A 288,358-nucleotide genomic window follows, 5' to 3' on the forward strand; every position below is an offset into this window, starting at 1 on the left:
CTTATTCTGTCGTGGTAAACTACTGAGAGACCGACAATATCCTAACAATAAATCACCACAGGACTTCTGTTCTTTATCATCGTGTAAAGTCCTTTTTCGAGCCCGTGGATTCACTTGTTAATTAGCTTGACCTAAACAAATAAAAGTGGAAGTAAATTATAGCAAAGCGCACGCAGAGCCTTTAAAAAGACGCTGTTTTTTCAAGTCTAATAAGGGTATAATCGGGTGTTGTCCGCGCTCTAAAAAGTTCAAATAAGTGAACTTGATATAGTCCAATAATCCTGCAAACGACACACCCACTTTCAAATACAATAGCAGGAGCCACAATTATACGGGGGAAAAAATGTAAATGATTTTTATAAGGCATTGTTTGTCATTTATGTACACAGGAATACTTTTACTATTTGTACTTTTCCTTAAAAGTAAAAACATTAAAAAAAATCTATTAAGGATATACAAAAACATTCCGATTAGTTGTGAATAAAAGTTTAACTGGAATAATATTAGGCCTGCATATATTTTGTCTAACAAAATATGAATAGCACATATAATACATTAAACACTAAGGCAAAACGAAAGTAAAATAATAAAAATAATAATAATGTAATCACCACCTCCCATTTATAAGATCAAATATGCCGCCGAACCATTAACCATTCCACCGGAGTCCATTTAAACGTCATACGGTATGAATTAATAACTTTTTTGTTTCAACTCACTGGCTACGAATAAGGCCAGAGTTACCATGGTTAACAGAATGATTTTTCAATTGCAGGCACAATAGCGACCGTCTCATTGGGATTTGCATGATTTTTGAACCGAATATGCAAATGAAGATGCAATTTCAGCACGGTCTGTTATTCCTATTGTATTTCGCTGAATGGTTGCGTCCCCTCTGGTTCTGACACTGGTAAAATAATATTCACTGGTCAATTAAAGAAAAGAGGCTTGAGTTTGACCTTCTTTCAGATGTCACCGCGAACTATTGGAATGATATCCTGTTTTTTACTTAAGGCATATGAGGTCCGTCTTTAAAATTAAACCAGCAGCGCTGTAAAACTGATTTATGTGAAAAGGAAAACGCAATTTTTTAACTTATTTTTCTTTAATTTAATTTTCTTGTCGATGTCAAATTATACATTGTGATTATGCCTAACGTATTTATTAAAACAATAATAATCATTGAGCGTATTTAAGATATTCTCAACAATTTTGTAATCGAAACAAACTATATAAATCATAAAAACTTCATTATAAACCGGTTTTAAATAGATAAATATTATAAGACATTGTCCATCCTCAGCAAGTTTGCAAACCGCCTTTAAGCACTTTTGTTCAATCACTTTTGCAGAGGACGATTACCTAATATCGACTGAATAACACGTGGGAGTCACTAACTCTTGAATGCGTCAGACAAATTAATTTTTAGTTAGCCATCAAATGAAATAATCCTGTTTGTCCACTTCATTTTGCCGTTTACATTTTTCAGCGAGCATAAACATGCGATTTCTTTTTAATTTAATTTCCCAGCCATTTTTTTTTAACACAGGAAATTAAAAACAGAGCTGAAATGAAATGCTTTCAGCATTTGACAGTGTAAAAATTAATCCATTTTCTCACTGATAATCCATATTTCTTTGAGTTTCTTCACCATTAAAGGTAAGTCAAATTCTGTTACCTGCAGGAAAATGCACTACAGGTAATTCACTGATGTCCACATCCTGTTGTTTAACTGTTTTGTCATGGTATTATACAGCCCCAGAGAAAAGGTAAGCACTCTTACCTGCAAAAAGAAGAAATTACATGTCCATCATACTTTAGATATAAAAGGATATTAAAAAATGACATTCTTGTAGGAGTTAAGTGATTTTATTGGCATTAGTTTAGTCATGCTTTTCACAGAACTAATATTATCAAGTACCTCACAAACACAAAACTACCTCTTTACACCTAATTGTGGTATGTAGGCTTTCTGTGCTTTAAATGAATGTCTTTATTTACAGAAGCAATGGCTGCGTAAAGTTTGTGCATTACATACAAATACATACAGATGTGTTTGTTTTCTTTTAACTTTTTCAATTGCTCAATTTAAGCCACTTACAAGGAGTATGATCATTTTCACAGTAAGCATGGAGCACGTAAAATAAGTATGTTGCAACAGAAGAATAAAGGCATATTTGAGAAGCTCTTTAGCCAAGTCAGTGATGAATAGGATTTCTGATCTAATGCAGCATGAAGCTAATGTGCACACATCATCTGCAGGGACATTAAGGCATGCAGCACATGGTCTGAATACACAGTCCCTATTTGCTCCCCAATGACAACATTTTTCTACAATATCTTTAACTTTCAGGAGGAAAATTTTAAGGGAAACATTAATAAAAGCACATTTAGCACATGATGCGTTAAATGAAAATAGTTTTAACTACATTTATTCTAAGCCAGTGAAAGCTAATTTCAATTAAAGCGCTGATTTAATTTAGCAGAAAATTACTATAAATATCGTTTTGATTAAATCACTGAGCAAATTCTAACAGCACAAGCAATTGTCTTTGAGTTCGAAGGTGCTATTAGCTTTAGCTAAATGTATCTGTGAAGGAATTTCTCAACGTGTTAAAGCTCCATCTCCTGCACTTCAGCAATGTGATAATGTTTATAACAGACGATTTTGAATGATTTTTTTAAGAACACAAGAAACAAATAAATAAATATAATTAGTAAAATTATAGTAAAATTAATATTTAAAGCTCCATATTAATATACAGTCAAACCAACATTTTTTCAGACACCTTTAACATTTCTCACATTATCACAGTTTATATGTTATAGATTAGAAAATGGAAATAAAATACGACAAGAACTCAGAGTACTCAGATTAACTTTGAAAGGTATGTAATGGATTACAATCAACCAAAATACTTTGTTGACCAATTACCAAGCAATGATTAATTTTTAGGTCGCATTAGCAATTAAAGAAAAAACACTTGAATAAGTGTCTGAATGATTTTTAGCCCCAGTTTCACTGGTAGTCCACTGTATGAAGAATTTTTGGGTATAATATGTCACAGTTTACTTTATTTTGCTATCCTCACTTACATAAATTAACTTTAGTGTCCTCCACCCATTAGAAAAAAAAAATAATAAAAAATTATATCTGATGTCTGAATAATTTTTGGTTTGACTCTATATGAGCAAAATACACAGAAAGCATTTTGTTAACTCCATGTTGTCTTTTGTCAGTCAGACTTGCCGAAATGGATCAGATTTGCCATCATTGGCTAATTACAGACCTCATTATTTCCCATGTATCTTTTGAATCATTTCCATGTACTACAGTTTCTCCAAAACAATAGAAACTTTCTCTTTTTTTGTTTAGCAGAGAATGCTGAGTTGTCTGATTTTGCTTTGCACCAAATGTGGCAAGCAGATGGCTTTTGTTTTAAACATAATTAAGATCCCACTAATCTGGAGCCTTTTAAAAATGAAACAGTCGCTTCGTCAGACCTTCATTAATTAAGATAATATTGTGAAAATGCGCAATTAATTTGCAGGGTATATCTTTAATTAATTAAATACACCCAATTTTGTAATATGATTAATGCCACAAAGTTGTTATCTCCAAATTATTCCAAAATTAATACGTAACGATAATACTTTATGCATTATTAGCGAGAACTGGGGTTTTGGCTGTGGCGAAATCCTGAAGAACTAATTACGCAGGGTAATTTATTAAATCTGGAGGAAAGAAACAAACAAGTATAAATTGATATATTAATCACAGGCTTCATTACGTTAATCTGCGAGCGATTTGAGGGGAAAATGACGAATCTCTGTCGAGCACCGAGCACTTGATAATGGAGATACTGGCCATAAATTTACTCTACATAAAGGCCTTATTAAAAGTAGCATAATTTAATTAAGAGTTAGCCATCGCCCTCCAAATGCATTAATTACCTTGGGTATGATGAGATGAGTTTTGGGATTACTGATGATTTCATTACGGCCAGTGTTGCTGCTAACTGTGGCAGGGACCTGCTGTTGTTGACAGGATAATGGATTGGGTGCCTGGGGATGAATCTGTTCACCTTGGCAGAGAGAGAGACACAGAGGAGACACAGAGGACTACGCCGGACCCTCATAGGTGGACGCTGCCCCTAATGTTCACAACAGCGTAGGTTTAGTCCACCGCCATACGGTTTGACCCGGCAGGGAGGACTTAAAATGACCCACTTAAAGGTCCTTCGAGAGCAAATGTGCATTACTGGCTTTCTCGAGTTTTATCATTTATTCTCGTTTGCCACTAATATGGCAGTTTGCCAACCTGCACACAAACACCCTCTTTCTTCCGCTCTCGCTTTCTGCTGGGGTGAGAAGGGCGCAGTAGGGCTGACAGCTCAAAGCCCTGGAAACTGACATGTCAATGGCAGATACAAGCTGTTGCGGTTGCACTGGCGGGGACACATCGCAGACGCTAACTGCTTCCTCTCTGTGACAGCCTGACAAAGACATTCGACTACCTTTCAGAGCTGCACACATCACGTATAGACTGTATGTGGCAGAGCACTGCTCTGTATCTTTAGGGACCTGTGTCATCTTTTTAATCAAACTTTTTTTGCTCAAAATATGCCTTGGAACAAATCGGGCAAGAAAAGAACCTGTAATCTCAACAGGTCCATTACAATATAAATTTAAAATTTTAAATGAATTCTAAATTAGAATCTTTCAAATTTTTCAGAATACTGGAAGTCGTTTGATCTAAACACTCAAGACTGATGATTAAATAAGGCTATGGTTATGAATACTCTTTAGGGAGTACCTATGAACCAATGATTAATTAATGATGCAGAACTGAAGCAGAATGACTGCTTTAACAAACAATGACTTAACAGAATGACAGCCCATGACTTAATTTGACACCGATGAACAACAGAAAGTCTCACAAACAACTTCATGGTTTCTGTGTCAAAAGTAAAACCCTAAACACAGTTTCACTCTGTGTAGCCTCTGGAGTGAAGTGAAATGCTAATAAAATCCACCCACCCCCACCCATGAACAAGCCCCCCCTCCAAACGTACTCCAGCCCACAGCTGCAGTTTTCCAGAAAGACACTCACCGTTGCACAGCCGTTCTTCTAAATCCTTCCCTCTGCATCTTTAGAGTCCTGCAGCCCGTTTAGCTGGAGAGAGCCTGGTAAGACTCTCGAACCGCGCCGCTTTGAGCCGAGACGTGAGAGAGAAGGGTAGGCGAGCGGCAGTCTTCCATTCCGCAGCAGCGCCGAGCCGAGCCCTCCCTGCACTGGGAGCCATCGCATTCAGCCAAGATTGCTTCATACAAAAGTTGACAATGCCCCAGTGAAAGCCATTGTTGATATTCAACATTTTTTAAATAGCTGAGCAGAATGGACAACATGGCACACCACAAAACTTGGTTGGGAAACTGACCTGGAGCTCCTGAAAAGCACCAAGGCGTATGACAAAGAAACGACTGAGAGAATCTGAAATAAAACAAAACAAAATGTTACTTTTGAAGCTTAGATAAGGTGCTCAGTGTTCATGGTTACAGCAGGACTAGGGTTTGCAAAAAGGAAAAACCTGGGTATTTATTAAAAATAAGTGATTAATCAACAAAAAAACTTACTATTAGTTGTGGCCCTAATATAAAATAAAATATAATATAATTAGGGCTGGCAAACGATTAATCTCAATTAATCACATACAAAATAAAAGTTTGAGTTTGCCTAATATATGTGTGTGTACTGTGTGTAATTATTATGTATATATAACTACACACAAATTAATGTATATATTTAAGAGAATATATATTTATATATAATATAAATTCTACAAAAATGATAATAAATACATATACTTGTAAATATTTCTTAATAGCCCTAAATAATATAATATAATTATAATTTGAAATAACATGTTTTTAATAAGCTTTTTTAATGAATAACTGATTAACAAAGTAATTGACTGATTATTAGATTATTAGTTGTTGTAGTTAATAAATGATATAATATAGTATAATATAATATAATATATAACATAACATAACAATAATTTGAAATGACATGAACAAATAACTGATTAACAAAGTAATTGACTGATTATTAGTTGCAGCCCTAATATAATAAATATAACATAATATAATATAATATAGGATTTGAAATAATGTTTTTAATAAAACAATTAAATATTTTTTATAAATAACTGATTAATCAACAAAGTAATGAATGATTATATTGCGATCCTAATAATATAATATAATATAAGATAATACAATACAATACTATATAATATAATACTATATAATATAATATAATAATATCATGTTTTCATTATTGGAAGAAAGAAAAAAAAACAGGCGGAATGGAAGCAATGCAAACATGTTCCTAAATTGCCATATAAATGATGACCTTTCCGTGCTCATTCATTTCAGCCTTTAATTGTTGTTCTGATTGTCTTGATGGCTCCTGACAGTAAGTGGTGTTTTATTTCCATCTTTGTCAAAATGACAGGCACAGATTAATAAAGACATTTAACACAGCCCTCGACACCCATCTGTCAATATGCAACCTGGGGCAAATGAAGGCTTACATTAACATAGAGGGAATTCTTATAGGCTAATTAGATTTTTATAATTAAAAATGTATATGTGAAGTAAAGAATTTCTGTTGTATTTATTTTCTCTATGCAAAGAGAAGGAATAATGACAATTTCATTAAGAAAAGGTGAGAAATCAGTGCTACTGTGACCCCAGCCTTAGCCCCGTTTAATGGCCATCATCACATTTACACCCTACCGACCACAGACGGCTGTTGTGCACTTCATTACCATACATCCCACAGGGGGCAGTTTTGTTTCACTAAAATTACATTGTTGCACTATACCAAAACAGAGAGTTTAAGTGGTGCCACTTATTACGCATTTGTTTTCTAGTAATTATGGCATAATCAAGAACTTAATTTGGACTGCTGTGAGGTGTGCTCTGCATCTGGTCTGTGTGACTTCCCAGGGTTTAAAGTATGGGATTAGTCACCCGGAAAACTGTCCATCTGAGCGGGAGGAGGCCACTAGAATTGCATAATTATATTGATCAGGGACAAATTACAGCCTTGACAGCGGAGGCCGGCCCGGTCTGATCTTACAGGTGTGTTGGGGAAGAGAGAGCAAGCTGCAGGGAGAAAAGAGAGATCTTCCTGGAAATCTACGTCAGTGGCACTCATCTCAAACCATTACCTGCCATCAAAGTGCTAATTTTACTCTGCACATTACACCCAATCCTACTCGTCCAACCCCCTCCACGCTGGGCTGGATGGAGAAGCCTGGTGGGAAAACGACATTCAATCTGCCGGCCGCCCCATTCAGGCCAAATTGTCAAATGATGGCTCTCCACCTCTAAAGTTTCAGGAAGTGAAAGGTGGCACCGGCACTGGGCTGAGTCGAGGACTGAAAGCAGCTGAAGGAGGAATAGGGAAGGAGAATAAAATACACAGCATGACTATTATGTGCACTAAGTCTACACATGGAATATAACGAATTTAATAATTCATAAATATCATATTTTTGGAGTAATTGTGCCACATTTTGCATCTGTCTTTAATTTGTAACCTGAACTAAACTTGCCTTGTTATTTAAAAAAAAAAAAAACATTTATCTGATATTTTAAGAGACCTTCTTGTATGTTTTTTCCTGTATGACTTGGATTTTGTGGACAACATCTTCTTTTTCTTTTTTTATTTCTCATATTTTTCAAATAATAATTTTATAATAATTTTAAAATATACACACACTACCAGTCAAAAGGTAGAATAAAAACAGTAAAATTTTGAAATATTTTTACTATTTAAAATAACTTTTTCCTATTTGAATATATTTTAAAATGTAATTTACTCCTGTGATTAAATCTAAATTTTTAACATCGTTACTCCAGTCTTCAGTGTCACATGATCCTTCAGAAATCATTCTAATATGCTGATTTGCTGTTCAAGAAACATTTTAACAGTTTTATTATTATTAATCATATTTAAAACAGTTTAGTACATTTTTTCAAGATTCTTTGATGAATAGAAAGATCCAAAGATCAGCATTTATCTGAAATTTTGTAACATTATACACTATACCACTCAAAATTTTGAAGTCAGTATTTTTTTAGAAAAATAAATAATAAAAATTAATACTTTTATTTAGCAAGGATGCTTTAAATTGATCAAAAGTAATGATAAAGACATTTATAATGTTACAAAAGATTTTTATTTCAGATCAGTGCTGTTCTTCTGAACTTTCTATTCATCAGAGAAACCTGAAAGAAATCTACTCAGCTGCTTTCAACATAATAATAATAATAATAAATGTTTTGTGAGCAGCAAATCATAATATTAAAATGTTTTCTGAAGGATCATGTGACTGGTGTAATGATGCTAAAAAATCAGCTTTGAAATCACAGGAATAAATTACATTTTAAAATACACTCAAATAGAAAACAGTTATTCTAAATAGTACAAATATTTCAAAATTGTACTGTTCTTGCTGTACTCTGAATCAAATAAATGCAGGCTTAGTGAGCAGAAGAGATTTCCAAATAAATTAATAGACTGGACAAAAGTTACATTAATTGCAGTATACTTGTTGATTACGTTTTACACCATAAAAGCGAATGGCAATAAATCCAAATATGATCCATAACTGTCATATCTTTAGTCCAATGAAACAAAAGGCAACCGTTTTACCCAACAGACCATGTGCGACCATATGAATCCACTGGAACACTGCACAGCGCAGACATGTGCATACAAACACAAGCGCACATGTGCGAAACAAAAGCGAACTCTTCATGGCCAAGGCATACAGCGAATATGCAGAAATATTGTACTCAACGTAACCCCCCTTCCCAACCCACACCCGGAAAGAGGGGTGCTCTCTGTGCTAATTAAGTGCTAATGGTTGTGGCCCTGCAGAGAATACTAATTAGGATTTCTATTCTTCTTTTGGGTGAGCATGTACTTCAACACGGCCTAATGAGGGGAGGCAGGTATGTGTGTGCTGTGTGCTGGGTTAATGGGGGGTCCACTCTCAGGTCTCAGGGCTGTGGGCTGAAGAGGGGGGCGTTTCCTGTGCCTTGGCCTCTCGCACATAGAACCACACACACACACACACAATGAGGACTAAAGTCCAGTGAAAGGAATAAACTCCATCAAGATTCCTAGTCTGTGCTCTCTAGCTTCATCTACAGTATATACATACATTGAAATATAACCATCACTTTTTAAAGGGACAGTTCACCCAAAAAATGAAAACTGTTATCATTTACCTCATGATGTCCCAAATATATACGGCTTTCTTTATTCCATTGAATTTTTAAAGAATAAACTGTTAGAAAAACTGTTTTTGCCATGCAGTGGAAGTCAGTGTGGATCAAAATGACAACAGACCAATTTGACCTTTATCTCTTATTTACAGTGAACTATCCCTTTAAGGCCTAAAGCTGACCTGGGATGCATTTCCCAAAAGCATCGTTAGCCAACTATGGTCGCAAGTTCCGTCGTTGCCAACATAGTTCAACGATTCGGTGTTTCCCAAAACCACAGTTCAAACGAACATTCGCAAACAGCGTCACAAACTTACGTGGTTGGAACTACAGCTCTCGACCTGTGGTTAGAAGCATAGTTCCTTGTTAGTTTATATGGGCTCAATAATTTATGCTCTTGGGCACAATAAGCAAGCTAACATGCTGTACAATCTATATCTTTCACTCAATCTATATATAAATGCATTTTAATCTATGTATTTTTAAGCTTCCTCTGTAGGTGCTGTTTTTGAATAGTGCGCACGCGCATAGAGGGAACCAGCGATGAATCAAACATCAAATAAAGTGAAATGACAGGCAACAAAAAATAGTAAATTAGTCATCAGGTTCAATATTCAACATAGCTGCATTTTAGAGATCTTTAATCAGTTAAATAACATAATTATTACTCTGTGACGTCATTAACAACAGCCCTACATTGTTGAACTAATGTGGTTCAAACGACGGAGATGCGACCGCGTTCGGGAAACTAGCTAGCTAGGCATCATACTGTGGAGGTTAATCAGTGAGTTATGCCGTTGTATGGGAAACGCACCCCTGAATAGTAAGTACACTACTAGTCAAAAGTTTTTGAACAGTAAGATTTTTTATGTTTTTTAAATAAGTCTCTTCTGCTCTCCAAGTCTGCATTTATTTGATTCAAAGTACAGCAAAAACAAGTAAAACTGCAAAATATTTTTACTATTTAAAAAAAATATTTAAATATATTTTAAAATGCAATATTCCTGTGTTCAAAGCTAAATTTTTAGCATTATTACTCCAGTCTCATGATCCTTCAGAAATCATTCTAATATGCTGATTTGCTGTTCAAGAAACATTATTATTATTATTATCATCAATATTATCATTAAAACAGTTTTTCAGGATTCTTTGGTGAATAGAAAGATCCAAAGATCAGCATTTATCTGAAATACAAATATAAACTATACCATTTTAAAACTTGAAGTCTTTTTTTTTTGAGAAAGACATAGAAATTAATACTTTTATTTAACAAGGATGCTTTAAATTGATCAAAAGAGATGATAAAGACATTTATGATGTTACAAAAGATTTCTATTTCAGATAAATTTTGTTCTTCTGAACTTTCTATTCATAAAAGGAACCTGAAAAAAATCTACTCAGCTGTTTCCAACATAGTAATAATAATAAATGTTTTTGTTTTGTGTTTTTTCAAGCAGCAAATCAGAACATTAGAATGATTTCTGAAGGATGTGACTGGAGTAATGATGCTTGAAAAATTCAGTTTTGATATCAGGAATAAATTACATTTTAAAATATATTAAAATAGAAAACAGTTATTTTAAATAGTAAAAATATTTCATAATTGTACTTTTTTTTGCTATACTCTGGATCAAATAAATGCAGGCTTGGTGAGCAGAAGAGGAAACTTACCGTTCAAAAACTTTTGACTATTAGTAGAACTAAAAAGTCAGTAGTGACAGAAATGTTGCAAAGTAACTGCACAAAGTTCAGGGAGTTTGCTCACATTTTCTTACGAATACATCTCAGAAGGCATAAGTTAAATGAGCGAAGCGATGTATTTGAACAAATCAATACATTTTAACAAGGTACAGTTCCAGACTCCGCACCTCTTGTGTGAAAGAATTAACGAATGTAAGCAATTCAATGACAACTTAACTCACTTCTCAACCCATTCAGACTGAATAACTCGAGTTCTCACAGCAGCATGAAAGCTGTCACTTAAAAAGTGCTTGCCGTCGAGCGAACGATTCCCGTCAGCCCAAACTTCCTGTTTATTTATAGGCAATGACAAGATAAAAAAATAAATAAACACACATTGTGCTGAGCAGAGAGACAGCGGCGAATCTGATGGCGGCATAGCGTAAGTGGGAATATGAGAGGATGTGCATGTGCGTAAACACGCAGATTGGGGGTGGTATTGGAATTACCTGAGAGAGATAATGGCAATGCATTAGATTAACTCTCCTCCCTTAAATGCGACACATTTAAGTAATCTTGTCCCCCGAAAACATGTCAATGGCTGAAAGGCTGCCTCAGCGCTATCAGGACCCTCTGGTCCCCCACACTGATGCAGCTGGCAAAACGCTACCGTCGACTGTCAAAACGCAGCGCGAGATCTAGTTATAATATAATTGAATTTTCATATCAGAGGAGACCAGAGTTCTAGCAGACAATAGGAGTGCTGAGTCCTCTCTGATATTGGCACAGACCCTTTGCCACGCGCATGAAATCAGTATGTTAATGTTCCCCGGGTTTTCTTTTTTTAAGGGCACTTGTGCCTCCGCAATGTAATACCGATGTGGTTTCAAAAAATTGCAACTATTGATAAGTAGGCAGCTCGAAACCCTTAGACCACCCCCTCCCGCTGCCTTCCCCATCCAAGCAAGCAGGCTCCCAGACAGCGTAGCACCCCCATCCCACACCCCTTTATTAAAATTGTAATTTATTTTTCTAAATCAGAATGACAGCTTGCTTTCTTTTCTCTGCAGCAGGCGGTGAATCAAGCTGCTTTAATTACTTTCGTAACTTCGCTGACCCCGGGACTGCGCGCCTTGTGCCGACAAAATGGGCCGGCGACAAAGCTCTCCCACAGCCGCGGCCGCCTCTGTTCATTTAAAATGCAGGAATTTATCAAACTCAGGATTTTTGTTAACATTTCACCTCCTATCTTCTCCACGTTCGCATTTGACCCTCTCGGACCAGCACCTTCCTAACAGGAAAAGCACATACAGAAGTTAAGTTCATTCAAGAAAAGTGAGCGTGCTTGCTTTGCTGCTTGCTCTGGTGTATACTTACGTGCGCCTGTCAATTAAGAGACATGTTTATCACTGTCCTCGTGGTTTGTCGTGGCTCAGGCGGTTGCCCTCGTAGCAGAAGAACAGATCCGAGCTGCTCAGCAGGAATCAACAATGCACTTGATCTCTCAGCAGCTTCTGACCAACAGAGGTCAGGGTCAACCTGCAGATGAAAAAGTCAGCAGAGTTGAAAAGTTTTGCTGTTCCTGTTAAATCAGGACTACACCGAAAAAAAAAAAAAAAAAAGAAGCCAGATATCTGCTCCCCGCATTAACCCTCCCAAGCTGTTTGTCTTATTAAAGGCTTAATATGGTGTAATCCCTGCTATCACCCTCACCTCCTGACTGGCACCCCTCTCTTCCAGCCTGCCCGGCGACTGAGAAACCAAGCTAACCCGGTGGGCACGGTCGCGGGCTGACGGTCTGATAATTGAATGAATGATTATCTGTCTCATTAATAGACAATGATACAGAGTGCACGGCCATATATCTGGAATATTAATGAGAAGCTGCAGGGGGCTTGATAAGAAGGAAAGAGTGTGGCTGCTGTAATGGGGTTTAAAACAATTTGCCCAGGTCGGGGTGGCCCAGATGATTTGGGCTGTTTAATCCCTAGTAACCCTTACACACAGCTCCCGGCGCTATACGTGTGATCATCAGACACATACAGCCGGGCCTCCAGCACAGCCCTGGGCCTCCAGCATCCCTGCTGCACCCAGAGCAGATTGATCAGTAACCCTCTGGCTGACTTAAGTCTAGGATTTTATTAGTTTATATTTTATATATATATATATATATATATAGACAGGTGCACCAAAAAAAAATTGAATATCATAAAAAAGTTATTTTTTGTAATTTAATTTAAAAAAAAAATTCTTATGTTTTAGATTCATTGCACACAAACTGAAATATTTAAAGAGTTTTGTTTTAATTCTGATGGTTACGACTTACAGCTTAGAAAAATTAATAATTCATTATCTCAAAAACTTAGAATATTTCATTTTGAGCTTGATTAGCTTTTGCTAACTACTAGTTTACTAACTATTTACCACTATTTACTTTACTATTTACTAACTATTAGTTTTACTTATTTACAAAATCTTGTTAATTCTTTGGAATACTTGCAAGATTTTTTAATGTTAAAAATTGTATGTCTCGTTTCATATAATATATATATATATATATATATATATATTTAATTTTGATAATTGAACTCCTGACAGCATGCATATATATATATATATATATATATATATATATATACAATGCCATTCAAAAGTTTAGGCCATTCAAATATCAAATATATATATACAATGCCATTCAAAAGTTTAGGATCAGTAAGATTTTTAATGTTTTTTATAGAAGTCTTTTCTGCCTATCAAGACTGCATTTATTTGATTAAAAATACAGAAAAACAACTGTGATATTGTTAAATATTATTGCAATTTAAAATAGTGTTTTTCTATTTTAATATAGTTAAAATATAATTTATTCCTGTGATGCAAAACTGAATTATCAGCATCATTACTCCAGTCTTCAGTGTCACATGATCTTTCAAAAATCATTTTAATATGCTGATTTATTATCAATGTTGGAAACGTTTTGCTGTTTAATATATTTTTTGGAACCTGTGATACTTATTTCAGGCTTATTTAATGAATAAAACGTTAAAAAGAACAGCATTTATTAAAAATTGAAATCTTTTGTAACAATATACACTACCGTTTAAAGTTTGAGGTAAGTACATTTTTTCTTTGAAAGAAATGAATTCTTTTATTCACCAAGGATGTGTTAAAATGATAAAAAGCGATAGTAAAGACTTATATTGTTATAAACGATTTCTATTTTGAATAAATGCTATTCTTTTTATCTTTTTATTCATCAAAGAATACAGAAAAATAAATCACAGGCTCCAAAAAATAAATAAATAAATAAATAAATAAATGAAGCAGTACAACTATACTTCCAAGATTTTTTAATGTTAAAATCATGTCTCAATTTTATATAATAAAAGAATCTATATTTTATTTATGTATTTTATTTATCAAACACTTTTAAATATAACTGAATAAATGTCATTTAAAAAATATATATGTTTGAAGAGTTAATTTACAAAAACAGATAACTCTGTTTTGTTTAAAAAATCATGGTTTTTAGCATGTTTTATTGTGTAAGTTAGCTGTATCTTTTGGTTATTTTTTACCTAATAAAAAAAAAAATGATTGAGTTTGATTGAGATTAATTGGAATGCACAATGAAAATGTTTTTTGAAACTAATTAAAAACATTTATCTGTTTTTGCTAATTAACTCTTCATTTGTTATTTTTTTTTTTTTTTGCATAATCTAAAGGTCTTTCATATCTTGAATCCTTTAATAAAAATTAATAAATAAAAACATTATTACTATTTTACTTTCACTATTATCTATAAATAATTAAGCAGTATTATTAATAATATATAATACCAGTAATATTATTTGATACTCTTTGTGTGTGTGTTTTTTAATGTTGATAATTATTTTTCTTAAAAAATAAAAAAAACACACACAGAGGAAATTCACATTTATTTCACATTATATGATTGTTTGGCTTTAGCCTTGAATGAATATTAAAACAACTACTTTCTTCCCCTCTCATTCACTGCTTTGTCAACTAGGATTAAGAAAAGTTTCTTGTGAAATGTTCGCGTGGCCAAAATCTGAATTAAGAGGCAAATTAAACATTTATACTGAAGGTCTGCTTGAACACCCATGTGAATCAATATCTACCACCTATTACATTGGAAAGCAATATTTCCCTTTTTAGCATGCAATAATTGTGTTTAGGCCAGTGAAGTACCTTATTATAGGTTTGTCAGCGAGAGAAAGCCCTGTTCCCATGGCGACTATGAAAGCCATTTGCCTCCTTTTCAGCTGGGTAATGAACTTCTTTCCTCTTTATGTCACTCTTCCTCTCTACTCTTAGCATCTCAGTCCTTGTCCACGTCCTTGAAATCATTCGTTTATTCTCGAATGTGACAAACAACAGAACAGAGACCATGAAAGTAAAGTCATCATGCATCCCAGGTTGAACAGTTTGCTTATAAAAGTATGGCTCAGTAGGTAGAAACAGAACGCCTGTATGACTGGAAAGCATATAAATCAGGTTTAATGCTAACATGAAGATTTTTTTGTTACTGACTGCATGTACATAAAGAAACATATGTGGAAATGTAAAAACAAATGCTAATTCACTCACACAATCATATATGCAGACACTGTTGTCACCATACCTTTTTGATGGACATAATGGGCAGCCTGAGGATCATACATCACATTTCTCTAAAAAAAAAAGAAAAAACAAAACACACACTTGAACTGCATATGTGTATGCATATGCAAAAAAAAAAAAAGAATACATATACTACCAGTCAAAACTTTTCAATGTTTTTTAAGAAGTCTCTTCTGCTCATAAAGCCTGTGTTAATTTGATCTAAAATACAGCAAAACCAGTAATATTGTGAAATATATTTACTATTTAAAATAAGTGCTTTCTATCTGAATATATTTTAAAATGTAATTTATTCCTGTGATCAAAGTTAAATTTTCAGCATCATTACTCCAGTCTTCAGTGTCACATGACCCTTCAGAAATCATTTTAATATGCTGTTTTGCTGTTCAACAAACATTTATTATTACTATTATCAATATTTATTAATACATATATACATGCATATACATATATACATATTCATGAATATATTCATATACACAGAAAGCATATTAAATGCAAGTGTTGTCTTTTTTTTTACTTTCGTAAAAATAAAACATCGAAATATGGGCTATCAGCTATACTATCAGCAATCAGTATAAGAGACAAATTTATGTAAAAAAAAAAAAAATATATATATATATATATAACTGTTAAAATATATAAAAGAAAAAGTACAAAAAAGTACTTAACTTTATTATAGGTTAAAGTATTATAATACTTAGGTAAAACCTAGTGGTTTGAAGAAAAGTAGCAAAGATTGTAAAGACTGCAATGTGATCCTTAAATAAGTATACTTAAAATAAAATAATAAAATAAAATAAAATAAAATAAAATGTCATTCTTGTTATAAATATGCCTGACAAGAATTTTTGTTATATGAACTTAGGTTTCACCGAATGACATTTTAGTGCATGTCTTTTGTAAATCATGGTATTATATGTATCATAGTTATTATTTTTTGCTCAGAAAAAAAAAATTAAGACACATTCTAACATGCAGAAAAAAATTACTGTGTTGTTTTGATGCTTGTGTGTGTGTGTGTGTGTGTGTATATATATATATATATGAAAATCTGGAGTCTGAGGGTGCAAAAAAATCTAAATACTGAGAAAATCACCTTTAATGTTATCCAAATGAAGTATTTAGCAATGCATATTACTAATAAAAATTAAGTTTTGATATATTTACAGTAGGAATTTAAAAAAAAAATTTCATGGAACATGATCTTTATTTAATTTCCTAATGATTTTTGGCATAAAAGAAAAATTTATGCCAATAATTTTGACCCATACAATGTATTTTTGGCTAATGCTACAAATATACCGCAGCAACTTAAGACTGGTTTTGTGGTCCAGGGTCACATACAAATACACACACACACACACACACTTTATTCTGTTGTTTTATGGATTTATATAAACATCTACCCTCTTATTGTCATTTTACAGAGCTAAAGATTGATCGAAAACATACTTTTGTGACCAAAGAAATCAATTCTCTTTAAGCTGTGTAAAAGCACACAAATAAAACACTTAATGGTTACTTATTGCTAGAACTGATGGGAAAAATCTTCTCTGGCAGTTAAATTTTTTTATTGCTCAGTGTGTTTTATGGGCATTGTATTGCAGTGCTCACAACATTGATTTCTCCCAACCCTTGTCCTTGGGCCGTGCACAAAAATGAGAGGATGTAAACAGCTGAGGATATGAGAGACAGAGGTGGGGGGAGGAAATATCAGGACTATTAAAGAGAAATAAATGTCAGACTTAGAACATCAACCATCCTCCTTAACAATAACATAAAAATATATAACACTTCAGGGATAATATTTACCTGTAAAATTAATAACAAAAGCAGGCTTGCCACTTCAAAAACAAAACATGCAATTGGCAATACTTATTTGTTTGCTTTTAATTGTATTATTCACAGAGGTTATTTACAAAGGTCCTATTTTGAACAGAAATCCATAGCAGAGTAAACTTTACACAGTTCACACTGTAGTCACCTTTTTCATTATTTATATTCATGTATTGTGCATGGGCCTTGTTTTATTTGATGCTACCTGCTTCCAAATACTCAGGGTGATTTTAGTGCAAAAAATAAGGGGACATTAACTCTCCATCTCCTGCATTAAACTATTCATGACCTCAACAACCCCACAACAAAAGCAGCAGCCAACAGGTCTATTTATCACAATCAAAAGCATTGGACAGAGAGCTCAAGGATACATGGGTATGAAGTCAACGCACATGTTCCTCATTAAAAGCATTTGAAAACAGCTCTGGGGACCTCTACTGTTTGAAAGAAAAAATGAAGAGCTTTATCCTGAGACCCCAAGAGCCATCACTTCCTTCACAACTTAAAAATACAAATATATAAATATATGGAAAATACATACAAACAAACACACACACATATATATACACACAAACAGTGTGTAGCAGATTTTTAATGCATTTTAAATAATCTTCTGCTCATCAAGCCTGCATTTATTTGATCCACAGCAAACACATTACAATATTTGAGTATTTTTACTGTTTAAAATAACTGCTTTCTATTTGAATATATTTTAAAACGTAATTTATTCCTTCGATAAAAGCTACATTTTCAGCATCATTACTCCAGACTTCAGTGTCACACGATCCTCCAGAAATTATTCTAATATGTCGAACTGCTGTTCAAGGAACATTTTTTATTATAATTATTATTATTATTATTATTATTATCAATATTTAAAACAGTTGAGTACATTATTTTTCAGGATTCAAAAATCAGCATTTGTCTGAAATAAAAAACTTTTGTAACATTATACACTATACCATTCAACAGCTTGGAGTCATTATAATTTTATAATTTTTTGTTTTGTTTTGTTTGTTTTCTACTCAGCAAACATAATAATAATAATAATAAATGTTTTTTAAGCAGCAAATCAGAATATTAGAATGATTTCTGAAGGATCATGTGACTGGAGTAATGATGTTAAAAATTCAGCACTAAAATCACATGAATAAATTACATTTTAAAATATATTCAAATAGAAAACAGTTATTTTAAAAAGAAAAAATATTTCAAAATTGTACTGTTTTTGCTGTACTTCGGATCAAATAAATGCAGGCTTGGTGAGCAGAAGAGACTTCTTTTAATAAAAAAATCTTTCTTACTGTTTAAACATTAAAAAGCTTTCCTACTTTCTTACTTTTGACAGGTATAGTACATTATGATAATGCAATATCACATTAAAATATCAAATTACTTTTTTGCTTTTTGATACTAATAAATAGCATTTGGGCTGATGCAAAAAAATGCAAGTTTCCTTGAATGGCAACCACAATTTCCTACTGTACAGTATATAAATAGTTAAAAAAAGCATTTTAATGTACACAATATCCAAAAAAAGTTGAAATGATTCATACATAAATGCTTGGCCGTATAAAAAAGCACATAGCAGACATAGCATACATTTTCTAGCGTGTTCTAAATAAAATAGATCCCTTTATTCATCTTAAGTATTTTGTAAAAAAAATATTTTTGCAACAGTGTGGTATGGTTTCCCTCTGGTTTATTTTAGTTCTGATTTTGTTTGTATCAGGGAGGGGAATATAAAACAGACAGAATATACACGCAAAACCGTCACACACATGATGTAAACACAATTTAAAATTAAACAAATACCATGACCAGGAACTGTCATAAAATATTTACATTAGTTTACAAGAAACTAAGCATGAAATAATAAAATGCATAAACTCAAACATTTACAAAGAGGTTACATCCGGGGAAAAAAAAAAAAAAAATTTGCTCTCTGCAATACGCCCAAGCGGATCTGATTTCTTCAATCTTTTTTTTTCCTTCATTCAGCCCTGCTATGCAATTACTCACAAATACACACAAACACACATGTACAGCAACACAGCTGTAGATCTGCTTCGCCAAAGGACAAAAACAGCTGTACAAGGAATGAAGCAAGCCAAGTGGGAATATCTGCACAACTGAAGCTCGCATTTCAGCCTCCCCCACAACCATTCACCTTTCACTCAAAGTGGCTTAAACGGTTTCCAACTTTTCCGTTTCATTCATATAAATGACATTTCAACAGTATTTGGTCTCTCCTCTGTTAAAATTAATTATAAAGTTTTCATAGGCATTCATTAATAATCAATACAAGAATCATTTCTAGCATTGGTGAAATACTATGAAAACTAAAGTCCTACTTTTTTGCAGTACGATTTCACACCTAACATAGGACCTTCAGACATAACAGAACACACAAAATGCTTTGTACCAGCATTTCTGTAGTAACAGACACAGGACAGAGTCCATCTCTGGGATATAGAGTAGGTTTTGTTTTCAGTGTTGACAGAACCCCAACACTGCCAAGTTGTGTCCTTGACCAACAGTGAGAAACTTCAACATTACAGGTTACCAGGAGTGATTGGATAAAACGAGCTGCACTACATTACCAGCAATCATTAACAGTCAATCAAAAAACATTAGGAGTGCACAAAGAAAGCAAACCACGTCCTTTCTCCAAAGAGATTCCTTTACTTTTATCTACGCCGTAGTGTTACAACGAGACTGGATTGAACAAAACTTGACTGTTGATAGAGAACACTTGGGATGTCTTACGAAATTTGAGGCAGCCTCCCAAAACTGCTTTTTAAAAGATTACCCAAAATGTATGGGTACGTGGCTTTAGAGTCTCGTCTCAGTGCCAGCATGGGCATGTGAGTTCTTTAAGACGGGCCCGATGTTGTTTTCGTGCGCGTACGCAGTAGAACGAGTATTCGGAGTTTGTCTGGTGAACGCTCTGAGGAGTTTCGAGCGGTAGTGATCCCCTGCCAGGAAGTAGAGGACAGGGTCCAAACAGCTGTTCATGCTTGCAAGCGGGCGAGTGATTTTATACGCAAAGTTGACGATATTAAGGGACCGGCAATTTGCGTCTAGAATACGATAGCCGTAGTACAGCGAACGGGTGATGTGGAAGGGTACAAAGCAGATCGCAAACACAACCAGCACTACTATGATAAGTTTAATGGACTTCTTCCGTGATGAGCTCTGTTGACTTTGGGACAGGCCCTTTCGAGGTTGGCAAAGGGCCCGGGCCATTAAACAGTAGCAAACCATTATGACCAGAAATGGCAGGATGAACAGCAAGACCATCAGCACTGAGTTGTAGGTTACGTAGTTGTTGAATTCGTCCGGACGGCTGGTGTCATGACACAAAGTGTCATTTCCTCTCTGAGAAGTGTTTACAAAAATCAACGTGGGCACCAGACAAGCTATCACAGTTGTCCAGACAAAACCACACACCATATGAGCATGGCGTGGCTTTACCAAAGTCAGAGTGCGAATGGGATGACAGATACCAAGATAGCGGTGCACACTGATGCAAGTGAGAAACAGGATGCTGCAATACAAGTTAGAATAGAAAAGAAACCGTACAATCTTACAGAGAAAAACCCCAAAAGGCCAGTGGCTGCGATTTGCATAGTAGTATATCAGCATAGGCAAGGACAGCACGTAGAGCGTATCTGACAGCGCCAGATGGAACATATAAACAGTACTGGGTTTCCAGGGCCTCATCTTAGTGATGAACATCCAGAGAGCCACAGAGTTAAGTATCAGTCCCAGGAAACACACCAGGGAATATGATACAGGTAGCAGAATGTACTTGAACTCCTCATCAAAGACACAGCTGAAATTCACTTCCTTCTCAGAGATCGGCATCAGTGTGGTGAAAGGAAGAGACATATTCCCTGAGACGCTTTTCCTTAAGAGTGAATTCATTTCTCTGTTAAAATAACAACAAAAACGTTTTTAGCCATTTTAGAAACAGTGAGTTATTAGTAAACAAAGAATAAAGTAAATAAATCAGTGTAAAACATTATGTCACAAGCAGTGTCGGGCAGTAACTAGCTTACTAGTAACTAGTTACAGTAATAATATTACTTTTTGCAGTAACTAATCACTACCCTGATAGCACAAGTAAATCACAGAGATGTCAATTTGATGTCTTCATTTACATCTTCCAGACATATTTTTTTAGATTGTTTCCTCATCTGCAATACGTCTATAGGATGTTTTCTATCAGATGCCAAATAGACGTCTATTAGATGTCTTTAAGATGTTTATGATTTAGAATGTATGTAAAACTGACATCTTACAGATGTCTATCAGATGTTTGTACACAGCAGATGATTTCCAGATCAAGTGATCTTTAACAGACATCTTGTAAACGTACGTGTGCTATCTGGGTATTAAGATTTCAGTAATAATATTACATTTTCCTGATAGCACAAGTAAATCACAGAGATGTCTATTTGATGTCTTCATTTACATCTTCCAGACATATTTTTTTAGATTGTCTGCTCATCTGCAATACGTCTATAAGATTTTTTCTATCAGATGTCAAATAGACGTCTATTAGATGTCTTTAAGATGTTTATTATTTAGAATGTAAAACTGACATCTTACAGATGTCTGTCAGATGTTTGTACACAGCAGATGATTTCCAGATCAAGTGATCTTTAACAGACATCTTGTAAATGTACGTGCGCTATCTTGGTATTAAGATTTCAGTAATAATATTACAGATCCCTGATAGCACAAGAAAATCACAGAGATGTTTATTTGACGTTTTCATTTACATCTTCCAGACGTATATTTTAAATTGTTTGCTCATCTGCAATACGTCTATAGGACGTTTTCTATCAGATGTCAAATAGGCATCTATTAAATGTCTTTAAGATGTTTATGGTTTAGAATATATAAAACTGACGTCTTACAGATGTCTGTCAGATGTTTGTACACAGCAGATGCTTTCCAGATCAAGTGATCTTTAACAGAACGTGTGCTATCTGGGTTACTATCCATAAAACAGCTTGTTATTTTCAATGTCTCAACACTGTAAACCCGGATTTTGTATCTAATCAAACCATTTAATTACAATTGAACACAATATTTAAGTTTTACTGCATTGCTTATAAAATATAAGTAGATTCTACTAATTTGTAGACATATTTGAACCTGTGAATAAACTTAAGTTAAATTAACTCGTATTATGAAATTTATCTCCTGACCACGCCTCCTCCACCGGTGCTGCGAGTAACAGCGCCATTTTGTCACTGTGATTGTGTATGAATTTAAGCTGTGGATGAATGTGGAAATTTAGATTTAGATAGTTCTATTGGCATTGTTTTCCGCCATTTATCTTTTATCACGTCCCTCGAGAAACTCTTTGTGATCGGCAAAAGTTGTTGTTCGTCTAAACGACGGGACATTTCTCATCCGTTGATAGCTAGTGTTCTCACTCGCCTGCGCTTGAACCCCTGACTGGCGAGTTCGACTAACATTTTTTGTTTTTTTCTTTCAATGATTTCTTTTTCACTCGAGGAGCTGTTGTTTGTGAGGAGTGTAAATTTAGTTTTACTCATACAGTAGCCGCGATTCCAGCCGAGGAGCGACAAAGGTGGAGCTAATATGGTGAGTGCAGTACGTTAATGTACCACGTTTAATTTAGACATGGCTATTGTTTGAAAGCGTAAGTTTTCGTTAATTAGCGGTATAAATACAAAGGCGGATGAATATACTTCTGTTCTGTCTAGGTTCAGAGTCCTCTTAACGACTATCTTGTTTTGGAAGAAAGAAGAAATGGAAGAGATGCTTTGAAAGTGTAAGTATGATCCTAATAACTGATAAGAGAGCACTGCTATTTACACATTTTCCTCCTGGTTTCACAGACAAGGCTTAAGGCCAGTCTCAGAATAAAATAACATGTTTAATAACATGACAAGGAGTCTTTACTGAAAATACCTTGTAATGACATATTTTAAAATATGTCAGTGCCATTTTTCTTTTCTCAAGATGCACACCAGTAAAGTTTTTAAGGCGTTTTTATAAAAGCTATTTAAGTATCTTAATTTAACTAAGGCCTAGTCCTGGCTTAAGCTAAGACCTGTCTGTGAAGCCCTGTCTGTGAAACCCTGTCTCTTTGTTCAAACATGGAAATTATTCAAGAACAAAACAATTTCCTTGTTCACATTTATGCCACCTTCACACCAAAGTTCAAGATCAACTGTATGTCGTGGGTTAACTGAGACCTGTTCTGAGGATGATCACTTTGACTAGCACAGTGTGTGTCAGAAGATTATTCATAATGATGATGGTGTGAGTCTGTCCTGCACTCATTCCTGTTATTTACAAGCTTTCCTGAATAACACCGATCTTCCTGACCATATGCCAGTAGTGTTTGTATGTGGATTTTACTTTAAATATTCTGTAGATGTACAATTAAACATAAACCCTAAAGTCTAATTACCATCTGTAAACTGGAAATTTTCTGAGAGATGTACCACCTAACCACTGTATCTGACTGCTCCAGATTAATTTAGACATTGATAGTGTTGCCATAGAAAAGCGCAATTCCCAGTCTATTGACATGAACAGCTCACAAGCTGAACATCACAATGTTGTCCTCTCAGAATTAAAGTAATTATGACATGGTGTGAAGGCAGCATATGACTTTGAGTATTTAACAACAGCATTGTCTAACTGACTTGATAATGTATTTGTCGTTCTGTTTCTTCCTCTGTTAGGAGGCAGCTGACAAGACAGACTTCAGTAAGGATCCTCAGCGTTGATCAAGAAAGTTCACAGCTCACCTCATCTAGAGTGGGAATCATCTTGGAAGAAAGCTTGGTAATGGATGAACTGACCAATCTCAGGCCTTCTATGTCCATTGTTTTCAGACTGATTTCCCTGCCTACACCTGGACTATCCTAAGTGTATGAAAAGCATTTTATATTTTTTGTCGGGAAAAGATGAGCTGACACCTAAAATTCAGTATTGCCAATAGTGTGAACTCAGAGTGTGGAAAAAACATATCATTTTGATGCTGTTTGTTGCGATTCTGAGGAAAACTTGTTTGTGTGCTTAACGATAAGTTAATTTGTTGAACTAGTATCTTTTTGAACTTTTTTTTTTTCTCCCATGTTTTATGGGGAAATGTTTTCAGGATATGAAAAAATGGTTTTGTTGTGTTTTCAATTGAATATTTGTAATTGAATTGATTTAAAATAAAAGGGAAAATTGCATTAATGTTCCTTTATTTGTTTGCTTTTTCTTAATTTTCTAGGTTAACAAATTGGAAAAATAAAACATTTGATATAGATTTAACTTGGAAATTAGTATATTTGACTTAAATATAATAGTTATAATAATTGCAAATGAAATGATGTTACAAAACATTTTAAGTTAAATGAAATGACCTTTGTAATTCATATTACAAAACATTTTAAGTTAAATAAACTTTACATTACTTAAATTTTTTAGGGCAACCAGTTTCCTCCAATTTTTTAAGTAAATTCAACTTATCCGGGTTTAGAGTGAACCCCTATTGATTTGAAGTCCAACAATCCAATAATTCCTGGATTTATTTTCATAATTTTCATAACTTGCACAGGCACATTATGTCACCAGTGCAGCAGGCAAGCTTGGAATATGAAAAGACGTTCTGAACACTAATAGGTGGGTTTTGGGAAACATTTTCTAATAAACTTTTATGATTTCTTTTGATAAAATACATCATTAATACAGCACTTTTACTTAAACATGACTACTAATCACCACTAAATGTTTGTAATGACTTCTGACTGCGATCCAATGTGGATTTTGGTCAAATGATGAGGCAGAAATATATTGTTAGTAACATTTTAGAAGAATTTTATGGGGAAGACATGCAATTACAACTTCTGTGGGGTGTGAAAGAAAAGTGTTTCACTTTGCTCAATAAAAATAAAGACAGAAAGAAAGAAAGAAAGAAAAGTAATGTAACTAGTAGTGTAACTAATTACTGTTGCTAGAAAGTAATAAAGTAATAATACTACTTTTGAAAGGAGTAACTAGTAATGAGTAATATATTACATTTTTGAGTAAAAATCAACATGAACTACGAAGTTGGACTCTTTTGTATGCTTACGAGTCTGGTTTTTAAACTCATCTCATAGGGTTTAGGTCTCAAACCATTTTCAAACTCCATGTACAAACACGAAAACTCCCATTTGAAAGCTGTTTTATAATAGACAGCAAAACAGAAATAAACACTTTTTCGCACACATTTTTCGAACTTGAGAAGTAACGTTATATCTTTTAGAAAACAGAGAGAGAGAAAAAAGGAAACACGCGGAGTTGTTTTCACGTGCTAAAACTTACCGTTCACTGAGTTGAACGAGGTAAACACGTCGCTTCACAGATCAAAACATGAACTTAGGTTGACGCTAATGGTTCAAAAACCATTCAACTTGTTTAAAAGATTTACACATCCAGATTTATCGGACAGAGAGTGGTCGATCTGATCCCGCTGGACTAGGTGAGCGAATAAACCGAGGGGCGGGGAATCCGTGCCAAACTGAGTCTCTCCCTTCAGCTCCTCAAGATTCATCAGTATTTAGTAACAGGTATCGATTAAAAAATCTCATCATTTTTTTTAATTCAACGAGAATCTTGCTAAGGTATTAAAAAACAAAGTTTTATTAATCTAAAAGAGGAACCCTTGTTTTTCTAATATTCCTTAAAGCTGAATCGCTTGAATTCATATCAGTATATCATATCACGCTCTTATCGGTTTCTTCCATCTTCTCTCCATCACACAGACAGTCATTTACAGTCGAAGCTCATCTCACACGTCCTTTAAACATTATCTGTTGGCCCTCATAAATAATACAACCCAGTTTTATGATAAAATAATTTAAGATAAATTATACGACGCTTAATCCCAATGCACACGGTGCTGTTTTCTTTCCCTTACATGCAAGACACTAGCAAAACTATTAAAATCTTAATTTCAGGATGTTTTAGAAGCGTTTTAGTTGGTTTTCTCCAAATAACGGCCCTTTCTTTTATTTCACTTTCACCGTAATTTCACTTCCAGTAAGCACTATGTCATGTGACTGTGTGGGCTGCACATCACCAGGAATTGAGTGTAACATCCCAAAATAATGTTTTATCCAAATAATAATTGAGATTTATGAATAAATAAGCTTTCCATGAATGGTTTGTTGGTATAGGACAATATTAGTCCGATATATAATTATTTGAAAATCTGGAATAGATTATAAGTTTTGATTATTTACAGTAGGAAATTTACAAATGGAACATGATTTTTACATAATATCCTAATGATTTCTGGCATAAAAATAAATCAATAATTTGGACGCATACAATATATTTTTGGCTATTGCTATAAATATACCAGTTATACTTAAGACTGGTTTTGTGGTCCAGGGTCACATATTTATTTATTTCATGCTAAGTATAGTTCAAATCTATTAAAGTATTCACTGACATAATGCTTAATAATTACTGATACACAAATTATAATTAAACTTTATTTTGAGTACTACTTGTGCATAAGGCACGTTTCTTAATATTAAGCATAAAATGTGTTTTAACGTCACTGTTGATGAGGATTGTATGATCTTTGAATAATACTGGTGTTTAAAACTTTGGCACAATCAAATATACTTCAGTATATCTTTAGTTGGACCTCAGCACTACTTCTGGACAATTAAAGTGCATTAAATACAAAATTAGTTGTTCCAATTTAGCTTTAAATATACCAGTTTAGTATTCCAAAAGCACAATTGTAGGGTATTTTTATTAAGAACATAAATATGCAAATATATTTGTAATATAGTTAGCACGAAATAAATGTATTTAAAATACATCTTGGTATATTTATTTTTCACTAGGGCAGTAACAGAGGTAATAAAGACATTTAGGTGTTTCCCAAGAGTTCTAGGGGAACATATGCACTTTTGTTTGGAGCAAAGTTAATATTTAGTAAAAAGTTAATACACAGTCCCATTTGACCAATGAGAGATTAGTAGTGCTCATCTGCCTTAGAGAGAAGACCTTAATGCTCATGTGCTATAACTGATTCAGAAATAATCATACACGCTTATATCAGACCACTCCGGTGTGCTGTTAGGTAAATATCCTTGTTTGGCCAAGATAGACATTGTGAACAGGAAAGAGTCTACAAAGCCAAACGAACAGGGCAAAAGGTTACTGCAAGAAAGACTTATCTGCGATCTGTGATCGGTTGGAGTGCCATAATGTGGTCCATGACTGCTATGCCTCTCTGAGATAAAGTTCAAACTGAATATTTGCACAATTGTTTTATGATGTTGGCTGCAGTAATAAACCACATACTTTGAAGTTAAATAATCTGTGATATAGTACTCAAATTAATTTGACTTATAGTGTTAGTATATATATCACTTACATCTAGGATGTTATATGAACATGTTAAATTGCAATTTATGCCACGTGTCATAAACAAAATATATCAGCTGTGTGAAAGCTGTGGAGATTAGTTTGCATTGTTGGTATGGTAAGACCCACTTCCTTTGCAGTGTTGACCTGATGGTTAATCCAAAAGGGGGTTTTGGGAAATTGCAGAAATTGTACAGGAATGTGAGTGGGATAATGATTCAGTAATGTAATGTGAACTGTAAGTCACTGGGAATGCAGCTAGTTTAGATTCACTCGTCATCTGTGGCCTACATAATAATCTAGTGACTGACAGGTGAAGTCAGGTGTAGCACCCTAACCGCCTGATGAGGGGAAATAAACAGTTAAGAAAAAAAACACAGGAACTGCTGCATCATGCATTACGTAATCATGCTGGAAAGGTCACGTGTGGTTAGTTCTTTGTCTGTGTACTTCAGTTCAGAAAGGTAGGGTAGGCAGAGAAACTCTTATTTTAATCTTATTTTCTCCTCCAACTTCAAAATTGTCCAACATCGTTGTTTTACCTTTTTTGTAAAGAGTATTTGATTTTCTTTGCACGTTCAATTTGTAAACACTGGGTTGATACTTTTGCCTACGTTTCATGCAACGTTTCCAACGTGACTATGTAATGCGTGAGGTTGAGCTAGTCCAAGACAAGTATTTGTTTTTTTTTTAAGAAAATCACAGATTGTTTCGATAAGACCCTTATTCCTCAGCTGGGATTGTGTAGAGCCCTTTGAAGCTACACTAAAACGGCAAATTGGAATTTAACCCATTGGCTCAACCAATTGGACCTTTAACCTGTTGGTTTAACCCGCTGAAGTCCACTATATCAGTAGTCAAAATCCTTGGTTTATACGCTCTACCCCATAGCATGCCGGAGAACCAAGATAATTATAGGTAAAAACATCTTTGGTGGTCTCCTCTCTCTCCTAAGCCATCTGCACCCAGTTCTCCTTCAATATGCATGTCCATCTGCCACATCATCAGCTGCAGGTTGTTCCTCAACCCTCACACCTTCTCCCTCAATTTTTCCTTCTCAGGTTTGCTAGGCTGAACAAGTGGTAAGTTTGTTTCCTCTAACTTAGCCATTCTATCCACAGGCTATTAATGCTGGACCACAGGTAAGTTTGCATTTTCTAATTCTCTGTTTCCTCCCACAGGTTGCTGATGCTGGATCACAGGTAAGTTTGCATTTTATAAATTACTGTTTCCTACCACAGGTTGCTGATGCTTGGCCACAGGTAAGTTTGCATTTTCTAATTCAATGTTTCCTCCCACAGACTGCTGAACCTGAGCCACAAGTAAATAATAGTAGCCGCATTCTTCATCTTCTTTCTCTGAGCTAGAATAATGCCTTACCATGTAGGTTGGTTCACATGTATTTCTCTTTGTTCTTGGCTGTGGTTGGAGTTTCAATTCCAGTTGTAGGTACTCACACAGTAAAAAAAGATCTTTCTATTTCCTCGTTCCGGTTTCACTTCATAGACAGGGCCTTCTACTCCAACTCAGTGAACAACGTTCTCCCAATGATTTCTCAGCTTTCTCAGGTTCCCTGTGCCTCTTCTAGGTGTGAGGTTTCTCATCAGAACATGATCAGAACAGATCTCTGCTACCTTCTTGCTGTTTTCTTTGCCAATCTCATATGCTTTCATTGACTCTATCTCCTTACATATTCCTTATGGTCCTCAGTCCCTCACTCTGGCATCAATCCAAAAAGCAAGTCTACAGGACATAGACCGGTGAAAATAAATAGTAAATAAGTAACCTCACATCATGTACTGTTGTAGGCGAAGGTAAGTTCAATGATTCCTTCCAGTTTCCATCAAGGACTATGACATCTGGAGCAGGGGTCGGCAGCCTTTTTGGCATGACATGCCATTATTATTGTTCTGGTTAACCACTGTGCCTTTTATTTTTCGATACTGAATCACTACATTATATTTTTCAGCAACGAAGGGGTAGAGTCGCTGTTTTTAAGTAAACTCGTCTTCATTATTTGTACAGAGAGACAGCCGCAGACAATTCACACATCTCTCTCTCTCTCAAAATGGCCATATTTGAGAAGAAAAAGCTGAGTACTTTGCATCACTGGATATAGCTGTTGGTCATTTAACATTTCTATTGTAATACAGTAACTAATATTAAATGATTTGCAGCTTCATCTTACCTCGCTCTCTTTCAACGTTAAACTGATGCTTGGCGCTCTCCTTCTATGAACAGTAAACCCCGCCTACTTTGATTTGATTGGGTATCTCAGTCATTTTGACATTGACGAGGGGCGTTGTAGTCAAAAGTAAGTTCACAATTCCTTCCAGTTTCCATCAAGGTCTATAACATCTGCAGCACAGTCCGAGTGAAACATTCCACTTGCCGATTTTCTTGCAGGTGGTATGGTGTTGTTTGCGATCCTGCAATTCAACAATTCTTCGGTAACTGAGAAAGCAATGGATTTTCGAACTCGGCTCCCTGGTCATGACGAATCCTTTGGGGAAATCCAAATTTCAGTGCATAGTCATTGAGGATTCGATCAGCAATGGTTTTGGCAGATTTTGATGTGGTGGCATAAGCTTGTGCAAGTCTTTTGAAGTGATCAACTTTCACTATATATTCACACCCTCCTTTGCTCTTGTATTCATGAGTGGCACTCTAGTTTCCTAACCTGGCTTCTTTAGTTTCAAACAGTTACAACATTTGGTCGTGAAATATTCAGTTTCACCCTGCATTTTTGGCCAGAAGAAACTGCCTCCAATCAAGAACATTATGATTTCCTCTTTCCTGATGCCTCATTTTACTATGTAACTCCCGCATGACATAGTATGTTTTCGGGAGAAAGAAGCTGCTTGCTCTCTCAACTGTTGATCTGTTGTACAATTTGTCTTCTCAACTCACTGAGAAGTCTAACGGTGGATCCCATGTTGAATTAGAATTCTGGGTAATTTAATTTATGACTTGGCTTATGCTTACAGGCTCAGATCACTAGGTGAGGGATACCTGTGGGCTGCCTGTGTAGGGCCAGTGCTAAGGAGCCAAAATCTTGCCAATGAGCCCATAAAGGGCCAGCACAGCCTTGTTTGCAGAGGTGGCAATGACGTGTAGTGAGGTCTGTCGTCACAACTTCACAAGGATTTCGCAGAACTCCAATCCCTCAGGCCAGGTAGGATTCACATCAGGCTTATGGAGTAGCACCATTTCTTCCTTTGTTGGCGATGTCTGCGCTCTAAATTCAACCTGAACAGAGGTGTGTTTAGGCACACAGACTCTTTCCTTTGTGGTTTTGATGATGTACTCGCATGACATTTCTGCCTGGACTCACTCGATGAATGCTCTTATCTCATTTCTTTCCACATTAGGAATGGCTGTCACCAACATCTTACTACTGTATGTCTGGGTTAATCCGTTCCTGTTGGCTACCTGCTAAATTACATTGTACCCAATGATGGGATGATACAGATGTACACCTCTCATCACTAGCATCTGTCCTTTCTTTCATCAGGTGACAGTCCAAAAATGACTTCCATCTACCCATGGCATATCCTGAACCATTTGCAGCTACAAGGTGAAGTTTTTTGGGTGCACTGATTACTTCTGAAACATCTCTTAATCATACATTCAGCAAGTGCTCATTTTTCCACATCTTGCCAACAATACACACTTGAGAGCCTGTGACCCATAATGCTTCTACATGCAAAGCTTGAAGGTAGCGTTGCACGAGGCACTGTTTTCCAACAAGCGCAGCACAAGTGGGTTTGTTTGACCTCTGTGTTGTAGCCAAGGCAGGATTCACATATTTTTTAATACAGTCTACACTGTTTTCTATGATCTGCCCAGTGATCTGCTTGACATACTTTTCCTTCAGACTCAACGTGGACGCCGGACATTCCCACTCTGCTGTTCCTGTGAGCCACAAGAATACTGGTAGTGAGACACCGGAGGTAGACCATCATCTGTGGACGCCGTCTTTGACTGCATTTCATCTTAGGTGCCGCCAAATGTAGGACCTTTACCGTCTGATGAGGGAAAAATAAACAGTTAAGAAAAAAACACAGGAGACATGTCTTCTATGTCCTCTTCTGAAGCTGTGTATTAACTGAATGTGCCCCCTCACCTCATAGGTGAACACCAAGTGTGCCGCACAAGTCTTGAAAAGTGAAGCCAAAACGTTTCAATCGCCCCCAGGTGGCTGGTCCCAGTATAGGTCATAAACCCCACCGTCTCCATGTAATCTAATGGTACGTGAGCCAAACTAAACAATTAAATGTCACTTCAAATAAGTGTTTTCCAAAGATGGCTTTTGTCATTTTATGTAGTTTTTATCACGCTGATGTAAGTTCAAGTGTTTGTTTTTTAAATAAGTTCGGTTTTAGCTAGTTATGTGATGCTATAAAAGCAGGAGTGTGACGTCATGATTGACAGCTGCGATTGACAGATTCTCTGAGTGAACTGAGGTGCCAACAGAGTTTTTCGGGATCTTCAGGAAGAGATTGGGGTTTTATTTACCTTATTTTAACACAAGCCTCTGGTACAGCAAAAAGCAGACAAAAATTGGAGCAGTCAGGCTAATTATGGGTATGTGCTTGTGATCGTCTCTGTGGGAGTGTGGGTGGTACCCGGCTCCACTTTGCTCGCTACTGCGCAGACTCAGGTACCGTGTTCTCTACTGCGCAGACTCTGGTCCCGAATCAGCGGCTTCATTTTTCCTCAACTGAAGAGAAGTAAGTTGCGTCGTCCATCTTTTTTTACAGTCTATGGTGAACACACAAAAGTAATCAAATAATCAATGGATCCAAAACATTCAGTAGTCAAAATCAATTGTCAAAGACAAGATATACAATATTATACACTATAACATATGTTAAAGAAATATATTAAATTTAATATAATTTATCCTTCCTTTTCTTCTTTTTATAACCACCACATAGACAAGCCAGTGCAGAACACACACCTACTCTCCACCAGTGATGGGAATAATGGCGTTATAAATAAACGGCGTTACTAACGTTGTTATTTTTTCAGTAAGGAGTAATCAAACAAATTACTGTTCCCCCGTTACAACGCCGTTACGCTTCCAACAAGAAAATGCGGCGTTACTATTATTTATTTTCAATTTATTTTTCAGTTCATCTGAATGGATTCGCAACGTACCTGTATTTGACGAACCTTAAACTCTAGTGTGAAAGCACACGACTAACCGTCGCTTTATCTCACACGCGCAAAGAAAGATACAGAGCGAGAGAGTCTACCATGCAGAATTGACACGCTACATGTAAACGATAAACTTTGCTGTATTTTCCTGTAAAAATAACAGAGTTCCTTTGGAGTTCTTCAGCTTTTAAAAACTCAACTGCCGGATTCTCCGGTAGTAGGCGGAACTAATGCGCAAACGGCCATCTGATTGGCTGGCGCTCACCTATTATCAACCCGTTTTGATTTCAGCAAATCAGTTTGAGCGAACGCAGACAACGTGATTAATATTCATGAACCCAGCAGCTCGTTAATCCATAGTGCGTTTTATATTGTTATTAGTATTAGAATTCGTAGTAGTTTTGTTAGTATTATTAGGGGCCCGAGCCCTGAAAGGGCGAGAGCCCTATTGTTTTTCGAAGGATTATTCTTCTTCTTTATTATTTTTCTTCAAGGTTTTGGGGGGGTTTGGGGCCCTTAACATGCTTAAAAACTCTTGAAATTTGGTACACACCTTGGAATCTGCGGCCATTAGGGCCAGGCAGAGACTGGTACATGGGCGTGGCAAGGGGACTCTACAGCGCCCCCTGGAATTTGGAGGGTCATATAGCACACATACTTGCACATACACATATGAAACTTGGTACACATATACAACTCATCAAGTTGAACAACTTTCACACTCTATGTCATTAGCTATTCCCAACAGGAAGTTGGTTATTCTGGGTTTTGTCAAAAATGCATGCTCTGGAATTTGATATACTAGTCCTAGGTTTTTTACCCAATTGCCACCAAACTCGTGGCTTTGAAATTATGGCGAGAAATGAGAAACAGGAAATGGCTAATAACTACTGCACACATTGTCTGATTCTGATGAAACTTCAGCGGTTTGTTCGTTGTATGATGCCGATCACATAGATGTGACTATTAGGAGTCACAGTTATAGCGCCACCAACTGGCAACAGGAAGTGTGTCTCTTTTAAAAATGCTTTGACATCACATGGTTATTTTTACCCGATTTGCTTCAAACTTCATCTGTATAATGTCAAAACACGGCTGATCAGAATCTGTAAAGGGGTCGTTGATACATTAAATGCTGTTTGCCATGGCAATGTGTCAAACTTTAACATTTGTTTCCTGTGTTTTTGGGGCACTTAATAAGCTTAGATTTTCATGAAACTCAACACACACATCAGTATTAATGATAGTTAGACACTGGCAAAAGCTCATCAATGGGTGTGGAAGAGGCGCTCTATAGCGCCACCTTTTGTCAAAAGTGGGGGGGTTAGTTTGAGCTACAGACACCAAACTTGGTATGTATATTGGTCTCATCAAGCCGGACAACTTTCTAATTTACATTCATTAGCTGCAACCAACAGGAAGTCTGCTATTTTGATTTGAATGTGGATTTTTGGAAAAATATAGCTGTGAATGAATGAATACTACTCCTACAAAAAATGAATTTACACCAAACTTTGTCAGCATGATGCCAACATACTGAAGATGTTAAATTGTGAGCGGATATGGGATATCTTGAACGGTTGATTTATGGTGATTTATTAAAATAGCAGTAAAAAAAACATGACCGTAATTTTAAAATGCAGCATCCAAACACTTCAACATTTTTTACATACATAGAACTAGTCATTCTGAGAAATAAATGCTTACTTCCATCAATATAAAATAGTCTACAAAAAAAAGAAAATTAAAAAACTATTCAACATCTGATCTCACTCTAACTCTGTGTCGGGGGAAGGGCTTAAGTCTGTGTATGTGTGTGTGTAAGTGTGACTGAGGTAGTTGAGTGGCTGTGTGTGTGTGACAGAGAGACAGAGAGAGACAGAGTGCAATTAAAATGCGTTATCCTAACTCTTCACAACTTTTTACATATGAAAAACAAGTCATTCTTAGGAAATATGTTTATCATGTTTTCAGAGACCGCAAAAACATTTAAAATATCACACTTGTAAACTAGCAGATGAAGACTGTAATACCAAGGATGAACACAAGATGACCTCATAGGATAAGGAATCTTTTTCAGCTCATTCTCAGTGTACCAGAATGACTTACAATCACTTTGCTTTTAACCCTTTCATTGCTGTGACCCTTCAATCCAAACTGGTACAGGGTTACTGTCAATGCATGTGCCCGCCGGGCACTGTTTTTCTGATGGCACCAGGGTTGCGGATGCATTGGCGGCGAGGGCCCGTCATCGCTGCTTGCAGCTATATTTTTTAAGTTTTTCCCCTTTTTTATAGAAACACTAAATTACAAACAATACCTTAAGGACCACCACCAGTCCTAAATTCAGTCAATATGACAAATATGCATTCATACATGGTTATTCTAAAGTTCTATTAACTAAAGTTTAATGCAAAATGATCATGTCTTATTATAATGCTTGACTGACTGATGCTAAGTGTACATTCAGATTTTCAAAAACTATGCCGTTAAGCTTTATATATCTGGTGAGTAAAGTAAATATGTAATTCATGTAAATTTCGTTCAGTTAACATATTTAATATTAGGGGCATCCAAGTTATTTTACATATTTGAACATTTAAAAAAAAAAGTATGACAAAGTCACTTTCCCTGGTAGTTACTTTTACCATGATGTAATTCTGTTACTAACTAGTAACTAGTAACTATAACTGATTACTTTTTTAAAGTAACATGCCCAACACTGTTCTCCACCCGCTTTCATTTGTGTCATGAAAAAGCAAGTAGATAGAAAGAGTCAAGAACTGCCTCAAACTACTGAAGTGAAAAAAGAAACATTTTTGTAAAAGCAGAAAGGAAGTTTATTTGTGATAAGATATCATTAAAATTATATAACAGCCAGACTCACTGAGATGCTTGCTTTAGCTGAGAGAACACAAGAATGTGAACTCGCACTGAACTTTCTCCATTCATGTTTTCTGTCTGTCTATATCTATCTATCTATCTATCTATCTATCTATCTATCTGTCCGTCTGTCTTTAAGATTACTGCACTTACGCAAGACATGCTGATGTCATTACAGATACTCCAGACTCATTGTTTTTAAGTCTGAGAGTCCCAGACTCTATCCCAGTGCAAACATAGTCTTCAAAGATCCTGTTTCTATACAAACAACCTTCTGTACTTTTCTGCACTTTCTGTACAATATTTGTTCAAGTTTAAAGATCATCAAATATTGACACTGAATAGTACAGATTTAAAATAAAATAAAAAAATCACCCTTTCATCAAGTTTTTTTCTGTAACTTTATAGAACCATCACCATAATCTATAGCAAATACTGAATAATTTATCAAATTACAGATATACAATTGCAAAAATAAAGATTTTAGGACTGCAGAGGTGGGAGACTTCAGTTAACGTCAAGGTAACATCATAAACTGAAGTATATAGCTTGACGTTGGCCTTAATAATTTTATATGAATAAAAAGCAAACAGACTGACTTTTTATCATTGTATTAAATCCTTATGGAATATTTCAGGAAAAATGTGAACAGTGCTTATTCTTTTATTCTAATATTTACAGTTGGCCCAGCGATTAAGTATTAAAAATCCACAAGCTTATCTCTTATATAAAGGGGAGAACAGCATCACTGCAATTAAATCCATGGGGTAAATAGTAAAATATGTATTCCACTTGAAAAAGACCGTCTGACTCCTTTAGCAAACAGCTGGTTTATGCACTTTTATATGGGTAATTTACACTAAAGACAGGGATACAGGCAAGCTGCGATACAGTCACCAGAGAAGGTACTGAACCAGAATATTTTGCAGTTAATGCTCAGATAACACAAGGTTGATGTGTTGTGCTATTATATACACAATTTCTACATATAAGTATCAAGATACACAGTGCTAAAGTAAACAATTAAAGTCTGTTTTAGTGATAGACATGATTTGTTTGGATTGTTAGAAGCAAGTGTTGGATGGTAGTTTATTCCATACTGTATGTTTAGGACCACAGGGACAGAATGACCACACTGTGTGATGAACTTTATTATGAATGGAAATTAAACTTTGGAACAACTTTTACAATGAAGAATAGAAAAATATTTATTAAGAATACAAATATTGAACTTGTCATTTATAGTCTCCTGATATGACACCTGATAGTCTCTTCAGTTCAGTCCCAGATCTTGGGAAGGTTCTCCAAGATTCTTCTTCGATGAGATGGGTTTGACACACCTGCTGCACACAGCTCCTCCTCTGTAATGCCACTGCATGAGAAAAGAACACACATTTATGTTTGGCAACGAAAAGAAATGAAGGTTTTTGAGGAAAACATTCCAGGACTTTTCTCCATATAGTGGACTTCAATGGTGTCCAATGGGTGTAAGGTCCAAATTTCAGTTTCAGTGCACTTTCAAAGGGCTCTACACGATCCCAGCTGAGGAATAAGGGTCTTACCTAGCCAAACGATCTGTTGTTTCTAAATAAAATGAAAATTTATGAACATTTTAACCACAAATGCTCATCGCGTCTTCACGCATTGTGTAACCACGTTGGAAAAGTCACGCACAGTTAGGTTGTGTTCACACACTAGTTTCATTTGGTTTATTTGGTCCTGGTCCGTTTAGCATTCACACTGGCAGCGACAACTGAGGATATGCAACTATTACAGAAGGTTCAAATGCTCACTGATGCTCCAGAAGGAAACACAACGTATTAAGAGCTGGGGGTGAAAACTTTTGAACAGAATGGAGATGTATTTATTTTTCTTTCAGCGAACCTAACGATACCAAACCTAAAGGCATAGTGATATGTTTATAACCTGATTGGTCAGGTTGAATGACATATATTTTATGATGGAACTCACCAAACACTCCAAAAAAAAGGAAAAGGTGCATTCGACTTAAATGACCTACTCACTGATCAGTCTGCTCAGTGCCACTTCAAGTCGAACACATGCAATGCTGCCTGCTGGACTAAGTGCACTCAATTTTGCGTGTATATGATTTTATTTTCACCATCTGAGAACTCATGAAGAGCTCACAAAAGGCACTTTACCGCCTCGTTGCTCTGTGTTTGCCCTCTGCTCATTTTGTTGTGAATATACCGCTTGTTCCCTTCGCGAAATCATGTCGTATAGCGTCACTTCTTGTTATTACTTCCTGTTTTTGGTTCGTTTAGAAGTATTTGGTCCGTGTTGCATTCATATATCAGTCAAACCACACCAGTTGAGTTTATTTGGAAGCAGACCAAGACTTATCTTTTTAGCTGTCTTGGTCCGCTTGTTTGGTGTGTACCAGGGTTTGAATGGCAGCGTTCACACTTACTGGAACTGCACCAACAGAGCAATTGCACCAGGGTGTGTTTTAATCAAAACATGACAAGTGTGAACACACCCTTAGTTTTTCGTGATTACATAATGCGTGAGGTCCAGCTAGTGCATGACATGCATTTGTGGTTAAAAAGTATATAAATGTTTTTTTTTAGAAAATGGCCAATAGTTTCACTAGGTAAGATCTTTTTCCTTGGCTGGAATTGTGTAGAGCCCTTTGAAGCTACAATGAAACTGCATTTTGGTCCTCCAACCCATTGAAGTCCACTGTCCTGGAATGTTTGACTCAAAAACCTTAATTCTTTTCAACTGAAGAAAGAAAGATCTTGGATATCACAGGGCTGAGTAAATTATCAGGAAATTTTTAAATCAAGAAAGTCTATGTCAGCTTTACCTAAAGTAATCAAGATCATCCCAGCCGTTACGGCTGAGGTCGAGTGTGTAGCGCTGCAAACCCAGAGTGCTGAGCAGTTCCCGCACTGTTTCCGGGGCTCCATGTAAGACTGACACCTGTGGACAGACGTTGCTTTTGTATTTATCAAAGCTAAACCCCAAAGCTAATCCTAAAGTCCATATTTACACAGTGTACTAAACATCACAACTCATATCCGAAAATTACTCAACTCACCTCTTTCTCCCAGCTGTAGTTTCTCTCACTACCTAAACCATAATCATATCCATGATGCCTTTGCTGAGACGATATCTGATTGAATTGGTACTTTTTGTCTACTGGCTGAAAATCCACCTCACTTAGCGATTTAGCAATTTGTAGGGCTGTAAGCGAGTTGTCTCCTGAAGATGTAGTTGGTTGCTCTGCCATCCAGGGGACTGAGCTTTCATGAACAGGAACCCTTGTGGATATATACGGGTAAAGCTTTGGTACAGAATTTCGCACTGGCATGGGCCGACCTTGGTTTTGCCTTTGATAGTCCTTTCTGACTTTTTCTTTGAGTGGCGCTTGTATGTCCCGGGAAAAAACAGAACTGTTCATGTAGGAGTTTGTGACTTTTTTGACTGCTAATACAGAATCCTGTGCCATATTGTTCTTATTGGAGTGTAAATGTAAAGATGTATTGGAAGAGGTGGTGTGTCTTTGGTTTGGGGGTGTATTAGGAACATCTGGACCTGGGAAGAGCTGATAAGAGGATGCAGTCGACATCAGTTCGCTTTGAGTCTCGCAAGATGGTTTATAGGATGCTAAAGATCCAGGAATTTCAATTTCGGTGAAGTCGGACCTCCGAGCAGACCTTTTGCCATGGCTGTGACCTCCAGTCACTTTAGGAAGCTGTATCACAGCATCTTTGGAACGTAGTATTTGGGATTCTTTGCTGGATGAAGGAATCTCTTCGACTCTTCGCAACATAGGCACCCCCTCAAAGATGAAGTACGCAGGATTGGTGTAGCTGTTCGGCATTGCCACATATGAGGAAGATGGTGCTCTGGGAACATGAAGTATGAATAAATATGAATTAAATATGAATAAAACTACTTTACCATAGATGAAGTAAACACTGTTTATTAACCTAGGTCTATTTTTTGACTCACTGGGATGGGAGTGCGCAGGAAGACGCGCGAGATAAATGATCCTTCGTCATTTCCTTTTCATCCTTCTCCATGCAGAGCCACTCTGTAATGTGCAGAAGACATGTCTCACATCTAAATGTTTAAATATTGTAGTCATCTATGACTAAGCCAATGGGTTCAGTGAGCAGTACGTTAAGAGACATATTTCAGTGGAGGTCTCAGAATGCATCTGGACAGGATCAGGCAGCACAGCAGCAAAAGATGAAGCCATGGTAAACAGAATAGTGAAAATAGATCCAAATCCAAAGCAGAGGAGGAAATAAAACAGGGTACATTTGAGGAAATGATAGCGTGAGATCACGTTGATAACCCACCATAGACTCTTTCCCGGATCCGTCGGCGGTCTGGTGGTACATAAACCCTGATTCGTCCTCGAATAGAGCCCATCTCTTCTCCTCTGTGAGTCAAGCATGTCTCAAATTGATCTGATGATTTCCCTGTTACCGAACGAAGAGCTATGCAGCACTCACCTGAAATAGCAGAACTCCAGTTACATTTACTATCAGTTTGACTGCAATGTTTCAACAATGAGAACACCAGGTATTAAGACTTGTATGGCTTAATACAGTTGAGGTCAAAAGTTTACATCCCCCTTTCAGAATTTTACCAAAATATGAGGAATCATACCAAATGCATGTTATTGTTTATTTAGTACTGACCTGAATAAGATATTTCACATAAAAGATGTTTACATATAGTACACAAGAGAAAATAATAGTTGAACTGACCCTGCTCAAAAGTTTACATCCCCTTGATTCTTAATACTGTGTTGTTAGCTGAATGATCCACAGCTGTTTATAAGTCCCTTGTTTGTCTGGAACAGTTAAACTGCCTGCTGTTCTTCAGAAAAAAATCCTTCAGGTCCCACAAATTCTTTGGTTTTTCAGCATTTTTGTGTATTTGAAACCTTTTCAATGACTGTATGATTCTGAGATCCGTCTTTTCACACTGTGGACAACTGAGGATATGCAACTATTACAGAAGTTTCAAATGCTCACTGATGCTCCAGAAGGAAACACAACGCATTAAGAGCTGGGGGTGAAAACTTTTGAACAGAATGGAAATGCATTCATTTTTCTTATTTTGCCTAAATATCATATTTTTTTTCATTTAGTACTTCCCGTCAGAGGCTACAGATGTTAGCTACATGTTTTCCAAAAGACAAAATAAGTTAAATTTACCCTGATGTTCAAATTCAAAAAGTTTTCGCCCCCTTAATGCATAGTTCTTTCTGAAGCATCACTGAGCATTTAAACCTTCTGTAATAGTTGCATATGAGTCCCTCAGTTGTCCTCAGTGTGAAAAGACGGATCTCAAAATCATAGTCATTGTTGGAAAGGGTTCAAACAGCGGGCAGTTTAACTGTTCAGGACAAACAAGGGACTCATGAACAACTATACCTAAACTAAAAAAAACACAGTTGTGGATTATACAGGTAACAACACATTATTAAGAATCAAGGGGGTGTAAACTGCAGTAAAATTGGCAACAGCAGTGTCAGTAGCTCAACGAGTGCAACCATTTTACGTCATCTAAATAATGGTGCCTTTCATAGTCCAAAATATGTATAAAATGATGTGGATTTTTAAAATAACATAAGTCTTTCATAGGTTTTCTACTACGTATTTCAGTAAGAGACATCATTTACATTATATACTGAGCCATACAATTATTAATACTCAAGGTTTCCCTTAATTCACTAGAAATTAAGAGGATGCGTATGTTCCTGGTTATGATGTAATGGTTTCTAAAAACAAAACTACTGTTTCAGGGAAACTTCATTCAGAAAGACACAATGAGGTTGACCATGTACCATATGACTCAAAGCCATCACATGACTTCACAGACAACAGCAAGTGCTGATCCCGGAGATGCTCTAAATCTGAGAAGACTGGGTGGAGCTGAAAAAAGAGTGACAAAAAAAAATTTACTTGGTGTCAAATCCTTCTTAAACAGCATAGCTCCAAATGATCACACTGAGCCAAATGGACTCTGTCACAACCTTGGGGAGCTGTTTCGAAGACCAGCCAAGTTTGAGAAACCCTGGTACCTCACAACACTGTGAGTCATTTTCAGCAGAACGACGAGGCTCTACAAGAAGGAGAAGCATAAGGTTAAAAAAAAAAATAACACATTTATCCAATGACCTTCTGACATTTTAAAAGGAAACAGATTGGCAATGACACATTGCATGCTTGCTAGCCTGATTGATTGTTGCACAAAAGATACCTTCTAGACAGCGGGAATGGAACTCGATGAAAAACTTGGCCTTGCTAGCAGTTTTCACTATGGCCTCAATTGCCTCCAGCTCAATGATGGCTCTTTCTGAACCCAATTCTGCATCCGAATGGAAAAAAAGGACTGTGAGATGGTTATGAGACTACACAAATACTCAATATACAAAATACTTGTTGAATTACGCTAGTCCATTCCACCAAACCTTCTATGTATCAAAAAGTTCATAAAAGAAATTCATATAAATCAAAACATTTTTTCAAAGGCTCCTGAAGAGGTACAACTGCGGCGAAAATTAAATGCATGATTTTAATTACACATAAACATCGATCAAAGCACATACATAAAGCACAGTATGTGTGTATGTGCTTGCTTGATGTGTGAGAACCAGTTAGGTTTGTCCTCACGTATAAAGTTTTAAATCAACGCAACAACCAATGTGATTTGTTCTGAGCTTTCAGATTTCATTAAAAATGTATTTTCATTTGAGTTTCTAAGATGAACAAATGTCTAATGAGTTTGGAACAACATAAGAGTGAGCAAATGATCTAAAAGCCTAAAATGAACTAAAAGCTGAAATCGTTTTAGGCTTAATCATGCTGGTGCTGTTAAAATAAACCAGTCTTGGGGAAAAAATGTGTACGGTGGCAAAGGGAAATGGTGGTTCCTTAATAAAATGCATGTTCAGCAAACCCTAATATAACTCCTTGAGTTACACAATGACCTAAAGGTCAAACCTTCATTGTCGGAGACTCAAGCTGAAAATGACTCCATACCTGTTCTGGGAGACTGTGATATCACACCCACTTCAAATGTTGCAAAAACAGGAGAGTGATCACTGGTGAAGATGTCATCTGTGCATCCTGATGAACACAACCACAAGCATTGGTTAAAATATTTGTTTAATATTGCTTGTTAGGGCCAGTATTATAATTGGGGTGGAGTTCAATTTTTTTATTTAATTACAATCATCTGAACATTAGCAACCATCCCATTAATAAATAACCTAATCATATTCACATTACATTGAATGGTGCCATTGAAATAGTTACTAAAATGCTCATTTGAGGCAGTTTGAAAATACTAAGCATCTGGTTAGTGTTGGCTGTCATCATACACTGAGATAATATAAGTTGGAGGCCTTTGCTGAGAAGGCTGAATTCATATGTTTGTACAGCAGACAGACGGACAGGATATGACTCCGATTGTGGACCGCAGACCTAAAATCGTACCCAAAGTAAACCTTTACAGTCCAGGATAGCTACACATCTCATTCCAAAATGCTACCAAAATAGCAGTCCAATGTTTTAGTTACTCCCCTAGAGCTAAAGTGCAAACCAACAAAGGAGTTTGTCTAGCCACTTGATGTATTATGCACTAAACAACAGGGGTGGGCGATACGAACAAAATCGTATATCATGATATGAGTAATTTTATTTCACGGTAACGGTATACAGTAGTCAACATTTGAAGTGGATCAAAAAAGTTCATTAAAGTTGTCCTAAGACAAGAAGGGGTATTGTTTTGGTTTTAAGACAACTTTGATGAAAGGTTTTGATCCACTTCAAATGTTGACTACTGTATATCATGATATAGTTGTTTTTGCTTAAAGTACGGTCTGTCAACATCAACTATATAAACACAGTCTGTCAAAAACACTAATACTAGCCTAAATTTAAATTATTTAGTATTTAGTAAACAAGTCAGTAGATAAGAATAAGAAACTAATTAAAAGCAAAAAACTACAGTAGAACAAATAAAAAAGACATGCTACACACACTGTATAAAGTAATCTAATGTATAAAAACACTGCATATGTAAATTAAATATATATTTCTTCCTATTAAAGATACAAAAGTGATTTCGTCCAGAGCAGTGAGAGATTTTCTCTCTTTTGTTGTTTGATTAACATGAATGACAGACAGCAGGAATATCAGAATGCTAAAGGAACTCCACTATTAAAGAAAAAAAAAAAAGGCTCATTGTCCAACTCCCCTAGAGTTAAACAGTTGAGTTTTACCATTTTTGAATCCATTCAGCTGATCTCCGGGTCTGGCGGTAGCACTTTTAGCATAGCTTAGCATAGATTATTGAATCTGATTAGACCGACAGCATCTCGCTCAAATGACCAGAGTTTAGATATTTTTCGTATTTAAAACTTGACTCTTCTGTAATTACATCATGTACTAAGACCGACAGAAAATGAAAAGTTGTGATTTTCTAGGCCGAAAGAACTATACTCGCATTCCAGCATAATAATCAAGGAATTTTGCTGCTGTACCATGGGTGCAACATGAGACGCATTGGTTAGGAATGGTTTTAAAAAAGTGCAGCATTGAACACGAGGGTCTCGAGATGCGCTTTTGAGATGTGATGCTATGACGACAATAACGGAAATAACAGAAATAGGCAAACAGCACAAATGATAGATATGAATTTTGATGGAAAAAAAGAAAACAGTTGCACTGGCTATGGCATTTGACATCAATAAAAATGGTGTTGCTGCTCTTGTTGTTCCTCCTCCTGTCAAATAAAACAGTTGTCATGCCAACTTGCTACTGTAAACAGAAGCTTGCAACAATTGCCCCGCCTCCATGTTCTTGTGATTGGTCTACTGTTTTGGAACTGACATTGATGAGCAGTCCTACGTGTAAAAGGTGAAATTCTTTTAACTTGACACAACATCTTAAAACAGAACTCCACTTCCAGAACAACAATTTACAAATAATTTACTCACCCCCTTGTCATCCACGATGTTCATGTCTTTCTTTCTTCATTCGTAAAGAAATTATGTTTTTTGAGGAAAACATTTCAGCATTTTTCCCCATATAATGGACTAATATGGTGCCCTGATTTTGAACTTTCAAAAATGCAGTTTAAATGCGGCTTCAAACGATCCCAAATGCGGTTGTAAGCAATCTCAGCCGAGAAAGAAGGGTCTTATCTAGCGTAACGATTTAATAAAAATAATACAATTTATATACTTTTTAATGTCAAACACTCATCTTGTCTTACTCTGCCTGGACTGTTTTTGTTCCAGTTCATGACAGTTAGGGTATGTCAAAAAACTCCCATCTCATGTTCTCCCTCAACTTCAAAATCGTCCAACATCGCTGTTTTACCTTTTTTGTTAAGGGTGTTTGATCTTCTTTGCATGTTCACTTTGCACAGACTGGGTCGGTACTTCTGAAGCGATGTAGGATGATTTTGAAATCAGTTTTGAAGTTGAGGGAGAAAATACGGTCAAAGTTTTTTGACATACCCTAACTGTCTTGAGCCAGAATACACAGAGTTCAGGCAGAGCAAGGCAAAATGAGCATTTGAGAATAAAAAGTATTTAAATTGTATTTTTTTTTAATGTAAATAACCGATCGTTTCGCTAGATAAGACCCTTCTTTCTCGGCTGGGATTGTTTACAACTGCATTTGGGATCGTTCGAAGCTGCATTTAGACTGCCTTTTAAAAGTTCAAAATCGGGGCACCATACCAGTCCATTATATGGAGAAAAATGCAGAAATGTTTTCCTCAAAAAACATAATTTCTTTACAAAGAAAGAAAGACATGAACATCTTGGATGACAAAGGGGTGAGTACATTATATGTGAATCTTTGTTTTGGAAGTGCACTTCTCCTTTAAAAACGCAGTGCATTTTTTAAAAAGCGAGATGTGAGCGTAACGGTCATGCACATCTGTCAAGGAAGCGTCCTCTTAAACACACTAATTTAGGTCTTAAGTGAAAGACCTACGATAAAGACCCGTATATTATTCCATATACGTAGTAAGGTTTCACAAAATAAAACAGAGCATGTAAAGTGTAATGATATTAATAAAAACATTATTCTTCTGCCAAACAATGTAGTTCCTCAGAAACAGTTGTGGTTGAGCAACACACAAACGTAAACATGTGACTTCACACCTACAGTGAAATGAGTTCTCTTTCACTAAAAAAATTGCATTTCAGCAGCTTAAAATCACTTGTTTTTAAACTGTGATGCTTAAAAATGTGTGCAAATGATAAGTTTCCGTGACCACGTAACACAGTAATGTCACGTGAGCATGTAACCGGGATAGAGACAATCGTCCAAAATCTCTACTGGTTGACAAATTTCTACCAGTTAATAAATAGGAATAACATACCATATGAGGTACAGATTATGTGAGACTCTGGGTAGGACTTCCACAGAACTCTATCACACCATGAGGGCCCGTTGACTTGCACCTGAGGAAAGTTCGCATAGTTATAATTAGACAAAACAAGAAGGATGAGATGAGTAATTGTTGTCACATATAATGACTCATATCACTCACTTTGATTCACAGGTCACTATAAGTGCAAATAGGATGTTAGGATGTCATTAACAACAAAGGGTGATATAATAAATGGAATAAAAAGTTTTACCCCACTGGACTTGTATTTCTGCCATAGGTAACAGTCCCTAGAACCACGTTCATACCGATAGGTGGGTGGAAACAAAATCTTCTCCTCCTCTTAACAGAGAAAGCAAGAACAAGATATTAAAGTGTCTGTTAATGCCTTTTTGTCCCACATGCTGTTGTGTAATCACATCTATTGATTTCATGTGTGGGAGGACGAGAGCAGCCGTGGTTCTTACTAAAGTTAAAAAAGGCCTTTCTTCTGTGCCGCTCTCTGGTCAATTGGTCTGCACACATCAGCTCCTCGAATTCTCGCTTTGAAACATGCTTCAATATGTCCTGTAAAAGAGAGACCTTGGTCAGGGACAGATGACCTTCAATATATGATACAAGTGAGCACAAAGATTCACAGAATAAGTCAGATGATTCAGTGCGCTTAATGGGGTCTCCTTGGAGCGATGTTTGAATGGCCATGGATCGCAGTTAATAAAAAAGCAGTGAGCAGGAATAAGCTGGAGTGACTAATATGTAGAGAGAATAAAGCAGATATAAGCTATATGACCAGTGCATCCAGGTCCAGGCGGTAGTTGAGGTCTCCACACCAAAAGAGATGACTGAAACGAAGGCTGATGTCAAAAGTGCTGAGCTGCTTTTCTCCAAGAGACAAGAGTCTGAGGATGTCTTGGAAGTTGTGGTTCCTCCTAAAAGATGAGAAAGAGGAACAGTGCAAATCAGACACTCACATGTACACAACCATACTGGGTAGATGTTTTTGTCTCTTATGCTCATTTATTTGATTATAAATACAGCAAAAACAGTAATAGTTTTAAAAATGCACTACCAGTCAAAAGTTTCGAAGCCTGCATTTATTTGATCCAAAATACAGTAAAAGCAGTAATACTCCGAAATATTTTTACTATTTACAGTAACTGTCTTCTATTTGAATATATTTTAAAATGTAATTTATTCTTGTGATCAACACTACATTTTTAGCATCATTAATCCAGTCTTCAGTGTCACATGATCCTTCAGAAATCATTCTAATATGCTGATTTGCTGTTCAATAAATATTTTTTTATTATTATCATCACCAATATTTATTTTTAATTTTTTGGGAAAGAAATTATAGAAATTAATACTTTTATTTAGTAAGGATGATAATAAAGACATTTATAATGTTAAAAAAGATTTATATTTCAGATAAATGCTGTTCTTCTAAACTTATTTCTCAAAGAAACCTAAAAAAATTCTACTTACATGTTTTCAACATAATAATATTATTATTATTATTAATAAAACGTTTTTTGAGCAACAAATCAGAATATTAGAATTATTTATTTATTTATTTATTTTAAATAGTAAAAATATTTCAAAACATTAGTGTTTTTCTGTACTTTGGATCAAATAAATGCAAGCTTGGTCAGCAGAAGAGACTTTAAAAAAACATAAAAAATCTTACTGTTCGAAAACTTTTGACTGGTAGTGTATACAACCTTAATATATTATATTTTAATATATTTTAAAATGTAATTTATTCCTGTTGAATTCCAGTTGATCCTTCAGAAATCATTCTAATATGTTGACTTCATTCTCAAAAAACATTCCTTATTATTATCATTGTTGAAAGTGCTGCTATTTTTGTGAAAATATTATTTTTTCAGGATCAGAAAACTCAAAACATGGCATTTATTTGAAATATAAATCTTTTGTATTCGTCCAAGACATTACTGTAACTTTTGATCAATTTAATGTGTATTTGCTGAATAAAATGTTTCATTGAAACTAACTGACCAAACTTTTGAACGGTAGTGTACAACACATAGTAACACAATGTTATCTAGACGTTTCATGCTTAAAGGTCTACTGAAGTGCCTTGAAACACACCACATTATTAGGCTTGTCCAAATACCCACACACGTGCAAAAGACTGTCCCAGAAAGCACAGTGCCCTAAATCCACAATGTATTCAAGGCTAAGTGTATCCCATCTTGCATCATGTTCTGGAAATAAATTGTGAGACTTTTTGCCGAGATTACGCATAATGTCAGAAACCTTTCCAGAGTAAGTTAAAAGGGTAGTTCACCCAAAAATAAAAATTTTGTCATTAATTACTCGCCATCATGCCGTTCCAAACGTAAGACCTTCGTTCATCTTCAAAACACAAATTAAGATGTTTTATGAAATCCAAGAGCTTTCTGACCCTGCGAAAGCAGCGCAGCTACCATGTTCAAGGCCCAGAAAGGTAGTAGGAACATCATTAAAATAGTGCATGTGACATCAATATTATGAAGCTACAACAATACTTTTTGTTGCACAAAGAAAGCAAAAATAATGACTTTATTCAACAGTTTCTTCTGTTCTGTGTCAGTCTTCTACGTGCATTCATGAGAGTACCACAACTCATGCATATTCACGATGCCTACAATTACTAAATTATTAGTAATTACTAAAAAAAATAGACATTTACAAGTATATTTTAAATGCAATGTATTGAGAATTAAAATAAAGCTCTGTAAACAATTGCATCTTTAAAACACTGTAAGTGGGTCATGAAAGTGTAATGAAAAGTTGTACATACACTTGTGGTCTTCACGCTCATTTGAACACTTGGGCCAAATACAGGAAATACGTCACGTAAGTACACGTGGTCATGTATAAAGACCACAAGTGTGGGTCTTTGGACAAGCTCACCCTATGTGTTGACAATTTCAAATTAAACAGGAAGACAGCTCTGGTCAGAGCCGTTGAGCTCAATAAAGCAGCATCTGACAGCTTATGGCAGCCTTAGTCTAACAGACTAGCCCTTTAGATTCAACATAAAACTGTTACTAATTGGTAAATGGCACCTGTGTTATCTCTTCTGCTTGTCAGTCACACAGTTTCTCCTCCTAATCTAATCATTCTGTGCACAATTCAAATAGGCCTGATATGTTTTTGTGGTCAACATTACGGTTGAACCACTGATGTCACATGGACAATTTTAATGATGTGCTTACCAGTGTTGGGGGTAGTTGCATTGCTGTCTATGCAGGGTCATAAAACTCTCAGATTTCATCAAAAACATCTTAATTTGTGTTCCAAAGATTAACAAAGGTCGTACGGGTTTGAGTGAACTATTTTATATTTGTATATTTGGGCTGATATGTGTTCTGCAGTTTTTACTGTGACATCTACTGCTCTGTTTTAAAGATATGTGTGAATACCTGAGTGCTTTATCACTACCAGAAGTCAGATGACAGTTTACAAAGCCCATTGAGGTGCCATTAAAGAGAAGAGAAACTCCTACTGCTCCCTTATTTCCTGTAATAAAAAAACATATTAGTAACAGTATGATTTATTTGTCACTTGGTGGATATAAAGGAGGTGACAAAACAGAGGAGTGTTAGTGAGTGCGTTTATTTTTTTGTTTGAACAAGAGATTTGTACCGAGTGTGTTCCCCAGGCCAGTTTTTACACTAGCCGTGTTTACTAAACTGATGCGTCCTTCATGCTCTGGTTTCACAAACACAGCCAGTCTGATATTCCAAAGGGACTGTACTGCCACCTACAGGAGAAACACAAAAACACACTTACAATCTATTCTCACCAATTCAACACACTATTAAATAATTAAAAAGAAACATGGAGTGTTCTGGACTATTTTGATTTCATAAAGTCAGACCTGTTTGAAGTCCATGTTGGTTGCACTCCGAAGTGTGGCTCTGATATGTTCAGCCCATTCTCTCTCGCCCTGCGGGCTGTCCTGAGTGCCAACTGCATAGATATCATGAGGCAAGGAGGCGACAGACTCATCTGGGGTAAGACCTAGGCCACAGCTAGTAACCCAGGACTGAAGTGAACCAGGTGGTGGAGTGCCCCCTGCAGGCAAAATAGCGTAACAACAATTAAATGATGGTGCTGCAACTGCTAAGGGCATATCTTTGTTTGTTAAACTGTAAATCCATACCCATGTTCCAGGTGCCCACAAACACAGAGATGATATCAAGCTCAGACTGCTGGGAGTGTGCAGCTTTCATAAGCTGCAGCAGCCGACAGAAGGCTTCTCGTTTCTGTGGGAGACACATCGATATATAAGATTTAGACCAGGGGTGCCCAACCCTGTTCCTGGAGATCGACTTTCCTGCAGAGTTTAGTTCCAACCCTAATCAAACACACCTGTCTGTAATTAGCAAGAGCTCCTTGAGATCCTAATTAGCTCGTTCAGGTGTATTTGGTCAAGGTTGGAGCTGAACTCTGCAGGAAAGTCGATCTCCAGGACCAGGGTTGAGCACCCCTGATTTAGACCATTTAATAAAAGCCAATTCAAGTTTTTCTCCTTACCTTCATGCTTTCAAACACAAGTTCTCTCGGTGGGTTGTGATGACTGTCTATAACCATTTTCAGCTTGGCAGGGCCTTTCTGAATCTTCACCAATTGTACAACTAAAACATAAAAGCATTAGATGGCATTTACTACCCTTGTATGATAATAGGGTCATTCCAGCTGGAATCATCAAATGGTCCCCACCTGACCCCCTCAGATTTGTCTGAAAAAAATCTTTGTGATGGGTAATATGCCCAATAGATCATATACAAAATTTCAGATCTCTACTGTGCGTACTTTTTTCACAAAAAAATCTGTAAAAAAGTTTGTTTTTTACCCCATTTTGGCATCACTGTCTGAGTGACCATGTTCAGACTGAAATATCTCCAGAACTAGTTGTGCCAGGTCCATGAAATTTTCTGGGCTAAGAGTCCTAGTCCAGAACTGCATGAATTACAACTCACAGCATTGTTACTGAATTTACGCCTGAATGCTGGCCCTCTACTTTTCTTTGAAACTATTACTTTAAGGGTTTTCAGATGTCCATAGAAACCTCAATCTTCAATGTATAAGCATCAAACTTGGTAAATGGTCTGATATGTACCATGTCTTTCACATCCTTTGACATCAGACAATAGAGTCTTATGGATGTTGAGATATTAAGGTCCAAAAATGGAAAAAAAATGATTTACACCAATGTTCAGAGCAATATTTCCCATGAATGACACCAGGTGTGAACATGAAACTTTTTTTTTTTTTGAAAGAGCATGTTCTTATTGATAAAATATGAAAAAATTGGGATGGGGTTTTGCCTCATTTTTCTGTAATAATTTTTAAAAAAATCATTGTTGTGTGACATTGACAACTACTGTAGTAGCAGCTCTTTTGAACTCATATGCCTAAATTAATGCTATAATGCAGCATTCCATTGTGCTTGGGACTCGGGGGAAATCCGACCTCCACCTCGGGAAAGTGCAATGGAACGGCCACTTAAGTTGGGGGTCCGAAACACACACTCGGGCCAGTTCAGTGCAGACCGAGTCGGTTGGAATTATCCATAGGCATCCATATTTTTGCCAACTGTTACAATAGAACGCATTTACAACGGACATCGGGAAAACTAACTCGGATTCACCGACTACCGACATTCAATGGAATGCAACATAAGTACCTAATCTTGATGTTCCACCCAATCCAGTGAATAATACATCCATTTTCATTGAGAAAGGAGGGCAGTATTGATTAGAAATAATAATATTCAGGTGGTATGAGATCTAGCATCAATCAATCAATCAGTCAATAAGTCAACAATGATCAATTTTGAGGTCAGTTGAGTATCAGGAACACCAGGATTCCATGTCAACTTTGAGGTTGACCCAGTTGAACAAGGCCTTCACATCACAGATATGGCCCCAGGACAATATGTTACTTGTGTGTATGACCGACAATGGTGGGTTGGTATCATCAGAGACGTCTCTGACACAGAGCAAGACATTCAAGTGCTTTTTTTGCATCCCCATGGCCCAGCTAGAGGCTACTTTTGGCCAAAAAGGGAAGATGTCTGTTGGGTGCCTCTCCAGCACATCATAATGAAAATTGATGTGCCAGTTACTTCCACTGGACGATGCTATGTCATAAAAGAAAATGAAACTGTGGATTCAGACACTTTCATGAACAACTTACAGTAACTGTTATGTCACACACTTATTTGTGTTGGTGGTATACATTATTAAAGTGACTCATGTCTGGAAGTACGTTTTTTGTATTTTGTATTTTTTGTATAAGTGGAATATTAATAAATTCTGTTGAAATGCCCATACCAAGTTAAATAGCAAAAGTGAACAATAGGATCAGTGACGAAACTCTGAGTTTTAAAAAAATCATTACAGAAAAATGAGGCAAAACCCTATCCTATCCTTTTTTTTATTTTATCAATAACAATATGCTCTTTCAAAAAAACAAGTTTTATGTTCACACCTAGTGTCATTCATGGGAAATATTGCTCTGAACATTGGTGTAAATGAGTTTTTTTCCATTTTTGGACCTTAATATCTCAACATCCATCAGACTCTATTGTCTGATATCAAAGGATGTGAAAGACATGGTACATATCAGACCATTTACCAAGTTTGATGCTTATACATTGAAAATTGAGGTTTCTATGGACATCTGAAAACCCTTAAAGTAATAGTTTCAAAGAAAAGTAGAGGGCCAGCATTCAGGCGTAAATTCAGTAACAATGCTGTGAGTTGTAATTCATGCAGTTCTGGACTAGGACTCTTAGCCCAGAAAATTTCATGGACCTGGCACAACTAGTTCTGGAGATATTTTAGTCTGAACATGGTCACTCAGACAGTGATGCCAAAACGGGGTAAAAAACAAACTTTTTTACAGATTTTTTGTGAAAAAAGTATGCACAGTAGAGATCTGAAATTTTGTATATGATCTATTGGGCATATTACCCATCACAAAGATTTTTTTCAGACAAATCTGAGGGGGTCAGGTGGGGAACTTTTCCAAAATTTGATGATTCCAGCTGGAATGACCCAATAATGCAGAATGAAGGTGAGAAAAACTCACTCCTGTCATGTGTGACAGTCTCCACGCCGAATGAGCCAGTCTTCTTGTCAAACAGCAGCACTCCTGCATCTACGTCTACCGACACTGTTTGCCTGCCGTACCTGACCACCTTGACCTTGACATGCAAACACATGCACATTAATAAATGCAACACTTTCACAATTAAATTAATACCAGTGAGCAAAATGTGCACTAATGTGCTACCTGAAAGCTGTGGATAGTATTAGGTCTGGCCTGTTTTTTAGGGGCTGTGATGGATTCAGAAGGTGTGGATGGTTGCAAAGATAAGTTGTGATTGCTTACAGCTTCTTGCAAAGCTTTGAGAACCTAAAAAAGACATTGTTACCATCATAAAGACAGAAATGTATAAAGATGATGTATATGTGGTTTGAGAGTAAATGCATTCTTTATGTCATAGAGTCAAAAGTTTACATACACCTTTCAGAATCCGCAAATTATTTTACCAAAATAAAACTTTAGTAAAATGACCCTGTTCAAAAGTTGACATACACTTGATTCTTAATACTGTATTGTCACCTGAATGATCCACAGCTGTGTTTCCTTTGTTTGTTTGTTTGTTTTTGTTTTTAGTGATAGTTGTTCAGGAGTCCCTTGTTTGTCCTGGACAGTTAAACTGCTCTCTATTCTTCAGAAAAATCCTTCTGGTCTAACATTTTTTTCATAATTTTTTTGTGAATTTGAACCCTTTCCAACAATGACTGTATGATTTTCATAACACGTATGATCTTTTCACACTGAGGACAACTGAGGGACTCATATGCAACTATTACAATAGGTTCAAATGCTCACTGATACTTCAGAAGGAAAAACAATCCATCAAAAGTCAGAGGTGAAAACTTTTTGAAGTTGAAGATCGGGATAAATTTAACTTAATTTGTCTCCTACGGAACATGTAAGTATCTTCCGTGGCTTCTGAATGGCAGTACTGAATGAAAAATATGATATTTAGGCAAAATAAGAAAAATGTACACATCCTCATTCCGTTCAAAAGTTTTCACCCCTGGCTCTCAATGTATCGTTTTTCCTTGTGTTTGAACCTTCTGTAATAGTTGCATATGAGTCCCTCAGTTGTCCTCAGTGTGAAAGGATGGATCTCAGAATCAAACAGTCACTGTTGAAAAGGGTAAAAACACTAAAAAACCAAAGAATTTGTGGGACCTAAAGGATTTTTCTGAATAACAGCAGGCAGTTTTTCTGTTCAGAATAAACAAGGGACTCATGAACAACCATCACTAAACAAAAAAAAACACAGCTGTGAATCATTCAGGTAACAACAAAATATTAAAAATCAAGTGTATGTAAACTTTTGAACAGGGTAATTTTTATACATTCAACTATTATATTCTCTTGTGGACTAGTGTAAACGTCTTTTATGTGAAACATCTTATTTGGTCAGTACTAAATAAAAAATAACATGCATTTTGTATGATCCCTCTTGTTTTCATAAAATAATTACAATTTTGCAGATTCTGCAAGGTGTATGTAAAATTTCAACTGTATATGTCATACCCTCTTCTCCAATGATGACAACAGGTTACAAAGGGTAGTGAGCTTGTGAAGTAGATTATCCATGTTTTCTTCAGGGCTCTTTCCAGTATTCTAGCAAAAAGGGAGTTTTTGTGAGACAACAGGAATATATAAGGTAAAAGATCTTGATGTCTTTGCACTGCATGCCCATGCTATGCTGTTGCTAAGGCATTCTGAAAAATTGCAAAGTTGTTCTGAGTGATTGCTATGTGTTTGTTTCTTGGCACAAGTTAAAAGAGTTTGCCTTTAAGGCTCTATGATATTCTGGTCCCTAATTATGGGATCTAAGGCACTGGTTCTCAACCTGGTGACCAGAGCCCACTAGGGGGCCTCAGAAAACTTAAAATGTTTTAAATGCATAAACGTTGTTAATAATAATAATATGATTGATATTAACATTGTATTGAAATGCTTAAAAACATACAATCAAAATGTTCAGTAAACTGAACTAGCTTTTCCTCAAAAACACAAAATGAATTGTGTAATATATAAACACTCCAGGCTGTTGTCAATTAAAAAAGTGAAAAACAAGCAGCTTTGTCATATTCACAACATTTATACCAAAGGAATTAACTTGGTTATATTGGGCACCTTTAAATATTGTAATTAGACAATATTTAAGACAACCATTGGTCTAATGGATGTTTTCTTCCCATTTTATCATCCATCAGTGAAAAAAAGTCACTTAGAAAGTAGATCAGATCACTTAAAAAAGTAACAGTAAATCTTTCCTCAGCAAGCTATTATACACTAAATTAATATTTTATTAATATTTTTAGTGATGCTTGCCCATGCAAAGACCAGTAAAGATCCCATTCCTGTTAAAACATGTAATAAATCTTTAAATCTTTGGTTCCCTGTATTATGCAAAGCCAATTTATTAAACTATATTAAAGCTTATTAAAAAAATTCATAATAGCAGCCTTATGATTGTGTAAAAATCACATTCAGAGAGCTGTACCTGCATTGTGGAGAAGGAGAGGTGGCCACCAGGATGATCAAACACTTTCGCTAAGGTTTCCAAACTGGATAGAGTCAGGTCAATCTCACTGTGGTAAACAAATTGTGGATCACTTTTTCTTTAAAACGTAAGCTATGTTCTTATTTCAGATAATTGCAGCACTGAATGGACATAAAAACCTGTGCAGACTTTCACATGCATGGCTGAGGATGCACTGAAAGTGTTGCAGTCCTGATGCGCCCCCTTTCACATTCTCCAGGTCCTTACACACATTACCATGTAGATACTCATCCAGTAACGGGATGATCTCAGAGCCTGCACTGCAGAGGTAAACATGGTACACTGAGGTGTAAGGAGTGACACTGTTTTCACATAATTTTTTTATACAGGCACAGACAGTAGTATGTGATCCAAAAGTCTGATATTGATCCATAAGTCATGTGTGAATTAATGTACCTATTTGGGCTGAGCTCCTGAAGCCTCTGCAGCAGTAAATGAGGGGCTGCTGAACTGGAAAGCAGAGGCTGCTGGGCTGAAGGGGACATTGCACGTGGTGGAGGGGTGGCAAATGTTGAACCTGGCTTCTCATCGTCACCATCTGCACCAAGAAGACACCTGCATTTAAGCCTAAACATTTGAATGTTGTACCTGTGGGATGAAGTGTGTCATAGCAGCCTCAAACAAAATAGGCTAATAACGTGTTGCTTCAGGCCGCGAATAAAATGGTCGCAAATGCGACAAACAAAATTAAAATATGCGAGAGTAAGTTTGAATCTGTTTGGGAAAACTGCTGGCAAAACTTTGTGTCCGTTCATATGCGGTTTCAGATATCATCCGCGCTCTCGCGTTTTCTGTCACAACAAACACTCCGCAAAACCATGGTTTTCGGTACGCCAATAAATGACTCTTTTGAACCGGTTCTTTTTAATGAGTCAGTCAAAGAAAGATTCATTAATCCGCTTCGAACTCGGACTTAACGGTTTGAATCAGACTCATTCAGTGAATCATTTAGAGATGTTATTATTTGTGTCGTTTTTCGAGTTGTCACTGAAATACGCGTTAGGTTTGAAATACGTACATCGCTCTGTTTAATGTCGGTTACGTAAATATTCACAACATGCTTTTATTACTGTAATAAATTAATAATGTTTTTCTAAAACAGCTGCCATTTGTTAATATTATGACTCTGTTTGCTTGTCCAACTATTTTTAACTCTACAAAACAGCTCGTGTCTTATCATATTATTTTAAAGGAGAAGTCCACTTTCAGAACAACAGTTTACAAATAATTTACTCACCCCCTTGTCATCCAAGATGTTCATGTCGTTCTGTCTTCAGTCGTAAAGAAATTGTGGTTTCTGAGGAAAGCATTTCAGGATTTTTCTTCATATAATGGACTTCAGTTGTGCTCCTGACTTTGAACTTTTAAAATGTAGTTTAAATGCAGCTTTAAAGGGCTCTAAACCAGGGGTTCTCAAACTTTTGCAAGCTGGGCCCCCCCAAAGCTGGTTCATTGCAGTTGCCCCCCAACCCCCCCACCTCCCCCAAAACTAACCATAACACCTTGCATACATAGATAGATAGCCCTAGGCTATTATTATTAGGCCCACATTATTATTATTATTGTTATTATTATTATCATCAGTAGCGGTTGGTAGGCCTATTATCATTACTAAGACTATTGTTATAATTGGCAGTTGCACCAGACTTCTAATGTGAGCTTGCAGACATAAATATTATTATGAGTAGTAGTAGGCCTATCCTCATTACTAGGCTATTGCTATATAATTATATGATGTTACATGCTTTATTGTTATTATTATTATTATTAGTAGTATTATTATTATTATTATTATTATTATCATCAGTATAGGCCTATTATCATTACTAGGCTATTGCTATAATTTGGAATTGGCATTATTCTGATATTAATTTATGCTTTATTATTGTTATTATTACTAGGCCTAATAGTAGGCATCATCTGCATTTTTTACAGAAGCTTGCAGGTAGGTGATGTTAATGTGAGACCTGAGCCTGCTTTGCCTTGCAAAGATCCTCAATTCTTGGCTCAATGTTTGATAAACATAGCCTCAAATCATCCTCGATTTGTGCACGATTGCGGTATTTCGTTTTGAGTGCAGTCATTTTTGAGAATCCTGCCTCACACAAATATGTCGACGCGAAAGGAAGGAGAATCTTAAAGGCGACGTCACAGAGTTCAGGATATTCCTGCATCAATGCTGCCCAGAATGACGAAAGTGGGCAGGAGCTAAAGAATTTTCTTATACAAACTTAACGAATGCACTTCAAAACGAAGTTTTCATATATAAATTCAGGAATCACGAATATGACAAAATAATATTATTTTTTATATATTAGTTGTATAGCTATAATAGTTGTATCAAATGAATAAGGAAATTATGCCTTGAATTTATTAAGTAATGTTTAATTTCGTTCGTTTCGCTCTCTGGAAATGTAAAGAAAAATACCGTTTTTACTTGGAATTCGTTTTTAATCCCTGGTTTTAAACAAGGATATACATGAGATAATTTATATATTATTGCTTGAATATTTCCTATAAATTACAAAGGTTTAATTGGAATCTTTATTTCAAACGACCCGACCGCCGCGACCCGAATATCATTAAAAATATTTTTGGATGACTCGTAACTGCGGGTAACCGCGGGTGACCGCAAGCACCCGCTCATTTTGGATCAACCCGCGCATCACTGATCAAACAAATGAGCGCCGTTTTCTAAAGTCTATGAGCGCAGCACACACAAATAAACTAAATTGACATACTGCAGTTAAATTTCAAAATGTGGTGTTTTTGTATTTATAACATTTGAATACAGTTCAGCAACATACATCACACGACCTGACAACCAAGAGAGCTGACAATTGACCATCACTTAATTTCACCTCACGACTGAAAATGTGACACTGATTTCATATGACAGTTCAACAAACAAGTTAATAATATTAAGTCACTTATATTTTTGATGAAATAATGACTGTTTTGGTCTATTTTAGCAGCGAAAATAGATCCGATGAATCCAAACAAAGATCACGAATTTGCATTTTTTTTTTTTTCTGTTTGTTTTGCTCCCATCCTGTAGCCTACTGGCGCCCCCAGCAAGAGTGGGGGCGCGCCCCACCGGTTGAGAACCACTGCTCTAAACGATCCCAGCTGAGGAGGAAGGGTCTTTTCTAGCGAAACGATCTGTCATTTTTTCTAAAAATAAAAATTTGTATACTTTTTAAGCACAAAAGCTCACATAGCACAGGCTCTGGGATGCGCGTCCACGGGTCGTTCTCGAACGATTCGTTCATTTTAAAGGAATCTTTAATGTGACTCGCGAAGAACGAGTCGTCTCAGGGAGTGATTCGTTCAGTCGTGCATGCGCAACATCCTATTAGGTTCTGTACTGGAATTAGTTCACCTGTCTTCAGGTTTTTCGAATCGTTCGTGCATCTTATGGGGCTGTCACGTGACGCTGATTTTGCTGAAGTAAACTCAAAGGTCCGAGTTGGTAAAATGATCGGAACTTCCCATCACTACTATGAATCACGCCTAAGTTAATCGTCTGTGTACTCTGGCTAAAAAAGGTACAGTATGGCGAAAAACTCCATCTTATTTTCTCCTACAACTTAAGAATGGTCCGACACGTTGTACCTTTTTGTTTGTAAACAGTGTTTGACTTACTTGCACTTTCTTAGTCTTTGCATGTTCGTTTTGTAAACACTGGGTCTGTGGTTCCGCCTACGTTTGGTGTAACCTTTCGACATGATTCAATAGTACATAGCATCGTGAAAGCGCTTCCCACGAGCTTTTGTCTTAAAAAGTATACAAATTTTTATTTTCCAAAAAAATTACGATCGTTTCGCTAGATAAGACCCTTCTCAGCTGGGATCGTTTAGAGCTCTTTGAAGCTGCATTTAAACTACATTTTGGAAGTTCAAAATCGGGGGCACCATTGAAGTCCATTACATGAAGAAAAATCCTGAAATGTTTTCCTCAAAAACCATAATTTCTTTACGACTGAAGACAGAAACACATGAACGTCATGGATGACAAGAGGGTGAGTAAATTATTTGTGAATTGTTATTCTGGAAGTGGACTTCTCCTTTAATGAATTATCTTAATTATGAACACACTGATTTGTAGTGCAAACAGTTTTACTGTTTACTGCACATTGTTATTCTTCTCGTCATTTCCCTATACCGGCTAATGAACCAGAAGTCTCGCTCATAGCTTATTTCCACATTAAAGAATAAGGTGGTATAAGTTAAATAATCATAAGAGAGTTTTTTTTACAACACATCATCAATCACCCATACTGGCGGCACTGAAAGTAAACAATGCCACTGAACTAAACGAAACTCGCATATTTTGCTGATTATTGCTGTTGAAAACGGTTAATCATTGTCATGTTTTGGGCTGTATTAATCATTTGGACTAGGAAAAACATTTGGAGTACTATAGACTGCCAAAAGTTATAACAAATCAAGGAAATGAGTGTTAAAAACTGTCTAAGGAAAAAAGGCATTTGTGGTTGGCCAGACTAAACCAGGATTTCTAGGGTAAGAATCTTGACAACATTTGTGTTTGTTCTTATTGTTTCCAGAAAGGCAGGTGAAATATTAGACTAATATCTTAATAAATACTGCTCATTTGTATACCACCTATTAACTTTATTTTGTCAAAATATTGCACCATTTTCTGCTTATTAAGTCCTTCTATATATGACTTAGGAGTTTTCACACATTTTTTCCGTGGTTTAGACAGCATAAATTAGCAGAACAACATATTCAGTAGTACATTAATCGTGCAATCCATGCTGTTGTTTCCATCTGAGTATCTCCAATATGGCCATGCATCCGGGTAACTGACCAAACCGTGGCATAAGTGCAAACCATCTATACCAAAAATTAATTCTTGACAGCATACAGAGGTAAGTGATGGTTAAAAGCTAAAATCTGAAGCCATGCACTCACTGAACTGAAGCACTCCTAACACCTTCATTGAGAGATTATGTTTTTGTAGGTTTAGGCTTAAATCATTCTATCTTACCTGAGCTCTCATCGTTGGGCTCCGATTCACGCAAAACAGGGTAAAGCAATGGGGCCACCAGACCTTTGTGTGGATGTTGGTAACCCACAACTAAATCGCTAAGAGTACGGAAACAGTTCACCTGCACTCCCTGCGTGGCCTGAAACAAAAAACACACGACCCAACACACACAGGCAAACATAAGTATTTGAAATATGCATTACAAAATGTAAGAATTCTGTCCTAATTTTGGGAAGATGGAAAGGGAACATCAGTGTATTAGAAGTTTGACAGAAAAAAACATACTATAAGTATGTGAAAAAAGTGTGAGAAAGTGTAAAAGTGTGAAAACTTTGATGACAGTTCCTGACTAATACTTTTAGGCCTAGTTTCACAGACAGGGTTTAGGTTGAGCCAAGATTAGGTCATAGTTCAATTAGGACATTTAAGTATCTTTTATAAACGTGCCTTAATATCTCAATATTTAAAAACATGTCAGTGCAATTTTCTTTTAGTTAAAACAACCAAGACATGCATTTTAGTCTGGAACTTTAAGTCTCGTCTGTGAAACCAGAGGCTGAATTTTTGATTTATATTTCAGAATTGGCTAACTTTTTATTAAATAACAAATATTTGGAATTCTGACAGACTAAACTTGTGTGCCAAAAAATAATTTAAGACTCTATATCCTGCGTAAACTAAAAAAAGGGAAGGCAGAAAATGCAGAACCGCTAGGTTTGCCACAACAAGAAGTTGGTCTAGGTAGGGTAACTCCCAAAACATTTCAGTTTTTCCGCTTTTATGGACCAAAGATACAATTACATTACGATGCCCTCATTCTAGCATCTGCCAAACTCTACATACCGCGAACAGCCACTAGCCAGCTACCCACTGTGCAAACAAGGGCAAACACACACACATACTCTCCTTAAACCATCAGGCATCATGACAAATAAAATAACCGGCTCTTTGAATGCCTTTTTTAGAAGCTTGTATTTTGAAAGCATGCTCGATGAAACCATTTTGGCAAAAACGTTTAATTATTTCCCCTAAAATCTCCAAATAGCAGCATGGTTTCCCTCCAAGAGTGCAGCTCTTGAAAAGCGATTAAAAGAAATCAGACACTGGGAGGGGGAGAATATTCAGAAAATGTCTCTTTTTCACAATAGAAAGCAATATGACTCTTCTCTCTGTTTTTAATAGGAAACATGCATTAAATCCAGCTTATTGCTAGAGTGTTTCTATATGAAACAATCAACACATCTCATCCATGCAAAGGAAAGAATTAGCATCTAGTACTCCGGCCTGGGCTGAAACTTTTGACACAGAAACAATTATGTCACACATATTTTAATCTCCACGCAGACAGACAAACCCATTCCAGTCATTCCCAACTGGATCAGAAGCGTGGGTGCAGGAGGAATCTGGGTGAAACATTTTACTGACAGTGAGTGCCACCGAGGTCAATTTGAAACCACGCAGCTGCATACTTCAGACAGCAGACAAGAACCAATTCTGCTTCTTTCTCGCAGAAGAAGAAGTGAAAGTAACTAAATGAGTGTCAAATAACTTCCATGTTAAATTGCAAATTAATTCAAAGGTATTTACTGTATTTACTGCCTTACTTGTGGCTGTGCATACGATTACCAAACTTCTTTGTCTGCTCACCTGCACAGCCAGTAAACCATCTGCATCAGGGAGGATACGGTATGTATGAACATGTCGCTGGAACCTATGGACAAAACAGACAAGCTGTTAAATCTAAGATAATACAGTAAAATAAATATTCTTAAAGTTATAGTTACCCAAAAATGAATATTGTAATGTCTATTAAAATGTAGTGTAGGTCTTTCTTCCATGGAGCACAATAAGAGATGTTAAGCAGTGAAAGCAAGACTTTCATTGAATAACACCTTAAACTACAGTCTTAAACTCATATATGACCCTGGACCACAAAACCAGTCATAAGGTGTTTAAAATGTGGAATCTGAGGGTGCAAAAAACCTAAATATTGAGAAAATCACCTCTAAAGTTGTCCAAATGCAGATCTTTGCAATGCATATTACTAATCAAAAATTAAGTTTTGATATATTTACGGTAGGAAATGCACAAAATATCTTCATGGAACGTGATCTTTACTTAATATCCGATTTTTGGCACAAAAGAAAATTTGATAATTTTGACCCATACAATCTATAGGTGGCTATTGATACAAATATACCCATGCTACTTATGACTGGTTTTGTGGTCCAGGGATACATATGGCTTCATTAGACTGCACATGCTTTTTGTGCTTTTTTAGATCTCATCAGCTTGTACAGAAGAGATCAGCTCATACATTCTGCTAAATGTCTCATTTGGTGTTTCATGGAAGCCAACCCTTTAAATAGTCACATAAATGGGACATTGTGTGGCTTCATGAAACAATATTAGCATGTTTGATGTTTCTATAGTCACCACATAGCAGCATGTTCAATTCTGAAAGTGGGGTAAAAGTTATTTTATACCATATACAAGGCCACAAAATAAAAGACAGCCTGTTAATGTGGTCACTGAGGCCATTGGTATATATCATATCATACAAGATCATATTTCTGTGTAGGTTAGATAAACCAGAATTTGTGCTGATTTGCATTTGGCCACACAACCTGGAACACGTATTCAACTGAGCCCAGTGAAGACACAATTAGAAAGCTCAGTGTTTTCAGGTAATCTAAAAGAAGAGAACAAAGCACAGAGAGGAAGTGTGACTGTGTGAGTAATGTTTTGCATGTGAACTGTTTTAGAGATGAGGTAGAGAGCAAAGTGAAAGAATGAGCCCGAGCCAGACAACGAGCGAAAAGGAGAATGAATGAGAGAGAATGGAAGAAAGAAAGTAGGGAGCTGGAGGGCTCAGCCTTCAGGAATGTGTCTGGCTGTGGGCCGCAGTGGAGAGAAAGCAGTGCGGTCACTGGAGCCTGTTCCCTCCTACAGGGGCCAGAGACAGGAGGAAAACAGGGAAAACTGAGGCCTGAACAAAGCTGACAGAGTGGGACTGCTGTAGACTAGGTCTCTGGAGCTCGTGTGCATTGAGATAGCACTAAACTATCAGAAAGGTAGCCCCAGTCACTGCCAAAGTTTTCCTGAAACCTGATGGGGAAGGCAGACACATGGCTGTAGAATCCATCTCACAGGCACAGACTGTAGAAAAATGACTACAATAGTTCACTGACTTCTTGAGAATGCCTGGTAACTATTGTGATTAACTTAAAATGCAATGGTGCATCACCAGGAAGTGTAATGAATAGACAGCCAGCCGGGTGTGGTGCCAAACTCATTCTAGGTAAATTTGTCACATCACATTTTAGTGTGTTTGTAAAGGCTGGAGTACATATGACTTTTAAAATCTGAACAGTTTTTAAAACGCTGGTCATTTGTAAATGGGAAAACTGGTCAGCTTACACCAAATGACTGATTAACATTGATTATCATTTTATGTTGCTCTCAAGACAAAAACATCTTGTTGATAGAAGATGCATGACAAATTAAAACTGTATGTGTTATAAAACTGGCTGAAAATCCTCTGACTGGTTGAAATCAAAACCGGTTGAATATGTCCCCATTATACACTGTTAATTTAGGATGAAATCAGTCACTTCTGACCACCCAAAATCTGCAAATTGGTTGCCTTTTGGCAACTAGCACTGACTCATCAGACTGCATACACTCTAAAAATGATGGGTTAAAAACAACCCAACTTGGGTTATTTGGCAATCCAGCGCTGGGTAAATATTGGACAGAACACATGCTGGGTTATTTTGGTTAAATGTTTTACTCAACATGCTGGGTTGTTTTAAGTCCACTATTCCTGCTGAAAAAAAGCTAAAACCAGCCTAAACTGGTTGGGTGGTCTTAAGATGGAAGTAGTTGATTTTAGCTACTAGGCTGGTCAAACTTGTTTACCTGACCAGCTAAGGAAGTGACCAAACCACTCTGGCCTGTTGACCAGCTAAGACCAGGCTGGATGACCAGCTAAAACCAACTTAAGATGGTTTTAGCTTTTTTCAGCAGGGATTATTTAAAAATTATTATATTGCTGTCTTAAAAATCACATACAGAATTATAGAAGCAACAGCAATAATCAAAAGATGAACATTTATTATTAAGCAAGAATATAAGACAAATTTAATTTATCAGGGTGAATACAGCATAGTTTACAATATTACAAACATTTAAACATGTTTTACAAGCATTTTAGAAATAAAAATGGAACATTTAAAAGTAGCATTTTAATTTTAGTGTATTTAACCATCCTCTGTAATTGTTTTTCACTGAAATAGTGCTAATTCTCATGCCGATGTGTCGGCGAAATCTAATAGGGCTGATGGGCTGCTGTTTGCTGGAGGAACTATAAACTTTTGACCACCGCCTCATGTTTCACTCACAGCTGAATGATGCCGTGACTGACTCCATAACCTGCTCATAAACAGACAGTACTGAGATTAGAGAACATATTTTAACATCAAAATAAATTTAATTTATTATAATGAATAAAATCAATTTATATTATGCAACTCAAAAGTCGTTTTCATCATGTGAAATGACCGCTGCTGACGCAGCTGACTGACATCTCGTCCTTGTATGTTGCGTTGCATAAATAATATAATTTACAGCAAAGCAAAGACTTTATAAAATAAATAAAATGTATACAAACCTTTATTTCACTGAAGAAGTGCACCAAATCGGCAGCGCTGAGAACCACTCTCTCCTGTAGAAAATGCAAGAAACCCATGCTCTGACTGTAGCTCAGCAGCTGGGTTGCTTCGTGGCAGACAGGCTCAACCCAGCGGTTGGGTAGAAAAAATAACCCAATATTTAATAACCCATTAAAAATGACCAAGCAGCTTAGTTACAGAAAAACTACCCAGCGCCTGGCTAAAAAAAATATTAAAAATAACCCAATAAAATGACCCAACAAGCTGAACCCAGGATTTGAGTAAAAAAAATAAAAAAATAAAAAAATAAATAAAAAATAAAACAATAACCCAGCATTTTTTAGAATGCATGTATGCAAAAGACATGTAGTGTGTTCTACCTATACAACAGCTCTTTCTGGTCCTCAAATCTGATAATGGCTGATAAGAGTGCGATATTTGAGTGATACCAGAACTCCAACAGCCATTTCACAGTTTGTAATCGTATCACTCCGCTTGCGATACTTCCATCACAGTGAGTGTCATGGCAGATGCCCGAATCCAGTATCATCTTAAAAATATTCCTGTTTTTTGTGTCACAGAATGTAGTTTTAAGATGTTTTTAGGTGAGAATGAATTGTTTATAGTTTAAATATGCAGTTTGTTAATAAGAATAACATCTATTTAAAAATTTGCATCAACGTTTTTAGACATGTGAGCTCCAGGGCGTCAGAGGCCATTCTGTATTCATGAATCCGCCCGACAGCACCTCACCTCGGCCAGATCTTCTAGAATTTACTACAGGCTCTGATGACTTTGTAGTGGCTACACATGAGATATAATTTGTTATGGGTAAATCTAACAGTAGTCTTTGGTCTCATTAATCTATTATTTGTTCCAGAGAAGATATTTTTGGCAAAATCTCATGTTTACGTAAATTCAGTGCTGTATATCAGAGCGCTGCCTTTGTACTTTTAACTGAATTGCCTAGCCGCTTTTATGATGGCTGTTTTTGTTGTTTATTAAATATTATTATTCAATAAATACTATTTATAATAAATAATAGTATTTAATAATAGTGGCGAGAAAGAGAGTCAGCAGTAAAGATTTCTACAAAAGTAAACGCTATAAACGGAAGTTCTTTTTAGTTTCAACAACAGCTTGACGAGAACAGCAGCGAACAAAATCAGCCTGATGAAAGGATATTAATGTTACAACAAAGCTAAAACTGTCCTCAGCAGATATTCAAACCAATGTTTGTTGCGGATACGAGACGTATCTGAAGAATGAATGCTGTATCAGATGTAGGTAATCACACTCGCCCAGTCCATGTCTCTCTCATAATAGTGAGCAACAGCAATACAATAAACTTTAAATGACACAAATCAACGTTCCTTCGTTACTAGTTCTAAAGTTCTAAAGTACAAAGGTGTTGTACTCACAGCAGACACAAGGCGTAGGCTCCAGGCACAGATTCGCTGTCCCTCACCAAGAAGCTGCCATCTCTTCCTGCACGGGCCAGCAGCTCTTCAGCTCGAACACGGGTGATGTCCCGATGGTACCACGCTGCTGAAGTCATGGTGCTTTCAAAAGAGCGTCCTAGTAGAGTATCCTACAGTCTAATTTCCAAATCCCAGAGTGCTTGACACAAGTTAGATGAAAGATCTCATATTGAAACTGTTGATCTCCACTGATGCCAAAACCAGAGGTCCACAATGTCATCCCCACAAGTCAGATCCAGAGAGCGTTACGACCATAAGCTTGTTTACACTGTCTATTGTTTTTGCCTTCCTATAAACATGTGTGTTTTAAAGGCTGAATGCGTATTTGGCTTGAGGGCAGATCCAGGACCAGCCTCCTCCTCTCGTGATCTGCGCCGACTCCACTTGTGAGAGCTCACTACAGAGTGAGACTGAGGTGGATGACAGAGCGTTCATACGCATGCTGCCCACCCCACTGACAAACGCTCCTATTGTCTGGAGGCAAATACATCCAAGAAGAGGAACCAAGCACCAGCTCCAGACTGTGCAGACATGAAAAGGCAGTAGAGCAGTACCACCACAAATTCAAATACTTTTCCACTCGGTTGGTTTTACCTTATAAGGGCAAGGCAACACCCCTCTGAGAACTTCAGCTGCTGTCTGCAAACTATGCTAAAGAACAGTTAACTATAGCCAGAAGTTCGTCAAGATGCTGGACTTCATTCGCAAAGATGGAAGACCAAAAGGGTCGTCATGCAGATGTAAAATCAGAATGGATGGACCTCTGGCAAATGAAAGGAAGTGCTTCACAACTCCAGATGTCAGAGGAGGAAGAGAGAGCAGAAAAAATAAAAACACCAACCTAAATTCCTCTAAGTGACCTCACATCATCGCTGGTCCATGAACTTCCAGTCTCACTCGTTCTTTCTTTCTATCCCTCCTTAGGACCTTCAGAAAAACCCATCCTGTCCCATTCACAATCCCACTGTTGCTAAATCATCGTCACATGCTTTGAATCGGTCATCGGCTCATAGCTTCAGAAGATCTGGGTTACTGTGCTACGCTTCCAGTTGTTTTTCTCCCACTCCTTGTTGGCTTCCCAGCTCTCTCTCTCTCTCTCTCTCCGTCTCCCTCTCTCTCTCCAGGAAGTGAAGAACACAAGCTCCACCATATGGATACGATCATCCCCCTTTTTCTGCGTCTCTTGTTTTGTCCTTCTCCTCCTCCTGCCCTCCTTTTCTTCTCTCTTTCTGTTTCCAGCTGCTTGACTAAAGCCATCCCTCACTACTCAGCAAAAACAGTCTACAAACCTCACCACCAAACACAAATAAGCACTCCTCCCCCAAAACTCTGTTTGTTGTGAGTGGGCTATAAAAAGTCATTGTTTTTCCACTATTAAGTAGCTGAAGGAAGTCAGGCGGTCCCTAGAAGTTTCTACCGCACCCTTCATCTGTAGTGTTGTCTGTTCCGTGTTGTGGCAATAGACCACACTAGGTCATATGATGGTGCAGGCTTATGTACATGCAGAGGTACCACCATTTAGAGTGTCAACAGCACAGATAAAGAAAAATGATTACAAAATGTAAATAGTCTTTATTTTTATCCCCTGCATATGTAAACCTGAAAAGTTCACGTACACTTTTCCACCTCTGCATTGGTTGTGGCTTTGATTCCTGGATCTGATTTGCATTTCAATTTTGCATTTGTCAAGTCAGCTCGAATTCCTGTTAGCAAACTACTCTACTTGATAGCATGATGCATTTCAGAGTGAAAAAATATAATTTTGAACTTATAAATTGAATGAATTAATAAGGATAATATAAGGATGGATAATTTAAACAAATTAACTGGATGGTGAAAAGTGTTACATACCAGAATGGTGTTACAAACCGGAATATCTGAATATGAATGTTCTAAAACACTGATTTGCTTAAAGTTAAAATTGTGTCACCTACACAATGTGACTTTAGAGGATAAGCAATTTATAGATTATTTTATAAAATATTTTAAAAAATAAATTATATACCATAAAATAAAATTATTACATACTATTATTTATTTTATTTAATTATTTATTAAGTAGTTGTACTGTATATAAAGTGAGATGATATGCGGTCACCTAATAAAATTCATTTAATAATAATATTTATAACATTTCTGTGTTATTATAATATTGCATGAAATTATAATAATCATGTAAATAAAATAAAATGTAAAATAAAAGTGAATAGGTGCCGTCAGAATGAGAGTCCAAACACATGCACCAGAAGACAAATCCATCACCAGTCCTCTATCCACAATATTGCTTTCTCCAGTCAAATAAAAAGTCACATATGAACCAGGTGAGAAATATGCACAGATCTAGCACAGTCAGTAACAAAGATGTGAAGAAAATAGGAAATTGATTTTTTTTCACTGGAGGAAATGTTAATATGGATTATGTGCTCTATTTTGGCCAGAAGCGACGCTTTATGGTTAAAAATGCCTTGATGGATCTTTTTTTTTAAGCAAACATGCAGCTTTTTACTTCACAAAATGTTACCTGATGTACTGGAGTATTATGAATTATTGTGATGTTATTATCAGCGTTTGGACTCTCATGGCACCCATTCACTGCAGAGGATTCATCAGTGATGTAATGCCATGTTTCTCCAAATCTGTTCCAATTAAAAAATAAAAATCATCTACATCTTGGATGATCTGAGGGTGAATAAATCTTTAAGAAATTTTCATTTTTGGGTGAAATATTTTTGGATCAGTGCTTAGACCCCATTCACATTGCGAAAAAATAAAATAAAATAAAACTTGTTCCCGGTTAAAATGTTTATTTTTGACTGCATTGGGTGCTAATGTAGAGTGAGCCAACAATGGATCCTCTGCAGTGAATGGGTAATATTGCTTTCTCCAGTCAAAAGGATGTCACATCTGAATCAGGAGAGAAATATCCACAGACCTAGCACAGTTCTTAACAAAGATGTGAGGACAACAGGAAATGGATTTTTTTGTTTTGTTTTGTTTTACTGGAGGAAGTGTTAATATGGATTATGGGCTCTATTTTGGCCAGAAGCAACACTTTTAAAATCACAAGCTGTTAACTGATGGATTGGAGTCTTGTGCATTGTTTATGGATGTTTTAAACAGCTGTTTGGACTCTCATTCTGATGGCACCCATTCACTGCAGAGGATCCATTGGTGTACAAGTAATGTGAAGTTTCTCCAAATCTGTTCCAATGAAAAAAACAAACTCATTTACATCTTGGATGGGCTCAGGGTGAATAAATATTTAGAAATTTTTCATTTTTGGGTGAAATATTTTTGGGTCAGTGCTTAGACCCCATTCACACTGCAAAAAAATAAGGAAAAAAACTTTTTTCCGGCTAAAATGTCTAAAAATAAATTGACTTTAAATATCAAGATTCGTTTTGATATTTTATGTAAAGTACTACCCTGTGTCTACCTACAAAAAGTTTATTTTGTCCTGCTGCACCAGCAGAATTTTTTCTTTACTTTTTTCACTGTTTATACTTAAAACAATAAAAAAAATCTGGTGAAGTAGCTTTATTTAACTAGCTTTATTTTAATCACATTAATTTTTGACTGCATTGGCCACTAATTTAGAGTGAGCCATAAGACTAGCAAAGACCAGACTAGCAAAGATTTGAAAAAAATAAAAACAATGGATCCTCTGCAGTGAATGGGTTCCGTCAGGATGAGAGTCCAAACACCTGCACATTTGTAAGAAACAAATCTATCATTAAGTGTTTATAATTTTAAACTGTTGCTTCTGGGCTAACATTGCAATCCTCTATTCATAATATTGCTTTCTCCAGTGAAAAAGATCACATCTGAATCAGGAGAGAAATATGCACAGATCTAGCACAGTTCTTAACAAAGGTGTGAAATTGATTGATGGATTTTTATTTTACTGTTAGGAAGCATTAATATGGATTATGGGCTCCATTTTGCCCAGAAGCAACACTTTTAAAATCACAAGATGTTAACTGATGGATTGGAGTCTTGTGGATTATTTGTGGATGTTTTTATCAGCTGTCTGGACTCTCATTCTGAGGGCACCCATTCACTGCAGAGGATTCATTGGTGAGCAACTGACGTAATGCCAGGTTTCTACATCTTGGATGGTCTGAGGGTGAATAAATCTTTAAGAAATGTTCATTTTTGGGTAAAATATTTTTGGGTCAGCGCTTAGATCCTATTCACAAATAAAAGTCTTAATGTGTAATTTTACCTGCTTTTTTTTTTTCGGGTAAAGTATCTAAAAATAAATTGACTTTACGTTAAATATCAAGAATTGTTTTGATATTTTATTTAAAGTACTACCCTGTTTCTACCTACAAAAAGTTTATTTTGTCTTGCTGCATCAGCAGAGTTTTTTTTTTTTCTTCACTTTTTTACTTGTTTATACTTAAAACAATAAAACTGGTGAAGTGTATTTCTATTAAAAGATACATTGTCTGAAAGCGATGAACATTTCTTTCTGAATATTGCTTCTTAAGTTGCTATTTTTTAAAAAAGACCTTTTAGAGATTTTTAAGTAAGAACATAAAAAGATTAATTAAAAACACATGAAGAAGTCATCTTTGCAGCGTACACCTGGTAGTATGACCCAGATTCTTTAGATATGTGGTTATGGATACATAAATCACGCTATTGAACGTCCCAGTTTTTCTATGTTCTTTCCTGAAGGTACAGTCCATCCAGTTACCCCCTAGGTCATGTTTACAAAACACACAACGGATTACGTCCATCTCTGACTAAGGCTAAGCCATCTAAGACATGCTCTCAGTGTCCAACATCTCATACAGTCACAGAATCTACTGCTTGTTTTCCACCTGAGGAAACACCGGCCTTTATTAACACCAAACACAGGCAAAGAACAGTTTCCAGAGTTTTGCTTGGCAAACACTTTAGACGAATCATGACCCAAACCGCATGCTAAAACTCCACAATCCTAGCACAAGCAGAGCTCGAGCTTTATTTTAATCACGTTAATTTTTGACTGCATTGGCCGCTAATTCAGAGTGAGCCATTAAGACTAGCAAAGATCAGACTAGCAAAGAGCATTACCTGCTTATTCCAAAGTATTATGAGAAGCAAACAGGTGATGGAAGAGGATTTGCTCTCTCTAAAGATAGATCCCTCATGCTTAAATAGAAATGTATGGCTATTTAAATTCCCCAGTTAAAAACGCTGAAAATAGTATTAGAGTATAGGTCTACTAGCCTACTTTCGATATTAATGAGTAGTGAGTATTAAAAGAAAATGTGTGAATATTAAGAGAAACTCCAGGGGAAACCCTCTAGCATTCGAGTAACGTGCTTCAACGGTGTTTGTGTGTTTTGTCTGTCTCAGAACCGTGAGGAGATAAGAAAAAGTCTAAGACATTAGGAAAGAGGATTATGAATACAAGCCAAGCACATGAGCATTAACAACCAGCCCCTTCAAGATAAACCTCTTTGTTTGGTTTTACTGAAAAAAAGAATAATAATAAAGCTAAACTTAACTTAGATTTTCACCAATCAAACATGATTTCTTCTAAAGTTTTAGGTAACGGCAGCTTGCCTGCAGTCCTCAGATAAGTCATTTAAATTAGTCATATGGGGAGTGACTGAGCGGGTGAGAACACAGGAAATGAAACCAAGATGTTTGGTGCAAAGTTGAAAACTGAATTTGGTTTGGAAATTCTGAGATGTCAACCTTCGTAGAAGTATTTGTGGTTTGGAGATAGCAAAGTCATGTGTTGTCATCTAGACCACCAGTTTTGAATATAGCTCTAAAGCAAAAACACATATGAAGGCTCTGTAAACAATCATCATTAAATGTCATTTTCAACATTCCTTACTACAAATAAACTAAAAATAACATATCTGCATTTTTCCTAAGTGAAGTCTTACCGAAATGGTTTTGAAAGTAACGTCATAGTTATACACACGTTATATCCAATTGTGTCTAATTAAATCAAACTCTTAAAAACAGCTTGTATATACTATTTGCATATGCTGATGTTTTAACTTTAAACTATATATAGACTGCTGCACACCACAATGGTGACAGAAACCTAAATAGGTCTGACGGAACATCTTACCTTACATTCTTTAAGTAATTGCAGTCTGTCAGTATTCTTTTGTTCAGTGATCACTTCTATGCAAATATATTGATACTACCTGCAGTCATAGATTTCACATAATTAACTAGTTGGTGTCAGAGTTAACAGAGCATAATAGTGATCAAAACACTTTTACATGCCATCTGAGCAGAGAGTGCAGGCCCTATAACCTTACACCATCTGTTACAGTAGATGTGAGGTGTGATGAGCGTCCAGACGTCCCAGTCTGATCCTCTCTCTTTCATCCTCATAAAAAGGATTAGATTTGTTACTACTTCCATTATTAACAATATGTTAAACACTGCGTTTTCCATTCAACACCCTTTAAATAAAGCCCTCAAAGGATCACATATAGTGAAAGTGATTTATAAAACAATGGTGCTTATATTATTATATTAATTATACTTACATATTGTTTTAAGAAACATAATATAGGTTGTCTGAGAGAGAGTTGAGAGTACTAGTGCTCTGGATGCAGTGCCATTTAAAAAGATGTTCACTTACCAGTGACATTGTAGATATGCATTATTGTCAGGCATGATTCATTATTCCACAAGCAAAATGTATAATAAAATTTGGTTTAGGGATGTTTCCTTCAAGGAGGTAAGGGAGGCGTGCCTCCAAAAAATGGATAAGAAAAATTTTCATAGCACAAATATAAAACAACGTATATATTACAAAATATGACGTTAAAAAAAGTGTGTAAATCACTCGTTTTTCTAAACAAACACTGTCCAACGGTGACACAGACCCCATAAAGCGTACGGTGGGTTTAGTGGGAGGTAACTGAGAATTAATGGAGGAAAGTCACATGAGAGGACATCGTGGTAATTATTGGACATGACTGGTTATGATCAGCTGTGATTAAGTAAATAACTCACGCTTAGATATAATCATTTTAATATGTCAAAATAAGACTTAAAATGACATGAAAACATGATCTGTAGGAGTTTTTAGTGAGTATTCAGCTTTGTGAAATTTAAAGTAAATCTCTGTGTCTCTGAACAATTTACCGAGCGTTGATGACGAATGAAGTTGATAAAGTTAACTATTAAAAAGAATAGCTGGGGGCAAAAATGTAAACAAAAATGTAAAAACAAACACTTACATGATGAGATTTAAACTTGACTTCAGTAGAATATTGATTACATTGTTAATCTAAAAATATAAAACAGAATTGATTTCTCTCTCTCTCCTTCTGATTGTGTAAGTAATGTTTATTTAACCAAGAAAATGTGATTTGATTAAAAAAATAAAAAACCTATATGTATGTGTGTAAAGATACGTACGAGCAGTATTAATTAAGATATCAACCTAATATTTCACCTACCTGACCGGAAATGATAAGAACAAACATGAATGTTGTCAAGATTCTTGCCTTGGAAATCCTGGTTCAGTTTGGCCAACCACAAATGCCTTTTGCTCCTCAGACAGGTTTTTTGCACTGTTCTCCTTGATTTGTTATAACTTTTGGCAGTCTATAATACTCCAAATGTTTTTCCTCGTCTGACCGATTAGTACAGCCCAAAACATGACAAAAATTGACCATTTTCAGCAGCGATAATCAGCAAAATTTGCAAGTTCTGTTCAGTTCAGTGGGATTAAGTTCAGTGCACCAATATGCCCAGTTGATGAAAAAACTCTATAGCTAAAGATATTCTGCATTAGCGCAGATGCATTTTGACCTTTTTGACCTCCACCTTTGTAATTGTGATTGGTAGACCTAAGCCATCTTTGCTAAGCCATCCAAACACTACTAGAGTTATCAAATAGCAAATGGATTTCTCACAGTGAATTTCACGTATGTCTGTTTATCTCAAAGAAATGTTGAGGGTAGTGTACTGGTTAGTTCAAATACTGTACTAGCAGCCAACCAGCTGTTTGAACTGTATGTCACGATCACAAATCCCCCTGAGGTTACAATGACAAGTTCCTCTAACTTCTTTTGAAGCAGCCGATGTTTTAAAATAGTTTGACACCTACCTCATTCCCTTGAAACCCTAGAAGACCAATGACAAGAAAACCAGTTATGAATTTATTACACCAACAGCAACAATGCAAGCAGGAGTTTTAAAGCTGAGTGTACCTGTTAGGATGAACATGCTGCATCATATGAGGCTTTAGGAGCAGTTGTTATTGTTATTTTGGCCTCAGTGATTCCACGGTGAGGACATGCCTGAAATGGACACATGCTATGTTGGAGGTGGAGCTCTGTACACAGACAAGCGATGCAAACGTAATATCACAGTTCTGTAGTCCAACTGAATGACCCTGAGGCTGACACTCTCATTCATACATGTACTCCACAATAGCTAATCCCTAAGTCCAATTCTGTCTATTTTTATACATATTGTAGCCAGAAAAAGACGAGTACTAATCAACTAATAGGATTGGGAGCGAAATGAACATTTTATAACGTAGTCTGTGTAAGCCAAAGAGAGGGAGGAGAGATTGCACTATAAAGGCAGACAAGACAAACTGGGGAACACACTAGGAAACTAACAACACCGGCTATAGAACCAAGCTCAGGTGCAACAGTGCAGAGGACAGCCTCCCAAAACCAGGTAAGATCTAAACTTTCATCACAATGAGGAAACAGACTTAGACTTTGAGGTACAGCTACTGATTTGGATTTAGTTTATATGATATTGTTCAATGTGAATGTGTATATTAGCATTCCTGGTTGTAAAAAAAGGGCCAGAATTGTACCTTTTGGGGTACAACAGCTTGTCACTGCAACAGTACTGTTAAAAGGACATCTTTTTTTTACCCCTAATAGGTGCATATTAATACCTTAAGGGTATGTATTACTACTTTAAGGTACTAATATGTACCTATTAGGGCTAATAAAGGTACAAAGATGTCCTTTTAAGGATACTGCTCTAGTAACAACACTGTAAAAATGTTCTCCAGTATCAGTTCAGCAGCTGCCTTAAAAGTTAAATCAACTTAAAAGTACAAGATATTTCAACTCACTACAATAAAATAAGTTTAAATGACTTGTACTTTTAAGTTGATTTAACTTAAAATGTTAAGCCAGCTGCTAAACTTAATTTTTTTTTAAGTTATATTTTTAGGCTTTTTTGTGCCTTTAATGGACAGAACAGTAGAGATATGACAAGAAACTACTGGGTGGAGAGAGAGAGGAGCGGGATCGGCAAAGGTCGCCGCGGCAAAGGTCGCCGCTCAGATAAAAGTTGTGCTATATGGTAACCAAAGGCTGACACAACTCAATTGTTAAAGCTGAAACTGGTAAAAAACATCTGTTGTACCCCAAAAGGTACAATTTTGACTTTGTGTACTGAAACGTTATTTTCTACCTCTCAGATAAAAAGGTACAAAAGCTGACACTAGGATGGTACCATTTCAAAGTGCATGGTACATTTTTAAAGGGTGCAATTTATCCTTGCATTACATTTTTGTAAAACAGTACTGCACCAGTGAGTGCTTTTGTACTTAAATACAAAGATAACAAGATGCTGTCTTGTAGACTAGAGACTGAGGAGCATCAGTTGTTTGCATATTCAGTGTTTTGCTTGCCATGTATTCCTGAGCCTAAACATGATGCTAACTGATATAACCCTTACCTGAAGGAATGAGGTTATCTATATCAAGATTATCATCAGTACAATCATCTAAATATGACATATCATGCTTAGACTTTGCCTCTTGATTGCACTAGAGAAAAGACTGTGATCATTGTAATTTGTTATCATTTCTATAGCACAACAACTAAAAAAAGTGCTTCACTTCATTACGTTTGAACCAGCAAATCAGTTTAACTGAAGTCACACTAGAAATATAGTCTGATTTTTAAACAAGAGCATAATGGATGAATTTTGCTGGCTAAATAAGTGTCTTATATTTGTGATTTATTTATACTCATTTACACATAAATAGATAATTAATTCAGCTTATTTGTTGTGATGCTCTTACTTAGACTTTACAATATTTAAATATTAGTTAAAATTTTTATATTTAAATATTCCAAAATAGTTTAGAGGAATTTAACTTGACTTCTGTTAGAATATATTGTGCACATTTTGCACTTATTTTGCACCCATATGTGACAAAGTTGACTAAAAACTTTCAAGCATAGTGTTTCAATATTCATTACATTGCATTTTTTTAAAAATATCATTGTTTTGGCACTTCCAGTGTTTGAAATGGTTGGCCTCATTCACAGAGACACATTAAAAACAGATAAGAGCTAATCCTGAGTGCGGCTTCTGTGAAGGATTATGAGGCAGTCTATCGTTATTCTAATCTGGTCTTCCCTGATTAGCCCTAGAGGATTGAAATCTCAGCAAGACGACATATAAACATGAATGGTTTTCCAAACAATGTTTGCAATTCAGGGAAGGATGCTGGTACTTTTAATGTTGCCAAATCAAGTGACTGCCCTCCACTGGCACATTTTACACTGCAACCTTTTCACTTCTCATTTCAGAACACTTCAGCTGACTTTCCATAACCATGGCAAAGTAAGTGTGTGCATATTCACCTATTCTAACATTTTATAAAGACATCATAAAAAGGCGTTTAATACCATGATTTCTCTGTATCCTACAGACTATTTAATATTATATTCATATTTATGACACCTCTCTAGATTGACAGCCTTCGTGCAATGTTCCTACACCCTGTTCACTAGTAGTATTAAATCTGAAGTCTTTTTGGTCTTCAATCCTAGTGGATTACCAGATTATAAGAAATCCCTTTTAGAGTGGATTGACAGGATTACTACAAGAGTTTTAAAGTAACAGTGCAAAGCTTAGCATATGCAGATGACTAATCACCTCATACAGACTAACATATTAAAACCATGCAAAATCAGCAGATATTGAAATCTCAAAGATGATTATCAAAAATTATAATATCAAGACTGTATGTCATTTCAACAGGATTTACAAGAAGACGAGTGGTAATGGTTCGGTAAGGCTACACCTCCCATTACTTTTCATCTGCTCCACATGCACATGCTCTCAACCAGGATTGCCAGATCTTAGTATTAAAACTAGGCCAATGTCTCTATCCTAAACATCAAAACTTAAAACATGCCACTCCAATACCTAAAACAGACATTTTACATATTCACATAGGCATTACACATTGTGCAATATGCCAGGCTGGGAATGTAGCAATCTCTGGCAAAAGTTTAAAGGTAGCCCCATTCTGTGGAAAAAGTGCAGATTTGGCAATCCTGCTCTCGACATATTTATAAGACACAAGCGTGATACACAGGATAATCATTTCAACAATCTTGTATTCCAGTTATGCCTTTATTTGGGGAGAAGAGACTTTGTGGACCACGTGGAACGTGTTGACCCAGTTGGTACGTTCTTGGCTACTTTATGTTTAAAACATTATTATTAAAATTGTGGGATGTTTTTACTTTTTCATTTAAATGTATACACTACCGTTCAAAAGTTTGGGATAAATAAGATTTTTAATGTTTTTTAAGTATTTTTTGCTCATCAATACTGCATTCTTATCTAACAATATAAGTCTTTACTACCACTCTTTTTTTTTTTACTTTAACATATCCTTGCTGAATAATAGTATTAATTTTCTTTCAAAGAAAGAAAGAAAGAAAACATTTACTGACCTTGTAAAAAGCATTTTTAAATAAATGCTTTTTACAATTTTTATTCATCAAGGAAGAAAAAGTATCAAAAATTTCCAAAAAATAACTAAGCAGCACAACAGTTTCCAACATAAATGTGACCCTGGATCACAAAACCAGTCATAAGTAGCATGGGTATATTTGTAACATTAGCCAAAAATAAATTCAATGGGTCAAAGTTATTGATTTTTCTTTTATGCGAAAAATCATTAGGATATTAAGTATAGATCATGTTCCATGAAGATATTTTGTAAATTTCCTACCGTAAATATATCAAAACTTAATTTTTGATTAGTAATATGCATTGCTAAGAACTTCATTTGGACAACTTTAAAAGCGATTTTCTCAATATTTAGATTTTTTTTGCACTCTCAGATTTCAGATTTTAAATAGTTGTATCTTGCCAAATATTGTCCTATCCTAACAAATCATACATCAATGGAAAGCTTATTTTTTCTGCTCAGAAATTAAAAAAAAATTACACCTATAACTGGTTTTGTGGTCCATAGTCACACATCAACATTAGAATAATTACTGTGACACTTAAAGCTGGAGTAATGATGCTAAAAATTCAGCTTTGCGTCACAGAAATAAATTATATTTAAAAGTATATTAAAATAGAAAACTGTTATTTTAAATTGCAATAATATTTCATAATATTACGTATGGTTATAATATTATTTGATCAAATAAATGGAACTTTAATAAGCATAAGAGACTTAAAATGTTAAAAAACTTTAAAACCTTACTAATCCCAAACTTTTGAATGGCAGTGTATGTATATATACACACCACACTTTTCTACTTTAAAAGACTTATTATTTCCTTCTCAGATGGAGTGCTCAAGATTGATCCTTCAGCTCTTAATGGAAGGAAAGGTACAATTTAATTTAACACATTGTCATGACAAAAATTTGTCATTAATTTCATTTATTTATATTCTTAACTTATTTTTTTTAGTGTGGGTACAGCTTGCATGTGCCTTCCGCTATGGACGAGAAGATCTGGATGTGATTGGAGTTTCCTTCAGAAAAGACATTTGGATAAAGCGCATTCAGATGTATCCCGTTCAGGGAAGCAAGCCCCCAAACACACCAATGCAGGATGCGCTTTTGAAGAAAGTTGGAGACCAAGGACATCCCTTCACTTTTGATGTAAATTAATAGTTATGCTTTAAGCATTGAGAAAACAATCAAGGATGTCCTTCATTTGTGTCTGTCCTGTTTTGTCTCAGATTCCAGTACATCTTCCATGCTCAGTGTCACTTCAACCAGCACCAGAGGATGCCGGGAAGGTACAGTAGCACAAATACATGCACATGCACAAATACACTCACAAATGTTTCTCTAATATATAATATGTTTACTTTTACAGCCTTGCGGGGTTGACTATGAAGTCAAAGCCTATATTGCAAATGAAGAAGACGAGGTAGATGATAAAGTTGACAAGAAGTATGTCCTGCTCCATTTTAACATTACGATACTCTGTGACTAAACAATTACATTTTTATCCTAATTCTAATATTTCTATCAATAATAGAGACACTTGCCGTTTAATAATTCGTAAAATCCAGTACGCACCAAATGAGCTGGCAGCCGGACCCAAAACCGATATCAACAAACAGTTTATCACTGCAGACAAACCAATTCACATGGAGGCCTCCATGGAGAAAGAGGTACAGTGCTTTGAATGGCTGTTGTAGATGATTTATGAAATTGTAATGCTTTCAATATATGCAGCTATATGTCTGCATTCACTGTTGATTTCTCACCCTTCAGCTCTACTATCACGGAGATAGCATTCCTATCAAAGTGAAAGTGAATAATGAGACCAGTAAAGTAGTGAAGAAAATCAAAATCAGTAGTAAGTATTTTTACTATTCCAAAAAACTATAGAAACCCTTATAGAATTTGTAATGGTTATAATGGGACTTGTATTGGATTTAAAGAGATAGCTAACCCAAAAATGAAAATTACCGCATGATTTACTCACCCTTAAGCCATTCTAGGTGTATATGTGTTTCCATGTGTTTAGACAAATACAGTTGGAGTTACATTAAAAATTGTCCTGGCTCTTCCAAGCTTGGCAGTGAATGGGTGTTGAGATTTTGAAGTCTGATAAAGTGCATCCACCCATCATAAAAAGTGTTCCACACAGCTCCGGGGGGTTAATATAGGCCTTCTGAAGCAACCTGTTGTGTTTGTGTAAGAAAAATATCTATATGTAAAACTTTGTAAGCCGTAATCTCTAACTTCCACTAACTGTCGTCCACACGTTGACGGGAGAGTAGCGTTTCAGTGGATGACGTAGCGTAAGCTCTGGTAAGAATATGTTAGTCTCGCAAGAACCAAGTTTTGTTTACAGCAAAGGAAAAACAGCCTCCTATTGGCTTATATCGACATCCCCCAATCCCCTTTAGCCGTGTGGAGCACTTTTTATGATTGATGGATGCTCTTTATCAGACTTATTTTGCAGTGGAAACCATTACAAATTCTGTGAAGGTTTCTGTTGGTGAAGCCCATCTGCTTTCTGCTGAAGGAGATTTCACTTCCAGAACAAAAATTTACAGGTAATTTACTCACCCCCTTGTCATCCATGATGTTCATGTCTTTCTTTCTTCAGTCGTAAAGAAATTCTGTTTCTTGAGGAAAACATTTCAGGAATGTTCTCCATATAGTGGACTTATATGCGAGTTTGAACTTCCAAAATGCAGTTTAAATACAGCTTCAGTCAAGGAATAAGGGTCTTATCTAGCGAAATGATGGGTAATTTTCTAAAGAAAAAAAAGAAAATAGAAAAAAGGAAAAAAAAGTACAATCTATGTACTTTTTAACCTTAAAATCTCGTCTTGTCTAGCTCTGCGATGAGATCTGTGTAATCTGAGTCAATACAGTAAGGCAGGGTTGGCAGGTTTTCATAGCAAAACCCGCCCAATTGCTACTTAAACTGGCCCAGAAGTAGCCCAATCGCATTTCGAGAGGGTCCCCTGAGAAAAATATGGTTCTGGGGGATAAAATACACGTTTTTTGGTGGGATTCCCCTGGTAAAATTAGCATTCCAGGGGCTAAATATTACGTTTCTGGGATCGCTTCAACCCACGGACATTAAAAACAACCCGCGGCAACAGTATTAAAGTAGCCCAATTCCGCGGGAAAACCGCAGACTTGGTAACACTAAACATATGAAAAAACTCCCATCTGATTTTTTTCCCCCAACTTAAAAATCGTTCTACGTTTAAAAATTTAAAATGCATTTAAACTGCATTTTGGAAGTTTAAACTCGCGGGCACCAAGAATTCCACTATATGGAGAAAAATCCTGAAATGTTTTCCTCAAGAAACATAATTTCTTTACGACTGAAGAAAGAAAGACACAACATCACGGGGGCGAGTAAATTATCTCAAAATTTTTGTTCTGAAAGTGAACTTCTCCTTTTACGGCAAACTTCCATACGCCGTGTTTCTGTATTAGCGTAGCCTAACACTTACCTCATGACTTTTGACATTATTTAGCATTGTTTAGCCAAATTGATCTCTGTATCATTATATATCCCGTTTTCTTTATATGTTGCGGGCAGAGGTGTGCCAGAAGTGTTGGTTTTGGTCTGAAATGCGGTGGTCCCGTGCGACATCTAGTGGTTAAAATCGTATATAGCACCATTAAGAATGATTTATTATTGCTTTTAAGTATGTGACTCACAAAACCAGTCATAAGGGTTTTGTTTATGAGATTTATACGTCAAAGCTCAATAAAAGCTGAATAAATAAGCTTTACATTGATGTATGGTTTGTTAGGGTAGGACAGAATTTGGCTGTGATACAACTATTTGAAAATCTGGAATCTGAGGGTGCAAAAAAATCTAGATAGTGAGAAAACTGCCAAATTTTGAAGTTGTCCAAATAAAGTTCTTAATGCATATTACTAATCAAAAATTAAGTTTTCATATATTTACAGTAGGAATGTTACAAAATATCTAAATGGAACATGATATTTTACTTAATTTCCTAATGATTTTTGCCATAAAAGAAAAATCAATAATTTTGACCCATATAATGTATTTTTGGCTACTGCTACAAATATACCCCAGCGACTTAAGACTGGTTTTGTGGTCCAGGGTCACATATGTGTTTCCCACAATGATCCAGAATAAACTAGCTCATTGTGTGTTTTAGTTTACCAAATTACAGATGTACTGCTTTACTCTTCGGACAAATACGACAAATGTGTCCTGAGTGAAGAATTTGGGTGAGTCAAAAAACTTCACACAACAAAAGTTGTTGGTATTTTTGTTGCAGATTTAATAAATAAGGCTTAACTGATCAGTCAAATAATAGAATAATTTTACAGACATTTTTTTAGAAGTTTGTCTATGATTGGTCTTAAGAGGTGAAAACCCCTTTTTTTTGTAACAGGGACCAGATTAATGCAAACTCCACCTTTGAGAAGGAATATAGAGTCACTCCTCTGCTTGCCAATAACAAAGAGAAACGTGGTCTTTCACTGGATGGCAAACTGAAAGATGAAGACACCAACTTGGCTTCTTCGACAATGTCAGTTAATCTTTATTACAACAACTGAATATATACTTAAATTGGTAGTTTGAAACTAAAAGTCATCTGCATTTGACAAATTTTTATGCTTTAAATTTTTATATTTTAAAAACATCAAAATATTTTTATTTCTAAAAATGCACAGGCAGATAAACACTGACTTATCTGAATCTGTCTTTCTGCAGGCTGTTACCGAACGTGGATAAACAAATGCAAGGCCTTGTTGTTTCCTACAAAATTAAGGTTACCCTCATGATGGGAGGCGGTCTCTTGGGAAGCCTAACATCAAGGTTTGGATCTTCATTTTTGCTTTCATCCTAATGTCTCAGCATTTTACCTCCTTCTTTTTCTGATGTCTTTTGCTGTGCTATTAAGGAAGATCTTTCCCTTGATACTAAACAAGGAACAGTCTGTTTAGTTACTTGGTCAATGAAAATAAATCCAGCAGTACATAGTGTGATGTGGTTTACCATTGTGAGCAGTGAAAGTACTCAGTACATGTTTATCTTCTGTACACAGTGATATTAACGCTGAGCTTCCACTGGTTCTGATGTCACCTAAACCAGCAGGTGAGGTTTCTGTTCTTTTATATGTAAAATGAGGCGGCCTTGTGTGTCTGTGTGACATTTATAGTCCACTTTTCCAAGGATAGTTCTGTAAATGTGACTATAACTTATTTAAAATTCAAATAATACACATTATACCTTGTTTATAAACTTAGCACTGCTAAGAAAAATTCTAAAAAGCATAATTTTCTCATCCTTGTGCATTCTCAAATTGAGCAGAAGTGTAAGTATCAATGTAAACTTATTTCCTATCTTTCCCATTAGAAAGAAAGAATGTTAAACTTTAAGGCTTAACAAAAACAAAAAATATAACTTTTTTTTCTTCTTTTATTAAAATCCAGGACTGATATCAACCTTGAATAGATTCTACAACCAGTGACAGAGAGGAGCAAGTCAGAAAAGGAGAGACACTCAGGAATAGATGCAAAATCCAAACAACCTCATTTCATGAGCCATAGGCTGTAGATGCTTCCTTGTTGCAAATACCTGTGTATTAGCTGTATAATGTTAAACGTGGGCTAAAGGCCTTGTACACTAAGGTGAACTCAATGACACTGAAATCAAGCATTGATCTGATGCTGATGTCATGTTTATTTCTTCTGCCTTTGTCGTGGGAACTCAGATTAATCATGTTTTAGTTTCTTTTTGTATTGTGAATGTAAAATATGAAGAAGTACCAAACAACTTACTTTAAATGTATTATTATATTAAATTGTATTTAGCATGTTGTGGTCTGTGTGGCGATGGTGGACATTAATAAACACTGGACTGTTATTTGGACCACTAGCAAAGTCTTTCCTCATCCTTTATCCTTCATCATGGCTATATATGCAGGGGAGCAGTGAAGTAGTTAATTATTATTTATTAAGTCTCTTCTGCTCACCAAGGCTGCATTTATCTGATCCAAAGAACAGCAAATCAGTAAAATTTTTAAAATATTTTTACTATTTGAAATATGTTTTCTATTTGAATATATTTTAAAATGTAATTTATTCCTGTTATCAAAGCTAAATCTTCAGCATCATTACTCCAGTCCTCAGTGATTCTTCAGAAACAATTTTAATATGCTGTTCAAGAAACATATTATTATTATTATAAATATTTAAAACAGCTGAGTACATTTTTTAGGATTCTTTGATGAAAAGAAAGATCCAAAGATCAGCATCTGAAATAAAAAGCTTTTGTACAATTATATTATATACTATACCATTCAAAAGCTTGGGGTCAGTATAATATTTATTTATTTATTAAAAGGAATTATAAAAATTAATATTTTTATTTAGCAGGGATGTTTTAAATTGATCAAAAGTGATGATGAAGACATTCATAATATTCCGAAAGATTTCTCTTTTAGATTAAACCTGAAAAAAATTCTACTCAGCTGTATTCAACATAATAATCAGCGTTGGGGGTAACGCATTACAAGTAACACGAGTTATGTAATATTATTACTTTCCCCCCATTTATTGATTAAAAGCTCTCCTTTCCCCATGTTGAGAGAAATCGGGAGTAAGATATTAGTTTTAGAATAAATGTGAACATCCATTAATTCATCTCACTCACAAAAAACAGATTGAGTATTCCTCAAAATGAATAAAAACTGTGAAATTCAACTCAGAATATATGTTAAGTAATGCTAATATCCTTTATGCATTTAATACCATTTTATTAACTGATGTCTTTGCTGCCGACCTTCGATGATCCAATTCAGCCATACTAATAAGCAAAAATTACTCAAGATCTAACATTTGTTTTCCTTTTTTTATTGCTGAAGAGTTGACTTTTTTTTCTTCTGCTGTCTACTGTACAGATGTGAATTTACTTTTCTCAAAGCCTGAGGCTTTTGGTGTGAAAAGGCTTTTACATTTGCCAAAAATAGAACTTGTTATATTAAAAACGAACAACCAAGCCCTGTCCAGATTTAAAAAGTAACGCAAAAGTAAAGTAACGCATTACTTTCCATTAAAAGTAACGTAACTAGTTACTTTTTTAGGAAGTAACTCAGTATTGTAATGCATTACTTTTAAAAGTAACTTTCGCCAACACTGATAATAATAATAATAATAATAATAGTTTTTTGAGCAGCAAATCAGAATATTAGAATGATTTCTGAAGGATCATGTGACTAGAATAATGATGCTAAAAATTAGGCTTTGAAATCACAGAAATCAATGACATTTAAAAATATACTCAAATAGAAAACAGTTATTTTAAATTTTACAAATATTTTAAAAAATGTACTGTTTTTGCTGAACTTTAAAAAAAAATCAGGCTTTATGAGCAGAAGAAACTTATTTTAAAAAAACATTACAAATCTTACTTACTAATCTTACTTTTATTTTTTAAAAAACATTTTTTTTTATTGTTATCATGTTATTGCGTTTCATTGTGTTAGTTGTATTTTTTTAGTTATTTTTACATAATCAAAAAGCCAACTGCAGTTTGAGTTATTTGTTTTTGCAAATTAACGCTTCATAAAGACATGCCCATAGTAGTAAGAGAAGAATTAAAGAAATGTATGTATATACACTGCTCAAAAAAAATAAAATAAAGGGAACACTAAAATAACATCCTAGATCTAAATGAATGAAATATTCTTATTAAATACTTTGTTCTTTACATAGTTGAATGTGCTGACAAAAAAAAAAAATCACACAAAAATTATCAATGAAAATCAAATTTATTAACCCATGGAGGTCTGGATTTGCAGTCACACTCAAACTTGAAGTGGAAAAACACACTACAGGCTGATCCAACTTTGATGTAATGTCCTTAAAACAAGTCAAAATGAGGCTCAGTAGTGTGTGTGGCCTCCACGTGACTGTATGACCTCCCTACAACGCCTGGGCATACTCCTGGTGAGGTGGCGGATGGTCTCCTGAGGGATCTCCTCCCAGACCTGGACTAAAGCTTCCGCCAACTCCTGGACAGTCTGTGGTGCAACGTGGCGTTGGTGGATGGAGCGAGACATGATGTCCCAGATGTGCTCAATTGGATTCAGGTCTGGGGAACGGGCGGGCCAGTCCATAGCATCAATGCTTTCGTCTTGCAGGAACTGCTGACACACTCCAGCCACATGAGGTCTAGCATTGTCTTGCATTAGGAGGAACCCAGGGCCAACCGCACCGGCATATGGTCTCACAAGGGGCTGAGGATCTCATCTCGGTACCTAATAGCAGTCAGGCTACCTCTGGCGAGCACATGGAGGTGCTGTGCGGCTCTCCAAAGAAATGCCACCCCACACCATTACTGACCCACTGCCAAACAGGTCATGCTGGAGGATGTTGCAGGCAGCAGAACGTTCTCCACGGTGTCTCCAGACTCTGTCACGTCTGTCACGTGCTCAGTGTGAACCTGCTTCTGTGAAGAGCACAGGGCGCCAGTGGCGGATTTGCCAATCTTGGTGTTCTCTGGCAAATGCCAAACGTCCTGCACAGTGTTGGGCTGTAAGCACAACCCCCACCTGTGGAGGTCAGGCCCTCATACCACCCTCATGGAGTCGGTTTCTGACCGTTTGAGCAGACACATGCACATTTGTGGCCTGCTGGAGGTCATTCCTGCAGGGCTCTGGCACAAAGGCGGAGGTAGTGGTCCTGCTGCCGGGTTGTTGCCCTCCTACGGCCTCCTCCACGTCTCCTGATGTACTGGCCTGTCTCCTGGTAGCGCCTCCATGCTCTGGACACTACGCTGACAGACACAGCAAACCTTCCTGCCACAGCTCGCATTGATGCGCCATCCTGGATGAGCTGCACTACCTGAGCCACTTGTGTGGGTTGTAGACTCCGTCTCATGCTACCACAAGAGTGAAAGCACCGCCAGCATTCAAAAGTGACCAAAACATCAGCCAGAAAGCATAGGAACTGAGAAGTGGTCTGTGGCCACCACCTGCAGAACCACTCCTTTATTGGGGGTGTCTTGCTAATTGCCTATAATTTCCACCCGTTGTCAATTCCATTTGCACAACAGCATGTGAAATTGATTGTCAATCAGTGTTGCTTCCTAAGTGGGCAGTTTGATTTCACAGAAGTGTGATTGGAGTTACATTGTGTTGTTTAAGTGTTCCCTTTATTTTTTTGAGCAGTGTATAAACTTCTGACTGACTTCAGATCAAATCTTAAGTATTGTTAAATGTTAAATGGGTGTTATGAATATTAATTAACAATGCAGTGAGTGTCACTAGCAGTGTTGGGGAGTAACTAGTTACATGTAACAGAATTACGTAATTTAATTACAAAATAAATGTAATTGTAATTAGTTACAGTTACTGAGAAAAAATATGTAATTAAATTACAGTTACTTTTGAAAAATGCCAGTGATTACAAAGGGGATTACATCTGATATTTTTTTACACACCCACCCCCACTTACAGATTTAATTGACTTCTTTTAAATTGCACTGACTGCTCTAAAATGAGACACCAGTGTTTCAGGAGTTTAGGACACAGAATAGGACACATGCTTATTCGATAACTGTTTTATTTCCTATTTGGGTTTATGCATAAACTTTATTTTTTAAGATTGTTTTTTCCAAGGCACTGTTAGATGCTAGCATTTTCTGTCATAACTATGCAAACATTTGATTTCAAATCCAGTATCATAGCTATTAAACTATTTCTTGTTATGATGTTATTTATGTTATAATCTTGTTATGACATATAGCGCAACTGCGCTCACGGTGACTCGAGTTCGATTCCCGTCTCGAGGTCCTTTGCCGATCCCGCTCCCCTCTTTCCTGTCATCTCTCTACTGTTCTATCACAATAAAAGGCATAAAAAGCCCAAATATATAAGTATTAAAAAAAAAAAGTCTGAATTTGTGGTGGCTGTGCTTTAAATTAAATTATTACACAGCTCAGACTCTTTCGGGGCAACTTAAGTCAGTGCTATATGCTTGATAATTTTTCTTGGCGGAAGCTTTGCGTTTGGTTAGCTAATAAAATATTAAAGCTTAATTCAATATCATGTGTACAATTTCTTAATTCTGTCATCCTGGTATCGTGGACTTGCTCTATTATTTCATACAAATGCAGCTGCTGCCATTTTTATTTTTTATTTTTTTGTACATTGTAATGGATTATAAGATAACTAACAAACTAGTACTACTACTTAATTATTTATGTGGTGAAATGTTGTGTAAGAAAAGTGGTATGACTGCACTGTGTCCCTAAAATGTCTAATTTGAACTAATTTCTTCATGGAAGCTTTGCGTTCAATATTTCAACTCAGATCAGTGTTTCGTGTCAAATAATTTTAAATAAATCTATTTCTAAATAATCTATCAAGCTGCTGTGTAATAAGTAAGATAATGTACATTCAGCCAGTTGTTATCGCAAAATAAAGATGTATGTTATCCCTTACTTATTATAATCTTAATTCAAGTGATGAAGAATTTTGAAAGTCCGATAGTAATCAGTGTTGAGTGCTACTGTACGGTTAACTCTGCCTGCTTTAAATGTTTAAAAATAATTAACAGTTGAAAATATTAGAAATTTAGAAAAGTAATCTAAAAGTAATGTTACATTAATAAAGTAATTGAAAAGTTACACTACTTATTACATTTTAAATCAAGTAACTTGTAATTTGTAACCTATTACACTTCCAAAGTAACTTTCCCAACGCTGGTCACTAGTGATAACGACTGAGTTTCTGAATGAATAAATGACTCTTTTCCTGGTTGCATCAGTGGATTAGCTTTAGCAGTGTCAGTTTAAGCTGCATATTCGCTTGTGAGTCTGAACTGACTTCAAATCGCAGCGGCTTTACACACTTAAGTTCACCTAAACAGAGCTGCTGTACGACAAAGGTAAGTTTTACGTGTAGTGTTACGCTGTGCATTCGTGTGCATCGTCGAGTAGTTCACCGTAAAAGCGCAAAAGCATCAGGACAAAACGGGGGAAAACCGGTGCATCACTTTCATTTTCATCCTATTGAAACTACTGGTTAGCTTAACCACAAGGAAAAATAAGAAAGGTACGCCTAGAGTTGCGGTTGTGCTATTTAAACTATAAATCTATTGAAATTATGTTCGGGAAACATCGCTGAAGTTTCTGTAAATAATCATAGTTTGTAATCATATTGTCAAATGTCATAGTAACGTTAAACATGCTGAGCAAATACAGATCCGAGCATATTGATTTGTTACGCAGACCACTCCGTAACACTCAGCGTGACTTTATACTAAAACAGAAACTGTTATAAGCATTAGCTATCTTACATATTCTGCTCTGTTCGGGTGTATTATAATATTATCGGGCCGTGTGAACTTCCCAGCAAGCACTGCGCGCATTACGTTCTTTCCGGTTAGCTGCTGGCTACCCTCAGATACCGGGATGATCAGACCTCATTCACCGGGCCCGTGTGTTTCAAATAAACCCGCTGGTCTCCGTCACTGGAACTGTAATGTCGATGATTACCGTCAGCAGTACGAGAGTGACAAGCAGTGGTTCATCAGACGCCAGTTCATTGTGAAACACATTGACGAGTACGAGGGAAATGCTCTTGATAAGCTACTGGCCCTGTCGATGGTGTGGGTTAACCATGTTTTCATGGGATGCAGGTGGGGATTGCATTGAATTGAGCTGTTTAACTATTTTGGCGGGAGTTTGAATGAATGCTTATATCACAAAAGTCATGTTTATTCAATGTTATATGTATACATAGTTATACATTAGTAATGTCACCCAAAGGATGTAGTCAATATTATGGCTGTTTTTCTTTGAACAGGTATGGCTCCCAACTGATGCACAAGGTGCTTGAGATGGCAGAAGGGATTGATGTTGGCGAAATGCCCTCGTATGAACTAGTTCCAAACGCAGAAGCAAAAAAGAGGCCACATTCATCGGATGGAAGTAAGTGTTTCTATCCATCTACCTATAGAGGGATTGCACTTATGTCATGATATGGTCAGTTATCCTGATGCACAGCCATATTGGCTATATTCTGCATGTTTAGTGCACTAATGAATACATTGTTCTGCTAATTTATGCGTCTAAACTATGGAAAAAAGTGTGGAAGCTGCTTCATATAGAGAAGGACTTAGTAAGCAGGAAAGAGTGCAATATTTTGACAAAGTTAATGGATGGTAAAGATGCGTACAAGCAGTATTAATTAAGATATTAGCCTAATATTTCACCTGCCTGACTGAAAATAAGAACACACACAAATGTTGTCAAGATTCTTGCCCTGGAAATCCTAGTGCAGGTTTGTCAACCTCAAACGCCTTTTGTTCCTCAAAAAGTTTTTTGCACTCTTCTCCTTAATTTGAGAATAAAGTCAAAATGCTTTGAGAATAAAGTTGAACTGTTTCGAGAATCAATTTGCAGCAATTATGAAATTAAAGTATTAAATAATATTTTGAGAGTATATTCTAGCTTTTTGTGCATGCAAATGGCCCGGATCAGGAACACCGGGATATATTCCGAAGTCTCAGCTTTCAAAATCTGTCTAAATATGTCTATTACAATTATATAATAGACATTTATATTACAATAATGTAAAATGTTTTCCACCCTCTTTAATGTGGCGTGACAGTTCGCCGTGTTGTATTCGCCTCAGTTTAAGCAGTGTCATCTTTCCAATTACAGAGACGTTCATTTCATTAAATTAGGCTATACTGTTTTTTATATCATGCTATAAACTTGAAATAAAGACGAAAACACATTTATAATTTGTGTTTTATGATAAAACTGACAGAATTTGAAGGTTGAGCTGTGTTATATTAAAAGCAACAAAGCACAAAAGTAGTATTAAAAAAAATAATATTAATACTGGGTAGCTGGCATGCTACAAATAATGAATGGAAGATGTTAAATATTATTTTCAATCATTTATCGTATTATATCGTGAAGAAAACAGCTTGTAAATGTCTCATTTTAATCAAAAAGACGATTGATTCACATGAATACAGCGATCCCGCCACATTAAAGAGCGTGCAAGACACACTGTTTGTATTTCGCTATAAAACTGACAAATATTGAAAGCTGAGACTTTGTTTTATATTAAAAGAACCAAAAGCACACAGTTTATTGCTATTTTTGGGTGGCTGGCTCACTACAAATAGGCCTAATGAATGCAACTGAAGACGTGAAATATTATTTCCAAGCATACTGTCATTGCGAGTATAACACATGCCATGATTTCTGCTAATAATCTCAAATATATTCAAATAAATTTCAGTGGCCTGGCAACTACTTCTGGTGCTTCCAATCTGGGCCATTTGCTTGCACAGGCTATACTCTTAAAATATTAAAACTTTAATTGCTATGACTTTATTCTCGTAATAATTTGACTTTATTCTCAAAACATTTTGCTTTTATTCTCAAAACATTTGGACTTTATTCTCAAAATATTACGACTTGAATTTTTTTTTTTTAACGTGGCACTAAAACACTGTTGTAATTTATGGGTGTTTTGCATCAAATAAACACATTTAAGCATTTAAAAACAGCATTTAAACAAAACATGAGTAATCATTTTTGCATGTAAATGGATATTTTAATCATGTATTATTTCATATTTCAGGTGAAACACCCATGAGGAAAATGCCTGTGTCAAAATTCACATCCAGACCTCGATTTGAACCGGTGCACTTTGTAAGTGGAGGAACCAGCGGTAGTGGAAACGGAGAAACTGATGAAAAAGAAAACGAGAAGGAGCGCAGGAAGGGCGAGATGAATGACGTAAGCCAAAGGGAACCAGATTGTCAGCCGTATAATGGTAACGGCTCCTCTTCCTCCTCTGGCTCCCTTGAGATGGGGAGTTACAGTTATGATTCTTGGCCTGAGCACAGAAATAAGAACGTGGACTCGGGCGGCACAAGTGGGCTCGGCTATGGCAGCAGAGTCTCCACCCCGAACTTCATGGGCAAGGTGCATCAGGAGTACACCGCTAGATACGAAGCGCACAATGCCAAACAATCAGACTCATTTTCCCAAGCTGGACGAAGTGATGGCTATGGAAGCGCTGGACGGTCTGGAGCCTGGGATAGTGGACGGCATGGACTGGGATTTGGACAACAGGATAGGCCAACATCCAGCAAGGCTTTCAGCAGGGTCTACGACACCCCAAGCAGAGGCAGCTCTGGCCTTCTCCCAACACCCTCACAGCCATCTTCTATCCCCACATCAATAGTTGATGAAAAACAGTGGCTGATTACTAGAGTATCCTCAGCTGTTGCCGTTACTCTGAGAGATCCTGTGTTCATGAGTGGACCCGACACGCCAAACTACAATTTCATACTCAGCCGCAGCATTCAAGCTTGCAAGACGAACCCAGAGTACATCTATGTTAATTTAAGAGATATTCCACCTGCTGATCTTCCTAAAAACAGAAAAGTACCCTCTGAAGGATACGCATGTGAACTGAGGTGCCAGTCTGTGTACCTTGCCACAGGGTACTCTGGGAGCAAAAACGGTGCCAGAGACCGAGCGTCAGAACAGGCCGTCAAGCTGTTCATGAGGCCGGTGGAAATTCGTGTCTTGCAACGACAGTACAAGCGTACTTACGTTAACGACATGGTAGTGTGCCAAGTGAACACTCCAAACCCAGTTCTTCCCCCACCTCTTCGCAACCCAGAGGACAAGCCGCCCCCTAGTACCAAGGGCCAGTATGAGCCTGATCGAAGCAAACACTGGACTGAATTTGTGATCATGGAGAATGCACATGATGCCATTTGTATACTCAACAACTCTGCTGCTTTCAACCGCATGAAAGTTGATTACACTTTTGACCCGGTTCCCAACAGCAATTCATGGCTCTGTAGTGTGTACTTACAGGGTGAGCTGGTGGCTGAAGCCAGAGGAACTAAGAAGAGCTCGAAACACTTGGCGGCGGAGGAGGCGGTTAGGAAGTTGCGAATGAACCAGGCAGCTCGTCAACATCAAGAGCAGCAACAACAGCAGAATTTTTCTGGAGGGAACCACACTCAAGACCAGCCTGGTAGTCGGTACGCCCAGCAGAGCAACAGGAACGCACAACTAGGTGAACTGGTCATCCTTGAAAACTCTGACAACGCTATTTGCATAATAAACGACACTGCTCAATTTAATAAAGTCCTTGCTGACTACAAGTTCACCGTCCTGCCGGACCATCGCTGGCGGTGTGAAGTTTACCTCGACGGTCAGTATGTGGCTGCAGGCATTGGACCTAAAAAGACCGTCAAGCACATTGCAGCCGAGGAGGCCCTCGCCACACTTCGGCGCACACAAGCTGTGGTGAAGTCCAACCTTAGGAAGGAGGGCCACGTGGATGCAATTTCCCGAAATCAAATCATGGCTCGTTCTGGCGAGGAATCCTTGAGGCAGGAGATCAAGGAGGACAACATCGGTAACCAGCTTCTCCGTAAGATGGGGTGGACGGGTGGTGGTTTGGGTAGAGAAGGAGACGGCATTGCAGAACCTATTAAGGTCAAAGAGCAGTTTACTAGGGAAGGACTTGGTATGGACATGGACAGGCAAAGTAGTCAGCTGACTAAGCGCGATATTGAGGAGATCATTCGTAATTATGCGAGTTCAGACCGTCAGGATGACCTGCGCTTCTCCACGGAGCTTAATAATGAAGAGCGGCGACAGATACACCAAGTATCTCAAAGATACGGGCTGCGGAGCAAATCATATGGACAAGGCCGGCAACGCTTCCTCGTGGTTAGCCGCAGAGTTCAGAAGGAACAGCTGATTGGTCAGCTATTGCAGGAGGGGCAGGTGGGACGATATGAACTGGTAAAGCCTCAGGCTTTGCAATGACTAAGCCCCTGAGAAACCAACAGATGACTGTTAATAAAAGCAAAGGGGTTTTACTTGTCACTTTTCCTGTTAATTTGTTTCTGGAGAGTGTAAAATATTTTTAAAAAAAAAAAGGTGGACTTAATCCTGGAAAATCTGTCAGGTGTCTGACTACAGTGTGTACTCTTTGCCTCCCTTTACCATGTATTTCTGTACAACTTGTCCAGATTTGCCGTAGGTTAGTTTAAGATTATAAGATGAACACTTACAGTTGAGGTCAAAAGTTTACATACACTTTGCAGAATCTGCAAAATGTTAATTATTTTACCAAAATAAGTGGGATTATACAAAATACATTCATGTTATACTTGATTCTTAATACTGTGTTGTTAACTGAATGATCCACAGCTTTTTTGTTTTGTTTTTTTTGTTTTCTTAGTGATAGTTGTTCATGAGTCCCTTGTTTGTCCTGAACAGTTAAACTGCCTGCTGTTTTTCAGAAAAATCCTTCAGGTCCCACAAAAACTGTTTCTTTAGCATTTTTGAGTATTGGAACCCTTTTAACTACAATGACTATGATTTTGAGATCCATGTTGAGAGCTGGGGGGTGACAGCTTTTCGAATTTGAAGATAAGTGTAAATGTAATTTATTTTGTCCTCTGGGAAACGTAAGTGACTTCAGTAGCTTTTGAAGGGCAGTACTAAACGAAAAGAATATGATATTTAGGCAAAATAATAAAAATGTACACGTCTTCATTATCGTCAAAAGTTTATACCCCTGGCTCTTAATGCATTGTTTGTGTTTGAACCTTCTGCAGTAGTCCCTCTGTGTGAAAAGATGGATCTCAGAATCATAGCCATTGTTGGAAAGGGTTCAAATACACAAAAATGCAGAAAAAACAAAGAATTTGTGGGACCTGAAGGATTTTTCTAAAGAACAGTGAACCATTTAAACTGTTCAGGACAAGCAAGGGACTCAAGAACAACTATCAAAAACAGCTCTGGATCATTATTAAGAATCAAGTGTATGTAAACTTTTGAACGGGGTCATTTTTATAAATTCAGCTATTATTTTCCCTTGTGGACTATATGTAAACATCATTTATGTGACATATCTTATTCAGGTCAGTACTAAATAAAAAATAACATGCATTTTATATGATCCCTTGTATTTTGGTAAAAAATTAACATTTTGCAGATTTTGCAAGGTGTATGTTAACTGTATGTTACTAACTAAACTTTGTCATATCATGTATCCTGTGAATATTTATTGACATGGATATTAGTAGTGGGGCCTTACAGCAGCATGTGACATTCCATTTTATGTTCACAACGGACAATATATCATTCACTCTTTCATCTGTTGTAAGATAAACACTTGAAATATAAAAATAACCTTTAAGTAATTACAAACAGTATATATTTTTGTCATTTTCTGATTGTTGATTGTAGAATTAAATATTTATCTCAACCCTAAAAGACTACAACTCCCTGTCCGGCAAATGTCTGAGCAGCAGTCCCTGTGAAATTTGCTATTGCGAATACTGTCAACCTGTCTGCTTGTATTGACACATTAAATTTAGTCTGGTCATAGTCCATTTTCTAGTTTATTTAATGAAATGTAAATGCTTATCTTCACTCAAGAACAAACACCACAGAGTTCATTTTACTGTTTATTTACAAGAAGTGAGAAAATGTACAGTTTCTTACATGGGCTACTAGTGCAAATCCGACACTCTTGGTAAATTAGAAAAATGAAGATTAGCTTAAATGGATACTGCATGACAGCATCACATCCACATGGTTGGAGAAGCAATTTAATGTGAAAAACGGCACTTTAATGGAACTTAAGAAAACGAGCAAAATAACCATGCATCTGGGGTGCAACAGACACAAAGTAGTGAACACAGAAAAAAGCAACACACGCTCAATGCCAACTTGTAATATTCTTAATCACTGTGTACTTTCAAACAATTACTGCTGACAAACTAGCACACAGTGTCAATAGGCAATACCCTAAACAACAGTATGAACTGCTTTATTAAAAGAACAAACCACTTGCACTTGATAAAAAAGGGCCGTTTCCAACATTTTCAAACTGGTTTTAAAACATCAGGTTTTCCAAGTGCAGTTATAAAGGCATGTTTCTGGAACATCTAGGCTTTCCATACAAGACAATACATCATCCATCGTTAATGTCCTCGCCGTTTAATTTGGAACGACACGTTAAGCGGCATTCGGTATGACACTTTTTGCAGAGACACAAATTGATCTCTGAATTCAAACAAGGTTACTCAAACTTGGATTCATACTGAAAACAGCAACCAACATGTTAATACCCAAAACAAAATCAGCCCACAGTGTAGGAGCAACTTATAAAACCAAAGAAATAAGATGACAAAAACGAGGGCAGGCCAAATAAAAGCAAGTAACCCTAGCAACAATATTTTGTTAGACTAAGGTTTATCCTTATCCAGGATAAGGTTCTGCATGAAGAGGGAGACCACAACACAACAGCACTCTAATCTGGCAACAGCTACAGAACAGACAATTCTACCGAGTACGTGGAGAATGATTCAAAACATGATGTGTTTTATTTTATTCTTTGCAAGGTGGTTTTCCTCTTGTTGGCGAGGCGGACTATTGTTCGTATGTGAACTGTAAGGAGGGTCAACAGTCACGCCAGCTCTGTTCCACAATGGCCGACACACGCTTCTCATACTCTCTCTTGTTTTCCTGATACAGCTGAGCTGCCTGGCTGTTGGCAGGGCTGTTTGGGTTCGGCTCATCCAGTAGAGACTGTGACAATGAAAGGTGTGTTAATAACCCCATCAAAAAAGGAACAGAAAAATCATGCTAATTAAAACATTTAGTCTCAGGGGTCCAGCACATTTTCCATTTCAAAGTTCCATACTTTTCCAGACTTCTCTGTAGATTTTCAGACCATATTGTGAAAAATAAATGATTAAGAGTGTAATGATTAATGGTTAAATTCACAATATTGAATTCACAGTTTGATACTCCCCCAATACTACAAAATAGTGTTGTCACAGTACCAAAATTTCAATAGTCAGAACCAATAAAATTTCACAGCTTTCAGTTTTCATTAAGGTTAAATTCACAGTATGGAATTTACAATTTCATACCTTCCCAATATGACAAACTATTGTTGTCACAGTACCAACATTTCAGTGGTTGGTACCAATAAAATTAAACAGTTTACAGGTACAAAATTAAAAACTATTTTCAGCATGTAGCCTTCAAATATTTTTCAATTGGGTAAACATTGTTTCATAAAAATTGTAATAAAATTAGGAACCAAGAAATGTATTATACAGAACAAGTCTATTAGTCTGAATTCACACTGCAAAATATATTTTGACATATTAGATTTTTTTTGTCCCATCCACTGCTGTGATCACGGAGACAATAATTGCAATTTCAGATTCAGTTCTGCATTTACATATTCGCACTAGAGCTGTCACTTACAATTATTTTTGTAATCGAGTAATCGGTTGATTATTCTGATGATTAATTGAGTAATTGGGTGATATTTTTTTATGGTAATAAAAGTAGACCCAAGCAAAACAATAGATTTGTTTTTTTAATGACTTTAATGACAAAAGGTGGAACATTTCCAGTAAATTTCAGAAACATTTCAGAAATTTTGGATCTTTCCAGGATTTGTTGGAATGTTCTGTGAATTTCTGGAATTTTTTTTCACCCCTTATATATATATATATATATATATATATATATATATATATATATATATATATATATATATATAAAATAGCAATGAGGTAATAATACATGGTTCAAATAAAATCTAAAAAGCAAGTAATCAAGTGTTTTTTTGTTTTTGTTTTTTCAGAACAAAACAAAGTACATAAGGTAATAAAACAATCTTTTTTTTTCTTTTTTTTTTTAACACTTTACACTTTGTTTAATATTAACTAAACATTTAAGTCCAATGTCCACTTTATCTTTAATATTTTGTCACTACTTTGTGATAGAAATGCTACAGCCAGTGTCATTTCTTGAATAAGAACATGTGAGCATCAAAACATGCAAACTCAGAGCAAGGTCTGAACTTTTATTTTGAAGTTGCAATGAACAGTTAGCATATTTAGAAAGATAATGATGAATTCTCCAGTGTTGGCATACATTTATAAAAGATTTACCTTATAAATCTTATAGAACAGTGCTCACTGTTTCCAGATGAACGTTACAACTAAGACTCACAGCATATGCAAAGACAACGTTGAGACAGTTTGCGCATGTAAATGATAACCATTCGTGTTGAGCAGCATTTATTGCGAATGAAGCCGCTCTCAAATGCACATAACCTACACGCATATAAATTAGTGTTGCACAATAGAACGGTACTAAAAAAGGTATCTTGATATCCTGCTTTTAAAAACTGTACGATTCCACATTTTACTGGAACTTTAAGAATGCATTTTCGTAAGAGCCGTATTTACTATGATAATCGTGAAGCAAAACATGGGCACGGAATCGCAGGATCCAGTCATAAAAACGGAATTTACTGTATAACGTGGAATATTACAGAATTTGCCCAGAATTTTGTTGTAGTATCGGTTCAGTAATAGTATCTTTTTCAGATTTTTTTAGTCAGGTATCGTATCTAAGTAAAGATTTTTGTGACCACATCAATATAAATACAGCACATCATAATCCCGCAGAACATATTAACTGAATTTATTTAACTGAATTGCAGCCTTTCTGAATTCAAAATAGCACTATGCTTTATTATGATCTTTAAATAATTGTAATATTTTGTGCAGCCCTAGAAAACGGTCTAATAATGGTATTCATGGATCTTCGTCTGTGGAATGCGCCACGTTCTATATTTTGCTGGTTAATCGACACCAGCAAAATGCAATAGAGGAGTACTCAAATTTAATCAAGACAATGTGACAGCCCTAGTTTGTGCTCTTGCAATGAGTAGTTCTACACTGCACAATGAAATCATCTTATTTGCATTTGTTTACATTTTGTTAGTTATAATGAAAGCTCACTGAACTTTAAAGCATGTGTTGAATAAATACTCTATCGTTTTAAGCAGTATTGAGCAGATTCTCACTCATATAAACACATCTGATTGGTCAGAGTGCTCACATGTACCACCGGTCAAGCAGAATGGCTGGTGTCATTACAATTTTTAAATTTCAGTATTGACTTGGCACCGAAATAGAAACAGGAATAATAAAAGCTCTGCCTTTTTATCTTTAGAAATTCTCAATGTTATGTTTTAGCAAACAGAATGGGGCAATAGTCTGGAAAAACAAACATTTTTCAATATTTTCTTTTTTCCTTACTTATCCAGATGTGGAAATGTGTAGGAACCCTGTAGTTTGTGCAAAAATCTGAAAAAAGTGTAGATATGTCATACCTGTATTGAGGTTAAAATTGAAGAAACATCATATGTTGGACTCCAGCGATTCTGAAGAATGTCCAAACATATACTACCATCTGCATAAACTGAGCATGAAGAAATACAAATAGATTTTATGGTCCACCAACAAACAACTTAATTCTAGCATGTGATACATTTACAAAATTATACTTTATAGCAATCTAAAGTCCAATGATTTTGTAAACGCAATAGTGCAATCTTAGAAAAAAAAACTTACCATTAGGGTGAAACATTTTCGAAACAAACCGGACTGTAGGAGGTTTATTTGGATATTCTTCTGTAAATTCTATTGTGAGTTTGAAAGTTCCTATGACAAACAGAAAAAAATAAGCAAAACCTTTTGCCACATGTGAACAAAAAAAGAATCATGCAATGCCAAATACCAGTACACAATTACAAAGTAGCACATATAACCAATCCAAAACTCAATCCTTACTCAGCTGTTTACATTATGATATATTAATCTGATCAAAAGTGACAGTGAAGACATTTATAATGTTACACAATTTGATTAAAATATGAAAATACTATAATTTTACGAAATATTTTTAAAATACAGCATTGTACTAAAATCGGGTCAGTAACTTATTTAAAATACTTTTATTCAGCAAGGACACATTAAATTGACCAAATGTGACAGACAAAAAATTAAAAAAATTCAAATAAATGCTGTCCTTTGAACTTTATATTTATCCAAAACTAAATAAATAAGCAAGCATATATATTAAAGAGCACTGATTTTTAGCACTGATAATAAAAACGTTTATTGAGCAGCATATTTAAATGATTTTTGAAGTATTGTGTGATACTGAAGACGAGTAATGATGTTTAAAATTCAGCTTGCATCAGAAATAAATTACATTTTACAATATATTAAAATAAAAAATAATAATAATTTGCAATATTACTGTGTTAACTCTATTTGAAGAGTTCAGATACAAAAGCCTCTAAATCCATCTGACGTCTTTTTTTAAAAAATGCATTTTTATCAGGCTCCGATGTGTAGATTTCTATGTAAGTAACGGTACTTCTGCTTGGGCTGAGGCTGAGATTTTAGCGAGTTTGAAGTAAAAGTATTTGTGACCCTGGACCATAAAACCAGTCATAAGTGTCAATTTTTCAAAACTGAGCTTTATGCATCATCTGAAAGCTGAATAAATAAGCTTTCCATGTATGTATGGTTTGTTATGATATAAGAATATTTGGCCGAGATACAACTATTTCAGTATATGGAATCTGAAGGTTGCAAAAAAAAAAAAAAAAAAAAAAAATATTGAGAAAATTGCCTTTGAAGTTGTCCAAATTAAGTTCTTAGCAATGCATATTACTAATCAAAAATTAAGTTTTGATATATTTACAGTAGGAAATTTACAAAATATCTTCATGGAACATGATCTTTACTTAATTTCCTAATGATTTTTGGCATAAAAGAAAAATTTTGACCCATACAATGTATTTTTGCCTAGTGCTACACATATACCCCAGCGACTTAAGACTGGTTTTGTAGTCCAGGGTCACATTTGATGGACGTATAATATGTGTCAAGAGCATTCACGCAGTATCATTATCTCATATTTGACCGAGATGGCTTTGAAGGGTTTTTGCATCTGAACTCTTAATTCATTTATCAAATAAATGCAACCTAGGTAAGTAAAACATCCCTTTTTAACTGACCCTAATCTTCTGAAGCCATTTCTTGCATTAAAACTGAAAAATTATTCCAAAATAAACATATAACAGCTTGTGTTTTTTTTTAACTTACCATCTTCAAAGGGTGTTCCTTCAGGGCTGCAAACAGAAGAAATGGGTCAACATGTCAGGTTACACAAAACACTTGGCATGACAGCAAGAAACAAAGCCAAAATCACTGGGCAAAGTGCAGCAGACCTGCGCATTACTGTAATCCAAAAATAACAAGGCACACAGTCTACGGATATGACATTATAACCTGTTTCCTTCACCACAACAACACAACACAACACACAGCTCTATTCAGGACACCGTCACTTCAAAGATCAAATAACCAGCACCTCTTATGGGGGACCACTGGCCATCTGGCCTATTTAAAACTGCTTATATTACCGCTAACAAGCTGTCATCTCACAGACTTTGAATAGCTAGAGATAAATAAAATTGTCAGTTTACAGCTCATAGGTGTCAAAAAAGGCAAATAATACAAACCCAAAAATGACAGCGTTCCAGACCATGATGTTGTTTTCCGACGGGGCTCCGCTAACTCCTGCTGGTGGATCCTCCTGGAGACTGAAAAACAAGTTGCCCGGAGAAGTTACATTACATATACAACACCTACATTACGACAACACTAAATACCGGACAGATAACATCCAAATACATGATCGGAGACGGATACAGACATTAATAAATGACTATTGTGAGGAAAAAGTCGCCATGTTAAAGCCTGAGAGCAACCGGCGTTCAAAAAGCTACCGAGGGCCTTTAGCATTTTCTGTGTCGCTTACCGTTTAAAATCTCTCATCAGACGCCGTCTTGCTGGGGTTGACATGGTTTAATTGAATAGCCAAGACGTAAACATAAGGTATCGACGTTGTTACTTTGAATTAGGTTCAGTTATTTCAGTTCAACGGACGTCGCTTTCGTCGATTCGGTGAAATATCGGCGTTAGCCGTTCGCTTGCTTGGATCCTCCTGCCTGTTTTCTCTACTAAGCCCGTTTCTCTGGGACTGGACCATACCAACATAAAGTGGGGGAGGAAGAACGCCTCGATAAAACAAAAGTGTGCCCGTTCACACAAATGTTAACCTATTCGTGATTTAGAAATTATTACATACCAATATATGTGACTGGCTTTATTAATTAGCGTTATTTAGATTAATGATAAATACAGATATGGTTAAAGCCGTTTAGAGGAAACCCTTCAAACACATACAGTTGTAACAAACTAGCATAGTTACGTCATGGGTTTGACAGACATGGTAAGTACAGAATTTAATTTTGACTGTATACATTGGAAGAAAGCATGGTTACTTCCTGAAAAATTTTGCATTTCTAATAAAATCAGAGAGATACATTTTAAGATTCTGCATAATGTCTACCCAACAAACTCCCAAATTACTTCTTTTTCTTGATATTTCTAATTTATGTGTATTCTGTAAAGTTGAGGAAGAAACTTTACTTCATTTATTTTATCATTGCGATCAGGTGAAATTTCTTTGGGAGAACTTAAGATGTTATCTATCTTCCTTTATAAAATTTGATTTAAAATTTACGCTAAAAGAAATATTTCTATATTTTTCTAGTAGTGACCATGCTACTGAACTTGTTAATTTTTTTGTTTTGCATTGTAAAATTTTTTATTCATAAATCCAAATTTCTTAATATGTTACCTAGATTTGATGTCTTTCTCGCAGAGATTTTGCTTATTGTTCAGTCTCTTAAACTTATTGATGATAATAAGAACAAGAAGTTTCTTAAGGCATATAAGGATCTTTTTCCTACTGATTGAGGTGGGGTTTTTTTTTGTTTTTGTTTTTTTTTTCTTTTCTTTCCTTCTTTTATGTTATTGTATTGCTATGCAGTGCTGTTTATTGCTGTTTTCCTTTTTGTCTTGCAATAATAAAAAAAAAAAAAAAAAAAAAAAGAATTTAATTTTGATATTAATTGGAAAACGACCTGGTCAAATCCTTATAAATTTTGTATTTTGAATAAAGTTAAAGAGGTGCATTTCAAAATACTTCACAAAATTTACCCATGTAAATTAGCTCTTTCTAAATTTATGGACATTGACAATACTTGTTGTTTCTGTAATGCACATGAGGAAGATTTGTGTCATTTGTTTTATGATTGTGATTTGTCTCTAAGATTTTGGTCTGATGTTAGTGCCTTTCTATTTCTGCAAAGAAATGTCAACTATATGCTTTCTTTAAAATATGTGATTTGTACTTATTCACACAAAAGTAAAATGATTGAGTATGTTGTTAACTTTTACATTTTACAAGGTAAAGGTTATATTCATAAACAGAAATTTGCGAAATGCATACCAAAGTGTAATTTATTTTTATCAGAAATGGAGATTTTGAAAAAGTCTCTAATGCAAATTAATAATAAAAAGAATGTCATATTGTTAGATTTCATGGAGAAATTATTTTCTGATATAGCTCCCTCGCTGCAACTGTTGAATATGTCCTAAGGAAAAAGGAAGAAAATGTTAACTATTGTTTAGTTGTTTCAATGGTTTTTGTTTTGTTTTATGTTTATATATATATATTTTTTTATTTGTTTACTTTATTTTATTTTATCTTTTATTTACTTTTTTTTTAATCTATTTGTTTCTCTCCCTTTAGAACTGTTTTACTGTATAAGATTGCTTTAATATTTGGTGTATCTGGATTTACTTGTTAATGTTTTTGTAATGTTCAATCTTTTTTCTTGAATTAAAAAAAAATACAGAATTTAATTTTATTATTCTCTCTGTATACCCTTTTTCTACTTGTTGTGAGATGTATATATTTGTTTTAATATGTACATAATTGCAAAATAAAAAAAATTAAAAAACCCGCCAAAAACGACGCCAGCAAACGGTAAGGTTTAATTGTAAAACCTGTTCATTTTCTAATTTACTGCACATGAAGAGACTTACTGATGAACATGCAAAAACAAACAAACAAAAAATACAGAATTTAATATTTAAACTCAAAGATAACTTAAAAATATGTGTGACACAATGTTATTAATATTACAATTTACTAACGTGCATAAATTAAATAACTCGCAGATAGTAGTAAAATATATTTATTGTCATTATTATTCAAATACATTCCTCACAGACCCTGTATTGATTACGTCTTGTTGTAAAATGATCAGTATCACAATGACTTTTCTGTTTTGTCCTGAGTAACCTGTGCTGTTTATTAAAACAGAAAATCAGTTATTCACAGTGTATAATTTTAAGGTACAAAAACAAAGTTAACTTACATATACAGTGATCATTTTTTAAAATATTAGTTAAAAATGTACACCCATGATATTGTGGCATTGTGAAACACAATCACAGTCCATTTGTTTAAATGCTACATTTAATTTAGGTTAGCATTTTTGTTTAATAAAACATCAATAAATCTTGAGTGTTCATGTTGGTCAAAGTGAAAGTGAAAGGCTGAGCTCTCTGAGGTATATCACAATGCATTCTTGAAGAATATTAACTTAAAATGTTAAATAATGCACATTTAAAAACATTAGACAAGTTGCAATAAAAAAAGATCTTCTTTCTATTATGAAACAAAATCCTTCACAGTTAGATTAGGTATTGCACTGAAGGCAGGCTCTCCAGGTAGGAACTGGCCTAGAATGTATGACAGCAGCATCTATGGACACAAACACAAAGAATATAAATGTTAATATGGATATATATACATGTTTCAAAATGGATTTTAATTGCACAATAATGTTGAGTCCTCACATAAACCAGTTTCTTGTTTTCCTCTGTGTCCTGGAAGATCTTGAAGATAGTTTCGACTTCAGTCTTCTTGAGGATTAGCAAGTTTGAATCTAAAACCACAACAACAATTACTGGATACTGGATGAAAGAATCATTTTTAAAAAATGAGGGCGAAGACTAAGGCATGGGAAAATATCGCACGTACATTTTGAACTAATAAGCTGCAAAGCCTTATCCTTGGTCTCGTGTTTGTCCTCACTGTCACTTGGCGGCTGGATGGGAGCGTTTCCATCTGGCCATATCTTCTCCCGGAAATTGTCAATGTAGGATGCAATCTGAGCTTCGGTGGGATGCATCCTTTTTAAAAAGTTGTTTATTTTCCTGCATGGGAAGAAAGCTTAGGCTTATCTTCTCATCTACAGCTATATATTTGGTGTCTGAATAGATATGAAATGGGATACTTACTTTTTTAACAAAGGCTGGACTGGTTTTAGAATGGCATCAACAATGTTAACGAGGACTGAGTTACCTGAAGATGGCAAAGACAAACATTGAATGACTTCAGTTTGAGTTCTTGGCAATCAAGCCAAACAAAAGAAGGGGGTTACATCATACCAGTTATTTCCTTAAGTAACTCAAATACAGCTTTGGTGGCCTCAACTTGCTCCCAGTTGTTCTGGGGTTCCTTTTTCTGAGCCTGAGGCTGATTAGTCATTTCTTCCTTGAGTTGTCCTGTTTTCTCTTTTACTTTCAGCTGTTGTGATCCATTTGACTTTTTTTGGGCTAACTTTTCTTTCTTGTTTGTTTTGCCCACAGACTGAGTATTTCTACAGCCTTCGACTGAGTCAGACTGTATGCCCTCAGTGTGGTTCACAGCTGAGCTTGAGATATCATTGGAATGTCCTGAAGGACTGACTAGTTTTGACCTGTTAACAAAGATATCTAAACTCTCAGCAAGACTCTCCTGTCCATCTGAAATCACATCCTGTTCATCAGAGTTTTGAACTTCCATATCTGGTTCTTTACGTCTGAAAGTGTCAGTCTCTTCACGAGGTTTACCGATCGTAAACCGAGCGTTTGTAGCCATTGGCACTTCTACAGCACCCCCCTTTGGCTCTTCATCCATGTCGATGCAGGCTGGCTGTATTATTGGTCCACTGTGATGTAATGAGACTCCTGATTCATCAAGTTTATCATCTCCTCTCAGGTTATGGGACTGGGAAAAAAACATAGTATCACCAGAGGGTGGCAGTATTCTCAGTAATTTACATTATGTTGAAGCTAAAGATACAGTTGAGGTCAAAAAAAGTTAATTATTTTACCAAAATAAGAAGGATCACACAAAAATGCATGTTATGTTTTGTTTAGTACTGACCTGAATAAGATATTTCACATAAAAGACATTTACTTATAATCCGTAAGAAAAAATAATAGTTGAATTTATAAAAATGACCCTGTTCAAAAGTTTACATACGCTTGATTCTTAACACTGTGTTGTTACCTGAATGACCCACAGCTGTTTTTTTTTTTTTTTGTTTAGTGATAGTTGTTAATGAGTCCCTTGTTTGTCCTGAACAGTTAAACTGCTTGCTGTTCTTCAGAAAAACAATTTTTTTGGTTTTTCAGCATTTTTGTGTATTTGTACCCTTACCAACAATGAATGTATGATTTTGAGATCAGTCTTTTCACACTGAGGACAACTGAGGGATTCATATGCAACTATTACAGAACGTTCAAACCCTCACTGATGCTTCAAAAGGGAAAACGGTGCATTAAGAGCTGGGGGGTGAAAACTTTTGAACAGAATGAAGATGTGTACATTTTTCTTATTTTGGCTAAATATCATATTTTTTAATTTAGTACTGCCCTTCAGAAGCTACAGAAAATACTTACATGTTTCTCAGAAGACAAAATATGTTAAATTTACCCTGATTTTTAAATTCAATAAGTTTTCACCCATCAGCTTTTAATGCACTGTGTTTCCTTCTGAAGCATCAGTGAGCGTTTGGACCTTCTGTAATAGTTGCATATGATCTCAAAATCATGCAGTCATTGTTGGAAAGGGTTCATATACACAAAAATGCTAAAAAACCAAAGAACTTGTGGGACCTGAAAGATTTTTCCCTTTTTTCTCAAAATTGCATTAATTTCTTTTCTTTTGAACAGTGGTGTATTATCAGATTAAGCTATTAATTTATTGACATAAAATCATAAAACAGTTTTTACCCCATCCTCATCTTGGCCAGGAGTGAGGAAACTTGCTAGTCCATTCAGAAAACTCCAGACGCCTCCCTCATGTTCCTTATCACTCAGCAGCTGTGCAATGGGACACAAGAACTGGAATACAGGCTGAGTGTGACAAAGCTGTGCATCAGAAACCAGCTCCTGAAGAGAAATGAGAGGAAAACATTTATTTCTACTGGCAACCCTTCTTAAATTCAAGATAGTGTGTGACAGCTTACTTGTAAAAAGTGCTCCAAGGCTGATCTAACTTCTTCTGCACCAGCATCATCAAGATCCTTCTTTGTTTTCTCTACTATTGCAGATACAGAGGGTAAAGTGGAAGTATCCTTAAAAATGACAGAAAAAAAGCTTTTAAAAGCAAGCATTACAAATATTAATCAAGTAAATGTAAGTAAGGAATAATTAACGATGGGCCGTTGAATTCTGAAATAATGCACACCCAAGGTGGTGATGCGGCCACCATCACGTGATATATTTCAAGGCATTCGTCCGGTTTTTGTCCTTAAAACGCTAATGTGAGTAGGATTAATTCCTTACGCAGCTCATCCAATGCCACTGGTGCTAATTTTAAAAATGTTAACGTGTGTGTGAGCGTCTGTAAGGGAGAGAGAGTAGGAGAAACAGAGTATGTGCCTTCCGTACATAATAAAACGTAATTTTGTGGCAAAAACGTAAATAATCTGTCGTTTTTATCCTGTTGTTTACTGTATTTATTTGTTTGGCCAGTGCCGTTGTGGGTTTTCGTTATTTTGTTGTTTAGGCTGTAAGGAGCTTTTAAATAAATGAAATCTTGTGGCGAAGTGATATGGATACGTAATGCGGTCAAGAGCTGCCTGGAACCACGTTCGCCGTGCGTTACTCTGAAAGTAATTGCACACCTTAGAACGCTCGTCAGCCAATCAGATTCAAGCATTCAACGGCCCCGTAGTATAATACAAAATAATACATGTTTCAACAGAACCAATTCACTGAAGATTCCTCACCATTTCATTTCTCACCTGCCAGAGGCTGTGAAAATTAAGTATTTCTGACTGGGTCCTTTTCACATCCCAATTGAGATTCTCAGGGTTATTTCTCTCCTCCAGGTGAACCGTGAAACTCAGCTCTTCGTTTTCCTTCTGAACCTAAGACAATGTTTTTTTTTTTTTTAATTATTCAACTCAACTTGTCTTGCACGTTGATTAGCTTTCTTGTTTTAAAATATGCCTCACATTTGTAACACGGACTGCCCACTTGCCCACCCGCCACATCTCATAGGAAAGCCTAAACTCCATCATATCCTCTTGGACGCATGTTGTTAGGTAAACATCCGATTCACTGTCCTTTTAAAAGAAAGCACAGACAAACTTAGTCACACTGAAAACTTTATAAATCAATGGAATATGAACACGTGCTGGCGTCTTCCATACACAATCCGAGTCAAAGGCGCTTCTCATGGAGCCCTCTCTGCTGCTTGCATCATCGTCTTCAATAACAGCAGATCTTCGTGAAGCTAAAGCCTTCTGTAAAAGCTCTTGCTCCTTCTTCTTTTTATGTTGTTTCTTTTTGGCTTTCTTTGACTTGACCTTATCAACAAATTTAGAAAATCGTTCTTTGATCCTACTGCCTGCTTAGATAACAGTGAAAAAGGTAATTAAATTTCACTTTATTACATTATTTATGTACACTTCCTGCTCATAAATCACATTATAAGATGAAAGAGAAAGATACATTACCCTTCTTTTTTTCTTTTGTGTCTTCAGACCGACTGTCCTCTGCTTCATCTGTCAATCTGTGACATTTTTGGAAATCAGGATGAGCTAAATGTAATAAGTATGCTTAAACTATGTTCTTGAGATGACTTACACTTCTGCTTCTTCACTTCCCATGGAAGACGGTGTGCCTTCCCTATCTGAGTGTAGCAGGTTTTCTGTTGAACTTTTAGAGGTTACTCTACCCAGCTGCAAAACCACCATCTGATTCAGGTTGTCTGGATTACAGAGGGATGTCACAAGCACATCAAGAGCTAGAGATGACAACAGGAATAAAAAAAAAATCAGTGTATTAGTAGAAAATACACAATACAATTAATATAACAAAAATGTAAAAAAAAAAAAAAAATGTATCACAGTTTCACAAAATCAGAAAAACAGAATGATTTCTAAAGGATCATGACACTGAAGACTGGAGTAATGATGCTAAAAATTCAGTTTTGCATATTTAAGAGTTTTAAATTGTATAGTGTATACTAATATTAGACAATAATATGTTTTTACTGCATTACTAAACCTTCTGGGCCTTAACACCTCCCTTTGCAACTGGATCTTGGACTTTTTAACTGGAAGACCTCAGTCAGTCTGTGTCGGCCACAACACCTCAAGCACTACCACACTGAGCACAGGTGCCCCACAGGGCTGTGTTCTCAGCCCGCTGCTTTTCATGCTGCTGACCCACGACTGCACTGCCAAGTTCAGCTCCAACCACATCATCAAGTTTGCTGATGACACAACGGTGGTAGGTCTCATCAGCAACAACGATGAAACACACTACAGAGAGTAAGTGGCACAACTGGTTGAATGGTGTGGTGCAAACAACCTGTCCCTCAATGTGAGTAAGACAAAGGAGGCTGTGATGGACTTCAGGAGGAACTCTGTTGACCACCCCCCCACTGCCCATCGACAGCTCGGCTGTGGAGAGAGTCAGCAGCACCAAATTCCTGGGGGTGCACATCATGGAGGATCTCACCTGGACCACCAACACCATGTCACTCTCCAAGAAGGCACAACAGCGCCTACACCTTCTCCGCCGGCTGAAAAGAGCAAGTCTCCCTCCACCCATCCTCACCACATTCTACAGGGGAACCACTGAGAGTGTGCTGACCAGCTGCATCACTGTCTGGTACGGGAACTGCAGTGCTGCTGACCGCAAGACCCTACAACGGACAGTGAACACAGCTGCAAAGATCATCGGTGCCCGTCTCCCCTCCCTTCTGGACATTTTCCTTGCACGATGCTCAGGTAAAGCCACCAGTATCGTGGAGGACCCCACCCACCCCTCCCATCATCTCTTCCAGCTCCTGCCATCAGGAAGACGCTACAGGAGCATCAGAGCCCGCTCTGCAAGACTGCTTAACAGCTTTTTCCCCCAGGCTGTGAGAGCCCTCAATTCCAACCACCTCACCCCCCTCTGAAACATTATCCACAATGTAAACTGTTGAAAAACTCAAAACACAATTTTTGGAATTCTGAGTGTGCTACACACAGGTGAGTGGGCTGGACAAACCACCTGTAGTAACGCAATCTTTCATCTCTATATGCACCAGACACTTTCCTATAAACACTACATATACACAGAAAACATTGTGCACCTCTGAGTGTGCTACCTACAGGTGCGTGGGCTAGACAAACCACCTGTAGAAACACTCTTTTCTCTCTATGCACCAGACACTTTCTTATTAACACTTATTAACGTTACAAGGACCTAATAAGGACTTACAAATGTTTACTTGTCAACGCACCACAAATCATTTTGCACTATTTGCATCATAACCTTTAAATACCTCTTCTGCACATTATCATGCACAGTTATTATGTAAACTACTTGTATAGTCTGTCTTAGGTTATGTGTATGTATAGTCAATTATTTATAGTATATGTATAGTTACATGTATAGGTTTAAAAAATTGTTTCTACGTCTAGTGTATTTATGTTCATATTTATGTTTATTTATGTAGCACCGTGGTCCTGCGAGACACAACATTTCGTTCCACTGTATGTCCACACATGTAGCGGAATGACAATAAGACTTGACTTGACTTGACTTGACATTATGATCAGATAAAAGCAGCCTCGAAGATGAAAGACAGTAAAGGCAACACCACCAACAATCAAGATTTGGTATACAAAAAAGTTCTTGATAACAAAATATCCTTACTGATTTACAATTAATTCTATAAAGCAAATTTCACTTTTTCAATTTATTTTAATTTTTTCCATTTATAATAAATATGATGTTGGAGGCGGCCAGAGAAAGGATTCCCTTATTGTCGCCATAACCATTGTAGACAAAGTGAAGATTTGTTGTACTGATTTGCATGACTATTGAGGGACACAAAAATGCAGATGAACAAGTTTGTACAAGCAGTAAAAGCATGTTGAGACAATCCTAGAAAACTGAGTGACAAAGAAATGTTTGTTTCACAGATACTGTCCTAAACATAACAATGAATGCTATAAATGTTGATGCCAGATAGCTGATGAATGTTCCGATCATTAGAAAGATCGTTAGAAGGTATTTAGCACAAAGGTCAGTAGGACTAACCTTTTGTAGCAACGATCTCAGTCAAGACACACTGGTAGAGTTTTGCTTCCCAGAGGTACTCAGGAAAAAGGTTTCGCACCAGAGCTTGAGAGAAGGTTCTGAGGACTGCCATTTCCTCAGACCTTGAACTGAACGCTGGAGAACTGAAACGAGTAAACAAATGAGCAAGACAGTTTTCATAGTGACTCATTTCACTAGCAGCATTCCAAACTGCATCAGGTGATCAGCCATATGATGGAAAGTCCATGAGTACTGGCAAAAATGCACTGACGTCAAGAATCGTAAAACCTACAGTGCCTTGCGAAAGTATTCATACCCCTTTATTTTTTTTCATGTTTTGATATGTTGCAGCCTTACATTAAACTGCTTTAAATTATTTTTTCCCCACATCAATCTACACTCCATACACCATAATGACAAAGTAAAAATAACTGATCTTTTAAAATTTCTTAAAATTAAAAACTGAAATAAGTACATTGCATAAGTATTCATACCCCTAACTCAGTACTTAGCTAAAAACAACTTTACAGCCTCAAGTCTTTTTGGGTATGATACGATAAGCTTTGTACATTTGCATTTGGCAATTACCTGCCATTTTTCTCACCTCTTCACCTCTCAAACTCTGTCAGCTTGGATGGGGCAGAAACACATTTTGAGGTTTCTCCAAAAATATTTGATTGGGTTCAAGCCCAGGCTGTGGCTGGGCCACTCAAGGACATTCACAGAGTTGTCTATGCATAAAGCCACTCTTGCTGTGTACTTGCTGTGTGCTCTATGCATAAAGCCACTCTTGCTGTGTGCTCAGGGTCATTTTCCTGTTGGATGGTTAACGTTCTGCCCAGTCTGAGGTTCTGAATGCTCTGGACTGGGTTTTCATTAAGGCTATTTCTATATTTCGCTGTTTTGAAAAAATTACTTTTTTCCATTTTTCTTTGACAGGACAGTGGAGATGAGACAGGAAGTAAGTGGGAGAGAGAGATAGGCGGTGTGGGATTGGGAAAGGTCCACGAGGCGGGATTGGAACTTGGGACACCCGAGGCGCAACTGCACCATATGTCGGCGCACTGTCCAAAAGGTTTTTTATTTTTAATAAATCTGCAAAGTTGTCACAAACCTGTTTTTTGCTTTGCCATTATGGTGTATGGAGTGTAGATTGATGTGGGGAAAAAAAGTCATTTAAAACAGTTTAACATAAGGCAGCAACAACAAAATGTGTAAATAAATTAAGGGGTATGAATACTTTCGCAAGGCACTGTAGTTTCTATGCTGATGGTTCTAAAATGGACCATGCATAAAATAGAAAAGGATGGAAAATGATAAAAAGATAGTGATACTCATCGGAACATTATACAATAGAGGCATACAAACATGCTCACCCATCTGACTGCTTTGCATTATGCAGGTGCTGAGTGAAGATCCTAATGCAACCCACACTGGTAACAGATAAATCAAAGTTCTTTGCTTTGCAAATTACTTTCTCGACAACAAGGTTAAACTCCTCCAGTAGTGCCCTATGAAGGGGCTGACTGTCGCCAAGTTCTGGAACCGTGTACCACGGCTGGACCAGGTGAACATAGGCACATTTAAACACTACAAAGACATTAAAAAATAAATGTAATCATGCACAACTTTAATGATCCCCTTGTAATATCATGCATGTCCCTATCACTTTTGGTGAGGAAATGAACAGGATATAAAGTTTCCCCACAGAGTTATGCCACACAAACCTATGAAACATTATCTGATCCTCAACTTCCTGTTCTATGTCATGTTTGCAACAAATGTCACAGTCATGTCATGAAAATAGCTTTAGCCACTATCTCTAGACACGCTTGAGAGGCACAATGCGGGTAAAGCTTGCGAACAACAAAATTATTATTTACCCTGGAGGAGCGACCTGTGTACATTTGTGTATTCCTTTGTCACAGACACCGCTCTGGTTGCATCAGTCTCATCAACGACACCAACACGGTGAGCTTCCTTTTTCTGAAACAAAAGGATTAAGGTGCAAGGGATTAAACTCCAGTCATTTCACTGATGATGTCTGATATCACAGTCATGAAATTAGGTCAGTAAGAAGAGCTTTTGCTTTCTGGGAGACCCTGCATACAGAAATAAGGAACAGAAAGTGATCTGAAGGTTTGGGTGTGAGAACTGCCCTCAATTCTATTGCCCTGCTGAAAAATCTGACTTATGCTGACTTTGTTTTGTGACACAGACAATGGTTTCTAGCTGATCTGCAATGGTTATTCACATTGTGTAAACTGGAAGACCATCTTAGAAAAAAAAGAAACCAGCTACCAGCTGGTCAGTCCAGTCCAGTCCAACAGGTTTTGGGAACATGACAGCTGGTCAGCCAGGTAAAGACCAGCTTGAACCAGCTAATGGAAACTTTAGAAACCAAATTCCAAAACATAACATTAGTAGGTAAGTTAGACTTTCCAGCAGGGCACTGTCAACAACTTTATGCACATGTTTAAAGTAATAATAATTATATTCTTAATGTTCTCAAATAGGAATAATCTGTGATTGTTACCTGTTGTTCTGTTTCGTCATGTGTAGCATCCGTCTGAGTGCTTGTTTCACGGTCTTGCTTTTTGAAAGGGAAATTTAAAAAGCATAAAAAACAAAAAAAGGCTTGCGTCCATATTTGTCCAAACTCTGAGAAGTACCAAACCAGTACAAATACAACGGCGAGGAAACACCGCCAAGCGTACATTGTTAAAAAGGTCCAGGTTCAGAAAGAAATTCCTTCGCATTAGATTGCTTCATTCGTCCACTTATACGCAACACTTTATCCCTCTCTTCTGCTTTCATCCAGACTGACGAGACTCATATTGAAAGCAGAACCGGAAGGTAAGTGTTTATGGTTTGAAGAATTTGCGATTGGTGCACTTGAAGATGTCGTAGTATTTGCCCTCCCTAGAGCTACATGCTTAATCTTTATTATAATCTGCTCCCTCTAGATAATAAATGTATTACCAACAGTGATTTCATGAACAAATAGTTCTCGTTCACTTTAATTTTACTGTAGGCAACTGTTTACCGCGTGGTAATAAAATGACACGAGTAAAGCACACACCATGCGATAACATTAACAATATGGTGAATTTATTGTATTTTAACTCATGCGTCTTTCTACAACCATCTTTGCCGCAGGGTGGCACACGTTGAGTACACTTTTCAATGTGTCTGTGCAAAACAGGTGGTGAGAATTTGTTCACTTATATTTTTGTTCAAGGTGACAAAAATGTAACATAACATTATTATATTTATTACGTAATTAATTAGTTACATTTATTATAGCACAGTCACACATTCTACCCGCCTTGTTAAGATGGAATATTGATGGAATCGGTGTTTTAAACAGATCTTTAAATAAACGAATCGCTGAACTTTACTTTCGCTTATGCCTTGTGCAGGCATACAAAATTAAAATGACGTGAGGACGTTATTACAGGTTTTTCTTTTACAGCCAGAATTGGTCCAAAGTCAGAGTTGGAAACGTCTTGGACAAAAAAAAAACTTTCTTCCCAAAAGTTGTATATATGCAAAATTTGTATAATATCCAAGGTACACGTCTAGGAATTGTGCATTTATTCTCATATTGTATTTTCAGAAAGTTCTGGAATATTTGTCCTCTCCCCAAATTTGTCACTACCGAAATACAGTAATATATAATTTAATTAGAAGGGTTATACAGACCTATTAAGATTTTGCTAACATCTACATTTTAATTATTATTTTTTTTCCAGAGGGTAAATCAATAACATTTAATTTTTTACAATATTTCAAGTGTAATTTATGAGATTTGTTGTATTTTTAATCAATTTATTCTTTGTAAAAGACAAAAAGTTGATCATTCAAAGTTAAGGATTCATTACTTTGAGTATACACTGCACCAAAAACTATCATAACATCTTTATTGATAATTCACTATACTTTATTTTTGACAAAACATCCCATGTTTCGGTAGTGACAGTAATGCTTTGATATCGACCACATCTCAGAATTTTAAACCCACATACTAAAACACCACAAGAACTAAAATACATACAAAAAATTGCATAACTGTATTAAAATGTTGTTTATTTTTTCCAAATAAAGGATTATGTGTTCATTTTTGTCACTACCGAAACAATGATGACAAGTTTTGGTCCTGACTGTTTTGGTAGTGACAAATTTGTGACCCTGGATCACAAAACCAGTCATAAGGGTCATTTTTTTCAAAATTGAGATTTAAACATTGTCTGAAAGCTGAATAAATAAGCTTTTCATTGGTGTATGGTTTGTTGTGACAATATTTGGCCGAGATACAACTATTTAAAAATCAGGAATCTGAGGGTGCAAAAAAATCAAAATACTGAGAAAATTGCCTTTAAAGTTCTGCAAATAATGTTCTTAACAATGCATATTACTAACCAAAAATTAAGTTTTTATACATTTACAGTAGGAATTTTACAAAATATCTTCATGGAACATGATCTTTACTTAATTTCCTAATGATTTTTGCCATAAAAGAAAAATCAATAATTTTGACCCATACAATGTATTTTTGGCCATTGCTACAAATAAACCCCAGCGACTTAAGACTGGTTTTGTGGTCCAGGGTCACATTTGTGCATTAACAGCCGAAAAAAAATCGATGATGTCACTATCGAAACTCCACCAAATGTTTCAGTCATTATTGTTTTGGTAGTGACAATTTTAGATACTTTTGAACCTAACTCAAAGATACTAATCAGCACACAGTTACCTAGCACAGTTTTGAACAATGGTACACATATAAAAAAAAATTATGTTAAATGGAATAGCTCCCAAAAAAGTGAAAAACACAGATTTTTTAGACTTTTGAACACATTAACTCAAAATGATAGGGCCTATCTACTCACCATGTAGCTATGAAAGAGAGTGACACATAAATATTTCCTGATCATAATTGTAGGAGTGTAGTTAAAATCAGTTTCAGCCAATGAACTAAAACAGGAGTGCCCAACCCTGTTCCTGGAGGTCGACTTTCCTGCAGAGTTTAGTTCCAACCCTAATCAAACACACCTGTCTGTAATTATCAAGTGCTCCTTGAGATCCTGATTAGCTGGTTCATGTGTGTTTGGTCAGGGTTGGAGCTGAACTCTGCAGGAAAGTCGATCTCCAGGACCAGGGTTGAGCACCCCTGAACTAAACCATACAGTTTCGGAAGTGACATGAAAATGCAGGACTTTTTTTAACATAAAGTTTCATAATTTCAAAGAAAACTTGAACTTCACTTTTTAAAAGAATCAAAAAGATCATTTTAAAAACAACAATGGAAAAAAAAAAAAAAATACAAAAATTATTTCAATATCATTTAGTTTAAATTTAGGGGTTAGGGTTCGGGACAGCCACCTCCCAATTGAAAGTACACAATAAATGATGGCTATTTATATATATGAAGAGTTCAGATGCAAAACCAGCTAAAAGCCATCTCGGTCAAAAATGAAATAATGATACTGAGTGAATGCTCCCGACACATAGTATATACATCCATCAAATACTTTTACTTCGAAATTGGTAAATTGCAGCCTCAGCCCAATCAGAATTACCAGTACTTACATAGAAACCTATACAAAGTAGCCAGAAAGAAAGGCTCATTTTAAAAAAATGTCAGATGGATTTAGAGGCTTTTGCATCTGAACTCTTCATATATATATATACTACTCACAATAAGTTAGGGATATTGTGAGAGACTCAGTGGATGTCATACATACGGTGTTTGTTTCACTTCAGACATTTTTAGGATAGGGAGGCAATTGTATTGGGGTGATAGACACACCTCATTTTGTGTTTTCCATGTAATGGTCTCATTGTGTACAGGTGTGCCTTATATTGGGGCCAATACCAAAAGACAACCCTTTTCAATGTGGCATCAATTTCAACATTCTGTGGGAATAAAAAGCTGGTACTGTCAGTAAGTCATTCCAAGTTCATCATTCAAACAGCCATGAACACACGACGTCACTTAACGGACGAGCAGCGCCACCTGGCCATGGCGCGCCTTCGGGTCGGTGGCAGGCAGTCAGATGTTGCTCGTGAACTTGTTGTCTTAAAGTGTCATCAGCAGACTTGCATCAAGACACAGAACTACTGGCAGAGTTCATGACAGACCCAGGAGTGGAGCCCCACAAGTGACAGACCGCAACGATGACCAGTACCTAAGGACCTATGCACTCAGACATCGTTATGCAACTGCCACACAGCTGCAGGCCCGTTTACGAGATGTGAGGGGTACTAGGGTTTCCAGACAAACCATTCGCAACCGACTCCACCGCTTTGGCTTGAATGCCAGACGACCGTTGCAGGTGACTCCACTGACACCAAGACGCCACCATGAACGTTGCACAAGACCATGTGACCTGGACAATGCAGCAGTGGTCTACCGTCCTGTTCACTGATGAGTGTCGGGTCACCTTGCACAGAAATGATGGTCGTCAGCGTTGCTGGAGAAGGCGAGGTGAGTGATACGCTGAGGTCAACATGGTCCCCAGGGTTTGCTTTGGTAGAGGAGGTGCAACAGTCTGGGCAGGCATCACCAGTCAGCGCAAAACAGATTTGGTTATTGTACATGGCTCAGTCACTGCACGTTCTTACCTAAGAGACATCATAGAACCCATCATCATCCCCCAATTCCACCAGCACACCCCCAACTTTCTGTTCATGGATGATAATGCTCCACCACATCGTGGCAGAATTGTCACAGCTCGACTTTAGGAAGTTGGAGTGCCTCATATGGTATGGCCATCAATGTCCCCTGACCTGAACCGCATAGAGCACGTCTGGGACCAGTTAAAGCAGAGACTGGATGATCGTACCCCACCCCCACGTGACCTGGCAGAACGCATTGCCTCAGAACAACATCATGAGGCTAGTCATTGCGGCACATGGTGGAAACACCCGCTACTGACATTGTCAGTTTTTATTATTTGGGGCTATCCTTGTTATTGTCTAAATTTTGGGGGTAATAAATATTAAACTAATGAAAATGGTGTTTCTTCTCATACATTATTAGTAATATCAAAGGGAACTTTTACTTATTTCATTAAAATTCAGAGCAAATAGGAAAAGCACTCATGTAAATAACAATATCTCTAACTTATTGTGAGTAGTATATATATATTAAGCTAACTAATATTTAAAATATTATTGTGGGTTTCAATAGGTAATAGAAGGATCTTAGTAAACATCTAACATTTGCATAGTTTTTAACGTGTTTTTTGGTTGTGGGACAGCAGTTTGGACCAATTCTGTAGAATGGCCCATATAGACTGTTGTCTTTCTCCGTAGTTTGAGTGTCCAGGTGATTGGAGAAGTGGTGCACGATTGTTTCGATTTCATTTCAATTCAGTGACACATTCACAAAACACAACTCTGCCACCTATTGGTGTAATCTTTAAGTCTACAGAAAGAACCACTGAACGAATAAGTGATAGATGAATGAATCTATTTGTGAACTGATTCGAGTAACTGATATAAATTAAAAGCTTCATCACTGCTAGGTTGTGTAGATCCTTCTTCTTTAGCAAAATCCGCGATCCAGTTCGCTGATGGATTCCTGTACAGGTTCATTCAGGCAGCAGGCATATGATTAAACCTCTACAATCACATGATGGAGTAGAGCACCCAGCCAATGCCGGTCAGAGATTAAACTCGTAAAAATAGAACCCTATGACTGAACCTGTACAAGTCATGTGATCTGCGAGTAGCGGCTGCCTGACATGCCAGCCAGCGCGAGTTTGAACCGCCTTCCCAGGATTACGTCACGTTCAGCCAGGGTGTCAGAACAAGTCTGACTCTTGTGTAATCGGCTCATTCTATTAACGCATGTAACACGAAGAATTAGAGAAATTTTGTAATGTGTTCTACTGAACTTGACATAGTTCTCATCTAGCAGTTAGGAAAGAGTTTATACGATGTGCACGCTTCATATCGTTGTTTATGAGTCGTGATACTAATGTTGCCAAATAAAACTAATTTAATCCCAAATGATTTATTAATGATACATGTATAGCTGTGATAGTATAGGGTGTCAAGCAGTCAAAAAGAGCTTTATCACGAACAGTTTAAGTATATAATGAAAGCATTTTCAAAGGAGTTCTTTCAACAATTCACTGAACCCAATCAGGAGGCCATGATGTCCAGATTGTATTATCACCACCATCCACTATTTATCCCTGCTGAACATCCTGTAATACCATACTCAGGAACTAGCCATGCTTGAAGTGAAGGTGATGCAAGGACAGATTAGCGTGCTAATTTACGACTAGCTTGATGCCTGCTAAGAGGTCAGCAAGGTTTTTAGCGTAAGAGGGCACGCACAGGCTGCCTTTTCCAACATACTGGATTACACTGGAGGAGAGCCATTAGCTTTGCAGTGGTTACAAATCTTAAGTATTTCATTCATGCCTCTTAAATGTTATCGGGTCACCTGCAACACATGGACAGAAGCCCAAGATTAAGCCATTTTTTCCCTTCGATATCTTTCATTGGATTCTTCTCATACACTCAACTTGATTTGCAAAGATATTTGAGGCTTCAGCCAGTCAAGAGTTGAGTAAGGAATCTCCAAATCACCACAAAACCAGTCATAAGGATCAATTTCTTTGAAATGGAGATTCATGCATGATCTGAAAGCAAAATAAGCTTTCTATTGATGTATGGTTTAAGACAGGACAATATTTGGCTGAGATACAATTATTGAAAACTGAGAGTGCAAAAAAAATAGAAATATTGAGAAAAATCACCTTTAAAGTTGTCCAAATGAACTTCTTAGCCATGTATATTACTAATCAAAAATGAAATTGATACATTTACGAAGATATATATCTTCACGGAACATGATCTTCACTTAATATCCAAATGATTTTTGGCATAAAAGGAAAAAAAAAAAAAAAAAAATAATGGGCCAAGACAATGTATTGTTGGCTATTATTACAAATATGCTACTTATGACTGGTTTTGTCATCCAGGGTCACAAATGCAAAAATGCAGATGCACAATTGAAGATGATACTCCAACGTAGGGCTCCAAAAGTCTCCACGTCTTGCAGGACTGAATTACATTGAGGGGCACAAGTGTCCCCTCAGCTGTCCTTGGCTCAGACTCAAGTACAACTCTGGAGGGCCAACAGGGTATGAGGTTGCATCTTAAGAAAATAAAATACTGCCTGACACTCAGGAACATGTTTAAAAGGCATGTGAGAAGTCTAGCCTCTGAATAAACACTCGGACACTTCCAAGTGACAACTCTCTGCCGTGCAGTTTAAAGGTGACTTGTGATTTGTGTTAATACAATGTATAAATTTACACCAATTTCTCAAAATCCAAGACTCTCTAAGCTATAAAAAACAAACAAACAAAAGAAACAAAGGCCTTGGAGGGATTTCTATCCATGAATCATTCTGCTAGTTCATGTTTTTAAAGGGTGGGGACAGAGTTTGTTTGAATTTAAGAACAGGGCGGAAGCCATCCAAACGACTGAATCACAACACCTGTAACGCAAGATATAAATAGTAGAAACAAAAAACAACAAGTAGTTATGGTGTAGGTTCATTCAGTGGGTCTTTATTGATGCTGCATTGACTAAAAACAGACCGGCTGGAAAACAGGTAGATTTTAGTACCTGGCATTCTTGCGCTTTCGTTCCGGGAATGACAGTATGGTGAGGGGAACAAACGAAAAAATAAGATAAACAGGGGCAAAAGAAAACCGCAAAAACAATTTCCCCCAGTACAACTAGTACTGACATACTAGTTGGTCCCTATAAATAAGGCGGAATTTGAGAGTCCTTCCAAATGTACAAGATATGTTACAGTTAAACATCTCACATTGAATGGTGGACAGGAAACGCTTAAATGACCTTCTTCAGCTCATCATACAAGACCAGCACAAAGGCACCACCCATGCCTCTGAGAACATTGGACCAGGCGCCCTTGAAGAAAGCCTTGCCACCTTCATCACGTGCGATCTTCCTCCAGCAGTCAATTGTTCCGCTGTACATGATGTCGGCTGCAACAAAATAAAAAAAAAAAAGATCAATCCACTGCTTTTAACTTGTCAGCTTGTACTGGAAAGTGGTCTTAGAAGTGGTAACTGACCTCCTTTGCGTCCAGACTGCATCATCATACGACGACGGACTGTGTCGAATGGATAGGATGCGAGACCAGCAACAGCGGTCACAGTCTGAGCGATCATCCAGCTGACAACAATGTGGGTGTTCTTGGGATCGGGCAGCATACCTACATACATACAAAAAAGCAGATGTAGTGAATGCATCAACGGCACATATTGACGATGCTACTTCGAGTGTAACGTGGACTCACCCTTGGCTGTGTCATAGATGCCGAAGTAGGCAGCTCTGTAAATGATGATACCCTGCACGGACACATTGAAGCCCTGGTACAGACCTCTGAGGCCATCAGACCTGAAAATCTTCACCAAGCAGTTACCCAGGCCGGTGAACTCTCTTTCTGCTCCAGCCTTGCCGACGTCGGCGGCCAGACGGGTTCTGGCGAAGTCGAGGGGGTAGACGAAGCAGAGGGATGTGGCACCAGCAGCACCACCTGAGGCCAGGTTACCAGCGAAGTATCTCCAGAACTGGGTGCGCTTGTCTACACCATCAAGGAAGACCTTCTTGTACTTGTCCTTGAAAGCAAAGTTGAGGGCCTGGGTGGGGAAGTATCTGATGACGTTTGCCAAGTTTCCTCTCCAGAACGACAGGAAACCTTGCTCCTTGGGAATACGCACCACGCAGTCAATAATGCCCTTGTACTGCTTATCTGCTGTAATCTGTTTGCTAGCATGTTGCACCTGTAAACACAGAAGGAAATCAATGAATGCACACAATACAATGGAAAGCAGTGATTGAAATTGATGAGTTCAAGCCTCCAAGATTACAAAAGTTCAGCAACTAAAATGCAATTGAGTGAAAAATGGTTCAAGAACAAACCCAAGGAGGAACTACGAACACGTGATTATGCTAAACGACAAAAGCCGGCAATGAGTAAAATACGCGATATCTTCCGGTAGGCGGTTTCCAATCAAACTGACCGAAATTCTCTGCAAAAACAACTGAAAAGTTGTAAAACGGTGTGAAAACTAGAAATATCCGACGCGGAGTTAAAATGTTAGTATATGACACGCCCGTAAAACAACGTGTCCTCTTAAACAATACCTAGGACTTCGTCTTCTCTGAGGCGAGCGTTAGCTTTCAAGCTAGCAATAAAGGCCTAGCTATTCACAGGCCTCCCCTTCTCACGACCTTGGCGGATCTGAGGATGCTGGTTTACCGCGTTTCGCGAAAGTGTTTTAAAAGAAATAGAAATACGCATTTCTAAATCCCTACTAAAGCAGCAATTCATTCATCTTTGTTAAATTCCATTCGTTTGGCCTCTCGTTGGTAAGCGGCTGAGGCATTTCTCAGGTTGTTCCTTTAGGGGTGGGTTGGTAAAGGTTACGGAGCACTTAAGGCCTAGTCGATCTAACGAATTATTTAACGACTAACTCGGTTTTAAACGACTAAAACAGCCTTTAGTCACACAAGGATTAAGATTCTCATTTAGTCAAGACATTCCCGGTTTTGTTAGGCGCTATTCATTCAATGATCAATTAAACAAAGCTAGCGTTAATTAAAAAAAATCGCAGATTAAAATATGAAAATGCTCGTTATTTGAAGCGTAAACTCCTTTAGTATTGCATTGTGCTGGTTGTAATCACATTTTAGTCCATTATGTAATCTAGTTTCTTAAAAATCTGGGATTATATAATCCCGCTAATAAAACTGCGTATATTTACCTGAAGCAGCAGTTTGACTCTCTCGATGGGGGCCACGGCGGTTTTCGAGATAGCAGCGGCAATACCACCGGCCAAGAAGTCCTTGGCGAAGGAGATGGCGGTCTCACTCATTGTCGGGTGTTCTTGGAGAGGTGTAGCTTGAAGAGGTCAATCCCGCTCTGCCGCAGGACTAGCGTGGAATGCCGGCTGATTCGAAATGGCCGAATGAAAAGTTGAGAAGAGATTTTTAAAAGGTTCGTCTCGCGAGAGGAAACGCACCGACGCTTCTGTGATCTGATTGGACTGTCGCCTAAACGTCACAGATTCCAGTAGGCGGGGCGTTTTTATGATGACGGAGATGAATGGCTCAAAGTTAGAAAGGTAACCTTAAGCCTTCTCAAGGTGGAAAGCGTAAATGACAACAGGAAGTTTTTAAAACAAAACTGTCCATGCAGTTAATAATTCATGATTCGTCATATTTAAAACGCAACACGTTGTCTTTGTTTTGATGCACACTGACAATACAGCAGGAGAATCAGGATTGTCCAGTTTTTCCTTTCAGCTGTCAAACCAAGTAGTAGTTCTCCAAGGTGACAAGGCATGCATGTTTGTCACTAGCCAGATCGCTCCCTGTCTTTAGTTAATGATCTCCAAGGGCATATGTGTAAGAGAAAAAGGGCCAACATGTCAGTGCAAAGTCCTTCACATGACTTTTGACTGTGGCAAAGCAAGTGACCCATCTGGGAGCATGTGACTACACAACGCAATACAAAATCAATAGTGTCTACATCAGTACTATATCAACTAATGCAATTCAATTTTGTTCTGTATTATACAGTACTATTACACAGGGAATAAAAACATGTGACCCTGGACCACAAAACCAGATGAAATTGAGATTTATACATCATCTAAAGCTGAATAAATAAGCTTTCAATTGATGTATGGTTTGTTAGGATAGGACAATATTTGGCATAAACGCACCTATTTGAAAATCTGTAATCTGAGGGTGCAAAAAAAAAAATCAAAATACGGAGAAAATCACCTTTAAAGTTGTCCAAATGAAGTTTGAAGCAATGCATATAACAACTCAAAAATTAAGTTTTGGTATATTTACAGTAGGAAATGTATAAAATATCTTCATGGAACATATTATATCCTAATGATTTTTGGCATAAAAGAAAAATGGATCAATTTGACCCATACAATGTATTTTTGGCTATTGCTACAAATATACCCGTGCTACTTAAAACTGGTTTTGTGGTCCAGGGTCACATCTGACAAGTATAACACAGTTATAATGCACTAAGATACATTTATTGCTTACACTTCATCATTTTTACAATGTGCTTCAAGATTTAATCTTAATATGTGCCACGTATCGCAATGAAAAACTGAAATACACTTTTAGTAAACAAATCTCGACAGCTGAATCATAATCAGTGGTTAATGGGTTACAGATGAGCAGGATATATATATATTACATTACAATGCAGATTCAAAATCATACTGCCATATATGATCAAATGTGCCAATGCAAAAATCGCACCACAATGTGACCTTAAATGCATGTGGTTTATAAATAACAGAAGGCCTTTAAAAGGCCCAAGAGCTAAATCCAGTAAAAGACTAATACTTTGTTTGACAAAGGCATTGCTCTAAACTGTTGAAATGATGTTCAACATATTTCCTGAGAAGTGATTAAAACAGGTTTTACATTTCCACGTTTTTTTAAAACACACCTTCAGTGAAGTGTAAAGATAAAAGCAATAAATGTCATAACATTGCAATGAAAGAGCACCATTAATACTGTCTCTTAGGTGCACAACTTTCATTTAAGGGCGAGTCTGATCCATTTGAGGTACTGTATGATTCAAGTATGCATGTGCAGAATCTGTAAAATAGCCTAGCGGAAGTTAAATACATTAAGAGGTACAACTGTGAATAACACATCATGCCTTCCAGCAGTAGAAACACCTTATACTCTCAGAGTTCTGTTTATTACTGATGAGTCTTAGATGAGTTACCAACGGTTTCCTATGGATGAACTCTGTGCTTCGTGTGATTTTCTGTTTCTCAGGTAGCGCCTAAACTCCTGCAGTTCATATGGGCCCAGGCTCTGGTCCACGCCTGGTTTCAGCTTGTAGCTTAGCGGAGAAATTATGTAGCCATTCCGGTAAAGGCAGACTTGCTTACACATCTCAAAGCAACTGAAAAGCAGGCCGAAATATGGGACGATCTGTAATGTTAAAATAAAACAGAATATCAGCAACAAGGAAGTTAAAATGCATTATTTATGTAAGGTGTTTCCACAAACACCAATTAAAATATTTACGCATGTTATTTCATGAAGTGGCAGCGCAAGAAACTTAGTTTGTCGTATTAGTTTCATATAATGCAAGATGCAGACTGTTGTTGAAGAAATATGTTACAATACAACCCTGTTAGTCGTAGGACTATTTACATAGAAAACATACAGTGCTTAGGTTATTTTTATCTCGGTCACCACGCAAGCATATATAAAACACACATCACCTTCACCATGTTGGCTGTAAGGCCACTCCAAAGAGCCATGACGCCCTTGTTTTTGATGACCTGTCTGAAGCAGTCTATCATTCCATTAAAATGGACATCAACTCCTCCACAGTGGGGCAAAAGAGGACTCTGGGCCTAGAGTAAAGATTGGAGAAATATTCCTGATCATTAGGAAGTAACTGCATACTTGCATGGAATTCCTTAAGACAAGAATAAGTTACATAAAACTGATTGCCCTACTGTACCACATTCTCCTACGCTTATCTATCCTTAAACCCTCTTGATGTTTGTCCTGTGGGCTGTGTTGACTATGTCTATAGAGACTTTGTTTAGCACCAAACTGAAAGTGTCAGAACATTTAGCAGCTTTGGAAGGTTTATTCCTGACTGTGAAATTTAATAAAAGGAAGATGCAGTACTTTTTGTTTCTAGGTTAGCAAAACAAAACATATAGGAAGCAGATCACATATGTCATTAGGTGTATTATGTGTGAAAGGTCAGCTATCTTTAGACAATTTATCTTTGGCATAGGCAGACGCTGGACACTATGTACATTCTCAGCTGCTGCAGAGCCTTGTGTCCTTCATAATGGTGTCCTGCATTGTTCTGTGTGACCTGTTGCAAAGTTCAATTCATGTTTCTTTAAAACATTTTAATGTTGCATTCTTAACATAAATTTAGGGGTCACAGGTTAAAAAGGTATGAATTTGAAATTGAACAAATTTAGAGAGAGACTTAAGTATGTGACACTGGTAGTATTGTGCCCCCTTGTGGTGAAATACAACAGCAGTATGTTTCAAAGAATCTCACCTGCATCTTCTTTTTAACAGTTTCAAAGGGGAAGGAGAGCGTCTGAGCGACTCCTGCTGCAAGACAGCCATTGATGAAGTTCTGTAAAGACGTAAAGCGAACATGACGCTCCTGCCAAAGCTTATCCAAGTTGACGTACACCGCATAGCAGCCAACGGAGAAGGGAACGGCACCTATCCCACAGTAAACCAAACATTAACTTCCATTAACTTGTGAGTTGAGATCCAGAACTGAAGTAATATTATTAATTACAATATTATGAGCTTGGCTTTGATGTTTTTAAATATTGGTTTAGCTTAATTTGATTATTCTGAGTATTTTTTAAACAAGGATTACAAATGCAAAATGCAAACCTAACACTGTGAGGGAAAAGCCCCGGTAGAGAGTCTGCAGTCCTTCATTTCTGTAAATGATGGAGAGGGAATGCAGCAAGCCTCTGTACGTTGGTTCTTGGCAATTTTGAGCAATAAGTCTGGTTTCAACCACCTCCAGTGGATATGTCGCTAATGCGGCAGATATGCCTGCCAGCCCACCGGCTACTATGGCTCTCCATTGTGAGATCTCACCCAGTTCATCAATATGAAGGTGGACAATACTGCCAAAAATAGAATGAAATTGATAGTTGTGATATTGCAATATAGCAGAATATTATTCCCACAGAACCCTGAGAGTATAAAGCATTTTTGACAAGTTTAGAGATCCAGTCATATCTACCAGATATATCTAACTGATATTTAAAACCTAATTATCTAACTTCAACCTAAACTTTTAATAACTACACTACCAGTCAAGAGTTTTTGAACAGTAAGATTTTTATTGTTTTTAAAGAAGTCTCTTCTGCTCATCAAGCCTGCATTTGATCCAAAGTACAGCAAAAACAGTAAAATTGTGAAATATTTTTACTATTTAAAATAACTGTTTTCTATTTGAATATTTAATTTATTCCTGTGATCAAAGCTACATTTTCAGCATCATTACTCCAGTCTTCAGTGTCACATGATCCTTCAGAAATCATTAATACTTTTATTTAGCAAGGATGCCTTAAATTGATCAAAAGTGATGATAAATGCATCTATAATGTTACAAAAGAACATTATAAATTCATCAAATAATCCTGAAAAAAAAATTACTCAGTTGTTTTCAACATATTAATAATAATACATGTTTTTTGAAAAAAAAAAAAAAAAAAAAAAAAAAAAAAAAAAAACAAGCAAATCAGAATATTAGAATGATTTCTGAAGGACCATAAGACTGGAGTAATGATGCTAAAATTTCAGCTTTGAAATCACAGGAATCAATTACATTTTAAAACATATTCAAATAGAAAACAGTTATTTTAAATAGTAAAAATGTTTCAAAAAGTTTACATTTTTTGCTGTAACAACTTTGGTCCAAATAAATACAGGCTTGATGAGCAGAAAAGACGTATTTAAAAACACTAAAAATCTTACTGTTCAAAAACTTTTGACTGGTAGTGTATATAACTTGTAGCTATGTAGTGTAACCTTAATGGAAAAAGACATCTGTTTTTCTATTATTATTATTGTTTATTTTTATGTTGCATTTATTTGTGAAAAGATAATCAAAATGATTTCTGAAGGATCATGTGACACTGAACACCAGAGTATCAGCTGCTGAAAATTCAGATTTGCCATCACAAATAAATTAAATTTTAAAATATATTAAAATAGAAAACTGCTTATTTACATTTTATTAATGTTTAACAATATTACTGTTGACTGTATTGTGTATATATATAAAAGGCTGACTACTTTGGTTCTAAAATACATAAATAATTTGAAAAATAGCCCAAATCTGAACTTCATCTGTTAAATATAAAATTTATAATTGTATAATTGTTATGTGCTATTATTTTGTGTTATTATATTTATTTATTTGTGTTTTAACACCATATCAGCAACAATGGCTATATTCATGGCAACATTAACCATATCATTTTAATACATCCTTTACCAATTAAAAGCATTTTCTTAAGAAGCAAGATACAAAAACATACAAGTAACAACAAAAGTACTGATAAAAATCACATAGAATCTTTCAATTTAAGTTTTAATTTCTTTTCAATTTAAAAATGTTTTTTTCAAATGTATTTTCTGAGTAAAAACATGGTCTAATATAATTTCAAATTAGACATTCTATTAATATATGTTTTACATCCAAAAAATTCTTACACAAGTCACAAACTGGTTTCTCTTCGCCTTTCAATAAATATGAATGAATACGTGTTTAATATCTAATTCGACATCTTGTATACAAACTGGTCATGTCTATTTTCAAAACAGTAATTACTTATTTTGTGTTATTATATTTAGATATAATAATTCCATAGATTTCATTATAGGTTAATATAGTATTAATAGCATCAGTATAAGAAAATGGTATCCTTTAATAATCAAAATTTTAGTAATCAGCACACAAGCCTGCATTTGAGAGGTACACACATATCTTTTCACAGGAACAGTGTGTTCATACACCCTCCACTCTTTTTCCTGGAATACTGGAACACCATGTACGAGTCTTTCTAAAACTGTTTCCGGTGTTTCCGTTCACCCCCTGCAGCATGTGAAAATACACGTGACCCGCATAACAATAAAGTACCTCTAAGACCAGCCTCTAGTGGGCGTTGCTAGTGCATAGTTTATAACCATGGAAACACAACAGCTGAAATGGGCATTTATGAATGCACATAAATGAAGCCACGCCCATAGGATGACGCTATCATCGTACTGGTTTTCTGAGCTACGTGATTGGTCAAGAACTGAAGGCGTGATGTGTTACGTCACGTTGAACTAATGTAAACCCCCTGCTGTACAATACAAGCTAAGCTAATAAAAGAAAAGAGGAAACTGAAACTATATATATTTTTTAACGATTGCAAGTGTAACTTCTTAAGCATGTTTAAATGCGTCCTCACGTGTTAATATATAATACATGTGTAATTCATTCCTTTTCATCTTCTACTTTTAAACATCCAGCTAACACGTCAACTTCCTGTTGTCTTTGTTTACCATCACAGCTGATCGATAAGTTTATCATATCTTATGAATTGCACAAATCACCGCTACGTACATCAGGCATAAATGTTAACCATCAAGCATTGATTATTAAACATTTAAAAAATCTAATACTTACTTTTTGTAAGTTGCTAAATGTATGGCACTGTAGGGAAACAACCGTAGACAGGAAACCATATTACCCTTCCAGAATGCTCGAAGCCCCTCATTCTGACAAATAAAAACAAAGCTGTGCGTGAAGCCCCGTTTACAGTGAAATGTTCCTATTTGATTCAAAATCTTCACGACTTCCAGAGGCGACGTGACAGTTTTGCTAAAAACCCCGGCAAAGCCGACGCACAGTAAACTTTGAGAACTTGTCAGTCGGTCGTCCTTTTTGACTGTGGCCATACTTCATAAGAAAAACGATTTTCTTCTCCAGCAGCTAAAGGAGAAATAAGAAACGTGTGAAAATGAACACTCTAACGGTTTTGTTTATCATACAGTCATCCAGCTGCAGCGCGACTTGTCATTCAGCGGCCAGTCGCATTGGTGGATATTTTGGTGTAAGGCGGGGTGTGGTTAGTGCAAGAGCAAGTTTGGTTGCATGCAAAATCAATCCATACACAGCTATAGATGGAAAGCAATGCCACAATCCGTATCGTGTTTCTTACAGAGCCACAAACAAATTTAATGTGCAAATTTCTTTTTTGCTTTAGGGGCCAATATAAATCAAATGCATGAATAGATCAGTAGAATAGAAGTTACTTTTAAAAGTAATGCATTACAATTTTGCGTTACTCCCTGAAAAAGTAACTAATTATGTTACTTAGTTACTTTTTATGGAAAGTAATGCGTTATTATACATATACACGGTCTGACTTGAGTTACTCTGGACTTATGCATTATATATTTCATTGTGCAATATTATTTTGATAGCTGAATGTGAATATCTACCTTGAATATATTTATCAATCTGCAATAACTTTTACAATTGCTGTGCAATTTCATTGTAAATCTCTCTCGCGCTATTATAGAAACTGTTTATTCCATCTCATTCTACCCCCCCTCTATCCCCTATTTGCACTACTATAGTTATTTACTGTAACTTTATCTATTGTTATGTTGTATTGTAAATATATTTCTTACATGTTGCACTGAGTAGTGAGATGCTCTTAATCTCATCGTACATGTATATAATGTATATTGTATATGTGTACAGTGACAATAAAAGGCATTCAATTCAATTCAATTATGTTAATTTTGCATTACTTTTTAAATCTGGGCAGGACTTGCTTCTTTGTTTTTAATATAAAACAATTCTAATGTAAAAGCCCTTTTACACCAAAAGTGAAATGAATTCACCTCAGGCTGAAAGAAAAGTACATTCATGCAGGAGAAGATCACTCTTCAGCTATAAAAAAAAAAAAAAAAAAAAAAAATGAAGCACAAATGTTAATTTATCTAAAGTAATTTTTGCTTATTAGTATGGTTGAATTGCATCATTGAAGGTCAGCAGCAGAGACACTGGTTAATGAAATGGGATTAAATACATAAAGGATATTTGTATTATTTAACATATTTAATTATTGTGGGGTTGTGTCATATTCTGAGTTTGCATTTCACTGTTTTTCTTCATTTTGAGGAATACTGAATCTGTTTTTTGTCAGTGAGATGAGTTAATGCATGTTCACATTTAGTCTAGAATACAGTAACATCATGTTTACTCCCAGTTTCCCGACAGGAGACTTGTCAATCAATAAATGGGGAAAAAGTAACTGGCGTTACTTATTTGAAAAAGTAACTTTTTTTAGACATTCAAAAGTAATGCGTTACTTTACTAGTTACTTGAAAAAAGTAATATTATTACGTAACTTGCGTTACTTGTAATGCGTTACCCCCAACACTGGACACATCATATCATTACATAGGCTACATTTCTCTTAGTCTTTGACTGTGAAAAACAATCGCTGTACTACGTATGAAAGCAGACTTTTGTAAAGCCATTTTGTCAGAACCAAATAAAGATACGTTTTTGCACAATATTTGCCCCTGTTGCAGGAGAGATGAATGTAGACATATTATTCCATATTATCCCAATCAAGGATAAATCAGGATAAAATTATGAACATAATAATTTTTTACATCATTTTTTACATTTGTGCTTCTCAAAATATCCAACACACAAAATGTATCGCTATTAGTCTGCCCTAATTATATCAGAACAACGTCTAATATAATAACATATATATAGCTTTGTTTCATAATGAATGTTCATTATGAAACAAATAGAAATTTATTGGTAAATGTAACCCTGGACCACAAAACCAGTCATAAAGGTACATTTTTTGAAAACTGAGATTAATACAGCACCTGAAAGCTGAATAAATAAGCTTTCCAATGATGTATTGTGTGTTAGGACAATATTTCAAAATATTGAGAACATTCTTTAGCAATGCATATTTTTAATCAAAAATTAAGTTTTATGGTAGGAAATTTACATCTTCATGGAACATGATCTTTACTTCCTAATGATTTTTGGCATAAAAGTAAAATCGACAATCATACAATCTATTACTGGCTATTGCTACAAATATGCTACTTATGACTGGTTTTGTGGTCCAGGGTCGCAAACAGCAATTTATTTTCAAAGAACCATTTGATTTCTCTTTCTACCAAATAATAGGTTCTTTCATATAAATTGACTGTACCAATAAATGACCAGCAGATGGCAGTCTTGGCCCAAAAAAACATAAACTCAAGTTACGTTGAATCTATTCGTTGAATCTTCAATTGTTAAATTGAAGTTAAAAGGTTCACTACAAAATAATAAGCTAGCTATCTATGTGCATAAAATATATAGTTTAAAATTAAAAATACAGCTTAAATAATGAAATAAAATGTAATACAGATGCAAGAGGGTCAGTGTTCTTCTCAAGTCTTTTGTACATCGAGTATACATATAACCTTCAGTTTGAATTGAGCAAAATTAGTTGGTTTGGTTGATAAATGTGGAATATTCCATAAATTATAAGATAGAAATATACCAATCACAATTTCCATAGAAAAGTAAAATATCTTTGAAGTTGTGAATGGTAAATTTTTCATTTACCATTCACAAGTACATATTAACATACACTTAAGTTAAAAGGTTTGAGGCCGTAACTTTTTAAAAGAAAGTAATACTTTTATTCATTAAAGTGCATTAAATTGATCAAAAGTGACAATAAAGACATTTATGAGGTTACAAAATATTTGTTTCAAATAAATCCTCTTCTTCTATAAGAAAAAAATAATCACAGTTTTAACCAAATAAAAATATAAACTTCAAAATACTTCAAAATATAATTTATTTCTGTGATGCAAAGCTGAATTTTCAGCATCATTACTTCAGTCTTCAGTGTCACATGATCCTTCAGAAATCATTCCAATATGCTGATTTATTATCAGTGTTGGAACCTGTGATACTTCAGGATTTTTTAATGAATAAATAGTTAAAAAGAACTGCATTTACTCTAAACAGAAGTCTTTACTATCACTTTTTATCAATTTAACATCCTTGCTGAATAAAAGTATTAATTTCTTTCAAATAAAGAAAGAAAGAAAAAAAAATAATAGCGTATATTGTTAGAAAAGATTCCTATTTTGAATAAATGCTGTTCTTTTTAACATTTTATTCATTAAAGAATCCTGAAAAAAAGTATCACAGGTTCCAAAAAAAATATTAAGCAGCACAACTGATCATAAATCAGCATATTAGAATGATTCCTAAGGATCATGTGACACTGAAGACTAGAACAATGATGCTAAAAATTCAGCTTTGCATCAAAAGAATAAATTCAATTTTAAAGTATATTAAATAGGAAAACCACTATTTTAAATTGCAATAATATTTCACAATATTACACGTTTTTATGTATTTTAATCAAATAAACACAGATGAGCAGAAAAGACTTCTTTTAAAAACATCACAAATCTTACTGATCCCAAAGTATATACACTTTTTTCAGTGTATATACTTTCTATTTTATCAACAAATAGACAAAATATGTTAAGTGTCAAGCAATGTCTTATGACGATGGACAGTCTGCTGGTCAGACAGCCAGCAGATGGCAGTCTTTACCCAAAACCTTTACCCAAAAAAAGAGTACATTCATAAATGAGATGCTGTTAACCTCTCCTATTATGAAGTGATGTATATAAAGTATTATTAATATATGAAAGAGAAAGCATATGTGCAATATATTCTCATTCAGATTTTTATGTTAACAACATGTTGCAATCATTTCAACGCATTCATAATCTCATATAATTATTAGTAGAGCAATTCACAGTATATAAAAGCAGAAGCACTGTTTTATTACTTAGGGATGAATCTGCCATCTGCAACCGTATCAGTTTAGAGGGGAACTTGTCTTGTTTAAAAATCTCATGGCTTCATTTTATCACTTAGAGTAAGCATTCAGTAAAATACATGTAAAAGGGTGTTAGGTTTTATCTTCAAAGCAGACACTGCTTTTTTGGGTGTTCTGTTTGTGTCGCTATCTTATAATCCACCAAACTGTTTACTTACGTAAACAATCACTCCATGCCAGTCATACCTTCAAACCCTTCACGACAACAAACACAATAAAGGATGCCACATTGCGGCATGTTGCCCTATGTATGAAAATGAGCACATGAGTCCCCCTAATTTCCCAGCAGGGTCTTGTAGTTCCTTTCCTGTTAGGGCTAGTGTTTGTTTTCAGCCTGTATCCCCCTGCGATGTGCGCCTCCCTCCCCTGCTGAGTCGACAACCTCAGCTGCCTGTGAAGATCCCACCTCCTGTCTGTAGCTGGGCCACTTGGCTTTTTCACAAAGGCTACTGGAATAACAGTGCCCCGAGAAGGAAATGACAGTCTGTTCAAAAGAGCCAACAGCATTGCGTTGGGGGGGCTGGTATTGTTTTAGAGATGTTGTATCATTGCATATTGATGGATTTTTCAAAATTCGATAGTCAAGTTAACCCAGGTTGCAGCATAGATGGTCAAACCCTAAACAGCCTGGGAGTTACTATATTTACACATTCAATATTTACAGTCACGTCAACTGTCATTGTGATCTGACCGCAGTGAGAACGAGCGAATTTTCAGCCCTCAGAAGCAGTAAAAGTCCCGGCACTTCCTTTGTATGTGACAAGGAGGACTCCTTTGATCTTTCAGTCATATGTATGCGGCTCCAATGGCAAGATAATGGAGTGATACTTATGAAAGATCAGGTGTGAAGTGTGCGCATGTGCTGGATCTTATCAATTAGTGGACGAGCCACTTGACAAGACGGACACATTGTGTGCTACCGGGAGAAAATATCTTCTCGGGCCCCTTTAATGTGTGTTCTCACCTTTGTTTATTCACTGTTAGCTATCCTTGCCCGCCTCCTCTGTGATCTGCATCTACTATAGTGGATAGGGCACTGACTTCCTCTTGAATTCACACAGTGGCCTTCCTGACTCTGTGTCCTGGACTTATTAACCCGGGAACTTCCAGAGCTCCTTTGTCTTGCTCTTCTCTATACTTTAGGGGGCTGTGAGCGGAGGGGACGGCTATTGTCATTCACTGTATGCCATGCGCAAGTCTGCCCTTGATCCCTGGCTTTGAAATGGAGTGCTGGAGGAAGAGAGACTGACTCTTTCTCGCCCTCTTTAATCTATATTATTAGAAAAGGTTCCTGCTCACAAATGATGCTTAAATGTTCTTTGCAGTTGAATATGCTTATTGAAATAATGTAAGCTCATCTGGAGGTCCTCCACAACCCTCAGCCTGCATGATATGATCTGTTGTGAACATAAAGTGTCAAAAGAGGGCGCTCTTTGTCAGACTGAGACACCGGAGACAGGCCTCCTCCTGCAAACTGGTGCCAGGCCAGAGACAAGAGCAATAAAGTTCTCACCTCATTATCAAGAACACAGCCACATCACAGCCCTCTGCCAGGTGGGAAGGGGGAGAGATAGGGGGATGTAGAGATAATCTGAAAAAAAAAGAAAAAGAAAAGGCTGATCTGACACCCTTCACCTGGTAATACTGCAGATAGTTGACTAATGCACTCCACAGAATGGGAATATTTTTATAAAGAGAATATTTTTGTAATATATTGTGTCCTGTTTTGTAGTGATTAAGTATAGTAAACACTCTAATAAACATAATGTGAAATATGAAAAATAATGTTTTGTTCATCTTCTGACATGCTTTTGACATGCTAAATACACTGCCGGTCAAAAGTTTTTGAACAGTAAGATTTTTAATGTTTTTAAAGAAGTCTCTTCTGCTCACCAAGCCTTTATTTTATTCCAACGTACAGCAAACACAGTAAAATTTTGAAATAATTTTTTACTATTTAAAATAGCTGCTTTCTATTTGAATATATTTTAGAATGTAATTTATTCCTGTGATTTCAAATTAGAATTTTTACCTTTTACTCCAGTCACATGATACTTCAGAAATCATTCTAATATTCTGATTTGCTGCTCAAAAAACATTTATTATTATTATTATTTTGTTGAAAACAGCTGAGTAGGATTTTTTCAGGTTTCTTTGATGAATAGAAAGTTCAGAAGAACAGCATTTATCTGAAATAGAAATCTTTCATAACATTATAAATGTCTTTATCATCACTTTTGATAAATTTAAAGCATCCTTGCTAAATAAAAGTATTAATTTCTGTGTTTCTTTACCAAAAAAAAAAAAATAAAAATACTGATTCCAAGCTTTTTAACGGTATAGGAATATGTTTTCTGAAGGATCATGTGACTAAAGTAATGAAGCTAAAAAATCAGCTTGAAAATCACAGGAACAAATTTATTTTTATTTTTATTTTAAAATATATTTAAATAAAATAAAACAGCTATTTTAAATAGTACAAATATTTCAAAATTGTACTGTTTTGCTGTACATTAGATTACATAAATGCAGGCTTGGTGAGCAGGAGAGACTTCTTTAAGAAAACATTAAAAATCTTACTTTTCAAAAATGTTTGACTGGCAATGTATTAAACATGTCAAAAGCATGTCAGAAGATCTTTATAGAAAGATCTTTGGATCTTTCTATTCATCAAAGAATCCTGAAAAAAAAATTACTTAACTGTTTTAAATAAATAATAAAATAATAAAAATAAAAATGTTTCTTGGACAGCAAATCAGCATATTAAAATGATTTCTGAAGGATCATGTCACACTGAAGACTGGAGTAATGATGCTGAAAATATAGCTTTAATCACAGGAATAAATTGCATTTTAAAATATATTCAAATAGAAAGCAGTTATTTTAAACAGTAAAAATATTTCACAATATTACTGTTTTTGCTGCATTTTGGATCAAATAAATGTAGGCTTGGTGAGCAGAAGAGACTTCTTTAAAAAACATTAAAAATATTTTGACTGGTAGTGTATATATACATGATGTTAATATGTTGTTAAATTATTAAGATATTAACTTTAATTTGAGGGGACCTCAAAGTAGTTTGACTGACAAAAAAAGTTTGGGAATCACTGTTAGTGGGAATTTAGATCCGTGTTAATATTTCCTCACGAAGAATAATTACTATGCGCACTGAGAAGCTTTCATGAGAGCCATTTAGTTATAGAGGCTTGCAAAGTGCTAGATAGACCTGGGCTCCTAGCAGCTGGTGTCCTCCTATCTTTACATGTACAACCAATAAATCAATATCAAATCTAGCAGGAAGCCAGATGGCCTCCCTCCAGACCCTCGACGTAGTTGGTCACAGGTCTCTCAAAGCCAGCATGGCTACTGTAAGTCAGACCAACAGAGAGGAGCCTTTGAAGGCTTAGACATTCAACAAGGAGGCTATGAATGACTAAAGGGGACAAATAAGCTGTTACGACTCGGGTCAGATCAGTGTTTGTGTTTCTCTGAACATCAAAGGCCCGAGACTGTTTGATATGCAGCCCCCACACCTTGATCCAGAGCCGGGACAGGTAATGGGGTGGAGTAGTCCATTGAGTAACAAGGAGGGGGGGCTTGTAGAGTCCTCCTCATAGGTCTTGCTGTAGGGCAACCAATTCAGACAAAGAATCTTTTAGGGCCTCCGACTCCCTACGGAGCAGTCGGCCCCATGAAACCATGAGCATCTTCTGCTCAGGGCTGCGGCCCGTACCAGGACCTGGTTATATGGGCCTCTCTGTGGTCCTAATGGGACTTGTGCATTCAGTGTTCGGTACTGAAACAGATAAATAATAAAGCAACCTTTTTTTTTTTTTTAAATAAACCCAATATTTGAATATATTTTAAAATGTAATTTATTCCTGTGATTTCAAAGCTGAATTTTAGCATTACTCCAGTCACATGATCCTTCAGAAATCATTCTAATATTCTGATTTGCTGCTCAAAAACATTTAATATTATTATGTTGAAAACAGCTGAGTAGAATTTTTTCAGGGTTTTTTTAAATGAATAGAAAGTTCAGAAGAACAGCATTTATCTGAAATAGAAATATTTTACATATTATTACAAATTTTACAAAATATTGTAGTATTACCAATATTACAAATTTCTTTATCATCACTTTTGATCAATTTAAAGCATCCTTACTAAATAAAACATTTCTTGAACAGAAAATCAGCATATTAAAATGACTTCTGAAGGACAAAATGACACTGAAGACTGGAGTAATGATGCTGAAAATGTAAATTTGATCACAAGTATAAATTAAATTTTAAAATATATTCAAATAGAAAACAGTTATTTTAAATAGTAAAAATATTTCTAAATATTACTGATTTTGCTGTACTCTGGATCAAATAAATGCAGGCTTGGTGAGCAGAAGAGACTTTTTAAAAAAAAAAAAAAAAACACATTAAAAACATTACCGTTCAAAAACTTTTGACTGGTAGTGTATACAGTACTTCATGGTACTTCCATAGATGCTACCATCATAGTTATTTTATTTTATTTTAATTTTTACTTACCAAGGATGCAAGGATCAAGTCACAGTAAATGTTTTACAAAAGATTTTATTTCAAATAAATGGTGTTCTTCTGAATGTTCTATTTAGAAAAAAAAAAAGAATCAGGTTCCGCAAAAAATATCAAGCAGTTTTCAACACTGATAATAACATAAAATGTTTCTTCTGCAGCAAATTAGTATATTAGAATTTCTGAGGGATCATGTGACACTGAAGACTAGAGTCATAAATGCTGATAATTTTGCAGGAATAAATTACATTTTAAAATATATTCAAATCAAAAGCAGTTATATTAAATTGTAAAAATATTTCACTATTTTTACGGTATTTTTTGGTCAAATAAATACAGCCTTTGTGAGCAGTAAGATTTAGGTTAAAATAAATCTTACTGACCTTGTTAATAGCATACCTTTTAACTACACCCATCTTCACGTTAGACATAATCTAGTGTTTAGTATGCCAGTGTTATTGGCTTTTCTTGACTACATCTAAAAAACCTAAATTTGAATGAAAGGCTACTTTCGTCATAATTAAAACAACAGCACATAAGCTTGTAAAACCATTATAAGACACAGTTTTTTCCAAAAACACAGCAGTATGCGCCAGGGTTTTACACAGATGATGTTGCAATTTTAAAAGCAAGACCCAAAAAACTAGTTAAACAGTAGTTTGATTGAATGGCTGTTCACAGAGGAGTGTGAAATGCCAGCTCTATGGTGAGGTGTGACTAGGGTGAAGGGGGCAGCTCTGGCCTTTGTGTAACTCCCAGGCTGAATGTGCGGCGGCTATTGTTCAGGCACGACCGCCTGGCCTCTCAGTCTCTCTCCTCCACAGCTTTGTCCAGAGCTGCATGACCACTTCCTTAACCCGGGTCAGGGCAAGGTCGTGACTTTGGTAACTTACCCCTAGACCGTCTGCGCCGTCTGCACATCCATAAATGCATAAATGTTCAGTCAGGCTGACTTTGAAATACACTTGAATACCTACCAGGGAGCAAAAAGAGTTCTATTCAGCTGTTTTTTAATGGTAGAAAAATTATACTAGACTGAATGAATTTATAGCTTAATAAATAATAATTTACGTAAATCACTGAAAGTGTACGTAACATGCTCAGATTTACAATGTTGAATTAACCCCCCTGTTAACCCTAATGAGCACTTCTAACTGTGAAGGCACAGGTCAGTCTGGTCTCTTTCTCTTGTTCCAAGGCCTGTGAAGAATGAAAGCCCTTGTCTGTTGATAAGAAGAGGAAAGGCTAAAGTGCTTAAAGGCATGGTATACACAGTTTTGGTACTTTGAAGAAGGAGGGGAGGTATATCGGCTGATAAAGATCACCGTGGGTCTTTGATCTTTAAGAAACTGATAAGAAGTTACCAAGTGGCATGCTGGGTGGACAAGCAGGCCCACATGACAGGTACAAACAAGCAAACACAGCCCCAGAGGTGATGTCTGCAAGGAGAACCAGATAGCTACAGGAGGAATGGCAGATGGGCAATTAGCCATTCGCTTTGGAGTGAAGTGGAGTGAAAAGTTAACACAGCACACTTGCCTCAGTGAGCAAAGTACTTTAGACTTATATTAGATATGTTATGCATGAGTAGAGGGCATTATTTATGACTTAAAACATTGTTTGCCTAATGTAAATAACTAACTTCCCTTTCAGCAGAATCACCTTTTCCAGAACTCAACGAAACTGCGCACTGAATCAAAGGCATAAATACATTTGGCCAGTTTGATTGTTAAAGTGACACTCAATGTCAAACTAAAGCGTAGCGGGGGTGGGCTGTGTCTGCGTGCTCCCTAGGCGCTAATTTAGGGCCTGCATGTGGATGCCAGACAGAGCCTGAAGTCTGGGGGTGCAAGCTGCGGCCTGAAACAGATGCCTTGCTGTCTGGCCGAGGGAGGAGGGGGGTCTGTGTTGAATAAGATGTGGGGAACTGCCTGTGGAGTTAATGTGCTTTCATTGGTCCTCCTAGCAACAGAGATGTACTATTCACTGCACCTGCACCAGGTCTGTAAGTGTGCGTATGTTAGGAGAACGATGAAGGATGTTACAGTGGATGTCTGTGAGTATGTGTGTATGTGATTATGTATATTGGCTTGCACATGTTATATATTGAAAGGTAGGAGAGGTCATACCCGCAAATTACATTAGTGGCAGACTCTTCTCTATTGTGGTGACAATGCACTCTTGCAATCCACACACTTTGAGACTATAAGCAAAACATGCTTTGTGTTAATAAAACAAAAATAAATAAATAAGAAAAAAAACAGAAATAAAATAAAATCAGTTATAGACTGGAAAGCGAGGGCAAGCGATTTATAAAATAAAATGAAATGAAATGAAATCCATTCATCCAGGATAAATGAATAAAATGAAATAATAAAATAAATAGAAATAAAATAAAATAAATCTGTGATAGACTGACCATTCATCCAGGACAAGTGGATTGAATGAAATGAAATAAAATAAATCTGTGATGAACTGACCATTCATCCAGGACAAGTGGATTGGAAAATAAGTGGATGGATGATTAAAATAAAATGAAAATAAAATAAAATAAAATAAAAACCAATGAATAGATAAACAAAATAAAATAAATTTTAATTAAATTATAAAATAAAATAAAAAATAAAATAAAATACATCAAGGACAAATGAATGTAATGAATGTATGCATAATAAAATGAATAAATAAAATAAAAAAAATAAATTAAATAATAAAATAACCATTAATCCAGGACAAGTGGATTGTAAAATAAAATAAAGTAAAATAAACTGGTCATCCATCCAGGACAAATGAATAAAATAAAATAAAATAAAATAAAATAAAATAAAATAAAATAAAATAAAATAAAATAAAATAAAATAAAATAAAATATCTGTGATGGACTGAGCATTTACCCAGGACAAGTGGATTGAAAACTGATCAAATAAAATAAAATAAAATAAAATACCCATTTATCCAGGACAAGTGGACTAAAAAAAATAATTAATGGATGAATCAAATCAAATCAATAAAATAAAATAAAATAAAATAACCATTCATCCAGGACAAGTGGATGAATCAAATCAATAAAAATGAAATAAAATGAAAGTAAAGTATAACTGACTGGTCATCCATCCAAGGCAAATGAATTAAATAAATAAATAAAATAAAATAAAATAAAATAAAATAAAATAAAATAAAATAAAATAAAATAAAAAAATAAAATAAAATAATCTTTGATGGACCTGACTGTTTATACAGAACAAGGGGATTGGAAAATGAATGAATGGATGAATCAGATCAGATCTGTGGTGCATCTGACCATGACCAGAAGTTTGGAAAATGTATAGCTAAAATAAAATCAAATCCTTATATTAAGATTTCAGGCTTAAATATTAAGTCTAATTTCATGGCCCAACGACAAGGACAATTAAAAGAATTAAGACGTAAGAGCCTTCATTATCAGTTCCCTCCTACAGACATCAAAAGACACATACAGTGAGAGTCCAGCTGCCCCGGTGGTGTGACTTTCTTCTCTCACACTGCTGTTTGTGTTGAGGATGTTTACCGATCCCAGGAAAGACAAACAGGTTCATTCTTATTTGTGGTAGTCGTGCTCAAACAGTGGAGCCAATAGGACTGATTCAGCAAAAGGGTCAGTCTGTTACTCATTGTTGCCATTGTTGTTTTTCGTTTCCTTTCACGTTAGCTGCGTCTTCATACACACAGACGTTCTCGTCAACAGCCAGGGTCACAACTGGAATGTTTTAGCATACAGTGGCTATATGTAGGAAAATGCATTTCTGTTGTATTCACATGTGATGTATTGTACCAATATCAGATCCTACTGTGGTTATAAATGCCAATCAGTTTATAGATAGAGACTGTACATTTTTACATAACTTACCACAGCCACGATGACAAGCTTTTACTGTCAGTCATCCATTGTGAGTGTAAACACCTGGGGACAGCTGCACAAATGTGGCACTCGCACAGCTGATCTCTGCATAGGAAAACAATTTTATTTAGCTTGCTTTTGATAGAGCAATTTAACTCACATGTGCATTGTTGGGTCACAAAGCGTTGCTGAACAACAATCTCACACAACAACATTTTAGTACGAATGACAAATATAAAAAACATTTATATGATTCACTGCAAAACCAGCTTTTGTTTGTCATAATGCCTCTAGGTTTGACCTGGATTATTTTCTAATGATTGTGTAATTTATAATGGACACTACTTAGTAGTATTTTGAGAAATGGACAACATTATGAAACAAAGCAATGTCTTGAACAGTGATTGGTTTGATAAGCAATAGTCATTGTCTGTGCTGGACTTACAGGGGTGTAAATCACAGAGGGAACAAGCCTCAGCGCAGAGGTTTTATGAGGGGATACTTCCCTTGCATCCTGCAGGGGGTAGAAGCCGTCACTGTTTAAGTGTCAAAGAGCTTTTAACTGGCAGGATCACAAACAAAGAATTATTACTTTATTGGACATCATTTAGAAAGACTTTTTTTTTCCACTCGCTCCGATTTCTAGTTTAACACACAGGAGTTACGTGCTTAAAATAATAATAATTATTCAAAGTTTAATTCGAGATCTTCTGCTGGGTTGTCAATGTAAGCCACTCAGAGAATTTAGCAAAGATCCTTGCAATTAATTTAATTATGCATCCATAAAACAATTATACACATGAACTGTTTGAACGAGGAGGACACTTAACAGCTAGACAAGTGCATTATACTAAAATGAATGATGGTCATACAAGTTCAAACTTCAGCTACTCTCACAGACGCTAATGAATTGCTGACACTAAACAGTAACACTATTGTCAAAACATGTGGGGAATGCATAATATTCATAGCTACAGTCATACAGAAGACGGTCCTCCAGATTAATAAAATGTGACCCTGGACCATAAAACCAGTCATAAGTGTCCATTTTTTTAAATTAAGATTTATATATCATCTGATAGCTAAATAAATAAGGTTTCCGTTTGTTACAATAGGACAATATTTGGCCTCAACTATTTGAAAATCTGGAATCTGAGGGTGCAAAAAAATCTAAATATTGAGAAAATCACCTTTAAAGTTGATAAAATTAAGTCCTTAGCAATGCATATTACTAATCAAAAATTATGTTTTGATATATTTATGGTAGGACATTTACAAAATATCTTCACGGAACATGATCTTTACTTAACATCCTAATGATTTTTGGGATAAAAGAAAAATTGATAACTACTTATGACTGGTTTTGTGGTTCAGGGTCTCAAATTAGATTAAATGAATCTATTGAGATTTGTGTACATGGGAGACTGGGGGTAGTTGTTGACACTCTTTTGAATTAGAATAATATTAGAAAATTTAACTTTAAACTCAATTAAAATAAAAATGTCAGTATTATATTTTGTTTAGTAAAAATTTTAGTACAATAAAACATCTGGAAAACATCCAGACAAGTGTCAACAATATAATGAAGAAAGTTTTTAACTAAACTGTGTGTCATAAATGTCAAGTCATACTTTATTGGGTCTGTTTATAAGCTGTTGTGTGTTTTATATTTAGTAATTTTATCAAATGTACACTACCAGTCAAACGTTTTTGGACAGGAAGATTTTTTAAATGTTTTTTAAAGAAGTCTCTTCTACTCACCAAGCCTGCATTTATTTGATCCAAAGTACAGCAAAAACAGTACAATTTTGAAATATTTTTACTGTTTAAAATAACTGCTTTCTATTTGAATATTTTTCGAAATGTAATGTATTCCTGTGATTTCAAAGCTGAATTTTTAGCATAATTTCTCCAGTCACATGATCCTTCAGAAATCATTCTAATATTCTGATTTGCTACTCAAAAAACATTGAAATGTTGAAAACACCTGAGTAGATTTTTTTTTCAGGTTTCTTTGACGAATAGAAAGTTCAGAAGAACAGCATTTATCTGAAATAGAAATCTTTTGTAACATTGTAAATGTCTTTATCATAACTTTTGATCAATTTAAAGCATCCTTGCTAAATAAAAATATTAATTTCTATCATTTCTATTTAAAAAAATATACTGACTCCAAGCTTGGTATAGTGTATAATGTTACAAAAGCTTATTTATTTATTTTTTTTAAATTAATAGATCTTCCTATCAAATATTGATGATAATAAAAATAATACAACTGTTTAAAATAGATTTAATTTTTAAAAATATATTCAAATAGACATCAGTTCTTTTAAATAGTAAAAATATTTCACAATATTACTGCTTTTGCTGTATTTTGGATCAAATAAATGCATGCTTGGTGAGCAGAAGAGACTAATTAACAAAAAAACAAAAACAAAACTTAAAAATATTAAAAACTTTAAAATCCAAAAACGTTTGACTGGTAGTGTAAGCTTATTGCATTGTATTGTATTGTATAGTATTTATTTATTTATCACCTATATTGTATATTGTTTGGTAGCCACATACACTTTATTTAAAGCAAATCAAAACAATATTTTGGTATTTTTGTATATTACTCTTCCCATTTTTTTGCGTGTTTCATAATTATTTTAACGTTTAAATGTTGTTATAATGTACTGTTTATGTTAGCATTGTGGCAACTTAACGTAGCACATACGGTGTGACAACACGCTTAGTCATTCGTATAAACTAAAAAGTTCTTTACTTGTGCATTCATGTATAAACAATGTTGTTTATAAACAAACTGATCCCGATATCAGATTTTCATCAAAAAATTACTATTTTTCCCGTTACACATCTCTGCACCTGCCCGCCACGCACCGAGTCCAAAGGTGAACACTCTCTACCTGCGCAAACTTCCTGTGAAAGCGTCAGATCCGACTTGTTTGCCTGAAACTCGTGCTGGTTGCGTCGCCTACGGTTTAATAATACCTGACGTGTCGTCCACTTATCAAAAAATGGGAAAGGAAATGATGAGATACTCATATTTTGGAGTTTAGACGAAGTGAAAACGGTTAATATTTTATGTTTCGACCGCGTCTTTGTTTTATGACTTCCGGAAAATCCGCACAGGTAAGACTAGTTTCGGTCTTGAGCGCGAAAATATCCAACGCGTCTCTTAATCTCATAATATTGCTTTAACTTCATCTGTAAGATACTGTTGTTGCCTTTCTATCACTGAATGAAGGTTAAAAGGACAGTAAAGCGAGCTTTTCACCGCTTCTTTCATAACAGGTCACCTCGAACACAATGTAGGTGTTTTTAGCAGATTGGGTAGGTAAAGATAACTAGGCTAAGTTACACAGAGAAGCTTCTTTATCCAACATGTATTTCAAGGGCACTCGGTTGTCCAGGTTACCATCTGAATCTCTTGTCAGCTGATTGATGAATGATTTATGGCTTCTTGTTTCTCGTGTGTCACATCTACCTGCAACGTGTAGGTCAGACCGATCTGTGAGGTTTGAATAGTCAAATATCATTTAATGTCAGATGACATGTGATGTGTTAGACTAAAACATAATGTATGTTTTAAAGCATGCTGTTAATGTTAGCATATGACTCCATAGAAAGGATAAAGTTACCCTCTTTCAGAAGGTGGAGTCTCCTTTCAGAATAAACAACTGCAACAGACTTACAAAAGTAAGCAAATATGATGCATGTTGTGCTTTCTTTGTCCTATTCTTCTGGTTGTTTGCTTAGGTGTGTATTTTTTAAACAGAGAATAGAAAGCGTGTTGTTCGTTTGGTTGTTCGCACCAGTTCTAACATTAAATGGAGGAATTAACCAGATATTCAAATTCTGTCGTCATTTACTTTTAGTGTTATTTTGGTCTTGTGCAATATGACTTTCTTCTTGCGTTGAACTCAAAACAAGATGCTGACAGCATGTAGATGCATTGAAAGTGAGTGGTGACTGAAGCTGTCATTCCCTATCATTATGTCGTCTTATTCCTTTTATGTTCCACTTAAAAAAAGAAAGGTTTGGAATGACATGAGGGGGAGTTAATGATGAAATGGTTTTCATTTTTTGGGGTGAACTGCCTCTTTAAGACCTGAAATGTTGATTAGAAGCGGTGGTTAGAATAGACGATGTTTCAGCCTTCTTGCTTGTTCCTGTTGACTTGGAGGGCAGTAAAGAAAAACTCCAGTTGACTGTATATTTTCATATTTTCCAAACCGAGTCATTGTGTCGGGCCCGTGTATTCATTCTATAAAGGGTGTGTCTGAGGGAATGATTCATTGCCCCTGCTCGAGTTGGGTAGGTGAGAGCGTTTCAGACTGGGTGTTCACGTTTTCTTTGATTTACCATTTGTTCTGTAGGCGGTGGACAGCACAGGAATAGTGCTAATTTATGACATCAGCACCCTAACATCTGGAAACACTATATGGACTTTGAAACAGTCCACGTTTAGTGACAGTTTAGTGCACAAACAGGTAAGTGACACATTGTGTACACAGGGAGATTTGTTAGGTTTTTTAACCTTGAGAGGTTTACAAACAGGACTGGAGAGATTGACAAGCTGCTTGTCTCTAGAGTGCAAGATACTCCCATGAGGCTATAGGGTGAGTCCATCTATCTTAGCCAGGGTCACAGCTTCAGTGGACAAGTGGCGAAGTAATTCTAGCAAAACACATCAGTGAGCCATAAGGTTCAGGGGTTTAGAATGTTTATCAAGGCTGCTATTAATTCGTGGTGTTTAGTAAGGCAGTTTTACTATGTTTACTTTCATTGCAGGGTCTCAAACCATATCTTATGATGAGAATATTGTTATATATTCATTTGGTACCGTTCAGCTTACCATAGCTGTGGCCTAGCCCATCCTAGAATTGTGGCATCAATCAGTGTGGAGTATTAAACATGCATGGGCTGCACCGACATAAACATTCTGGTAGGTTGTTTTCGCATTATGACCAATATTAAAATTCCAAACAGTAATTAAACAGTCTCCAAAACAGTATTAAAAATAAAATCAGGCATTTTAAGTACTGTAAGTGAATTTATGCATCAGAGCATGAAATGGTATATTTTGATATTTGCTAAAGATTACGTTTAATAGTGAGCTAAGTTATTATTAAGTTAATTTATTAAATTATAAAGTGTTTTTAAAGTTTAACTTTGAGTGTTAGATGATGGAAAAGGTAACCTAAATGTAAAAGTAGCGTAATTAAATATCAATATTTAGTACATAAATCTTCAACAAGCCTGCATTTGTTTGGTCCAATGTAAAGTAAAGCAAAGTAAAATCCAAAACAGTACAATTTTGAAATATTTTTACTATTTAAATAACTGTTTATTATTGGTTATTTATTACTGTTATTGAATGTATTTTAAAATGTAACTTATTCCTGTGTTTTCAAAGCTGAATTTTTAACACCATTACTCCAGTCACATGATCCTTCAGAAATCATTTTAGCATTCTGATTTGCTGCTCAAAAAATAATTTATAGATATAGTATATAGTAGATGTATAGTAGAATTTTTTCAGGTTACTTTAATAAATAGAAAGTTCAGAAGAACGGCATTTATATATAAATCTTTTCTAACATTATAAATGTCGCTATCGTCACTTTTGATCAATTTAAAGCATCCATACATAAGCTACATAAAACTACATTCATTTTTGTAGTTTTTTTTCCCCAAAAAATAAAAAATAAATAACAGCTCCCAGCTTTTGAATGGTATAGTGTGTAATGTTACAAAAGCTTTTTATTTCAGATAAATGCTGATTTTTCTATTCATGAAAGAACTGTTTTAAATATTGGTAATAATAATAATTGTTTAACAGCAAATCAGCGTATTAGAATTATTTCTGAAGGATCATGTGACTGGAGTAGTGATGCTGAAAATTTAGCTTTGGTCACAGGAATAAATTATATTTTAAGATATATTCAAATAGAAAACATTTGTTTTAAATAGTAAAAATATTTCAATTTTTTTTACTGTTGTTGCTGTACTTTGGAAAAGTTTTGAGGGTCCATGTAAATGTTTACATTAAAACAGTGTAGAAAATTTAGATGTAAATAACAAAAATAACAATAAAATAAATGACATTAAACAAAAATAAATATATATTTTTTTTAATCGGTAGGACAAAAGTTTAATAGAACATTAAATGTTTTCCAAAATTTTAGACATTTATAATAATAGATTTTCCCAATATAAACTGGGTATTTATACATGAAATCGAAAAAAATTAAAACCCCAGATATATAATATCTGTTACATATTTAATTTTGCTGTACAGTGGTAAATTGTAAACGTAGTGTTAATCATTTTTTGGGTTGTGAGTCACTGATTTTGTGTTAATTATTGGTCTCAATGGGTTCTCATCTGTAGAATATGAAGAAGGTCAGTGAGCGAGAGAAATATGCCCTGCTCGACCTCGGACAACACACAAACACACACGCATAACTCACTGTGTAGTTGGCCAGAGGTTGAGCTTAGTTCTTAGAATGCTCTGCCTGCACTAGTACCACATCAGCAGTCTACACTCCCCCTCGTCCTCCATCACACACACACAACACGCTCTCAACCCCTCCTCCTGGGTCGACACAGCCGGACTCTGAACGCGTTTCTCTCCACAGTCTGTTGAGCGCCCCTTTAACTGCATGTCCTTGCATACACACACTCACGCACAAATACACTCTGTCCCTAGTTGAGATGACGGGCTCTGGTTTCAGTCAGGCTGCAGGCGGCCAGCGCAGCTGTTGGGCTTGAGTTTCTTGTTTTCATGCAGTGGCTGCTGGGAGTCTGCCTGCACTGCCAGCATCTGAGGTGGGTTGGAATAATGATTAAGATTTACTACCTCGCATTCATGGCGGACTCAGTGTTTGTTTTGCTAATGTTTTGAAGTGCCGGTTGGTAGTTGTGTCATTGCATTGCGTTAGTAATTGTTTGTACTGAATGGTAATTTTGGTGTAGTGTTATCATATTTGGAGTATTCTAAAGAATTTTTATAGCATTATTATGAGGGTCACAGACATATAAGTACCTATAATAAATAAATCTAATTTATAAATACATGCATTCAATTTATATTAGTTCTGAAATGTTTTTTCAATATTTTATTGCAGTTTTAAAATGTCATGTTTTGTAACCCGCTGAAAAGTAATTTCTTTGAATACATGTGACTACACTTTTTTTAAATATATAAAAGTAAAATATATTATTCAAGGTTGAATTATTAAATTATATAAATATATCTATAAGTTTTCAGGGAGTCACAACACATGACATCTTGAATGTAGTGTATATAAGTGTATGATACACAAGGTTTCATTGTAGATGGATTTAGCGGAGATTATGTGGCTCACAGAGGGAAGTGGCCCATTACTGATCGGGCATGAAGTCATTAACAACAAGACTGTAATTTCTACATTATTCATTTGAGTTCTTGCTCTTTTTTCCAAGCAGATTCTTTGTTAGTCCTAGTAGGTGAGTTTTGACTGCTGCCCTCCTGTCATTTCACAGAGCTTAACCGTTTTAATGACTTAAACAGTGAGAGTTAGCCAAACTCAGATTGCTGTTGAGGAAGGAAACTTGTGGAAAGGATACAGCTGCAGCCCTCTTCCCATATTGTTGTGGTTAAGTGGATCCATGTCATTTCCTGTCCAGTCGGCATGAGCCGAAAAAAGAATGCTTGACGTGAGCTTCAGTTTTTCTTTGTTCTTTTTTCCAACAGAAACCTGGGTGTAGATGAAGCGGCTGGCAATTTGCTCTCTTTCTGGATTGGAAATATTTGATTGCTTCTCATCTGATGAAGCTGATGTAAAGTTTGCAAGCTGAGAAAGCAGCACAAGCTCTCCAGCCCTGCAGACGTTCAGTTTAACTTCTTCAGGCTATGACGTCTCCGCCGGCGGGTGGCGTTACGTGGGCGCGGGTGTGTAAGGAATGCGGACAGTGTCATGATGGCCGGGACAGTCACCTGTTTGAATATCAGGACGAGGTGGATGACGAGCTGGTATGCCACATCTGCTTGCAGCCTCTTTTGCAGCCTATGGACACGCCGTGTGGCCACACGTACTGCTTCCACTGCCTCAGCAACTTCCTGCACGACCAAGACTTCTGTCCCGTTGACCGCCAGAGGCTTCAGCTCCAGAATTGCCGTTCCTCCAGCCTTCTGGTGCGCAACCTGCTGGACAAGCTGGTCGTCCTGTGCCCGTTCCGCGGCGAGTGCCAGCAAAGCATGCAACGCTGTGAGCTGCAGCCCCATCTTCACAACAGGTTAGTGCGTGCCATAAAGGAAGTGTTTACATATCACTAAGGCAACATACTGAAGCGCAAAGTCAAAGACATGTAGACCTAGATTAGGCAGATATCCTTCTGTAGAAATGAAACTAAATCAGTTATGTGGATCATTCGGTGGATAAACGTGCACATGTTGTATTATTGGAGCCATTAAGAGAGCTGCTCAAAAATTTGTGGAATTCCACTTATCCAGGTTTCATGTGAACAGAGATTTGAGCGAGCTGAGAAGGATTAAAGAATAGACGTGAGTGCACCGTATGACCGACTACTGAAAGAACTGGGTGACTCTCTTTTACATAATGGAGTTAATTTGGAATCACATGAGTGATTACTACAGAATGTGTTCAGGTAGTTCAGCCTCGTCAACTATGCCAGGAACACATGGGAGTTGACATGTTTCATTTGCCTGTTTAGTTACAGGGTTTAAGCAGTATTAAAAGATAGTTTACCCAAATGAAAATTCTGGCCTTAATTGCTCACCCTAATGTTATTACAAACACTTAGGGCTGGGCGATATGGCAAAAAATTAAAATCTCCACTTTCTCAGAACGTTTGACCGATTCTCGATTTTTAACTAGTCAAAATACACTACAACATGATTCATGTAACTTTTTCTTTATTAACCATCTGGTTAAAGAAAATTATATTCCAAGTGCACCACACATTAAGTTGTCAACATGATGTAAATGTTAAATAAATCATTTGTTAAATATCAGAAAAGATGCATGAACTGCAACTACATTTTCTACAAACTTGTCTTATACGTTTGTGAAGAAATAATATGAGGAAAATGCTTTAAATCTCAAAAGTCAAGGTAATTTAAATTCAAAATGACTGAAGGTATAACACCAGTAGACTATTATTAACTATACATTTTCTGTAAAAACAATGAATAGCAGCCTTCTGCCTGTCATCCTGATGCAAACATGAAATATCAGACATACAGTAGTAGTTTTTTTTTTAAGTTTTTTTTTAACATGCTAGTAACTTGCTAATCATGCTAACAACATGCTAGTAGCTTGTTATTCATGCTACAACCATGCTAGTAACTTGTGAATCATGTTAACAACATTCTAGTAACATGCTAATCATGCTAACAACATTGTAATCAGCCTATAAAAATGCAAGTAACAAGCTAATCATTTTAAAACATGCTAACAAGAGGTTAAATCATGTAAGCAATGTGCTAAATCATGTCAGCAACATCATCTTTCATACTTTTACAACTGCTTCAAAATTTCAGGCTAGGCTTTCTCAAGTCAACTTAAAGTTTGTTTTCAAACTTTACTCATCTAGTTAACTATAAATGTTCTGTAAAAACAATGAACAGCAGCTTTCAGCCTGACATCATGATGCAAACATGAAATATCAGAAATACAGTAGTAGTTCTTGACCGTTTTTTTTTTTTAATTGCACTGGTTTTCCATTGTTTTTTTCTATGTAAACATGAACACGTTTGACGGTTGCACTCACGTCCCGTGTCACATCTTTGTCAACACAAAAGCGCATTCTGTGTAAATGGTGCCTAGCGATATGAGCGCGTCATGCGTAAGAGGTTAATCACTTGCACCAATATGCAGTTGGATAATTTTTTTCTCTTTACCATTTTCATTGGCATATTGTCAAACCGTCTGATTCTAACGTTTGGTAATATTTCTATTCAAAATCGATTCCTTGATTTCTAAAAAACAAAAACGCAGCAAAACATTCAGTTTGAATTAATCAATAAAATTTGAATAATCGCTCAGCCAAAACACTTTTGTTCATTTTTAGAACACAAATTAAGATATTTTTGATGAAATCCCATAGCTTTCTGACCCTGCATAGACAGCAACGCAACTACCACATTCAAGGCCCAGAAAGGTAGTAAGGACATCGTTAAAATAGTCCATGTGACATCAGTGGTTCAACCGTAATATTTTGAAGCTACAAGAATACTTTTTGTAAGCGAAGAAAACAAAAATAATGACTTTATTCATCAATTTCTTCTCTTCATTGCCAAGTGCGTTCACAAACCAGAGAAATCTCCACACATGCGTCATGGTACTGTCGTAAACGTGCGTCGAAGACTGACATGGAAGAGACTAAATTGTTGATTAAAGTTGTTATTTTTGTTTCCTTTGCGCACAAAAAGTATTCTTGTAGCTAGCTTTATAAAATTATGGTTGAACTACTGATGTCACATGGACTTTTTTTTTTCGCCTTTATTAGATAGGACAGATCAGAGTTGACAGGAAGCGAAGTGTGAGAGAGAGGGGGATTTGACATCCATAGTGCAAAGGTGCTGTATGTCAGCGTGCTATCCACAAGGCTATTGTCACCGACATACATGAACTATTTTAATGATGTCTTTACCTCCTTTCTGGGCCTTGAACGTGGTAGTTGCGTTGCTGTCTATGCAGGGTCAGAAAGCTCTTGGATTTCATCAAAAATATCTTAATTTGTGTTCTGAAGATGAACTAAGGTCTTACGGGTTTGGAACGACATGAAGGTGAGTGATTAATCACAGAATTTTCATTTTTGGGTGAACTGTCACTTTAAGAGCTCAGCTATGCTCACAATTGACCCTTCTCAAAAACCCACCCTCCTTAGTTATTGTTGCTATGTCCAACAGACAATGCCACTCTCACACTACATATGATGTTCTAAAATATATCAGAGAACGAAGATGAAACTGACAACACCGACAGACAAGACAGAGCAGGTTACTTTTGTTCTGAAACAAGATCTCAGCTTTAAAATGTTGTCATTTTCTAAGAAATTCCAACAATAAATACCATTTTGTGGCTCTTTAATGTGTCACAAGAGATCGTTGGTCAATGACACGTGAACCGTCTTTTATTCTTTACTTAAAGCATGAAAAAAGACAAAAAGCAGAAAGACGTCAAAACACAATTTTTCACGTTTAAGTCCATTCGAAGTTAATCTGCTCCTGACTGATTTGTGTGGCGGATTCTGCGTTATGATTGGTCAGATCGCCTGTCAGTCAAGCTGTTTGCGAAGAGTCAGTTGTTTAACTGCACAATCTTATAGTTTCTACAGTTCAGTAAGACTATATATAAAATATAGAATTCACTAAATGTTTGATCCACTAAATGCAAAGCCATAGTTTATGATATAGGTGATTTGGTATGCAAAAAAAAGAAAAAGCCCCTGGGAATAAAACTCAATGAATTTGGTGTTTACTGTTTGAGCTAATGGAACACTGCATAGAATGACCCTGTGCCTCAGCGGTCATCTCCCTTTCATGGGTTTTCTTCCTGGCGTTTTATCATATTCTTATCTACTGTGATGTAAAAGCATGGTCTAAAGGTTGTTTGACTGATAGTTCACGTGGTCAGGAACAGCCCAGTGTAAACACAGAGAGAGCAGCTGTGGGATGGGCGGGAGGTGTTGACATGGTGAAACCCAGACTAGACCTGATTCTGCTCTTTTTTTTTTTTTTTTTTTTTTTTTTTTTTCGACCTGTACCATCTCCATCTCTGCAATGCAGCAGAAAAGCCTGTTTGCGTCTTCATCTGCATAGCTCCTCTTGTTTCCGTACTGAGAATTCACACTCCCTGAGCATGTTCATCTTTAATAGATAAATGCTATGTAGCTTTGCAAGAACCGATTAAGCATTGATTCGTTTTCCGCTGCTGTTTTCTGCTGACTCCTGAATATGGGAGATCCAGAGCAGTAGTCAGCATTGGTGCATGTTTAGGATATTTTTAGTTACTGCTGCTGCCATCGGGTAATGAATGTGTTGTAGGTTAATTAACAGCAGATCACTGAGTAATGATGCAAAAGTTCTCTCTGACTCAGTGTGCTCCAATTCTCTCTTTCCCAGATGTCCTGCATTCAAACGACTCAGGGAAGAGGCGGAGAGAAAAAAGAGACCCTCCTGGAACGAGTTGAAGGGAAGCAAATCAGATGGAGATTTAGCTGATGCCAAATCTACCCCGATCACACGCACAGGCCAACTCAGTGGACCCTCAGAACCTGGACTCATCAATCCGGCCTATGAAGAGGGGGAAGATGGTATAGCAGCACTTTCTGTTTTCTTGTACCCTGTCTATTAAATATTAATAACACTATGAGCATTAGCTGATCCATGTCTTAGTATTTTTGATACTCCAAATGTAATTAAAATCAGGGCATAACCATTTTGGTACCAATATTACAAAAAATTATGTGACTAGTATTTCTTATAATATTGTTAATATTGGGCAGTATTGGATATTTAATTATTCATGCATATTTCCCCTCCCTAGATTAGCTTTACTGTCATCAACATTCAATTAGACTTAATCTTTAACATTTTGTAGCTAACACACAAAAACACAATAAATATTTTTTTCATTTTATGTAGCATTTTATGTAGTGATTTTATCATTTGTTGTTTTATTTTTTAATTAAACTAGATAAAATAGTAATTTCAATGTTGGTAATTGGCTATAGCATGCAAATAATTATTGGGTTATTGGTAATGGCTAAAAATTCAGTATCAATATCTCTGTACCTTATATATTTGTGTAAAAAAAAAAAAAATAATGATAAAGAAATTTATAATTTTACAAAATATTTCTATTTCAGATAAATTATGTTCTTCTGAACTTTATATTCATCAAAGAGACCTGAAAAAATTTACCCAGCTGTTTTCAGCATAATAATAATAAATCAGAATATTAGAATGATCTGTGATGCTGAAAATCCAGCTTTGAAATCACAGGAATAAATTACATTTTAAAATATATTCAAATAGAAAACAGTTATTTTAAATAGTAAAAATATTTACAATTTTACTGTTTTTGCTGTACTTTGGATCAAATAAATGTAAGCTCAGTGAGCTTCTTAAAAACATGCCTGGAAGTGTATGTTTAGAAAGTAATAAAGCACATTCTTGTTTTTTCTTTTTTTTTTTTTTTTTGAATTACGGTTGTAACATGTTTTTGATTTGTGGTAGCCCAGGAGTTAAGGTGAGAAGAGTTGTAGCACAGGCATTTTTTGCAGCTGTGTTTACTTTTTGGGTAAACCAAAACAGAGGGAATCTTTCATGTGGCCGCTTTATCTTGTGAGTAGATGTCTGAGGAGTGTCAGGGTGTTTTTAATATTGCACCGAAATAAATAATAGCATTAAACCCGACAGTCGTCACTGTCTGAAAACATGTACACTCATGGAGATTCACATCAATGTTTTTCTGATTAAAGCTCAAAAACACCTAGGGGGTGTTTGGACCTGCCATCTGGATTATTGGAAATGCTGTTAGTCATAAAGTCACCTAGCAACTCTCTGAATACCTCATGGGATTATTACATCATACATTTGTGTGCTTTCTGAAATAAGTGACTCATCCAAAGCAGCCACAAACTGAGCTTGTGTTATTGCCATATGTTGAATTTTTAAGCGTTTGTTTGATTTCTCAGACACCCCCCTGAGGTCCAGTCTTGTGGCAGAGGCAACTGTGGTGGAGCTGTTCCGAGAGGATCCAGATGAGGATCTGGGATTGCGTATAGTAGGAGGGAAGGACACGCCCTTAGGCAACATCGTCATTCAGGAGATTGTGCGTGATTCACTGGCTGCCCAGGATGGCAAGCTGGCACCTGGAGATCATATTCTAGAGGTGAGGCATATCTCGGCTCGCCATGCCATTGTGTTTGGTTTATATTATCAATCGCTATGGATTTAAACCTTTTAGATGTTTTCCACCGGTTTTATCTCCTAGAATCTGTCTTTCTATGCAGTTCTCATGTTGTCAGTGTACACACCCCGGCGTCGTTGTGTTTACATTGCCGTCACATACATAGATAAAGGTCACCATGCTTTCCTGAATGTCGGGAAATTTCCACTGGTTGGCACGTTATGGACCATGCAAAAATGTAACTGTTTTCAGTCGAGTAGACAAAATCTGTCAGAGGACATCAAGTCAGGGTCAGGGTATCAAAATAGGTGTAGTTCAGCACATGTCCTATAGAACTGACCCACATGTCACAAGTTCTAACTGGTCATATGTAGCTGTATATGTATAGTTCCAGAATAGAAGATGGAGAAGGGAGTCATTCTTATGTTAAATTTAGATTTCATTAAGACTGATTTCAAATAGACATTAAAGGGGCATTCATTAGTTCTAGCTAACATTAACATTGCTGTTCTTTGTGGTCTTATCTAGCGAAACAATCTTTAGCGAAAACAATCTTTAGCGAAACAAATTTCTATACTTTTTAACCACAAATGCTCATCTTGCACTAGCTCTGCGATGCACATCCGCATCTTAATGCATTGTGTAATCATGTTGGAAAAGTCACATGGTTAATTCTTGGTCTGTGTACTTCGGTTAAAAAAGGTAGGGTAGGGCGAAAAACTCCATCTCATTTTCTCCTCCAACTTCAAAATTGTCCGACATCGTTTTACCGTTTTTGTAAAGGGCATTTGATTTTCTTTGCATGTTCGCTTTGTAAACACTTGTTACATAATACATTAGGTCAAGCTAGTGCAAGATGAGCATTTGTGGTTAAGAAGCATATAATTTTTTTTTTTTTTCTTTTTAAATGACCAGTGTTGGGCATGTTACTTTTAAAAATTGATTTGTTATAGTTACTAGTTACTTCTCACAAATAGTAACTGAGTTACATCATTATAAAAGTACTAATTACCAGGGAAAGTAACTATTGTGTTACTTTTTTTAAATGTTCAAATATGTCAAATAACTTGGATGCCCCCACTATTAAATATGTTATTGTAATGTAGCCGTGGGACAATGTGAGAAAACCTTCCAGGGGCTAAATATCACGTTACTGGGGTCGTTTCAACCCACAGACATGAAAAACATCCCACTGCAACACTGTTAAACCCTCTGGGGTCAAAGACCGCACCAGTCTGTCTTGTTTTTTTCTTGATGACTGTGAAAAAGAAGTAAAAATACAAATTTTTGAGTCATTTTTGATCGTACAGATAAGACTAAGGTATCATTTGAAACTGCAAAGGGTCTACTTTTATTTGTATATAGTCATAATAACGACAAAACAATGTGCTTTTGTAAAATAATAAAAAAAATAAACAGGGTGCACTCCCTGCCGTCTCAGTCTCCGTTACCTCTCTTCACAAACATGTAAATAAAACAACCTGAATCTCAGCGAATATCTGCCTCAGACATGGGAAATGTATAGAAAGCTTGAAATGTCTACTTTTAAATGAAGTCACGTCGAAAACAAATATTCTCTGATGAAGTAATGTGTATGATACCAGTGCAAGCTCCAGTCTTCCCATCTAAACTCTAATGTAATCACGCCCAAGAGCTGGCTTTTCAAATTTTAAACATCCACGAGATGTGCAGACATGTAGGTAAACGCCCACATCACCTCCGTAATCAAACATGAACATTCATCAAGTTCAACAGTAAGTCAAGGGAAACATCAAGTGAAACAGTAATTTGTTTAATTACTCGTTACTAAAAAGAAGTAATGCTGTTACTAACGCTGTTTATTTTTAATGCGGTTATTCCCATCACTGAAAATGACAGATTGTTTCGCTAGACAAGAACCTTATTCCTCGGCTGGGATCATGTAGAGCCTTTTGAACTGCACTGAAACTGCAATTTGGATCTTCAGTCCATTGGCCACCATTGAAGTCCACTATATGGAGAAAAATCCTGAAATGTTTTCCTCAAAAACTTTAGTTTTTTTGACTGAAGAAAGAAAGGCATGAACGTCTTGGATGACATGGGGTGATTATCAGAAAATTTTCATTCCAGATGTAAACTTGGTCTCATTTATCAAATCTGTTATGAGTACAGTCTTCATGCTGTGCGAGTGACACCATTCAAATGACTATTGACAAAAGCACAGTGTATTTGTTTATTTGTAAAGCATTTTAACTTAGCACTAAACCCCAGAATTCACCTTTAAAAGGCTTAGTTACACAGCAATGCTTCTCAATTACAATTCAGTTCAGTTAAGCAAATTTACACTCTTGTTCCCACAATCCTATGCTCTCCTAGGATTTCTGCTCCTGGCCGTCCTGGAATGCAGGGCCTTAGTAAAGCGAACCAGCACGACTGGCTTCACATTCAAATTCAACCTTGAGTTTTAATGAATGCCTGCAGCTTGACTTCTCTGAGATCATATATATGGAAATCTGAATGAGGCCAACCGTCAGCCCTAGGATGATCTGTATCCCAAGTGGAGCTTCTTTGACTTTTTTAGGGAGCCATGGCCTGTAAAGAGATCTGTGGATGGCTTCAATATCTTATTTCTTGAAATGGGATCTCTCTTTTCCCCTTCTGGTTCAACAGAGCATTGATTTTCACAAAGGGCTGTTCCAAGCTTCAGGCAGAAAGTTTTTTTTGGTTCAGAAGCATAAATAACAGAGTTATTTTAGGATCTTTTAATATGATGTTCTTTAGAGAGAACAAAGTGTACTGGTTGGATCTTAAATAGAGGTTAGACATTAACCTGAATTCCTACATGAGCTGATATCAAAGCAGTGCTTTCATAAGTACAAATATTGACTTTAACATTAAAACTCCTCAAAAACATTTGAAGAATAGCCATATTAGTAGTGCTTTAGCTTTTTAAACATGATGCATAATGAACCAAAATGACTCTTCAAATTATTTTAATAGGTTTGGTGTAAAGTTGGCAAAAAATGCATCTGTTTTCTAAATGCATTTTAATTATCTTATTGTAAACAATGCATGTTTCATTAAAAAAAATGAGCTTGCAATGTGTAAATTCCAAATGTCAAAACTTGATCTTCCAGTGGATCTACAGACTTTTCTCTGGTGATGTATACCAGATTTTTCATTTAATTCACTTAAACCTCATCCCTTTCATGCAATCAAGCTTGCATTTAGATCTGCCTCCATCCAGTCAGTAAACAATGGACAGAACCTGCCTTACATTATCTGTTTCACTGAAAGGATTAGTTCACTTCCAGAGCAAAAATTTACAGATAACGTACTCACCCCCTTATCATCCAAGATGTTCATGTCTTTCTTTCTTCAGTCGTAAAGAAATTATGTTTTTTGAGGAAAATATTTCAGGATTTCTCTCCATGTAATAGACTTCTATGGTGCCCCCAAATTTTAACTTCCAAAATGTAGTTTAAATGAAGCTTCAAAGGGCTCTAAACGATCCCAAACTAGGAATAAGGGTCTTATCTAGCAAAACAATCTTTTTTTTTTTTTTTTTAATTAGAATTTTTATATACTTTTCAACCTCTAAAGCTTGTCTCATCTAGCTCTGTGTGAACTGTTTTTTCCGGTCATGACAGTTAGGATACGTCTAAAAACTCCCATCTCATTTTCTCCACCAACTTCAAAATCGTCCTACATCGCTACAGAAGTACCAACCCAAGTGAACATGAAAAGAAGGCCAAACACGTTCCCTAACCGTCATGACTGGAAAAAACTGTTTACACAGAGCTAGACAAACCGAGCGTTGGAGGGTTTTTTTTTTTTTTTTTTTAAATAATAGAAAAAGATAGCAGATCGTTTTGCTGGATAAGAACCTTATTCCTCGTTTGGGATCATTTAGAGTCCTTTGACGCTGCATTTAAACTGCATTTTGGAAGTTCAAATTTAGGGACACCATAGAAGTCCACTACATAGAGAAAATATCTGAAATGTTTTCCTCAAAAAGCATGATTTGTTTACGACTGAAGTAAGAAACACATGAACATCTTGGATGACAAGGGGGTGATTACATTATCTGTAAATGTTTTGCTCTGGAAGTGAACTAATCCTTTAATGACACAATAAGGAAGAAAAAACTGTAGCTACTTTCATGACATTGCAACCTCGAACTAACAGTATTACCTTTGCAGGTGAATGATGTCAGTTTGGCATCCATCCCCCACAGCCGTGCCATCGCTGTGCTTCGGCAGTCGTGTTCCCGCGTCAGGCTAACTGTCATGCAGGAGAAGGGCTTCAAGCCCCGGCCCGAACCTCTTGCTCAACCCTCAGCTTCTCCCCCGTCACAATCACCCAATCCCAACCAGAACCACAGCACCGTCATCCAGGTCACCCTGGTGAAGCGTGACCGTTCTGAGCCGCTAGGCATCAAACTCATCCGTAAGTCTGAGGAGCCAGGAGTCTTCATCCTGGACCTGCTACCTGGGGGACTGGCCGCCAAAGATGGCAAACTGAAGAACAATGATAAAGTGCTGGGCATTAATGGACACGACCTGAGACGTGGCACCCCAGAGAGCGCAGCTCAGATCATACAGGTACAGAGACACAGGACAGACAGAATCACTTGTCATTTAATTACTCATGTTGTTCCAAACTCACAAGACCTTCTTTCATCTTCGGAAAACAAATAAGATATTTTGACGAAATCCAAAAGCTTTCTGACCCTGCATAGACAGCAATGCAACTGACATGTTCAAGACCCAGAAAGGTGGTAAGGACATTGTTAAAATAGTCCATGTGACATCAGTGGTTCAACCAGGTACTGTCATGATTGTGCATTGCAGACTTACACAGAAGAGAAGAAATTGTTAAATAAATTTGTTATTTATTTATTTTTTTTTTTTGTGCACATAAAGTATTCTCGTAGCTTCGTAAAGTTAAGGTTGAACCACTCATGTCACGTGGAATATTTTAACGATGTCCTTACTACATTTCTGGGCCTTGAACGTATAATTGCGTTGATGTCTATGCAGGGTCAGAAAGCTCTCAGATTTCATAAAAATATCTATAATATAATATAATATTGTGTTCAAAATATGAACAAAGGTTTGGAACGACGTGAGGGTGAGAAATTAATGAAAGAATTTACATTTTTGGGTGAACTATCCTTATAATGCAATCTGTTACTTTTAAACACTAGATTGATATATAGGATTTCAGGTTTTATAGTAAATGAAAGTGATTGTTATGCTCTCTGTTATGTGTGTGGCAGGCAAGTGAAATGCGTGTGAACTTCGTAGTGATGAGACTTCCTGATCTCTCCGAGGAGGGTGGTGAGGGACAGAGCAGAGGGGCCAGGAGGGTCCCGGAACCGCAGTACTTCATACGGCGCTCAGAATACATGAAGGTAAAAAGCCTGCTTCGCAAGCCATAAGCCACAATCTTGACAAGTTAGAAAGACACAAATGTGACCCTGGACCAGAAAACCAGTTGCAAGTAGCATGGGTATATTTGTAGCAATAGCCAACAATACATTGTATGGGTCAAAATTATCAGTTTTTCTTTTATGCCAAAAATCATTAGGATATTAAGTAAATATATCAACCTAATTTCCGATTAGTAATATGCATTGCTAAGAACTTCATATGGACAACTTTAAAGTTGATTTTCTCAATAATTTTTTTTTTTTTTTTTGCACCCTCAGATTACAGATTTTCAAATAGTTGTATCTCGGCCAAATATTGTCCTATCCTAACAAACCATACATCAATGGAAAGCTTAGACTTGTATAAATGTATAAATCTCATATTATTTCATAAAACTGACCCTTATGACTGGTTTAGTGGTCCAGGGTCACCAATAGTCTGAGCTATGGCCTAAATTAGGTGGTGAAAGTTTAAGTTTTGGTAAGTTTCACTTACTCCCAATCCCATATATATGAGGTTTTTTTAATGATTTAAAAAAAAAGTGTTACGCTCACTAATGCTCCATTTATTCAATCAAAAAGGCAGTAAAAACAGTAACACTGTAAAAATGTAATTATTCCTGTGATTGCAAAACTGAATTTTCCATTTTTTCCAGTCTTCAGTTTCACATGATCTTTCAGAAACCATTCTATTATGCTGTTGAGATTAAGACTAATACTGACTCAGCAAGACTAAATGAATGTCTCATACATTTCAGTTTCAGTCGTGAATTAGATCTTCATTCATTGCAATGTATTAAATTGACAGGGATTGTAGTGTTTTGTGTATCATGAGGTAATTTGTTGTATTATAAGGTAGTTATACAATACTAGATCAAAAAGTGAAATGAAGGCGTTTCGTAGTTACAGTTCGATTAATTGGCAAAAGGTTTGTTGAATGTTTCATAGGTAGTGCTGCCTGCACATGTGTGCGCGCGAGGTGACTTTTCACCCAGAGACCAGTCACACCCTGCTTTTGTGACACTTCCTCACCAGCTGAAGGCAGAGGCAGCAAACACAGGCTGGGTAGTGGGAGATGAAAGCAGATGCCCCCCTCTCTCTCTGGGACTTGTCCCTGATCAAAAGGCCGGGGTGCTGCTCTCTGAGCTGCTGCAGCCAGTGTGTTTGTTTGTAGCTGGGGATCAAAGCTGGTGACAGTTAGCTTTCACCTGTGGAGATGAAGCTTGAGCTCATGCTGGGAGGAAGGGCCACCCTGCTGGGTAGGAAGAGGCCGCCCCTCCCCCTCTGGAGGTCTGGAGACTCCAGTAAGACTGGGAGAAGATGGCTGAAGGAGAGCGTTTTGCCACAATCGATGAGTTACGATGGCAGCGCGTCAGAGCCGCTCATGTTAACGCATCTCTCTGCTTCGCAGCAGGATCTGGGATGTTTGTTTTTACAAATGTTTCCACCGCAGGAGTCAGGCACATGTCTTAAACTTTCACTTTTCACCCATCCCCCAAGTAAGCATGCTTGCATGCAGTTAAATTGGATCTGCAGTAAGTTTTCGCGTAGTTGATGTACAGTCTTACCTCAGATCAGCATATTAGAATGATTTCTGATGGATCATGTGAAAAGCAACGGCTACTGAAAATTCAGCTTTGCCATCACAGGAATAAATTACAGTTTGAACAAGTTATTTAACATTTTTGTCTTTGTGAAGATAAAAAGTAAGACCTTCCGAAAAGCTTTCTGACCCTGCAAAGACTGCAACACACATGACACGTTCAAGCCCCAGAGAGGTAGTAAGAACATTGATAAAATAGTCCATTAGTGGTACAACCTTAGAATTGGTAATAAAGTCATTATTTTTGTTTTCTTTGTGCACAAAGTATTCTCGTAGCTTCATAAAATAAAGTTAGAACCACTGATGTCACATGGACTATTTTAACCATGTCCTTACTACCTTTCTGGGCCTTGAATGTGTCAATTGCATAGCTGTCTGTGCAGGGTCAGAAAGCTCTTGGATTTCATCAAAAATATCTTAATTTATGTTCCGAAGATGAACAAGGGCCTTACGGGTTTTGAATGACGTGAGAGTGAGTAATTAATGACAGAATTTTCATTTTTGGGTGAACTATCCTTTTAATTTAGCTGTTGGTAAAAGTTATGTAATATGCATTATCTGGCTTTAGGAGCCTCCACTTGGCTTCTCCAGTCAAGAGAAGACGGTGAGTCTAAAGAAGGAACCTCGACACTCTCTAGGCATCACAATCGCGGGTGGAAGAGACTGTCGTAGCCGTTTGCCTGTCTATATTACTAGTGTGCAACCGGTGGGCTGCCTGCACAGAGACGGCACTGTCAAAACAGGTCATTCTCCTCATGCCTCCATATAAAACACTCTTCTTCTCTGTGAGCGTCATGTGCAATGCTTGTGTTAACTGTGATGTCTTGACTGCTTTTGCCATAGGTGATGTACTGCTAAGTATAAATGATATTGACCTCACCCATCTCACCTACAATGAGGCAGTGACCATCCTAAAGTCTCAGGCCGCTCAGGACAAAGTAACGCTGCGAGTCATCCAAACATTTGCTGAGGAGGAAGAACAGGATGGAGAATCCAGCACTAGAGAAGACATGGACACACTGGAGGGACCCAAAGAGGACGACATTAACTGGGCTCCTCTCTGGACCCGCTGGTTGGGCCTGCCCAGGTACGACTTAAAGTCGTGGATATTGATGATTGAGTACAATATTCAAATTTGATGTCCTCTGGCCATATGGGCTTTAAAAAGACCCTATGAAATCAAAAGTGAAGTTTTTTGGCTTTAAGTATGAATATGTTAGCCTTAAGGTTATCTGCAAACTAATGCATTTCAAAACAATGACAAAATTGACATTTACAAGATATAAGCATTCAAAACTTAGTCAATATGGATCATCGATTTTGATTGCATCACCCTTAGTCAACAAGAAGTGGCTTGGTCGACCAAGATTTTATTAGTTGCAAATTCACGCAGTTCGTGACAGACACATCACTAACAGCTGGTCTATACTGTAATACAGTACATCGGGCAGGACATCCAAATGCTCACCTATCATTCACTGACCTCAAATATGGCTTTTCATTTGAAATATGTATGTAGTGGCATTTTTGGTCATACAGATAAGAGTAATACATCTTTTGAATATGTAAAGACTCTACGTTTATTTGTGTACACTCACAATAACAACAAAACATTGCGCTTTTGTAAAATAATTAAAGCGAACAGGATGCGCTTTCTGCCACCTCAGTCTCTGTGAACTTGAGTGCAAAACTTCGAAACTCAGACATGAAAAATATATCTATAGAGAGTGAAATGACTACTTGCAAATGAACCAGTTCAAACAAAAAAAAAACAAATGTTCTCAGATAATGTAATCCGTATGAAACGTCCATACAGTGATGACGAGTCAGTGTCGCTGACTTCATCTCTTAAGACGAAAAGCACTAGTTTATCAATAAATTATAAAAATGTTAATCCAGTCTCCTTGCTGTTTTTCCCAGACACATTCATAATAATTATATCTGCTGGTGCATTGTGGCAATTTTGTGTGCGCTTGAGCTCTTATTATTCTATGTAGGCAATTAAAGGCTCATTATTATAATTTATATTTTTTGTTAATAAACATGCAACTAATAGTTGACTAATGCTTATTTTGAATGACTACTAGTCGACCAGAAAAATCTTCAGTCTTAGTTTAGTTTTGGTTGTAATATGGAGTCAAATGCGGCTTTAACAAGGTCAATGGCTTTGGCCCAAGCTGTGATATAAATGAAATGCTACTGGCTATTTTAAAAGGGAGCGGGGGCCCTGTCTTCCTGTTTCAGTTGAAATTACTTCAACACTGCATGTTTCTTAACGCTGCGTGTTTCTGAACACTTCAGTGGACTTTTAAACATGAGCAAAAATTATAATTTGACCCTGTCTTTTTAATCCCAAGTTGCATCCACTGGTGTCGTGATATTATGCTGATGAAGACCAACAGTGAGAGCTGGGGCTTCAGTATCGTGGGAGGATATGAGGAGAGTCGTGGCCAGCAGCCCTTCTTCATTAAGACCATAGTGCCTGGAACACCAGCTCACTTTGATGGACGCCTCAAGTAAGTCTCCTGACCTCTTTAACGACATTACAAAAGTTCAAAAGTTTTGGGTCCCAAAAATTAAAATTCTGTCGTTATTTACTCACCCTCAAGTCGTTCCAAACCCGTAAGACCTTTGTTCATCTTCGGACGCAAACTGAGATATTTTTCATGAAATCCGAAAGCTTTCTGACCCTACCTAGACTGTAACACAACTGACATGTTCAAGGCCCAGAAATGTAGTAAGGACACTGATAAAATAGTCCATGTGACCATGTTCAACCTTAAAGAAGAAGTCCACTTCCAAAACAAAGATTCACATATAATGTACTCACCACCTTGTCATCCAAGATGTTCGTGTGCTTTTTTCTTCAGTCATAAAGAAATTATGTTTCTTGAGGAAAGCATTTCAGCATTTTTCTTCATATAATGGACTGATATGGTGCCGTGATTTTGAACTTCCAAAATGCAATTTAAATGCGGCTTCAAACGATCCCAAATGCGGTTGTAAACAATCTCAGCCGAGAAAGAAGGGTCTCATCTAGCGAAACAATTGGTTATTTTCATAAAAATAACACAATATATATACTTCTTAATGTCAAACGCTCATTGTCTTACTCTGCCTGGACTGTTTTTTCCTGTTCATGACAGTTAGGGTATGTCAAAACTCCCATCCCATGTTCTCCCTCAACTTCAAAATCATCCAACATCACTGTTTTACCTTATTTGTTAAGGGTGTTTGATCTTTGCATGTTCACTTTGCAAAGACTGGGTCAGTACTTCTGCAGCGATGTAGGATGATTTTAAAATGATTTTTAAAGTTGAGGGAGAAAATATGATTGGAGTTTTTCGACATACCCTAACTGTCGTGAGCCAGAATACACCGAGTTTAACGAGAGCAAGGCAAGACGATCGTTTGAGAATAAAAAGTATTTAAAATGTTTTTTTTTTTTTAAATGAAAATAACTGATTGTTTCGCTAGATAAGACCCTTCTTCCTCGGCTGGGATCGTTTACAACCGCATTTGGGATCGTTTGAAGCCGCATTTAAACTGCATTTTGGAAGTTTAAAATCGGGGCATCATATCAGTCCATTATATGTAAAAAAAAAAAAAAAAAAAAAAAAAAATAAAAATTTGCTGAAAAGACATGAACATCTTGGATGACAAGGGGGTGAGTACATTATAAGTGAATCTTTGTTTTGGAAGTGGACTTCTTTAATTTTATGAAGCTATGGCCTTGAATGTGGTAGTTGCGTTGCTGTCTATGCAGGATCAAAAAGCTCTCAGATTTCATTAAAAAAAAATTAATTTGTGTTCCGAAGATGAATAAAGGTCTTATGGGTTTGCAATGACTTGAGATGATGAATGACCATTTTTGGATGAACTATTCCTTTACTTGTTTCAGCTGTCAAGCTATTATGAACGTTTTCATGAGTGCAGTGAGTTGCTTTGTTTATTGACTCCTTCATGTTCTCCTGCAGGTGCGGCGATGAGATTGTGGCTGTGAACGGAGTCACCACGGTTGGCATGAATAACTCTTCCTTGATTCCGATGCTGAAACTACAAAAGAACAAAGTCACACTAACCGTGGTCTCCTGGCCTGGCAGCCTGGTTTAAAGACGGGCCTGAACTCTGTCACTGTTACTGGGTCCACCACAAGATTTTAAGTCTGTTATTGGAGACGAGACGTCGTGAGCATTATCATGGCCTCTCTTGAAAACAGGGTGAAAACTGAGGAAGTCTGTTAACAATTATTGACCTAAAGTTAATATTATTTAATCCACTGTAGGCATTTAGTGTTTGTCAAATGTGCAGTGCTTTGTTAAACTGCACTTGACCAGCTTGAGTTAATCATGCCACTTGCCTGGGTGTATTTTAGTATGGAAGTTCTTGTTTTCCATATATAACCAGTAATAATCTTTTAAAAGGTTTATGATTGACATCAAGTGAGGTAATAAATATTAATTATTTTGACACTACCTAAAGTCGGACCGCATCACATCCTCATGTTGATGGCCGCTCTGTTGACACTTTTTACACTGTTATATGTTCTGAGAATAGTTACACTAGTGTAAAACTAAGTAGTTGCTGTTGGGGTGATAGTACGGACTGTTTTTTAAACCACAGCTTGGCTTGTTGACACATTTTTAAGAATGTATTTCTTGGGTGCCTTGGATATGAATATGTACAAACACACTGATCCACACCTGCCTTAATTGCCTGTATACCAAAAATGCCATTTGTTATCTTTGGCCTTTCATCAGCTGTAGAATGTTTATTTGAATGCTTTTGCCTTTGAAGTTTAACCCTTTTACTTTCTAATGCATTTTAGTAAATTCCAGCGAGGTTCAGTCTTTGGATAGTACATCAAATGTGAAAGGGTTGCTATGATGACAGAATAAAAAATTGTTTTATTTTATTACGTCATTGTTCTAGGCAGTGGCTTTATATTCACTCCTCTGATCTGTAGCATTTTAACCCATTTTGGATTACACAGTGTTGGTACCTTTTGTTATTCAAGAGTTGATGCTGAAGCCACTTATTTCACTCCCCTTCCAAATCATTCGTTATAGTCCCTGTGGGATTCCCAGGCAATATCTGCGGCTTTGCCCTGTTGAGTATCCCAGCATTTGAGCAGTTTGAAGGGCGAGCGGGCCACGTGCTGTCACACAGGGGACCTGTGCAGGATGTAAATCAGCCCTGCGCTGTTTGAATTTAAGCCTTGAACTATGAACCAAGGATTAAATGGTTTTAAATCCTGCTGACAGGCTAAACTAATGCAATAGGTTGGCAAATGTTAAAGACAAACATGGATGATGTGTGCAAGGCGTTCATTGTTGAATTAGTATTTGAAGTCGGATGATAATTTTATTTTGTGGTCATGATTATAAACTCTATTTAAAGACGTTCGAGTGTCACCAAACACCTGGTGCAATGCGAAATCCAGCTGTGGCATGAAAGGATATTACATTGATTTAACATTGACTGGATTTTAGATGACATTTCAGAGCAAACATAGTAAAAAACATTAAACACTAATGTACACTGCCCTCCAAAAGTTAAGAAATGCCCTAGAAAAGTGCGGTTTTGGACAATATTGGCATGAATCCTTTTTAATTTGTGATAATTTTGCACTGATAAGGGACAACACAAACTACGAAAACATATTTTATTACATAAACAGTTTATACATAGAAAAAAAATAAATTTTCAATTCATCAAAATATCCACCATTAGCAGCTTTTACAGCTCTACATACAGTTGCAATCAAAATTATTCAACCCCCCAGAGACGATGGTACTTTACAAATACAAGCTTTTCTGAAGATCCAGGACTTTATAAAAATTGCATTTACAACAGTTTAATGACGTATTAAAAGTTATAATGTCAGTATAGAATGTAATGTTTTTGAGTTATAGGATTTTTTAATATCACAGCTATGTCATAATTATTCAACCCCTGTTCAACATTGTGTTTTAAGACAATTTTGTTCCCTACCATAAAAAAATAAGTGACTTAAAACAGCAATTAAGCCTTTATAAACTTTATTAAAAAACAGAATTAGCTTGGGGTGTGACACATACACACAGTTAGCCCATGCATGTGCTGAAGTTGAGTCGCTAATATGACACAGTCAACAGAGCTCTCACAAAAACTATAGAGAAGAAATTGTCTTATTTTATTAGAAAGTCTAAGGCTACATTAAGATTTCCAAGACATTAAAAGTTCCTTGAGACGCAGCTGGCAGCCTTATTCCTTAGTTTGAAGTGTGTTGTACCAGAAAACCTGGTGGTGTTGAACAAAAAAGCACAATGTCATAAAATGTTTGATCAGAGTAACTGAGAAAAACCTGCAGTGTACAGCCAAATACTTGCAAGATGACCCAACAAAAGGAGGAAAAACATTTCAATGCAGAGTATAAGATGAACACAAGACAAGTATGGCCTTCATGTTGAGGCATCTTGCCGAATACCACTCTTGCCCAAGAAGAACAAAAAGACAGACTTGAACATCCTAAAATTCATCTGGATAGACCTGCGGAGTTCTGGAAGAATGATTTATGGAGTGATGTAACCAATCTGGAACGTTTTAGACCTGTGGATCAGCAGTATGTCTGGTGCAAAAAAGGCAAAACTGTTATGGGGTTGTTTTACTTTAGCAGGAAGTGGAAAACATGACTGTATGAAGGACATCCTGGATTCTTTGAAGTATCAGGCCATTTTGGCAAGAATTGTGATGCCTTTGATGCAAAGACTGAAGCTGATGATCAGTGGACTTTCTTGCAGGACAGCCATCCCAAAGTATACATCCAAATCTACTTACGCTTGGTTCAGGGATCAGTCATAGAATGTTTTTGAGTGGCCTGTTCAGTCTCCAGATTTAATTCTCATTGAAAATATTTGGTTGAATTTGAAAAAAGCAGTGGCAATGTGAAAACCAAAGATTATCAGTGATCTGAAAGCTTTTTCAGGCGAGGAATGGACCAAGATTGCAGTAGAAAGGTGACAGAAGCTTCTAAGCACTTCCAAACAGCGTTTATTGGTGGTTTTAAGGAATAAAAGATTCTGCACCTGATTTTACTTTTGGGGGTTGAATAATTTTGAACATGAATGTCTAGAGCCAATTTAATTTTCTTTCATTAGTCATCAACTTACGTTCTCAAAATTACTCAAATGTGTATGAATAAACTTTCTCTACTAGTGTACTGAAGCTTTGTTGAACTGTTTTCACAAAATTTTGTTCTCTGCAGCAAAATGTCTTTCAGGTCAAGGGGGTTCAATAATTTCGATTGCAACTGTAATCTGGGCCTAAATTCATTGTATTCAAAACTTAATTAGCAATCGTTGACGCTATTAAGATGCTGACCCAAAAATCTTTTAAAAACCTGGGCCAAGTTTAAAGCAGTAACCAGGCGTCACAGCTGGCAAAGGGGCATGTTTGACTTTGACATGTATATATTGTCATTATTATGTAATCAAAATCAAAAATTTTTATTGCTGGTCTTCAGTGATAATGTCAAGTTACTTGCAATGTATTTGCACCAAAAAATGTTAAGGATTTATGCTGATATCATCCAAAACCACACTTTGCCAGGGGTGTTTCCAAATTTTTGGAGGGCAGTGTACATTTGTCCAGGACATTCTCAGATAATATTGCTCCATATTCTTCATTGTGTCTTAGCATGCCCCCTAGAGGCCATATACAGGTCAACATTTTAAATTCTTTTTTTTGCTTTCAGCTGTTGCTAAATGAATACTTAAGAAGCTTAAAATACATAAAGCACCAGTGAAAATGGACACAATACTAAACGCAGCTGTTTGAACCTGAATCATTCATGCTGAGTTGTGTTTGTTCTTCACACACCCCTTTTTGCACCCCCGCTCTACATAATAGAAACCAATGGGCCATTTCTATCTTTGGAAAGAAAGTAACATTAATATATCACACCTTTAAATGTCATGTATCTATTTAATTTGATTCATTTTACAGCTTTTCGCTATACTTTTGATTTTAAATTCTGTGTAGTACAAAGCTATCGAGCAGTAGTTAAAAATTTGTATTTATGTGTTTTAAAACAGACAGTAAAAGTATTCACTCTCTAAATGGTTAGGCCTTTTAAAAATTAAACCTTAAAAAAAAACTATTTACTTTGACCACACAACTTTAGTGACCTCATTGTCAATGAAAACAAACCAATTAAGATTTTTAATGTTTTTGAAAGAAGTCTCATCTCTCATCTAAGTTTTATTTAATCAAAAGTACTCAAAAAAAGTAATATTGCAATTTAAAAAAAAATCTATTTTAATATATTTTAAAATATAATTTATTTCTGTGATGCAAAGCTGAATTTTGAATTTTTTAATCAACCATTACACCAGTATTCAATGTCTCACGATCCTTCAGAAATCATTCTAATATGCTGATTTATCAGTGTTGGAAACAATTGTGCTTCTTAATATTTTTTGGAAACTCTGATACATTTTTCAGGATTCTTTAATGAATAAAACATAAAGAACAGCATTTATTTAAAATCTTTTGTAACAATATACACTACTGTTCAAGTTTTTTTCTTTAATTTTTTTTTTATTTAGTAAGGATGTGTTAAATTTATAAAAAGTGATCAAACGACTGAAAAGATTTATTTTTTGGATAATTGCTGTTCTTTTAAACTTTTTATTCATCAAAGAATCCTGGAAAAAGTATCAACAACTGTTTCCAACACTGATAATAAATCAGCATACAGTATTATGTGATTAAAGTAAAAAAGAACAACAAATCTTTCCCTACTTTCCCTAAGTCCCTACTATCGCTTTTTATCAATATTTAATATCATAAATTAATTAATTTTTTTCAAAGAAAGATAATTACTGACCCCAAATTACTTGACAGTAGTGTTACAAAAGATTTCTATTTTAAATAAATGCAGTTCTTCAGGATTTTCAGAATCCTGAAAAAAGTATCACCGGTTTCCAAAATTGATAATAAATCAGCATATTAGAATGATTTCCGAAGGATCATGTGACTGGATTAACGATTCTAAAAATTCAGCTTTGCGTCACAGGAAAAAATTCTATTTAAAAGTATAGTAAATTGTGTTTTCTGTATTTTTAATTAAATAAACACAGCCCTGATGAGCAGAAATGACTTTGAAAAAAAAATCATACTGATCCCAAACTTTTGAACAGCAGTGTATATGTACTTTATTTCATGTAAAGAGAGTGTTGTTCAAAAACTGGAATTTATTGAAGCTTTTCATAGGATTAGGTAGGGACAAACATTTACAAGTACTTTAACAGAACCAGTACTGAGAGCAGATTCCTTTCTTTCCATTAGATTGCTAGGCAAAGAATCATTCCTCTTAAGCACAGCTCCAAGACCATCTACAGAGGCACTCGACTAATGCAGTCATGTCTACAGCATGTGGAGCAAAGATGTCATACAGGTATTAAAAAAAAAAAAAAAAAAATTACAGAGGAGGGACAGTTTTAACCATTACATATACAATGCTGTACAGCATCCATGAACAACATAAAACATGAAGAAAAAACACAGGGTACAAATTATGTCTCAACAAAAACTTGAATAGGTAAATTTCACGATGTGAAACGAATGACACATTGTTCTTAGTAACGAATTTTGCTTGATTGGCATATGTTATCGATTTGAAACACACCACTGATGACATTGTAAAACAATATCGAAAAACCTCCAGGACAATCTGCTTGTCCTCGTGCTCAAGTGCAATTTTCAGCCCTAACTCGAGTGGCATCTTGTACGTACATTTTATGGCTTACTGGGTAAACAGGTCCATATAAACTGTAAAGTTATAGAGACACGGCTTATAAACAAACTATGCTACAATAATATCTTGGCGAAAAACGAATAACCAGCTAAACTACATAATGTAAACATGGTATACCACACTGTACATCCTGTCCATGATATTTACAAGTCAGTTCGTTGACTTCCCCGTGTAGTAGACGATCGCAAAAGTGCCAGATCAAAAAGCCCAATTCTAATCATCACGCTCTGAAAACACTAAAACACGACACGCTTTTAACTCCTGCGAATACATGATTTAAAAAAGTTGTCCTTTAACATAAGGCAAATTCACACCATAAGGTGCCTTGTTCTTAACAATACCGTAATATAGTATGTGGGGAGGACTTGATGGCTCTTTGGGGTAAATGCACTTTTAAACAGTTTTAGAGTTTGCTTTCTTCCCATCTCTCGTTATATGTAACAAAACGTCTGAGTGCAACACAGGAGCGCTTCTACTACATCAGGAAATGTGCAAAATCTGCTCTAAAGCAAAGTGACAGTGTTGCGAATTCTACTGTACAAGGTACTGGGAGAAGGGTCTTGTAGAAACCCAGTGAAGACCCTCAATCCGACATATATACAAGGCACTAAGGAGAGGAATGAAGGGCCTTCCAGGAGGATCCAGCAGAAGTCCTTTAGTCGGGTCTGAATATAGGATATTTGGGTAAGAACTCTATAAGAATAACCTGGAGACAGAAAAAAGACAATTAGCAAGTACACTCGGGTGGAAAATCACCAGCCTCATGATTTACAACCTCATGATCTCTCTTTGTAAAAAAATCCAGATCTCCAGACCAAAAAAAAAAAAAAAGACTGAATGAAACATTTAGGAGTCAAATTACTCTTTTAGTTACAAATTACATAATCGCTCGATGCTTTTATTCACCAAGGATACGCTAAATTTATCAAAATCAACAGTAAATTAATTTAAAAGGTTATAAAAAAAATATGCTGTTCTTCTGAACTTTATATTCATTCAAGAATCTTAAAAAATGTATTACAGATTGCACAGAAAAACTGTAAGCAGCACACCTATTTCAACACTAATTAAATCAGCATATTAGTAAGATTTCTGAAATACCATGTGACACTGAAGACTGGAGTAATGATGCTGAAAATTCAGCTTTGCTTCAGAAATCAATTACTTTTAAAAATATATTCACATAGAAAAGTTATTTTAAATTTTAATAATATTCCTCAGTATTATTGTGTGTATTACTTAGTTTTAACTGTATTTTTAATACAAATCAAATGGGTGCTGTCTTGGTGAGTGTAAGACATCTTTTAAAAAACCTTTTTAAAAGGTCCCGTAAAACAGGTTGTTTCTAGTTGTATTTTCCATAAGTGAGTTACAATTTGATGCCGTCACTGTAATTAACATAGTTGTACATGTGCCATATAAATATTACAGTTTTGAAAGTGTATTTAAAAATATATATATATTGATCATTATATTGATTATGGTCAACATGTATACACTACCAGTCAAAAGTTTTTAAACAGTAGGATTTTTAATGTTTTTTAAAGAAGTCTCTCCTGCTCACCAAGCCTGCATTTATTTGATCCAAAGTACAACGAAAACAGTAAAACTGTGAAATATTTTTACTATTTAAAATAACAGTTTTCTATTCGAATGTATTTTAAAATGCAATTTATTCCTGTGATTTCACTGCTGAATTTTAAGATCATTACTCCAGTCGCATGATCCTTCAGAAATCATTCTAATATTCAGATTTGCTGCTTAACAACATTTATTAAATATTATTATTATGTTGAAAACAATGGAGTATACTGCAGTTTTTTCAAGTTTCTATAATGCATAGAAAGTTTAGAAGTACAGCATTTATCTGAAATAGAAATCTTTTGTATTATAAATGTCTTCATCATCACTTTTGATCAATTTAAAGCATCCTTGCTAAATAAAAAAATAATAATAATAATAATAATTTTAGTTGTGCTTCTAGTTCTATTCGCCCATAAATAAGTTAAAATGTGATGCCATCACTTTCATGAACGTTGTATTTGTGCCATATAAATATCACAGTTTTGAAAGTGCATTTTTGTCTGTTTTTAAAATAAATAAATACAGTATTGTTGATTATGGTCACTCAAATATTATTTTATTTATCATACCTATACTACCATTTAAAGATTTTTAATATCACTTTTGCTCACAAAGCCTGCATTTATTTGATCCAAAGTACAACAAAAACAGTAACATTTTGAAATATTTTTACTTTCTATTTGAATATATTTCAAAATAATTTATTTCTGTCACATGATCCTTCAGAAATCATTTTAATTCGATTTGCTGCTCAAAACACATTTTTTATTATTATTATTATTATAATAACAGCTGAGTAGATTTTTTTTTCAGGTTTCTTTGATGAATAGAAAGTTCGGAAAAGCAGCATTTATATGAAATAGAAATCTTTTGTAACTTTATAAATGTCTTTAGCATCACTTTATCGATATAAAGCATCCTTGCTAAATAAAAGTGTTAATTTCTATAATTTCTTTCTCAAAAAAAACATTTAACTGACTCCAACAGCATGTCAATGGAGTCAATGTTTCTTGAACAGCAAATCAGCATATTAGAAAGATGTCTGAAGGATCATGCGACACTGAAGACTGAAGTAATGATTCTGAAAATGTAACTTTGATCAGAGGAATAAATTACATTTCAAAATATATTCAAATAGAAAACAGTAAAAAAGTAAAAAATATTTCAGAATTTTCCTGTTTTTGCTGTAGTTTGGATCAAATAAATGCAGGCTTGTGAGCAGAAGAGACTTCTTAAAAAATCTTACTGATATATATCATATATGATGATTTTACAGTTGATTACAATAATAAAACTATGAATCTGAATCATACCACAAAATGACAAGTGAATCAGAGGCTGAATCTTTTTTTGACTGACTCATTAAAAAGAATCAGTTCCTAAGAGGCATATGTTCAGCCCAAGCGGTCATCGCAACTGACTTGTGCACAATAAATCAGATATTCAGCACAAAGTTGTCCTGACTGTCTCCTAAATTTTAAATTACTGTTGCACATTTAAATTTTGTGTTGCATTCGCAACCATTTAGCTAGCAGAAATAATTGACTTTGAACTACCTTTACAAAACAACAACTGAACTTACATATTCCATCATGTTGTTGCTCTCACATTTTCTCTTGCTGAGTTTCCAGTGCAGCCCCAGCTAAAGTCGAGACACAGGAAGAGACGGGTTAGACCAAGCTTTGCGGTGAATCTTTAAAATAGACGCAAGCACTTCAGATGCTCAGACATCTTTACACACAAGGGTTAGCCGAGGTCAAGCAGTGGCCAGCGCTTCGCAGAGTTTCCTTAACATGTCTGCACCGCTACTGGCTGTCACTCAAAGCTTCGAGACACAACAAAATGAACGTGGCTTTTTACTGCTGACCTTTCCGCAGTCTGGTCAAGCCTCTGCACTATATCAATGCATCAGACCAAAATGGCTGCGAGGGCAACAAGCATTTGACAGGGTCAAATGTTAGCAGCCATTTTAATGATCGTTATCCACCACACACCAAGACTTAAGCTGTTCTTATCTTTATGCGTCTCAGATGAGCTTACCTTATGATATAACCTGTTGTTTTCCCATTCTAACAACTTCTGGATGGATCTTCGTGTCTGAAAACAAATCAATAATTACACATAAACAAAAATAGACACACATACAGGTTTTTATACTAATCACCCTGTCAAACTCTTCAAACACATGTTTAACAAATGCCAATAAAACTCCCAGGGCATGAAGACTTCAGAGGCATTTATGGACCGAAGCTCGTAGTTAAGCACCTTGTAAGCTGCACGTCATGGCCAATAACTTAAAATTTGTAGCTGTAAAATCACCACCTTTCCACAAGCCATGACTTCTGACATATAAAGGCTTCACACACAGTTAATAAGCGGATGCAGTTTGTTACTTCCCTCCTCACTGAGTGGGTTTATTTATTAGGTGTGCAAATGAGGCAGCAAGTAATTAATGTAGATTAATGGGGGATAGAAACGGTCACGTCTGAGGAAGGACTCACTCTCTTATTGAGACATATGACAGGCCACAGACTGCAGCCCACCGTACAGCAACAGCACAGGCAGCCGCAGAGCAGCCATTTCACATTGACCGGTAGGTTCTTCTTCAAGCAAGCGTTTACTCGATTGACGCTCGTCTTGAACTCCTCTGGAGCAACCTACATCAGATGGGAGAGAAGCAAAATAGAGGTTTTTTAAATACATATATATAAATATATTTTAAATTATAAAAGGGTAGATGTTTTTCTATAATATAAATGGTAAAATAAAAAAAAGTAATTTGAATTTTTTGGAAAAATCTTTCATGTTTGCGGATGCTTTCTGGAGATCTTGCAATTGCACGCTTGTAACTTGCCAACGGAGCTCTGACACTCTCAGGGCAAAGGGAGGACAAAAAGATGAGATAAGCTCGTGGCCTGTGGCTGCGCCGTCTAAACAACATGAATGGCTGCTCATTCCTCTCTGGGTATGTACGCCATAAAACCAGGGTCGTAATCTTTTATGACAGGATGCAAAGGTCTCTTTGCAAACAGCAAAAGAACTCGGAATAAAGCCCAGCAGGCCTGATCTGCACCCTTCAGTCATCATAATCCTGACCTCATCCATCACATGTCACCCTGGGTCACAATACTGGAGCTCTGCTTTATTGCCCCGCACTTCCCTCGGCCTGCTCATCCCCCTGCAGCCTTTTTGTATTTCTGCGTCCGACCCAGGAAGCTTCCCATTCTTGTGGACGGCACAGTGTTTCTTTCATTATTTTGTCACCGGGATCGGTGTCCTCCCAGCGCTGGGATCCCTGCCTACCGGAGCCCTGGATGGTTTATTTATTGACAGATTCCGTGGCAAACATGTGGCATGCTTGGATTAAATCATTTAGATTGTGTATTAATCATAAGATCATACCATGGTGAATTATGGTGTAAGGTCAAGAGGGAAAGAGATTTCATTCACATCAATCAACAGATCCGAGTTAGAAATCATTACCTTTCCTGTGAGAACAGAAGGAAACTCTGTGTCAAATTTGTTGCTTAGTCCAAACCTGCAAACACAGATTTTTAAAAAGGTTATGAATATAAGGCAAAGATACGGAAGCCCATTTCCACCACATAATCATGAGATAAAAAGTAAGAAGTTTGAGATAGGCAATCGGCAAAAAGTTATAATTATTAAATAAAAGAACACAACTGAGAGACTTAATCATAGTTATGAGATAAAAAGTTACAATTATGACATTCCAAGTCGCAATTATGAGATAAAGTCAAAACTATGCCTTAAAACACACAGTCAATTGACTTCGTTATAATGACTTTTTAAATCATAATTTCGACTTAACATCTCATAATTAGTCATGTTTACCAAAGCATGATTTTTTTTATATAATGTGGTGGAAACTGCCTTCCAAACAAAGGCTCTGTGTGTCATGACAGGAAAAAAAGGATAGCTTGGTTAACATTGAGTTAATTTTGGTTAGTATAATACCAGTCAAAAGTTTTTGAACAGTAAGATTTTTAATGTTTTTTCTGCCCACCAAGCCTACATTTATTTGATCCAAAATACAGCAAAAACAGTAACACTGTGAAATATTTTTACTATTTAAAATAACTGCTTTCTGTTTGAATATAGTTTAAAATGTAATTTATTCCTGTTATCAAATCTAAATTTTCAGCATCATTACTCCAGGCTTCAGAAATCATTCTAATATGCTGATTTGCTGTTTAAGAAACATTTTTTCATTATTATTAATTAATATTTAAAATAGATGAGTACATTTTTTCGGGATTATTTGATGAAAACAAAGATTCAAAGTAAAATGTAAAAAGCGTTCGTAACATTATACACTATACCATTCAAATGTTTTTGGGGGGTTTTTTCGGACAGAAATTAATACTTTTATTTGATAAAGACAAATAAATGCTGTTCTTTTGAACTTTTTATTCATCAAAGAACCCTGGAAGAAATCTACTCAGCTGTTTTAAACATAATAATAATAAATGTTTTTTAAGCAGCAAATCAGAATATTACAATGATTTCTGACAAATCATGTGACTGGAGTAATGATGCTAAAAATTTAGCTTTAAAATCACAGGAATAAATGACATCTTAAATATATTAAATTAGAAAACAGTTATTTTAAATAGTAAAAATACTTTTACTCTTTTTGCTGTCCTGTGGACCAAATACAGGCTTGGCAAGCAGAAGAGATGCCTTTAAAAACATTTAAAAATCTTACTGTTCAAAAACTTTTGACTGGTAATGTAAATGTCACTAAAGACTTGATAAGCAACACAGACACAACACAGTGAGAAAGTTCAGTTTCTACATTCAGCTTGAAATGACAGGAAGTCTGAAGGCTGTTTAAGTGTCTTGTTTGATGTCTGTTTATAATCTATTTCAGTAGGCTGTGCTGTACTGCTGTCCCATTTAGAAATACCACGTTGTTTACCTCACTAAATAATAAAATATTTGAAACTTAGCTCTACTTGTCTAGTTGGTAATTCAGCTTCAGAAATATGTGCATTACTGACAGTTGCAGAAGTACTTGTACTGCTCATAAAAGCAATTCCACTAATTAAAATATTATCTCTCAAGTTTACCTCAGTACAGTTACCCACAACCTGAAATTAAAGCGAAAATACTAATGAGTTTGAGTGTGGTTACGGGGCAGCCTTTATCCACGGACAGCAATAAAACCATAAATCTCTGTGCTAACAACAAGGCTTCGGGTAAGAAGGGCTGATTCTTCCGCTTAAAATCACTGTCAGGATACAGCTGGAGAAGCTCGGCCTACGTGTATTTTGATACCACAACTTAACGACAAAAACATGCAGCGAGCTTAGCATGGAGGCTACACACACAGACGTGAGCTAACAGTCACTAACAGCAGTGCTGCCGCATTCATACGCTTACACGGTGATGTGACCAGCCCCACGCATGACCACAGGCTCGGGACAGTATCTGACGAGATGTTCTTCACTCACAATTCTCTCATCTTCTTCTTCTAACTCATAAATGGTATCAAAGTCCGCCATGTTGGGCAGTAGGACGCTCATGACGTCTCTGGCACAGCGCCGATGACATCATCACACCAGTGCTGCACAGGGAGCGTCATTGCAGCGCACGAGCTGCCCAGCATCGACAGGGCCCTGAAACGTCTAAATATATAAAATATATATAATTATTTTTTAATAGTGAGTGAAGTGGGGAGCTTATGCGCAAACTGTTAATTCCCTATCAATTTCAAGAGCTGAAAATAAATTATCTGTTTAATTTCCTTCTATTTTTCTGTTTATAACCCCGAAATTGTGTAATCGTGTAGTTTTCTAGCACTAAACAATAAATAAAATTAATACTAAGTATATTATATATTTGTGACCAGTGCTGGGGAAAGTTACTTTTAAAAGTAATGCAATACAATATTGAGTTACTCCCTAAAAAATTAATTACGTTCGTTACTTTTTTATGGAAAGTAATGCGTTACTTTTGCGTTACTTTTAAAATCAGGGCTTGCTTGTTTGTTTTTAATATAAAAAGTTATATTTTTGGCAAATCTAAAAGCCTTTTGACACCAAAAGATTCAGGCTTTGAGAAAAGTGAATTCACGAGTGTACAGTAGACCACAGGAGAAAAAATATCAACTCTTCAGCAACATAAAAAAAGAAAAACAAATGTTAGATTATCTTGAGTAATTTTTGCTTATTAGTATGGTTGAATTGGATCATCGAAGGTCGGCAGCAAGGACATTGGTTAATAAAATGGTATTAAATGCATAAAGGATATTTGTATTATTTAACATATTTAATTATTCCAGGTTTGTCATATTCTGAGTTGAATTTCACTGTTTTTATTCATTTTGAGGAATACTGAATCTGTTTTTTGTGAGTGAGATGAATTAATGCATGTTCACATTTATTCTAAAACTAATCTTACTCCCGATTTCTCTCAACATGGGGAAAGGAGAGCTTTTAATCAATAAATGGGGGGAAAGTAACTGGCGTTACTTATTTGAAAAAAGTAACTGATATTTTTTTGTCAATTAAAAAGTAATGCGTTACTTTACTAGTTACTTGGAAAAGGATTAACATTACGTAACTTGCGTTATTTGTAATGCGTTACCCCCAACACTGTGACTTTGGACCATAAAACCAGTCATAAGGGTAATTTTTTTTAAACTGAGATTTATACATTGATATATGTTTAGTTAGGATAGGACAATATTTTGGCCGAGATACAACAATTTGAAAATCTGGAATCTGAGGGTGCAAAAAAACAAAATACTGAGAAAATCATCGCCTTTAAAGTTGTCCAAATGAAGTTCTTAGCAATGCATATTACTAATCAAAAATTAAGTTATGATATGTTTACAGTAGGAAATTCACAAAATATCTTCATGGAACATAATCTTTACTTAAAATCATAATGATTTTTGGCATAAAAGACAGATCAGTCATACTGACCCATACAAGCATTTTTGGCTATTGCTACAAATAAACCCGTGCTACTTAAGACTGCTTTTGTGGTCCAGGGTCACATTTTGTCTAAATTAAGTTGTTCTGGTAGTTAGTGGCCAAAAGTGGGTTTGTGATTATTGACAGGGCCTTCATTTATATTTCTAATACATCACATGTTTTTACTTGGGTAACGCTGAATTTACTCATTTTATTTTATTGTATTTTTAATTGATTCCTTTTTTATTCAATAGATGTAACAAAATTATTGTGTTGTAGCTAGTTCTTGGGTACTGTCAAGAAGGTAAATATAGGCCAAAATCATTATATCTTTTGAAATTTTTCCTGGTTATTGGATGTTAGTTTGTTGTAATAGTTCATTAACCAAATCTAACAAGTCTCACATAAAAGGGATTAGTGCTCTAAAGCTTTAAATTAATAAGCAATGGGACACCACACTATTGTATGATGTGTGAAAATTTACAAATAAATGTAAGGCAGTGAATTCAGTTTCTTAACTGCTGTAATCAAACTGTTGTTATGGTTTTCAACTTACATATAAAAAGTAATAAACAGCAAGCACATGTTTTAACATTAAATAGAGAGAAATTTACAGCTTATGTCACACTGATGACTTGTTTAGTTAAGTGATGCACCTTGCAAACTGTAAAGAAAGGAAAGTTTCTCTCCCAAATGTTACAGGGTATTCTAGATAATATGAAGGTTCCTTACAGACATACGTTTATTTGTAAACCATTTTCAAGATTTAATGACATACAGCCATTCCCACAATTTAATTTTTAGGCTTAGGGGTTTTTTTGTTAAATCGTTAATTTAAAACTAAATCCTGCTTAACCAATAGTTTGCAAGACGCCAGTTTTGCAAAATGAGCCAGTTTTGTTGGTATGATCGTCCGTTTTCAAGGCTACTGCATTCGTACAAAAATACATTATAGCCCAAGAATTTTACAAATTAAGTTGTTCAGCCTTAAACAAGCCCAAAATATTTACTATGGTCTCACGTAAATTAAGGGTAACACGCCTGCTGTCCGTCAAGCAAGATGGCTAAACTAGACGAGCATACAATATTTCATTCGTTCAATAATATATCAAGACACGATAAAAAATTATTGCAAAACATTTTATTTACACATTTTTGGAATCAAACGTTATACCCGTATTAGGTATGTGACACCTGCACATCACCCCCGTGAAAAGTGAACGACGTGCGCTTTGGACACAAACTGGAGCATAAAACAGCCTGCCATCGCAGGTCATTGGTTTACACAGACAATAAAAGTTTAAAAGTTCCAGGGTAAGGATCATTATACATCCCGAGAAACGCTGTACCTGTAGTTTTCATTTTATTTACAAACATTTAGATACACTCACCACATACAGAAAATGATATTTATATCTTAATTGAGCAAAACACAAACAAACCATTAAAATATTTAGTCTCTGGATCAGACGAACAAGGTTTTTGTATGTTTTTTCTTAATTTTAAAAACTATTCTATTAAAACAATATTTGAAGAGCCTCCAGCATTTCGTTGCATCTAAGACGTGATTCTCCTTTTGTAGGCTAATCCACAACACGCGCCTTGATGCTTGTCATGTAATAGTTTGTAATCCGTTTCCGGTTCGGTACGGTTCTGTCCTTTCAGCGTGTTGGAGTGCTCAGTTAAAGTTGGATCTTTCAAGTTCGAGTTCACTGAGTGACAGTAACTTGCTGTATGTTCCTCATAGATGGTAAGGCGTTCATTCCTGGGGGTGGGTACAGAGAACCGTGGATATCCGACGGACTCAGTGACCCTGGTACCGGTAGGGGACTGACAGAACCGGGGTCGCTGTGGACTGATCCTCCGCTGCCGTCAGACTGACCCATTTTCTTTTTGATTAATTTCCTTTCCTTGGCTCTGCGGTTCTGAAACCAGATCTTCACCTGTGAAAACAAACGGTTAGAGAAAAAATAAATCTAATTGTTTTCGACAAGTGAGATTAATCTAATTCTAGATTAATTAAATCAAACTTTTTTTTTTTTCCAAAGTGAAGTCATTTTACCTGTCTTTCTGAAAGCCCGAGGTTTACTGCCAACTCTGATTTTCTTCTGATTGTGATGTAGCGATTAAAATGAAATTCTTTCTCCAGCTCCAACCTCTGATGGTCTGTGTACACCACTCGATATTTCTCCTTCGTTCTGGTTTTGCCTGAAAATTGGAGACAAACGAATAATTGTGAAACAATGTTCATAAATTGAGAAATTCGTCATTTAAAAAATTAATACATTCTGATTATACATCATGCGTAAAATGTGTCAAATTGCTGTTATTGTAAGGCAAATAAATGGATTTCTGTAGGCCTAGGTTATAATTATTTTTTATCTTTTCTTGCATTTACAATCACTATATGATCTCTCGTTTTAACTATAAATCATAACTCCATTGAAATATTCAGCCAATTGTAGAAACTAAGATTACATTGCAAGATATGCAAATTGAGCTTCTGATCTTCTTTGAGGAGATTTTTTGAACAAACTGCAGAACAAAGAGACGCAAAGACATTACCCAAATGCCATTGATGTGTTAAGAGACAACACACGTCTTACAAAGAATTACAAGGAGATAACATCAAAAATCTTTTCCTCAAACCAAGAGCAGGCTACACTTGTTTGATGCGACAGACCAGCTGTCTGGTTTAAAACTATATTTTATGTAACATACTAAGAATGTAATTATAGTATTTTTGAAAATTTAGATGCTATCACTTAGTGAAAGCTCGATAAAGTCCAACATCTAATTTTAAACATGACCTTTTACCTTCATGTAATTTCCAAAACTTTCAGTTTTTCAGCCGTAGAAATTAAAAAGGCCGTTTGCAGTTAGGTCATGTAACTTTGTAGGTGATTGTTTTCTTTTTTTAAAAAAAAAAAAAAAAAAAAAGTGTGTTGTTTTAACATGCGCCGGAGACAGGGGAACTTTATTTGCTGTGAATTTTGTCACTCTTTGAGGTAATATAACCCACAAGAACAGAGACAGAGGAAGACGCGCTGCTGCATATCAAAGTAAAAAAGGTGTTGAAAGAAGTCGCCGCCTGAATATGACAGATAACCCTCAAAACCTGAGACAATGTAACAGGAAAAGTAGACCTCACATCTTATTTACGGGAGTCGCAAATTAGCATTACAAGCGACCCTGGCGCCGATTCCCAACACCTTAATTTTGCCAAAACTATTTGTCCCATGCGTCAAGTAACAAATATATTAATACAACTCAGATATTTCGTTTCGATATTTTGCGACTGAACGTTTCCAGCAAATACTAGGGGGTAAAAAGACAGTAATGTAAAGTTAGTGTGTGTAAAACGAATTACTTTCCCAGGCCTTATATTTTGTCAAATGTGCAATTACTTGAGGCAAACATCAAAAATGCATAGTTAATATATTATTCACAGTCTTGCATTTTTGCACAATTTGTCCTTGTGTAAATTATTTCTAACCAAAATAATAGCAAATATTTAGATATATTTTTCTAACAATTTTTAATAATAAAAAAAAAACTATTTTTTTAACTAAAAAAAACTTTTAAACATTTTTAGTACAATCTGTGTAGAAAAATTTGGGTACATGACTTTAACTATAATGTCATTTTTATTTAGCTAACTAGAACGACAAAGTAGGCCTAGTTCATAAGCGTGAACTACTGTCATTTTGTACAATCAGTTTCGATCAATGACTTCAAGACCTTTAAATTATTTCCCAATTTACTTTTTAAGACAATTTAATAAATAATTAAACGTGTTGCCTTTTTGCGTGTAACGCCATTTATTTTACATTCTGAACAAGCTTTATTGAAAGACATTTGTTGGCCTTACCGGTCGATGAGGACTGCACGGTTTTGCTCATCCACTGATAGGAATTGCGTCTTTCTCTCTCAGGTGAAAGTTGGCCCACAGAAATGTTTTCAGGTGGTGGAGGCAGCACTGCTGATCCTGGGCCGTGCATGGCATTATAATCTGAAGAGCAGTAGGAAACTTGTCCCGGGGATGAATTGCTCATAGGTGCAGAAATAGCGTTTGGAGGTCCAAGGCTGTAGGCGCCCCAGTCCTCCCTCGGTGCGCCGTATGGAGAGCCCCATGCCCCCGCTGACTGTGCGTGTGTGTCCATGTTGGGCACATGATGGTATCCCGTAAAATCTGAATACTGTGGTGTGGAGACAAAATTCTGTGGTGGAAGACTGATGCCAGATCTTCGTACGGCTCCTTGGTGATACATGCTTCCCTCTTTATCCAAAAGGTATCCAACGTACATGATTCGAAAGAAACCCCTAAAATAACTTTGTTAAGGCAACATGCCAGCCATGCATCAAGCCAAATATCACTCAAAACCAAGGCCTGAGTTAATACTTCTTTACTATCTCAAGTGTGGTAGTCCAAAATGATCTTCTGGTCATGCGACGTAGTCCTTGACGTGCTTCAATCAAACATGATGTGACTCTGTTGTCAAGGTGGTGGTGGCAAAGGTATAACCAAGCCCTCCTGACGTCAGCCACGACTTCAAAACCTCTCGATTTGCATTCAAATGACCAGCCAATAACACCAGCAAGCCCTCAAAGATTCCCCTAGCGCCAGATTTTGGCATCACCTCAGACTTTCATGCACCTAAAACCACTTCTTCAGTTTTCATCAGTATTTAACAGGCTTACAGACTCACTCTATATAACTGAAGAAATCAGCATCAGTTTGAGAACAGAAATCTCAGTTTGACTTCAGAAAAGACTTTGAGACAAAGTTTAAACTTTTGTTATATTTTATTTTGTGTATGTTTTATTATTTATTATGTTTTATTATTTATATATATTGTTTTATATATATATATATATATATATATATATATATATTTTTTTTTTTTTTTGTCAATATAAAGTATTATAACAGGCTATATATTATGTGTGCAATTATGTACACAAGTGAAAACAACAACAGTAATTTTACTTTTAATTTTATTGCTGAAAAGTGTTAATCATAAAAGTGAAATAAGCTGTGACGTGCTTCTAGGCAGGCAGCGTCATTCAGCGATTAATGGTCGCTTGAAGTTTTACTGCTCTTTTTTTTCTCTCTAATGGAGCTAAACCTGTGGATATGGGAACGTCACATCTGCATAGTACCCATGCCACTTTCTCGCCTCCCGAGTCCATGCGTATTTGTTAAAGGATACTCTTGTAAAAGAGGTGCAAAGCGGGAGAAGGTGTCTTGAAGTAAGGCGAACTTTTCACATTCCGTATCCCTCACACCATGACACTCTCGGGTCACACTTCACAGCTAATTCCGGTTTATGGAAATGTGAGGTATCACCTACAGTACCCATGCGACGACAATGTGTCGTGCGTGTCGCCATGTAGTCGAAATATTTAACGAGTTGTTAATTCATTTTACTGCGAGCTTTCTGGGCTATTTTAATCATTAACATATGCAGACAGTAGCTTGTTCAGGCTTGACTGTCTTGTCTCAGATGTTAGGGCAGAAAGGGCAGTACATTTCATAGGAAAATTAGTGTGTTTGTACTTTCTTATTTATTTATTTCTTATACATTCGTTCACTGCATACATGAATATATATATATGTTTTAGATACTGTAACAATTTTTATTTGAGCTATTTTCAGTCAATTTAAAAAGTCTTTTGCTTTCACAAATGCATTTTTAAAAATACAATTATTTTGTAAATTCGTTTAAAAATACACTATCATAAAATTCATGTATATTAATTTTACAAATATCAATAATGTTTTAAATAACTACATCAGATTTATTTTTGCAAAAACATGACATGCATGCATTTTCAATTATTTTCAAGAAGGCAATTTATAAACCTGTCTCATCCTTTTTTAAGTCTTTGTAAAGCAATATACTATATTTGAAATGCAGATGACTGCAGAATTTATTTTTAGCTTACAGTTTGTTCATTAAACATTTGAAAAGCAAACAGCTGATCTTGATTGCCATCATAGATCGTCCCATGTCTGTATGATAGAGTGAACTATGCAAAAGTATGACAGTTTTTGGCAGATTTGTGTTGGTGCACAGATAAAACCTTTATGCATTCAGTCGTTTTTATGCTACAACCTTCATAACGTACACTACCAGTCAAAAGTTTTTGAACAGTAAGATTTTTAATGTTTTAAAGACGTCTCTTCTGCTCACCAAGCCTGCATTTATTTGATCCAAAGTACAGTAAAAAATGTTAAAACATTTTTACCATTTAAAAATAACAGTTTTCTATTAAATATATTTCAAAATGTAATTTATTCCTGTGATTTCAGAGCTGAATTTTTAGCATCATTACTCCAGTCACATGATCCTTCAGAAATCATTCTAATATTCTGATTTGCTGCTCAGAAAACATTTATTATTATTATTAAGTTGAAAACAGTAGAATTTTTTTCAGGTTTCTTTGATGAATACAAAGTTCAGAAGAACAGTATTTATTTGAAATACAAATCTTTTGTAACATTTTAAACATCTTTATCATCACTTTTGATAAATTCAAAGCATCCTTTCTGAATAAAAGTATTAATTTCTATACTTCTTTCCCCCAAAAATTATACTGTCTCCAAGCTTTTGAACGGTATAATGTATAATGTTACAAAAGCTTTTTATTTCAGATAATTGCTGATCTTTGGTTCCTTCTATTCATTAAAGAATCCTGAAAAAATCTACTCAACTGCTTTAAATCTTTATTATAATAAAAAATGTTTCTTGAACAGTAAATCAGCCTATTAGAATGTTTTCTGAAGGATTGTGTGACCCTGAAGACTATGATGCTGAAAAGCTTTAGCTTTGATCACAGGAATAAATTACATTTTAAAATATATTTAAATAGAAAACAGTTACTTGAAATAGTAATTAAAAAAAATTCAAACTTTTACTATTTTTCCTGTACTCTGGATCAAATAAATGCAGCCTTAATGAGCAGAAGAGATTTCTTTAAACTAAAAACTTCTTCTAAAAACTTACTTTTTTAAAGCTTACTGTTCAAAAATTTTTGACTGGTAGTGTAATGTACCAGCTGTAACTAACCTGGTCAAGGTCTATTTGGTTGATCTCAGTCTCACCAGCTAGTCCAGCTAATCCATTTTCGAGTCTGAAGCAGCTAATGACCTCATATCTGTGCTACTTCATAGCGTTAATCAGGTTATTATCACTAGTTTATGATTAATGATCCGTCACAACAGGTTTATATGGGTTACTGATCTCATTTATAAAAGCTTGTAGGTCTATGAGACAAGTAGACCTAAGGTGTAAGGACGAACACATCCACTGCGTAAAACGTATTAATGACTGATTTTCACTGAAATCTACACTGCAGTCAATCTATTTGTTTGACTATTGCTGAACTCACACTATAGTAAATGAGCCTGTGGTTAAACTTACTCTTTATTAGATCATTTTCACACCCGTTTCAGTGCTACTCTAAACAATTTGCCAAAGTGTGGGTAAAAGGCCTGTAAGTTGTATATAGGATTTCGTGGTGATAATATATCCTACCATAATGCGAAGGCCAGACCTGGTTTTGTGAGCACGTTGTTAACACAGGTGGACACAATTCAGAAAGCGACAGGTTGGTTTGGAGACTCAACGCACAGCGCAGCGACGCCCTCTGCCGCTCAATTAGCTGCAAAGCGACTCAGTCTGAATGAAAATATACTTGCTGGACGGAAACATTTTTATGACACATTTTATGACATTTATGGTACAGCACGTTATTTATTCACCCTTTTCTCTTTTTTAATGAAACGAAGAATGATCTTCAGATTTTATTATTCATATAAAAATTAATCAGAACCATTACAGAAGGAGCTCTAGAGGGCAGTATCTGCCAAGTAATTTGTTTGCGTGAATTTAAGTGGTGTCTACAGATCACTGGATAACATCACATTTCTGTGAATTACTTATGATTGTTTGTGACATATGATCAGATAACTTTCGTTTGCATGTTTGCCTAATGTGTCACACTGCTTTTTGTTATTCATTGTCAGTATGAAAATCTGATCTGACCTCTGGCACATTGGCCTGACCATTTAGATATGGCAATCACGTTAGCGGTAGTGTCACAGTTGTATGTTCCACATAATCAGAAACAAATGAGTAAAATGGTTAGACTAAAGCATATGCCTGCATGAGCATTGCTCTAATTAATATATTTTAGTATGTGTTAGTATTTTTTCGTCATATTATGTGCATGTTGAAAGTTTGTGAGTCTTAAACAAAGATAGGGATGGATTTCAGAGAAATGGACGAGGTTTTCTTTGTGCAGTTTTTATGATGGAAAGGATTCAGTTCTCTTCTGTCTGAAGGAAGAATGCTTTATCTGAGGGTAGAGATGCTCCCAGCATGACGGATTTACAGCTTTCTTGGAAACTTGAAAATAACAACATGTGTGTCCCAAATGTATGATGGTTTGGGGACAGATTGCACTCAAAATAGTTTAGATTATGAATCACATGTTTTCACATTTTCTTTACCACAGTGAGAGCTTGAGGGCAGCTGTGGCCTAATGGTTAGGGAGTCAGGCTTGTAGCTGAAAGGTTGCGGGGTTCGAGTTTGAGTCCCAGGTTGGGTGGGGATTGAAGGGGGATCTCCACCTTCAATGCCATGACTGGGGTGAGTCCCTTGAGCAAGGCACCAAACCCCCAACTGCTCCCCAGGCGCCACAGCGATAGTAATATGTATTGCAATGCAATAGTGTTTGTTCACTTGGATGGGTTAAATGCAGAGCACAGATTCAGAGTATGGGTGCCACAAGTCACGTCCTTTTCTTTCCTTAGAATTTGGGCATAATGCTGTTCATAAGAACATTGCTATATTTATATTTATTAGGAAGTTAAGTTAAAAAAGTTATCAGTCAGATCTCAGAGATGTTAGAGACTTCATTCTAGTCATTTCCTAGTTTTTAATTCTCCTGTGTAAAATCTGAAAGGAACAAATGTCATGAGAAGTTTTTTTTTCAAGTTTTTTGAGAATTTCCTCAAACTTTTATTTTTAAGAGACCACCCACCTTTTTCTTTCCGTAGGAGTCGGTAAATTTTATGGGTCTGGCTTCCGGTCTTTTTTAGGTGTATATACAGTATCTCATAAAAAAGAGTACACCCCTCACATTTCAGCAATCATTTTGGTACATCTTCTTAAGGGACAGTACTATAGAAATGAAACTTGGACAGTGTTGGGGAAAGTTACTTTTAAACGTAATGCATTACAATATTGAGTTACTCCCTAAAAAAGTAACTAATTACATTGCTTAGTTACTTTTTATGTAAAGTAATGCGTTTCTTTACTTTTGTGTTTCTTTTTAAATCTGGGCAGGGTTTGCTTGTGTTTTTAATATAAAAAGTGCTGCTTTTGGCAAAATGTAAAAGCCTTCAAAGCCTAGGCTTTGAGAAAAGTGAATTCACGTCTGTACAGTAGACCGCAGAAAAAAATATCAGCTCTTCAGCAATATAAAAAAAGAAAAACACGTTAGATTATGTTGAGTAATTTTTGCTTATTAGTATGGTTGAATTGGATCATTGAAGGTTGGCAGCAAAGTCATCAGTCAATAAAATGGTAAATAAATGCATAAAGGATATTTGTATTATTAAACATTTAATTATTGTCATATTCTGTTGAATTACACTGTTTTTATTCATTTTGAGGAATACTGAATCTGTTTTTTGTGAGATGAATTAATGCATGTTCACATTTATTCTAAAATAATATCTTACTCCTGATTTCTCTCAACATGGGGAAAGGAGAGCTTTTAATCAATAAATGGGGGGGAAAGTAACTGGCGTTACTTATTTGAAAAAAAGGAACTCGGATATTTTCTTGTCAAATAAAAAGTATTGTGTTACTTTACTAGTTACTTGGAAAAAGTAATAATATTACGTAACTTGTGTTACTTGTAATGCGTTATTCCCAACACTGAACTTGAATATATTTTAGAGTAGTCAATCTGCAGCTTGTATAACAGTGTATATTTACTGTCCCCTAAAAATAACTCAACATACAGCCATTATTGTCAAAACAGCTGGCAACAAAAGTGAGTACACCCTAAGTGAACTTGTCAAAACTGTGTCCAAAGTGTCAATATTTTGTGTTAGCACCATTGTTATCTAGCACTGCCTTCATCATTCTGCGCATGGAATTCACCAGAGCTGCACAGGTTGTTGCTGGGATCCTCTTCAAATCCTCTATGATCATCATGGAGCTGCTGGATGTTAGACACATGGTGCTTCTCCACCTTCCGCTTGAGGATGCCCCATAGGTGCTCAATAGGGTTCAGGTCAGATCACCTTCACCTGCACCTTCCTCAGCAAGGCAATTGTCATCTTGGTGGTGTGTTTGGGGTCATTATCATGTTGGAAAACTGCTGTTCGGCCCAGTTTCTGCAGGGAAAGCATCATGATCTGCTTCAGAAATGTACAGTACATAATGGAATCCATGTTTCCCTCAATGAACCACAGCTCCCCAGTTCCAGCAGCACTCATGCAGCCCCAAGACCATGATGCTACCACCACCATGCTTGACTGTAGGAGAGACACAGTTTTCTTGGTACTCCTCTCCAGGGCATCACCACACATGCTGGACACCATCTGAGCCAAACAAGTTTATCTTAGTCTCATCAGACCATAGGACATGGTTCCAGTAATTCATGCTCTTGGACAGGTCAGGTTGTCTTCAGCAAACTGTTTGTGGGCTTTCTTGTAAGCCAGCTGCAGAAGAGGCTTCCTCCTCGGATGACGCCAATGCAAACTGACTCGTTGCAGTGTGCAGCGTATGGTCTGAGCACTGACAGGCTGATCTTCTACTTCTGCAACCTCTAAAGCAATGTTGGCAGCACTCATGCATCTGTTTTTTGAAGCCAGGTTCTGCACCTGACGCACAGAACGAGTACTCAACTTCGTTGATCGACCCTTGGAACCCGTCTTGGAAAACCTCTGTATGACCCTGGCCACAATACTGTAACTCTGTTTCAGGTTGTTACTGAAACTCTTATAGCCAAGGCCATCTTTGTGGAGAGCAACGATTCTAATTCTCAAGTATTCACAGAGTTCTTTGCCATCAGGTGCCTTGTTGAACATCCGGTGATCAGTATGAGAGAATTGTACTCAAAGCACCACATTTTAACTGCTCTAATAGAAGATACACAACTTTGTATGGTCCTGTCAAGCAGACAAAAACATGAATATGATGAATAGGACATGTGGCTTTGCATGGTTAAATGACATCACTTAGGGTGTACTCACTTTTGTTGCCAGCTATTTTGACAATAATGGCTGTATGTTGACTTATTTTCAGGGGACAGTAAATATACACTGTTATACAAGCTGCACATTGACTACTCTAAAATATGTTTTCATATTTTTCATTTCTATAGTATTGTTCCTTAAGAAGATATACTAAAAACGTTGATGAAATGTGAGGGGTGTACTCATTTTTGCAAGATACGGTATAACACACACACACACACACACACACACATTTGTCAGCTTACCCCTGCATTTGAAAAATTGTATGTTTTAGATAATGTAACTGGTCCAGAATTTGTTATTTGAGCATCTTTCAGTTGATTTAAAGTTTTTTGTATTCACAAATGCATTTTTAAAAATACAATTATTTTGTAATTATTTTATGGGAGTTATGTGCTATTTCAGAAATGTTAGATGTTGTTAGACACTATATTGCAGTCATTCCCTAGTTTTTAATTCTCCTGTGTAAAATCTGAAATGAATACATGTCATGAGAAGTTTTGTTGAAGAATATCCACCTTTTTCTTTCTGTAAGAGTGGGCGTGACCATTTGTAAATTTTATGGGTGTGGCTTCCGGTCTAATCTGCATCCATCTATATTTCGCTGTACGAAACAGCTTGTTAAGCAGCTTGATATTTTAAATACGTGTCCTACTATGTTATTTTAATGCATTATAGTAATTATGAACACACTGGTTTGTAGTGCAAAGTTTTACCGTTTACTGCACGTTGTTATTCTTCTCGTTATTTCCCTATAAGAATAAAAAAAAGGTGAAAAGGTTTTAAGTATAAATTTGCTGGATGCATAAATTTGTAACCACATGTGATTTTCAGCCACATGTGGTTATAAATTTATGCATCCAGCAAATTCCAAAAAGGAAAAAGTTGCTCTATAACAGCATATTTAACACAAGAGCAGTGGCATTAATTTTAATATGTGCATGGGAAAAGGCAGTATGGATGGATATTATTGGTTAGATCTTAGTTGTTTGGTCCAAATTCTCTGTTGACTTTTTCTGGGGGTTTCTATTAAATACAACCACAGACCCCCATCAGTTCAGTGGTTGTACTCAAACAGAGCTCATTCTGAAAGCTTTTCCCACTTTACCAACATTTGCACTGGTTTCACATTACCGTTCATCATTTATGAGTCCATCATCAGTAATCCCATCTTGTTTTTCTTTACAACATAAACCAGGGGACTATTTGGTTATGCTGTCAAACAGCATACACTATCTTTTAGACAGTCTTTAGTTCAGTGTTTGAGTCTAGAGTTCCCATAGCGCTGTAGATCAGATGTTTTGGAATTGTTTTCAATGTCAGAATTCTTGACAGATTACAAACAGTTCATTTTTAGTCACTGGGACCCTGTGGGGACAAAAAGAATTTACTTTGATCCGAAGGCCAAAGTCTACGACAACTATTTTTAAGACAAACACTCTGTGTCATTTAGTCAGAACTCTTTGACCCTGACTTGAGGCATCACGGGAGTTGATTAACATATTTGAGGCTATTTGTATTTTCAGTGCTACCATTCTGGGAAAAGGTGGTATATCTGTGGTGAATGAAATCCTCCCCATTGTTTCAGACGGTAGGTGAGAGGTACGGATGTGGTTCCCCCAACCCTGATTCTGCCATTCACCGCACTCCCTCGCCAGAACACACAGCGTGGGAAGTGGGAGCAGAGGGAAGAGCACTCCACTAATGGGAATTGTACGAAGGAAGGAGAATGGGGTATGATAGGATTTCAAGGCATTCTGTTTTATCATTGATTGCAGGAATGAGTTTTGGCAGACTCCCAAAGCCCGCAATATGCCACCTCTGTTTTAGTGATTAATGAAGCATCTTGCCACCGGGGGGCTATTTTCCTTGGGAAGGGACTCTGGAAGTTGCAACACAGGGATTTACACGTTGTTGAACAAGAAAAACAAAATGGTCCCAATAGGAGAGGGCCTTTAATTAGATGCATACGTGATGTTTTTCTCAAAGATAATTTTAGAAGATTCCATTTTAAACTATGAAGTTAGATGAAGACTGCAATTCACAATTCATATTATATAAGGGGCCAGAAATAGTGCAGTTTATAACTTTTACTATCTATAAATGCGTTACTGTTTGCGGGCAGTAAGATTTTTTAAAGATTTTTATAGAAGTCTCTTATGCTCATCAAACTTGCATTTGTTTGATTAAAAAAAGAAGTTGTTATATGCAACCACTGACTACAAAATCATTTATATAGATCATTTTTTTGAAATCGAGATTTATACATCTGCATGGTTTGTTAGGATAGAACAATATTTAGCCGAGATACAGCTATTTGAAAATCTGGAATCTGATGGTGAAAAAAAAAAAATCTAAATATTGAGAAAATTACTTTTAAAGTTGTTTGAATGAAGTTCTTAGCAATGCATATTACTAATCAAAAGTTTTGATATATTTACGGTAAGAAATTTACAAAGTGTCTTCATAGAACATGATCTTTACTTAATATCCTAATTATTTTTGGCATAAAAGAAAAATCTATCATTTTGACCCATACAATGTATTGTTGCTACAAATGTACCCGTGCTATTAGACTGGTTTTGTGGTCCAGGATCACATACTGTGAAATAATATAATAATTTAACTCAAGAATTTATTATTATTATCAACATTTGATGAATAAAAAGTTTAAAATAAAATTTTTTTTTAAAATAGCATTTTAGCAAAGTTTTTTGACATTATCAATGCCTTTATTGTCACTTTTGATCAACTGAATGTGTCCTTTAATTAAACAAATAAATACAAAAAATATTAAGCAGCACAAGTGTTTCCAATATTAATAATAAAAGTAATAAATCAGTATATTAGAATGATATCTGAAGGATTATATGACACTGAAGGCTGGAGTAATGGCTGATAAAAATTCAGCTGCATCACAGGAATAAATGACATTTTTTTTTGTAATAAAATGTTACTATTTTTTTTTGTATTAATTCTATTAATGGCAGTGTATATATATATATATATATATATATATATTATATAAATAAATAAATAAATAAATTGTTTATACACAGATAGATAGATAGATAGATAGATAGATAGATAGATAGATGATGGTTTACGTAATGTAAATGTGTTATTTTACTTTCTCTTGGTTAATAAAATGGAAAAAAATGTAGGAATTGTAGGAATTGTACATGATCCCTAAGCAGTGATATTCATATTCATTTGGAGCAAAGGAAATGAAGAACTCTGATAAGCTGTAGAGCTCGGAGACTGTATGTACTTCCTGCGAGCACGGAAAACACGAGGTGTGCGTGAAAGCTACATTTGTGCTTGAAGCCAGAATATGATGAACCCTAACCCTCCCAACATCCTTCCCTTGTTTGTTTATAGCTCATATTCCTGAATCAGTTTACATGTCTCACAACCTTCATAACAAGCCAATAACACCGCCAATCCTCAAACAGTCAAGTGCACTTTTACAAACAGTTTATCTTCAATATGTCAAGCAGAAACGGCAATAGTATGCACATTTTTCACCTTTAGCATTTTAGCGCCAAAGCTGGGGGGCACTGTTGGCCCTTAGGAAGTTTAGTGTTTGGAGCCCTGTTGTGATGGGAATGATGGAGAAGCCCTTCCTTTTCTTGCTCACAGAGGTATTGTCCTGGTGACAGACAGACTGCCGTCACCTCGCCCCGTTCAGGAAATGTGTCTCTGAGACCAAGAAGCAGGAGGAAGAACGCACAGATGACAAACAGCCTAACCATCTCCACCAAGAATCTTATAATAGTTAGCCTAACCTTACTGGAAATCATGCTATACACCTTTTCTTCAGTGCAGAAGTAAGCCTATGGCCGTGACATCTGGTTCATTATCCGCTATAGGGAAAGAGAAGAACAACAATGTGCAGTAAACGGTAAAACTGTTTGCACTACAAACCAATGTGTTCATAATTAAGAAAATACATTAAAACTAGGTTAAAAAGTCTGGAAAGACAATCTTTGAAGTTGGCTTGAGAAAGCTAAAACAGAAAATTTAAAAAGTTTTAAAAGCTAGAAGTTTGAATGGTTTCAGTTTGAAGTAATTTAAAGTATAAAAAGATTAGATGATAGATAGATAGATAGATAGATAGATAGATAGATAGATAGATAGATAGATAGACAGACAGACAGACAGACAGACAGATAGATAGATAGATAGATAGATAGATAGATAGATAGATAGATAGATAGATAGATAGATAGACCAACAGACAGACAGAGAGATAGATAGATAAATAGATAGATAGACAGATAGATAGACAGACAGACAGAGAGATAGATAGATAGATAGATAGATAGATAGATAGATAGATGGATAGACAGACAGACAGACAGAGAGATAGATAGATAGATAGATAGATAGATAGATAGATAGATAGATAGATAGATAGATAGATAGATAGATAGATAGATAGATAGATAGATAGATAGATAGATAGATAGATAGATAGATAGATGGATGGATGGATGGATGGATGGATGGATGGATGGATGGATGGATGGATAGATAGATGGATAGACAGATAAGACAGTCCTTAGCTGGTTTATGCTGGTCATGTTGCTGGTCAAGGCCCAGCATAAACCAGCAAAGGACCATCTTAATCCAGCACCAAAACATACCTAACCAGCATCCCAGCATCAAAACATGCCTACCAGCATATGCTGTTTTTTTTCACCAGGGAGATAGGGAGATAGATAGATAGATAGATAGATAGATAGATAGATAGATAGAACTAGCATGTTGTTATAATGATTAGCAAGTTACTAGCATGTTGCTAGCATGATTAGCATGTTGCTAGCATGATAAGCATGTTACTAGCCTGTTGCTGGCACGTTTCTAGCATGATTCTAGCATGAGTAGCATGCTACTATCATGTTGTTAACATGATTTCATAATGATTAGCATGTTAGTAGCATGTTGCTAACATGTTTAGCATGTTACTAGCATGTTAGTAGCATGATTATCAAGTTACTAGCATCTTGTTAACATGTTGCTAAGATGATTAGCATGTTGCTAGCACGTTTAGCACGTTATTACCATGTTGTTAGCATTATTTGTGAGTCACTGGGACTTTGCTAACATGTTTACCATGTTACCAGAGTTTTGTTAGCATGATTAGTGAGTTACTAGCATGTTACTAGCATGATTCTAGGATGATTAGCATGTTGCTAGCATGTTTAGCATGTTACTACCATGTTGTTAGCATTATTTGTGAGTCACTGGCACGTTGCTAAATGATTAGCATGTTTATCATGTTCCCAGAACTTTGTTAGCATGATTAACGAGTTACTAGCATGTTACTAGCATGATTCTAGCATGATTACTATGATTCTAGTATGATTAACAAGTTACTAACATGTTACTAGCATGTTTCTAGCATGATTAATGAGTTACATGTTATTAACATGTTAGCATGATTAGCAAGTTGCTAGCATGTTTCTTTGATTAGCGAGTTACTAACATGTTATTAGCATGTTTCTAGCATGATTAGCATATTGTTAACATGTTAGCATGATTAGCAAGTTACTAGCATGTTTCTATCATGATTAGCAAGTTAGTTTGAATGAGTACGTAGTACGTAGATAAGAAGCTTGATTGAGTCTCAAGGGATTCTGGATGTTTTGACAGTTGGAGTTTGAATAGTCTTGGCTCATTGTCATTGTAAGTCTATGGGATTTTTCCCAGTTTTATTCATTATTTTTAGGAAAATTGTAAGTCCGATCAGTTAGAAAAGATATAGCACACTCTGTCAGATCAGTCTGGAGAACTGGGCTGAGTTTGGAGTTTTTAGAGTTAAAGCTCTATGAGATACAGTCAGAAAATTTAGTTTCAGAAGAAGAAGAAGCATTTAAATAGCATTTCAGTAAGCTGGCTTTCACAGGCCAGCTTAATAACATGATAAGACACACCAATTTGCAATATCAAGCAGCAAAAGAGCTGTTTTGCACAGCTAAAAATAGCTGGATGTAGATGAGATAGTAGAAAAAATGCAGTACTTCTGTGCATTTTTATTTATTAGAGGCAGACGTGTACTAGTACAAACGCAATCATGACTCTGAAAAGGTGCTATATATAAATATATAGATCTTTATTTATGCTTGGTTAATAAAATACAATTATAATACAAAAACAATATATGTAGAAAATATCAGTGCATACAATTTTACTTCATAAATACCAGTCAAAATAACAGTACAGAAAGCATCATTTGGCAGTATATACATTTCATTATTTGGAAGACAATCCATCAGCTATGAATGTAGTACTTGGACTTACACATTAAAAGTTAGCAATAACGGGCATAAATATCTAATTTAACCAATACAATGATTTCCCACCCATTCCATCATGTTAAGGAGTTAATACTGATAGCACCTACATGTGTGCACAATACATGCTTTTATTATAATTATCATGACCATTTATATAGTGACCAGCCTGTTGACAATATTATAGCCTGCCCTGCAAGCTTTAGTAGTATTTTAGCACGACTACTGAATCAGTAACAGAATACGTTCCTGTGGTTAATAGCTGCACAACATATTACGTGCTGTTATGTATACAGTAGTGTAAACAACATAAATATGGTTTATTGTTGAACAGAGCAAGGCCGTTTAATTGTGGTCCGCATTTGATTAATAACTAACAGAATGTTTCCTATTAAATGTACATGAATAATTTACTTGCTAAGGCTTTTAAAACCTTTTTCACAGTGATAGACTGAATAAGCCATTTTTTTTCATGCCATGTGTAAGCAGTCAAAGATGCGTCACTAATTTCTTTAAAATGAACCAGATCATACGGTATCATGATAAAAATACTGTACGAGGGAACAAAAGTGACTCATTTCAGCTTCACTGAGCAAGACTCAGGAAAACGGCCCTCAGACTGGCGCGACGCAACCTGGAAACACAATGTGCATCCTCCTTACTGTTGATGATCAATGCGTCCTGCAATTTCAAATCGGGTTCTGGGAAGGAATTTCAGACCGCACATTCATTTATTCATGATCTGTGGTCTTTGTTTGACATTTGCGTCAAAAGGGTGAAATTTATTCTAAAGAAAAATATTTTCCAAAAATAAAAAAAAAACAAGCTTTAGTGAGCTCCGAAATATTTTAGCAAAATAAAAATAAAATATCATATAACAAATTCCAGTTTTTATTACAATAAAATATTTATCTAGAAATAAAATTAGAATTGCCTTTGTCCTCTCATTCTAACCGCTGAGTAAATGATTTCATATTTAGCCACCATTCTGTATGAAAAATGCTGGGGAAAACAGTGCCGTTATTGTACTAAAATGTGCTTGTTGTGTTCACAGTAGATGGCAGGAATACCTGAGGTGGTCCAAATGTATCTCAGACTGCCACAATGATGTGGTAGCCCACTGTACTCACACACTACCTTAAAAAGTGCACAGAGAGAAAACGTGAAACTCTGAGTAGAAAAAAGTGGGGGAAAAATAAAATAGATCTGATGTGCAGAAACAAAATGGACCCAACCAATCAGATCCTCCAAAACTGGGTGAAACGTCTGGCGGCTAAGAGTGCAGATCCGTTCAGACGGGTGGTGTGGAGTAACGGACCACGTAGTTATAGTCTGGAGGTGGGCTATGACATTCCAGCTCTGGGTCGAGGGAGGAGTCCTCCAGACTCAAGTCCAGTGAGGAAACAAGCAGTGGGTATTTCTCCTTCTCGCCCTCTAGCAGAACTGACTCCTTACTTCTGCTCTTCATCCTGTGAAAGGAGCGTACAGATTTAAATGAATCCAAATTGAAATAGTATTATTTTCCTCTGTGTTGCTATGAGTTGCCACCCTGGAGGGAGTCTGTGAGTTTGCATTGCTCTCAGTTCAAGTCAAAAGTTTACATACACCTTGTAGAATCTGCGAAATGTTCATTATTTTACCAAAACAAGAGGAATCATACAAATTGCATGTTTTTTTTTATTTAGTACTGACCTGAATAAGATATTAAACATAAAAGACGTTTACATGTAGTCCACAAGAAAAAATAATAGCTGCATTTATAAAAATGACCCTGTTCAAAATACATTACATACATTTGATTCTTAATACTGTGTTGTTACCTGAATTTTTTTTTTGTTTAGTGATAGTTTGTTTACTTTATGAGTCCCTTGTTTGTCTTGAACAGTCAAACTGCTCGCTGTTCTTCAGAAAATTCCCTCAGGTCCAACAATTCTTTGGTTTTTCAGCATTTTTGTGTATTTGAATGCTTTCCAATAATGACTGTATGATTTTGAGATCAATCTTTTCACATTGAGGACAACTGAGGGACTCATATGCAACTATTACAGAAGGTTCAAACGCTCACTGATGCTGCCGAAGGAAAAACTTTAAAAGCCAGGGGTGAAAACTTTTGAACAGAATGAAGATGTGTACTTCAGAAGCCACAGAAGATACTTACATGTTTCCTAGAAGACAAAATAATTTACATTTTAACTTCAAATTCAAAAAGGTTTCACCCCACTTCCTTTTTCCTTCTTAAGCATCAGTGAGTGTTTGAACCTTCTGTAATAGTTACACATGAGTCCCTCAGTTGTCCTCAGTGTGAAAAAATGAATCTCAAAATCATACAATCATTGTTGGAAAGGGTTCAAATACACATAAATTCTGAAAAACCAAAGAATCTGTGGAATCTGAAGGACTTTTCTGAAGAACAGCAGGCAGTTTAACTGTTCAGGACAAACAAGGGACTCGTGAACAACGATCACTAAACAAAAAAACAGCTCTGGATCATTCAGGTAACAACACAGTATTAATAATCAAGTGCATGTAAACTTTTGAACGAATTTTTATAAATTCAACAATTATTTTCTCTATATGTAAACATCTTTTATGTGAAATATCTTATTCAGGTCAGTACTAAATAAAAAAAATAGCATGCATTTTGTACGATCCCTCTTATTTTGGTAAAATAATGAACATTTTGCAGATTCTCCAAGGTGCAGGCCTATGTAAAATTTTGACCTCAACTGTATATGAAGCAGATTGGCATGTATGAGGTCTGTACAGAGACTGTCAGTGCCAAGCACTTCACATATGTGCATACTAAATGTAGGATTACCAGGTGGAATCCATAGGCACAATGTGGAGGGAGACTCTTGGACGTAGCAGTAAAGCTGTAGAAGGTCAAAGGTGACAGTGATTGAGTGGGTCCTCGGCAGGGGCCGCCTCTTTACAATATATACATCATTCTTTACATGCTCCGAGTGGCGCTTTTTTTCCCATGCCTGTGACTATGGCAACCTGTGCATGGATTTGCCAGCTGGTTGCAGGCTGTGCCCAGCTTTTCATCATATCGGGCTGGGATGAGGAGGGCACTGGATATGGAAAGACGGGGGGAGTGCTGACAGAGACCAGACAGTGTGTTTTTAATCAAAACCTGTGGACTACGTGCGTTTGTAATCAAATTTTGCTTATCAATCATAGCAGTAGAGGAATTTAAAAATTGTGGAAGTGGGGTGTGGTGTTATTAAAACTTATTACGCAGCTCTCTGGAACACTTGAATGTGATTTATATCACGCTGTGGACTTTCACGTCTCCTGTATCATGCTGTAGACTCACTTACAGTCATATTTGTACACTGTAGTGGACAGTTTTGCAGAATTAAAGTAATGTGCAGACCCCAAACTTTTAAAGTAGTAGTATAGATTTTTTTTCAACACACAGTATGTTCAAATATATGAAAACCCGTTTCCACCACTGAATAGAAAATAAAAAAGGTAATTGTGACTTTTTATCTGCAACTTATTTTTTTTTTAGAATTGTGAGATATAAACTCACAATTTTAAGAAATAAAGTCACAATTGAGATATAAATTCACAAACTTTTTTCTCAAATTGCAAATTTATATCTCACAATTCTTACTTTATAACATGCAATTGTGAGTTCAGTCAGAATTGTGAGATATAAACTCACAATTATGAAAAAAAAAAAAAAAAATTCCCCCTTTTTCCCCTTTCAGAATTGGACTTTATAACTCACAATTGTGAGTTTACATTTCACAATTCTGAGAAAAAAAGTTGGAATTGTGCAAAAAAAAGTCAGAATATTCTGACTTTATACCTCTCAATTGTGAGTTTATATCATAACTCTGAGCAAAAAAGTCAGAATTGAGAGTTTATATCCCATAATTCTGACATTCTAACTCGCAATTGTGAGTTTGTATCATTCGATTCTGTGCAAAATGGCATAATTGAGTTTATATCATGAAATTCTGAGAAAACGAGGCAGAACTGACACTTTATATCCTGTAATATGACATTATAACTTAAAATTGCAAGTTTATATAATACAATTCTAAGAAAAAGTCAGAACTGTGAGATATTAACTTTTTTAAAATTTAATTTTAAAATTCATTTTTAAAAATTTTTAAATTTACGAGAAATTATGAGAAAAAAAGTCAGAACTGTTTCCAATTCTCTTCCAATTCTTACTTTATTTCTTGTAATTGTGAGTTTATATCCTGCTATTCTGACTTTATACTCACAACTGTGAGTTTATATCAAACAATTCTAAGAAAAAAGTTAGAATTGAGTTTATATCCTGTATTTCTGACATTATAACTTGCAATTGTGAGTTTTTATCATGCAATTCTGAGAAAAACGTCAAAATTGAGTTTATATCCTTTAATTCTGACATTGTAGCTCACTATTGCGAGGTTATATAATGCAACTCTGAGTAAAAAAGTGATATATTGCAAGATATACATTTGCAATTGCAAGAAAAAAGTCAGAATTATGAGATAAAAACTTGCAATTACCTATTTTTTATTCAGTGGCGGAAATGGGCTTCATATAAATAATATCCATTTCTAGATGAAGATAATATAATATAGCCCTGGCATTGTGCTGTAACCACTGTTGCACTCGGCTGCCCTTATCTAATGCCATTCACATATTTAGTCTGGACACTTCTAAACAGCATGACCATGATTAGTCAGTTAACCACTTTGCCTTTCCAGGTCTGAGTCATAAACCTCCAATCAGCAAGAGATTATCACTATTTGCCTAGCTGCAATTGGCGTTACAAAGCACTGCCCTCAAATATTAGGATGCCGTATAGTCCACAAGGCCTTGAATGCAATTTAGAGGATAACCTTTGTAGATTAACCCTGGCCTTTGCTGCATTGGAAGACCATAAACGCTGTCTCAAATCTCAAACGCTTTAACAAAACCAAGGCTAATCCAGCCCAACGGCCTGTCATTAATAACTTAAAAGGCCACCTTTGCTTTAGTTTTCAGCACTATTTGCCCTGGGGGCACATTTATGAACAAGTAATGTTCTCAGACCCCAGCACACTTTAGTCTGTGGTTAATAAACTATTAGGCTGGAACTGAGCATGGTGTTAAAGGAGATCCTGCTTTTTATTCACAGCTTACATTCTGATCCCAGTTGGAATATATTGCAATCACTAACAATATTAAAGAGTCATTTTCTTCAAGTACTTCCTAAATGTAAAATTAAGGCTTGTTTTTGTAAGAGATGGCTATGTGCCATATCTGTAGCCGCGCTGTTTCAGCAATGCAGTCAGAGGCTATTACAACCCAGGCGGTACAAACAAAGATGCTAGTCACCAGACCTTACAGCCAGCTTTAACAAGTCACACGCCCAGCCCTGCTTTTGTTGTCTGGCTGTTGAGATTGTCACCTTAGGCAATATCTCTCCACTGTGCTATTGTATGAAAGACTCTCGCGCAGGCACGTCTCTCAAAGAAAAGGGGAGTCGTGTGGAGATGAGGGGGGGAGGAGAAACTGTATGACAATTGTGGCATCTACATTCCAGCCCGGTGGGAGGGTCTCCAGGGCATACGCCGGCAGACCTACCCATTCCTGTGGTCCTGGATGTGGCCAGGCAAAAGGTCTAAATAGGAGTGCTATACTTACGCTCGGGACGTGAAACTCCGGGGTCTGGCCAGTGACTCCAGACGCTTCAGTGTCTTCAGGTCATCTGAAGATAGACCTATTCCACTGTCTGACTGCCCTCCCTGTGAACAACCAAACACAGATTTAACCACAGATACAATATATGTAAAAACAAGTAGCACGGGTACATTTGTAGAAATAGCCAAAAATACATTGGATCGGTCAAAATTTTTCTTTAATGCCAAAAATCATTAGTATATTAAGTAAAGATCATGTTCCATTAAGATGTTTTGTAAATTTTCTACTGTAAATATATCAAAACTTATTTTTTGATTAGTAATATGCAAAGCTAAGAACTTCATTTGGACAACTTTAAAGGTGATTTTCTCAATATGTACATTTTCTGCACCCCCAGTTTCCAGATTTTAAAATAGTTGTATCTCAGCCAAATATTGTCCTATCCTAACAAACCATACATCAATAGAAAGCTTATTTACTCAGATTTTTCCATTTTTAAAACATTAACCCTTATGAGTTGTTTTGTGGTACAAGGTCACATTCACAGCAATTTAAAACAATTCCTCTTTCCCAGGTCCCTGATTTCTAGTCTAATTTTTACTGTCCTATCCAATAAAGGCATAAAATAAAATAAAATAATAAAATAATAATAATAAAAAATAAATAAATAAATAAAATAAAATAAAATAAAAAAAATAAATGAATGACCACACATTAGTTAAACCTTATTATTATTCAACACAAAATCTAAAGACTTATCTGTGTTAAAAACAGTACAGTATTAATAGTTTTAAAATATTGTTAAATGTTACATATAAAAGGATACACAAAACCAGTCTTAAGTAGCATGGGTATATTTGTAAAAATAGCCAAAAATAAATAGTATGGGTCAAAATGATCGATTTTGCCAACTTTTATGCCAAAAATAATTATGATATTAAGTAAAGATCATGTAGATAAGATCATAAAGATATTTTGTAAATTTCCTACCTTACTTAAATTTTTGATTAGTAATTTGCATTGCTAAGAACTTGAACTTTAAAGGCAATTTTCTGAATATTTTTTATTTTTTCCCACCCTCAGATTCCAGGCTTTATGGTCCAGGGTCACATATTTGCATTATTTCGTAATGTAGTGAAGGGGAAAGTGTGAAAAAACAAGCTTCTCACCTCATGGTTCTTGTTGGTTCCATTCTCCATGATTACTTCATCAAAGGTCTTCACACTCGCTGGGCGGATCTTTAGTTTCCTGAAAGCATCAAATACTTCATATCAGATCAGTGTGGAAAGTTTCTCATGACATCATGTCTGGCAGATCCAAACAAATACATGAAACCCATTACAGATATGTTCTGTATCACAGTTAAAAGTTCAATGCTGTGTTGGATAAAATATTTGTAATATAATTTTGTGCAGAAGGGTAAAGCGATAGCTCTTAAATTCAGCTTAAGGGATAACAGAGGTTGCAGCGTTTCAATACTATTCTCTACACATATACTTGAAGGACTTGTGGAAACACAAGAGTTGGATAAATATTATCTTAAGTAGGCATAAATCCTGAAACTGGGTTTGTGGCAAAAGAGGAAATTCCTTGAGGGGCCCTTAATGCTACGAGGACCGTTTCTTATCAAGAACCAATTAGTGCTTTCCTTCACTTTTAAAGCAAGGCTGCTGGGATGAAGTGTAGTGTATGTTTAAAACAGGAAAATGTATGGAGACCAGAAAACTTTATCTACAAAAAACAGGTTTCTAAAACAGTCCTCATGAATAATGGCATTCTGAGTGATTTTTAACAAGTGAAGTACACATACAAATTACTCTGAGCGTATATCTGTTAAATGGATAAGACAAAGCTATCTTACCAAGCCGTCCCAGAGTCTCTAAGAGAGACAGGTCTGCTGGAGCTCTTCTCTTTGGAGGTTAGGTCTGAGGGGTCTGCTTTGGTCAACAGGGCCGTGTTGATGGGGATGTAGTGCTTTCCCTCCTGTAAGAGACACGGTGTTTAAACACTTAAAGCTGTGACATCACCCTGCATATGGTTTTATAAGATTCTGGAGGAATCTGAACGTAAATCTGCAAGGGAATGTGTGAATATGTTTTAAGGAGAAGATGTTATTACGGGCAGTCCAGGCACTAAGCTTGATTCCTTATGTGAGAAGGAAGGAGTTTGGATGGCTTCCAATTCAGATGGAATATGTTTTGATCTCTATGCTGTGTAGTGTAGTCTTCTCTTCAAGCCATATTATAAATCAGATTTATTCCTTACTTTCTTCTTGAACTAAGAAAAATGTATCAGAACATACTGAATCATAAACAAATTGTTGATATTTACCTACACTACCAGTCAAAAGTTTTTGGACGGTAAGATTTTTTTAAATGTTTTTTTAAACATTAAAGTCTGCATTTATTTTATCCAAAATACAGCAAAAGCAGTAATATTGTGAAATATTTTTACTATTTAAAATAACTGCTTTCTATTTGAATATATATTAAAATGTAATTTATTCCTGTGATCAAAGCTACAATTTTTGCATCATTACTCCAGTCTCCAGTGTCATATGATCCTTCAGAAATCATTCTAATATGCTGATTTGCTGTTGAAGGAACATTTTTATTATTATTATTATCAATATATAAACCAGTTTAGTACTTTTAGGATTATTTGATGAATAGAAAGATCCAAAGATCTGCATCTGAAATAAAACAATTTTGTAACATTATACACTTTACCATTCAAAAGCCTTGAGTCAGTATATTTTTTTGTAAAGAAATTATAGAAATTATTATTTTTATTTATCAAAGATGATTTAAATTGATCAAAAGTGATGATAAAGATATAATATAATATAATATAATATTATATAATAAAGATATTTATAATGTTACAAAAGAATTCTATTTCAGATAAATGCTGTTCTTCTGAACTTTCTGTTCATCAAAGAAACTAATCTACTTGGCTGTTTTCAACTTAAAAATAATAATAAATGTTTTTATCAGCAAATCAGTACATTAGAATGGATCTGAAGGATCATGAAGGATCATGTGACTGTTAAAAATTCAGCTTTGAAATCACAGGAATAAATTACATTTTCAAATATATTTAAATAGAAAACAGATCTTTTAAATAGAAAATTTTTTTTCACAATTTTATTGTTTTTGCTGTACTTTGGATCAAATAAATGCAGGCTTAGTGATCAGAAGATTCTTTAAAAACTTACTGTTCAAAAACTTTTGACTGATTCTATTCATCACATTCATAAAATAACCTTTCATCTATGACTAGTTGTTAAACACAGTTTGCGGTTTGCCTGTGTAATGGTAGTGCATCACTCATCCCATAAAATCCTTGTGGTTTTGCTGTGGTCAGTTGTAAATGTTTAAATAAAGTCTGTGGGAAAGACATGCAACGCAGTGAAGTGAATGAGACTCTCTTACCTGCTGCACACTAGCTTGTAGCAGATCTCCAAGCCTCTCTACCAGCTCTGTGAACATAGGTCTCTTGGATGGTTCTCCATGCCAGCAGTCCAACATAGTTTGATATCTATGGATGGAAACATGCACATTAAAGAATTTCCTTTAAGTGTTTATACCCAGCTACCTTTATGAATTACACCCTTCGCCTTGACCTCTAGGTTAGTCTACAAATCCAAATCCAATTATTTACAGTCGTCTATAATATTTGATGCATGACATGAGCAATGAGGCTGAGAGTCTGTGTTGAGAGGAACTTCCTACAGCTTTACATGAGCTGTCAGCACCCTCCCCACAAGGGACGTTTGGGGTCCTTTATTGGATTTTGCAGTGGGCTACAATGGTTAAGTTTATCCGAAGGCTACGTTTCGGGGCGTCAATGCACAGACCGAGCATTTAAGTAAATGATCACTGGCGATGATTGAGCTGTATCCTGTTTACACTTTGGTGTTGCACTCACAGGTCCTTACAAAAATAAAGCCGGTTACCCGTGAAACTCTCTGATGCCGTCTGATTAGCACGATATCGGGCAATTTGGAGTATGGAAAAATTACTGTACTAGTTGATGACTCATTACTTCCTTAGACTAATCAACCTATAGATGCATCTGGTTTTGAATTAGGTAGTGATCAGAGAGGAGGTATTCTTCTTGTGAGCTGTGTAGTAGATTAGCAGGAGGAAGCAGGACTTCTAAAATGGTTATTTTAATAAATCCAGATGGAGCGACTCCTAAACTAACAGGAAGTCCGGAAAAATGGTGAATGGTGGTTCTTCTGAAATCAACGATACACCAGGATGTTCTATATCCTCTCAAGTTATGCTCACACTTACATGAAGATAAATGGAAAAAACATTAACGAAGTCACGGTGGGAACCAGTTCTTCATTAAATCGGTCTAGATATATGATTCAAATCCCTGATTTCTGGGCTGTTTCTTCTCATCCCTCTCAACAGTGCAGGTTTGGTTAGGGTCACTCTCAGGGTCAGAAATAAAGTAGTGTTTAACCCTAAGGCCAGCATATAAGTTGATAAACGTCTCTGTGCTCTTGAAGAACAGAGTTATCAGTCTTACAGTTGATACAGTATATTAAATTGACCCTTATCTGCAATGCTAGTTGACATGTTCTTTGAAGCTGGAATGGGTTTTGAGGACTTGGCACCAGAAAGCCTGTATTTATGAGTTCAGGTCTGAGGTCTGGACTGCATTTTGTAGGTCATCTCCAATCATCATCTTTCATGACCTCTTGTTATGTTCAACTGGCGTGTGTGATTGCAAAAGTGAGAGAACTCGCATGACGTACTATGTTTTAAACATAAGTGCTCCGTTCAGGTTTCCAAATGAGTATGATCCAGTTACAGAATATCATAGTTGCAAAATGAAGATTGAGCAGAGCACTTCGCAGCAGTATGAGTTGTTATTCAGAACAGCCTGTGAATATTCCTTCTTAAACTGAGGTGATTCAGTTCTGCACACCCAACACTAATCTGAAGTTGTCCACTTCGCTTCCTCTCCACATTTAAAATGATACCATGACCCCTTCTCTCGTATCTTGTTACATCTGAAAACTTTCAGATTTTGGGTCGGCCTGCTCTCTAACCCTGAAACCACAATGGGAGTATCTCACCAGTGGGTTTCCCTGTCTTATGCCCAGGGGCCCTGCCACTGTGTTTGGCCACCCCTTGCTGCTCAGGTAGGCCCGAAGCCTTTAATGTGAGCTTGAGTTTCAGCTGCATTGGTGTAAGTTAGTAATGGATCCCTAGCACACATCAACTGCACTATAAACCACCTGCCAATCAGAAGCCGCTCCTTTTCTTTTACTCAGCGGATAATTGATCTGTTTCCATTTAAGGCTTCAGTCTTGTGTCAAAGCAATGAAATGAGATATTTGTGCTCTTTTCAACTACACAGATAGGAGAGGATTTTTATTCTCCAGAGTGCAGATTTCAGCTAGTAGCCCTAAAAAAATTTGTACGGGGTTACTGAGAGGAAGGTTTGTTTTGTGCTTACTTCAAGTTTGTTTAAAAGTCCTGGCATCACACAGAAGAAACTTGTGAAACTATGCATGCTTTGGGTACAGTAGCATGTGCTACAATAGGTAACAGGCTTACAAAAAAAAATTAAAAAAAAAAAAAAAATAAATAAATAAAATGAAATAAAATAATAATAAAATAAAATAGGTCACACTTTATATTAGGTGGCCTTACCTACTAGGTACTTACATCAAAGTCACTCACATTTAAGTACAATATACTTATTGTGCTCATATATGATCCTGGACCACAAAATGAGTCTTAAGTAGCACGGGTATATTTGTCGCAATAGCCAAAAATACATTGTGTGGGTCAATTACCATTTTTTTAAAGCCAAAAATCACTAGGATATTAAGTAAAGATCATGTTCCATTAAGATGTTTTGTAAATTTCCTACCATAAATATATCATAACTTAATGTTTTATTAGTAATGTGCATTGTTAAGAATTTAATTTGGACAACTTTAAAAGTGATTTTCTCAATATTTTGAACTTTTTGCACCCTCAAATTTCTGATTTTCAAATAATTGTATCTTGGCCAAATATTTTCCTATCTTAACAAACCATACATCAATGGAAAACTTATTTATTCATTTATTCAAAAATTGCTATTGAGATGGGATACGGGTAAGGTTAGAAATAGGTTTCACAGTTTGGGTACGTTTATGGGTGGATTAAGGTGTATGAGAAGTCAAGAGTGTAATTATAAATGTAATTACAGAAATTAATTGCAGATGTAATTACATTAAGATATTTAAAAAAATACAAGTACAATGTAAAAACATGTATGTACACAATATGTGCATTTTATCAAATGATTAATTTAAATGTAAGTACATAGTAGTTAAGACCACCTAATATAAAGTGGGACCTAAAATAAAATAAAATACATTTTTTGTTATACATTTAAAAAATAATGCTTTCTTACAATAAAATGGGTAACAGGCTTGCAGTAAATTACATATTAACTCAACATATTGTGAGAAAATTATGATGTTGCATGTTTGCAATTGTTGGATACATTCAAGGTGGGACATATTTACATAATTATCTAACATATTAATATTATCTAACATATTTCTCACAAAAAAAGCTTTAAAAAGCATTTAAAATGTACCTAGTGCCTGCAGTACTCAATATGGCAATTGTTACAGAACAGTTGCATGTACAGTCGACAAAGCGCTTTCAAATCAGGACAGCCTGACATTAGTGACACAAGCAGAGTGACTCTTACATTTCAGAGGAGGAGTATTCAGGAGCTTTCATCCTAGTGCCCTCCTTCAGTCGGCAGCAGAATTCCTCATCAATGTGTAAGCCAGGGTAAGGGGAGGCACCTGGGGAGAAGAAAGAGAATAATGGGGTTATCAAGACTTTTCCATGAAATAGAGCTCTGGCCGCTTCAAAGGGTCTGACAAGAAACTCAGTAAACTGTGAAGTGGGTTGGGAGCACAGAGAGATCAATAGAAAGACCTCTGCACAATCAGCATCAGTGGGGCCGATCTGACTGAACTTGGAAACACTATGCAAAGCTGTTTTCTCCAGAAACACTAAATTATTAAGACAGCGTGAACTTGCAGACTGTTGCTGCACACTTGCAAAAACCATGATTCATGAAACAATATTTTCATTTACTTGACCGAAATCCTTTTCATAATATCTGATAACCACTAAAATATGCGGATCACAACAATGAATCTTGGAAAAGGCCAATCTTTCATTAAACTATGATCTAAACCCCCCTCCGACATAGATTAGGTAGTCATTAAAAACAAATACATTAACAGCACTCTGCAACTTTGGGAATAGAGTGCAGTAGATGTGGAGTGCCTAGAAAAACAGGCACAAGAAACTCAATTCCACAACACAAAACATTAGAGTGTACTTTGGGTGCGGTGCAAAATTTTCTCTCATGGACACTATCAAGTAGCAATAATAATTTTTCTAAACTTTTCATGTTAGTCTATTTGACACCAACTTTAATCAGTGCAGCTCAGTGGTTGTGACAGCTCAGAGTCATCAGTTAAGATCCAATTCCTTCCTTTACAATTCCTATCACTGATAATGGATTATTTATGTTGTGTTTTCCTAAATGTTGCTTTATTTTAACATGCGAAATGACGCCCGACAACTTTCCCACAAAGCTCATTGCATACAGTGTGAATGCAGATTTGGGGGAATTCTCCTGTGGTTTCTGGTTCATTCAATATGCATTTACAAGGCAAATCTTTATAAACGCATTTATATGAGGGTACAAAAGTCTGAAACCACATTAACAATCTAGAATGTTAGTCATTTAAATATACAATTTAGTGGTTATTTAGTATTGAAATACTTTGTGTAATAAGTTGTGATGCAAAAAAAATATTTACAATTCTGCACCATTTTGGATTTCTACAGTATTACTGGCCAAACAAGCACAGAAATTTGTAATGTAAAAAAAAAAAAAATCTATGTCTATGTCTATATACATTACCAGTCAAAAGTTTTTGAACAGTAAGATTTTAATGTTTTTTAAAGAAGTCTTTTCTGCTCACCAAGCCTGCATTTATTTGATCCAAAATACAGCAAAAACAGTAAAATTCTGAAATATTTTTATTATTTAAAATATCTGTTTTCTATTTTAAAATATTTTAAAATGTAATTTATTCCTGTGATTTCAAAGCTGATTTTTTTGCATCATTACTTCAGTCACATGATCCTTCAGAAATCATTCTGATATTCTGATTTGCTGCTCAAGAAACATTTATTATTATTATGTTGAAATAATAATGAATGTTGATGAATAAAAATTCAGAAGAACAGCATTTATCTGAAACAGAATCTTTTGTAACATTATAAATGTCTTTCTAATCACTTTTGATCAATTTAAAGCATCCTTGCTACATAAAAGTATTAATTTCTATAATTTATTCTTCTTTCTATAATTTGTACTCAACTGTAAATATTGACAATAATAATGATAAAAAATATTTCTTGAACAGCAAATCAGAATATTAGAATGATTTCTGAAGGATCATGTGACTGAAGTAATGATGCTGAAAATTTAGCTTTGAAATCACAGGAATAAATTACATTTTAAAATTTATTAAAATAGAAAGCAGTTATTTTAAATAGTAAAAATATTTCTAAATTTTACTGTTTTTGCTGTACTTTGAATTAAATAAATGTAGGCTTGGTGAGCAAAAGAGACTTCTTACTGAAATCTTACTGTTCAAAACTTTTGACTGGTAGTGTATACATATCTATATCTATATATGTATATACATACACATATATATGAATGGTGGCATTAAAGTTGTTTGCTCAATGACCAAGAGGCCAAAGTGACACTGTGCACTAAACCATTATATAGTACATTTACGGAGGCGGGCAGACATTTACATTAAATGCTGCCTGGTAACTGTGGGTTTACATTTCCAGTTGGGAATGAAACCTAATCAAACAGAAGATGATTTTACAACCTCTATTTATGATTAAAAAAAACATATTGTTAAAGTTCACAGATAGTGGAATGAAAATTGTTTTTTTCAAGCTGACAACGCAATCCTTTTTGTTCCCCAAAGAAAATTTAACAGCAGCTGACAGTTATTGCCCTCCACATCTGGAGGAGGTTGATAGCACAGGGCACCTCATGAGCAGCCTGGTTTGTGCCAGGTGTCTTTGATTGAGGACCATCAAGTTCATTTTATTTCCATTTGGATGGAGCACAGCATGCGCTGAGTTTCTTCCATGTGTTTAACTTCGAAATGGGTGCTGAATCCTGTCTGGGCTTTTTTGCTTTGGTGTAAAACGCACCGAACCAGTAAAGCAAACAAACAAAGTCTAAGAGTCGTCTCTAGGAAAAGGAAGGAAAAGCCGACAATTTGTTTAATGGAAAACATTAGAGCGAAAAACATTGTTCCAAGAACTGAACGCCTGAATCATAAAAGCTCGAATTTTTTCTTTGATCGTTTCATAATCGAATCTCCACAAAATATTAAATCGAGATTGCTTGTGATAACAGTCAAAATAAAATAAATCATTAGAGAGGGTTTTAAACTCTTTAATTGCTACAAGTTCCTGTCGCAACAGTGCAACAGAAAATGTGAGTTATGCTCTTAGGACAGCGATGGTATTTACCAAGAGAGAAGATCTCCCACATAAGCACTCCAAATGACCACACGTCACTCTGAGTGGTATAGATCTTGTCAAATATTGCCTCTGGAGCCATCCACTTCAAGGGAAGTCTGGCCTGTAAAAAGATAAGCGGACTATGTTACTTTCACCTGCAAAGGAGCAATTTCCAATATTAATTTACATTCAACAACATGTAGCTGTCCATTTGATTATACAGTCTGTGTGACATCTTGGCTCACACTTGACCACAAGAAAACATCCTTTGACCAGAAAAATATTATCAGGGCTTATAAAATGACTTACAGCCCGCCAAAGACTCTTGGCATTAACAGAAACATTTTATCTTTTTCCAGAAGAACATTCAGTGTTGGTGGATTTTGGACTGTTATCATTTGCGTCCATCACACTAAGCAGTTCTGAAACACTGTGTGCATTATACAACCCAAGTGCACCATGCATCTGTGAATATTCCACACTTACGTCTCCTTTGCGGACATAGTCCGGGTCCTTGTATATATCTCTTGCAAGTCCGAAATCGCAAATCTTCACAACGTTGTTTTCAGACAACAGGATGTTACGTGCGGCCAGATCGCGGTGAATACACTTGGAAAAGAGTAAAAGAGAGATGCTATTACGTTATGCATTAAACACTTCATAATTATATGTTCTTTTTACTCTCAGTGTTTTGACCAGGAAAATGGACTGTAGTGAAGATGAGTTTTGTGTCTTATTTGAACCATGTGTGGCATTACGCTGTCAGATGGAGCTCATGATGGAAAGCTGTGATAATGTAAAACATATGCAACTGCCATTGGGGAAACTCTGACCTGAGGTGCGATTAAACCACATATGCTAAACCGCATTTTTCGTATGTGGCAATTAATCTCATCTGCTGGATGTGTGTGAAAGATCAATACAGTAATTTGGGTTTTCATATTCTGAAGTTTTGGACAAAAATGTCTCAAAGTGTTGCCAAAATACAGACATTCAATATTACTGTAAAACATCATGAGACTGAAAATTATTTAAAAAGGAAATTGGTATTAACATGTGCTGCCATTATAAACTCAAAGTACAATAATTCATTGCATGCGTTAGTGGTATTTTTCATGAAACCTTGAGAAAGCGTGACTTACTTTTCTTGAAGCCAAGAACTCCATGCCTTTAGCCACTTGAAAGCTGTAGCAAATCAAGTCTTCTAGTGTGAGCACTTTCTTATACAAATCCTCTTGCTCTGCAAGAAAAGGGTATTAGCTAAATCAAAACCACAGTTTTGTTATGCAAGTTTTGGCATGCAAAAAAAGAAACTGAGTTTCCAAGAATCTTTTACTACATATCTGCAAAGTTTGGATCCTTTCTCAATCGCTTAATATTTTCGCCTTCATAATTCTCTTGTTTACTACAGACACATGCGACAGACACAATGAAACGTGGCTTCTTTTTTTAGACGCATACGTGCACTTTGTCAATGATACTCAAGTGAGGGGCTAGTGGGTGGATCATCCACCTGAGTAAACAGTTTATCAAACCAGAAATAACCGGCATGGGACTGCACGACCCAATGTACCCGCGGCGGACTAGCTCTGGTCTGGGAGCAGGAAATTAGAAAAAGCTCTGCGCGCAGTGGGTGACAGTGGCTCGTACAAAATATTAGTTGTGTTTATGAATCCCTGAGGAAGCCACCTATCAGATTTAGGGGGGAAAAAACAATCAGCAGAGCCTTGAGAGCAGAGAGGGTGGGGTGGAGGTAAGGCAGGGGTTGAGAGGGAGGAGGGGAGAAGGGAAGGAAGACACTCAGTCGCTACCTTCCTCCTCTTCCTCGTCGCAGTAGCTCTTATCTTCAATGAAGCCGGAGCTGGCTGAACTTCCGGTGCTGGCCACGCTCTCCAACCTGCGCTTGATGAGCTCGCTCAGATCACACCCGGAGCTGGAACGCAGAGCCTTGCCATCCTGAGACTGTGGGTGTTATCGGCACGTATTCCGGTCAACATCATGCGTCATCATATCAAATCGTTGCTTCAATGAATGAGATGTTTTTACTTACCTTATAAACCACAAAGTCACCCCTCCTGCTTCTCAAGTAGTTGGAAAGGTTTCCATATTTGCAGTATTCCACAATTATCATTAGCGGACCTGAGTGTGCACCAAACAATGTAAAAACAGAGAGGAAAGTTTGTACAAATTTTTTCACATCGCCATAGTCGAATTCTTTTCATCAAGTTTATCTTACCTCCATGCTTTGTGCAGGCTCCTAGAAGATTGACTACGTTGAGATGATGACCAATATGGATTAGAATCTTCAGTTCAGACATCAAAGCTCTCCACTCGTTATTTGTAGCTCCCGCTGTTGTGTGGAGAGGAAGTTGGAGAAGAGGAAAAAACTAATTAATGCAATGTCTTACATGACTGGAATCAGATTTGGAATGTTAGGGAAATTTATGATCACGATGCAGTGCTGTTGTATAAATGTTTTTTTACAAATGCAATTTAATATACTAAATTTTTTTTTTTAAGTATACGAAAAATCCAATTGTATTTATATTATTTATATATATATTTGACACAATTATGGCTTTAATTTGATCCAAAGTACAACAAAAACAGTACAATTTTTATATTTTTTATAATTTTTATAATTTAAAGTAACTGTTTTCTGTTTGAATATATTTTTAAATGTAATTTATTCTTGTGATTTCAAAGCTGATTTTTTAGCATCATAACTCAAAGTCACATGATCCTTCAGAAATCATTCTAATATTCTGATTTGCTGCTCAAAAAACTTTAATTATTATTATTATGTTGAAAACAGCTGAGTTGATTTTTTTCAGGTTTCTTTACATTAATAATTAATAGTAAAGTGTATAATGTTACAAAAATGCTTTTTATTCCAAATTAAATGCATTAAAAAAAGTGCATATAAAAAGATAAATTATTCTATTCGTCAAAGAATTTATAATAATAAAGAAGATATATAATAATAATACAAATTTCTGATGGATCATGTGACACTGAAGACTGGTGCAATGATGCTGAAGATTTTGCTTTGATCACAGAAATAAATGACATGTTTTCACTGTAAAATCTTACTGTTTAAAAAAATACATATGTAAAAATATAAAAAAGGGTAAAAATTAAATAATGCCAGCAAAAACAGTTTGATTAGCACTTTGATAATCAGGATAAACATCAAGTTCACACATGGAAATCACTGGAAAGTATATAATTAAAGTTCAAAGCTTGTCATTGTGTTTAAAGGAACCTAAAACAGACAACAAAACGCACGTCATAAATTATAGTGCACAGATCAACATCTGGCGGCAACATTGTTATAAACCGTCTAAAGGATTTGAACGAGAGAAACAGCACTTTTTCTCAGTAGTTTGTACATCATTCTAGGGAAATATGTGGTCAGGAACACAATCCTTGTGACCTTTGGAGGTCATAAAGTCAGACTGGGGGGGGCTGTTGTTTTAACACGTCAGGTTTCCTGTGGTTTAGACCCATCAAAATGACACAGGAGAGCTACGTTCGACGTTTAGCAGTAATTCGTACATGATTCATACCAAAGACACCTCACAGTGACTTTTACTGAGAGGAATATTGGCGCTCCTTGTTTCAAAGTAGTTTCCAGTAAAACCAGCATGAAGACTATTCATGATGTCAAACTAGGGACAGATGAATTTTCCTTTGCCTTTTAGAGTTTTCAGGCTTTGGTTGATAAAAAAAAAACTGAAATAATGAAACAGTGACTACTTAGCCTGCTTTAGCAGGGCCACATCATGCTCTGGAAACAAAATGTATGCAGGCAGTAGTTTTGATCATTTAAAGGGACTTAAAGGAAGGGAACTGTTTTTTATTAAGAGGTGACCTGTTGTGCAATTTATCATCATCAAGGACAGACAAAACACCACCATCAGGGCAGCTCTCATCACTCTGCAAGAACATACCATCACTAAACAAACGCTATAGCCAGCTGACCAGACGGGCAGAGTTTAAACAAATATAACCGCAAGAGGATACAGACCTACTAGACCAAAATATTTACTTTACTTAAATGCATAACACAAATTCCCTGTGCAGATTCAATATTGTCATATTACAGTTTATGTTTTGGAAATAAGCAATAAAACAGCAAACACTGACGAATTACATGAAGCGTGCCGGTTCTGGTTCAGTGTGATCTAGGAAACATCTGTTCACGGGTCATTGATAAATGCTACGTGAGTATTTGCACATTCAGTTCACTTACGTATGCTGTTGTCCAAGGTTTTAAATCTGCGGACTATCACATGCAGCATGCAATACCCTCAACAGCTGCTAATTATCTACATATGCACTCAAGAAACATGCACAAATACCAAAAGATCCACTATGGACTTCTGTTTTCAATATCTGATTTACATTTGCATCCAATATACTGGATCAGTGTATTTAACACTGCATTAAAAAAGGCTTTGTGATGTGAGAAAACTTACAGGAATGTTGATTATACTTTCTGTTCTTGTACTGCGTTTCTGTTGATCTGATAGCATTATAGTGTGGGGTCTAAAAGTCTGAAACCACAATCAAATTCTGGGAATTTAAATAAGGTTTAAAGCTGAAGTTTCAAACAAAGAAACGCTCTGGTGGTTTATTTCTAGGTCACTAATCGAATAAGTATATTTGTGTAAAAAATTAAATGTTTTTTCTTCCACTGAAGCACAAGACGCTCTTTGGATTACTGTCAAATCATGCTGGAGAGCATTATCATAAGGTTATGCTGAAACTTTTGAAGTTCATGCAGCTCGAGAGCTGCTCTTACAGTTGCTGAATCACCCCAAAAAAAAATTTTAATGGCTTTTATAAAGTTACCTTTCAGCATTTTCACCGCCACCGTTTTGCAAGTAGAAATCTTGTCTATGCCAAATGCAGAGGCCTCTACAACTTTTCCAAATGCTCCATGTCCCAAAGTTTTACCTGTTAGAAAGAGAAAGAGAGAGCGTCTACATGAGCTAGCCATGTCCTGGGGGCTCATAAATCAGGCAGGATGCCTTGTCAGGAAAGATGTGAGGCTGTAATTAAAACAGCCTGCTGAGGTTGGGACTGCTTGACTGACCCTCCACTGAGAATTCATGGACCAGTTAAGAAGGAACGACAGAAGTGGCTGGCTGATATATAAAGGCATAATATTTTCTTTAGAAAACTTAGACAACCCTGATGCCCACCGTTCTCAAACAATAGACATGAGGATTAAAGCAATTAAGGAGTAAAAAGAGCCAGTTGTGTTGAGCTGTATATGGAGAAGTTTGTCTTTGTATGTTAGGCTCCTTACATGTTCAATATGAACCCAAACATTTTATATCAAATTCTTCCAAAACGAAGTCATATGAGCCATGCCATTTTCATTGATTTTGTAGTACTATATTTTATGACAGCAACTATCTACTGACTTGTGGCTATTTTTATTTGTCCAAAGATATTTTAAGAGAAACATCTTGAATGAAAAAGATGTTTGAACTCACCGAGTCTGAGACGGTCTCTGGGGAACTCCCATTTGTTGCTGTCATAGGGCAGACGATCACACTGCTCATCAAGGGGCATCTGGTCGGGATCCATGATGATGGACAGGTACCCCGTCTTTAAATCTGCCGAACTTGGCTGGTAGAAATAAATGGTAGAAATATTTCTTAAATCAGGTCATTTTCCCATGTAGCTGCATGACTGTTAGGGCTATAATTAGATAATTTCACAAATATTAGATCATTAGGAGTTTTGCAAGAAGATCATGACTAAGTAACAGAAATAAGACAAAAAAAAACCCACTGAAAGTTACACAAGCATTAATGTGCACTGTAGAACATAAAGTTTCTAGAGTAAACATAAGTGGAGTAACAGCTGCTAAAAATTCACTTTGTCATCACAGGAAAAAATTACATTTAAAAAATAAAATAGGAATCAGTTATTTTAACTGTAAGAGTATTTTTACTGTAATCATTAGATACTTATTTCAAAAACTTTAAAATAAAATGGTAACACTTTACAATAAGGCGTCATTTGTTAACATAGGTTAATGTTTTAAGTAACATGAACAAACAATGAACAATGTATTTATTATAGCATTTTATTAATCTTTGTTAATGTTAATTAATAAAATAACAGTAGTTCATTGTTAGTTCATGTTAGTTCACAATGCATTAACTAATGTTAACAAACACAACTTTTGATTTTATTAATGCATTAGTAATACTGAAATTAATATTAACTAAGATTAATAAATGCTGTAGAAGTATTGTTGTGTAAGTGTCACCATGAAAATTTTATGGTAGTTGAGGTACAGTTTATGTATAGTTATTTGTCCTTACCTTTCTTAATTTACGAATGAAGAGAATGAGCATTATCCAAAGAAACGTTGCTGCTGCTCCCGTAGACACTAAGATGATCACCTCAATATTTGGTTTACCGTCTTCTCCTGTGTACAGAAACAGCATGTTTTCAATGAGAGGACCATCTGTACCATATTCATCCTAATGCTTTTATCTGACAAAGTTTTTAATAATATTTCTACATGTCATTACATTCCAAATGTATCTAATACAAATCACATTTCACAACATATAAACTGGATTTGTCATGCAGTGCTGCTTTCTGGCTTTGCACTAAATTTGAGTCTGATCTACATTGTTTGTGCAGTGTTCCACCGGATAGGATCCGGTTCACTCGTTCTCATTTATCATGTACTCAGTGCTCACATACTACATACAGCAACTAATGTTGATTTCCAAAGAGGAAGGAGAAAGAATTCAAAGCACACTCTGCTCTCCTTGAATGAATGTGTTTGGCACGGGTTTGTTGAGTCAAGTCAAGCCAGTTTTTTTTCTCTCAGAACAGGATATAGAGTGTAACTGAATTGCACTATTGAGATGAGCGACGCAGGGACAAGAATTTTTAATTTCAAACCCTCTGCTTGTTTAAAGACATTTTTCATTGGTCACTAATGAATATCCTCAAAGACTATGAAAAGGTCAACTCCCTTGTCGGAGGACCCTGACTTTAACTCCCAGACCCCAATCATAAAAGTCTGGAATTTGCATGGTATTCCTGGCAGCTTACTCTGTCGTTCTCATTCAATAGCTGTTCAAAGTTTGGCCAAAAAAGGCTATTTGTCCTGTTTACATTACTATATGGAAACTTTGAGAGCAGAACTCATGAGATTTTGAATCATCTTCACAATGTCAGAATGCAAGTGAAAGTCCAAAAACCGGATGTTTTGCACAGTTATTGACTGTATAAAGGGTTAGTTCATTAAAAAATGAAAATTCATTCATAAATTACTCACCCTCATGTTGTTCCAAACCTGTAAGACCTTTATTCATCTTTGGAACACAAATGAAGATATTTTTGATGAAATCCGAGAGCTTTCTGACCCTGCATAGACAGCAACGCAACTACCACGTTCAAGTCCCAGAAAGGTAGTAAAGACATCATTAAAATAGTCCATGTGACATCAGTGATTCAAAAGTAATTTTATGAAGCTACGAAAATATTTTTCGTGCACAGTGTATCCAGGATTTATTTCAGAATGACCACACCACAAGCATGCGTTTTGGTACTGTCGTGAACATGGCACAGAAGAGAAGAAATTGTTGAAAAAAGTTATTTTTGTTTTCTTTGTGCACAAAAAGTATTCTCATAGTTTCATAAATTTACAGTTAAACTACTGAACTTTTAACAATGTCCTTACTACCCTTCTGGCCCTTAAACGTGGTAATTATATTTCTATCTATGCAGGGTCAGAAAGCTCTCGGCTTTCATCAAAAATATCTTAATTTGTGTTCTGAGGTTTTACGGGTTTGGAAGGTCATTAGGGTGAGTATTTTGGGGTTTACTATCCCAAAGTCAAATGCACATTTCTCCCCTATAATATGAATGATGAATAAAGAAATAAAGGCATGTGAAGAGTTTTTCCATCATCTAGGTACTCACCTACTACAGTAATGACTGCACTTGTTTTTGCTTCCCCTCCATCATTGCTGGCACGACATTCATAAATGCCCTCGTCATCCTTCTTCACCCTCGCAATGATCAGTTGGCCATCTTTCAGAGTGATACCTGAAAGCGTTATAGAAAAATACACCATAAACCTGATAGAAGGATCTACATTTAAAGTCACTATAAAATATCTGATATCAGCACATAAATCCATTTAGTGCTTTCTCACCTGGTCCCTCTATGACAGGAGTTTTGTCTTTGTACCATTTGATATGGGGTTCAGGCACACCCTCAGCAAAGCAGTCCAGAGTTAGGGTGCTGCTGCTGTTCACATCCTGATTGGTCAGATTCTGCTTCAGCATGGGCCTTTGCCTCTCTGTGTCAGACAATGGAGAGTTATACATGTATGCTGATGCGTTCATAAAGATGAAACTCTTCGGTGCTTGGCAGGTGAAACTCACCATTAATAGTCAAAAGAGATGTTGCATTGACCACCTTATTGGAAGCGACGTTTAAAGCCTGGCATTCATAGCCCAGCGTGTGGTTTCTAGAGACATTGGGGAACTTGATAGACAAAGATATGGTGTAGGGGTCGATCTGAAGAGTGGTTTTGCCTTTGGGCACTCTGTGGCCCAGTGGATCATACCAATTCAACATATCGTGGAGGTATCTTGTGCCTTTGCAGGTCAGTGTAACATCATCTCCTGCAACAGCTGTCGAGGGCCCGATCTCAAGCGGCTGTGTCTGGTCTAGTGAAGATAAAAGAAAATAAGACATTAAGAAGCAGAAGGGAAAAGAACAATTCACTGAACATGTCAGTAAACATGATGCATTTATTGCGTGCTTTTCATGCATACTCTGTAAAACGACAATCAGAGAAAGCGTGACTAACTCACAAAACATATGGCTCATGTGGGACCTGAAAGTACGCTATAGATGTACTGTTGAAAGAGATCGTCATACTCTGGCCTGCACTACAAACACAGAGCTGTTCGCTGCCATGCCAGGAATGTCAAATTTGCAGTTATTTCCTGTTTCATCACTCCTAATTGGAAGCACGTTGTCGGCGAACGGCGGCAGCGTTGGCTGACCTGAAGCATTACAATAGAAACCAGGCAAAGGCCAGGCCTCCAGGGAACCAGCAAAATGCTTGTTTATTCACAGCAATATACGTCCCACCAGAAGAGACAGCTGTTATTACTATTTCATCCCTCTGACCAGCATTCCTGCGCACAAAGTCATCTTCACCTCTCGCATAGCACAGCATATTCTCTGGGGTCTTCTGTTCTGTTCTGGAGACGTGCCACTTGACATCTACCATTTTATCTTCCATCTCCATTTTTATTGCACAGTTCTCATTTTTCACGCTTCCAGAGTCTAGTCTGCTATCGATTCCAGCTCATTTTTCCTCATCATTTTAATCTAGGCAGCTTTGAGTATTTTTGACAGCCGACACACTCTTCATTATGTAACTCAGTGAATGGGTTTCTCATTTCAGAAACGTTTGACCCCGGTCAGATACATATAAAAGTGATTCATTATAAAACAGAGATTGGCATTCCAGTACCACAGTCCTTTCCAGAGTATGTAAGCGGAGCAGAAGCAGAATGGGGAGCGGAGTGAGGAACTTTTTTTCACTGCAAAATTGTTTCAATACTTCTCTATCGTAAGCATAACACATGTTAACTGGCCAAGATACAGTTACAAGTCAGCCAGAATTCACCAAGCGATAAAACACAGTGTTAGTAGTTTTTTTTAAAGAAGTCTCTTATGCTCATCAAGGCTGCATTTAATTTATCAAAAATACAGAAAAAACAATAATATTATGAAATATTATTGCAATTTAAAACAGCAGTTTTCTATCTTAATATACTTTAAAATATCATTATTTTCTGTGATGCAAAGCTGAATTTTCAACATCATTACTCCAGTCTTCATTGTCAAATGATCCTTCAGAAATCATTTTAATACTATTTCAACACTGCTTATTATCGGTGTTGGAAACAGTTGTGCTGCTTAATATTTTTTTGGAACCTGTGATACTTTTTTCAGGATTCTTTGATGAATAAAAAGTTTAAAAGAACACCATTTATCCAAAACAGAAATCTTTGAAAAAGAAGTCTTTTGATCACTTTTTATCAATTTAACACATCCTTGCTGAGTAAAAGTATTAATTTCTTTCAAAAAAAAGAAAGAACCCAAACTTTTGAACAGTTTGTTACAAAATATTTCTATTTTTAATTAAATGCTGTTCTTTATAGTGTTTTATTCATTAAAGAACCCTGAAAAAAAGTATCACAGGTTCTATTAAGCAGCACAACGTTTTCCAAAACTGATAATAAATTACAATATTAGAATTATTTCTGAAGGATCATGTGACACTGAAGACTGGAGTAATGCTGCTGAAAAAACAACTTTGCATCACAGAAATAAATTGTATTTTAAAGTATATTAAAATAGAAAACCGCTAATTTAAATTGCAATAATATTTTACAATATTAGTGTTTTTCTTTTTTTTTTTTTTTTTTTTTTTTTTTGATCAAATAAATGCAGCCTTGATAAGCATAAGAGACTTCTTTAAAAACATCAGAAATCTTACTGATCCCAAACGTTTAAAAAGCAGTGTATGCATAAAATAAATAAAAATATAAAATATATAATTAAAATCAATCAAAATTAAAATCAAAGTCACCACAAATCTTAGTGTAATTTTTTAAAAAAGTGAAATTTTTACTTTGAGTAAATGAAAATTGTCTGCTTACCATACACATAGAAAGGGATTCTCTTGGTATGGTTGCCAATTTCATTCTTTGCTGTACAGAAGTAGATCCCTGACACATTAGCTGCTTCCACCGTCAGAATGCTTTTAGTCTAAGGAAATGGATAAAGATCATTAGGAATGTAAATCAGTAATTCGAAAAGATAACACAATATCATATCTCAGTACTGACAACCAATGACACTAAACATTAATAGCCATTTATGTCCTATAAGCAGATGGGTCACAGGGCTAATTTACAACTGGACCTTTTTACACTCCTCGCCTCCCACATTTAGTAGACTACATCTGGAGTTTTGAGGCAGCGTAAAAAGTACAGCACAGAAGGTGTGCCTGAGTTTTATGTCATTTCCTGATACACATTTAAAATGCCAGGTTTAATACTGTCACCATTCAAGTGGAACTCATTTATAGTCTATGTAGACACAATAATAATGCAGATTTTTGGCAAAAGACCAGATTGCAGAGCTCTGTTTTCAATTTCAAACAACATCTGTTTTCCTGGCCGTCACATCAAAGGTATGAAACACTCCGGGTGTATTTCTGGAGCAATGTACTCATTTTTCAGCTTACTTCCTGGGGTTCACAGACTGTTTATAAGACGTATTTTCAAACGTAAGAAGCACGGCTTTGGCTCTGAACAACACGTATTTACATTTTTTTCTGTTTTAGTTTGTAAAGATGTAGAAGAGTCATATTTAATGCAAAAGAATTTGTACAAAGGTTGGGATTTCTTTTGTACACAACATTACGCCGATGTACTGACAGAAATGAGGTGTGGAGCTCATTTAATGTAAATCTGCAGACTTGTTGTGCACAGGCATGCCGCTGTTTAGTCTTACATGTAGCTGATTTGTATTGGCACACTGTGCTAAAGTATACCTAAAAAAACGCATAATTGGCATACTTTTCAGCATGTTAACTAATCTCATTATAGATGACACATTATTAATGTTTTAGATAAACTCAATGACAAATTTCCTGAGTGACCTTTAGCATTTTTCTCAATCTGATGATCTAGTCAAAAATTCAGAGTGACCTTCCTATTTTGTCTTTTTGCTGCTGTGACAGCCCTTTTCTTATTCTGGGGTTACAAGAAACCATCAGAAATAGACTCTTGCCTGACTGTTATTCACAGTGCTGGGAAATTTATACGAGGTGACAGAAAGGAATTCACCCTAAACAAATCCCACCCTGTTAAACGGGGCTTTGTTATCACTGACCGCTGTGCTTCATCCCTGCAAAGCATCATCTATTTGTCACAAAAGCCTTTAAATACAGCCAACCTCAAAATTTACACCTATTCCATAGTGAGAACGAACCTCCTAGCGCAAGGGAGGGCAGGCAGGATTGGTTTTAAATGACATTCCTACTGTGAGAATACACTGTGTCACATAAATCTTGGTCTTAAAGTAAAATCTTGCTGTAAGCTTATATTTTTGGTGGAGACTATGGTTTGCAGTTGAATACACACTTGACTTGGTAGGTTACAGCAGCTCTATGTACAGTCACACTGAAGTGTAGAGGAATGCTACAAATGGAAACCTGTGCTTCATTATGTTTTGGGTGACTGGTTTTGGTAATAGGGCCTCCTGGGATGTTTTCAATAATGTCTGCAGTGTTCACTGTAACATTTGGCAGCACAAGCAAAGGATGAGAATGACAGACATAACAAATCTGTGCAAGCAAACAACTATGGATACTGTAGCAGTTTGGATTCATCCCTAAAGTAATAGTCAAATTAAAACAGGGCCATTGTGAACTTTATTGTATCCTAAAAGCTCACTCTGGTTTTTCACACATTTTCTGAGAGCATTTGAAGTCAAAGCAGGCCTGAAAGAATCAACATTCAGTGCATGAATAGTTGGGAGAAAGTTCTGTTTATGAGGATTTTACTGGCTTCAGTGTGCTCAATAAGATGGACTGATATATCAGTATAAACTCTGTCCTGGGGCAGCACTCAAAGCAGCAGCTGCCCTGTTTACCAGCCTCTGTTCTCTACTGAAGGTGACTGAAGCGTAACCTAATTCACAGCAATGCTAAATGAGCCTCAGCTATCAGTTCCATTAGGAAAGAACACACACATAGTTGCTCACATGCACACACTGAATGTCATTCTTCACTATTCTATTGATATTCAGCCAAATACGACTACTGAAGCGGACTGCGCTGTTCATAAACATAATGCAGATTGCTGCTTTTTTGTGGTTTCTTTATTATATTGAGACGTATTTAATCAAAATGGTTTTTAAAAGGGCAATTTAGTGATGTGAATGTTCAATAGACTTTATGAGTTTTAAATGGAAGACAGATGCATGCTGTACATCAGATTTGGATTCTTCCAGTTCACTTCTAAATCAGCATTTTTCCATGGGCATTATAAACGGCAGTATTTTGAGGTCAATTATTCTGGCCAAAATGAAGATGAAAGTATCATTAATCTGGATTAGCAACCCATTTTCAGCATTATGTAATGGGTTTTAAGCATTTTAACTTAACTGTTCCATTTACAGACTGCATATTTTTTAACAAACACTTGTCTTTTACATTTTAAAAAGGTACACTCAGTATTTTTTATGTAAGCAATATTGGAGTCATCAACACAGCATGACACAGAAAAATTTTCAGTTACCAATAACACTGAAGCAATGTAGCCTTTCCAGCTAAACACATGAGAGTTGTTAACTAGATAAAATAAATAACAGTTTGTCTACTCGTCATCTCAATATGCCAGCTCCAATTATAAGACCTGCTCCATGTAAAATAAAACTTTTTACCATTTATCTATCCACCTTATTTTTGCTGTAAGAGCAGGCATAGCCATTTGTAAATTATATGGGTCTGGCTTCTGTTCTCATCTGTGTCCAGCTATTCTTTGCTGTACATTTTTATTTTTAGCAGCGTTTTGCTGCTTGATATTGCAAATTGTTGTGTCTTACTTATTTTAATGTACAGTCAAACCAAAATTTATTCAGACACCTTCAACATTTCACTCATTATCACAGTTCACAGTTCGCTATAGTTTAGATTAATTAGTTTAATAAACTATGACAAGAACTCATGAATTCAACAAATTCAACTTGATAATGTTAGATAACTTTGATAGAAAGGTATGTAATGGATTACAATCAACCAAAAATTCAGACAACTGTTAGTATGAAAATATTTACACATCTATAAATAATTTGTTCAGTCTGTGGTGTAAAAAGGTCACATGAGCAATTAAAGAAAAACACTTAAGCAAAACATGGTTAGGTCAAAGTGTCTGATTCATTTTTGGTCCTAAATTTTTATCAATTTTACTGGTAGTCCACTGTATAAAGAATTTTTGGGTATAAAATGTAACAGTTTATTTTATTTTGCTATCCTTACTTACATAAATGAACTATAGTGTCCTGCACACACTAGTAAAAAAATAGAAAAAAATTATATCTGGCGTCTAAAACTTTTTTGGATTGACTGTACTATCTTAATAATGAACACACTGGAACACACTTACTAATAAATAACAAAAATGCACATACTGTAAAACATACCTTGTTTTTGCTTTTTAATAATTCAACCCTGGTGCTGACATCATTAATCCGATTATGAGGATAATGGTTGTGTGATTCAGTGATGTCTCCAATAGGAAGAGGATCAGTGTAATGTTTGCACCTATCAGACAAAAACACACATTTAGAGAAATCATTAGGAATGATATTTCATTAAATGCCCTCTACTTTTAGTGAGAAACAGAAAAAAGAAAACTGTTGGGCAAATGAACTTTTTAGCCAAATCATATACGTTTATCTTCTGCCGTTGACATAAGGTTTCATGGAGCTTGATGAACGATTTTTTTTCTCAGAATTTGAGCACCATGTATCAAGTCATGTGTTTTATGCCATGAAGCCGCAGGAGACCAAAGACCTGTTTTGCATCAATCTGAGCGGAGGAACAATCGGATTAATGAGTGTCGAGGTCGGAGAGGAAACTGCAGCGTGACAGGAAGGGCTGAGTCATGCGTCAACGTTCAGAGGAAACACCCCCACTCTCTGGCCGGCTGAGATAAGGCTGATTCCAGACCTTCATGGTCAACAAGGGACAACTGATAACTTCTCAACGCCCCTTGATTAAGACGACCTCTGAGAGATCACCTCAATAATGAGATCTCTAACATGGGACTCTTGATAAAACACTGATTTTATGGACACCTAATGGCACATCACAACTAAAATATGATCTTGTAGGGGATTCACTCCCACAACTCCCAAATCTGGCTGTGTGAACGTGGCTACTTTTTCTTTTTTGTTACTGCTAAAGACATAAATCAGTTTTACTGAAAATAAAAGAAGAATGTTTCTCTATTTTCTTCCAACCAGGGCATTGTAATTACCCTCCAATGTACCTCTCTCATTAGATGTTAAAAATCAGGTCTTCTCACCATCTATATTATGAGCTGTTGTGTTTACTGTCAGCGCTGATTATATTTAAGACAGCCAAAGTGGTATTTTGGCACTGTGGTACAAAGCCCAAAGTATTTTTGGCAGTGCTCCTTGACAAATAATTACTCTCAATTATGAGAAAATCTTGTCATGACACACCAACTAAGTTTAGGGGACATTCATAGCATCTATAAAAGTTCACTAAAAGGCTGGCATTTACACTGTAATACTCTTCCTTTCAGCATAGTGCAAGCTTGGGGAATGAGAACAATAAATCGTCCTCACATTTACAGAGCCATGGACTACAAAATGCAGCTCTGGGACTATTTTTCATCAATAAGCATACTTTATTTTGGACTAATGTCAAGGAAACGGATGCAGTTCATTTGAATAATGAGAGCTGTGGGTAAAGGCCAACATTCATCATTGATATTAACACCTCAGCAGGAGAAAGATCTCCAAAGCAAGAGGGTGACAATTGTTTATGGAGCCAAAATTTGTAGAAATGACTAAAAAAATCCCATATTTCTGCTTTGACACAATGAAATGTGATTAGAAGTAATGCAGTCTTTTATCCACTGTGAAATACTAAACAGAAGACCTGTTGATTCAAATCAAATTTGATTTTTTTTTTGTGTATTATTGACTTACTCTGTAAGATTAGAGCTGGGGTCACACGGCTGCCAAAACCAGGTAATGTTTGGCACAGGAATCCCAAATGCAGTGCAGGTGAGCTGGTGCTCCTCATTATATTTGTAAGTTTGTGGGCCCCCTGGAGTCATGTCCTCCTCAAAGATCTTTGGCTTCACTGTGTGCATAAGGACATTCAGATCATCAGTCATTCAAATGGTCAGTTGCAGAAAAAAATACAGATCATTGCCTAACACTGAAAAACTTTCACTTCATAACTCCAAAATGGATAAGTATATTCAGGTTTCTATGAACTACAATACAGAGAAAATGCAATGTTGCCTTTATAGACCTCATTGAAGTGCATCTGTTCATGACAAAGAAAAACACCATTTTGAAGATTTAGCATCAGGCAGATTCTAGCATTTGATGAATGATGCCCAAAAATAATTGTAACCAGAAATCTCTTAATTTTGTTTCCGCTGTTTTTGACCTTGGTTTTGCTTTATGACGTCAGGTTGAGGACAGAGACACATTAAAATTATTTTATATTAGGCCAGAGGAGATCATCATTTTTGTATACATTGTGGGATGGAAGGTTTCCAAAAATTAAGGGGAAATCTGGGCAGCACATTGTCAAAATCTAAACTCTGACAGCACATTGCAGAACTTTTTGAGACAAGTATATCAATTCATCTGCTTACTTTCATTTCTCCCTACACATGAGAAAATTTGCTAAAGAATCTGTTTGGCAGATACAGTTGAAGCCAAAAATGTACATACACCTTGAAGAATCTGGAAAATGTTAATTATTTAACAAAATAAGAAGGATTATACAAAATGCATGCTATTTTTATGTAGTACTGAGTTGAATAAGATATATCACATAAAAGAAGTTTACATATAGTCCACAAGAGAAAATAATAGTTGAATTTATAATTATTATTTTTTTGTTTAGTCCCTTGTTTGTCCTGAACAGTTCTTTCTTCAGAAAAATCATTCAGGTCCCAAAAATTTTTGGTTTTTCAACATTGTTGTGTATAGATCCATCTTTTCACACGGAAGACAACTGAGGGACTCATATGCAACTATTACAGATTGTTTAAATGCGCACTGATACTCCAGAAGGATAAACAATGCAGAGCCGGAATGAACAGAATGAAGATGTGTACATTTTTCTTATTTTGCCTAAATATCATATTTTTTTAATTTAGTACTGCCCTTTAGAAGCTACAGAAGGTACTTCTATGTTTCCCAGAAGACACAATAAGTTACATTTACCCTGTAAATTTACCATTTTTTTATCTTCAAATTCCATAAGTTTTCACCCCCTTAATTCATTGTGTTTCCTTCTGAAGAATCTGTGAGCGTTTGAACCTTCTGTAATAGTTGCATATGAGTCCCTCAGTTGTCCTCAGTGTGCAAAGATGGATCTCAAAATCATACAGTCATTGGTGGAAAGGGTTCGAATATACAAAAATGCTGAAAAACCAAAGAATTTGTGGGACCTGAGGGATTTTTCTAAAGAATAGCGGGCAGTTTATCTGTTTGGAACAAACAAGGGACTCATGAACAACTATGACAAAAAATACAGCTGTGGATCATTCAGGTAACAACACAGCACTAAGAATCAGCTTTTGAACAGGATCACTTTTATAAATTCAACTTTTTTTCTTTTGTGTGCTATATGTCTTTTGTGTGAAATATTCAGGTCAGTGCTAAATAAAAAATAACATGCATTTTGTATGATCCCTCTTATTTTGGTAAAATAACATTTTGCCGATTGACCTCAACTGTAATGTAAAACGTAACTAAAACTATTTGATTTTGTGCTGTTAGCTATTTATATTAGTGTTTTATGTTTAGTTGTGGCAGCACTATTTGGCCCAGTAAGCAGAGAAAACTTTCAGATGATCGTATACAGGCTTTCTGCATTACCTCTGACTTCCAATCTGTAGCTGAGGTTTCTGTAGAGACCTTTCTCCTGGTTTGACAGAGCTATAGTGAAGATCCCAGCATCCTTCTGCCTCACTTGTTTTATGGTGAGGTTGTAGCCGGCGGTCTCATAACATGTGGAATTTTCTTTAATGGCAACTCCGTCTTTGTACCTATACAAATTTCCAGCAGAAAAAATCAGAACCCATCAATACAATAATCATATAATAACTTCATGAACAGCGAAATAGTTTTAGTTTGTAACTACACATTAAATTCCTCTCATAGTGTCTGAGTCACATTTCTTATTTTTAAAATAAAAAGCATGAATTTACCACAACACTCTATCTGGTGCAGGCAAGGCATTGACCCGTGGCTCAAAATGCACTTTTCTACCCTCTATAGCAGAGATGAATTTACGTTTATTATGGGTCACATTGAGGAATGGATGCTCTGTAATGACAAACAGACAAAAAAAAAATCCATGAAATCCATTAAACTTCAATGACAAAAGCACAAGTGTATTAAGATAGTGGCACAATATCGCATCCTCACCGAATACAGTGACTTCAGTTGAAATATTAAGCTTCCTCGCTTCGAGTGATGCAGTGCACCCATATGTTCCCTTGTCCTTCATTGTCACATTATGAAAGATTAATGTGTTACTCATCACAACGATGTCACCATGTTTTGCCCTAGTCAGTTCCACTGTTTGAGTGCGATTGATCTGAAAGCAGAGAAAGGAGGTTCAGAGGATGTCAGGCCGAGATTTACATAACGCCAGTTCAAATCAGGTTTTTGATCTGAATGTGTAAAGCATTAATCTAATACTAAAAGTTAATTAATACTGAAAGTCTTTAGGTAAAACTCATTTCATAAAACTCAACATTTTTAGCATCTTATTATCTCCTGAAAACTCACCCGAGCCTTATGGAACTCCCATTTAAAGTCAATTCTGCCGTTGTAAGAGGTCTCTGCAGAGCAGTTGAGGACTAGGGTGTCACCGACCAGTACTTTTGGTCGTTCTGGTTTGATGCCAATGTTTTTCAGCTCAACCGCTAGGAACAAGAACAAGAGGTACCAACGTGAATCCAGGTTATGTCATGAAAAAAAGCTTTTGTAATTTTTTTAAAAGGTAATTGCGTAACTGGGATTTTCTCCTTAATTAAAATGACTCACCTAGCCTTAAGAGAAAGTAGTTTGATGAAAATTGTTTGCCATTCACACTGGTCATACACGTAATCATGTGGTAGCTGTCATAAGGTCCCAAGGAAAAATTGAAACCTCTCTTTGGATCCCAATCCATGCTACTTCTTACATGATCTTCCATAGTATTACCCATCTGAAGAGCAAGAGGAGAGAATTTATTTAACAATTTTTCTTTACATTTAAGTGACAGCTCTTTCAGCGAAGTAGGAAACACATTGTGTGAAGCTTTTACGGCCCATGAGTAGTAGCTCATCCAGTAATGAGGAAAACAGGGGCTAAGCTTGTCTGTGAGAAACGGATCATGGTTGAGTTGTATACCCCATTTCACTTCTTTTGTTTGTTCTGAGTCCAAGTGCCCAGCTAGGAAAAAAGGGAAGGAAGGAAACAGGAAGGACGAATGCTACAGATCTTCCAATGGTAGGAAGGTCACATAACTATCTGTGCCATCTGGCTTAGAAGTGTTTGTCCACAGCAAAGAACTGTGAGAAATGACCATAGACCTACTACATGACCACTGTGGAAAACACACACATATTTTCTAAGAAGCTGCTTGCTAGTATACATAATAAAATAATATAAAACATTAAAAAACAGTCTTTTTTGGTGAGCTATAGTCCTATAGTCTTCATGGACATGATGCGTAAAAACTGTTTTATTTATAGCCTAAGTTTCTATTTTGAGTGAAAAACAACAGCATAACACTACCTTCCTGTTCTTACAGGAAGCAGACAGAGTGACTCCTTAGGCCTCCTTGAGCTTCCCTGAGCTTATGGCACGCTGTCTCTATCTGTATACACATGCTCAGGGCTTTGATGGGTGTGAGAAACTCTGAGACGCCCATGGTCCAAGGCATTCTTCAGTGTCAGATCGTACAAAACACATCCTCTTTTTTCATAATGTGAATATTTCATATGTGAATATTTCAAATAATTCATATGTGAATATTTTTACATTTAGTGGATGAAAAGCAGTGCCGCTAACATAAAAAAATACTCACAGTCTCAAGGGTAACAAGTTGATTCGGGGACGTTGTTCTGCATGGCACCACTAAAAAAGGATCATTCCGATATGCATAAAGCGGTTGTGCTACTCTGTGTTCCTCCACAAACGGATGATTGCGATCTGTGATTTCAAATTAACAAAACAATAAGCACAAAATAATAACAGTTTTTTTTAGCACAAAGCTAACTGTCCAATCACCATAATTAATTAATGAATTCACTTATAAATGGCATTTTTACAAGTATTTAATCTTTTAGCAATGAATTTTTAGACTTCAGGCAATACCTAGATATTCGGCACAATTAAATATCTCAGATAAAGTCAGATTATTTTTCTCTTTAAACAGCAAAATGTCACACAGGCTGCTGGATAAAGAAGCAGAAACAGCTTGGCAGGAGGGAATGTTACTGTACAGCTATGCTGTAAGATTGGCGTGATTAAACAAACAAGATTTTCTGTGTGCTGACAGAGTTCATGTAATAAAATATATTTTTTTAAACAAGCTTATCTCGTATAAACAGTTGAATCACACAGTGAGATGAACCAGGGGACTATCAGGTACTAAGTTGGTTATATAGTCAGTGGAAGAGGTCTGCTAAATAAAACAGCTGGTGAGCCAGAGACTTGGTGAGCTTTGCTGTCATTTTAACAGCTAAAGTTATCACTTTGTGATAGATAAACTGCAGATCAGCTACTTTGGGACAAGCACTACTGTTCAAAAGTTTTTTCTGAAGAATAGTTTTAAGGAAGTCTCTTGTGCTCACCAAGGCTGAATTTATTTGATTAAAAACCAAACACAGCAATGCTGTGAAATATTGTTACAACTGCAATTCATTATTACAATCTTTTTTGCAGGACATTCAAAAAATGTTAACAGCTTAGCTGTCGGGAGGCACAGGAAAACTCAAAACAGAAGCCCAAACAGGAAATGATCAAAGACCAGGCTTCCAGAACAATCAAACTCTGTTTCCATCTCCAAAGACATCCAGCTTAATATAAAATCCTTCCTTTTTTGTGTCACTGATTTTCTATTTCCTAGTCTTATGACAACTAAGTTCTGTCCTGCATATACGGTCCATTTGTCAGTGATTCAAATCTTCTAAGTGAGCGCAGTCATTGCTGCATATCTACTAGCTCCATTGCCCTGCTAACAGGTTTATGGCTTTGTTACACTTTCAGTGAGGTCTACAGTGAGGTCTACAATGAGGTGAAGTTTCTCATTACTTCACTTCTTTTTTAAATCTCAAGCTTTTCAAATGGCTTGGAGTTATTCCAGGTCTTGTTTCACACAGAGAGACCTCAAAATATTCTGGCAATTAACTGGAAGGAAAGGGCCGAGGGCCATTAGTGACCAAATGCACATTACTGTTACTAAACCAATTTTTTACAATCTCTGGGTCTATGCTAAATACATCAGTAAGTATTCTTATTATCTTACCTTTAACAAAAACATATGTGGACACATTACGACTGTTAGACTTTTGGTGACTGCATGTGTAGAAGCCTGTGTCGGTGTGGGTCAGGTTGTGTACGACCAGCTTGCTGCAATTCTTGTGCATTCTCTCCACACACGGCTCAATCAGTACCGATGACACATTTCTGTTAGCCAGGCTCCAGTGCAGGGAAGTCGATCCTCTAATGTAAGTCACACCATATAAACAAACCATCAGCAACAATAAGGACAATTTCATAGGCAAGTAGGCTTGCCAGATTAAATAATCATTGCAGAGAGTATCTGCTGCCATAACATTTGATTTTTAGCTCTTTATGACATATATTACAGAACTTCAAAACAAAATCAGGAAAATTATACCACCAACCACATACAAACACATCCTGCAGCCTATTTTAGTTTACTCTGACATAATCCTAAAAGTAACTGAAGTAAATCAACAGCAGATGTTTTTGACTGGCATCCTGAGCATACATTTTGAATTATGCATAAGGAGGGTTTATAGACATACTGGTTTAAAACAAATCCTCCATTGGCTGATGCTTCTGTGGTTCCTGATCACATTTGTTTTAAAGGTGACATATCATGAAAATCTGACGTTTTCTGTGTTTAAAGGCTATAATCGGGTCCACGGTGCATCTACCAACCCAGAAAATGTAAAAAAAGAACAACCTAGTATTTTTTTTTTTTTCCATAAGCTTTTCTCTGCGAACTTATAAAAAAAATCAAATGTGTCAGATTTTGCTCCCCCTGTGCCGTAGGAATTTTGTTATAATATTACCGCCCAGTTTTAACGCATGGCGAAAGTTTGAGCAAAGTATGCTAAGTGTTCTGCCTTTGGCACCACAGATGAACACAGAACACTAGTTAGAGTCCCAGAGAGAAGGCATTTATTGATTTATTTACTGTATATTACGCCGCTACCACACAGATATAACATAAATATGCGATTTCTTTCCCAGCTGCTTACCTTCACAGACATAACTGACTGTTTTTGTAACTCGTGTGTTTTTAACATAAACTTGTGTGCATTTGACAATTTAAGAGCAATAAGACATGAAAGACAATTTATTTTAGTACTCAAATGTGTGCTTTGGATGTGTTTACTCAGAAAACCATATGTCTGAAAGTTTAAAGTAATATGGTTTAAAATGCATGATTTCAATGCGATAGACATAAACAAAACCAAACAGATGTTTTTAGCAGAGTATCTGAGGTATGAGATGTAAAGGCACAGCTCTATTCTGGAAAAGTGGGTGGGGAGCAGCAGCTTATTTGGATTTAAAGAGACATGCACGAAAACAGTGTGTTTCTTCTTCTACTCTAAATAGGCATTTTCAAAATGATAAATATAAATAAAAATAATAAATAATATGTGGGGTATTTTGAGCTGAAACTTTACCGGCACATTCTGGCGACACCTGAGACTTGCAAATTGTAAAAAGGAACATAATCGGTCTCCTTTAAAAATTTCAAAAGCTCTTTCTAAATTACTGCAAGTGAGTTTTTACTCTAAGAGCATGTCAGGTTCCTCATCCATATTCCCAGCATATTGTTTATTTTGGAAAGTTTTAGTGTTAGTGTCCCACTTTCACACGGGAACAGGTATTAAATGCATGAAGTGTCCAAATGACATGTTTCAAACAGTGTTTGTTTTTAAAAGGGCATTTTTAAAAGACCCCAGTGGAGAATCAGACATATCTCACATACTGCTGTTGCCTGATGGGTCATGCAACTTCAGTTTCAAATCTCCATCCAGAGCCAAAGACAGTATCAGCTTCTGGCTCACACGGCCTTCTAGGGAAGCATTACATTAGTCAAGCTTCTTAGGGGTCAGCATTCCTTGCATGACTGCAATAGCATGCAATGCTCTCTCAGAGTCTAAATGTGTATGTTTCAGAAGCCCCCTTTCCCTTCTCTTTCCGCTACATTTGGATGACAGAGCTATTTTGGGACTATATTGCACTCTGAGAGCCTCTCATCCCATGTCAAAGCAAAAGCAAACGAGTTTAGTTTTAATGAGTTATGGTGTGAGATCGGTGTGTTCGGATATACACCAGCTGCCACCAAAGTGCTTATATAGAATTAAAAGAATATATTTTACCCCAAAATAAAAAAAAATTCATTTACTCATTTACAGTATAATTTATCCTCATGTTGTTCGAAACCTGTATGACTTAGTTTCTTCTGTGAAACATAAAATAATACATTTCTAAAGGTTTTAACAGGGCTATTTTAAATAATTTAGTAATTTTATGATATTCCGAATTAAGTTTAAATTATTCTGTCGGAATACTGGAATTGCTCACTGGTATAACATCAATAAAATTAACATTTTTAGATTTTAGAAAATTCTGTATGTGTTTGTGTGAGATGGGACACCAGATGGACACAGTACCTGCAGATGAGTGTGAGTGTGCCACCAACATGCTTAAGGTGTGTGTCTCTAGCAGGAAACAGCTGTGGATCAGGCAGACGAGATCCCTCTACCAGCCCTACAGAAAACACAATAAAGCACAACACACAATCAGTGACACACTAACATCACAAGTGCATGCCGCAAAAGCCACAGTGTGGTTAAATCTACAGCCTCAAATACAGTAACACTGCAACAAGTTTCCAAGTAAATGATGACAGACTTTTTGTTCAAAATTACAAGATGTGCATTACAGTTCTTTCCGGTGAATTGCAATAAAGGCACCGGACTAAACTGTGGTTAAACAAACCACAAATAGAACACTCAAAGGAAGTACAAGATGCAACAAAAAGCATTTCAGCATGCTTTGGAGACTCTGATTCATAATGTTAAGCAATACCCTTTCCGCTTCAATGCGGAGCCCCACAATTCAGCTCAGTGCAGTCTACTCTGTGCTAGACAGGTTTAAGCTGGAAGAGATGTGGAAACAATGCGTTTGAGCGTGTGTATACATTCTAGACAAGAGAAGGGAGGCCAGAGGTACAGCTGTGCCCCCCACGGAGGGGTCACCTCTGTCAGCATGTGTGTGAGAGAACAAGGCAGACCCAGATGAATCAGATGTCCTTAAACACATCCTTCACATCAGTCAATCCCTATTTTCTGCCCTCTGCATAATGGCACCTTTTTGTACTCTGATGAAGAGCTTCATTTATCTCAAATCTCTTGAGATCTCTTCTATGTGCTATTATTACAGCGAAGGTTCACTGCTGGTCTGGGGCCAGGTAAAGCTGATGATAGGAGCCATGAGTATGCTCGGGACAGGAAGCGGCATCATTCCCTCTGCTGGCCCAGGACGGGTGACATTCGTTTCATAAGTGATTTCCTTCTTTTGAACCTACTCCCTGAACTCTTTCTGTTGTGGCATTGTAATTGTTGCCAGGCAAAAACTGTTTTATTTTGATTTTTTTGTTCTTCTGGAAAAGCTCCCTTGTGAAAAATACAATCGAAGATCAGCACAAAGTTTCATTCTGGTCCAAGCTGGTTTATGCTGGTGTGAGTCTAACACCAGTTTTTCGATCTTAAAAACACAGCGCTCACGCATGGGACAGTAAAATGGATCGAGATGTAGTGCAAAGATGAAAGACGTCCATTTAGCTCACATTTACATGAAAAAGCAACTAAGAAATACATCTGTTGGGTGGACAGGTTCACTTTTTCAGCTTTTCTATGTATTTGCAGACATCCGGATTTTTCAGTGCCTCATGCATGTGCATCTCATTTTTAAGTCACCATCTCAAGTTACAAAGTGCATGAACAACACATAATACTTCTGGTAAAAATTTAGGTTGGAACCTCATTCAGAACCGTCAGCTATTAACTTAAGATTTAAGATCGGAAAGTTCTGTAATACAGCATCTGTGTCCAAAACACAAGCTAAAAAGAATCATTATCAGAACAATAATGGCATGACACAATGTTCATTTTCTCATCTACACCCACATTACTTTCACTGTCACTATCTGTCAAACACGCTTACTAATAAATACTGACGTTTACGTTACTCATGTAGTCATGTCTGACCAATATCTTACTCCATATGACTCTACAACACAGCTGCATTCACAGAATGAACTTACCACACTAACACTGCCACTTAATATGAACTTCCTCTCAATATGCTTCAACATCATTGTTGTTTCACAGTCCAAGGTTAGTTAAGGGGAGCGGATGTAACCGGAGCTTTTCACGCAAAGTACACACCTCTGTCAGCTTGAAACCACCCTCTGCCCAGAGGAGACATAACCAGACATAACCACAGCTGTCCTAGTCAAAAAAAATACCCTCCCCTATGGTGAATCTCTCATATTTACATGTACACATAAAACAAAACGCACATTAAAAATGTCTTTGCTATGATGTTGATGTCTTGAATCATAAATCATGGCAAAAAGCTACAGAACAATTGGTGTCAGTAACTTTACGCAGCTCCACCTCCCGTCTCAGACAAACACAATTCATCATGAAATTTCCTAAAGCTCATATGTTGTACATTTTGTCCACATGTTTTATGAGTCATCGGGATGTTTTAGAAACACTGTACATCTTAATCTTTTACATCAGAGTTACAAAAAGATGCTGCTCACACTGTACAGTTAAAGTGAGAGTTGAGTAACCGGATTTGACCGCGCTCAAATGTGTTTACCACACAGAAGCTTTGGTCTGATTCCAAATACATTTTAACAAGAATTATTGATTCCTGCTGACATCCACATATTGTTAATTTCCCTCGAAGCCTCGTTCACAGATGTACGCCTGCACACAAACATGAGCGATGAATCACATCCTATAAAACCCAACAACTCTCGCTGTCTTCACAGCTGCCCTGTTCAGCAGGAGGCCCCAGCAGCCCACTTAAGAAGAGTACTTTCTCATAAAAACCTCTTGTCTCTGTCCCGGTACACCCACGTATTCCCACAGCACACAGACCCCCACCTGCCCCTGATGTCTGCCCAGCGCTGACCTCAGTGCGGCACGTTGCCCCCCTCTTCGCCAGCTGTGTGCTGCATTCCTCCAGCACAGAGACTGAAAAATGCCAAAAATGAGGCTTGTTGTGGTGCTTCAAGGGGCCTGGGACCTGGTTTCCATTAAAGCCTATTAGAAATAAAAGACAACCATGGATGAATGGGAAAAACACAGCTTGGATGCTACGTGGGTTGTTATTTTCAGTGTGATTAGGCTACGTGCCTCTCGTGGGAACATATAAAAGACATGTCAGTGTCATAGGCTGTACTCCTTCTGGCCTTCTACAATCATGCAATCAGTCAATCATGGCATCCTAATTGATCAAAAGAGAGAAGGTTCATGTCCAGAAGAGCAGAGGAGACGGTGGAGATGATAGGTTTAAATGTTGAAAGGCTCTCTGAAATTATGTGTGGGTTTTTCATGGAAAGCTGACATCTGGAGAATTATAAATTACATCAGCACTGTGTTGTGAAACATTTTGACCAAAAACTGTTCAGCAAACATAATGTGTCATTGGTCCCTGGTGAATGTTAAAAAGCTGGAACTTATTAAGTCACATGATGATTGATTTTTTTTTTTTTTTTTTTACACAGATGTAATTCAATTTACTTGTGTACTGTCTACTGTAGAGAGGAAATCCTGCCACTTCCCAGTAAGCGTTGGTCATAATATGCGGAATTCCCTACTCTGTGGCTGGTACAAGACTGCCTGTGCTTCCCGTCCACCCATGTGATGCACAGTGCTGGTAAAGCGGTCTCTGAGGATGGGGCAGAGGGAATCTTTTTTGGGCTTACACAACAATAGAAATTTATTAATCATTTAACCTTGCCACAGCATCCATTGTGATTCCAAAGCTTTACAAGCAACGAAGGCTTCTTAATAAATAAAAATAACGTAAAACAATAGTAATCATGTCCATGGGCACAGAACCAAAACGTCAGGCAACTGTTGCACACGACCAATCGCACATTAATTTCTTTCCTGTCTTTTTTCGGAAGAAGACAAAGTACCCTTCTGGGACGTGTAAACCTTTATATATACTGGAATTTTGCAAGACAGAAATTTAATGTGAATATTTGTTTATATAAGCAGTCACACAATTGAAGTCAAAGCCCTTTCCAACAATGACTGTATGGTTTTGAGATCCAGGACAACTGAGGGACTCATATGCAACTATTACAGAAGGTTCAAACGCTCACTGATGCTGCCGAAGGAAACACAATGCATTAAGAGCCGGGGGGTGAAAACGTTTTGAATTTGAAGATCATGGTAAATTTAACTTATTTTGTCTTCTGGGAAACATGCAAGTATTTTCTGGAGCTGGGGGCAGTTTAATTGTTCAGGACAAAAAGGGACTCATGAACAACTATCACTAAACAAAACAAAACAAAACAAAAAAAAACAGCTGTGGATTATTCCAGTAACAACACAGTATTAAGAATCAAGCATATGTAAACTTTTGAATGGTGTCATTTTTATAAATGCAACTATTACTTTCTTTTGTAGGCTATATGCAAACATCTTTTGTGTGAAAAAAAACTTATTCAGGTCAGTATTAAATAAAAAATAACATGCATTTTGTATGATCCCTCATATTTTGGTAAATAATTAACATTTTGCAGATTCTGCAAGGTGTATGTAAACTTTTGATTTCAACTGTATAATGAGAGATACTGTGACCGTACATTTTCCCTCATTACATCATCTATATACTTTATATCATAAATCATGTAATATGTCTGGTAATATACAGTCAGCTGGTCATTATTGCTCAAATAAACCCAAACAAGGCGATCAGGTCTATACATTTTATGACTAAATATGGGTATTTACCAGATGCCTGAAATGACATATAGGTAATCAAAAGTATTTGACCATAAAACACACAAGTCACCAATTAAAATCAAGTATTCCTGTGAGCTATAAAATAACATATGTCTGTTTAAAAATATACAATTGGTTATTCTGCTTCAAAGTTTACAGATTTTACATAATCACAAACAGTATTTAAAGATGAACTATTACTGGTGAAGTCTGTCACACAAATAACAGTAAAACAAATTCACAAGATGTTCAAGGAGCTGATGGCAGACTGAAGGGTAAACTCTTAAACAAAACTAGAGACCACCTGCCAAAAAACTTGCTACTACACCTCCAACTGTGTTGCCTGCTTTCTCATTCATTGAAGTGTTCTCTTGTTGCAAGTCCCTCTTCTACAGCAACTGCTCCCTGCCAAGCCGCAAGGTTAAGACAACAGCAATGGAGAATGGATTTTTATTAGTTCCTGGATTGGTCTTTGGATGGTGGAGTCAAAACCCCAACACACATATACACAACTTGTATGAAAAATGAAATGAGATGGTAAATTAAAAAAAAACAAATGTTTGCTACACTGAGTGGTAATTTTGATCATATTTGACCAAACAATGGAATATTGTGAATCCTTGAAATAGTCTGGAGTAAGTGGATTTCAATCCCATAAGCTTCAACAATATGTTCTGGCGCTCAGGGGACTGTGCTATACTTCATGCCAGAAATTCTCCTTGAAATTGCAATATAACGCAACATGAACAGCGCATCAAATAGACTAACTAGTATATCAAAGAGAAAAGACAACTTGGAGGAAATAACCCATAACTAAAAACATGGTACATGAAAGTCTCCAAAGCACACTGCTTGAGGCTTTTTTGGCTGTCTGACTAAAGCCCTGTGCACTCTAATGATGATAACTATGACTATTAAGTTTTAATAGTCATTAAGTAAAATAATTTCTATGAGAATAGGGATGTCCATATCACATCTTTATCAATAATAATAATTGTTATTCTGTTGGTGTGGATACTGAAATATAGTAATTGCTATATATCTACAATGCTGACTGCAATTATAAAACTGCAAATGCATAGAAAGCAAACAAGCCAGAAATAATGAAAGAGGAAGAAAGACTGCTCACAGTCTATGCTCGCACGCCACCCTACCGCTGTGGGATGACTGGATGAGCTTCAATTGCACTTGGCTGACCCCTACCTACTGTATTCCTCCCAACATGCACTGCTGTTGAACGGCTGCTCAGAAGGAACATTACTGTTCTGTCTGAGCCTGGAACATAAAAAGTAATCCAGAAAAAAAAAAAAAAAAAAAAAACTCACATTATGCAAGTTTAACACAGGCACTAGTTTGTATAGTACATGTTTAAATAATTATTTTGCCACCCATATTAACAGTTTACTGTATTTACACTGCTTGAGTAAGTTCTGCATAGCAAGGTGCAAGTATAGTTTCAGTACTGAACTCTATTTTGACTATACAAAGTGAACTAAACATACAATCAACATACACTCTACTCCAAAATGTCTGTCAAGCTTGATGCACAAGCTCTTATCTGATTAATGATAATTTGAATTAAATGTGTTTCACCTTCCTTATGCAAGTAAAATGTAACAACTTTTAAATTTGCGATAGTTTTCGATGGCCGACTCCTGATAGCCATTTTAAAATTTATCTCCGTTATCAAAATATCAGGCAACATTTTATTCTCTGTATAGAGCCATATCTCCTTTATGCAGCCTAAATGCTTCCAGACTGAAAGCACAAAGTGAGCCTGCCAGTTATGCTCTGCTTATGTGCTGCTTATGCATGCAACATGAAACAGACCTAATTTGTCAAGCCAGTAATGAAATGTTGTACTACTGCAATGTTGTGATGTTAAAGGAGCAAGTACGAGTTGGCTAGCACGTATTCAGTGGGTGAGAAAGTAATGCAATGCAGAGGGTTCTCAGATGTGTAAAATTCCTGGAGTATTTTAACCTTTAAATGGTCCAGCAAAATTTGAAAACAGAGCCCTGGGCAATATCTGGATCATTTCAAGATGTCTTATATCTCTCTGCACGGCAGCATCATTGGATATTTCTCTTACTTAAAACAGACTTTATTCTTAATCCTTTTCATTCCTGTAAGTAACTTCTAACAGCTAATTCAAAATGTGTTTCACTTCTCCAAAGTCCAATTTGTAGATCTAGCACTGAGTCTGAACTAGTGGCTCTGACTCACTTCGTATTTCCTATGTACTGTAACAGTTTCAACTGAATTTTTAAAATCTGAAGAAATCACAAGATGGCAAGACACATCATAATTCACCAACAATTGGATAACATGACATGATGAAAAGTGGCAAACGGCTTATCTTCATGGCCTATTTTTGACTAATGGATTAACCATACATTCCTGACATATAAAATATAATGGCATGCTCTTCCGCTCTACCATTGTCTTGAGGTGGGGCGACTGACACACTTGGAGTAGAGGAGCAAGCAAGAAGTCTGGGGAAGGAATCTTTACTCAGGTAGCGTGTCACATTTCCGTGACCTCTAACGCCAGAACAATTCCAGGGTGCCTCCTGCCTCTCCATCCGCTTCCTTCATGTGTCTTTCCCACGCTCAGCGCGAGGACAGCGAAGGAAATCTACTCGGAGACCTTGTAGACAAAGCTTGAAGACCCAAAAAGTCATGGGGGGAGCAGTATTTCCTCTGTTTGGATCAGAGTAAGAGCTGCTGTTTGTTTGGACAGCAGGAGGAAGACCTGTATCTGTAGTGTACAACTGCTATGTCACAATGAACAATGGCATCCATCTTTTACTATCCATCTTGTTTATAAGGAGATGCAGCCAGAAGTCCAAGCAGCCAAGAGTCAACAATATACTTTCTCTTATAAACACATATTCAGAACAACACTGAAACTGGAGATGTGCCCATACTAGCTATTCACAATAAACTGTTTTGAATGTTATCAAAAACACACCTGATATTTCAAACACAATGTGTGTCACATAATGACTTGGAATAACCAACTAGTCCCCGACAATGGAGGAATGCAAGAGGCGCTCACTGCCCTACTGTTCTTCATCATTAGCTGTGGTGATTGGGGGGTCCCCGAAATGACTGGGGTCCCCAGAAAAATGAGCAAACGTCAGTAAAAGAATTTAAGCCCCAGCAGGGTTAGATCACCTCCTGCTTTCTAGTTGAGCGTTTCATTTAGTGCCAAAGTGCAGAGCGCTGATGACTGGGTCTCAAAACCCACTGAACTGCCTACTAAGACAAAATTTGGACCCCAAAATAAGTTCTTACAATGCATTTGGCCTAAAAGATCCCCAAAATGTTGCACCAAACAATCTATAGGCAGCTCATTCAGTTTTGAGAACGTAGCCAATGACATCAAAGTAGAAAAAAGTATTGTAATATTTCTATAAAATGAACATATATAAAATCAAATCTGTAAATTCAGTCCCTTCAGATAAGACGTTTAGTACAAAAAGGGCTTAAAAAAACATCATATTTGTTCCGATACATTTAATTTGACTTTAATTACTGAAGTAATTGAAGTATTTAATTGAGTAATTGAGACCTTCAAGTTAAAATAGACTATCGCAAATAGCTTTTGTTATATATTTTCCAAGAGGAAAATAGCTTAACATCAGAACTTTCAATAAATAAATGATAATTCAGTGGCATCAGATAAGTTATGTAATTTAATAACAGCACAACTCTCGTGTTTTCATCATCACATCCACATTTGTGACCCTGGACCACAAAAAAGTCTTAAGTAGCATGGGTATATTTCTAGCAATAGCCAAAAATACATTGTATGGGTCAAATTGTTTCTTTCATGCCTAAAATCATCTATATATTAAGCACAAATCATGTTCCATGAAGTTTCCTACCACAGATATATAAAAACTTAATTTTTCATTAGTAATATCCATTGCTAAGAAATTCATCTGGACAATTTTAAAGGTGATTTTCTCAATATTTTGATTTTTTGCATCCTCAGATTCCAGATTTTCAAATAGTTGTGTCTCGGTCAAATATTTTTCTATCCTTACAAACCACACATCAACGTAAAGATTATTTATTCAGTTTTCAGGTGATGTATAAATCTCAATTGAAAAAAAAATGATCCTTATGACTAGTTTTGTGGTCCTGGGTCACATTTGTTTTCATCCATTTACATACAGATCAGTTAATGCCCATAAAGTTAACAACTGAACTTAAAAGCGCATCTGTACAACAGCAGCCCATAGAAAGCTGCACTTTACGCGCAGTAAAATGACAAAAAGCGCAACTTACCACTTGAGAAGACGTTAAGAAGCAGCTGGACAGTGATGACGCCTTTGATTGAGGTTTGAACAGGACTCATTTCGCCCGTTAAAATACCGTTCCTAAGTATATTCCGTTCAGTCAGCTGTCACTTTGTATTTAGTTATGGCTATAATAGTCCAAGTAAGTTATTGTAAGTTCTCCTGGTGTATAGTTCCCGTTGATATGACAGAGATTGTTCTTTCACTGATGCCTCTGGAATGAAAACACCTCTCGTAGTCTGTCAGTGACTGTAAAGGTATCGGACGGTACTGCGCCTGCCCCGGTACGCGAACGGAGCAGCTCCAAACTACTCCCGAGGGCAGGTGCGACGTTTGCTCTTCCTTCGTACAACTAAGTGAATGAAATGTCAAAAACTAGACGGACTAACAATAATATAACGATGAAAAGAACTAATGCCAACCGACTGATAAACCACACACCACTGCCTTTGGCTTCTCTGCTGGGCTTTTCCTTCTCCAAGGCTTTATATGAGTGAAGCTGAGACGGAAGGACGCAACGTCACCATAGTAACCCTGCAGCTATACTCCTTAGTTCACTCCGTGCACTTTTCCTGCTTTGACCTACAGATATCGATTAAGATATTTTGTTTAGCAATAGTGAATGTTTGTGGTGTTTTTGTCTGATTAAATTAAAGATTTATGTAATCTCAGTGAAATATCCCACCTAAATGCCTCTATGAATGTAAAGAGGTTTTCACCAGTGTTTTAAACTAAAATCTTCCAAACCCAGCAGTCCCTAAATATCTAGGTGCAAAGGTAAACAGGCATTGTCTGATAACATATCAGTCAAAATACCTTGGAAAAACATTTACAGGGTTTATTTTTAACTTCTGCAACAGGATGTGTTGCTAATTTTATATCAGAGTAAATAATCATGGGGCTTCTTTTCACCTTCCAACACCCCATGGGATGCACCACCGACGGTTTGGCTTTTTGATACTACAAATGGGGACATGCTCCCCGCAACGTACGGCAGGCCATTGTCCATTCATGTCCTTCCATCTATATTATTTCAAATGCACAGGATGTTAAATCTGTTAAACAGAAATTAGAAGTTTAATGATGAGGTGAAAGGTTAGTGAGACATGAGGTTTTCTACACATTGATTGGAGGATAATGTAATTAATGTGATAATGTAAGAGCCAGTGATAACAGTTTACTGGGTTATTTACTTCTGTGATGCAAGAAACAGCAGCTAATGATGAGGATTTAGTCATTTCAACCAAATTTTGATTAAGTGGGATGACACTTATATAAATGATATAATTCATATTTTATTCTGCAATGTTTTGTGGAATAAAATATTTTAAATTATTTTTATTTTTTTTATTTAAAAATAGTTATGAAACTAGTTATTTTGTCCTATTTTTGATGAGGTGTGATTTTCATAAACCCTTTTTTTGCAATGTTTATATATATATGTATATATATATATATATATATATATATATATATATATAAATGGATTATTATACAATACAAATAATTAAAGAAACAAGCAGCTAATGTCAAGGATTTAGTCATTTCAGCTTAATTGTAGTGACATGTCACTTACATTTATATAAATTATATCAATCATATTTTATTCTGCAATGTTTTTGTGCAATAAAATATTTTATTTATTTATTTATTTAAAAAAAAAACTAGTTATAAAATAAGTTATTTTGTCCTATTTTTGATGAGGTGTGATTTTCATAAACCATTTTTTGGCAATGTTTTACATATATAAAAGTATTATTATACAATACAAAATTAAATAATTTAAAGAAACAAGCAGCTAATGTTAAGGATTTAGTCATTTCAACCTAATTTTGATGAAGTGGGATGTCACTTACATTTATATAAATGATATAATTCATATTTTATTCTGCAATGCTTTGTGGAATATATTTTATTATTTATTTATTTATTTTAAAAAACTAGTTATAAAACTAGTTATTTTGTCATATTTTTGATGAGGTGTGATTTTCATAAACCTTTTGAACCTGATGAAGTGAGATGTCACATATTTATATAAATCATATAACTCATATATTATTCCCTGTGTGGAACAAAATATATATATATATATTTAAATAGTTATGAAACTAACTATTTTGTCCTGTTTTTGATGAGGTTTTATTTTTTTTAAAAAAACTATTTTTTTGCAATGTTTTATATATATATATATAATGAATACTATACAAAACAAATTGAAATAACCATGTTATGATTATTTTTAATGTTTATGATTTCATGATAATTTCATAGTTATACAATAATCATGCTACACAATAATATTCGGCTTACTAACGACCTTTCATCCCAAAGTAGAACTGTGAGGTCAGGTATTTTTGAATCTGGCACAAATGTATAAATAGGCCTGTTTATTATTATTTTTATATTATTTATGTATCAGACTTTAGGAAATCTTGTGTGCATCTCTGACCATATGTCATAGGGATCATGTTTGTTTTTTCTTTCGCCTGTGCAATCAAGCCCTCTGAACTGATCACATTTCCCTCAGGCCAGCACGGTGGCTAGATAAGAGCCAGGCAGAAACAATTGCTGGAAGCCGAGCACCGAGAGGAGTGGGCTTTTAAGACATCTTATTTTTGAATGTAGTGCAGTGAACACAATAAGAGAGTCCACGAGCAATTCTATGTACGCAGCTTGAGCTCTTTCCTTCAGCTCAACAATGACCTCCCCTGTTAAAACAAAAACGCCAGTGTTATCAACACATACTTTCTTGGGGGTGAATGAGGTTCTAACTACCAGAAGGTGATGAATATTATGCTTAAACAATGCTATTATGCCATTATGCCCAAATCCTTCAACAGGATAGAGTTGACAATTCTGAATATACCACAGCTGTGAATGCTTGAACGCTAGAGTAGTTCTCCATTTAAAGTTTTTTGATTTATATCTGTCTTTTAGTTTCTATATTTTATATAATATTATTATTATTATTAATATTATTTTGCAAAGTCCAATTTTAATCTCACATGTTACTAAAAAGTAAGTGAAATAATTTTATTTTATAATTTATTTTATTGTTGTAGCAATGATAGGATTTGTTTTACCACGTCAATAAAGTTTCTTAAATCTGAATATGAAATATGTGAGGGAGCTGTGAATGACAGTAAATACGTAATCGAGTGTGAGACACCACCTTGTGGTCATACCGCGGTATTACATTCATACTGCAGCGCGTCCCAGACAGTGTTGCCAAGTTCGCGGTTTTCCCGCGTAATTGGGCTTCTTTAACACGGTTGCCACGGGTTGTTTTTATTGTCAGCGGGTTGAAGCGACACCAATAACGTTATATTTAGTCCCTGGAATGCGAGTGGATTTTACCCCCCTTCAAGGGACCCCCTCGAAATGCGATTGGGCTAGTTTTGAGTGGCACATGGGCGGGTTTTGTTGCGAAAACCTGGCAACTCTGGTCCCAGAGCGTTTTCTTGGCGGTTGACGGTCGCGAGGGGTCGTGTTTCTGTCACTGACACACAGAAAATACTGACAAAATATATTACATAATTTAAAATTACGTTATTCGACGTTTCGTCTTCTGTACCGTAATATGGAGCAGTTTGTTGTCGATGTAAAAAGTAAGAATCTATTTTGTGGCAATTGGAAGATATGTGGTAACGTTAGCTAGCTCGGACAGTGATTAGCTGTTACCCACATTTATAAAATAATTGATCTCTCATGGATACTATTAGTAATTTTAGTACTATCTGTTTTAATTATTTTAGCTTACCTTGTCATGAAGTGATTTAGCACAGTACTTGAAACTGCTTCGTGTTATCTTTCACAGACCTGTCAGAGAAACTTCTCCACAGAGAGACCAGTTCAGATTTGGATGAGGTGATTGAGACTCTCTTTAAAGCGATTTCAACTCTAGATGGAGCAGCAAAACTACAGGATTCACAGGTGTGCAATGCCTACCTCAGTTGAAATCTACGGAAGCCACAAGAGATCATGTGTTATTTTTTTCTGTCTTATGTGGCGAAGCCTTTTTCTCGTACTTCATTTTATTTTAAATAGTGACACAAAGCTTAGTAGAAGTGTGGTTTAAACTTTAATAAGTATTTCAATATTTTGTAGATGGAGGAAATCGCCATACAGCTGTGGAACTGGGCTGTGACCAAACGTGGTGGCTCAACTATTACAGAAGAGCAGAAGGCCAAAGGTTTTCTGTCTGTCTGTTATTGTATCTCTCTATTAATGTATCTGCCAATCCATCTGTTTTCTGTCATATAGTTTTTTTTTCCTGTACCAACAAAAGAAAGTTTAAAAGTCTAACTCCAGATGTTTGCACAGATGTCAAGTATTTAATAAACTACAAATTTGTTTAACTCCCTGCACATTTTAGTGCGTCATGTGGCATGCAGACTGTTGTACTTATGCGGGCCTGAGAACCCATCAGAGAATATTGTTCGCAAGCAGATACTGGTTAGTTAAATCTATTTTTGCTCAATATTTCCAGCAGCTTAGCACCTATTAAGCTTGTCCCACAGTAGATTTGTTCATTTTTATAATTTGTTTCTGGCTTATTTTAATACTGTATATATAAGTTAACTGTAACTAAATGTCTTCCTCAGATGGCAAGTAAAACAGGAAGAACATGGCTTGATTGTAAACAACCCAAAGCTGCTGCTGATTTTTTGAGCCTTGCTGTCAATGTATGTACAGTATGGATGCAATCACAATTTTATATATATATATATATATATATATATATATATATATATATATATTTGCATGTACACTACCAGTCAAAAGTTTTTGAACAGTAAGATTTGTAATGTTTTTTTAAGAAGTCTCTTCTGCTCACCAAGCCTGCATTTGTGTGATCCAAAGTACAGTAAAGCAGTAAAATTTTGGAATATTTTCACTGTTTATAATAAGTGTTTTCGATTTGAATATATTTAAAATGTAATTTATTTCTGTGATCAAAGCTAAAGTTTCAGCATCATTACTCCAGTCTACAGTGTCACATGATCCTTTAGAAATCATTCTAATATGCTGATTTGTTGTTAAAAAAAATTATTGTTATTATAATTTTTTTATTATTATCATTATCAATATTTAAAACTGTTGAGCACATTTTTATAGGGTTCTTTGATAAATAGAAAGATAGAAAGATCAGCATTTATCTGAAATAAAAGGCTTGTAACATTATACATTATTCCATTCAAAAGCTTATTTTTAGAAAGAAATTATAAAATGTAATACTTTTATTTAGCAAGGATGCTTTGAACTGATCAACAGTGATGATTAAGACATTTATAATGTTACCGAAGATTTCTTTTTCAGATAAATGCCGTTCTTGTAAACTTTATATTCATCAAAGAAACCTGAAAAAAATTGACTCAGCTTTTTTCAACATAATAATAATAATAAATGTTTTTTGAGAAGTAGATCAGAATATTAAAGTGATTTCTGAAGGATCGTGTGACTGGAGTAATGATGCTAAAAATTCAGCTTTGAAATCACAGGAATAAATTACATTTTTAAATACATTCAAATAAAAATCTGTGCTGTACTTTGGATCAAATAAATGCAGGCTTGGTTAGTAGAAAAGACTTATTTTAAAAACTTCTTTAAAAATCTTATTGTTCAAACACTTTTGACTGGTTGTGTTTGTAAAAATAAAAAAAAAAAAATCATATGCAGCCAGTGGATATTGGAACATTGAAAAAACCTATGATTATTATTCTCATTAGTAGCAGTTTTGAGAATTAAAATATGCTACTTTCACAGAGCCTGGAGACTCTTTACAGCAAACTCACTTCCAATGGAGATTGCGCAGCAGATATTAACACACCAAAGGGAGACATAGAGAAAGACTTGCTGCGGGTTTTGTCATATCAAGCTGAATCTGTGAGCAGAGATTTCTTAGCATGTCCATTGACTAGGAAGCTTAAAATTAATGTCTAAATACTCTAAAACCACTAGATCAAATGTGCATATTCAAATGCAAATAAGAATTATTTGAGAGAGTTAGCAGATTACTGCAATGTTTTTACAGTTTACACAAAATTACACAAACTATTTTTTGTTGTCTCAATAGGCAGTTTCTCAAGGGCAACATCAAGAGGCAGTTTCATGCATACAGCGATGTAAAGAAATGCTTCTTCGTCTTCCTAAAGAGGTGAACAAACTGTTGCTGTCGGCGTGTCAAGTGATGTCATTGTCATTGTTTTTTTAATCTGATTTGAGAGAGAGGTTTAGAAAATTCAAACTATAAAAAGGAAATGAAAACTCTCTTTTGTGAAATTTCCTTTAGACTGGTTATCTCTCTCTCCTCTGTTACAACTTTGGGACCGAAACTTACAGCCGGGGAAAGCATGAAGAGAGCACATTTTGGCTAAGGTAGTGATCTCTGTAATAAACATTATTGTTCAAAAGCTTGGGGTCAGAAAAAAGTCTCTTATGCTCAACAAGCCTGCATTTACTTAATCAAAAATACAGTAACCAGTAATACTGTAAAATATTATTACAATTGAAAGTAATTGTTTTGTATTTTAGTGTGTTTTAAAATTTCGTTAACTTTTGTAATACTACAATATAATTGGTAATGCTATAATTGAGTATTTACACTATTCCTTGCATATATTCTTGTTCTGCATTTCAGCCAAAGTTATGATATAGGCAAGATGAACGTGAAGTACTCACCAGGATCAGAGATGCAAGTAAGAAATATTATTAGAAATTGAAATTTACAGCTAGTAAGGTGCTCACCAAGCCTGCATTTATTTCATCCAAAGTACAGCAAAAAATATTTTTACTATTTAAAATAACTGTTTTCTATTTGAATATATTTTAAAATGTAATTTATTCCTGTGATTTCAAAGCTGAATTTTTAGCATCATTACTCCAGTGACATGATCCTTCAAAAATCATTCTAATATTCTGATTTGCTGCTCAAAAAACATTTATTATTATTATTATTATTATTATTATTATTATTATTATGTTGAAAACTCCAGAGTGTAATTTTTTAGGTTTCTTTGATGAACATAAAGAAGAAAATATCTTTTGTAACATTATAAATGTCTTTAGCATGACCAATTTAACAAAAGCTTTTTTTTTTTAAATAAATGCTGATCCTGATCTTTGGATCTTTTCTATTCATCAAAGAATCCTGCAAAAAATGTACTCAACTGTTTTAAATATTGATGATAATAATAATAATAATAATAATAATGTTTCTTGAAAAGCAAATCAGCATGTTAGAATGATTTCTGAAGGATTATGTGACACTGAAGACTGGAGTAATGATGCTGAAAATGTAGCTTTGATCACAGGAATAAGTTACATTTTAAAATATATTCAAATAGAAAACAGGTATTTTAAATAGTAAAAAAATATTTAACTGTTTTTGCTGTACTTTGGATCAAATAAATGCAGGGTTGGTGAGCAGAAGAGACTTATTTAAAAAACATTAAAAATGTTACTGTTCAAAAACTTGTGACTGGTAGCACATATAATCAGCATAATGAATATAGTGAAAAAGCAACTGAACTTATTCACGAACAATCACATTTAATATCATGAAGTCCAAATCCTACAACTTTCTGTGTATTTCCATATTTAAAATGAAATCAGATTTTCGTTGTGTTCACATACTTTTTTGCATTTGTAATCTTACCTGTCATTCCTTCAGGCCAAAGTTTTGAGACTTCTTGCAAAAGTTTATTTGGAGTGGGACTGTCAGAAGTACCTGGAGAAAGCTCTTCATGCTGTGAGCTTGGCTAATAAGGTAAAGCATTCCCAGTGCAAAAATCTTGTCAAAGCAGACCATCACATTTGGCTCCAGCACACACACCATGCTGTTTTTACATTTGGCCATTTCATTTTTCTTTTTAGGAGCATATGCAGTTGTCAGGCCTCTATCTGAAGATCAGTATCCTAGTTAAAAGCCACAGCCCAGATGATGCAGTAAAATCCGGTGAGCCTGGTATCTCTGCTTATTTTAGTTTTGGATAGTATGTCCCATCTAAACATGTTCCTTTCCCACATCAGGGCTGTCAGAGCTACTAAACAGTGAGGTTCCTCTGGAAGTGTGTTTGAACATAGTAAAACTGCTTGTGGAAGAGAACAGGTATGATCTCTCATCTCTAAACAGGCACGAAAAATCATCTTGAAATCTGTTGAAAGGCCAGGCGTAACAGAAACACTGACATGTTGTTTTTTTCAGGGAGGCTCTGGCTTTTGACTTCCTGAAGAGGGTGTGTCAGCACTTTGAGTCATCTCCTGACCTGGGCTCTGCTCTGCTCATGCATATAGAGCTGCTGCTGCAGCGGGACAAAGAGCTGCTGGCCAAGCAGAAGATTGAGGATGCTATCACGGGTAATTTTTATTCAATGTTAGTAACCAAGAATGTGTTTAATGCCATAGAATGAAACAATTCTTACTGAATTGTGTGTTCAATTATTGTTTTCTAGGACATTACACTGGAAAACAACTAGCACCTCAGACTCTATCATCTCTTCACCTTCTTCTGTGGGACAGAGCTTCCAAAAACTTTGAAGTACTACATCAGTTTTATATGTTTAAAATATACACACACCCTCTCCACGCATAGCAGTTTATCTGGTTTTGAAACCGTAAAAATGCAATAAATACTGTGGATTGAATATTATTTCATTTGCAAATATTAGTATTATTAGCTCCATCCACTACCTCAAAATTTGGGGGTCAGTAAGGTTTTTTAATGTTTTTAAAAGACGTCTCTTATTTTAATCAAGGCTGCATTTGTTTGATCAAAAAACAGTTAAACCACTGATATTGTGAAATAAGATTGCAGTTTAAAATAACTGTATTTTTATATATTTTTAAATATTACTCTAGTCTTTAGTGTCTCACAATCCTTCAGAAATCGTTCTAATATGTTGATTTGCTGCTCAAAAACATTTATAATCAAAGTTAAAAACTGTTTTGCTGCTTAATATGTTTGTGGAAGCCGTGATACATTTTCTCCCCTCAGGATTCCTTGATAGAAAGGTAAAAAAAGTGTTTATTTGAAATAGAAATATTTTGCAATAATATAAATGTCTTTGCTGTCACTTTTGGTCAAGTTAATGCATCCTTGCTGAATAAAAATACACATTTCTTTGAAAAGAAATATAATACTTCACCCAAAATAGTGTGTAAAGAAAGAGATTTCCCCCACAATCAGTATAGAAAATGTATGATATTGTGTGGGTATGTTTTTCCACAATGAATCAAGTAGAGCTTGTTAGTTTGAGTTCAGGGAGACAGCTGTCATGTGTGTTGTCTTGTACAGGCCAAGAACTATTCTGAAGCTCTGCAGTGGTATAACTACTCACTGAGCTTCTACAGAGCAGGTGAGTTGGATCAGAACCTCGCTAAACTGCAAAGAAACCGAGCCTCCTGTTTCCTGCACCTGCAACAACTAGAAAAAGTAATTCATTACATTGACACAAGTTTTCATAAATACATGTTTGTTGTGAAAGTTGCCACATTGTTAAATTCTTGTTGAAGGCCAAAGAGGCTATAGAAGCGGCAGCAAGGGTTGATCCAACAAACATTTTCACACAGTTCAATATCTACAAGATCGCTGTACTGGAGAACAATGCAGAGAAAGGTAATGGAAAGGATGTAAAGTCACAAAAGTGCCTTACTGCAGAATAGCCTTGGAAAGTAAAGTTTTTGAGGAAGACATTCCAGGATTTTGCACCATATAATGGTACCGACCCAGTGTTTATAAAGTGAACATGCAAAGAAAGTGAAACAAACTTTACAAAAAAAGGTAAAACTGATGTCGGACGTTTTTTGCCCTACCCTACATTATTGAAACGAAAACGTGTGACCTTTCCAACGTTATTACGTAATGCGTGAAGACACATGAAGACATGCGTGAGGTGCATGACGAGCATTTGTGGTTAAAAAGTACAAAAAAAGACAAAAGGATTTAAAAATCCTACCAACCCCACACTTTGGAACAGTAATGTCACAAATAGAAATCAGCACCAGAAATCATTGTAAAATTATTTGAAAACACAGTAGATAAAAACTAATGTGAATATCTGTCTTTAATGTGTTAATAAGCTGCCGTGGCTCTGAGAGAGATTGGCGCTCTGGCTCAAAATCCTGTCACCAGTGAGGAAAGACTGCTAGTAACTGAGAACGCTGCCGCAAACCTCCTCAGCCTGGCCGCACAGATTGCCCTCGAGGTTAGCCACATTATACCAGATACTTGTGACTTCTCTCTTACCATTTATCCTGTATATTTCAACACAATAAAGGTAAGAGCAGTCACCCACTGCTCTTTTAGTTTGGTTAAAGGAGTAGTTTACTTCCAGAATTTACAGATAATAACTCACCCTGTTGTCTTCCAAGATGTTCATGTATTTCTTTCTTCAGTCGTAAAAGAAATTATGTTTTCTGAGGAAAACATTTCAGGATTCTTCTACATAATGGACTTTTATGGTGCCCTCAAGTTTAAAAATGCAAAATGCAGTTTAAATGCAGCTTCAAGGGGCTCTAAACGATCCCAGCTGAGGAATAAGGGTCTTATCTAACAAAACGGTTTATACAGTTTATATACTTTTTAACCTCAAATGCGCGTCTTGTCAAGGTCTGCCTGAACTGTTTTTTCCAGTTCAAGACAGTTCTCATCTCATTTTCTCCTCCTACTTCAAAATCATGCAGAAGAACCCACCCAGTGTTTATAAAATGAACATGCAATGAAGGTCAAATGCCCTTTACAAAAAAAAGTAAAACAGTGATGTAGGACGATTTTGAAGTTGGAGGAGAAAATGAGATGGGAGTTTTTCAACATACCCTAACTGTATTGATGCGGAAAAAAAGAAGTTCACGCAGACCCAGACAAGATGAGCGTTTGAGCTTAAGAAGTATAAAATAACCTATTGTTTTGCCCTTCTTCCTCAACTGGGATTGTTTAGAGTTCTTTGAAGCTGCAAATTGCATTTTGGAAGTTCAAACTCAGGGGCACCATAGGAGTCCATTATATGGAGAGGAATCCTTAAATGTTTTCCTCAGAAAACATAATATCTTTACTACTGATAAAAGAAAGACATGAACATCTTGGATGACAATGGGGTGAGTACATTATCTGTAAATTTTTGTTCTGGAAGTGAACTATTTCTTTATTATGTCACGTAACTGAAAGATTTCAGCAGTGATTTTTCACCACAGCATGAGCAGCAGGAAACAGCCATCAAAGCCTTAGAGAGTCTGTGTGAACACTCACAAGATGTTGCTCAAATCCTCACTGCCTTGAGGTCAGTCACACATTTGCTTTGACCTTTGACCCTGAGCTTCAGCCCATAATGCTTATATCAGGAGCACAACTATCAAATATCTCTACTAGAGAAACATTGTTTCCCTATCTGTCTTTTTTAGGTGTTTAGTACGACTTGTTCTTTCAGCAATGGAAAACACCAGTAAGGAAAACAGGTTAGTAGATCAGTAGTGCACAATTCTAACACATTCAGCAAAAGCTGCATCTCTATTTCTCACAATCTGCTGTTGTAACAGAAATGCCGACTTGGATGTCCTCTTGTCTTACCTGAAAACAGGTACATTTAACCATCATCTTTCAATACGATCAGTCATGTTTTTCCACACTGATTTACTGTGTGAACACTGAATTTACAGCTCTTCAGAAATTATCACAAACCAGCCATATTCATGGCCACGGAGCACAGCAGCATTCAGAAGACGCCAACTGGTTCAGGAGAATTGGTGCTTTATTCCTAAACCTCAAGCTTTTTGAGACATTAACCTATTTTTGGTTATGTTTGATTGATGTGTATGTGTTGTGATGAGGTTGTCTTTTTTGTCAGCGTGGAACTCAGCCCTGCAGTGTGAACACAGTCATGTGAGGATGAGGGATTTCTTTCTTCTCTCCTTCCAGGTAAGTTCAAGCACAGTTCCTCTTAGTAGCTGTAGGCTAGTTCATAATCACTTTTACGCAAATCCTCATGCTGATGCTGTAGCTGTAGTTAAGTGTAGTTAACGTAAGTTCTCTCTGGCTGGGCAGCTGTCACAGCTGTGCACACCAGACCGAGGTGTGTTGATGGGGCAAAAGACGTGTCTGCTGATGGCTGCTGCTGCGTCTCTGGAGATCTGCAGGAGCTCTGATCACACTGAGCAACAGGTGGATCACTTACTCGTTTTTAGCAGTTCATCATTTCCACCTGATTAAACAATAACCAGTAGGCAAGAGGCGTTTGCTTGCTTTTTAAAGACACGGTGGAGCCTGAAGTATGAAACTTGACACTGTAAAAATTCTAAATATGAGCTGAATTTGTATGTTTAAATGCATGATGATATCAAGGGATTTCTAAGTGAAATTCATTTTTGCTTTCTTAAAGGGTTAGTTCACCCAAAAATGAAAATTCTGTCATTAATTACTCACCCTCATGTTCCAAACATGTGAAACCTTCGTTCATCTTCGGGAACACAAATGAGGATATTTTTAATAAAATGCTTCATAAAATTAAATTTGGACCACTGATGTGACATTTCATTCTAATAGGGTCAGAAAGCTCTTAGATTTTATTAAAAATATCTTAATTTGTGTTCTGAAGATAAATAAATGTCTAACAGGTTTGGAACAGCATGAGGATGAGCAATTAATGACAGAATGTTCATTTTTGGGTGAACTATCCCCAGTGACTAGTGGGCTTCAGTAATTTTCTCAACAGTCCAATGCCTCCTATTGTCCACAACACTATTTAAAGGCCAAACACTCCTAGTTTCTGTAAATGAAATTTCAGGATTTTAGAAGTTGAACAAGAGATAGTTCACCCAAAAATAAATGAACACAAAAGAAGATATTTTGAAGAATGTTGATAACCATACTATGGAAGTCAGTGGCTACCAGCAGCTGTTTGGTTACCAACATTCTTCAAAACATCTTCTTTGTGTTCAGTAGAAAAAAGGGAAACTCATACAGGTTTAGATGTCAGGTCAGGGTGAGTAAATGATGATAAAATGTTAATTTTAGGGTGAACGGTCCCTTTAAAGGTTCCCACTCTTTTCAACCAATGATTTTCCCAGTCGTCCTCAGTAAAAAAGAAAAAAAAATCATCATAAAAATGCCAGTAGTGTTTTAATAATTTAATAAATGTATATGACTTTTCCATTTGGCAACATCATATGTCCAGGTTTACTGTTATAAACTGTTTTTGAGGCGGTGAATTAAATTAAGAAATATCATACTTTTTGGTTAATTTAGCTTATTTTAATGCTTGTATATTGTGGCCCCATTAGTTTGTCTAGGCCCTCTAGTGGGCTCTGACCCCCTGACTAAGAACCACTTTTCTGGGGGTTGCAAAATTATAATATTATTTTTATGCATATGTAATATTTACCACAGTAATTTAACAGTAAGATTTTTTATGTTTTTTTTTTAAGTCTCTTCTGCTCACCAAGCCTGCATTTATTTGATCTACAGTACAGCAAAAAGAGTGAACAAAAACATTTTTACTATTTAAAATAACTGTTTTCTATTTGAATATACACTGCCATTCAAAAGTTTGGGGTCAGTAAGACTTGTAATAGTCTTTAAAGTAGTCTCTTATGCTCATCAAGGCTGCATTTATTTGATTAAAAATATAGAAAAAAACACTAATATTGCAAAATGTTTTTACAATATAAAATAATGTTTTTTATTTTAACATACTTTAAAATAGAATTTATTCCTGTGATGAAAAGCTGAATTTTTATCAGCTGTTACTCCAGTCTTAAGTGTCACATGATCCTTCAGAAATCATTCTAATATGCGGATTTATTATTAGAATGATCAATGTTGGATAATATCAACAGTTGTGCTGCCAAATATTTTTTGGAACCTGTAATTTTTTTTTTTCAGGATTCTTTCATGAATAACAAGTTTAAAAAGTACAGTGTTTATTCAAAATATAAATATTTTATAACAATGTAAATTATTTATTATTAACTTTTAATAAACGTTTAATTATTAACTTAATACATCCTTGGTGAATAAAAGTATTAATTTCTTAAAAAAAAAAAAAAAAAAAAAGAAACAATAAAAATGTACTGACCCCAAACTTTTGAACAGTAGTGTATTTTAAAATATAATGTATTCCTGTGATTTCAAAGCTGAATTTTTAGCATCATTACTCCAGTCACATGATCCTTCAGAAATCATTCTAATATTCTGATTTGCTGCTCAAAAAAAAAAAAACATTTACTATTATTATTATGTTTTTTTCAGGTTTCTTTGATGAATAGAAAGTTTAGAACAACAGCATTTATGATGCTGAAAATTTTGCTTTGATCACAAAATATATTTAAATAGAAAACGGTTATATTAAATAGTAAAAATATTTCATAATTGTACTTTTTCTGTATTTTGGATCAAATAAAGGCAGGCTTGGTGAGCGAAAGAAATGCCTTTAGAAAACATTAAAAACTGTACTGTCCAAAAACTTTTGACTGGTAATGTACATTTATTATTTGTAATTCTAACAACAAATAAAATTGCTCCTGATTATTTTAAAATATATTGACAGCCCTTCATTTTGTTAAAGAAAACAAGCAGAAGTACAAAAGCAAATATCAAAGCCCACGTAGGGGGTTTTCCAGTATTATTTTTGACAATAGGAGACCTTGGAGTTGGAAAGTTTTGAGAAACACGCTCCACATGTTCTCTAATCTCAGTTTTTCCTTGTTACCTTAACTAAGCAGCAGAGGGCGCAGTGCTTTATCTCATCTGTGTTTCAGACTGAGCTCCTGACCCAGACTCTAGAGCACATCCAGCTCTGTAAAGAGATCTGTACAACCATCAAAGCATCAGGTGTCACCTACTATTTTTATCTTTTACAAACGATGGATTTGAAATACAGATTCTACCTGTTTGTCCAGAATGACAAGGATTGTAAACATCTTTATGCCACATTCTTTCCTCATCAGGCACTTCCTCCAAAGACAAAACCGACACGTTATTGCTGCTGTATGAGTTTGAAGTCCGGGCCAAATTAAATGATCCAAAGCTTGAATCGGTGTTCGAATCAGTTTTGGAACTAGATCACATGGAGACCAAACTGCTGGAAATAATGGCAGGTCAGCTTCTAAAACAATAACACCCCATTTTAAAGATGGGCATATTTAAAGAATTTATGGATGATGAAATTCTGACTGAATGTGTGAATATACACTACCATTTAAAAGTTTGGGGTCAAGATTATTTGATTTTATTTATTTATTTATTTATTTTTGAAAGAACAGAATATTTTTATTCAGCAAGGCTGTGTTAAATTAATAAAAAACATTGCCAGCAAGGACTTTTAATGTTACAAAAGATTTTTATTACCAGTAAATGCTGTTATTTTGACCAAAATATATTACAGTTTCAATAAAAATATTAAGAACCATGACTATTTTCAACATTGATTGTAATGATTTTTGAGCACTAAATCAGCATATTAGAATGATTTCTAAAGGATCATGTGACACTAAAGACAAGTAATGCTGAAAATTCAGCTTTGCCATCACAAATAAATTGCATTTTAATATATATTTAAATAAAAAAAAAAATTCTGCACTTTAAAATATTTGTACTTACTTTTCATCAAATAAATGCATTCATGGTGAGCATAAAATATTTAAAAAAATCTTACTGACCCCAAACTTTGAAATGGTAGTGTGTAAAATGTCATTATAATCTCTGATGCTCCTGTACTTTGTATCTACAGTCCTGGCGATGGAACCACCAGCCCATTTCCCTGTTCTCTGCAAGAAAGCACTGAGGATCGCCTTGTCTCTGCACAGGAAACAGCCACAGGTCGACTTCACGCGCTGCAGGTCAGACTAGTCTTGCATTCGTTACACAGTAATGATACCACACTGCTAGATAACAAAAAACAGGGAACGGTTCCTCATATGACACACACCTTATATATGTGTGTGTCACAGCAACTGTTTACACAGCCTGATTCAGCTGACCCTGCCGAGCGGCGTGTCCGAGGTGCAGCCCTGCGTGTTGGAGGAAGTGTGGGGCTACTATGAGGAAGCTCTTTCCATCATAGCAACCGCAGTGAGTTGGTTAGGGTGACTCAGCAGCCGTCACACACGACCCGCTGCAGCTCAGCCCCGCAATTATCCCCATCTTTGAAAGAATCTCCTGTTTCTGTCAATGGGCTTTTAGTTATGCCTCACTTAGCAGATGCTCCATTCACCAGCTTCTTCCTGCCAATTTGGATGCTAATTTGAAAATCTCGCCCGCATCCTTTATCTCGAACTAGCGTTGCAGAAAACTTGCATAAGCATCAGGGTGCTATTCTAAATTCGTGACCTTCATGATACCAATGATACACTCTAAGAATGCTGGGTTATTTTTTTACCCAAATGCTGGGTTCAACCTGCAGGGTCATTTTATTGGGTTATTTTTAATGTTTTTTTACCCAGGTGCTGGGTAGTTTTTTTTTGTATCAACAACGTTTGTACACTTGAATTTGACTTACTGAAATTTAAGGCCTGGAAAACCATTAAAAATAGCAATATTCCTGAAGAGGTACTTGAAAAATGCTTGCATTTTTGAAAAACAATGTATCTATGTCATTTTGTCAATAAGCACATATCTTTTTACGCAAAATTCATGCAATTCAGAAAACATACCTTTTTCGCGTATTTCAGTTCATTTCAGAAGACAACCGAGCTAAGCAAGTTGTAGTACTGACAGTGTCGTGTAAACATGGCTGAAGATGCGAAAAGAGGAACAGATGAGTCAAATCATTTGAGTCATGTACACTGGAACCGTTCCGATTGATTCAAACTCATGACCTTTTTTTTCATTTCAAGTGATTCACTAGCAAAAACCAGATCAAATTAAAAGAGCAATTCATTTTTGACTTTCGACATCGCTTGTGATGATTTTAAAAAGCACGTAGTAATGGGTGAAACAGCTTTTTGAAACTCCGAGTCAGTTAAACCATTGCGTCGCATAATGATTCACTATTACGAAGCGCTCCAATCGGATTGCGTATCACGAATCGTTTGTTTCAGATCGGGACTTCAAATTGCGTATCGCGAATCATTTGATTCAGGTCGGGGATTCCGGGTGCGAATCGCAAATTATTTGATTTAGATCAGAACGGATTCGTCAATCATTTAGCGAGGATTCAGGGCGTGGATTCCAAATCATTTGATTTAGATCGGAACTTTGTAGTGGGTTCAGATTGGGATTCGGTGCGGGTTCGTGAATCATTTGATTCAGATTGGAATTCAGAGCGTATTTTTTTTTAGATTTTCTTTAATCAAACCATGACAATATAGTTATAAAAACAAAAAAAAAGGAAAGACAGTATACACAAATACAAATCCTTTAAGAAAAATAACAGTGGTTTTACTATAGCAAAAGTGGAGTATACTCTGTAATACTTTTAGTAGTAATACTTAGCATGTGTTTAACTTTATTTTTGTTATTTTTATTTATCCATTTTTTTTTTTTAGAAATTGAAATGGAAGACATTGTTAAAAGTAAGATCTCTGATTGAAGTCCTTGAACAATCAAAATAGTGCTTGAAAAGTCTTTAAAGACTTAAAATTTCATTTTTTTCTACTCAGCCGAGGTTCATAGTTCCGTTTGAAAAAAGATTACAGAGAATGGTTGAATACACTTAAATTAAAATGCTAATTTTAAGTGTTACATTTCTTATTTCTAAAATGATTGTTCAACAAGTTTACAGTATGTAATATGGAGGGTTTGCACTTGCGTCACGGTTTGATCAGTTACAAAATCACAGCAATATTGATGATACTCGGATGTAAGCAACAGCATGGATTGCAGTTAATGTGCTACTGAATATGTTATTCTGCTAATTTATGCTGTCTAAACTGCGGGAAAAAATGCGTAGAAGCTGCTAAATCATGTAGAGAAGGACTTAGTAAGCGGAAAAGGATGCAATAGTTTGACAAACTAAAGTTAATAGGTGGTAAAGATACATAGAAGCAGTAGTAATTCAAATATTAGCCTAATATTTCACCTACCTGACCAGAAATGATAAGAACAAACACAAACGTTGGCAAGATTCTTGCCCCGGAAATCCTGGTTGAGTTTGACCAACCACAAACGCATTCTTCTTGCACTCTTCTTGATTTGTTATAATTTTGTTAGTCTACAGTACTGACCGATTAGTACAGCCCAAAACATGACAACAATTGATCATTTTCAGTAGCAATAACCAGCAAAATATGCAAGTTTGGTTCAGTTCAGTGCCGCCTATTTGGCCAACTGATGACACATCGTAAAAACACTATTGTAAATTATGCTAAATAAATTCAGTTAGTCTTATATTTTTTTCAGTGAGTGTTCTTGCTTAATAAAAAATGTTAATCTTTTGATTATTGCGGTTGTCTCTATAATTCTGTGTGATTTTTAATTTTCAGCCAATTTTAAGCCAGCAATATAAACATTTTTAAACAATAGTTGACTTAGAATAAAACAACCCAGCATGTTGGGTAAAAACATTTAAAATCCAGCATGTGTTCTGTCCAATATTTACCCAGCGCCGGGTTGCCAAATAACCCAAGTTGGGTTGTTTATAACCTAGCATTTTTAGAGTGTATAAAAAATTAAGCTTAAACATCTGATCCATTCCTCCTTTCTCACATAGCCCGAGGACTTTCCAGAACTGGAGATCCTGTGGCTGCTAACCCGAGCATGGAATATGGGAATCCAGCTCTACAGCCTAGCCCACTATCCCGAGGCCGAGAGGTGGTGCGGGTTGGGAATGAGCTTCCTGAAGCACCTGGGCTCCCTGCAGGACAGCTATCAGACTCAGGTAACGCTCCACAGCTGTTTGAGCGCCGGATTTCATTTTCATGTTTCACATTCTCCCCGCCTGAAGTCAGGTGCGCAAGCTGCTTTTTCTGTCACCTCAGTAGGAGGTTTAATTAGAGCAGCGGGGTAAGTTACAGCTATGTGGGTAGGTAGTTAAAGCAACATAGTAGTTTAAATGTGTCATTTGGCAAGAATCAATTCAGCATCCTGAGTTCCAAGAATTCATAATATTCGTTAAAAACATTTTGTTCATGTTGTTTGCTGAAAGAAAACGTGGCAAGGTGTGAATAAAATACATGAAATGTCTTCGCAGATGGTGGGTCTGTACAGTGAGGTGTTGGACAGGCTGGATAAAGCAAAGAAGAATCTCATTATTGAGGAATGAATGATGGCGGCGGCTTCAGTCGCAGATGGAGATCTCAGGTTTGACGGCACGTGTTTAATATGTAGCGTGAATTGCTGTCCATGTATTTGAGAAGGGTTATGAAATGGCTCAAAAAATAGAACTACTTGTATTCATTTAAAATGAAATATTTTTTGGCAGTATTATTTTATTACCTGTCATCCGGTTATCGGTTAAGAGCGTTTGTCGGATAGACTAGTTCAAAACATCTGCATTGCGATACAAAACAAATAAAAATGCATGCATTGAAATCGTAACAGAGTCACATAGTTTATTTCCAAACAAATAAACTCTTGTCCAGTCCAAAAAAAGAAAAAAACTAAACAAAAACAAAATAATAATAATAATAATAATATTCGGTAGGACTGTGTTCCCTCCTGACCAGGATATAAAAGAGCAGTTTTCCTTGTGTCCTGATGGGTTGTACCACCTGTAATCATGGGGAGGACACGACTGTACAATCAAAGGGTTCATATTGTTGCAAGCACTTACTGCACAGGTGTGCCGTCACATCGAAAACTCAGAATCACTCAAAAAGACAAATCAGACCCAGAACCTCCCCATTTCACGCTCGGAGCAGAGACGTTCTGATTCAATCCACTTCATTAGAAATATAATACAATGAGTCAAAATTCTTTGGGCTTCGCCAACAAGGCCGACCTGTGCGAAAAGTCAGCCATATTCCCGCTCAGAGGACCAGATCTACGCTAAGATGAGTAATTATGCTCCTGGTTTACTTTAGTATCACTCTATGGGGTTGCTGTCTGCATGTCTTTTTATATATTTATATATATATATTTATATATATTTTTACATTTGTTTTTCATCTATACACTCAGACAAGTTCCACAAGATATCACAAGTAGACAGGCCGTATTGTAGGGAAGCTGGTTCCCGACTCACTAAAAAAAATGTTCCGATAGGCAGCTGAAGATATTTTTTTTTTCTATAGAGAAATACCAACGTTACGGCACATTTGTATGGAAATTAATCTCAGAATAAATCCAAAGTTTACTTACCTGACATTTGTGATTTATAAAACATGTTTGTCCCAGTTGTATCACACATGCATGAAGCACAAGTGAGGGGGGATATTTACACTTTACAGCTATCATACCCATTAAAACAGTCTGTAAGCAGTTTATAAATGGCTCTGTTCCCTTCGATTATTCCCTGAACTCTGGTTTTGACACAGGTATGACAGCTTGGCAGGTGAGCGCACCTGTTTAGAAAATGCCTGCGGGGCGGGGGGGAAGAGAGCTTCCCGAGAGCGGGCCCAAGAGCTTCCCTCATTTTCTGCGGATCCAGATTTCGAAAGGAAGTACTGTACTTCTGTATCCCGTTCCGATCCTGTTCTCTCCGGGCGACCACAGACGTAGTGCTTACAAAGTGTTTCAAATAAAATTAAAAAAAAAAAAAAAAAGGACTAAATATTTAGAATACACAAGTAGAATATATCAGCATGTCTGGGTGTTCAGTTAGAGGAGAGAAAATCATCCCTTTGAGTTCATACTTGCTCTATTCCATCACAATATGAAAAAAAAACAAAAACAAAAAAAAGTAGTAATTATCCATCAGATTCCTGAGCTCGCCAAGCTCGCCCCGGCACAAGGCTCAACACAGTGGAGTAAACATCAGCCCGGAAATAAAGGAGAAAAAAAATCGTTTAAAAGCTGTCATTACAAAGAACAGATTTAATCAAACCATCGTCGAGTTCTGGGGGGAAAACGGTCAATTTCAGGCTCCACTAACGCTTTAATATCAAGAAGGACATCCAATACAATTATTGTCTTGATTCTACCCGTTTTAAGGCTGCGCTCCAGGGCAGCTAACAGGACAGTACCTTGTTACCGTTCAGTCTGAAGAGAATATAGTCATGGAAGGCAGAGGAAGTGCAAGTGGGCTGTCTGCTTTTCAACAACTCCAATGGCGGCCGAAATTGGATTTTGCTTAAGACCAAAAAACAAAAAGAAAAGAAAGAAAAAAAAAGAGAGAGATTTCACAGAGGTAAGACACTTAAGTCTATTGCACTCACAAGTTAGGCCTCCAATAGGATGACGGGAAAGCGCACAAAAATCCCGCGAAGCACTGATAGGTTGAATATTGTGTCGTTCCTCCCCCCCACAATTGAAGCGTTTATTCGTCGTAAGGCAGTTTGGTGGTCTGCAGAGAGCCCAGTTACACCTCTCTACCCCCATCTGTAATACAGAGCAGCTAAAACCACAAGAAAGAAAGAACACAAAACCCAAAGACAAGAAATGAAATCTAACAGCCCTCCAAGTAGACAATTCTAGTGAAGTGTAAAATGTGTACCGTAGCATTTCGTATTATGTAGTAAAATCTCTCCGTCGGTGTGATTTTTCAGTAATATAAACGTATAGACTCGAACCCCGTTTTGTTCCATCTCCGAACGCGTCGGCGTACGAATAAAGCGAGCTGGTTTGTGAGTACTGAAGTTTATCCGTTAGTTATAAACACGAGCAGTGACGGTACCATCAGCAGGCTTGAAGTGTATCTAGTCCTCGTAGAAAACCTGGCACGCCATCCTCGAATGTCTTTTTCCATGAACATATACAAGGTTCCCCGCTCGTGCCACCATCCGTCTCCAACTCCCCGGCTTCTCGCTTTCTCCTCTTCGAGTCCGTCCGAAACGAAGCGCTCGGGCTTCCCTTTTTTGTTTTACATGACAAAAAATTTCTTTAGGAATGGCATTTCCAATCTTGAATGGAATTGCTGAGAAACTCATGCAGGGGTGTGCACAGTCACAGTAATGGTGAGAAGACGTCTTTCAATTGAGGGTAACATAATGATGACACTAAAACTTGATATGAAACGTATCGGTGAAAGGGAAGGAAAGGTGTCGGGTGGGAGGTGGGGGGGTCGGGGTCAGGTTGGAGCGGCGAGCTCAGAGCTTCTCTGCGGACGGGATCCAGATGTAAGGGCCTGACTGCTCCTCTATGATCAGCTTGATTTTATTATAGATCTCATCTAGTGAGTCACCCTGGACTATGGCTGTAAAGAGATGGAGAGAGAGAGAGAGAGAGCAACGCTGTTAAATAGTAACAGAGGGGCTGGCCTAAAAAATTTCCTCTGGGTGCGGTTAAGAGAAATCACATGACGGTTGGGGGTTACCTGTGAAATACTCTCCGAACTCTTGTTCCAGCTTCATTGCCTTATCAAAGACTTTATTAGCTTGCTCATATGTCTGCCTCTTATTCAATTCCCTGATGAACACAGAAGCGCATGACTTATTTCACATTGCGTAAGCACAAAACAATTAAGAATGGTCACCAAAAGATTAGTTTCCTCCTGACAACCAGCTATGGAGTTCTGTCCTCTGTAGTGAACATTTTATTTTAGTTTTATTTCATATCACAGTTTGAAGTCTGGATATCCTGTAAAGAGCACATTCAGGGCTTTACATAGATTGCAAATATGGAAATACGATAATATTTCTAATCTGAATAAGTTTTTGTCATAAAATCAACATCTCAGGAAAATGTTATGGGGTTTCAAATCAAAATATGATTTTCTATAACAAAACAGGACATTGATTTCTTACATGTCCACCATAGAGGATACCAGGACTTAAAGCAAGTTTATTACGCACATCAATATTCCTGTGAAATATTAGATATTATAAAGATGTTGCTAAGTAATACTCCTGTTATTACTCTTATTTTTTTCATTAATATGCAAATTACATACGATCTATAAAAATATCGTAAATAATAAGAAGAAACCCATGGTAACACTTTACAATGAGATTCATTAGTTAACTACATTAGTAATTAGAATGAACACTACTTCTACAGAATTTATTAATCATAGTTAATTTCAGCATTTACTAATGGATTATTAAAAATCACAAGTTGTGTTTGTTAACATTAGGTGATGCACTGTGAACTAACATGAACTAACAATGAACAACTATATTTTAATTAACATTAACAAAGATGAATAATTATTGCAATAAATGTTTTGTTTATTGTTCGTTCATGTTAGTTAATACATAAACTAATGTTAACAATTGACAGCTTATTGTAAAGTTTTACCAAACTCGTTTCTGGGGATTTTACAGCAAAATATTGTATCAAATCATTGTTATATTTTTCATAATATAGTTGAGAATAATCTTTATACAAAGTTTGGTATAAAAAAATTAAATTGAAAAAAAAAAAAAAAAATCCCACTGTTTTTTTCTATTCTAGTCTTTTTATTTATCATTTTTTAAAATGTATTATTATTATTATTTAGAAGAGTCCTGGTGTCTGCTACAGAGGACATAGCATAACATTAAAATATTTTTCAAAATATTTTATTTGTACTTTTTTTTTCTTATGCTCTAAACAATGTAATGACATGAAAAAATGCTAAATTCACAAAATATTTTTTCTGGTAGTCAGGAGAATATGAGGCATACAATTATGAGGCAATATGAAAATAACTACCATTCATAAGTTTGGGGTTGTGAAGATTTTATAATGTCTTAAAGTCTTTAGTTCACCAAGGCTGCATTTATTTAATCAAAAATACAGTAAAAACTGTAATTTTGTAAAATATTATTACAATTTAAAATAACCCTTTTCTATCTTAATATATTTTGAAATGTAATTTATTCCCATATGATGCAAAGCTGATTTTTTAGAAGCCATTACTTGATTCTCAATAAACATTTCTTATTATAAGTATTGAACACAGTTGTGCTGCTTAATATTTTTATGATTTTTTTTTTTTTTAGTGAATACAGTTCAAAAGAGCAGCATGTATTTGAAACAGAAACATTTTGTAACATTATAAATATGTGACTTTGGACCACAAAATCAGTCATTGGCACCAAAGGCACCAAACTTTTGAATGGTAGTGCATACATAGAACTTATGAAATCTTAAACTTACATTAGGGCCTCCACAGATTTTGGCTTGATGAAAATGGCGATTGGATAGAGCTGTGCTTGCTGCAGTCGCTTTATGGCGTTCCCAGACACATCCAGGATACAGTGTTTCCCCTACAAGAGGATTAAAAAAGAAACCCTTTCATCCCTTGTCACACTTTCACTGCGCGCAGTAATTGCCACAGGGAAAATATTTAAGGATTAAACAGGAGGTTCAGATCCTCTGGCATGTTTACACTAGGGAGTCACTGACCCTTTCAGCCACTGCCCGAACAGACAGGATGCTGGTCCCGTACAGATTCTCATTGAACTGGCCGGCCTCGATAAATTTGTTGTCCTGAATGTCCTTCTCCATTTGCTCCCTTGAAGCCACAAAGTGGTAGTCCTGCCCGTCCATCTCATTCTCTCGCCGAGGACGAGTTGTATCTAAGGAAACGTGCATGTCTTGCTTTTAGTTTTATAAGCACTGGCAAAAAATTTGATGATAAAGATATTCTGCATGTAGCCAGCATGTGACACTCACGTGGAACGCAGGATCCAAACTTGTGGGGGAACTCTGAGATCAAGTCATCATTTACTCTGTCCTTCATTGGACCCAGGATAATCACAGGCCTTGTGTAATGAACTGAAAAGAAAGCCAAATCAATGTTGGTCAAAAACTTCCAGCCTTGAGAATAATTGCTTGGCTTTCCTCATGGAGGGCATACCATGGAAAACAGGATTTTCCTTTCTTTTTTTCTCTCTCTCTCTTTTTTTTTAAAATAAAAAGTTCCCTCCCCTACGACAGCATTTTAGCGCCACATTAAAAAAAAAAAATAATAATAAGATTACGAGATTAAAATCGTAATATTTAAACTTTATTCTCAAAATATTACGACTTTAATCTCGTAATCTTAGTTTAAGTCGAGATATTTCAAGAATAAAGTCAAAATATTACAAAATACTACGAGAAAAAAAAATCGTAATACTATGAGAATAAAGTCAAAATTTTACGAGAATAAAGTCGCAATACTAGAAGAATAAAGTTGAAATATTCTGACTTTATTCCTCGAAACACTGCGACTTTATTTCTTAAAACATTTTGTCTTTAATCTCGTGATCTTAGATATTTTTTTCACTTTTTAACGTGCCACTTAAAACGTCATCGTACTCCCCAGTCTACCCAGACCACTAAACTTAAAACACGAGTCATTTACAAATGGTCACATTGGCAGATGACGTCCATATTTGCATATCACCTACTGTTTATTCAACAACTTGACCCACCCTAATGAAAGACAGCTTAAACTAGGGCGCATACAAGTCAATGTTCAAGTAAAGGCATTATAAAAGAGGTTATTTACATATAAAAATCCTGACGGTACATCAGCCTGTTTAACTGTAAAGGTTAGATCACACTGTTACAGCAAACACAAACACACCCAACTTGTGTCATGTGTATTTGAACAGAGAAATGCAGATTGTAGCTTGACCACACGAAAACTGGTTCATAACTGCACATGTAAAACGCAGCAACTAATCCGAAAAACATAACCGTTGGAATTTGTTGCGTGTTGGCATGTGGGCAGTGAAAACTAGGATTAAGGGTCAGACTGGACTTTATGTAAAATAAATAACTTCAGATTGTGGTTTGTGTGTATGAATACTTACTCTCCTGTCGAATTACTGGCTCATATGATAGAATTGTGTCTTCCTGACCCTCTGCATGATGAGAAAAGATAAAATTATCCATATGAAACATGATTTCATTTATCATCAGTCAACACAAAAACAATCCACTTGAATTACCACTGGAATGAATGTGTAGGTGACATGACCAGAGCTATGAATCAGTTTCTTTTTTAAGCGCTTAAAGGTTAATATCATGACACTGATCAAATGGAATGCTGCACCTCTGCAGACTACACTGGAACAGATTTAGTGCAGCAAGCGTAAGGAAATGGATGTTTAGAGCCACTTACTGGAGCTGCTTTCACTATCACTGGTGTTGGACGTCAAACATTCTGTGGATATAAGATGAGGGAAGCTTAGAAATGTCAAACCTCACATTTTCACCCATATGTAAGATTAAGAGTATACAGAGCACAGCTCGGAAAGAAACTATACACCCTCCTGTACCATCATGCCAAGAATAGAAAAGGCTAAGTGAAGAGGGGAAAACAAACAGAGAGAACTTTTGGGCATTTAAATGGCTGCCGTTTCCTTAGAAGGGAAATGGTAGGATGAGGCAGCAATAGGAAATTAAGTATTTCCCTTTCCTACGACCCTAGTGATCTTAGATTCCATGCTGAGTGTTTCCTATGACCTTGCCAGTGTTGGGTTCATCAGACAGTGATACTGCCCCTCATGCCAAAGTAAACAAGCTAGTATTGGGTTCCTTACAGGAATCAAATAACAAACATCCCTTATATACAGTGACAACATGATTAAAACATTAAACACGCACTCAATCCTGCCCGGTCTGAGCTGGCTTTGAAGACATCATGGGACCTGAAGAGGTCCGTCATGGATTCACTCTCCCTTAAGTGTATCATATGGCAATCAGATCTTTGATCTAATAATATTTATGTTTGGATGATTTATGTGTTTAAAAACGTCCCCTTCAGGCCATGGTTTGTGAGTGTCTTGCTATGAAATCTTTAGTCAAATCTTTTTATTTTTCCAAGATGAATTTACTAGACAGAAGCAACATTTTACTTGTTTACTTTATTTAGAAAAGTCATGTTAAAAATGTATCAAATATGATACATCAGGTTTTTGAGAAACATTTATTTATACTTCTTATACTCTCAATCACTGTATTGAATTGCATTATACAGTTGAGGTCAAAAATTTACATACACCTTGCAGAATCTACAAAATGTTAATTATTTTACCACAATAAGAGGGGGTTAAGCGAAACACATGTTATTTTTAATTTAGTACCGACCTGAATAAGATATTTCGCATGTAGTTCACAAGAAGAAAATAGTTGCATTTATAAAAATGACCCCACTCAAAAGTTTACATACATTTAGTGATCATTTTTCAGACGTCCTTTATTTGTCCTGGACAGTTAAACTGCCCACTGTTCTTTAGGTTCCACAAATGTTTTGGTTTTTCAACCTTTTCGTGTATTTGAACCCTTTCCAAAAATGACTATGATTTTGAGATCCATCTTTTGACACTGAGAACAACTGAGGGACTCATATGCAACTATTACAAAAGGTTTAAACACTGATGCTTTAGATTATAACATGATGCATTAAGAGCCGGGGGTGAAAACTTTCTGAATTTGAAGATCAAGGTAAATTTAAATTATTTTGTCTTTTAGCAAACATGTTTCTTCTGTAGCTTCTAAGGACCAGTGCTAAATGAAAAAAAAATATGACATTTAGGCAAAATAAGAAAAATGTACACATCTTCATTCTGTTCAAAAGTTTACACCCCCGGCTCTTAATGGATCGTTTTTCCTTCTTAAGTATCAGTGAGTGTTTTAAACCTCTGTAATAGTTGTATATGAGTCCCTCAGCGTGAAAAGATGATCTCAAAATCAAACAGTCATTGTTGGAAAGGGTTCAAATACAAAAAATGCTGAAAAAACAAAAAACAGCAGGCAGTTTAACTGTTCACGACAAACAGGGGACTCAAGAACAACCATCACTAAAAAAAAAAAAAAAAAGCTGAGGATCATTCAGGCAACTACACAGTATTAAGAATCAAGTGTATGTAAACTTTTGAACAGGATCATTTTTATAAATTCAACTATTATTTTCTATTGTATATAATCCCTCTTATTTTGGTAAAAAAAAATAACATTTTGCAGACTCTGCAAGGTGTATGTAAACGTTTGACTTCAACTGTCAAAAAAAAAAAAAAAAAAAAAATGCCTATTGTAAGATTTTTCTTTTTTGTCGAAGGCTTAACCCATTTACAGGATTAAATCTTTCAAAATGTAATAACTTGTTCTTCCTCTTTAATTACTTTGTTTTCACTTAGGCCATACAGATTATTGGATATAATGTTAACCAAATGATAACAGTCATTTGAACATAGTTTTAGCAAACTCACATTAGTCCTGGCTCCATACTGGTATGTTACATACTTTTTACCTTCTAATCAACATTGATTGTTATAATCAATACATTTTTAGTTGCTAAACATCTAGTTTCAATTGGAAATGTGTCACTAAAATGAGTTGCGAACGGCAAATAGTTTGCATTTTCAAAAAGCAGATGATTATTAAGGTAGAAGATTCAGTGAGAAAGAGAGAGAGGAACAGAAAGAAAGAATAAAATGTGTGTGGTGTGTGGCACAGCAGGTTCAGTTAGCTCAGGGAACAGCTGCTTGACAAGAGGAACCACACACTTACTCAAACTCTTTGATCCATAAAAGTCATCGCTTAACCCTGGGAAGTCCTGAGCGTCCCGACAGGTGAAAGCAAGAACAAAGAGAGAGAGCAGAAAGGAAGAAGAAAGAGGTTAGTGAGAGGCTGGGAGAAGAGATGTGTTGCACTCTCGAGGGATGAAGGAATACTAACATCACCTTGCTGTGCGATGAAAGATCTGGGTTGTCCGTTTGTAATTTAAGTACAGGGGCTTCCCATTGATTCATCACTAACAAAAATCATAGAGGGAGCAGCTCTAAACAGCGCTGACACTGATGGATGTTCGAGCACAGCATTTGAGTGTTAGTGTAGCTTCACACCTGTGAGAAGTGCTGAGGTCCCCCTCAGAGCAAGACAAAGGCCAGAGAGGCCTCCAATTGGCTCGGTTTCCTCCCAGAAAGGTCGAGAGCCAATCAGAAGCCGTCTCCAGGGTGAGTGACAGTGACAGGATGAAGCATGAAGGACAGAGTGAGAGCCCTCGTCACACGCTCATACTCACGTTCAGTCTCCACCAACTCCTGCACTATATTCTCCTTGCTCTTGTAAAACGGGAACTTGCGCGATAGGTTGAAGCTTTTTTTGCGCTTCACTTTGACTGGCTGCGTGGAGACGAGTCGATGGTGGGGGGAATGGGGATGAGGAATGAAACAAACACAAAAAAACAGAATGGGTTTCAATGTAATTCACATCACGCATGCAAAAATAAAACCAAAGATGACATGGTTGCACAAACAAGTGGGAATAATGAATTTAAATTTGGATGCTACATTCAGAAAAAATGTTTTAAGTGCATTTTATTAAAGTTTTAACTCTGAATGCAACAGAGGGAATACACAAGAACAATGAAAGACGTGGAATATATTGATTGCACAAAATACAGACGAAAATCATGGGTGTCAATGGCAAAAAAAAGTACAAGTGAAGTGTGCAATTTTTTTCTTGTTAAAATACTTTTTTTGTCTTCCGGTTAAATATGCACTACCATTCAAAAGTCTGAGCTTGGAAAGATTTTTCATGATTTCTTAGAAATCACTAATCTGCTGATTTGGTGCTAAAACATTTCTTATTATTTATTTGAAATGGAAATCTTTTATAACATTATTAATGTGTTTACTTCCACTTTTGATCAATTTAATGTGTCCTTGTTAAATAAAAGTATTCATTTCTTTAAAAAAAAAAAAAAAAAAAAAAAAAATAAATTCACACTGACCTCAAATTTTTTAATGGTAGTGTAAGTTTGCCATATGCAGTCTGATTTTCTAAAGAAAGCATGCTGTGCATGTTTAAAACATTGCTGTTTATTACACACTTCACCCTTAAAAGTTTAGTTCACCCATAAATAAAGTCTGTTCATTATTTACTCACCCTTATGTCGTTCATTCTGCCAAACATCTCCTTTTGTGTTTAATGAAAGAAAGAAAATTATACATGTTTGGAATAACATGAAGGTAAATAAATGACAATTATAATTTTTCGGGTGAACTACGCTTTTAAGGTAGAATGAAGTGTCTCTCGATCCTGGTTCTAAAAGGCCCCAACAGTCAATTCAGGTCATGGAGCATTTTACTAATGAGCTAAGGAGTTCTGGGTGCCTCAAGGACCAGGATGGAGAAGCATTGATCTAATCATCATAGCTGATTATGATGGCACGGTGCATGTTTGTAATTGTACGCGTTTGTTTGTGTGTCACTGTGAGAAATGAGATGCTCAGTAACAGGAGCCTCCAGGATACTGTGAGAAGCCACCAATTCCCACACTCAGGGGAAGTGGGGCAGCTCCCATGAGTCTTTCACAGGAGGAGGACGACGACAACTCACTCACCCTGTTGGACTCAATCATGCCCGTCCTCGCATGGAACTTGACTGTTTTTAACCGTGCACGCTCTTTCTTTTCCACCCTTTGGATCAAAAGATAAAAAAAATATGATTGCCATTGAACACACTCCAATACTACAGGGGAAATGTTGTAATTCTATCTGGGCTTGTTGGCAGCACTGTACCTTTTCTTGCTTGGTATGACCCCAATTTGCTCACTCTCCCCATGGGGTGTAACCAGCCGTGCCTGCCACCACTCATCATCGGAGGCATTGATGACATGAAGGATGTCCCCATAGGAGAAACTCAGGCCTTGGCTAGGGAGGCAACTGTCCCTGGTCCTGTCGTAGTCAAAAAGAGCCCTGGGAAAACCAAACGAAACAATACATACATCAACAGTGCGCTAGAAGAGTAGGTGTTCAGGTTTCATTGTAAAACATCTGTTGTGTCTGGTTAAAGAATGGGTGTGAGGTTACATATACAGAGACAACAGTGCATCATTGGACATCTGCACCTTTTTGTTGTTTGAATTGGTTTAGCAGATGCTTTCTCACTAAAGACAACTTACAATACATTTCCTACCAAAGGCATAGCAGCTATTTTAGAAATATTTCTGTACACTACCAAAGATTTATTTGATTCAAAGTATAGCAAAAACAGTAAAATTTTGAAATATTTTTACTATTTAAAATTTGTTGAAAAATATTATAAAATAATAAAAAATTATAAAAAAAGAATAAAAGAATAAAAATTATAAAAAAAAATTATAAAAAAAGAATAAAAAATTGTTTTTTATTTGAATATATTTTAAAATGTAATTTATTCCTGTGACTTCAAAGCTGAATTTTTAACATCATTACTCCAGTCACATGATCTTTCAGAAATCATTCTAATATTCTGATTTGCTGCTCAAAAACATTCATTATTATTATTATTATTATTATATTGAAAACAGCCAAGTAGAATTTTTTCAGGTTTCTTTGATGAATATAAAGTTCAGAAGAACAGCATTTATCTTAAATAGACTTTATAAATATATTTATCATCACTTTTGATACATTTAAAGCATCCTTGCTAAATAAATGTATTGATTTCCCCCCCCATATGCAAATAATTACATTTTATAAAATAATCAAATAGAAAGCAGTTATTTTGAATAATGAAAATATTTCACAATATTACTGATTTTGCTGTATTTTTGATCTAATAAATGCAGGCTTAGTGAAGCAGAAGAGACTTCTTTACAAAATGTAAAAAATCAAATTGTCCAAAAACTTTTGACTGATAGTGTACATCCTCCCACTTGTTGCAAGATTATTAGTATAAGTCTCTCATACTCAAAAAGGCTGCATTTATTTAAAAAAATACAGTAATAACATGAAATTTAAAATAACTATTTTAATATTTTTAAAACGTAATTTATTCCTGTGATGCGAAGCTGAATTTTCAGCAGCCATTACTCAGTCTTCAGTGTCACATGATCCTTCAGAATCATTCTAATACACTGAGTCGATGCTCAAAAAACTTTTCTTATTATCAAAGTTGAAAGCGGTTGCGATGCTTAATATTTTTGTGGAAATATTTAGTGGAAACAGTGATACATTTCACATGATTCCTTGACAAACAGAAAGTTCAAAAGGGCATTTATGTGAAACTAATATCTTCTGTAACATCATAAATGTTTTTACTATCTCTTTTGATCAACTGAATTTGTCCATGCTGAATAAAAGTAAATCTATTGTGCAAATGTAAAATTCAAATGGGTCTGATACATTTTGTAGTCTGCATAAATTCACGCATACGATTCACTCCGCGCTATCGTGTCTCTGAACCGAAGCAGAACGTGTCCACGCTGTGGCAGTTCACGTAACACAGTGTGAAACCAGACTTCATTCTGCATATTTACACTGTCTGAATCGTTCCCTATACCCTATAAAAAAATGCAAATTCTGTGAATAAGTGACCGATATCAGCCGCAGCTTCATTGTGTATCAAATTTTGAATACTTGTGTCTTGTAAATGTGAATTGTGTCATTGTTTTGGAGCACACTAGCTTAAAGATAACCTTATAAACATATTCATTCTGAAATCCAAAAAACTTTTTGATTTTATGGGGACTCCAGGGCACAATAGTGATATAAGATCCCAGTAACATCACAACAGAGAAATCAGATGGCAGATGACGTAGAGTATAGAAAATACAGTCAGGCATTGTGTTTAAACCTGAATGTTTTTACCTCGTCAGACAGGTAAATCCAAATGAAAGGAGGAAAACCAGTAGAGCAGGTCTTCCTGTTTTTCTACATACCTCTCTCCTAGGAAACACTAACTACAAGCCCACCGAGACATACACACATAGTTTGCTACACAGCCAAACTGAGGACATCATCAGGCCTCTGTTTTAAGATGGAGTAGCGCAGGGTGGGATCAGCACTGACTGACAGGCCTGTACCATTCTGACACACTTTTATCTCATCACTGCATTCACAAGAACGTGAAAACGCCTTGAGATCTCACACTTAACATTAACACGTGCAGTCAGCTGACTCATGAACCCGCAGCAGCTGAACGCCGCGTTAAGCACAGCTCACTTTGGGTGCGAGCCATCGTCAGGAGGCCACACATTAATTAGACAGATTATATATTTATTATGTGCATAACTAAACTTACTATGTAATATGGGATGTTAAAGGGATAGTTCACTCAAAAATGAAAATTGTGTCATTAATTACTCACCCTCGTGTCACTACAAACCTGTAAGACGTTCGTTCATCTTCAGAACACAAATTAAGATATTTTTAATGAAATCCAAGAGCTTTCTGATTCTGCATAGCCAGCAACTGACACGTAGGCCCAGTAGGTAGTAAGGACATTAGGAATGTAATGATATCAAAATCTCACAATACGATGATATCACGATATGAAGTCCACAATACGATATTTATTGCGATATTTTAACAAAAAAGAAAAAGACAAATGAAGACTTTTAGGAAAAAAATTTAAATTTTGTGCATTTTTAAAGTAAAATTCTTCTATCTAATGTACTTCAAAAGAGAGTTCAAAGTAAAGAGCTCCAACAAACAAGAAAAACTTCTTAGTTAAAAATTTAGTTAAAATTCTTTTAAGTCAGAAAAAAGTCAGTGAATTGATTGTACCTGAACTTGAAAGAGAACTCGACCCCCTTTTTATTTGTGATATACTGTGTCAGTCTAAATTACATTCACACTGGTATTTTAGAAGCCAAACTAATTGGAATATAATGCTAAAGATTTTAATATTATTGTTATTCCTTAGACATTAATAGCCATATCTTGTAAAACAACTGCACTGTAAAATAAATGAAAATGAATATTTTAAAGGTATATTATTTTTGCTTTACACTACAGCAGGGAAATTTCAATACTTCTTTCCTAATCTCTACACTTGAAAGAGATGTTTTAAATTTGGACTGCAGTAACATTACCCATATAAACTACAAGCTGTTAGCAATTCATACTGCACTTTTATTATTATTATTATTATTATTATTATTATTATTATTATTATTCATAAGCTTATATTTTGACGGAAACGGCAGTAGAACCTTTATTTTGAAGGAAAACATCAGTGTAAACAGGCTTACAGTGAAAATGCGTCTCACTACAAATCAAGTGAAATGCTGTAATCATCTTCTGCAAAAATATAGCATAACTGGTGGCCGTTGCGTTCCCAAAGGCACGCTAAACTCACAGCACATGCAATAAACGAGTTCAATGCTTTCATTGTGAATGGAGCTGTTCTGAGGTGCGGAAAACACTGGATCACGAGCTGATCGTGAGAACGAAGCACACACTTCACGTTGAAACGTGCAGCGAAAACAGACTTGATGTAGGGATTAAGCTATATTGTGTTTTCGGTTTCGGGCATTATAGCCCGAAACACAACTTCAAAGACCTTTTATGTTAGAATACTTTACAAATCTACACTTTTTGCCCAGAGGGCCTATATCGTCTCATATCATCATGTGACCACGATAATATCATGACAGTTTTGCGATAGCGATACCATGATATTGATAATATCGTTACATCCCCATAGGACATAGTTAAAATGGTCCATATCACATCTGTGGCTCAACCTTAATTTTAAAAACGGGCATTGTTATTTTTGTTTTCTTTGTTTACAAAAAGTATTCTCATAGCTTCATAACATTGCGGTTGAACAATGTCATATGGACTAGTTTAAAGATGTCCTTATAGCTTTCTTAGTTGCATTGCTGTCTATGCAGGGTCAGAAAGCTCGCAGATTTAATCAAAAATATCTTAATTTGTGTTCTGAACAAAGGTCTTACGGGTTTAGAACAACATGAGTGCGAGTAATTAATGACAGAATTTTCATTTTTGAATGAACTATCCCTTCTGAATGAAAAAGCACCCTTATTGACATGTTTATCGAATATCAGTAGAACTGAATGAAGTAAAACAAGGATGAAGAGGGTACCTGACATAGAGGGAGCGTTTCTCACTGGTGCGGAGGGAGCCGGAGCCAGAGCTCATGCTGCTGTTCATCATCTGCTCCCTCAAGTCGTGGATCTTGGACTCAAAACGACTGTATTCTGGAAAGAGACAAGGCACACAATCCGTCAGCAACACCTATATTTACAGTGATATTCCGGGCTTTGCTCCAGGTTTTATGAGTGGAGGTGCTTGTAGCGCAGGGCAGAGAAGGAAAGCTCAGCAGCTTATTGAGAACTGATTAATGACCTGGAGAACAGATGGATATTAATCATGTATCTGCATGAGCTATACGCTAATATCTCCTGCCAGATAATTAATTATGCATATTAATTAAGTAGAACATGCACTATTCAGTACAAAGGAATGAAAACCTCCAACAAACGTCGGGACCATAATCATTTTTCACAGCGAACAAGGCTCTCGTTTCAGGGAGCAGCACTGAAGCATGATGGCCGATTGTTCGGCGGTCTTTTAATTAAACGTGTACACCTCTGCTGCAGTGTGGTCGGGCAACTCACAATCTTAGCAACCGAATTACACACTGAACTGCACAGGCAAACAAGGATATTGCATAGTCAAGGAAAGACTATTGTTTTCTTACGCACTGAGATTTACCTTGTAATTCCACTACAGATCATCCATAACAAAGACTTTATGCTTTTTAACCTGTTTCATAACCAAGGATCAAAAAGTCCACCTTCCAAAAAAAAAAACCTGAGGCAGGAATTCCAATTTTTATGAAAATCTAAGCACTTAAACTCATAATGGTAGTAACTCTAAAGTCTAAAACTCAACGCAAAGTCGAAACTTGGACTTCATCGTCAGCAGAAACTGCGCCTGCAGGGAGCTCCTTTGTAAACGCCCTGTCTATCACAAACGGGTTAACAACACGCTGGAATGACAGGGCAAGGTAAAGTAACCTGACACCACCTGCCTGTAACCAGGGGAACACCCCAGCGGAGAGGTGGAAGGAAATGGCTCGACAAACTTCTTGAAAAAACAATCATAGCAAAAAAGAGAAGCTAAATATACCGCATTAGAGAGAACTTTGTTTGCAGTATAAAGCTTAGTATTCTAAATAGACACCAGTAGCTTCAAAATCCACTGCAATCATCTAAAGAATAAAGCAGAAAGTAAATTCACCCCACTGGTCAAACACTCTACTGGTAATACAATACACATATGACAGGCGACACAGACAGCTGGGTCCTCTCAGCCTGTCAGACACCTAGTTCACAACATACAAAGGCTAAAGCGCAAGGTCTTCGTTAAGTGTGACCCGTCAACATAAGATCTGGGGAGAATCTGGGCCAGCTCTGCCTCACACTCACATGGCCTCACTTGCCTTCATTATGTGCAGGGCTTTTATTTTTGGGGAGTGGGGATTGGCTGCAGGCTGCCTCTTTGTCAATGCTGTTATATAATATTGCAGCCATGTGCTTTCAGCATGAAAGCATGTATAGGGACAAGGTTATGACTGGTACAGCTCTCATCAGGCATGCAAGTTAGTTCCACAAACAGGCTGAATTATTGAATTCTGATTATTTTATCTGATCTCTGAATTAATGAGCAATGTGTAGCATCTCACAATTTCATATGAAAAAACATATTATAATAATGCACAGTAATGAAAGAGAATGTATATTCATTTCGCGGTTTGCTAAAGACTAGTTTCAACAGTGTTATTAAATTATTTGTTTTTGAAGATTACATTACAAGTAAGCATTAGATGACCACAAAGTCATCTCATTTTAAAAATATGGACATGCACAACACATGCACATCTAACTATGCATTACTGGTTGATATACAACCAATATTCATAAATAAAATGAAAAATTTTATATCAGCCAGTAGCCAGTATAGTTCGGACACATTGTACATCCCTAAAAATAATACATTAAACATATGAAAAGTTCAGATGCAAAAGCCTCTAAATCCACCTGACGTCTTTCTTTAAAAAAAATGCATTTTTACCAGGCTCTGATGTATAGTTTTCTATGTAAGTATTGGTAGTTCTGATTGGGCTGAGGCTGGGATTTCAGCGAGTTTGACGTAAAAGTATTTGAAAGACGTATAATATGTGTCAAGAGCATTCACTCAGTATCATTATCTAATTTTTGACCGAGATGGCTTTTAGCTGGTTTTGCATCTGAACTCTTCATATAAAATACCAGTCAAAAGTAAAAGTAAAAACAGTAAAATTTTGAATATATATAATTTGAATATATTTTAAAATATAATTTATTCCTGTGATTTCAAAACAATTTTTTTCATTCATTACTCCAGTCACATGATCCTTCAGAAATCATTCTAATATTCTGATTTGCTGCTCAAAAACATTTATTATTATTATTTTGAAAACAGCCAAGTAGAATTTTTCCAGGTTTCTTTGATGAATAGAAAGATCATCTATCATCTGAAATAGAAATCTGTTGTAACATTATGCATGGCTTTATCATCACTTTTGATCAATTTAAAGCATCTTTGCTAAATAAAAGCATTAATTTCTATAATGAATTTTTATATGCAAAAAATAAATAAATAAATAAAACATCTTACTGTTCAAAAACTTTTAACTGGTAGTGTACTACACATCCCTAAAAAATAAAAATAATATACCTAAAAAAAAAAAAAAAAAAAAAAGAACTAAACTGTAAATGTGACTGCTGTAATTGTTTTAAACAACTTGAGACTACATGCTTTTTATTATTATTATTATTTTTTTTTTTTTTTTTTTTACATGGAGCTGTAAAAGCTATTTTGCAAAAAAACACGTTTTGGTTGCTCTTAGTGTTCCAGTGCATCATTATGTATCGATTAGATAAATAAAGATGCAGCAAAATGAAGTAGCGACTAACTTTTTTTCTATATTGTGACGTACATTCAAGTTAAATTAATTACCAATAAAAAAATAAATGCACTCGATTCTACTCATTGGTTGTTTTTGAATGGAGGCAGATCTGAATGTGAGCTTACAGTTGATTGTAAGAAAGAGGCAGCATTTAAGTGGACAAAAAGAGACGTCTGTCATTTCACCAGTAAACTGATTTATGATATTCGTTTAAAAAAAGTACAAGGTCAAAAGAAAATTTAATCCACAATAAGTTTGCAACAGGATCAATAACATAAAAATAGAAAATATACAAGGTGAATTTCATTTTAATGGTTTAAAATATATATTGTGTCATTTATGTACATAAACATGGAATGCAAGGCCAAACAAAAGTATGTGCTGTAAACATTTGTTCCCGTTAGACACAAATGCCTCACGGTTCAAGTTCAATCACTGTCCCCGAAGTTAATGTGTGACATGAGGAGTTCAAATTTTAACAGAAGCCGGTCTACAAATAGACTCTGTCCCCTTCTTACACACACACTCAAGTACAAAGCCATAATGTCTCTCATAGTGCTGGTTCCCACCTAATTCAATGAGCTATTCTGGCACAAATTAATGTGTCACTTCTATTTCTATGTAGACGTAAGAGCCCTTGGGAGGGAGAGGCAGGCCATTTATACTCTAGGAGCGTCTGACTAAGGAGGAATATGGGGGAGAGCGTGCCGAAACAGATAACTTACACTGCAACATTCCTGTCATTGCTCACATAGACACGAGAGGATGAACTATGCACTGACATACTAAATATTAGTTACAGTGGCGGTTAATGCACTTCAAATCTTGTCAAGGAGGATAATTGATTTCCTATCCTCAGTGCCAGTCAAATGTGTCTACTGTTTGGTGGTTTCACCTAGTTGACATCATGATAGTCTAGGGAAATTATTTGAAAATGTCAAAGCATAAGAAGCAGGAACACATTTCACAAACAATATAACAACAATACAAAGTTTTCGTGTTGTAGTTTACACTTAAGTACAAAGTGACAGTCCTGTTTGACATTTCTTCAGGTAATGTGACTTCCTGAATGGGCCCTTCCCTGCACCTGTCCTGAGCTCTGCATATAATAACGCATTAAACAAACATGACGGCGAAGCGTCAGGCCTCAAAGTGCAAATATCCCGGATTATTCTGACAGAACTTTAGTTCAAAGGTGAACTACCCTCCTCTTCATATTGAATGAAAGCACCATGATATAAAAAAAAATGAAGCTCTAAATGCCTTGCTGCTGTTTGGTCTTGTTTATGGTTTGAATATAAAACATTTCTCGCGAAATCCTCGAGCAAACAGTTTACCTGTGTAGCGCAGCAACACAAACTGACTAACGTTACTAGCCAAGAAACAAACTTCATGACGTCAGCCCAACGGCTGAGCAGCCTAATAAATGTTTTTTTTTTATAGTTTTCATGACTTTTATTAATTTTTAAACGCACTACACTATGTTAAACATGTAACTCGAGACAACAGAAATCCATTGTGAACAAACAGCGACGCTTTCCCCTTTCAGCACAGCATATTGAAGCACATAAAGCAATTCCACTGTCAGTTTACGGTTTAATAAAACCATACTTTAAACATATATTTTCTGAAAATACGTTACTCTGTGAATATGAGTTGAGGTAATCTTACCCGGCGGCGGCTAAAGCGCTGTGTTCAGCTCAACCTCTCGTTGTCCGGCTCACTCGAACAAGCATTTTAGGTAAGAAGAAACGAGTCGAACAATAGAGAATAAACTCGCGAAGGCTGCACACCGGCGTGAGGAGACCAATATCGCTTTATTTCGTTTCTAATCGGCACGAAAAGTAAATAAATAGTAAAGAGTTTAAAGAAAATGTTTCGGTCTGTCCTGCTTCGCTCCTCCCATTCCAACAGCGGCACCTTCTTCTTCTTCAAAACCGACTCTCATTCGCGCCCGAGACGCGGGATTTCAATCCGTCCCGCTCCGCTCCATATCTCCAGTCAGAGAGACTCTCTAGTGATCCAAATGAAACTTGACTATGCTCCAAAAATAAGCTTACAAACGGTAAACTCAGGCTCTTCCTTCACTCTGTGGTTTTTAGTCCATTTAGTTCTTTCCCCCCTTTTTTCTCTCTCAGGTTGATCCCTCCCACTTCTGGCACAGTTTCATCCCAGTAGTTTCATTCAAGCGAGTGAACTGTTGGGAATCCGGAGAATCGGTTCTTTTGAACAGTTCAGTTCAAAGAACCGAATTCAGTTATTCTTTTACGTCATCGCACGATCCGATGTGTGGCACATTAAACCGAGGGCTACTGATCAAGCAGACCTATTTCCGATTACTGTAATTTTCCTAGAGACTCCCAGTTGCGATTCATTTTATAAAAAGATATTTACCCCCAGCTTCAAAGACAAGACTAAAATGTAAGTCTGAGCTGTTTTAACTGAAAGAAACTTGCACTGACCTATCTTAAAATATATCAGATCTATAAATATATTTTGTCTCAAGATGGACACCGCCCTTATGAAAATAAACCATGGTTTTACTAAATAAAACCAAAAAACCATGGTTACTTAAACCATGGTAACCACAAATTAACCATGTTCTTGCTACACTAACCATAGTTTAAACATGGTATTTGTTGTAAAACTATAGTTGTACAAATGGTAATCAATGCGCCAAAAACATGGTTACTACACTTTTACTATAATAAAACCATGGTTATTTTTTGTAAGGGCAGTAATTCTTTTTTCTAAGGCAGTAATTGAACTATGGCCTAGTCCTGGCTTAGTCTAAGCCCTGTCTGTGAAACCAGGCATTAGAATCTAAATGTGACCCTGGACCACAAAAACAGTCATAATTCAATTATTAAATTTTGAATAAATAAGCTTTCCATTGATGTATGGTTTGTTAGTATAGCACAATATTTGGCCGAGATACAACTATTTGAAAATCTGAAATCTGAGGGTGCAAAGGAAATCAAAATATAATCGCCTTTAAAGTT

The 288,358-nt window shown here is 36.0% G+C and overlaps 13 protein-coding genes and 1 long non-coding RNA gene across 22 annotated transcripts; 5 read left to right on the forward strand and 9 right to left on the reverse strand.

Annotated features, from left to right (window-relative positions):
• Positions 1–17,508: 17,508 nt before the first annotated feature.
• p2ry4 (pyrimidinergic receptor P2Y4) lies at positions 17,509–26,405 on the reverse strand. Its single transcript, XM_051127954.1, has 2 exons — positions 25,825–26,405; positions 17,509–21,406 (listed from the first exon to the last, which is right to left on the reverse strand). Exon 2 carries the CDS (start codon positions 21,400–21,402, stop codon positions 20,308–20,310), a length of 1,095 nt encoding a protein of 364 aa, XP_050983911.1. The 5' UTR covers positions 21,403–21,406; positions 25,825–26,405; the 3' UTR covers positions 17,509–20,307.
• On the forward strand, positions 22,553–24,452 carry LOC127176335 (uncharacterized). Its single transcript, XR_007829082.1, has 3 exons — positions 22,553–23,097; positions 23,220–23,287; positions 24,210–24,452. It is a non-coding gene; the product is annotated as an uncharacterized LOC127176335 (long non-coding RNA).
• Positions 26,406–37,069: 10,664 nt separating the features above from the next.
• On the reverse strand, positions 37,070–68,575 carry inppl1b (inositol polyphosphate phosphatase-like 1b). The gene is made up of 27 exons (XM_051127947.1): positions 67,122–68,575; positions 62,675–62,738; positions 61,028–61,166; positions 56,411–56,552; positions 56,134–56,274; positions 55,955–56,042; positions 54,976–55,065; positions 53,650–53,772; positions 53,446–53,560; positions 50,884–50,984; positions 50,510–50,612; positions 50,225–50,421; positions 49,990–50,107; positions 49,767–49,863; positions 47,126–47,264; positions 46,803–46,902; positions 46,589–46,677; positions 46,327–46,408; positions 42,966–43,052; positions 42,184–42,291; positions 41,957–42,045; positions 41,768–41,855; positions 40,269–40,424; positions 39,916–39,997; positions 38,999–39,809; positions 38,765–38,880; positions 37,070–37,306 (listed from the first exon to the last, which is right to left on the reverse strand). Exons 1-27 carry the CDS (start codon positions 67,256–67,258, stop codon positions 37,213–37,215), a joined length of 3,696 nt encoding a protein of 1,231 aa, XP_050983904.1. The 5' UTR covers positions 67,259–68,575; the 3' UTR covers positions 37,070–37,212.
• A 7,214-nt stretch (positions 68,576–75,789) lies between these two features.
• Positions 75,790–84,799, forward strand: arr3b (arrestin 3b, retinal (X-arrestin)). Its single transcript, XM_051127953.1, has 15 exons — positions 75,790–75,848; positions 77,735–77,768; positions 78,189–78,219; positions 78,559–78,619; positions 79,744–79,788; positions 79,871–80,064; positions 80,145–80,204; positions 80,285–80,361; positions 80,450–80,585; positions 80,689–80,773; positions 83,082–83,154; positions 83,322–83,459; positions 83,645–83,749; positions 83,979–84,028; positions 84,367–84,799. The coding sequence occupies exons 2-15, from the start codon at positions 77,761–77,763 to the stop codon at positions 84,402–84,404; spliced, it is 1,101 nt and encodes a 366-aa protein (XP_050983910.1). The 5' UTR covers positions 75,790–75,848; positions 77,735–77,760; the 3' UTR covers positions 84,405–84,799.
• Positions 84,800–89,692: 4,893 nt separating this feature from the next.
• nkrf (NFKB repressing factor) lies at positions 89,693–96,339 on the forward strand. Of its 2 annotated transcripts, none has more exons than XM_051127605.1 (3): positions 89,693–89,826; positions 90,747–90,871; positions 92,544–96,339. In XM_051127605.1, the coding sequence occupies exons 2-3, from the start codon at positions 90,763–90,765 to the stop codon at positions 94,760–94,762; spliced, it is 2,328 nt and encodes a 775-aa protein (XP_050983562.1). In that variant the 5' UTR covers positions 89,693–89,826; positions 90,747–90,762; the 3' UTR covers positions 94,763–96,339. The 2 variants fall into 2 exon arrangements, with proteins under 2 accessions (XP_050983562.1, XP_050983561.1); XM_051127604.1 differs by lacking the exon at positions 89,693–89,826 and adding an exon at positions 89,884–90,579.
• Positions 96,340–96,401: 62 nt separating this feature from the next.
• Positions 96,402–102,871, reverse strand: ube2a (ubiquitin-conjugating enzyme E2A (RAD6 homolog)). The gene is made up of 6 exons (XM_051127606.1): positions 102,662–102,871; positions 102,363–102,443; positions 101,944–101,969; positions 100,399–100,488; positions 100,158–100,246; positions 96,402–97,540 (listed from the first exon to the last, which is right to left on the reverse strand). The coding sequence occupies exons 1-6, from the start codon at positions 102,703–102,705 to the stop codon at positions 97,412–97,414; spliced, it is 459 nt and encodes a 152-aa protein (XP_050983563.1). The 5' UTR covers positions 102,706–102,871; the 3' UTR covers positions 96,402–97,411.
• Positions 102,872–104,941: 2,070 nt separating this feature from the next.
• si:rp71-46j2.7 (uncharacterized) lies at positions 104,942–117,123 on the reverse strand. 4 transcript variants are annotated; one of them, XM_051128235.1, is made up of 17 exons: positions 117,033–117,123; positions 114,677–114,733; positions 114,024–114,126; positions 113,517–113,730; positions 112,141–112,283; positions 109,687–109,846; positions 109,557–109,612; positions 109,251–109,447; positions 109,053–109,163; positions 108,825–108,965; positions 108,060–108,167; positions 107,824–107,982; positions 106,213–106,813; positions 106,063–106,126; positions 105,803–105,978; positions 105,619–105,707; positions 104,942–105,523 (listed from the first exon to the last, which is right to left on the reverse strand). In XM_051128235.1, the coding sequence occupies exons 1-17, from the start codon at positions 117,075–117,077 to the stop codon at positions 105,431–105,433; spliced, it is 2,517 nt and encodes an 838-aa protein (XP_050984192.1). In that variant the 5' UTR covers positions 117,078–117,123; the 3' UTR covers positions 104,942–105,430. The 4 variants fall into 4 exon arrangements, with proteins under 4 accessions (XP_050984192.1, XP_050984190.1, XP_050984191.1 ...); XM_051128233.1 differs by lacking the exon at positions 117,033–117,123 and having other exon boundaries at positions 114,677–115,389; XM_051128234.1 differs by lacking the exon at positions 117,033–117,123 and having other exon boundaries at positions 108,840–108,965; positions 114,677–115,386.
• Positions 117,124–121,714: 4,591 nt separating this feature from the next.
• Positions 121,715–124,109, reverse strand: slc25a5 (solute carrier family 25 member 5). Its single transcript, XM_051127509.1, has 4 exons — positions 123,966–124,109; positions 122,495–122,981; positions 122,270–122,410; positions 121,715–122,180 (listed from the first exon to the last, which is right to left on the reverse strand). Exons 1-4 carry the CDS (start codon positions 124,074–124,076, stop codon positions 122,023–122,025), a joined length of 897 nt encoding a protein of 298 aa, XP_050983466.1. The 5' UTR covers positions 124,077–124,109; the 3' UTR covers positions 121,715–122,022.
• On the reverse strand, positions 123,978–130,851 carry slc25a43 (solute carrier family 25 member 43). The gene is made up of 5 exons (XM_051127508.1): positions 130,442–130,851; positions 127,642–127,883; positions 127,289–127,461; positions 126,480–126,614; positions 123,978–126,183 (listed from the first exon to the last, which is right to left on the reverse strand). The coding sequence occupies exons 1-5, from the start codon at positions 130,711–130,713 to the stop codon at positions 125,968–125,970; spliced, it is 1,038 nt and encodes a 345-aa protein (XP_050983465.1). The 5' UTR covers positions 130,714–130,851; the 3' UTR covers positions 123,978–125,967.
• A 15,208-nt stretch (positions 130,852–146,059) lies between these two features.
• On the forward strand, positions 146,060–169,009 carry lnx2b (ligand of numb-protein X 2b). Of its 2 annotated transcripts, none has more exons than XM_051127651.1 (10): positions 146,060–146,279; positions 150,889–151,430; positions 155,284–155,474; positions 156,861–157,057; positions 161,257–161,658; positions 162,336–162,470; positions 164,660–164,834; positions 164,935–165,178; positions 166,449–166,607; positions 168,069–169,009. In XM_051127651.1, exons 2-10 carry the CDS (start codon positions 151,048–151,050, stop codon positions 168,202–168,204), a joined length of 2,022 nt encoding a protein of 673 aa, XP_050983608.1. In that variant the 5' UTR covers positions 146,060–146,279; positions 150,889–151,047; the 3' UTR covers positions 168,205–169,009. The 2 variants fall into 2 exon arrangements, with proteins under 2 accessions (XP_050983608.1, XP_050983609.1); XM_051127652.1 differs by lacking the exon at positions 146,060–146,279 and adding an exon at positions 149,857–149,981.
• A 4,267-nt stretch (positions 169,010–173,276) lies between these two features.
• On the reverse strand, positions 173,277–181,027 carry chic1 (cysteine-rich hydrophobic domain 1). The gene is made up of 6 exons (XM_051128319.1): positions 180,881–181,027; positions 178,958–179,012; positions 177,976–178,131; positions 177,515–177,571; positions 177,057–177,116; positions 173,277–174,596 (listed from the first exon to the last, which is right to left on the reverse strand). The coding sequence occupies exons 1-6, from the start codon at positions 181,021–181,023 to the stop codon at positions 174,546–174,548; spliced, it is 522 nt and encodes a 173-aa protein (XP_050984276.1). The 5' UTR covers positions 181,024–181,027; the 3' UTR covers positions 173,277–174,545.
• Positions 181,028–183,577: 2,550 nt separating this feature from the next.
• Positions 183,578–189,976, reverse strand: cdx4 (caudal type homeobox 4). Its single transcript, XM_051127861.1, is given in 5 exon segments — positions 183,578–184,233; positions 184,236–184,361; positions 184,481–184,626; positions 186,290–187,035; positions 189,960–189,976. Coding segments are annotated over 4 exon segments (966 nt in total). The 5' UTR covers positions 186,726–187,035; positions 189,960–189,976; the 3' UTR covers positions 183,578–183,975.
• Positions 189,977–199,800: 9,824 nt separating this feature from the next.
• kdrl (kinase insert domain receptor like) lies at positions 199,801–248,178 on the reverse strand. Of its 2 annotated transcripts, XM_051127361.1 has the most exons (30): positions 247,714–248,178; positions 239,051–239,147; positions 236,638–236,834; positions 235,195–235,319; positions 234,168–234,330; positions 233,910–234,046; positions 233,544–233,715; positions 233,324–233,441; positions 232,992–233,161; positions 231,075–231,231; positions 229,536–229,656; positions 225,983–226,091; positions 223,682–223,969; positions 223,450–223,596; positions 223,215–223,340; positions 221,594–221,700; positions 220,754–220,889; positions 220,104–220,208; positions 217,483–217,596; positions 217,297–217,385; positions 217,058–217,208; positions 216,389–216,486; positions 215,733–215,855; positions 215,256–215,367; positions 212,371–212,470; positions 209,070–209,175; positions 207,497–207,618; positions 206,805–206,883; positions 205,639–205,739; positions 199,801–201,467 (listed from the first exon to the last, which is right to left on the reverse strand). In XM_051127361.1, the coding sequence occupies exons 1-30, from the start codon at positions 247,781–247,783 to the stop codon at positions 201,290–201,292; spliced, it is 3,918 nt and encodes a 1,305-aa protein (XP_050983318.1). In that variant the 5' UTR covers positions 247,784–248,178; the 3' UTR covers positions 199,801–201,289. The 2 variants fall into 2 exon arrangements, with proteins under 2 accessions (XP_050983318.1, XP_050983319.1); XM_051127362.1 differs by lacking the exons at positions 199,801–201,467; positions 205,639–205,739; positions 206,805–206,883; ... (1 more) ...; positions 209,070–209,175; positions 212,371–212,470 and adding an exon at positions 214,400–214,971.
• A 3,013-nt stretch (positions 248,179–251,191) lies between these two features.
• Positions 251,192–266,945, forward strand: tex11 (testis expressed 11). 3 transcript variants are annotated; one of them, XM_051127579.1, is made up of 29 exons: positions 251,192–251,332; positions 251,542–251,657; positions 251,832–251,916; positions 252,100–252,179; positions 252,329–252,409; positions 253,491–253,610; positions 253,801–253,881; positions 254,017–254,102; positions 254,365–254,422; positions 255,397–255,492; positions 255,600–255,681; positions 255,756–255,834; positions 255,931–256,082; positions 256,178–256,263; positions 257,020–257,157; positions 257,238–257,340; positions 257,805–257,929; positions 258,915–259,000; positions 259,122–259,175; positions 259,257–259,297; positions 259,377–259,463; positions 259,565–259,635; positions 259,762–259,878; positions 262,473–262,545; positions 262,662–262,811; positions 263,444–263,552; positions 263,664–263,784; positions 266,363–266,530; positions 266,843–266,945. In XM_051127579.1, exons 1-29 carry the CDS (start codon positions 251,305–251,307, stop codon positions 266,912–266,914), a joined length of 2,745 nt encoding a protein of 914 aa, XP_050983536.1. In that variant the 5' UTR covers positions 251,192–251,304; the 3' UTR covers positions 266,915–266,945. The 3 variants fall into 3 exon arrangements, with proteins under 3 accessions (XP_050983536.1, XP_050983537.1, XP_050983538.1); XM_051127580.1 differs by lacking the exon at positions 253,491–253,610 and having other exon boundaries at positions 262,437–262,545; XM_051127581.1 differs by lacking the exons at positions 251,192–251,332; positions 252,100–252,179; positions 252,329–252,409; positions 253,491–253,610 and having other exon boundaries at positions 251,628–251,657; positions 262,437–262,545.
• Positions 266,946–288,358: the final 21,413 nt, after the last annotated feature.

The sequence above is a fragment of the Labeo rohita genome, chromosome 14 (assembly GCF_022985175.1).
Source record: "Labeo rohita strain BAU-BD-2019 chromosome 14, IGBB_LRoh.1.0, whole genome shotgun sequence".
In the NCBI taxonomy this organism is placed as follows: Eukaryota; Metazoa; Chordata; class Actinopteri; order Cypriniformes; family Cyprinidae; genus Labeo; species Labeo rohita.

What these genes read in the sequence shown, in the direction of transcription:
- p2ry4 (XM_051127954.1), bottom strand. Translation starts at nt 21,402, where the DNA reads ATGAATTCACTCTTAAGGAAAAGCGTCTCAGGGAATATGTCTCTTCCT.
- inppl1b (XM_051127947.1), bottom strand. Translation starts at nt 67,258, where the DNA reads ATGACTTCAGCAGCGTGGTACCATCGGGACATCACCCGTGTTCGAGCT. An exon ending in GCCTACGCCTTGTGTCTGCT is followed by an intron (nt 62,739 to 67,121) that starts GTGAGTACAACA and finishes TTTTGTCCATAG; the next exon opens with GTTCCAGCGACATGTTCATA. An exon ending in GATGATCTTGATTACTTTAG is followed by an intron (nt 37,307 to 38,764) that starts GTAAAGCTGACA and finishes TTTCTCATGCAG; the next exon opens with TGGCATTACAGAGGAGGAGC.
- arr3b (XM_051127953.1), top strand. An exon ending in GGAACGTGTTGACCCAGTTG is followed by an intron (nt 78,620 to 79,743) that starts GTACGTTCTTGG and finishes TTTCCTTCTCAG; the next exon opens with ATGGAGTGCTCAAGATTGAT. An exon ending in GTCCTGAGTGAAGAATTTGG is followed by an intron (nt 83,155 to 83,321) that starts GTGAGTCAAAAA and finishes TTTTTGTAACAG; the next exon opens with GGACCAGATTAATGCAAACT.
- nkrf (XM_051127604.1), top strand. Translation starts at nt 90,353, where the DNA reads ATGATCAGACCTCATTCACCGGGCCCGTGTGTTTCAAATAAACCCGCT. An exon ending in CATGTTTTCATGGGATGCAG is followed by an intron (nt 90,580 to 90,746) that starts GTGGGGATTGCA and finishes TTCTTTGAACAG; the next exon opens with GTATGGCTCCCAACTGATGC. An exon ending in GCCACATTCATCGGATGGAA is followed by an intron (nt 90,872 to 92,543) that starts GTAAGTGTTTCT and finishes TTCATATTTCAG; the next exon opens with GTGAAACACCCATGAGGAAA.
- ube2a (XM_051127606.1), bottom strand. Translation starts at nt 102,705, where the DNA reads ATGTCAACCCCAGCAAGACGGCGTCTGATGAGAGATTTTAAACG. An exon ending in TGGAACGCTGTCATTTTTGG is followed by an intron (nt 101,970 to 102,362) that starts GTTTGTATTATT and finishes TTCTGTTTGCAG; the next exon opens with CCCTGAAGGAACACCCTTTG. An exon ending in AGGAACACCCTTTGAAGATG is followed by an intron (nt 100,489 to 101,943) that starts GTAAGTTAAAAA and finishes TGTTTGTCATAG; the next exon opens with GAACTTTCAAACTCACAATA.
- si:rp71-46j2.7 (XM_051128233.1), bottom strand. Translation starts at nt 114,859, where the DNA reads ATGTACGCTTGGCGGTGTTTCCTCGCCGTTGTATTTGTACTGGTTTGG. An exon ending in TGAGATCGTTGCTACAAAAG is followed by an intron (nt 109,847 to 112,140) that starts GTTAGTCCTACT and finishes TGTCATCTCTAG; the next exon opens with CTCTTGATGTGCTTGTGACA. An exon ending in GCAGCTTATTAGTTCAAAAT is followed by an intron (nt 105,708 to 105,802) that starts GTACGTGCGATA and finishes TTGTGGTTTTAG; the next exon opens with ATTCAAACTTGCTAATCCTC.
- slc25a5 (XM_051127509.1), bottom strand. Translation starts at nt 124,076, where the DNA reads ATGAGTGAGACCGCCATCTCCTTCGCCAAGGACTTCTTGGCCGGTGGT. An exon ending in GAGTCAAACTGCTGCTTCAG is followed by an intron (nt 122,982 to 123,965) that starts GTAAATATACGC and finishes CTGTGTTTACAG; the next exon opens with GTGCAACATGCTAGCAAACA. An exon ending in CATCTATGACACAGCCAAGG is followed by an intron (nt 122,411 to 122,494) that starts GTGAGTCCACGT and finishes GTATGTATGTAG; the next exon opens with GTATGCTGCCCGATCCCAAG.
- slc25a43 (XM_051127508.1), bottom strand. Translation starts at nt 130,713, where the DNA reads ATGGCCACAGTCAAAAAGGACGACCGACTGACAAGTTCTCAAAGTTTA. An exon ending in CTTTTCCCTCACAGTGTTAG is followed by an intron (nt 127,462 to 127,641) that starts GTTTGCATTTTG and finishes ACTGTGGGATAG; the next exon opens with GTGCCGTTCCCTTCTCCGTT. An exon ending in CTGTTAAAAAGAAGATGCAG is followed by an intron (nt 126,615 to 127,288) that starts GTGAGATTCTTT and finishes TCTTTACTCTAG; the next exon opens with GCCCAGAGTCCTCTTTTGCC.
- lnx2b (XM_051127651.1), top strand. Translation starts at nt 151,048, where the DNA reads ATGACGTCTCCGCCGGCGGGTGGCGTTACGTGGGCGCGGGTGTGTAAG. An exon ending in AGACGGCACTGTCAAAACAG is followed by an intron (nt 164,835 to 164,934) that starts GTCATTCTCCTC and finishes CTTTTGCCATAG; the next exon opens with GTGATGTACTGCTAAGTATA. An exon ending in CGCTGGTTGGGCCTGCCCAG is followed by an intron (nt 165,179 to 166,448) that starts GTACGACTTAAA and finishes TTTAATCCCAAG; the next exon opens with TTGCATCCACTGGTGTCGTG.
- chic1 (XM_051128319.1), bottom strand. Translation starts at nt 181,023, where the DNA reads ATGAGCGTCCTACTGCCCAACATGGCGGACTTTGATACCATTTATGAG. An exon ending in GGGGCTGGTCACATCACCGT is followed by an intron (nt 179,013 to 180,880) that starts GTAAGCGTATGA and finishes CTGTGTTTGCAG; the next exon opens with GTTTGGACTAAGCAACAAAT. An exon ending in CTTCTGTTCTCACAGGAAAG is followed by an intron (nt 178,132 to 178,957) that starts GTAATGATTTCT and finishes CATCTGATGTAG; the next exon opens with GTTGCTCCAGAGGAGTTCAA.
- kdrl (XM_051127361.1), bottom strand. Translation starts at nt 247,783, where the DNA reads ATGAGTCCTGTTCAAACCTCAATCAAAGGCGTCATCACTGTCCAGCTG. An exon ending in GGCGGTGAAAATGCTGAAAG is followed by an intron (nt 217,597 to 220,103) that starts GTAACTTTATAA and finishes TCCACACAACAG; the next exon opens with CGGGAGCTACAAATAACGAG. An exon ending in CGACGAGGAAGAGGAGGAAG is followed by an intron (nt 216,487 to 217,057) that starts GTAGCGACTGAG and finishes CTTTTCTTGCAG; the next exon opens with AGCAAGAGGATTTGTATAAG.
- tex11 (XM_051127579.1), top strand. Translation starts at nt 251,305, where the DNA reads ATGGAGCAGTTTGTTGTCGATGTAAAAA. An exon ending in TTGTTCGCAAGCAGATACTG is followed by an intron (nt 252,180 to 252,328) that starts GTTAGTTAAATC and finishes TGTCTTCCTCAG; the next exon opens with ATGGCAAGTAAAACAGGAAG. An exon ending in ACCTGCAACAACTAGAAAAA is followed by an intron (nt 257,158 to 257,237) that starts GTAATTCATTAC and finishes TTCTTGTTGAAG; the next exon opens with GCCAAAGAGGCTATAGAAGC.